This window comes from Harpia harpyja, chromosome 5 (genome assembly GCF_026419915.1).
Source record: "Harpia harpyja isolate bHarHar1 chromosome 5, bHarHar1 primary haplotype, whole genome shotgun sequence".
Lineage (NCBI taxonomy): Eukaryota > Metazoa > Chordata > Aves > Accipitriformes > Accipitridae > Harpia > Harpia harpyja.
In genome coordinates, this window is record NC_068944.1 from 41,426,450 (window position 1) to 41,714,807 (window position 288,358).

Consider the following 288,358-nt stretch of genomic DNA (forward strand, 5'->3'; position numbering starts at 1 on the left):
AGTGTGAAGCTACAAGCAAAATACTGTTGTATCATGCATGAATGTTTCATCACTGTGAGAAGAAACCATTTCTGGCTGGACCAGTAAAACTAAATCAGGAAAGGCTCCATTACATTTAGTAACTTGTTAAAAGATAAGCAAATGGGATTTCAATTCATAAAATTAAACTCAGAAATGAAAATCTGAGAAACAAACTTCTTATACTGTATAGGTTACTGATCTAACCTAAGTGAGTGGACAGAACTTTTCTTATTCTTTCAATAAGAAAAAAAGTAAGAGGAGATGAGTATTTGCCAAAAAATACAAGCCCCAAAACACTCATTTTCAAACTTGTTTTATTGCAGTTAGATAATAGAGATAAATACCTAAGAGCAAAATCCAGGAAGTCACATTTTTTTCTTTTGGAACAATTCTCCAAACTGATTGTGTTTTATGATAAAGAACAAAAAGTTGCACTACATTTCAGAACATTTTGTTCTTTAGAACTGGTGAGACAGGTGGGAAATATTAAAGTACTACAATTTAAATGACTAATTTTCCACTTCAGCCTCATTTCCCAAATTGAACAAGTCCAAGCGAAAGAAACCATGACTTTTTCGGCTTTGGAGATGCATATCAGCTGGTGATGCACTTCAAGCTATATTAATTTGATTAAAAAGTTTATCCTTAATAACCTGAGACATCAATCCATGTATAGCTTCTATGGTGGTCTTGCAGCTGAAAAACAAGCATAAATTCAACGTTGGCCAAACACTGAACTGAACTGTCATTTTATTTGAAGATATTCAGCTGTTCTGGAAGTTCAGGGTGCCCATAACCCCATGAATCTTAACAACTGTCCAGAAAGAAAAAGTCACACACAGCAATTTAGCCATTGTTGCCAATAGCTTTTTGTTACTTAAAAAGCAAACTGACGAGCACTATACACACAAAGACCAATTCCAGAAAACTTCTTTGTCTGGCAATTTAGGACATCTTACATTAACAATAGCAAGTGAGCTCTGTGGTCATCTGAACCAAAAAATAAAAAAAATCCCTGGGGGAATGGAGCTACCAGCTGTTATCAATACCTGAAGGCTCTCACTGTTCTCTGTCTTATCTCCTTTGCCCACCCCTGGCCAGTAGTGAATGGTAACCACAGCTCCTCTGAGAAACTTTACGGAGAACATTAAAGGAAGAGTTTACAGAGTTAATAAGTTATTAGTGAAAATATGTAACATGTGCAAAACCTCCGAACATCTGAGAGGATTCCTATTGATACATGTTTCATCCAGTGTGCCTGGCTTAGGGGGATGTAGTGCCTAACTAACACATAAAAATGTCTCAAAACAGAATATACAAATGCAAAAGATTAATCAGCCCTGAAGGCATGGAGAATAGGGACAAATTACTACTAGATAGATAAAGGAATCCTAGGCAAAGAAAGCCAGCTTGGAGCACAGTTTGGCTAATGCATATATACTCTTAGAAAATGGCTCTTAGAGATGCGTATGTACAGTAACAGAAGATATCATATAGCCAACTGTAAGCACCTTTATGCTAATGTCTTACAGTACTGTTTTTCTTAAAACAGATACACCCAATAATCCTTTAGCAAACTTTGCAAGCTTATTTCTTCAAAGTAATTTAGGTGTCACTGATTCAATTGTCAGCACAAGTCTTCTACTGTAATTTTTCTTTTCTTCGGAAAGATTATTAGTTGAAGAAAAACATGCATCTGTAAAAGTGTTACAATCAATTTTGGGAACTACAGTAGCCGCTGTTACATGGGAAAACAGAATTGATGACAACAACAATCCCTTCCAGTCTTACAATTTATAAACTAACTACTGATGACGACTAAATAAAAACAGAAAAGAAAGATCTCTAGAAACACTGCAAGAAATAATATAGTAGGATGATCAGAGAAGGAGTTATTTCTTAGAATAACTGTAAGCATGTGAGAGTAATGTGAAAATAAAATGCGGTCAGTATTATGGGACACTGAACAGGGATAAAAATCAAAGCAAACTTGTCAGCATCTCCATCCTTCTCTTGTCTTTAAAGCATTGCTATCATAACCGTTTCACTACAGGAACTGGAAAGTATCACTTAACCTGGGTGTTGTAAGCTAGCAACAGCCTTAACTCCATCGCAGACGTATTCTGCAACTAAAATAGTTTAAATGGGTATTAACTTCTATAAAGTCAATCCCCCTCCAACTTGACCACGTTTGTTAGAAAACTTGTAAGAGGTGTTAACTTCCATAACAAGGAAACAAATGCACAGAAGACACTAGCACAACAGCAACTCCGAGTCTATTTGGCTATGACCATATTACATTTGCAGGTATTCCCCCATAGCTTACTGTGGAACAAAGGCTTGTCCAACACAAGCTAACTCCCCTCTTTATTAAGGCAAAGCCTGTGTTCACCTGAGTCATACTGAGCAAGATGTAAATAAAGTAATTTATTTATAAATCAGTCTCTTCACACGAGGCCTCCTTTTTGTCTCTTGATTTTTTTACCTACCATTAAACTCACCACTCATCTGGTATGTCAAAAATCAGTTCCTTAAAGTCTGTACTATGGCACATATTGCTAATGGTGGGGGGGGGGGGGCGGGGAGAATACAAGAAAACTGTTCTACATGTCAAGATAAAATGATGAGGAAGAGGACCAGAAAACCTCCAAATCTGAAAAATAGAACACCCCAGATTTTACTCAATTTTTGCAGTCTGTTCCAAGGGATTCTACAGAATTGTTCCTTCTTAAATGGAATTACATCTCACTCAAAATGCTCCTAAGATGCAAGCTGGTGAGTCCTGTCTTCTCCACAGATGGACCTGAGATTGTACTAGCATGTACAGTGCAGTACTTCTTGGTTTTCCAAGTCTGCAATTTGCCAAATACAATGTTCTTGAAGAGCCCAAGATACTGTATGACTTGTTGGATAAGATTTTACTTGGAAAAATAGTGACTATAACATTATATAGATAGTCTAAGCACATGTATCATTCTTAAGACTATTGGGAGAGAGATGCAAGTATAAGCGAGAAGCAACTTTTGTACTTCAAAGCTCAAAAAAGAAAAGAGCTCATTACCAACAAACATATAAGGAATACTGAGGGAAAACACCAAAACTTCTTTGAAATAATGCTCTATACCCAGTGATGGTAAGTTCATTAACTGATAATAGCAAGTATCTGCTATCAGACAGGGCAGCTAAATGTAAAGGCCAGAATGTCTGTAATCTACTTCTTAAAAAACAAAATACAAAACAACAAAAAAACCCTTCCTCATTTGTGGATGTATTAATTAAGAAATACGAAAAAAAGGGAGCTCTTAAATTTTTGAGTGAAAGTATTACACAAGTGTAAACTAAACTTACTGGACTGTTAGCACTAGTTCTTAAAATTATGTTCTAAGAATTTTATTTACTGTTAGTTTAAACCTGATTAATCACATAAAATGTGCTATTTTCTAGCAATGCTACTATTTTCATTCGACAGAAAACATCTTTTTTGCTTTGCCATATACTGATGGAATTTAACAGGGATTTTTTGTTCAATAAACTATAAACTAGAGTTGAATTTATTCCAGAAACAAAGATTGAAATGCCATTGTAGGTTTAATAGAGGCAAGGTTTTCTTAAACTTTTAAAAATAACTAATGCCATTTGGAGTCTCTCATTCCTATCTATAATCTAATCATTCTTACCTATAATCTTGGTAGGTTCCAATTAAAAGCATGATAAAAGTTTAAAACAAAATGACACTTTTTACAGGGAAGAACACAAGTATGTGTTATCTTACCTGTCTCTTGTTGCTTTTGCAAGTTTGTCTTCTGATTTCTTATCATGAGTCTCTAAACCCAGCATGAAACTGCCCCTTCCGAGCTGAGCTTCTGACTGTTCTAATTTTTCAGACAAATCAAAGACTTGGCCAGTGGTGTAGTCGGCATTCTTAGGAGAAAGAAGGCAATAAACATACTGAATTCTAAGTTGTAAATTCAAGTATTTATACACAAAATAAAATCTGAAAAGAGCCTCTAAGACTGTAGAACTGCACATTTTAACTTGTATCTGCAATTGAAGTGATACAGAACTTGAGTGGCACATGAATGGTGGTTCAGAGAACAGAAGCTGAACATCTGACAAATGCTCAATACCTGAAGTCTGAAATGGGCACTCCTTATTACTTTCCGCCCATGCCCTAAGTTATGAAAGAGTAAGTAAAACTGTTGGTTTTGACCAAGGAATATTTTGATGCTGAGCTGTTACATTGAAGGTCTACCTGTAGTACTTCTGTTGCAACCTCATTGTAAGTTTGTGTTTGGTTTTTTTTTTTTTTTTAGTGTTTACTTATTCAATACCATTATTTTAAGGCATACTATACATTACAGTGCGGTAAAAAGATATAAGGTTAAAAGGTGTTTTAAATGGTGTTTAAGACAAAATCTAAGTGTACAGAGAACCCAATACAATTAAACGTAAGTTATTCCCACCTTCTACTTTTAAAGAGCAGATATAAGGAACATTTCAGTCTTTATGATTAGGAAAACCTTCTTTTCTTGTTTAATCTGACAAATAGACTCTTAATGTGGGATCTATATCTATCAGTGTCCCGTAAGATTCTTAATGTGGGATCTATATCTATCAGTGTCCCGTTAGATTCTTAATGTGGGATCTATATCTATCAGTGTCCTGTTAGGCATTTTACAGTAGAGGGTCTGGCTTTCACCACTAGTGAATTAATATATGCACACGATAGCATGCTATGGTACTTACAGTAAGCAAACTAGAAGAACTGAGAGTGTTCACCCAGTATTTGTTCCACAAAAGCTCAAGCAATTTACGATCCAAAGATGATTTAAAGTACGAGACTTCTAAAGCATAATACCTTTAAAAACAAACATGCAAACAAAATAAGCTTCCATCTAAATGTGTCTTGTTTGGCTGTGACACCCGAAAAACATGCATCTCAAAAAATCCTTATCAATGGCAAGTATCTTCAAAAATTCAAAGCACTGAACAATAAAAAAGTTACTCCCAGTTCCAATTCTAACTCGAAAAGATTTTCCATAAGTATTTCATATACAGCTTTAATACAGGTATACATAATCCCCACACATACTGCTGTGTTCTATTTAATGAGATTGCAAGGTTTTTTAAATTATTCTCTTAACAACTTATTATGCAATGCAATGACGCCCTGTTCCATGCTTGGGATCTTCAATACTGTAATAATTGTTACTTACAGATGACTGCTGTTTTGCTTATATCACCACTAATTCAATTAGGAATGTTTGATAGCAGTAAATGTTAGAAAGGCAAACAATCTTACATTCTACCACACCTGTTTTGAAAGCCAGGCTTTAGTTGTGCTACAGAATTCCCAAGAGATGATAAAGCAGATAGAAAGCTGAGCTATGCAAAGTTATTAGTGTAGGTGAATTACAGCAACATTAAAGAGCTATATTAAACTTTATTTTGATCAGGAAATTCTTAAACAGGTTATCAATAATCCTATTATCTCTGGATTTCTCTGGAAAGTTATTTTGCTTGGCATTTCTGTAAGAAATTCCATCTGAGAGAACAATACTTTAAAATCTACCAACACACCACACTTTAGTATTTCTGTGATAGAACAAATACCCTTATTGCACATATGCTAAGAAAAATGAGATACTAAGTCAGTTCTTCAAAAAGATGTGTGGCAGATTCAAAATTAGAAATCCAAGTTGTTTGAGGAATAGTGTAATAAACTCGCTTAAAAAGATTAAACAGAAGCAGTTTCACATTGGGCACTGAACATCAATTAAAGGAGAGAAGTTTGACTAAGATTATCCAGACTGCTACTATGAAGCAATTAGTAGTCACTGGCATTCCAGACAGACAGGATCATTAAGAGTCTAGAGAAGAAGTCCTATGAGGAGTGGCTGGGGGAAGTGGGGTTGTTTAGCCTGGAGAAAAGGAGGCCGAGTACTCCTTTTGTACAAAGCATCGCTCTCTACAACTCCCTGAAAGGAGGTTGTAGCGAGGTGGGTGTCAGTCTCTTCTCTCAAGTAGCAAGGGATAGGACTCACGTTGTGCCAGGGGAGGTTTAGACTGGATATTAGGAAAAATTTCTTCACCGAAAGGGTTGTCAAGCACTGGAACAGGCTGCCCATGGAAGTGGTTGAGTCACCATCCCTGGAGGTATTTAAAAGACGTGTAGATGTGGTGCTTAGGGACATGGTTTAGTGCTGAACTTGGCAGTGTTAGGTTAACAGTTGGACTCAATGATCCTATGGTTCTATGAGCATCATTCAAGTTCTCTAAACTTTTAATTCTTAGTCAGACTACCCATACTGCTGAGAGGATAACATCACTCTAGTCTTTTGTACTATCAGTAATTCAGTAATGTGACAAATTTCCAGTTTTAATACCCTCTCTTTGCCTAACTGCTGGTTCCTTCTAGGAAAGACTGGAAAATACTTTCTTGTTTTGGATGGAAAGAAATGGCTTGTACAAGGAGCCAACTTCCTGAGACAGAGATTACAACAATAACTATTAAGCACTTCCAACTTCAAAAAACCCCACCAAATGAACTATCCCAATTCGACCAACTCTAAAATAGGAAGGATAAAACATAGCCTCCTTTCATGCTTAAAAGCATGGGTTTATGGCCACTGCCAGACTTACAAGGACTACTCTGAAATGACAGGAGCATTACAGTTCTACAAATACTTCTGTGTAGTTACTGTTCTGGATTTTTCCTCAAATTGGATAGGAAGACCAATTCCAATTGTTTTAACTTCTTTGTCTCTTCAGGGTCAGACTTTGCATGCCACTATAAGTGTACTGAAGAACAGATACCCATGCACCAAAACCATGGAAAAACTACACAACAGCCTACAGGACACACTGATGTCAATGAGATCTTCAAGTTCTCTGTACACAGATGCTTAAGCTGTAGTGCTTGTCGAACATCTGAAGGTAGAATTGAAACCAAGCCGTTACTGAAAGAAGTGGTTCCATCTTTCCTTAGCTGCTCTTCGCAAACACTGTGCCTCCATCATCTGTCTGTACTTTCCACCCCACCTTAGCTTAACCAGAAAGAACGCGTGTGCTCCCACAAGCCAGACCAGATCAGGGGACTGACCTGGCAAAACAAATGCCTCACATGTGGCTAGGGATAGAACACTTAAAGAAAGAATGGTTAAAACTAAACTACCTTTTTAATTCATGTAAAGTAAACTAGCAAGAGATAAAGCAGTAATTCTTCCTGTTGCTGATATTATCCTTGAAGCAGCTCCACTTTCCAATCCTACCAAAGACAGAAACAATCGTAACACACCCAGTGATGCAGGATAAAGAGATGCACAGCACTTGCACTCAGAGGAGCAGACAGATTACAGTCTCCCTAGACCTGCTGCCACATCTACATCTGACCCTTTCCTCCCTGCCCTAAGAAAGCACCACTACTTAAAAGTGTTCAGGAATCAACTGCTAAAGCTTTTAACCAGGTTCATCTTCATCTTTGTAACAGTCCTTCCTTAAAATATCTCCTGATAAATAACAGTAACACTTTTTCACAAAACCAACAGTGCTAAAGCAACAAAGAACTTCAAGATTTGAAACACTCCAAGAAATGTAGTTTGCTGTACCGAATCACTAACCTAAACACAAAAATTGAGAACTTGTGCTAGAGTTAGTAGTTTTTACGTTACTTACTGTTTACAATGTACACCAAAGTCTTCTATTTTATTAAGCGGAATAGTCTGGTATTCAGAGGGACCTTCATCTGGAGGTTTATAGCCCTAAAAATTCAACAAAGGGAAAAGATGACACAGTAATTTTGGGACTTCTTTAAATGCCTAAACTCTTTGAAAGCACAAAGTTCTAGTTTATGCAATTCTAGTTTATTTTTCCTAGGGAAAATGAAATTCCCCCAAGTGCCTGAAATTTGAAATTTTCTTGGATCTCAGATTTACCTTTGGCATTTACTAGCAGTCATTACATTTGCATCTATCAAAAAGCATGTTGGAAGCAAACTAGTGGTCATAGTTGAGATTTTTCAAACAAGTAAGATGGCAAGCTATGATTAGATAATTTTTTAGATCAAAGAAAGAGCTAGCTTCTTCTAAGATAATATTTCTCTACCTGTTCTCGGAAGCGATTTCAATCCTCTTTTGAGGGAAGACAGGAGGCATGAGAAGAGGGAAGAAACATCCATGTCTTGGATATTCCTCAGGGATACCTAAAACTTCAATTACTTATTTAGCCAAGATGGTGCCACTCACAGCTACCAACTAGGCAAGAACTGCCCGCAGACCACTGTGAGGACTGCTTACAAATACACTTCTAACTTGCATCTTCTGTATAGGATTTGGTTTTCAGGTGTAGGATTCTTCTCCCTGCTCAAAATTCTGGAAGTATTTATGAAGTGGTTTTGCCTACAGAAGCGAATATTCTCCTGCATCACTAACTGTCCCAAGAAGATCTCTCGTATATTTGTCAACGCAAAAATAATGCTTGAATGCAACTGGGAACCTCTCACAAACATTTTTGTTTATTACGGTTTTAATGGATGTCAGCCTGAAGTTCTTGATTAGTCAATGATAACCGGAAACTTGAAGGATATACCTGAACTTTATTAGACTGAAATTAAATAGCACAGTTCTATCTCTATAAGAAGTATAAACAAAAGACTGCATTTGAAGATCTAGGATCTCCAATATTTATGTGATTTTCTAGTTTTTAGCCTAACCCTTCCATGTTGTTTAATTAACTTGGGTTTTTTGTACATTATTTTGTGAAGATTCATAATATTTATTTGAAAGAGTTAAGGAGATAGTTTTGAATCTTACTTTTCTAAAATGAAAAGCAGATTACAACATACTAAACATGCTATTAACATTTGGTTTTAGGTCTAAAAAATGATAGCGAAGAATTAACATAAATCTATTCTGATGAATGCTACAACTATATCCACTAAAAAATAGCTATATGGAGCTATATAATTTTAGGACAGCTCCACTATCTAGACAGTCTATTTGATTTAACACTGCCAAAAATCTATGAAAAACAAACTAGAAGTCAACCTTTGTAAACGTAATCAATATCCAAGGCCACACAATAACCTGTATATCAGCACATCTTTCTTTTAGAACGAACGATGACACACAGTACAGCACAGCAGATCAAGCTGTCAGATGATAAAACTGCAGTAATCTTTAGAACGAATCTATTACATATTTAAAGACAGTTTAGTGATCACGCACTAGATAATTTTAACTATTTACCTTAGGATATGTCCTAAATGCTCCAAGATTTACTTTTCCTGCAGATATTGTTCTTGTTGGATCAATCTGTAGAAATACAGGTGAGGCTTGTTACATGCATTTTATAAATTATTACAGGCATAAACTAACTTTACAGTAATTGTATTTCAGAAACTTAATTAGTGCAAATTGTATTAGTTTTGTCATAAACAGTACTTTTTCAGTTGGCATCTGCTGGTATGAGACTCAAAAAAGGTGGGAATAGGAATAGCCTTCTATGGACCATTTTTTAAAACTCATTTTCCTTATTTCCCAAATACTTTAAAAAAATTGCACTTAAAAGCAATCAATAAATCGTAATAAAAATCTGCATTTTAATCTTATAACCACTAGAGGTAAGAAAAAGTATTATGTGATCTGCTGCATTTTGGCGGAAAATACAGGATACTAATGAAGGAATCTTCTTGCTAACATACGTACTAATGCCCTGTTTAATTTTAAAAGTAATTAAAAAAAAAAAGAAAAAAGCAGTCCCAAGTAAAGCGTTCTGAATCTGTGAAATTATGTCATAACATAGGAGAACTCACATGGTAGAAATACTTAAGGGTCATTTATCCTTTTCTAATGTAGTTCTTCCATCAGAGTTGTATTTCTTCTTTCTGACTAATTTCAGTCTTTTTTCCTTTATTTCCTACAGTAACAATGGTTATACAAGTAGTATCTAAAATAAGGTTTACTTTTGATTTCAAATGTGATCTGAAGCCTGGAAGGCCCTGAAGGTCTCAGAGAGTTTCTTCAGATTTTTTCTTCAAAGATAGATTTCCTAGTGTATTGTACCTTGTACTATGCCATTGATTTAATTTAAAAGGCATAATTTATATGCAAAGTAACAGAACTCTGTGAACACACTTTGCTCTACTTTGACAGAAGCAGCAACACAGAGAACAAAAGAAACAGATTTTTTTCTATTGCAGGTGGTTGAATATGGATTGCTCAATACTTTTTTTTTTTTCAGAAGTACGAAGTAGAACTTTAAGTTAGGAGTAATGTACCGATTTGTACAGAGCTACCATACCTGGAACAACGCAGTGAAAATGGCCTCAGTAAGCAATACCACTGGTTTGACTAGTATGCGGCCAGCAAAGCAAAAGGAGCGATACCAATTTAAAATTTGGATCTAAAACTTCCATCGTGCAAAATACACACTACTAGAATGTTAACAGACAGAAATCTAAAAATTATTCCCGCCACAACATAATTTGCTCTGCAGTTTTGTCAACTATCAGCCAGTACTTACAACCACTGCTACAAAGGGTTCTTGAAATTGCTGATTAAGCATCTGGGTACTGACGTCGATCCCAGAGAGCCAGCAGCCATAGCCAGGGTGACTGTGATACCAGCCAATTGCATTTTCTAGACGACCAACCTAACAGCAGTGAAGGAAAACAAAACCATTGTTAATCTCCATTCGGAAAGGATCAGCTGCCCTCTATTGGGCTTCCTAGCATACTACAACACGGTGAGAGGATAAAAAAAAAGACAGGCAGAGCCCATGATGCTAACTTACTAAACTAAACGCTGAACATACACCTCATTTTGCTAAACTATTTTCTAGAAACCATACAATCGGTAGCATTAGCATTCTCTGTTACAGCTACTACCACAGAACAAAGAACTTCAAGGAGCCAGGAGCTCCTTCTTCAGTGACAGCTGAAGTACAGAAGAGGTTCCACGTGGTGAGATGGTAAGCTGGGACTTTTCAGCATGGAAGAAAAATTTCTTAGGGTGGATATGACGTAAGTGTACATAATCACATACAATGTATGGTATGTCAGTAGAGAATGAATGTGCATTATTTAGTACAGTAACACAGCTCAGAGGCATATAGAGAGATTATTGCTAGGTTTAAAAAATAACTTCAGAGGCATGTTTTCGAACACCAGAAGTGACAGAAATTATTGCCACAGCATGCTGTGAAAGCCAAAAGATGAATTTTCGAGATTTTTTTAGGATCAGAAAAACTCAAAATTGGAGTTTCCAAATAATACCCCTGGCTATCTCTACAAATACTGGAAGAAAAACAAACAAACAAACAAAATCCCAGAAGAACAAACACCCATTGCACCTCGTTTTGTAATCCTCTCTCAGTAATTGCTTACTGGGCGCTCCACACTGAGTTGAATAATTTTGGTACAACCCTATATGTCAGTTCTTAACTGAGAGTTGTGTGTTTGGATGCATCACCTGCTTGGTTTTGCCAAATTCTACTATGTCAGGAAGGTTAAATCAGAAAAATGTTAAGATGAGACAGAACACACAAACTGCCTACTGAATGGAACATTTATTTTATTTTTGAATTGGTGAATAATATTTATATTTTCTTTACATCTCCCATAATAGAGAAGGAGAGACCAACAAAACACTAAAGAACATTTGTTATTTTTCAAAGCCAAATAACACATTTTGACTGTATTAACACAGATCCTGCCCATGGAGAAGTAGATAACTGGAACGTTGGCATCTGTAAAGTACTTACACAGGGGAATATATCAACTTGCAATCTAATATCAAAAAGAGTTATTCCAGGAACAACTGCTTGCCAAAATCAAATGTAGAACAGCCAGCATGCAAACTCTGCCAGAGTACCAGTAAAGCCGAGTTATTTTACTTGCACACAAGTTCAATTTCAAAATTGTGGAACCAACTATAGACAAAACCGTACAATACAAATAACTAGAAAAAACTTTTCCTATCTAGACTATTTTAAACATAAGGTGAACTAACTGTATATAAAAAAATACTAATTTTATGCTATATACTTACTATTTTGAAACCCATTATTTGTACTGAAGAACTGGAGAGTATGAATGTATCTTTAGCTAAAAACATCTTTTCAAGTTACCTACTTTTCTGCAACAACAGTATTAGCATCATGACACTAAGAGTTTCCACATAAAAGGAACTAGATTAAATAAATTATTTCTAAATTTTCTCATAAACAGGGATGAATTATTAAGCAAATGTCCCAGCATATACCTACTTCTGGATTATATTTACTCTTTTCTGATGTTATGATCCAGCCCAATTCACATCTATTTCAATATCTCAAACTGTACATAAGGCTGTGAATATAAGTACAGCTCTCCAAAATAATGCAAATACTGCTCTGTTATCTCCACCGAATAAGTAAGAGGCCTCTAATTTTAGCTGGTTTAAAATACTCTGAGGATTAAAGAAAAAAATCAAAGGGTAAACTGGGCCTCAAAACTACTTGAGCTTGGAGAGTTAGAGTAATTTCAATGTTTATTCATAGTATAGGATTTCCCTGTATTGGAACGAGCACGTCAGCAGGTGTTCTGACATGCCGTACTGGTTTCTACGTCAGCCACAGAGCAGATTCGTGTTTCTGTTATCCTTCTGCATGTGAGAATTTTACAGCACAGTCAGGCTTAATATGACATGGATCTCTGAATACAGGGTGACGAAGAGGGAGAACAGACACCTGAGTCAGTTCATCTGAATTTCCTAATTATAAATACAAATAATTAAGTTGCGCTGAAACTTACTTATTCCTTCACTGGCATTTTCTTCACAAATGTCTTTATTTTTGTGAGAAACAGCAGTATGGCTATGCAGTAAGACTTGAGAAAGCAAGAAGGTAAGAATAAATGTCATATTCCTGGTCTACAAATAGTAAGTTCCTCTGACACACACATATTTTATACTTAATTTTGCATGCTCTTTTTAGAAACATGTATCAGTTATTTCAGAAACACACTCCCTCCTTGTTCCACCCACGAGCCACCAGCTGCAGCCACAAAAACACTTTCTGAGCAATGAAAATCATTTACAAAGGAAAGGAGAAGCCAGTACTTGATGACCTACTGTAAGACATGGAAATATACATGTGCAGATGTTTAAGGGGGCCTGCGTTCTTTGCTGCCGGCACAGTTCTCTTAGCCACGTTTGAGAAGGCGCGGGGCAACCGCACAGCCGCTTTATCGCTGGAGGGGGGTGGGGGGGGTAGGCCGGGAAGCCCGCAAACCCCAGAACACGCTCCTGCGCGACTAGCTGACAAGATCCGCAGCCACACCGCGGAAGGGGAGAAACACTCTCTGCCCCTTCTCCTTACCTGCTTTGCGTTTTCAATGTACGCAGCCATGTACTCGTAGGCGGCCGCCTGAGCGTTGACGCGAGTCTCCGTGCCCTCCACCGGCAGGGCGAAGCTGTCCATGATGATCATGGTCTCCCCGTCCACCTTGCCGAGCATCAGCCCCATCACTTCCAGGTTGCCCCCCGACCTGGCGTGCATCACCATCTTCAGGAGCGCCAGCGCCGAGATCTTGCAGTACTTGAAGTAATGGTGGCTGCAAGAGAGAGGCCGCGGAAGCCATCAGGGCCACCGCGCCTCCGGCCCTCGCCGCCCGCCCGCCCCTCCGGCCCCGCCGCCCGGCCCGGCCCGGTCCCGCTCCCACTCACTCTTTAGTCCAGGGCTTGGCCGCCAGGATCTCCTGCTGCTGCTTGCGGTCGTACTTGTAGATCTCGTCGATGCTCTGCGCCTCCTGCATGTTGTTGGCCAACTCCCACGTCTTCTGCGCCATCCCGCTCCCGGAGGCGCCGCTCCCGGCCGCCGCCGCCGCCATCACGCCCCGCACCGGGCACGGCCCTGGCGCGCCTCACCGGGCCGCCGGCGGAACCAAGCGCGGCGGGGGTGGGGGGGTTGCGGGGGGAGGTGGTACGGTCCGCGCAGGCCCGGGGCGGGCGGCGCTGCGCCCCCAGCAGGGCCGCTGGGCTGCGCGCCTCGGCGGGGTCAGTGCAGCGGCCGTCGGAGCCCGCGGGTCACTGTGGGGCTGTTCCGCCTGCTCTGGTTAGAGCATGTGGCGGCCCGCCAGAAGTGCTCGGGGGCCGCAGGGCGTTCTCCCTCCTCCTCGCCGCGGGCCGGCCGGCCGAGCGGTGTTTCACGGGGAGCGGCCGCGAAGCCCCCCCGTTGAGGGGAGACCGCCGCCGCCTCCCTTCCCGCTCCTTGTCGCCGGCTAAAGCCGCGCCAGTGCGGCCCCGGCCCCGCTCCGGCCCGGGGAGGAGGCGAGTGGCTGGCGGCTGCGGGATAGAAGGGCCGCGTCGGGCCGCCCTCCAGAGCGGCAGGGGGCGCTGCTCGTCGCCGCCCGCCGGTTTCCGGGGAGGCGGTAGCGCGCGCGGGACGCGGGGAGAGCTGCGGCCGCCGGCGCCGGTGAGCGGTGCGGTCGGGACGGCGCCCGGCGACCCTGCCCCCGCAGCCCTGCCTGCCGGCCCCTCCGCGCGGAGGCCGAGCGGCCGTCCTGTTCACCGCCCGGGGCGGGCCCTCCCGCTCTCCTCTGCGGGGAGCGGTGCGCGGGGGAGCGGGACGGGGGCGGCAGGCGGCGCGGGGAGCGGGACGGGGGGGGCAGGCGGCGCGGGGAGCGGGACGGGGGGGGTGGGGGGCGCCGGTGCCGGGCCCGGGCATCCCTGCGGGGGGCAGCAGGGCTCCGCCAGGCCTTCCGGCGGGAGCCGTTTGTTGTGCGGCCGTTGCCTAACAACGGCGCCGCGCTCCTTAAAGGGGCCGAGCCCGGCGTGCCGCCCCCCGCCCCGGCCCACAGCCGAGGGGAGTGGGGGGGTGTCGGTGCTTCTGGGGCTGCCTGAGAAATGCTGCCGAGGAGGGAAGGAGGGAGGCGGGGGCGGCCCGGGGAAAGGCGCTTCCCCTAGCCGTCCCGCCGGGAGAAATAAGTTTGGTCTCCTGGCTCTGAAGGTTTTCCGAAATTCCTGTCTTTTTGGATCAGAGTACGCGTTCTGGAAAAGTAGATAAGCGCTTATGCCGAAGGGAAGTAACCCGCGAAACTTGTTGGTTGGTTGGTTGGTTTGAGGGTTATTTGCCTTCCCAGTTATGAAAAAGCCGTGTTGTTTTAGTCAGAGTTTAATTGTGAGCGTCCAGACCCTGGAACTTGCTGTGCTTTTTCAAGTGAGAATTTGGAAGAAACAGAAGATGAAAGGTACAGGAAGCATGTTTGTGACGGCAAGAGTTTGTTCTAAAAGCCATGCGCAGGGGTAAAGAGGCAGCCAGTACTGGCTGTTACGAGACCTTAGGAAGTTTGGGTGAAGCTTTGAAAAATATTTCTTAATGACACAATTAATGTGATCATATAATCTGTAAGTACAATCACTAAACGTGGCGTATAGTTGCCTTTTTAAAGAACTTCACTCCTTGCCACTCTTGCTGCAGTTCCCGTGGATGGGAATTGACATTTTGCCAGTTTTCCTGATGTTACATTAATATTATGGTGGCACAGAAGAGATGAAATTGGTCCACTTTCACATGCTGATTTTAGACTTTGTGGCCCATTTTCCTGAACAAATAGGAGGGGAAAGGAAAGATTAAAAAGGAACGCAGTAAACTTTGCTTTAGGTGATAAAGTAGATACACAACACACAGCTAGATATAGTACATATGATACAATACGTATACACATAGATGTTTTGCATATCTTGAATAGAGAGGCATGCATTATTAACTCTGGGCATAGATCCAATAAAAATCTCATGTTCAAACTTGACTTATTTTCTTGAATATCTATATGCTTTCTATTGCCTGGTATATTTGCTTAAGTTGAAGTCTACCTAGCTGACTCTGTTATTATTCAGAGTTGCTTTTGTGAAAACTTCTGGTTTAAAAGGAAAACAAGGTTATGAAAAACTAAAATCTTCTTGAAAGTAAGAATATAGAAAATAAATTTTTTATGGGACATTTTCAGACAGTAGTTGAGTATATAGCAGCAGTAAGTTTAATGGAATTTCACTTTGAATAGTACAATGTTTCAGGAATGCAAGTACATCAAGATGTAAAGATGCAAGAGCTAAAGGAAGAGCTGATATATCTATGCTGTCAAACATTTTTTTTTTTAAATAGTATTTACCAAATACTCTGTTTTCCAAAAAACATGAAAAATATGCTGTTTACACCTCGTAATTTTGGGGGCATATGCTTTATCCTTGGGTTTTCAGATGTTTACAGCATGTTCTGACTTTCTCTTTTGCCCTATGCACATGCCCATGGAGCAATGTCTCCAAGCTGGGTTTTGAACCTGCTACTTTTACTAGTAATTGCAAGGATCTAGAAATGCACAAAATGCATTTGGACACATTGCTAAACTGAAAATAGATTATTTAGTTTTGAATTGAAGTGGTTTTATAGTGACAGGCTTTACCTCGGTACGTTTGTGTGGTCATATGAAGCCAGTCTGAAGTTAACGGTTCACTGTGACTTTAGTGCTGTCACCTCTGAGATAGTTTACTCTGTAAATGGGGACTGTGGTAGCACTCTTTTCAGATAGAAATGTATTGTTTCTTCATTATTGTTGTTATTAGTCATGATGTCTTCACTTGATACAGTACATGATAAAATTGATTAATATTCAGTAATATATTTCCTTACATACTGGTGTATTTTCTGAACTTAGCAGTGTATGCATCATTCAAATTGTCAGTCTTTTGCTTAGAATATGTAAGAATTTTTTATTTCTTTTTTTCTTTTTCAGTATACTATACTCTTTTTTGCTTATCTCATAAAGTTTGCACTCGTGCATATTTTAAGAAGATCAACTCAAGCAGAAGGATGTAAGACATAAAATGTCTAGCTATTTTCTAGGAGGCATTTGGCCACTTTTCCTGGCTATTTAGCTGTATTAAAGGTATGCTGAATCAACATTGCTGTAGCATTAGTCATCTTAGCGTTCTCCAGGGCCTGGAGTTACGAGCTTTCTCGACACCAATTGAATTGCCTGTGTAGTTCAACTGTAACTGTTTTGTCTTTGGTTTTTGATTTATTATATTGCTCTTAATAGGAAGGAGTGCAAAATGCTAGAATATTCATTGTGGTCCTCATGCAAGATAGAAAATATACTGCAAATATTCCTTTCCTTATACCATCTCTCAGAATAGGTTTGGTATCATTCCAATGCAGTGATTTGGAAACAGTTCTAGAGATTATAAATGTTATTGTAAATAGAGGTAAGAAATACAGATGTTACAATCAGTGAGCTTTTGGAAAGGCTTCTCATAGTGCCACCTCCTACGTGCAGTAATTTTCCTCTTGGTGGCTATGCAGCACTGGATAGGTGATGAGACCAACTTTTAAGTTCTTCAGTATGACAAGTTGTTCCACCTGTTCAGAACATTTTTTTTTGTTATTCTTATATAACCTAATAGGCTAAATAAAATTTATCAGTGCCTGGAAACTTACCCTGTTTTAGATTTCTTTTATCCTTTATCAGGGTGCAAAACTAATGAGATTAAAGATTTAGGTCAAATCAGATGGGGAAATTTATTTTTGGAATTGATTGTCCTGTATTACTAGTAGGAGTTGTAAATAGGTTGTCCTAGTTCTGCCTCCTTTGTTACAATATTATAATTTTATATTATGAATCAAAAATTGGCATTAATGTAAGAGGAGAAGTTTAAAGGAATACATTTTAAGGAATACATCAAGCAGATGTATTCCTTAAGTTAGCATGCAATTATTTGAATTTATCTGATGGAATTTTGACATTTTTTTTCTCTTTGTCTTGCTTCTAGTAAGCATTTATCTCGGTCTCTCTGGACACATTATTTTATGTTTACCTACATAGTATCTTATTTTGCTGGTCTTTGAGGGGTTTTTTTGGTTGGGTTTTTTGGTTGGTTTTTTTAAAAAATTCTTTGATCCTCTTCCTGAATGTGTTTTCTAATATACTTTTATCATTAGCCTATTTTTTACTTCATACAAGCTGTAGGCTTTAGAAAGATACTGAATTAGCCTCAATAAAACTGCTGTACAATCTGAGTTTAGATACTGGATGCGATGGGATTGCTTAGGAACCTGCATAAGCAATCCTATTGCTTAAGTTGTGTGGGTAATACTAGAGGGATTTGAGGGTCATAATTTTCTTCTCGGTTTCATGCTTCCTTTAAGCGTGGAATATAACATATGGATTTTTTCATCTGGAGGCTTGGTTTTGCAAAACTTCTCCTCCAGTGGAGGTGATGAAAAAGCTGGAGATTAGGATGAGTAGGCTTGTATGCAGTCCTTCTTTTTGGTTTTGTCTTTCTTCTTTCCATGGTTACTTAGTATGCAGCTTTGCAGTAATTTTAGTTCTGGTAAGACTATCCTAAAAAAGAATATTCAAAGTCTGAGTGTGTGTCTTAACTTATGTCCAGTTCCTTTGTCATGAATTTGATTCACTTTAACTTTTATTATGAGGTTATCTAGTAGCAGCAATATACAATAAATTGCACAAATAAGATGCTAAAATTCCTGCTCTGAAGGGCTTTCAGTTGAATAGGCAAGATGCACAACTAATGGAAGAGAGGTAATGAGCTATTCCTCAGTACGTGTTTTCTTACAGATGAGTAGCTTGTCTGATTGCAAGTCAATGCTGCCTGATATCCACGATCTTACAATTATTGCAGAATTGTGGCTGTTCTTATTGCCTCTGCTATTTTATTGGTGCAGGAGGTAATGATACATTGTTGGCTCCAACTCCAGAAACACTATGCATGTATTTTGTGTTTTGTGGGTTGTGGGTGTTTTGTTTGGTTTTGGTGTTTTTTTCTTTGTTATTGTTTGTGATTTTTTTTTTGTTTTGTTTTGAATGAGCTTGATGATTTTTAAGACTTCTCATGACAGTAAGTTAAGCACAGAATTGATTGTATGATTTGGTCCTTATTTTAAAGTACACGTGTGTTTTGCACTTTTTGTACTTTTTTGTCTAACGATTCTTTTATCATGTTTATTTTTGTATGTTGTATAATTTTGATTTTATAATTCACTAACAATAAGCTTGTGCTAGTGTGTAGTGAAAGGCCATTGGTAGACTTGCAGGCAAAAAAACCAACCCCAAAACACTTCAACCAAGTTAGAAAAAGAGATTAGAGAAATATCTTCAGTTTTATAATCTGGAATCTTTGAATTTTCTCTCTGGTGACACACCAAGTAATCTCATCCATGGATGGGTTTCCTGAGTCAGGTGTTTTGTTGACCCAGCAAACATCTTAAGGCTTGTAGTTTTGAGGGAGAAACTTGAATATTGCTTAACGATTGTCTTAAGCGACTGTAATTGAGCTTTAAAAGTTTTTGAGGCTCTGATGTAGAGGCAATGTTCTATGTCTTTTCTATAACCTTAGAAGTGATGGCAGATGATTTAGACAAATTTATTGAAGATCAGAAGGCCAAGTTGGCACAAGATAAAGCAGAACTTGAAAATGATCCACCTTACATGGAAATGAGGGTAAGAGTATTAAACAGTTTTCCTGAATTTAAACACTTCTATTGCTAGGGTCTTGATTTAAGCTTGCTTTTACTGTGCTCTTAAACGTGTTTGTTGTTAAAGTATATATTAAAATTTTATCTATTCAAAGTAATTTCTGACTTAAATACTTCATATCTGTATTTGTGTAGATTTTTGAAAACCTGTTTGCCACCAGGCATACACAGTAACATTTGTATTTTACAAGTGGGAAAACTCTTGTAAATGGTTATCATTGTTCCTTCCCTGCTCCCTAGGTAAGGTAGACTGGCAGGGATCTGCTCTCTGCCCACTCCGGAGCATGGGTGTTGGTATAGGGATGGAAGGTATAAATATCCTCAAAATTTCTGTTATGGAAACTAGGAAATATAAAAGGCAAATTACTTAATCCAGTCAATTAAACAAAAATCTGTTCTTATCACAATTTTCCTATTAGAAATTTTAGTACATAATTCTGAAGCTATAAAGATTTTATAATTTCCAGATCACCGTTACATTGTTTAATAGTGCCAGTACCTGGCAAAAAGCTATATCTAAATAATTGAAGCTAGCTAAGTGTTAATGGTAACTAAATAAAGTCCTCAGTAAAAAAAGGAGTTTTGATTTGTCTGTTGTTTGACTTACAAAGCCCCAAACAGCTTGAGCTTTTAACAGCAATTATAATACTGAGTTTTCACACCCTTTTTTGTTTCATCAGAAGGTTATGAACATTCATGTTTCCCCTTCTGTGGGTTACATAAGCATTTTTACCTCGTTATAATAATTCTCTCCAGAAAGTTTTATTAATTCACTCCAGAAAGTTAATTTGTAGGGAGCTGTGACGAGTTGGGCTTCCTTTATTTTTGCCTCCTCTGCTCAGAGCAAATTTAAAGAGAAGGAGAATGTTTCCAGCCTATAGTTAGATTAAAGTCCTAAGCTGTATGGTGAAAGTGTAGTTACAGGGAACAGGTGTGTTAAACTTGCCCTCTAATACCCTGTAATTCTTTCACAGTTTCAAGCAGGGTGCAGTATGTCAAATCAGCCCCCATAAAAAACCAGAGAGGATATGTGTAAATTATGAAACAATTGTGGATTGTGACGTGGTTTATGATTTAAATCACAATATATATTGTCAACATATTTCATGACATGAAATATATTGAAATACATTAAACTAATATTTTCTGGGTTGTAGAGGAGAACTACTTTTTTGGTAGTATTAGTGAAATGTGTAACTTGCTTAATATGTTAATCCAGCATCACTTTCAATCTCTCTGTTCTCCAGTGCTAATAATTATGTTGATGATGTTGTTCTTATATGTGATATTTCTTTTACATTGTGATGCAGCCATGCGTTTTGTTTTGTTTACAGAATAAGGAATCAGAGAAGCTTTCTGAGACTAGCAAAATGTTAATCTCCATGGCTAAAGAAAATATACCTCCAAATAATCAACAGAACTATCCTTTAGGTAGAGTATATTTTCTTTATATGTCTTCTAGATTTAAGTAGCATTTAATTGCCTTTGAGAATTTTTGGAAGGGAATTACTGCTTCAGATTTTTAATTATAAGGTGATCATTACAATTCAAGTGCATACCTATTCTTCAGTCTTCCAAACATCTTGGGATTGTGTGGAATTTTTTTTTGTAGCTATGCTTATTTTTGAATAAGGAAAATATGCTAAGCACTTTCTTTTTCTTCTTGTAAAGGTAGCTCCATTAAAAAAACAAAACAAAAAAACCCCAAACTAAAAGCTGCTTGCTAGTCTTTGGCAGATGATCTGCCCTTTCCTGTTGTATTTGGGTGGAGCAAAAGCTTTGGAAGTCCATCCTTCATCTGAACTTTACTGCAAAAGGGTACGTTCCCTGTACTTTGGGCCAGGGAAGTAAGGATGCCTTTTCTTTCAGCCTCTAAGCTTAAGAGTCCTAGTCAAACTTGGCTAAAATGCAGACAGTTAAACTAATTTTCTTTTAAATGCTAAGTGTCTTTTAAACCTTTAGGCATAGAGTACTAAACTGATTGTATTGCTTTTGTAATTTTGTTATTATGTAGTCTCATGGTTTAACCCTAGCCAGTAACTAAGCAGCTGCTTACTCACTCCCCCCCACCCAGTGGGATGGAGAGAGAATCAGAAAAAAAAGTTAAACTCGTGGGTTGAGATAAGAAAAGTTTAATAGAACAGAAAGGAAGAAGCTAATAATGATAATAATTGTAATACTAAAATGACAATAATAATAATAAAAGGATTGGAATATACAAAACAAGAGATGCACAATGCAACTGCTCACCACCCACTGACCGACACCCAGTTAGTTCCCGAGCAGCGATCCCCACCCCATCCCCACTCCCCCCAGTTTATATACTGGACATGACATCACATGGTATAGAATACCCCTTTGACGAGTTTGGGCCAGCTGTCCTGGCTGTGTCCCCTCCCAGCTTCTTGTGCCCCTCCAGCCTTCTTGCCAGCTGGCCATGAGAAGCTGAAAAATCCTTGACTCAGTCTAAACACTACTTAGCAACAACTGAAAACATCAGTGTGTTATCAACATTCTTCTCATACTGAGCCCAAAACATAGGACTGTACCAGCTACTAGGAAGAAAATTAACTCTGTCCCAGCTGAAACCAGGACATGTAGTCATTTACAAGCACTTAGTTTTGGTTGAAATCTTAACCAAATGAAATGGTTAGATTTGTTTTGCTGTGACTAACGGTTTAATCACCATTTTCTTTAAAAATACATATTGTCCTATTTTCTTCTTTTCTCTGTGCTCTTTGTGATTTCTGTTTGAAAATGTGTGATAGTGTTCCTTTCTCCATTTTACTGTTTCTGTTATGTGCCACTTTTCCTTACTTGTCCTACCATCTCCTTTCTGTAGGCACTACTGTTTTTCCTTAGTTACACTTGTGTAGCTCAGGTTTGTCTTGACAGCTTTAGAGCTTTTCTGTGTCCTACTTCTTGTCGATAGGTAACTCTTCCCTTTCATGTGCAGACACTTTGGTTTTGTACCTCATTAATTTTCATACTATGCTTACTGTAATTCTGGTGTAATTCTGCAGCTTCCAGTGGGAGCAAAAGCTGTACTTTTATTTTAAAGAAGATACATTGATGGATATTTGATGTTGTTTACATAATACCAATCTAATTTATCTTTTAAATAAGTACTCCTGCTACGCTTAATGTTATGTCCCCTCTATAATTGTAACAGAATTTGTGACCAGAAAAGTGCATGTCTTAAATTAAAAAATGGAGCCTGAGCTTGTGAATCTGGGGGCCTGAACTGATCTTAGCTGCATAAATCAAAACGTGGTTTTTGTAAGGACGTTGTAAAAGTAGAACTTCCAGCCATCAGCAAGGCAAGCTCCTCTAAAACCTTTACAGGAAAACTTCACTAAAAATTAACTGAAATGATAACTCAATGTTCCTTGCTGCCAGAAGTCATAATGGATAAACTTGGTTAGAGGACAGCACTTGAATAAGTATCTAGCTTACATTTTTGGCAGTGCTGTTATGATCAGCAGGCTAGTGCTGGTGTTGATAATTCTTTGCTTAACTGTGGAAACATGAGATGCACAAAATACAACACAATAGGTAGTATCTCAATGGCTGTGACAGACCACTATGTAACAGTTAAGATATTTTAATATTAAAATAAATTTATCTCTTGTTGGAGAGCTATAATAGCACGTTGTGTTGTGCTTATTATTATAAATTGGACTTAACTGTTGACACCTAAATACAGTAACACACATAATGAAGTATTACAGATGAGCGGTATTCAGGTATTGCTATGTCGTGGTTTAACTTCAGCCAGCAACTAAGCACCACACAGCCTCTCATTCACTCATTCCCCCCAGTGGGATGGAGGGAGAGAATCAGAAGGGTAAAAGAGAAAACTTGTGGGTTCAGATAAAAACAGGTTAATAATTGAAATAAAATAATAATAATAATAATTAATACATTGTAATGAAAAGGAAAATAACAAAGAGCGAGAAATAAAACCCAAGAAAGACAAGTGATGCAAATGAAAACAATTGCTTACCACCAACTGACTGATGCCCAGCCAGTCCCTGGGCAGTGGCCCCCCCGGCCAACCTTCCTTCTAGTTTTATTGCTGAGCATGATGCCATATGATATGGAATATCTCTTTGGTTAGCTGGGGTCAGCTGTCCCAGCTGTGTCCCCTCCCAAATTTTTGTGCACCCCCAGCCTATTTGCTGGCGGGCAGTGTGAGGAGCAGAAAAGGCCTTGATGCTGTGTAAGCACTGCTCAGCAATAACAAAAACATCCCTCTAGTATCAACACTGTTTTCAGCATAAATCCTAAGCATAACCCCATACTAGCTACTATGAAGAAGATTAACTCTATCCCAGCCAAAACCAGCACATTCTATAATAACAGTTGGGTCGCTGAACACATTTGGCTGTCAGTGGATGGTTGTTGATATTGGCTGGTTCTGCTTTAAAGTAATGTAATTTCCTTTGGATCAAATTAGACAGGGACTTGTTCCTTGGTAGCTGCTAAATATGTTCTAGTTCTAGCAGTAGTGTTGAGAACCAGGCTGAAAGAAGTTATAGTTATTTCTCAGCATATTAAATGCATGCAAACTTATGTAAAAATGCGTTTAAAATCTTAACTTTTTTCTAAAAAAAAGAAAAAGTTGTCAGTGTGATTGTGTGTGATTAACAGAATCTGAAATGGCAAATAAATGCAGCAAATATAGAATAATCAAAAGCAGAAAACCAATAAAAATGAAAGCATATCTCTTTTTCTGACGGAAGAATTCAGACAAATTGTGCACGAAATTAGGATGAATGTATGTTACCTGGAGTATTTTTGCCCTGCTAGGCTCTGCTAAAGTAAGTTTTTAAAATAGGTAGTTTTCAAATATCTCCTAAGTCACTACCTATAATTGTTATCTCAGTGCTTTTCTGGTGGCCAAAAAAAGGTCTTCTGTAATAAAATCAAATTTAAATCCTCTTTTGTTTGAATACTTCACATGTTTGAATCAAAGCACTTGATTCTCACTGATTTTTTTTTTTTTTCTGTTCTGAATTTTGTTGGCTTCTGTTAAGTTACTGAATGCGTCTTTACTCTGACATGTTAGTTACTTTTGATCTTTTTCTTGGTTTTCTATAGTTAATCCAACAATAATTTCATGTGAAAATAAAAGGCAAGAGCAAGTAGCTGAAACAACCCCCTTCCTCTTCTGTATTCTGTTCCTCTTTACACTTACCCCTTTTTTAAGAATTGAAATGGTCCATTATTTTTTAGCAGAGTTCACACTTGCCTTATGTGCAAAATTAGTCGAAAAGTAACTTGCAGGTTGGAGAAGAAGCTCCCATGCAGATTTTCGTTAGTAGTTGAACTCTGTAAGCTGTTTCAAAATAGTGTATGACATACTTAATCAGGTATTAGGTCCTTTGGTTCTACAGAACAGCAGGCTGACTCCTGTTCTGGTTCTCTCTCTCGAGCCAAGCCAGCCGAGTTCATTTTTATTAAGTATATTTCAACCTTTTATCTGTTTCAGTAGCAGAGTGATTCCCAAGTTAGCAATTTTCAGCATTTATATAATGTCATTTTTACTGTACAAACACTCATTAATTCCCTAAACATTTAAAATACCGGAGTCAAACAGCCATGCAATAAATTGGGACTGATGTAAATCTAGAATATCCCTCTCTTCCTTCTTACTCCTTGCTACTCATTTTACATAGACTGTAAGATGTAGAAATACTTTCAGAGAAACAACAGGAAATAAAAACCCCAAACAGTTGCAATCTTTGTCTCTTGGTGTGTGGTTTTGTGGAATTCACTAGCTCTCTGTGGAGAGTGGTGAAAGTGGCTGCAGAGGTGGGCTTCTGGGGCAGAGGATATTTCTTATAAAGTACTTTAAAATGTGTTTTAGGAATGACAAACAACTTGCATAGCATTATATTTTAAGAGTACAGCTGTTATGAGACCTGACAGTAATCTTGGAAAAGTACTAAATGTGTGTTTGGGGTCTACTACAATTAAAAACACTGAGGTGGAAAGAAAAAATTATTATTATTGCCATATGGTTGGATTCCTTCTAGTTGTGTGGAAGCCAACATATTTTTCACATGCTTTGTGCTAAACAAATAGCTTGTTGCTTTCTAGGTGGAAAGTATGGTTTTTATTGTGTGATAAGCACAGCTTAAAATGTCAAGAGTAATTTAGAAACTAACACGTCAAAGGAGATTTCCTTTGAAACATACATTGACAAAAGAAATAGGTACAATATTTAGGTTATTTTATACTATTTGTCAAACTATCCAAATAAGTTCAGTTTATGTTGCTTTTTTTTTTTTAGTGGGGAGAAAAAGCGAAACAACTAGAGAAAAACTAACATCCAAAACCTAATCCATTTTTCTATGCTTTCTACCCAACTACTCATACAGAGAAGGTGTTTTTATTTCAGCTGTGTTGTAATTACTGGTTGCATAGTTAATTTTTTTTTATTGCTGATGTCTAATAAAAATCCAGATGTAGCTTTTGCAGGGTGTGCTTTGTATTGATACAAAATAGTAGAATAATAATATTTAATGGTGTTAAACCTTCAGGTGACTATGGCTTGAGTTTACCACTTGGAGAAGAATATGAACGAAAAAAGCATAAACTCAAAGAGGAACTTCGACAAGATTATAGGCGATATCTTTCTCAGGTAAAGCATCTTGTCTGGTTGTCTAAGTTTAGTGAGTCTTTTAAAATGACTCTCTCATTTTAATTGAATGAAAATTAATAAAATGTGTGGAAAAATCGTTGTAAGAAGGCATTCCTTATAAGCGATGACTAATCTTGAAGACTTGAGTAAAAGTAATTTCAGAATGTCACTGCTAGGAAGGGCTATGTATTTCAGGCTTCTACAGATCTCATTGCTGTGAGACTACATATTACTTAGTACAATTTATTATTAATATTTTTGTTTATTTGTCTCTACTACTTTCTTAGTTTCTTCTTAAGAATTTAAAATATCATCTGTTACTTGCTTAAGTACTTATGTATTCTATGGTCTGTAATTCAGGTAAGAATATTCCTATAATTAGTGTGACTCCATTCGACAGCCTCTTTTCAATTTTAGAAATAAAAAAACTTTGATGTTCTGCTTAGTATGATTTATTAAATGTCACAGTAAATTGAAATGATATGTATGAAATGCCATAATCTTGGGAATATTCTGTATCCCTTCTTAGGCAAACAAAAAAAAATCAGGAACCAAATAATTTCTGTTGTCTGAAAATGTTAATTATCAGTGTCTTTAGTTCTTAAAATGAAAGAATGGATTGGCTTTAAGAAAAGAAGTCTTTTTTGTTAAGTCAAATATTTTTGAATTAAAGACTTTTTTTCAATAGTATTTTTTCCCTGACTTTTAGGGTATTTCACAGGCAAAAAGAAAGGTAGGGTGCCTGCAATATCAATTTTTTTTCTCTTCAAATTAGTAGCTTTTTGCTTTGTTTGAAAGCTTTGTGCTTTTTGAATTGGAAAAAAAAATCATTACTTTTTTGTGCTTTGTGTGTTTGTGCATGCTGTAGTGATTAGTTGTGATTAACAGCATTGTTTGCTTTGTGCAGAATGATTGCTTATATTTATTATTTTCCATTAATAAGATTTTAAAACACTTGTTGATTTCATTTTCCCTTTGCAATTGCTGTTTTTGCTGTCTAATGCTGACTCTGCAAAAATTTTTCTTTTAATAGACGTTTGCTTCAAGGCTTGTCAGTTACATAGATGTTATGAGTTCAGATTTTTTCTTTTTTCTTGATATACATACTTTATAAAGCTGGAATAAAACTGTAAACTCTGAAATAATATAATACGTCATCAGAACCAGAGTCACGGGTCCCCCCCGCCCCCCCCCATCACTGTGAAATCTCATCGGTGGTGCTTAGGAAAGTAGTAGAGCCAGTTATTCAGCACCTAGTGGCCAGAATGCAAGAATACAAGTATTGTGAGGAAAAAATAATACCAGAGGCACATTTTTGCAAGCTTTGTTCAATTACAGTAATTTTTAATTATTTATATCACTATACTGTCATGTTTATATGATTTTCAAATTTAACGCTGTCCATCCAGGTTGTTCAAATTAAGCAGCTTCAGTAAAGGACTGGGAGGTAACGTGGTAGAAGTACAACCTTCTGGTTTTTCTGGGGCTTTGAATAACATGTGTATGATACAAATTAACTATATTAGCATGCACTAGAATTTCTGAATAAGAATAGCAACAGCAGAATTAACTGGCTTCTTTACCTCTAACCAAAATGATGCTTATATAATTGTTGCTTCTTGTTTAATCTTAAACTTCAGATTATTTTCAAATTTAGAATATTGTGTTAAAACTTAACGTTTCATAATTCTCACCAAAGTACGCAAATAATACAATTTTTATATTAACTTCTAGTGTTTTATTCTCAGTTGAACTTCAGTTTTACAAATTTAGGTTTACAAGTTTTTTGTTTGTTTGTTTTTTAATGTAGTACACGTTAGCTTTATTAAGCTTCTAAGGCCTGAGGAAGACATAGGATAACAATTTCTAATTTCTTTTCCTCACTTAAAGAGGTAGTGCAACTTTTAGCAGCTCTCATAGTGATAGTATTTTGGTTAATAACTTGTTTAGTCTCGCTTATGTAGCAAATGCAGTTTCCATATCAGCTTCTGATTTTTGGCAAATACTTTTTTAAGATCAGAGGTAATCTCTACAGATGTGTTCAAAGTGTGAAAAGAATTACTTAAAAATGAGGATTACAATTTATTTACTTCTAGTAAAAATAACTGAGTTCTTTATATTAATCCAGTTGCCTCAGTGCTTGAATATTTGCATGGTTATTAAATCCCTTAAATCTTTTAATGTGTAGTTGTGAAATATAGTTCATAATGATGTGGGTTTGTACTGGAACAGGTAGAGCTCTTACCTGTTGATGTGCCTCTAAGCTTTTAAGCTATGTTATGACATAATGATGGAAGGAAACAATGCTAGTGAAATACTGTATCTAACCCATTCCCCTCATCAGCCCATGCCACACAGATAGATGATCTTTTTATTAAAGATAATCAGATTTATATAACATAGGTGATTGACTGAGAATAGCCTGCGGATGCTTTTAGTAAATGAGTGATGTATGAAAAAGCCACTAGACCTGGAAGCTAAGGACCTGTTCCAGCACTGGTGTTTGATTTGAAAGGCTGATACTTTGATTTGCTGTGCAGCCCAGTTCCCCAGCTACAGACCAGGGAGCTATATGGAGCAACAATATAGTGTTTTCAATGGAACGGTCTGTTCTGAAAGTGACTGATGGTCCATAAGTAATTATAAGATTTGTTGATGGGTCATTATCCTGAAAAGTTTGGGGACTGCTGTTGTAGAAAACAGACAGTGTTGAGATGCAGAGTGGTAACTGTGCTCATGTTAGCATGGATTCCATCTATTAAAATAAGAGGTAGACATATGTTTTCTGCAGTTAGAAAAAGCAATTTTTCATCTTAAGTAAGGTAGTGTCTTGGAAAATTCCTCTTATGCTTGTACAGATGCTTGTGCTTATGCTACTTGCTTACAGGAGAATGGAGTAATGGTGGGGTTTTTTGAACAAAAATACATTTTTTTAATATACGGAGACTAACTTATATAATCCTTGAAATAGTGCAACAGGGAAGAAGTGACACGCACTTTCAAACTCAAGCTTAAAGCTTGACAAAGCCCTTTTCTTTCTGCATTCCTTGACTGCACTTCATTCGTGTGTTCCAAAAACATCCTGCATTTTCAAAATGTGAAGGTTGTCTTCGGTCTTTATTTCATTAAATTGATCAGGTTTATTTCAGAAAATATAATTCTGAGCAACTATTTAGCAAGTGAGATTTGGTATTTTAAAATATATTGAATGATTTTTATTTTTTTAATATAGAAAAATTATCTGACTACTGGTGAAGTAGATCCATATACTCAGGGATTATCTCTTCCTATTGATGAGCGAAGATCTGCGAAGGTAAATATGTGGAGGAAATTAAGTGGTGTATAACTTGAAAATGAACCTGGATGTTTAAACTGTTGTGGAAAAATTACTTCCGCTTAAGTTTTTTTGTTTTCTTGGGTTTTTTTACACTGTTTACAAATGAACATTTTTGGAGGTGGTCATTAGAATAATTTTCAGAAAAGTCAAGTCTTTAAATTTTGTTGTTGTTTTTAAGTTTTTACTCCTAGGTTACTTGTACTCTTAATTTTTAGATAATTAGATGTGTAATTCTATACTGATACTAGTTTGAGGTTTGCTACTTCTAATTCACACCTGCAGGGCACTTGGTGTGTTCAAAAGCTCTAGTGGTTGTGCTTTGGTTTTGTTCAGCAATAAATATTGATCTAATAAAGAACATTGTTTTTCTTATATATACTTTTCTAATTTATTACTCTTCTTACTGCAGCTTGGGGCTAATTTTAAAAATATTTGCTTGTAGTTGTTTCTACAGTGATACTCTTATCAGTTCCTATCAGAACTAAAGGAAATGTACTTTCTGCTCTACACAGTTTATTTTGATGTCTTTGTGTACACTTATAACCTACCTGCTTATGCTAGTGTGAGGTTTTTTTTTTGTTTTTTTTTTTTTTTTTAACAGATAAATCCAGGAATCTAAATAAAAGCTGGTCTGGTATTTCACATATTACCTGTTGTTAATATAGGCATCTTCCCAATTTCAAATCTTTCTTTGAGAATACAGATACTAATGTGTTTTGTGAAAGGAGTACACATTCTCTCTCTGCGTTTAGCCCCTTTGATCTCCCTGAGGTTTCTTACCAGTTCATGGTCTTGCTTTCATATGTTGGAGAAAGATACCAGCCATAACAGTCTCTCTGCTATTGGAGGTTCATGGAGGTTAGAATATGAAGATGCAACATGCATACATGGATTTTCTTAACCTCTGATCTATTCCTCTGATGCATAGTATGATTCTGTGAAAGCCTAAATCAGCCTTACAGGGGTCACCTCTCCTCTTCCCCTCATGCTGTTGGCCTTATATTCCCAGTTCCTTTCTTGTGTTTGCTTGTAAATTGATCCAGGAAGTTGAATCAGCGGAAACATTGTAATTTAGCAAATATTTTTGCTGACTCAGTGAATACAGCTGGTTGGTTCTTAGGCTAGGTTAAACCCCAGTGGAGATGCAAGGCAGAAAGAGAAACTATGTTGCTGGTGGAGGACTGGCCTGTTGCATCCTGGGGGGGTTTATTTGTTTTTGGTTTTTTTAACCTATGTTGCCTTGGAGTTGCATTGTTGCTCTGCATTTGGGGCTATGCTGTCACTGTAATCTGGCACAAGACTTCTGCTATGGAATGTGTTGGTCTTGCCCTTGCTGTGCTTACTTATGCTTTCTGCCTCTCTTGTGCTGGCAATAATGTTTGGCCATATGAGGAGCCAGGTGAGAACTCAAATAAGTGAAAATTGCTGTTATGAAAAAGCCCCAAACTCCAAATTATGCTTGTGTTAAAAAGGAGGGAGGCAGCAAGAATGAAATGTCCAGGAAGGGGAAAGGACTCCTCAGTGGCAGCATGCACTTGTGCTGAGTTTGTTAGCTTCAGGTTCTCGTGAACTTTGTGTTAACCCTTGCGAGTATGTGTGCTGAAACAGTGAAAGATAAAGTATCTTTGATTCATTCTGTGGAATTAAAGACGTATCTGAACTGGGAACATGTCTGATCATTGATGGTTTTATATCATAGCAGCTCAGCATTCATTGAGATTTTCTGTACAAGTGCGTTGTATCCTTTTTACCGATTTGTTTATTGCTATTGCAGAACCTAAAAGCTACCAGAAGATGTCACACTGTGCCCTGCTAAGCGGTTAGCCTCGGGGCAGATAATGATTAGAAGTTAACATTTGCATTTTGGTTTCTTCTATTAGGTAAAATGTGCAGTCACACAGCATATTGAATTTTCTGCTGAGTGCTTTGCCACCTGTTAAAGACAATGCTAGTTTCTCAGCTTTGGAAAATAACCCTCAGGCAGCTTTCATAGCTGTTTACAGGTTTTATATTGTCATGTCAGAAAACCTATACACACAAATTTTGGAAAAAGAACAGTTTTGGGGAGCATTGGTTTCATTTGCAAAACTATTATTAAGCTGGTATTGCCATAGTGATTGAGGTATAAATTATTTTTGTTTGAAATTTGTTCATGTGAGAGTAAATATATATATATAATGTTCAGATTTTTTTAATACTTTTTGCTTTTTTATTGGAAAATACTGCAGTGGAGAAGAGCATGATTTGTAATACTGTGATATAATTTTCTTTTTTTCATTTATATGATGGTTGAAATGAGGTAGTATAAGAGATGCCCCATGCTCTAAACATAAGTTCCTAATATTAGGAAATAATGCAAATTAGAGTTTGCTTTACCCGGAGACTTTGGTATTTCATTTTACATTCTTAGGCTATTGATGTACAATTCCTGCATGTTTTTAGACCTGAGCAAGCTGGTTATAAACATCACCTTGCAAAAGCAGCTAGGACAAGGTGGATAGATCATGTTTTTCTTAGTTTTCCTTGCATTCTGTGCACTTTTGACTCTTTTTGCAGTCAGCTTAACTGCTTGTTTGAATTTGACAGTTCAAGTTATATCCTAAGCTATAATTGACACATCTTGTCTACATGTGTATTTGTTGTCCTGTTTTAATTATGAGTGGGGCAAGTCACAACTAACCTTAACACAAAAAAATTTCATATGTTTAAGTCATCTGTAAATACATTCAGATTGGAAATTAAAAGGTGATTTCTAATTGTCAAAGGAGTGAGGCTTTGGAACAATTTTGGAATAGATTTAGCAGGGGGAAACCTATCTGGTTTTAAGATGGAACTTGATATACAGTAGTGTTACTGGGGACTAGACTTCATGCCCGAGAAGCTAACTCCTACTTACAGATTTCCGATTAAGAGAAAGTACTATGTTCCAGAATGAAAAAAAAAAAACCACCCAAAAAACAAAACCCCCCAAAACCCCCACAAAACCTCAAAGCAATTCAAGCTCTATTTGTACATCACAATGAAGGGGGAGGGCAAACACACAGCTCGCATGTATTCATTTAATACTGCAGTTCTATGAAGTTAAAAGCTACTCAAAAATGCAAAATTATGATGCCCTTTTCAATGCCTGTTTCAGGAGAAACTACGGCTTGAAAGAAACAAGGAGTACAATCAATATCTCAGGGATAAAGAAGAATGGAATGAAAGGCTAAGGAAATTAGGGAAGAAAAACACAGAGGTAATACAGTTTTACTGAAGCTGATACAAAGAAGAACATAAATGATCTTGTCAATTGTTTTATCATTGACTAAGGTATACAAAGTAAGACAAAATAAGAAAAGAATGTTGTTCAGTTGGCCACAGTTTTATGAATATATCTAGCAAGTCCTGGTTACGAGTCATACACTACAGTTCTTGATTCCTACTTCAGTCATGTCTGTCTGATACAAGGATGCTTTCATTCTTCTGTGTGTCTGAAGCAAGTCCCTGGATTGTTCTTGGTGATAAAAGTGGTGGCCAAAAAAGCCGTCTCTTTGGACAAAATGTTGAACTCCACACAGTGTTTCTTAGCTTTTATTTGTAGCTGCTTTTTCCTCAGTCTGTGTCCAGTTCATGAGAAAGCAAGGCAGGTGCAGGCAACTGTCTAGTACATGGTGCTGTGCATTTATGAATCAAAAAAAAAAAGTCTTTACTACTGAAAGTGAGCTAGACACATGCATAATTGAACTGGGAGTCTGAGCTGAGGCCTTTGATTTGTATGGCAGTAGGCAGCTAAGCACCACACAGCTGTTTGCTTGCTCCCTGCCCCTGCTGGTGGGATGGGGGACAGAATCAGAAGGGTAAAAGTGAGAAAACTCATAGGTTGAGTTAAAGACAGTTTAATAGGCAGAGCAAAAGCCCCACACGCAAGCAAACCAAAACAAGGACTTCATTGTGTTCAGCCATCTCCAGGAAAGCAGGGCTCCATCACATGTAACAGTTACTTGGGAAGACAAACACCGTCACTCTGAATGTCCCCCTGCTTCCTCCTTCTTCCCCCAGCTTTTATTGCTGAGCACGATGCCATATGGTATGGGATATGCCTTTGGTCACCTGGGATCAGCAGTCCCAGCTGTGTCTCCTCCGAGCTTCTTGTGCACCCCCAGCCTCCTTGCTGGTGGGGCAGTGTGAAAAGTAGAAAAGCCCTTGATGCTGTGTTAGCACTGTTTCAGCAGTAACTAAAATATCGCTGTGTTATCAACACTGTTTTCATCACAAATCTAAAATATAGCCCCATACGAGCTACTTGTGAAGAACTTTAACTCTATCCCAGCCAAAACCAGTACAACAGTCAACAGGGGATTTTTAGGTCTAATTAGCATTGTTGTGAGACCCTTTGTTTTAGTAATCTGGAAGCAATATATTGATCTGAGAAAGCCTCTCTGCTGCTTGTTAGTTGTAAAATCTTGTGTAGACTGGATAAATTTTGTTTTTTAAATATTGTTGCCTTAGTTTAGTGATGGACTACAACAATTTGCAACTCTCATCTAATGCAGGTTTGATTTAAGAAGGCCTTCCACTTTTTTTTAATGTGGAAATTCTTAAGTGTACAGTAGTGTGAGAGCTAGGTCGTTCTATGAAGGGACTTGTATTTGTACTTGGAACAGCTGAAAGTTTGCTGTCCTTCTTACAGCAGTTGGCAAGTGCAAATACCCATGTATTTGTAAGTTCTGTCTAGAAGAATGTTTCTTGTCTGTCTCCAGAAAGATTGTTTTCTTATGAGAAAGATCTTTTCCTCCAAGTGCATTGGTGTGTCATATAGTTGAAAACCATTTTAATCTGGGTAGACAGCTATAAGGCAGTATTCAGGCATCATTTAGATGTTGGAATTCAATATCTGATTCTTCTTGGCTTCTTCAAGGGTTGGAGTGCTACACAACAGTGATCCCTAGGGAATATGTGGCAAAAATGCAGCTTGTGTTTGTGTAACTGAGTCTATAAATCTCTAAAGACCTTTCTACATGTTTGGGCATTTGTTTCCTCAGCTGACTTACCTAATCAAATCTATTTAGGGAGTGAAGTTTTTTTTCTTTCTGCTTTGTTTGTCATCCCATTGGACCTGTACGTTATATTTTTATTATTCTTGTGTAGAAACAATTTTGCTGTCATAAAAGAACAAACAGGAAAAAAACCTGGTGAGGATTTGTTGAGGTTCTTCCATCTCTGAGGGATATTTGACTTGGAGTAGGAGTCAAAAATGGGTCTTATGATTAACATATGCAACCTCAAAAGTTTGATACGACAGTTTAGATAATCACAGGATAAACTTAAGTTGTAAAGAACTTCTGGAAGTCCTGTAGTACAATCCCCTGCTCAGACCAGGGTTAACTTCACAGTTAGATCAGGTTGGTCAGGCCTTATCTGGTTGAGTTTTGAAAGGATGAAGAATCCACGGTTCCCCTGGGCAACCTGTTCCACTGCCTTTAACTGCTTGATCTGAACTTCTTTCCCTCTGTATCCCATCGAAATTTCTTTTGCTGCAACTTGTGACCATTGATTCTTTGAAGACCATGATTCTGGCATCTCTGTAACCATGTGTTAGGTAGAGACTGCAATTACTAGTTCCTCCTGCCCACATACATACCCTCCTTAACCTTCTTTTTCCAGGCTGAACAAACCCAGCTCTGTCAGCTTCTCCTTTATGAGCTCAAGTGCCTTAACCATCTCAGTGGCCATCCTCTGCACTTTCTCCAGTTCATCAGTATCCATGGGGAAGGGGGGAAACTGGGCACACTACACCAGAACCTGAATACTGAATAAATACTGAGCAGAGGAGGAGGATTACTTCCCTTGACCTGCTGACGACACACTTGCTAATGCAGCCCAGCAAGGGTGCTCTGCTGACTCATGTTCAGCTAGTTGCCCACCACTAACCCAGGCCTTTTTCTGCAAAACTGCTTTCTAGAGAGTCAGTGCCCAGCCTGTATTGGTGCATGGCATTATTCTGTCTCAGATGCAGAATTTTGCATTTGCATTTGTTGATCTTTGTGAGCTTTTTGTCATCATATTTTTCCAGCTTGTCAGACCCTTCTGAGTGGCAGTCATACCCTCTAGTGTATTGATTCCTCTTCCCAGTTTGGTGTCATTTGCATCTTTAATTTATTTCTCATTGCATTTTGTAAAGTATGAGTTACTGTTACCTTTATTCCACAGATGAAAGATTAGTGCATAGAAATACTACAGGATTTATCCAAAACCATGTTGATTGCTGGAACTGTGTGTATTGAACACTGGTCCAGTGTGTCAGAGGGTTGGTTTTTATCCACTAAACTCTCTTTTCTCATAGTGACATCTTCTGGGGAGCAAAGAAATAGATTAAGAAATGGTCAAGTTAAAAGGTTGTTCTCATAGGTAAGAAGTATTACAGACTTGCCTGAATCTGGATAGAATAAAGATGTCTAGTCTCTTGATGAGGTATAAAGTTCAAAGTGTTTTTTGATTCTTTGCAGCTCTGAATCTGAAGGTCAAATTGGGGTTTGTAAAAGGCCTGTCCAGGATTGATAGCCATTCTTCTGAAAAACAGTAGATAAGAGGAAAAGTAGTCTTTTTTCCTCAAGAAAAAAAAATCCCTAGCTTTTAAGCCTTTCTTGAAGTATTTTTCTTGCTCACCTCCTACCTTTTCTCCAGTACCTGTTCAGGGATTGTTTGAAGAACTATAAAATCAAGTTTTTGCTCAATGTGATTTGTTTATATTCAGATATTTTCTTTTTTTTTTCCCATTAAACAGAATGAGATGGACAGGAATAAAAAACCTATTGCTGTTACCAGGCTCCAGCCAGAACTACGTACAGAAGTACAGCCCTGTAACACAGATGCAGAACCTCCCAAGAAGGATGCCTTTACTTCTACAGAAGGTTATGAAGAGCTGCTAAATAAGAGATGGCTGGAGGAAGACAGGTATCATAGGTTAGATGATGAGGTTGAATTAAGAAGTGGACTATTGAATAAAAGACGTGATGAAGATTTGGATGTTCCCAATCGAAGACATCGTGGATTTGCTAGCCAATCTGTAATTCCTATTAGGAAGCATCACAGACTTGATGAGGATCGTGATTTTGGTAGAAGATACTACAGAATGGACTATGATCCTGAGATAAGTGAAGAAATGGACCCTAGATTTAGATGTGAAAGTGCTTATGACAGAAAAACTCCCCGGGTTTTTTATGCTGAAAGGTATTCTTAATTCTGTTTTTCTCCTATATTTCTGTAGTGCTTGTTGACAGCTGTGGTTTGCTCTCACTGAAAATTAGACAAGACTCCCATGTGAAAGCAGGATTTTTGTGCTTACTTTAAAAAAGAACTCTGCAAAAATTTTTAGAAAAAATATTTAAGAATTGGACCAGTACCTAAGATTATACATCATACATTAGGGAGCGGAGGGTGTTTTAGATAAATCATTCTGAAGGAAAATTAATATTATGTACAGTTCATTATTAAATAGGCTTTACTGTATTAACTGATAAATCAGTTTGGTTACTTTGACATAAGTTGTTAATCTTTCTCTTCTAGCTCACTCATTTAAAAGAGAAAAAAAAGCATAACCTTCCTAATCATTCAGGGTTTGGCAGTCTGGCCACTTTCAGTTATTCCATTGCAAGAACCAGTTGCTTTCAAAAACAGATGGGTTGTGGTATGAAATAGTACCAAACTTGAAACAGATGTGTTTTATACAGCTAAACTCAAATGAAATAAAGCAGTAAAGTTTCTTGTAAATAAGTTTTAAAAAGGTGCTTGAAGAGTGTTCATTTGTTCACTTTACAGATCTTGGGAACGTGAGTGTTGTAGATGCCTTTTTTTTTTTTTTTTTCCCTTTGTGTTAAGCCTGCTGCCAGAGTTATTCTCCTGCAGTTGCTTCAGTGAAGGAAACACCACTGTCTTTCCATTGTTAGGCAAAATAACTACTTTTTTTTTTTTCTAGAATTAACACTTGTAGAAAAAACAGAAGACAAATTGTACCACTCTCAACAGTGTTAAATATTATGATCATGTTTCGTTGTTAATTGCTGGTAGAGTGGTTAAATGATCTTTTGAGTCACTGTTTGCAGGTATAACTTTCTGTATAGTACTGCAAATTAATAACTGGGAAAAACAAACCCTAAAATACTCTTCTACTGCAGAAGCATTTTCTACATTGAATGAAGTCATGCTTCTTTTCCAGTTTCAAATGCCAATAGAGTTAAAATAACTTCTTTACAAAAATAGGTTTTGATATTCTTTCTGAGCCGTTTAAAAAAAATCATAAAGGAATTAAGTAACTATGGAGAAAATTAAATGTCTGGAAGCATTTAGGAGATGCAGACTTAGTAAATGGGTTATTTCAGAGTTTCAGACTGTATGTTCAGATGTGCTTCTAAAAGCATGTATTTATTCATACAATGTTTCTGAAAAAGTCTAGCAAATGGAAACAGTGGTTAAATAGATAGCAGGAACAGCATTGCCCATTTTCTGCTGAATGAGATTCAGAGAAGAGAATGCAAAATACAAAAATTGTTCCATCCTATAGTGTAATATTGGTAGGAATGAGCAAAGGAGGTTTTAGGGTAGGTTTGTCTTGTCCTACAACTTTTCAGAAAGAAAAATATTAGAAGCTTGACTTGGTGTCTAACAAAGGTAACCAAAATGCTTATATTTTTGAGACTAACAGCAACATTAATCCTCTATGTTAATTAACACCCAGAAGGATGAATGTCCTCTTTTGACTAGGTAGCTGTTTGCCATTGTCTAATGCAATTGGACAGAGTCCAATATTTAAATAAAAATGACCATTTGATAAAGTTTGAGGGTTTACTTTGTTTCTCAAAGAATATATACATAATTATATATGTAAAATATCAGCAAGGATGGTGTTTGAACCAACAGTGGACAGTATCATGTTGAATAGAAGTATACTAGTTCTTAGTTATCCCAGAAAACACTGATGGTGCTTATATAAACGTCTGTGATCAATATATCACTAGGCAACCCATTGCTTATTTGGAGAGGCCTCTGAAACAGTTTTAGTTCCAGTTTTCTTTTAAAAGGAAGTACAGAAGATACTTTGTTATTGGCAACTTGGTGCATCTTCTTCAGATAAAAATTAAGGTTTGGTTTTTTTGGTGTGTATTTTCTACTTTGCTGTATTTTTATTGAAAATTACTTTACTTTTTTATTAAATGTGCTTTGTAATCTAGTACTTTTTTCCTCCTCTGCAACGAGCTCCACTTAACCTTTTATGAACTATATTCAGTCTCTTTTCAAGAAGGAGAAACACATCTATTAGTTAGTGACAGCTCAGCTTCTGAAGAGTTAGCATTTTTTTTCTACATTTCAGGCAAAGTCAACTTTTCCAGAATACATTTGATTCATGACAGAAACTGAATTCGTAAGGAGGAATATTTTTTATTTGCTGTACTAAAATTTTTATGTTTTTAAATGGGCTTTATTAGTTTGGAGGTGTTTGTAACGGGACTTTTCAGAAAGGTTTCTGTTTTGACGGAGGCATGAGGACTGTGGCATATTTCAGCAAATAGAAATGGTGACAGGAAAGTGAGAGGGAAGTGCAAAATGTTTTGGTTCTTACAAGTGGAATGCTTTAGTCCATCCCCAGCAGCCAGGTCTGTCCTATGAACAGGATACAACAGCTTCTTGATTGAATTGGGCCAACATGTCTGGATCTGCCATGCTAAGCTTGCTGCTTTTTACAGAAAAGGTTGCCTCTTGGATCCCAAGGTTTGTTTCTTTGCTTCCTCCCTGCATCCTTTCATCACACTTTGCACTAGGCTTTCTATTTCCTGACTGTGTTTCAGTCTTACGTGACCAGCCTTGTAAGTAGCAAATTGATCGTTATCAAAATTATGATCTTGATCATGAAAGAAGATCATGTTATGCCAAGAGGATGGATGTTGTTCTTTCATGCTGTTCTTGTTGGTTGTTAAGATGCCAAATCAATGTTTAATAATCTGCTTGCATCCTTTCGCCTTTGATTATTGGCTTTTATTTAAATTACAGAGATGGGCAGAGCTGTGGATCTTTTTACATAAAAGAATAAGATGAGGTTTTTTTCTGTGTTTACCTAGTATTTTTTTTGGTTTGCTTAATAGGAAGACCATGGCTCTGTCCAGCTCTGGAAAATATATAACTTTGTTAGCATCTATTTGGTACTTTATTTTTCATTGAATAGCTATTCTTGCTTTATTTTATCAGATAACTTGAAGTCCTCATTAAAGAGTAGTTAATTTGCAAGGCAGGAAAAGCCTGTAAATTCAACTACCCCAGATCTTTTCCTGAAAGCTCCCTTGTGTCCATGCAATTTTTGGCATCTTTAGAATTATGTGAAGTTTCAATTATATTACTTCATATGTAGATGATTCACATTTTAGCTCCTGAATTTTTGTATTCACCATGTTACCTGTCTTTTATCTTGATCAAAAGTCAACTCTCTCTTTTAAATGGTATCAGGTGCATAGTGAAGGTTAGGTTGTCATTAAAGAAGCTTTTCATATATGAATTAACTGTTTCACCAGACTTGCCCAATAGCTGTGTGCCAAAATCTGTTGTAGACTTTGTTGGCTCCTGGGGATTAGGAGCAGCAAGATCTGTTTCAATTAATGCAGTGTGAATGCTGAATGCTCTTCAGCTCTCAAAACTTTTAACCAGGCTCAGTAGATAAAGGTTACATGAAAGCAGGCTTGGGAATTCAGACTCCAGACAGCTGCCTTGACAATGCTAGCAAAGTGAATTATTTCTAGAAATTTTGTGTGATATTTTCAGAACTGGTTCTGCCATCCAGTGTGCAGTCATGCTGAGGATCCATTTGCATGGAACTGCTGGACCTTCCATTTCAGATTGGATGTTTTTAGGCAAGCGTAGCTGAATATTTTCTATTTCTTCAAGGCCCTATCTGGATGGAATAGGAAGAGATCTACTTGCAGATTATGAAGACGAATTAAAAGAGAGAGCACGTGTGCAGCAGATCTCAAGAATTGGAAATTCTAGGTGTGGTATATGGTGTATTTTTCTGATAATTGCACTACAAAATCATGGTGAAAGGAAAATATTTATTTAAAATCCCTAGTGTGTTGACTGAAATGGCTGATAGTTTTCCTGCAGCTAGGATATAGTAGAACAAGAAAAATATGTTTCCTTTGAGATCAGCTGTTGAAGCTTGCATGCTAGTTTTGTTTCTGAAACAGTAGATCACCTATTTTCCAACTGAAGACTTCTAATGATTAGAATAACCATAGAATCATAGAATTATTTAGGTTGGAAAAGACCTTCAAGATCATCGAGTCCAGCCATCATCCATGCCCACTAAACCATGTTATGGAGTACCCCGTCTACACGCTTTTTGAATACCTCCAGGGATGGTGACTCAACCACTTCTCTGGGCAGCCTATTCCAATGTCTGACAACCCTCTCAGTAAAGAAATTTTTCCTAATATCCAGCCTAAATCTCCCTTGCCGCAACTTGAGGCCATTTCCTCTTGTCCTATCTCCAGCCACCTGACAGAAGAGACCAGCACCCACCTCACTACAACCCCCCTTCAGGTAGCTGTAGAGAGCGATAAGGTTTCCCCTCAGCCTCCTCTTCTCTAGACTAAATGTGGAATCCTTTTTCATAGTAGTTTTAAAATTCCCTTTTTCCCCCCCCTTGTCTTGGTTTTGCAAGTCCTGAAGTGATCTAAGTGGATGAGGCAGAAGCAGAACACTTGTAAAGCCCTTACATAAACTCTTGACTGGCACCGCTCAGTCTGTCAACATTGTTGAAGTACTCAACTGAGTCAGTGTTCTGATGGCTTCAGAAACCGCAGGCAAATGAGAACTGTGAGCAGGTGCCTTTTTGCCAGGTGGTTTCTTCTTTTGCTTGTGATATTTCTTCAGATTTTAGCAAAGCTGTTTGTCATAAATGTATCACATAGTGATGTAAGTGCATCTATCATGTTTCACACAGACTGCAAGTAAATTCTCAAGTTTGATCTCTCCATTTCCTTTTTTGTCTTTGCCAGAAATCAGGTACAAATTAGTTCTTCAGCTAATGAACAGGCCAAGTCTGCAGCTGAAATGCCGTATGGAACAGGCCTTCTTCTTGGTATGTATAGAAACCTAACTCGTGACACTGAGTTAGCCTTTCCTTGCATATTTTATTTTTCTTTGGCAATAATTAAAAACTAGAAAAATCAGCTTTTTCTTTGTGCTGGTTGCAAGACTGGCAAATAAATATTATTTACATAGAGAAAATTAAAAAAGAAAAACATGTTCCTTTTCCCCCTTAATGTAACGGGGGGAGGGGGGAAATCTTTCTAATTAATTTTGAAGAGCCCAAGCTGCTGCTTAGATTTTATTAACAGTTTAAGGCCCAGATACATTATTAAGTTTTTTTACGAAATGGAGTATAGGAGAAATTTAGAGACACGACTTGGTATTGAATTTTAATTGCAGAAATATGGGAAATGGTACCATTCACAACTTTGTGCAAGAACAAATGATTCTGATCATCTCTTACTGCTTAAATGTAGCCATAAAATTTAGCAGGGAACATTATTGAGTGTAGTAGAGAGAAATACTGTTGAAAACATAGCATTCCTAGCTAAATTCAGAAAATTACAAGGCAAGAATAAAAGAACTGTAGTAGTTCTTCAGATGGGAGCCTTTGAAGGCAAGCTAGGTTTGAATTGTGGAAAGTTTGACCAACAGTTGTCAGAACAATTTCTGTTTATTTTTACATTTCAACTTACCTGATCTTCAGTGCTGTAAGTGGCAGGTCAATTTTTTGGAACTGTTTAAAGGCAGCATTAAAACAGTGGTGTTGTAATGGTCAGTCTCTCTGATCTGTTCAGTCATCTCATTTGTAGTAACTTGAGTACACAAAGTTTTGAATCTGTATTCCTAGCAGTCCTGGTTAGGAGAAGGGTATTTGTGAACTGTTGTATAAAGATTAAGTAAATTAAAACTTGAAAGTTTTGGAAATGAGAAGTGATTTCAGACTCCCCCAAAGTCACAAACTATGATGTTATCTTGCATGTTTTGGTTACTTCACAGTCCCAGCACAATAATTGAATAAAAAATTCAGTCAGTCCAGTCGGTTGCACATCATGGGGGTTTTTTTGTTGTTGTTGTTTGGTTTCTTGCTTTTTGGCTGTGGGTTTCTTTTTTTTAAGTTACTTTGCAGCTTCCTTCACTTCATTGTTCAGGTCTACTTCACTGGAGATCCACAGTGACTTTGTGTTGGAAGTTTTTTGGATTCCTTAAAATCCATGTGGGATGTTATCACTGTTCCCTTTTACATATACATATCTGCCAATACTTTGCTAATTCTTAGTAGTCATGGGAACCATCCTAAAAGTGGAGCAATTTGCTTTCCTTCCTGTGGGTTTGACTCTCTTCAGCTTTAACTTTAATTTTTATCCAGAGCAGTGCCTCATAGTTTTGGAGTGCTATAGTGTATCTTCCTTAGTTGAGCATTAGAGGGAAAAAAAAAAAAAAATTAAGTAACTTTTTTCAGATGCTGTTGTATCAGTTAGCTTTGAAATTTGTAGCTTCCTGACTATACAAAACTAGGCAAACTAGGAAAATAATAATGAAAATTTTAGTAGTTTTGGTCATCATACTCCAAACAAACTGCATATTAAAACTAGATTTTTTTTTCATTCAGTAAAGATCCAGTGTTCTTATGCACATTCCCAGATCATATACTCTGTTGTGTTTCATGTTTTAAATTGACTGAAATCTGATGTTTTTGTCCAGTACCTTTTGTGTATTTTGTGGAGCATTTACGCAAATGTGTGGTCATTTCTATTAGGTGGTCAGGACCGAGAACTTCTCCAAAGGAAAAAAGAGAAATACAGGCAAGAACTAATAGAACAGATGGCTGAGCAACAGCAAAATAAGAGACGGTAATGGAAAGTTACAGTGTTTTTAAAAGATAATGGCTGAAATTTAAAGGAATTTTATTAATTCAATGTGGTAAGAATAATTTTCATAACTAAGGAATTCCAGCTAGCTAGGTAATATTGCATCCAATTAAACTCATTGGCATGAGAGCTTTAGTTTTTAATAAACAAATTCACCAGCTTTCAATGGAATAAAGGAAAAAGCAATTTTTTTTCATTTAAAAAAAATTATTTTTGCTTTCTTAAGGTTAAAGAAGCTTTAACTGAAGTTATCCTTCTTGCTGGTAGAGGAGTGTCTAATTACTTTGCAAAGTTGAAAATGCATCTTGTTTTGCCCTCCAATTTAGGAAAGTGACCTCTCACTTTCAAAGCACTTGACCATCCGGCTTATGCAGAATAATAAAATATAAATTTCTTGCTTACCTATTAGTAGGTGCCTGCTGAATGATAGTATGGATACATAAAAACACACAGTGATATTAGTGAAGGGATAAGGAATTAGAAATAAGTTACTATTGATGGTTTCACTGTGATGAAAAATTGTACAGGCTGACCAAGTCTCAGCCCTGAAATTACAATATAGTACTTATTGCTGTACTTTTGAATCATTCATTTCAATATGTTTATTATAAACTTCTTGCTGTAATGTGAATAAAGATCAATTTTTAAGAAATGTCCTGAAAGGTTGTAGTAAAAAGCAATGTGGTGCTTTGTCCTTTTAGGGTAGTTGGAATTAGGTGGCCTAGATGATAGCCAGATACTTCTTGAGAATTCTGTTTATTTACAAATAATATAGTGCCCTTCTTTCTTGGCCCCAGAAGAAATCAAGTGAAATCATGTCTTCTGTTACCCTGTATTTTCAGAGTTATTTTAACTACAGAGTTGTGAGGTCTGTGCTTTGAAAGAATGAGTATAGTTGTTACCGCTCTCTGATTTTTTTTTTTTTCTTTTTTGAAACAAAAACAGTGAGAAGGAACTTGAGCTCTCAGTTGCTGCTTCTGGAGCTCAAGACCCAGAAAAGAAGGTAAGGAACTTGGACTTTCTTTCACCTACATAGACTTTTTTTTATTACATGTACACTGTGGTTGCCCAGTCACAAAACTCTGTAGGGCTTTTACAGAATGATAAATGTTGTGGTTTTTTCTAATGGGCATTAGTATAGAATAAAATTGAAGCCAAGGATGATAAGGCTGTAACTCATTACACATGCTTTCAGCTTAAGAGGAGGATATTTTCATGGAAGTTATTGAACATTTTTGTTTGCTGTAACCAAGTGGAAATTTTGTACAAGCAGCGAGTATCATGGAAAAAATACTTAGTGTCCAGTGGTAGCCTGTACATGCATGCATTAGTAACTTTTCTTTGGGAATGTAAAGTATGCTGCAGGAAGTTTTTGCTCTTTGTCAATTAAAAAAAAATCCAGTTGTTTTGCAGCCAAGTTGATCTTATTGCAGCAATTTTTAATTTCCAATTTGTAATTCTTTTTTAAACTATCAAATGCAGTGTTCAGCATTACAAGCATTTTTATAATGATTTTGTAAAAAGCCAGATATTTAACATTGTGTTGCTTGTAAGACTTAATGCAGAGTTACTACTCTCTCCACTTCCTTAGTAAGGTGATCATTGTACTAAGAATTTTGATTAGCATGTATGAAGGAGTAGATTGTCAGCACTAGTAATGTTAGTAGCAGACTGATTGTCACAGGACAAGTATGATTTGCATGTGTGTTTGCTAAGTGCCCGAAGCCATTGTGTCTTGCGTGCAGTAGAGTTCTGCTGTTGGAGATGTAGGATGGGTAACTTTCTCAAGCAAGAATAAACTGGTTATTAATTTAACTGGTTACCAGGGTGCTGTTTTTTGGGGGAGGCTACAACACAAAGAAACTTGTGCCATTTCTGGAGAGTTCAGCAGAGGTGAAAGGAGCTCTTGTTTTTTAGAAAATGAAGATGAATGAATAGCTGTAAGATGCTATTAGTCAGCATGTGAGGCAGGAGACTGAGAATGCATGTAGATAAGCAATGAAGCTGAATCAAAATTCTTACTCCTAAATGGGGAGTGAGAACACTGACAAGTGGTCTGGCTGCATGTTCCTACCTAGTCTGCTTAAAGTATCTGTGGTGCTTGTTTGATCCCTTCTGCGAACTGATTCAGCTTGGTTAGCTGGCAAAAATCTAAATCTTTTTTGCTGCTTTAGTTGGCTTAGAGAGGTCAGTTGGCTGATCAGGAATTCAGATGGTGAAAGGGAGAGGGATGGAGTGTACAGCTGGGAGCCAGGCAGGAAAGGAAGAAAACTGAGCAGAGGATGCCAGCTCTGTTGGCACAGCAGGCTGTAAGGTCGGTGTAAACAGTTTTGTCTAATCAAAGCTGACTAGGCAGAAGCATGCTGTGCTGCAGCACTCTATATACACTATGCATCTCAGAGACTAAAAAGTGCCTGTTATAGGAACAAAATTATATCCAGAGCAAGTCTAGGGCATGTATAATGTTTTAAAACCATTAATTTAGCTGAAAGCCTTCAATTAAGTAGAATTGCTATGTTCATTAAGCTTCAGTCACTGTTAGCTTTAAATTGCCTCCTGGGGAGGGATTCTAATTAGGTGGATTTCTTGATTAATTACAGGTTGGTTAAATAGCAATGCCTGATTAAGAATCTATAAATGTAGACTGTTGTATATACTGCTTGTTTAAAATAACACAATCCCCAGGATGAACTGAGTACCATAGTCACATTTGAAATTAGCTACAGAGCTGAAATCTGGGGCACTTTGGAAGCAGTTCACATTAAACTTGTTAGTAAGAAAGGCTGTTTTAAATGTTCTCCTGCTCAAGACACTGGATTTGAAAAGACAAAAAAAAGAAGTCTGTAGACTGCTTTATAATTTTCAAGTGCTGTAGCTCATATCTATTACCTAATTTCGTATTCACGTCTAGAAATTTGAAGTTAAATGTTATAAACAAATATGCATGTCTACTAGATTTTGAGAATTTTAATCTTAATGCTGTAGTTCATGATTGGTGAGTACTAACTGCCTTGTATATACTGTCTTACAGCTAAGTGATGAGGAGGTAAACATTTAATATTTTGCTGAAATACTTCTATATTGTAGGGTATATGGTTTGCTGTTAGATATTTAATATTTAGCTGGTTGCTGGTATTACTTTGTCTGAATGCATGTTAATTGAAGCACTACAATGTTAGGACCAGTAAATTCAGAAACAAAATCTGTTTTACTTAGACAAAGTATGATTTTTTCTGGTCTTCTATTGTATTGACTCATTCAAACAAACATTAAAATACTAATGCATAGCAGCTGGTGCAAGGGCTTTCTGGGTGTGGTAAGATAGTTCTGAAATGGACTTGCATGCCTTTGCATTATTTGCATGTTGCCTTTGCCTTTCTTCTGAGGCTGCCAGTTATCAATAAACATTTGATACGTTTCTTTAAAAAAAAAAACAAACTAAAATTTTGTAGTTGTTGTGGTTGAAAAATTTAATAAAGAAACTTAAAAAAAATTGTTTTGTAAGGAAATGTTTATTGGAAGAAGTCTCAGTATGTGGTTGGTTTTAGTTTTTACTGATTATGAGCTATTTTCATCTTGGGGCAGGGGGGAGGGATTTCAGAAACTTTTCCTATGCATAATATGAGAATACTGTTTGTGTAGGAAACTGGCAGCTGTAGATAACCTGTACTACAGATAACTGTGGAAACACTTCTTTTTTTTCTGGACAATAACTAGAACCATATACTTCCTGAAACCTGCCGTAGAGGTTGGATTTTGTAAATCTGTGATAAATGTGCTAGATTTCCTTGCAGTATTAGATTTCCAGTAATTCCTCGGGATAAAAAAAATGCAATTACTAGAAATTTGAACAGCTAGTTGGGACCCATTGAAGTGTTTAATGAGACCTAAATGAAGGTTCAGAATATTTCCTGGTAATAACAAGGTAACTGTTTTCATTTTTTTCCTCTCTCTTTTTCTATTTTTTTCTTCAGCCAAATAGATTGAAGCAGTTTGGCTTGACAGCACGAGCTGCTGAAGAGAAAGTACCTCCTGAAAGGCCTAGGGTGGCTTTCCAAACTCCAGTGCCCATCCCTTCAGCATCTCCAGTGAATGAAGACTTTCACAGGGGGCTAGCCAGCACTCTTGGTGAAATAGCAGCTCCTAGGTGCTTCACCATCATGTTAATTTTGCATATTAAATAAGATTGTTATTAAGCATGTTATTACTGCTAGGGTAGAGCTCAGTGGTGCTATCAATCCTTCTTCAAGGAACCAGTGAAGGTAGAAATAATATTTTGACAATTAACAGAAAACTAAACTACTTTGCACTGAAATAAACTTTTACTGTCTATTTCTTCACAGTTTTTTTTAGAAGAATCTGGGAAGGCTGGGTTATCTATGAAGACAGCTCACTCTTAGAGGATGCTTGTGCAGAATAAGGGTTGTGCTGTAGGAATGATGTCCATGCCTGTAATATTGAACCGTGTTGCGAGGATGCTTGGGGCACATGCCCAGCAGTGTCCATATTGTTAGAAGGCTGGTGTACTATGAGTTTGGCCCCTATCAATTAAGCCATCTCTCAGGGCTAAGCTCAAGAATGCAGTGTAGGCAAGGACAGCTTCCACTAAACTGTGAGACTAAACTGTTTAGGGAGAGAGAAGGAGCTTCAGGCATGTGGCTGAAGCTGTGCTGTGCCACTTGCCCTTTGACCAGAGACTAATCCTTGGCTTGTTTTATTTACTGTTACTGATGTAACCAGTAAGTATCATTAACTGAACAAGTTAAAGAAGGTGTGCTTGGTTTATGTTCTTTAAATCTCTGGAATAGTGTGGGTTCACGTACTACTCCCTAAGGGAAGGTTAATTCCCTACTGAGACTTACTGTATCTTGTTCCTGCATGGCACTGAGAGGTCTTGGGCTGAATAAATCTGGATTTTTCCATGTAGTGAATTATTTTTCTTTTGGTGTTTTTTTTTTTTTTTGGTGTTTTTTTTTTTTTTGGTGTTTTTTTTTTTCTTTTGGTGTTTTTTTTTTTCTTTTGGTGTTTTTTTTTTTCTTTTGGTGTTTTTTTTTTCTTTTGGTGGTTTTTTTTTTTCTTTTGGTGGTTTTTTTTCTTTTGGTGTTTTTTTTTCTTTCTTTCGATAATCTCTTTTCAGTTGTACAACAAACCAAAACATGGTGTTCCTTTTTTCCTTAAGGCTTGCACCGATGCCACCGCCTCCACCACCAGTTTTGACAGACAATTATAGAACACCTTATGATGACGCATATTACTTTTACGGGGTTAGGAATCCTTTGGATCCCAATCTTGCATATTGTAAGTTGATGATTTTAGGTGGATTGGTTGTTAGAGTGATTCAGATGATTGCTTTTAATCTAGTTAAATGATGAATAATGTAGAACTAGTAACAGTAATTTAAACCCATTGCTTAGATGTGTATTGAATGAAAAGTAGGCTTTTTTTCAATACTGGTTTTGGTTGAAGTAGTTTTCTCCAACTGCAAAAGGGGCTATGGCTTCCAGAAGTCTTGTTCATCGCTTGAACAAGCTCTAGTCTCAGCTACTTAGCCATTACTCCTACCAGATAATTTTCTTTATGGTTTTGATAATCAAAACATTATTTTCTAAAATTGCTTAAATCATATTATAATTGATTACATGTTTAGGTGTTGTTAGAATTTAAAATATAATTTTAAATATTTTTAAAGGAACTGTATGAAGTAATCAAACTTTTTTATTTTACTAACTCTTTTATTTCTACTCTTTGACTGCTTCATGATGATTTCATGAGTGAAACAACTGTGATGTGTGTGGCGAGGGACTGGATTGTGTGGTGTTTGTTTTTTTATTTTTTCTTTTTTTTGCTTTTTTAGAGGAAAAACCAGGAATACTTTTAAAAAGTTGTTGTGCTACCTTTATAGAAAAGTTAAAATAAAGGAGAAAAAAATCTTTACAATAATAACTCTTTTACTGGTTGATTTGAATGAGATTTGTATCCACTGTGGAATTTCAGGAACACTAGAGATTTAAGAGCAAAAGTTTTTAGTTTCTTTTTTTTTTTCTCCAGTGTAAATTTCTCCCCATCTTGAAATGTAATAGCTTATGGTTTGAGAAAGGTTGGTTTTGGATGGTTTTTTTTATTTATTTTTTTTATTTTTTATTTTATTTTATTTAAGTTCCAGGCACCTTTTTTATCTTTTCTTTGTAATCTTATTTTCAGAGCACAGTTTCAACTCACAGAAGTTTGGGGGTTTTTGGGGGGGTTCTTTGGTGTGGGGGTTTTTTTGTGTTTTATTTTGGTGTTACGTGGGTTTGTGTTTTTGGGGGTTTTTTTGTTTTTTTTTTTTTACCCTTGTATCAATATAACCTGTAGGGTAAAGTGGCTTACAGTTTAGAGTATTAAAGAAACTAATACTTAAAATTCACATATGAGAGTTAGGTTGTCTTAAAGCTTGTTGTCCCAAGTTGGAATATTCCTAATGCTTAAAATTTGAAAGTGTGAAATTGTTTTAGAGATGCATCTCTTACTGTCTTGAACACAAGCAGTAGTATGCACAGTAATTTTAAGCCCTGCTGTGGCAGAGTGCTGCAGGTCCTATTTCAGTAAGAGTACAGATGCCAAATACACTGCATATCTGCAGGAGGCAATGGGGCTCTCCTCACAATAGAGGATGCATTTGGAAAGCATGAGAACAAGTGTTACATTAAGCAAGTTATTTCTTTTTGTTAGTTCATTATAGAATATGTTAATGAAGACATTTGTAAATTTTAAAGGGATTTAGTTGAATTTAAGTAATTGGTTTGTACCTTGGCATTGTGTTTCTTGCTTTAGAGGGCATTAAGGATTAGCTAAGTTTGTTATAGAAGTTGAGAGTCCTGTTTGTAATTCTGCAGTCACAGAGTTTGAGCAGTGAGTTCTGTTCTTTTAAGTAATGGCAAATGTTTATTTCTGAGCATTCAAAATTTAAAATAGTAATTTTTTTTACTGTATAGATGGTACAGGTATGGTGGGAGTGCAACCCACACCTAACCTGGATCCTCCTTTAGGCCAAGACCCAGTAGAGCAATCTGTGTAAGTATTAGCTGTATTCATATTCTTTGTTTTTATCTGTATTGATACACTTTTCATGTTGGGAGTATTTTGCTAACAACGGATATGCCTTTGAAATAATGTGTGTTAAAGACAACTCTTCAAACTTCTAATTAAGAATTTCTATCTAAACAATAATTCAGTGAACTCCTATTTTTATATGGATTTATGAAAATGTTTGAGATTATAAACTGTCAGGCTGTGGAAAACAACAGCACTTAAATATTTCAGGCAGGGATTTTATTTTTATTTTGTTTTTTTTAACCCCCCCTGGACCCTATGATGTTTTCCTTTTATATGTGTGGTTTTCTAATTCAGAAGTAACATTGGACAGAGGAATACAGGAGACAGACAAAGAAGTATAGGAGTATTTTCTGAAGAAAAAACAAAGCCTTCCAAAGAGGCAACATTATCTTATCAACAAGAATTACAACAGCAGGTACTGAGTGATAAAGCTTCTGATGGTTTCTTCTTTTACTTTTTAACATATTATGATTGTAACTGTAGTACTCTTTCAAAGACGTTTCTTTAGTTTACAAGTAAAAAGCTTTCTTAACTCTCCCTCTCTTCATCACTTCCTTCCTCCCGTTCCTCTGACCCTGCTTTAGCTCATTTTAGCTCTTCAGGTGGACAATAAGCTCTTCAATTTTTTGTCAGAGGCAGAGGCTCTGACACCAAACAGATTAGTTCCAGGCATGGAGTTTTACATAATTATTTTCATAAACATAAGAACCTGCATCTTAAAAGCAATGAGTTCTGTTGCTTTGATATTCCTATTGAAAGATTGCTTTTGAGCATTATTGCTAAAATAATTAGGAACACTCTAATTTCAGGAAGTTCTTCATGATCATTTGGATACTAATTCAAAAGCTTCCCTAATGTTTACTTCCAGTGTGTTTGTAGGTGGTGTCTTATCTCTTTTCAGCTTCCTTTTTGATAGACTAGACAAATTTCTTGAGTCTCCTGTCTTCCAGTAGACGTCCTAGTCCCCTATTCATTTTAGTGGCCTTTTGCTGCTGCACCTTGTGGGCGTTTATATTTATAAAATGTACTTGACCGTGATAAGACATGTTATTTCAGAAGAGATTTTGCTAGAACCTAGTTCAGTGGCACTAACATTTTCTTACCTTATTCTTCTTTATGTATTTCTTCAGTGGAGGTAAATAATTCCTATAAAAATAGTCTAGTTCTAATTATGATTGTGCATAGAGATAAAGGAGAGGCTGCCAATCAAGGTCAAATTAAGAATAAAATAAACATTTAGGAATAGTGTCTGATATTGCACTTACACTTCTCTGAAGGCATTTTCTCACTATAGCCTTAAGTAATAAATTTTATCTTGCCAGATGAGAGACTGCACAATTTGACATAAAGGTCTAATGAATGTGGCATGATACAGTGTTTCAAAGTTGTTATGCTGCTTATGGTTGAAAGTAAACAGAAGGTATTCTGCTTTTTTTTCCTATAGACAAACCTGACTGACCATTTCTGTAAACAGTAAAAGGGGCTAGATGGGTCTTTGTGTTGACTCATTATATCTCTTAGGAAATTGTCTGACTACTTGATAAAGGGAAATTTTTATCTAATGCACAGAAGAAACAAACTTAAGAAAAATACATTAATATATTTGAGCTACATAAACGGTAGCTAATGTTTTAAAAGGTTTGAATAGAAGATGGGGTTTTTAAAATAGCTGTTCTCTTTATAAATGCTACATTAAGTTATTAGGAGATTTAGTTATATAAATTTAACCTGATTTTGAAGAAAAGGAAGAACAAACCATATGAACAGTTCTGCATTATTTACATACATCGTCATGTATTACTGCAGAAAACTATTTCATGAATGGTTACAGAATTGTGTAGCATTCTATTAAGGCATTTATTGTTAGGAGTCTTTCTTTATCTCATGTCATCTGTAGTCTAAGTTTTGGTTAAACAAAATATACCCGGTTGAGAGAAGCAAGTGCTATAATATTGTAGAATTTTGCCTGTTTAATTTCCAGGCAGTATAACCTTCTGTATCAAAGACCAAAGTTATGGGACTTTTGATGTACTGCAAGTGTTAGATGTGAACATTTCTGGAACTTGGAAGTCTTATAATGTGAATCTGTATGTTTCTCTGTGATTATGTACAACTGGACGTGCACATTTTGACAACAGTATTCAATGCACTGTCTGCAGTATAGGAAGTGAAATGTTTGCAATTTGCTTGATGTAGAGGTGGGGAATGGGTAATGATAGCATTCAGCTTGCTCCGTTAACTTTTTATTAAAATTATGCTTAATGTAATATTTTTATGCAACTGGCTTGGTTTTTTAGATAAGAGAGAGGGAGGAACGGCGCAGACAAGAGAGAGAGGAGAAGGAACGCTACGAAGCCAAGTTAGAAGCAGAAATGAGGAATTACAATCCCTGGGGAAAAGGTGGTGGTGGTGCTCCTCTCAGAGATGCAAAAGGAAATCTGATAAGTATGTTTGCCAAAATTATGGGTTGTCTTTTCAAGATTGATGTTTTCTTGCTCTCATAAGGGCTCTATTCAGATGTTATTCCTTGTTTTGTAACACTGGTAGCCCTTTATTGACAAATACATGTACTTGTTTCAAGCAGATGTACTCAAGGAATATTTAAGTGAGTAATTTTGATTTCTGTAGAATCATTCAAAGAGTACAATTTGAACAAAATGAGAAACACAGGATGTGACAACTATAAGTGAAGACGCAACGCGATAATAAAGGGAGAAGGAGGAAAACAAGCTGTTAGAATCATCTGCAATACAATTGTGCTAAAGTCTGTTGTGAAGACTTTTATTTAAACATTTTCCAGGAACAGGTTTTTTTTAATTGTTTTTCTTTTTTAAAATAACTTCTAGGCTTAGAAAGCTCTACTTGTGACATGGAAAATGGAAGCATGTTTGAATATATATATAAAGCTAAGTGGAATATTTAAATTTCCTCAAGTAACACTGCTGGTAAATGGCTATATAAATAGCAGTCAGCAGTAATGTTTTTTAAGGTTTATTTTTTTCTAAGTGCTGTTTTATACAAGATGGGAGTAGTGAGCATGGAGTTAGCTATGATCCGGGCAAGCTGTTCATCCACCCCTCCAGTAAATCAGAGAGAGATGTAAGGTTAAAACTCAAATTCCTGATCCTTGTTCCTAGTGAACCCTGCAGGAGTAGTTTATCTAAAATAAAAATAGTACTCAGTAGGCACAATTAGATTTGTATATTTCAAAATCTTGACCTGTGCAAGCTCTCTTCATTCTTGCCTTTAGCATCTGAGTGAGTGAGTCTTACAATTTTATAACTACTGATTTCTAATGTAACACAAATTTATTTTCTTGTTATTGGAAGATGATGTTGAATTCTGATTAGCTTTTAAAAATATGTCTCCTGGTAATAAAATATGAGAATTTTCAAAGCATGGAACAGTTACTGGATAATAGTTTATATATAAATAATTAGTTTCAATTTTATGACACCTGAGTGACATATGGCTAAATTCATAGTGTAGTTTGAGGGTAGGGAGTAAAGTTTAAATGCTTTTTAAAGGTTGTGGGCCCAAATAATAAGTTTAGAAGCTTGTGTTGAGGATCCAAGCTTGTGTTTATCCCCAGAGCAGATAGAGGTGTTCACACTGCCTAACTTTAGGCACTGCATTTAAGTGTCTGGCTTCTTTCTCTAGGCTTTACAATGGTGAGAGTAGAGTAGGTCAGAGGAAAATGTAGGTGTGTCGTATTAGCCTGAGCTCTGCATATACCTCCTGAGAAGCTTATCTCTGTCTGTAAATGAGGAGCCAAGTGAAAGAAGTTCCTTAGCTTGTTTTCCTGAATTACACATGTAAAGTTATTTTTCCCACCATAGTTTAGCAGCATGATGGATAAGTTATGAGTCAAATGTAGTGAAACATAACATGCTTTCTGCCATGTCTCTTTTTTATGCAGTGTGACTTGTCTTTTTATCTTCCTGAAGATGTCTGTAAATAGCTTTTGACACTCTGATGTATGCAAAGGCAGCTTTACAGAGAGGGATGTAATTTAAAGTTCTTGGATTCTATGTGCTTAAATGACTACAGTAATTCATAATTATCAGAAACTATTCTAAAAGATAATCTGAAAACTGTGTAGTACTTTTTTGTTTTGAAACAAGCTTTCTAGGTATAGTTTGGTAACACTTCAAAATGAGCTGAAATTAACATTGATCAGGATTTTTATGGTAACTGAGAGGCACCATGTAAATTTTGGTGACAATGTTGGATGACATTGTTTGGTTTACAGACAGAAATCTGCACCTGGATTATTACTAAAGACATGAAGACCAAAATACACTTTAATGGTTCAATTGTGCTTATAGCCCTTAATGGTAATCAAATAGAGATTCAGTATTTAAAATACCAAAACTAAACTCAAAAGTATTTTACAGCTTTAAGGAAATAGAAGAAGGGGTGGTTTCTAAATACATGCTTGTCAACACAGACTTGTCAGTCATTTTTGTCTTTGAGCTCTTTATCTTTCTATTCTATAGCATTTTTGGGTGGGGGAGAGGGGAGGTTTGCTGTGAAGACTCATTCCTGGCAAAAGAAAACCAACAAAGTAAATCTTTTAATCAGTGAATTCCTAATGACTAGTATTTCACCTATAGCTCCTATATTCTTGTCTTCACTTAAATTTTTTGTTCCCATAGTTGGTATGCCCAGTAAAAGTGGAGTCTGCTCAAAAACCCCTGTATTTTTGAGAATCTATAGTGAACGTGCCTTTTATGAGAATAAAATATTATAAATAAACAGTTATTTCCCCTTTCCTTTAGCGGACTTGAATATGATGCACAAGCAAAATGAAGATGCATATCATAATCCAGAGGCAAGACTATATGAAGATAAAAGGGCTATTGTATCTGTTGACCTAAGTTTGGCTTCCCCAAGACCTGAGAACACAGAAGCATCTACAAATAAAATAGCAGGTTTTTAAGAATACTGTATTACAGCTCTAATTATTTATAGGTCTTAGTGATCAAAATTGTCTAGTTTCTTTAATCCTTTCTAGTAGTCCTATGATAGTGTTAGTGCTCTCTACCTGTGAAGTCAGTATCATGCTTCTTTCCCAAACTTCTTCATTGCTGTCACTGTGTGTACTGAAAATATATGTTCTTATCTGTCTTGTCAGTAATGATAACTAGTAACTGTTTTAGCACTGAACAATCAGGATCAGTATATTAGTTTTCCAGGTTCAGTGTTATCTAATCAAATCTTCATACATATTTGTTTTGCTTTTAAATGACACAGTAAAATACAACTGTATAGTAGGAGAGAAGGTGGAATAAAAGGAGGAGGAGGGTCTGCAGATGTATCATGTTACAGGTTAAGATGAAATTGGTACAATAACAAGGTTAACAAGTTCTAAATAGTTACGAGTAAATTGGGTACATATGCAGCCCTGTGCACTGCCTCCAAGTTTTAGGGATTTTATTTTATTTTCCTATTTAAAAACTAATGGATCTTTCTCTTACGTTTTTACGTGAGACATCTAAATGAGAGAGCTGTGGTACTCGAGACCTGTCCCTAGTCTGGGATGGGCAAAGGCCAGGATCAGTGGCGGTCTCCTCAACTCAGCTTAGATGCTGCTTTTCTTTCTCATGTCTGAACTGTTGCACTTCTGTATAAAGAATTACATGGTATTTGGGGCATGGATCTACTTCACACAATTGCAATTCAGTGTCCTGACCACTGGCTGTAGAATAAATTTTATTTGTTCCTTCTGTCCCCCCTCTTGCTCTTTGTCCCTAATACAGTGTATATTTAAGTGTTTAGTAAGAAGTGAAACAGGCAAGGCCAATGAAGTAATAATGCAGAATAGCAAAGAGCCCCCTGGTTAGATCACTTACTTTGGTATCAGGAGGTGGTGCAGATCAGTGATGGGAACTTTTATAGTCTTGCATATTCCATTTGATTAGTCAGGCAGTAAAGTGGCTTTGTGTAGGTTTTGGTGGTTTTGTTCTTTTGGTTTTTGTTTTGTTTGTTTGTTTTTGTGGGGTTTTTTTTGTATACCACCCCATTAAAAGAGGAACTTGAAGGATAGTAGTCGGTACACAGTAAGTTCATTCCTTGATACGTTCCACAGTAACTTTCTGTCTCGTGTCCATGCCTTTCAAATGGTATATAAACTTTATTCTGTTTTTTTTGCATGGAATATGTCCGTATGAAGTAAATCCATCCTGAAAGAGCCACGTGTAAATTTAGTTATATTTTGGAAGCATTCAAACAGTGACTCCATGTAAAGAAAAATAACACTAACCTCAAAGTGTACTCCTTGGTATGCAAGCACACGCTTCTAAGGCTAGGCTGTAGCAGTAAGCACATGCATCCCTATGGGAATAAGTGTATATGTTATTTCTATTTTCATCTGACTTAGGTGGTACATCACCATGTAGGAAAATGTAAGGGGGGAACTTGAGAACAGCTACAGCTGTGTTCATCTCAGTTCAGTGGAGCTATAGCTCTTGCACATCCTTGAGGCACTGTCCTTTGGAGCAGACGTGATATGAATGAAGAACATGCTGTGTCAGCTGAAAAGTTAACACAACTTACTCTAGTTCTGCTTTATGTCCTTCCTCCTCTGCTTTCTGTAGGGATCCTGTTCTGCAAAACCTGTTCTGTGTGGTATCTGAGTTAATCCTCCTATCTAGAGCTTTTGGGACTGTATGGTTGTGATGCATTCTCAGGGCTAAAGGAGACCTGATGCGTCAAACTTCATACTATGGAAGGCATCTTATACTGGCAGAATTCAATTTTCTGACTGCTTAGAATTTTATTTGCCAGTTTTGAGCTTTGTTTTTCATAGCATCCATTGCTATTTTACCTAAATATTTGTTCTGTTAGGATGTTCTGGTTTTAAAGAGTGAGTAAACCTAAAGAACAGAACTACGTGTGCTAAGCCAGAGTAATTGCAAGCAGTAAAGTTATGAGATGTAAAATCATTGCTATTCTAATTAACTTACAGATAACATTTTTAAATACTAAACTGTAGATTGGGCAGTAGAATATATGACTTTTATAGGTGTTACTTTGTAAAAATACAACTTGCTTGGACATTATTTATCAAGCAGTTAAAACCTGATGGTGTTCTAGGCAGACAACATAAGAACTTTCAATCCCAGCTATTGTTTTCAGCAATAGCCTTGAATTATGGCTGTCATAAACTACCTTTTGAAACAAGTATCTCAGATTCCTGCTTCTTCACTCTGGCTTTCTGTCTTAAATTTGCTTTGATTTTTATCTTTACCCCCCCACCCTGCTGCCCCTTTAGGTTTTACATTTGCACAGACCTCTCCTTTTGCTCGAGGTAATGTGTTCGGTGAACCACCATCTCCACAGCATCTTAAGCGACAGGAGTCATACAAGAACTTTCTTCGTCTACAGGTGAATACGCACACCAGTTATCGTCTAGTTAAATAAATTTTAAAAAGAGGGATTACAGTCAAAGTAAATCATCAGATACTGCTGACCAAAGACCTTATCCAGTCATAGCCAGTTCTGTATACAAGAGGTATACTAAGAGCTATATGCTCTTGAGTCTCTCAGATTTTACCTTACGTAAGAAATGCCTATAAAAGTGATGCTATTAATAGTTGGCTTCATTAATCTAGATTCTGTCTTTTTTTTCCTAAGTACAGCTCTCTAAATACAGTATTGAGTTCTAAAACTGTGCATACAGTACAAGTTTGCATACACAAATATGTAAAGAAACAGAGGTTTGCCCTTGGATGTCTATGTGTTACAAATGCATGTTCATCAGAATGAAATGGTGATCAGTGAGACAATAATAGTGTAGTTATTTATTGATGGGTATATAAAACGCGATTGTTCTTCTACCAGCTTCTGGCTTCTGTCCATAATACTTCGCATATAATCTTATGCCACAACAGTTAAATATCAATTTAATTAAATATCAATATCAAGGAAATCCTAGATAACTTAAAGAGTACGAATGTCATGCAGTGGTTTGATATAGATCTCTTAAAAAGAAAAGATGAAGTTTTTTTCCATGTATAGTGCTGCCAAAAAGAATAAACAATGGGCAGACCTTTGGCTTCAGTAAGTCAGCACTGTGTCTAAAAATACTATAATTGTGGAAAGGAAAAAGATAATTGCTATGTCTTTTTTGTTTTGGTTTCCCATCTTCCATTATTTAATCAGTGAAGAAAAGTGTAATTCCAGCTCATCTGGAGTAGAGTAAGTGTTAGGAAATATTCAGGTTTTATTAGTAGCATTTATAATTAGTGTTCTTACTGGAGGGTGGCTCAGTAAATATTGGCCAAGAAGAAATAGTAAAATATAATCTGATTTTAAAGGAATTCTGAAGCTGAAATGTAAGACTGGCCCTAGAATTCTTTCAGTTGCTCCATACAATCTTGATTGCGCAAGTGGGTACCGCAAAAGTCCATAGAAGATCATGGTGGTAAATTTTCATCAGATTATTGCTGGCTATTGACAGGTCAATACTTCTTTGCTTTATTTTCTAGATTGAAGAAAAGAGACGTAGGGAAGAAGCAGAGCGAGAAAAACTTAGAATGGAAGAAGAAAAAGAAGAAAAACGACTAGCTGAACAGAGGATGAGAATTCAAAAAGCATATGAAGATGAACAAGAAGAGAAAAGAAAGAAAGAGGAGGAGGTGTAGTATTTTGATACCTTGACTTTTTTTCCATCCTAAACTAACCCTTTGTAATATTTGTCCTCTAGATTAAGAAGGTAAACTGAGAAGTGTTCTGTGAATTGGTCTTTGTTTTTAAAAGGGTCTACATTAGCCAGAGGACAGGTAGAAAATTGTGTTAACTAGCACGTGCTTCTCACTCTTTATGGTATGCTACCACTTGAAGTACTGTTAACTCTTTTAAGAAAATTTGTATCTTTTTATAATTGACAGTGGTGCTCTCATTTTAAAAGAAATAGTGAGACCAATAAAAAGCTTTGTCACATTGGTGAATTTAAAAAAAAACTTTTTTTTTTGTTAGCCTCTTAAATCTAGCGCTCATGGAATTATTTGTATTCTGGATGTAGCTATACAGGAAGATTTCGTAAAGCCTTTTTTTTAATTGGTCAGGATTTGTCTTTGAGATAAGAACTGCTTGTTTTGAAAGAATGCCAAGCAAATCAATGAATACTTTTCATGGAGGTAAACTTGTGATTTAATTCTAACCCAAAAGCTTTATTTGTCAGGTTTGGAAAATTGAATGAAATTGCATAACTCAGAATATCTTAAATAATTGTAGGAAAAGGACACAAGGCCATCAGAGATGGAAAAATCTTTCAGTACCCTGCAGGACTATGAAAGATCAGTTCAGGATGTAGGACTTCAAGATTTCTAAGACAGAACACTTAGCTTATATTCTAGATTCTCTTCTCAAGTATGAGCAAGTTAGCTGGATGAGTCCTGTCTTCTGGCTAATAGAACTGGTCTAGTATAGAGTAGGAAGCCAACTGGTATCATCGCTTTTCACAGACACAAGACTAAGATTGAGACTGGATGATAATTTTCTCAGTGTGCTTCTGATAGGTGGTGCATGTGTGTATGTTCTGTTTGAATCTGAATTTTTGGAAATGACTCCTACAGTTTAGCCTTAACTGGCAGCAGATCTGGGGACACAAACTGGTGTTTATTGAAGTTATTAGGAATTCTGTTAAATGATTTAAATAATGTTAGCAGAGCCAGGACTGCAGATGTTTAATATTTGCATGGCATAGTTTTTAATTTGAATGTTTGAAGTTAGCCTAATGAAATACGCTTTTCATTTCATACTAATCACTTTGATGTGTAATTTTAACTTCTCGAAGAAAAACAAAGCAAAACTTTAATAATGTTGAGTCTTTTTTATGTACTAGTAATGTTTATGTTACAGCGAAGATTAAAAAATAAAGAAATAATTCGATTAGATGAAGAGAGGCAAAAAGAGGCAGAAAAAAGAAGAAAAGAAAAAGAAGAAAAGCAGAATGAACAACTTAGACAATATTTTGAGAAAGAAAAGATGGAACAGGAAAAGAAGATGGTATGCTTCCGTGACTTTCTAAGATACAAATACTTCTTCATAACTTTTAAAAATAACTGAGTTTTAAAGAAATTGCATGATTTCTTAGACCTCTACCTTTAATATTGTTCCCCTCTTAGTTTATCAAGCTACGGTACACTTAGTGGACACACAGAGAACAGCTGATTGAAAAATCAGATGTACTACAGTGGAAACTTATCTTGCTGATCAAATTTGTGTTAAAAAAAATAGTAAAACAAGATAAGTAAGAGCAAGCTGCACTCTATAGTTGATTTTTATATCTGCTGTGAAGTACCATGGCCTGGTTTTCCTGAGGTCCAAATACAAATAAAAACAAGCTTATATAATTTAGAGGACTGGAGGACTGTTCATCTTTAACAACGGTGTTCTTTGTAATTTAGTTATTTTCTTTTGACCTGGAATGATATAAGAAGTCCATCACATAGAATTCTGATGGAGAAAATCTAAGTAAATTATAGAACTGTTTCTCTTCTAGAAATGTCTACATGTCGCTCCTCTAAAATGGACAAGATACCATGGAAGTGTCTAGAGGAAAAAAAAGATATGTAACTTGAGCATAAATTTAAAAAACTACATAGAAAAAAGATACTAAAATTACTATAGGTAGAAAATAAAATAACATGAAATAATTTTGGCAATAATTTTATGCAGTTGAAAGCAAATTAAATACAAGAATAATTCAAATAAGATAGGCAAAAGCATTTTTCCATCAAATGAAAAATATTAGCCAAGCTCTTTCTGTCCAAAATAATACTTTATTCAGAATCTATAGGAACGTAGTTTCAGTCTTGCTTTCCTCCTTGCAGTTTTCAAGGCAGCCTTCTCCCGTCGTTCCTGCTCTTCAGAACAAATCAATAAGAAAAGAAGAAAGGATTCCCTCTTCTGAGAGCCATATGTCTTACTATACACAAGTATGATTTTTATATTCAACATTTACTATTTTTTTTATTTAAGATTTATTTAAGACAGTGCAGTGTATGAAATCCTACCAGGTTTTTAATGTTTGCCAGTTATTACTGGAATACCACCAATAACAGGAGACAGTCTTTATGTTAGCCAATCTTATAGCTCTGAGATTTATTGTTCAATTTTATTCAAAGTATTGAAATTTGGGGGGGGTGGGGTGTATTTTAATTTTTTTTCTGCATGCACACTTTCTGTAGAGATAAGCACCTCATTTTTGAGTGTAGATAACTCTGTCCAGCTTACCAAGGTCTAGCGATCTCAAGGTTTAGGATAAGAAAGTTTACATCTAATATAACAACTCATTGTGTTCACTCAGAGAAGAACTTTGCTCAGGCATGAAGTTTAATGTTGATTCCTAGCTACAGACATTATTGTTTTATCTTAACGTTTTTGAAGCTACAAAAAGTTTATAACTCCTAATACACTTCACTTTCTTCTTTGCATCACGAATGAGTTACAGTAGTGGTCCCGAGACCACTCATTTCCACTTGATTTAATCTTTCCTGGGACAATTTTTTTTTCTTTAAATAAATTTTTCCTGTGAAGAGTAGATTAAATAATCATCTATCATATTTCAATCTCTGGCTACACTTCTAACTTTTTATTAGAAAGGTTTTTTTACCAACTGTCTGTGTGAACTGGGCTAAAAATTTAAAAAATGAATTTGCTATGAAAATGATAATTTGGCAAAATATAGTGCAGTTTCAGAAAATGTTTTAAGTAAGACTTTAAACCTTATTTAAAACTATTGCTTTCCCTAAATGTAAAGAATGCTCTGGAGGAAGGTCAGTTTATTTCTGTGTCTTTGCAGTACTTGGTATAGCTTTGTCTAGATCTCTGAATAGTGTGTTATAGGTATTATCTTAGTAATTTGGATTATGCATTTAAAGGTCAGATTTAAAAACTCTTAGGCATGAATAACCTCTAAGGTTACTAATCTGTCTTCCAGTAGTAGTGGTAGTTAACATAAATTGGACATAAAATAAGGAAATAAAATGTACTTATGTCTGCTATATTTTCTTCCTTTGACATATTAACATTTCATATCCATTATGATTACTAGGATCCTCCACAACCAAGGGTTCCTTCTCCACCTGTCCCTGCTAGAAGAAATCAGTTGCGTGCATTTGGTAGGTATCATTTTTGCTGCAAGCTTGCTTTCTATTACAATGAAATTGTTCTCAGTTACAGTTCTCTTTCTTGCCTGCAAAGGAATAGTCTTACAAAGTTTGCATTTCTATGTGGGTGTTCTCTCTGTCTTAGTATTATCAGTGTATTAGTATGGTATGTCTGAAGTATTAATACAAAATAAAAATGCATTTATTATGTGTCTTCATCAGGAAATATTTTTTCCTAAAAACTCTGATAATGGAATAGTCTGCATGGGAAGTGCTGGATCTTTCAGTCAGGACACTGGTGACCACTGTGACCAGAACACTGCAAAATGGGAGAGTTTTGTATTGGCTGAGTAATGGATTAGACCAACAATGTGTAGAGAGCACTGCAGTCTTAACTCTTAAATTCTACTTTCCTTTGTTATTCTGCCTAATCCTCTGCTCCTTCCTCTTAGATTTCACTGGTGGTTTTAAAATTCAGACATGCTGGGAGGATCTCCTTTGCTCTTTATATGTTGGTTATCTTGGCAGTATGTGGGTGGAAAGCACTATTTTTCTTCTGATTCTTTTTTACAAGTATAAAAGAAACAACACATGGGATGTAACAGTAAATGATGTCCTACAAATGTTAAACTCCAGCAGTCAGTACCTGGGTCCATTCTGGGGAGTTACGGCTTTTCCACTAAATGTAAGGCAGAGTGGTTCTTAATGCAGCTCTTGGAAATCGATTGACTCAGAAAGACATGAATTACATCTTCTGTTTGAGTATTTAAGCGAGTAAAACATCCTTGCCTGCTAGGTTCTGGACTCAGACTAAAAGTCAGTAAAATACCAAATTATTAAGTGTGTTATTTGGAAAATAAGGAATTTATGAAACTGTTTTAACTTGTGGAGGAATGTTGTCCTGAGCACAAAAAACCAGCTTAGACCCAAAGTAGGTCTAAAAAGTCAACATAAGCACATACTAAAAATAAGTGTTAAAGTTAGAACTCTTGAACACTTAAGAGAGTGCACTGAGCAGACAGCCTACTTTTGAGTCGGGAAACAGAAATGAGGTCATGTGCTTGCTGATTCCGCCTCAGTTCTTGTCATCTGCCTCTGGGACTCTGAGGACTCTGTAGATTTGCTAATTTCAGAAAAAGGCTATTTACTGGCAATGTCCACTTGCTGGTGTTTCACAGCTTTTTGTTTTTTAAATACAGCGAAACACTTTAATTGAAGTTTGGATGCTTTCTGCTGTTCAGGGGATCTGGTCCTTGTGCTGTCTCAAAATACAAGCTCTGGCCTAATTTCTAGTATATAAAATGCTTCGATTCTTGTGTTTGTATCATCCTTGTTTTAATTAACAGTTCATTATCTCTTTTTTTTTTTCACCTTACATTTATGAGGTAGGCAGAAAAGTGTCTCTGACACTCTCTATTTTTAAATTATTTGTGTTAAATTACAGAGGAAAGAAAGAATGTGATAAATGAATTATCAGAGATGAGGAAACAGCTTCGTAGCGAAGAGAGGCGACTGCAGGAACAGTTGCTAAATGTGGCCAGTGATGATGACATACCGATTACACGGTAAGAATTTCATCTTCAGTTTTAAAAGTTAGATTTTGCACAGGAACTCAAAGCTGCTGTGTATTATTAGCTAGTATTAGTTGGCTAATATACATAAGTGAAATTAAAATATAAAGATAGAACTTGTATATAAAATTTTCTTCGTTTTTTTCTAATGTGTATGGGGTTTTTCAAAGAATCATACTAAAGTTTAGTGTAAGAATGGCTGTACTGGTAAGATTGGAAGTTGCAATACTGTCTTGGAGGGTGGTCCAAAACAGATGTCTAAGGCAGAATTTTATCTCATTACCTTTTTTCCTAGGACATAATTTGTGCCTGTAAGCTGCAATACTACTGCTAATGAAAATGCTTATGAATAGCATAGTGCTGTGGTAGTACTTTCTTTCTTATTGAAAAACATACCCTTTTTATTTAAAATATTTGGTTTACTTCCAAAATGTATTAGTTAATCATACCAATTAGTTGGAAAAGACTCATCAGATCATCAGTCTTAGTTCCACTCCGTAAAGTCTGAGGGCTTTTTTGATTTAAGTTATCCCTTTTTATAACACAATTTGCAGTGTCATTACTTTCAAATTTATTTTCCTGCTTTATCAATATTGTATTTCCATCCAACTCATTAATGTTACAGTGTTAAATTATATTCTGCTTGTTTTACAAACTTTTCAAGCAGGAGGAGAGAGAAGAATCCAAAGGACATATTTGAGATGGCCAGGCTTCGTCTGCAGGCTCCAGTAAGGCGACCTTCATCAAAGGAGGCACAAGATCCTGTCAATATACAGAATATCTGGGAATTTAATGAACTTAAATACAAAGGCAGGTAGATCTTCTTGTTATTGATGAAGAAAGGTAGCGAAACATCTGTTCTTTTCCTCCATCTTCCATGCCACCCAGGATTTAAAGACAAAAATAAAAATCAGCCTCTTCACAGCTACTGCCCATATACAACATACTCTGTGGACAGCATTTTGTATGTGTGCATATCTCTCTGTGTGGCCATTTCTTCAAGTGCACACAATTCATGGCATTGTAATGCTGACTTATCATTTGAGCACTCACTTAGCTTCCAGTCCTTGCTGCTTAAACTTCTTATGCATTTGATATTATGATGTTACTGAAAGTAGAGTGAATTTGATATTTTTACCCACCAATAAAATATGATTCTGTGTAACTTCCTGTTTCTCATTTACCAGAAAAAATATTTTTTTAATATAGTAAAATTGTAAAATCATTGCTAAAGTGGCTCATCCTCTTGGCCATTATGATTATTTTTAATATTTTTATGACTTTGTAGCTAGTTTTTTTAAAAATGTTTTTCAGAAACATTAGTTTAGGGAAAAATTTAAATTTCGTATCTTTGCTCTAGATTCTGAAATGTGTATGGGCTTGAGGCACATGTATCCTGATCCTCCAAAAGATGACCAGACTCTAGAGATTCAACAGCAGGCACTGTTGAGGGAGCAGCAGAAGAAACTTGACAGAATGAGAATGAGGAGAGAAACAGAAGGTAAGGAATGAATGGTCCGAGATAATTTTAATGATTTTTGTTTATTTGTTTTGAATTTAGTAAGAATTAAAAAACACCAGCTCTAGTTTTTCTCCTTTCAAGTTCACTGCAGTACAAAACAGTAAAACATCAGAATGCTGAAATTCTGTCATAATGTAAAGTGTAAAAAAATTGAATGCTTTTTTTGTTTTTAATTACTGTGACTGTTTCTCTTTGGTTCCCTGAATGTAATGTTCATTCAGATATCTTTTACGAACAGTCATGAAAGAGCAGTATCTCAAGTTATTTTAGATGTTACTTAAAATCATGAGTTAATTCAACCTTTCCAAAAGTTACAGTTGCAACTATACAAATGAACTCAGTTTTGAGTGCAAGATACAAATTTTTGGAAAAGTGTTTGTCTGTAATTCAGACTGGCCTAACTAAATTTTGAAGAGAAAGTAACTTTATTTCTGTGGTGGGTTAGCCTTGGCTAGCAGCCAAACTCCCACCAGCTGCTCGCCTGCTCATGTCCCCTCACTCATGCCCCTTGGTGAGATAGGGGAAACAGGGAGAAGAAAGCTTGCTGGCCAAGGTACAGACGGAGATTGCTTACCAACTGCTGTTGCAGGCAAAACAGACTCCACTTGGGGAAAATTAACCTAGTTTATTATCAATTTAAATAAATACTTAATTACTGATTTTTGAGTAGTGGGAAACAAAAAGACAAACATTAAAACCACATCTTTCCTGCCCCCTTCCCCAGGCCCAACTTCACTCCTTCACTCCTGATGCCCCTGCTCCCCTTCCTTGGTACCACCCCAGGTTACTCTTGGTCCCTTCAATGATGCAATGAGTGGCATAAGGCGGGACGGGCGGGTGGGTGGATGTATTACGGTCAGTACACAGCCGTTTCTCTCTGCTGCTCCTGTCTTTTTGCACCTTTCCCTCTGCACCACCATGGTCTCCTCCAGAGACTGCAGGATAATCTCTGCTCTGGCACCTGGGGCACCTCCTTGTCCTCTGACCTCAGGGGCTGCAGGGCTGCTTCTCTCACTTTTGTCCTCACTTCTCACTGCTGTGCTTTGTTTTGCCCTTTCTTAAATATGTTTTCACAGAGGCACCGCAGGCTTGGCTGACAGGCTCAGCTATGTCCTGCGGTGGGTCTGTTGTGGTACCGGCTGTGCCTGGCACAGGGCAGCCCCTGGCATCTTCTCGCAGAGGCCACCCCTGTTTGCTCCAGCCCTTTGTCACAGACACCCAGTAGAATTTCAGATTGCTCCTTAGACTGTTTTTAGCCTTAGAGATGAGGTGAAAGTTTGGCACAAAAACCCCCAAACATATATGAAAGGAAAAGAGTTACACCTTTCCATACTGCTTTAGAAAAACTGAATGCCGTCTCTTACCACTGGTCGTGCTTTGAGGCTCGTTTGTGTTACCTGTTAATAGACCCATATGTGAGCAATATTAACAAAATTGATACCAAGATGTGAAGGGTGACAGTTACTTGCAGGGTGTTTTGTTTGGTACCCTGGTGAGTGTTAAAAATTATTCCTATTCCATCTCTGACAGATGTGCTGGTGTTCAAGCAATGTGTGCAATATTGCTTATGGATAACATAACATCGCAGTTGCAAATAAGCATATCTATACTACTTTCTGTGTTAATTACAATCTCTTGAATGTCATTTAATGTCTAAATGGAATGTATAGGGTTGTCTTCAGTATTCCCCTTTGAAATTGACTGAAATGGTGCATAATATTTCACTAGCTTCAACTGAGATCTGTGTGGGGTTTTGTTTTGTTTTTCCTCCATTAGAATACTTTTCAATAGGCCAGTCTGAGAAGGCTTTAACTTAATGTTGTCTGGAGAGGAACCTCCACCAGCTAGAAAGCAAATTTGCCTTTTTTCATTAATTTTGAGGACGAGCAGTCATTTTAGCCATATACTAATGCTAAATGGATAATGCAGGCTTACGTGGTGACAACCTAAAGAGGCATTTCCTCGGACAATTTAGATTAGTTGGTAGATAAGCAGCTGACTTTCAAAACATTTTTCCACTGATGCTTATAGAGGATCCCTTGAGCAGTCTTTCCTCTCTCTTCCTCTCTCCTACTGCATTACAACATCATTTAACTTTATAGTCTGTCACTGTGTACTGAGCAAGAGAATTAATTAGGTGCCATGTATCTCTACTTCCAGTTTATTCTCCTCGGAGACAAGTTCATCATCTTCCCCTCACTGAAAATAGATGAGTGGTTTTATTGTCTGATTTAAGGCGGAAAGAAAGATGAATTAAAGTAATACGTATTTTTGTACTGTGGATGAAATGTCATGTTATAGGCTGTTGTGGCAAAGGCTTACCTGTTTCCCGCACTAGATGTTAAGTGTTCTTTACCTTACATGCTTTATAGACTGTTTTCCCCCTGATATGCTTTTTCTTTCTTTTTTTTTTTTTTCTGTTTATGTAAAAGAGAAATATGTGGACTATTAGTGGAACTATAACTTGAGAAAGTAATGATTTTTTTAAATGTCCCAATTTTTAAAATGCTTTCTGTGTCCCTGTAAGGCAGTCTTTTGCAGACTTCTGGATGATTATTATTTTGGGGGATAGGAGGGAAAGGTGCAGGAGCAGGTTTGATGTCGTTGCGCTGCAGTGCTGGGCTCTGCTTGACTGGAGTAATATATCAGGAATGGGCTGGTTGTCAGTCCAGGAGGAGCGACAGCCTGTGTGCTATGGTTTTTGATGCTAGACAGAAGGTGAGCTGCACGCTGAATAAGTTTGCTAGACAGAGATGCAAGAAATAAAAACTATCTTAGTAAATATTTTATTTGAAGATTTAAACCAAATATGAAGAGTAACTTCAGTTTTGCTTCTTTGCATTTCCAGCATGTGTGAAGTCATTGTTAGATTAACTTTCAGGATGGTTCTCTGTGCTGTCCAGAGTTAAGGTTTTTATCCTTAGACAAGTACTTTCCTCTGTGAAATGATCTCTGTCTAGTTTCAACCTCTCTTTGAAAGCTGCAAAATGCAGTGTGCTCAGCATGTTGAGTGTACATTCACTCTTGGGGTTTTCTGCAGTCTCCTGCTCTGATAATTACACCCTCACAGAAGCTAAGAGAACTGATTTCATCTAACAGTTTATGCTGACATGGCATCCTTCTTGCTAGTCAATTTAGCTGTAGAGATGTCCCATCTAGGGGAGAACATCATTAGGCTTGAGTTCTGTTGATATAAATACCATTGTTTAGCTACACAAACATGCCCGTTCCTGGCAAACAGATGTCTGGAATACAGATTTTTTGAGTATCCATGAGTTTTAACTACAGAACTGTTGTAATGTTTAGCTTCACTACATATAAATAAGACTCCTGACTCCCTCTGTCTAGCTCTTGATAGACCACTAAAAATAATGACAAAACCCAAAGTGGGGTCAGGAAATACATGGCTCAGGTGATCCCTAATCATGGAAGAAGTAATTCATTTTTAGCTCTCTAATTTTTGAAATTTGATACAGTATGGGTTTGTTTTTCTACTTGGTTCATAGCAAGTTTTAAACAAAAAATGATAAATTAGAGAGATTTCTCTCCATTATTGGGGTTTTTTTGTGTCCTAGCTGTGGAGTTCAGATGGAGTTTAAAGTGTTGCAGTTTAGCACTAGCAACCACTGGGATGCTGAATATCATTAACTTCCACTTTTTTTTTTAATTCACAAATATTTTTATAAAAGAAAAATATGACGTGTAAGATTTAGTATGTGAAGATGACAGCAAGAAAACCAAAATACTTACGCTAGGGAAGGGAGGGTCATCTTTATTATAGTAAGAAGGCCGTCGACTTTGAGTTCTTGGGTGCACTTTGGAAAGTAGGTTTCCGTTTAAATGCTTTTTCATCTGAAGTTACTTAACCTGGTGTGTTTTCTCAAGTACTGTGTTCCAGCTGCATTAGGATTCAGCAGTGTGCAGAACATGATGAAACAAACATTTCTTGCTAGCTGTGTGGCTGGATATTGTTTAAGATGCAGTAATTCAAATAATAAAGATCTTAGGGTATCAACAAATGAAACATAAGAGGGTAAAAGAGAGAAACCAAGTATTCATGCAGCAACCTTTTGTGCCCTAATGTGTTGCTCTGATGACTTAAACCATGCTGCCTTCCCACAAATTGATGTTTTTTACGTTATTCAGTCAACACTTGGACATGACCTTTCTATAACAGGAGTTTACAGTATTGATGTAAACATAGCACAAAAGTAGTTCTGACTGTTGCAGTATAGAGAACTTTTTCAGAATTCAGCACAATTTAGTGCAATTTTAGCATTTAATGAAGTGTGATTAAATCTTAAAAAACCTGATTTTTGATAGCCACAAAAATAGTTATGCTTCCTTTTGCTGGATAACAAATCTGGTTTTGAACAAGATGGGAAATGGTTGATTTTTATTAGTGATGAATAATATAGTTCTAATATGAAAAGTATGTTTGCTCTTTGGGAGAGACTGATGAATCCAGCCTTAAGAAGGGCTTGCACATGCTCAATGTTCTTGGAAATAATATACTACCAAATTCTGTTTAAATTCTACTTAAATTGATGTAAGGAAAGCAGAATAAACATTGCATTCAAATGTTTTAAAAATATTAATTAAAATGTGTGTAATTTTAAAGAAGTAATGCATAGTAGTCTTCATTTTTGTAATAATATGCTGATAAAAATTTTAATATGTTTTAGTATTAACTGTTTTTATGTCAATACTATTGTTTTGTCCCTTGTCTATGTGGCTTTTGTTGACCAAGATGATTCTGCTTCTGGCGGTAACCCACAAACCATGGGACTGGTAAGAATAAAACAGGGGTTTTGGGTTTTTTTTTATTATATTACTTTACCTTTTTCAAGTGTGAGAAATATTGTGTCTTTCACAGATTTGGAGAAAGGAATTACACTTAAGTAACAAGACAGCAAGCTTATTTACTTCTCTTGCTTGTCAATACAATGAGTAACAGTTTCTTTAAACTTGACAGAAGTTGTTTATCTTTGTATACAGAGATGGTTTGATTCTTTAACTCCCTTCTTTTTATATTTGTTGGTACTTATTTTATAGTCATATGATGTTAGATTGCTGCTGGGGGTGGGAATTAGTAGAAAAAGCCAAGCCAGAAGCAGTTGCTCTGAATTCAGGTGGCTTAAGTGATGCACGTGGCAATCAATAATTAGATCCGTTGTCTCAAATGAGACATTTATTTTCTGACTTGGTGAAAAGAGCGAAATAAAGTGCTATCAAATTGGAATTCTGCACTAACCCAAATTACAGAATAACAGAGTTCAATTGTGTCTCGTGGGAATGTGAAACCATACAAAATGGAAGACCATGCAAGAGCAAAGCCATTAGCCTCAAGGAATTACATGTAGAAATGAAACGTTTTTTATTTAAAGAAAAAAATCACTGTAGCGCATTTTATAGTTGTAATTTATTGCCTGAAATTCTTCTTCAGACCAATGCTTTACAGTCAAAAATTTGTTTTCTCTTGTTCTGTTTCCTCTGATAGTTTCTACTGCTTTGATTTCAGAGTGGTTTTCAACATAAATGATTCCATAGTAGAACTTCTGTAACAAATGGTTGCAACTATGCAGTGAACTACAAGTATGACTCTTAGTGCTTGTTATTACTATGAAGAAATTTGTTATTTTAACGCTTTAATATCAAAGATTGTATGTGGTGGGGTAAGTCAAACGCAAGGAATCATTCTTTGATCAATACTTCATACAAACCTTAGGTGCAAAGCTCACTTCTAGCGCTGACTGTTCTGAAACTCAAGCAGAGTGACGAGGATATACTTCTTGATGGAAATGTCTGTGTTACAAAAATCACCACAACAGTTGCCACGTGTAGGCAATTTCAGCAAATGGGATTACTACAGAAAAGTAAAAAAACCATAATGCTTAAAGAGAATGTGAGTTATTTAAAAATATATAGGTTTTTTATAGCCACAAAGTAAGAAACAGTACAGAACACTGTAGAGGTGCTGTTTGCTTTGCAGAAGTTTGGCAATTAATTTACACTAATTATAATTTGGCCCCAGAAAGATATTGAGGCATCTGAATTTGCACATCTTCTGTTTCACTTTTGTAGTTCAGGAATGAATCTAATGAACTCTTGAAAAACTCACTGTTGGAATCGGATAGCGCTTTTATCGGTGAGTTTACACCTCCCCTTAACCATGTTATGAGTGTACAAACATGTCATTTAATCTAATGATGTGTCTCTAAAATGATTATTACTGTTTTAAAATTTGCAGTGGGTGTAGCTATGGTGATTGTTTTAAAGTATTAGAAAATTATGCCTCCAAATTAAAATGCAGATCTTTATGGAATTGTACTGCAATGAATTTGTGTAGGTCACACCTAAAATTAATGCTGCTGCTCACTTGCCTTATACCACTTCATATCTTTTCATGAGAAAGCATCTTTCTGTGCCCATTGTGCTCTGACTGGAATGTTGGCCTTGTCAAGAAGCTTTTTTTGACATCTTCCCAGCTTTGGATAAGGAAAAGCTAATATTTGTTCAGCAAATGTGTTACAATGGTAGAATATGCAATACTCTTCTATTGTTTTGCAGCAAATAAAATAATTTATTAGCAATCACAGCTTACAATTACGAGCTGTCCATAGTGAAATATAGAAGTGTTAGGCAGCCAGTGATTCTTTTCATTTTTTATTCTTTGTTTTACAAGCATGCTTGATTTTAAATATGATTATATGAGTAAAAATTAGTGATCCATGCTAAATTACTCACTTTTCTACTGTTCACACATTACTTAATTTCACATAAGTTGCAACATCATACTTGTAAACATTGTCACTTCCTAATCATCTGAAATAGATGATTTTTAGTTTTCTTAAGATTTTTTGTATAGAGGACTATGTGTCACATTGTCCTGTGTCTCTTTATTCAACCTCTATATGCATGTATGTAAAAGTCCTATTTCAGATGTGTTTTGTTTCTAGTCACTAGAAATAATAAGGCTAGAACTTATTTTCTCCTCTTCAAAAAACCCAACTAGCTCAGGCCTCTCTGCGTTATTTTCCATTAGTAAGCATTACAGTACGTTGAAATTCTCTTCAATCATCTATGGGGAATCATCTTAAAGGTTTTATTCTTTGCTGTAGGGGAGATGCAGTAGATTCCTGTAAGTGTTTTTTAATGAAACTAGTTATGTTTCTCTGCACTGATGATTGTTATCTCTGGCTTTGGTTAAAAGCAGAATTCTTAATTTGAAATGTATTCAAGCTTATTCTGTTAACATGCAAGTCCTGGAGTACAGGATAGAACCTGGCATTGGGAAGGGCACAAGTTGGGGCTTTCAGGCTTGTGCAATGTATTTGATATTCTCTGTAGTCTGCAATACATTCTTCTTCAGGTTAGGAAATACTCTTTCTTAATTACAGCCCAAATGATGAAAGGATGCTTCAGGAGAGTCCATCAGTCTAGAATCTGGCCAAATATCCTAACAGTAGCCGGAACAGGCGCGTGGGGAAGAATATAAGGCAGAGGGCAGACATGCAGCAACGCTGCAGAGTACTCTTCCAGCCTCCAGTGACTTGTAGCTCAGAGGCTTCCCGAGTCAAATGCTGTGTGTTTGCATTTAGTAAGTCTTGCTAAGCTGGGTCTTCAGTAGGCTGTCTTTCATGAATCGGAATCAGCATTTTTTAATCCCTCTAATTGTTTACCATCAGCAGTATTGTGTGGATAAATTTCCACACTGTGCCTTCCGTGAACTATCTCCTTTCATCTGCTCTGGATCTGCCACCTGTGTAATGGGGTGCTCCTTGGTTTTATTCACCACTTTCACAAAGTTCATGATATTTATAGTCCTCGCTCCTATTTCCTTCTTCTCCCCATCCAGCTGATTCTTGCAGCTTAGTGAGGTGATGGACTTAACTTATGATAATATTCATCCCCCCCTTTTTTCTTTTTCTTTTTTTTTTCCCCAGATCTTTTATGACTGTGGTGAAAAGCATGTTCCCCAGTACTGAGGTGTAGGCACTAACTAAAACTTTGTTACCCTTTGCATTACTTGGGCTTTACAAATAGCTATTAAAATTCTGAATATGAATCTGGTGACTTCCACCCCTGAAATGAAAAATAACTCTCATTATCTGTGGGCTGCCTTCTCTGTGAATTTTGCTGCTTACATTGTCTGAGGGTCTTCTGTGAAATCCTTGTGGTGTATTTTAACAATGTTTTTTATTTCCTAAGAAGAGCATAACATTGCCCTCCTGTTTTGAGGGTTTTTTTGACATGGGTTTAAAATCTAACTCTATTTTGTAATAGATGTCAGCATTACAAATGAATTTGTCTTTATCTCCTAGGGCTCAGAAATTTGAGGCATTTAGGAATAAAGAGGTTTATCAATTTATTTTTCCCTTTTTTCACCTCATTTGAAACCCTACAATTCATTAGTGTTAATGTAGTGATTTGAAAGCACGTCTGCGTAGCAGTATCTGAATGATAGATGCTTAAAGGAACAGGTAGCATCTTACACTGATGAAACACTAAAGGTACAAATAAATTGTTCTTTAGCTTGTACTTTGTTTCTGTGGTGATAAATTCACATGATTAAATGGTTTTTTGTATTCTGAGTAATAGCACTATTTTGAATATAATGAAGTTCAACTGATCTTGTAACTAGAATTCTGGTAAGTGGATTGTTAGCCAGATACCATTTCAAAATTATGCTTTGATTTTTTTACTTGAAACATTTGTGATGAAAGCATGAGTACTTTTGGTGAAACTGGGGGAGAGAAAAGAGGAGAGGGGAATAAAATTTTTATTTCTAGGGAAAAACCAACTGGTAATATGAAAGAATTTTTAAAAACATCTGTCTGTTTCTCTGAACTTCCTTGTTATCAATCAAATTTATTTTTCAAACCTAGGTATTTCAATTTTCAACCAAAATAATTGTTTAATTGTTACTTTAAAATTTTCATTTGAAGATCTTTGAAACTCATGAATGATATAAAATATTTCATTAAAATTTATTTTCAAATTGCTAGGAAATGAAAAACCCATTCTTTCCACAGTTATGGTTTAATTTTAATGTCACAGTATGTAATTTCAGACAAATGCTGCAGAATTGTTCAGTACTTTGTGTTTGTGTGTGTGTATATACATATTTACACACTTTTTTTTTTTTTTTTTTTTTGAAATTTAACATGTCAGACTAGACTAAGAGCCTTTCCAAAAGGTGACTTCATTGTCACAAAGAGTAATTGGTGGTAATAGATTCTGTACTGGTCGTCTTAAGCAGAGTCCTTTCTTTGCTCTGTTCTTGGAGGTACTAGAGGGACTGAACTAGAAAACAGATCCCCCTGTCCGCACCAAGCAGCAGCAAAACCATAAAACAGCCCCCAAGCCATGGTTACTGGTGCTGGATAGAAAAAATGTACTGTTTGAAACAGTTTGTATGTGAAGCGGTTTCCAAAATCAGCAAAGGAAGGGGAAATAGACAAAACAAGTGTGAAGAAGAGACCTCACCTTAGGGTTCATTTATATTATAAAAATAGATTAAACTCCCCCCACTGTAATGCAATAGACATATGATCAAAAATTTATTTAGTTAGTTATTTTTGTATGAACAGATTCTAACACTTTATTACATGAAAAGGCTAAGATATGACTAAGGATATGTGATTAAGGCATTGATTATGTTATCATATTCCATGTAACATTATCGTTCCATGTAAGGTTATTATATATTCCATGTAACATATTTTCATACATAATTTATTACATGATTGTATCTTTTTATGCCTCTAACTTGCTTAGTGTTCTCTCTTTCAAGCAGAGATACTATAGTCATTAGAGTATTCATTTTCTTTAAAGGTCTAGGTATAAACAAGATATGGCGAAGTAAGGTAGGTGGTGGATTTGCAGGATGTGAAATGCCTTATCCTCTACCTAAGAGAGTTCTCAATATATATCTCAAGATATTCCTTGCCTTTGCTTGAAGTTCATCCCTTGCTGCTGTTGTGGTACCTTGCTCTGCGTCTGGATTATCACTGGCTTCATGCAAGATGTCCTAATGAATACATTCCTTTAATTCCTGTGATTAAATCAAGTACAATATATTGGCTTATTTCAAAACATAAACAGGTTTGAACACTGTCTAGTATTTTGATTTCTTTGAAAATTTTTTCACCTGTTTTTCCAGGTGCTAATGGGGAAACGTTTCCTGCCTTGGGAGAAGTTAATTCATCACCTCAGCATCCACCTTCTGCAAGGGAGAAGAGACGAATAAAGCAGAAAGCTTTGGAGTGTGCTGTATGTATGATAACTGGATTGGCTTAAATATGAAAGTGGACCACGGATCTAACGTCAGACAGTTCCTATGGTCCCTTAGTTGCTAGATGATATGGATACTGAGGGTGTATGTTTGCCCTTTTAAAAAGGATGCTATTTAACTGAAGGATTTGTGCATTTTTGGATTTTCTACAGGAGGATGTTCCACCAGGCCATCCGCTGTTGCTGCAGCCTGACAGCTTTTCTTTGCACTCAAGCTTCAGCCTCGATGTTGATCAGTTGAAAGGCAAGAATGAAGAACGATTGCACAGACTGACCGAGCTCCAGCAGAAATCTGCTTACTTAGGTATGCTCTGTGTAGTAGAGATGATGCAGTGAATACGAAGTAATTACAGTAATTAAAGGAACAAATATTAATAGACTGCCTGTAGTTGAACAGTGAGCAGCTGGCTCAAACGTAGGAATTATGAATAGACCTCTGTAGCTGGTGCAAGGGTTTCCCCAGCAAACTTCAACACAGCTTTTTAGAGTAAGTTTAGAGGAGGGTAATAGGGAAAAGATGCTCTAATTCCTGTCTGATCAGTCACTCATACTTGTCCCGTCCGTACTCCTTTTAATATTGCAGTGTGTCATGGCTAGCAGTAAGATGTAGATATCCATAGCTGAATTGTTAGTGGATAGATATGAAACTCCTGACTGATTAATGTTGATGGTGTGCCTGTGTAAGTTTATTGGCATTCCTGGGAATCAGATGTCTGTGGTCCAACCAGCATGAAGATATGCCAAAAAATTGTGTATGAAGAAGTACTTCTATTTCTAGTTAATTTGGATTTTCTATTGTTCACATAAATGATCATTCAGTATTTGAGGTTGATATTGATACCTCTTTCACTATACATGCACTTGAATTTATTATGTATGTCTTGTGACCATATAATACATCAAACTCTGGGAGTTATCTTGGAGCTTCTCCATAGGCTGCCTGCCTGATGTAGATCCACTTTGTGTACAAGGTACCAACTGTGGCAACCATTAATGGCCTTTAATTTCTCACACAGATTATGACCCAGTTGATACTCTTTGTGCTAATGATTCTTTCATATGAGTCTGAAATCACCCTTTTTTTAGGAGGTGGTTGCTATGCTGTCTAGGCAATTGCAGTATCAGTATCCTTTTTATAAACTTAATGAGAGTAGATGCTGACAGTTTTTCTGATTCTGTTGCTATGGGTACTCTTACAAGCACTTCATCTTTTTTTTGTTTGCTTTAACCATCTCGCTGTGATTTTTAAGTCACTAAAAAAACGCCCAAGCCCATTCATATTCATTTCTGCTATAATATAAACAAATGCTGTACTAATTTTACTCCACCCAAACATTTTTGCTATTTGAACTTCTTTTACTTCTCTGCCCTTGTTCCATCCCACCTCTTTTATAATTTCACCTCATATTGTGTGAACTACACTTTTTATTTTGTTTGCCTTCTGTTCTGTTGCCATGGTCTCCAGAACTTCAACCTTTAGATATATATATAACTTCTGTGTGTGTGCATGTGTGTATATATATATACGTATGTGTGTAGCTTGTTCTTTGGAACACATGGGGACCATCACTCAGCATATGTGCCTCTTGGAAATGTAAGGAGATCCTTTTGCTCAGCTGTGGTTGTTAGGGCTGTACCGCTGCCTGCGTTCCTGTTGCCTCCTCATACTCAGTGACATTACAAAAAAAAAAAAAAGAGTCAGGCCAAGTGGTTTTATTCCTTTTCTCTAGCAGTTTGATAGAACCCTTGTGGCATCCTCTTGCTTTCCTAACAGCTAGGACTGTTATTTCTCCTCCACCCTCAGAGACACTGCTGTGAGAAAACAACTCTGTCACATATTTAACTAAGGAACTCTAACTGGTTATCTTCCCTTTAAAAGACCAGGAGATGGCAATTTACAGGCTTTGATAGATTTTAAGAGCTGATCCTGTTGGCACAGTAAGGAGGCTCTGTTCACAGCCGTTCACTTTCCTTTATGGGACTGATGTGGGAACCCTAAAGCCTCCCTCGACTTGTTTTCTTAATTGGAAAATTAGTACATATTGGAGCCAGGTCTCCTCTGTTTTCACCCACCCAAAAAACCCATTCCCATCAGTGTAGACTCGGCGAGTACTTCGGGCGATGAAGTCTCTGCAAGCCAGCAGCTTTCTCCAGCAGGCAATGTATGCATGTTCCTAACTGCCTAAACAAGAGCAGACTCAGATACAGAAGAGAGAATTCTTACAGCTTTGAGCACGCTAGATGTGTGGCTGAGACCCTGCTCATGTAAGAGAAGTTGCCTAAATTGCCTGAGACTTTTTAGGCATTCCTCTGTGCCTTTAAGTAAAGGAATGCTGGACCCTGTGATTATCTATCTAATCTACAGCGGGCAGCAGCACTGATTCCTGTTAAGTGCAGGCTGACAGAAGACAAATACCAATATCTACTCCAGGGCACTGAAAGAGTTTGTTCTCGTCTAGGGGCAGGATGGGCTGCAGTCAGTTTTTAGTGGGACTCCAGACACCACTCAATTTCTGAATCAGTATTTCATGTGAAGGAAAGAGGTCTACTTATCCCCAGCCCCCAGATACAAACTGTGAATTAAGAAGTGGCAACTCCAAAGGAAATCTTTGTATGTGGCCCAATTAAGAACAATTTTTTAATGGAATATACAAACTGTTAAAATTTGTGATGAAGCAAGTTTTGTACTGTAGCTGATCTGTTGTGCTTTCTAAAAGCAGCACCAAATGAGTCTGATATAGTGATGTGGACTACGAGCTTATCTCTGACAAAACAGTTGTTCTTACCTCTGACTACTGGAAGATCTAATGGCTTTGTCTTTGAAGGCAGTAATAGTTAAACTCAGGGAAATGCAGCCTTCAGGCCTGAAAGTCCAGTTTGTTTGTCTCTGAACAAACACATTACCTTATTTTTATTGTTTCTAAATATCATCTCTTAAAAAAGTAGCAAAGAGAAAATTAATTTTCTTTAGGTATTATTTTTCCTGCCGTGTACTTTTATTAACCCCACCATAACTTATGTATGTAAAAACTGTGGGTTCCAACCCACAGGAGACTTCATCAGACCCAGGATTTAGGAGACAAAGGGGTTCAGTCTGCCAGCTTTAAACCCAGCATCGAGCAAAGGCAATGACAGGCCCTAGAGAGAGGGAGGTCTGTTTACACTTCGAATGTTACAGAGAAGTTCTGTTTTAACCAGACTGAGAAGGCTTAGAGGATGATCAGATCACCATCTGTATGATGTGACAGAACTAGTGGATTCACTGCCAAGTTCTTTCTGAACAAAAAGTATTCGGCATCTTGTTTTAGAACCTGCATCCCACCTTAAGCACCAAGAGGAAAACTGAGCCTTCGCTCCCAATGTATATGGGATTGTGCAGTTTCTGTCCTTTCCTTCACGTCTACACACCTGGCTGCTGCTTCTGCAGGACTTGGGTTCTCACACCCATGCTTAGATCATCAACTTTCAAGTTTTAATGAGAAGCTTCAGAGAAGCTTTGGTTTAAAATCAAATTTTAGAAAGTCATCATTTTTTTCCAGAATAAAAATGTGAAGTTTGGAAAAATCATCCAAATACTTACGTTACATGACACTTATGAACTGCTTAAGTGAAATACTTAATCACTAAAGAACATACAATTCTGTTATGTTTTATTTGAATGAGCATGTTTCTGCAAAAATTTTGTGTTTTTTTCCTAATCCAGAGTATTCAATCATAGAATGGTTGGGGTTGGAAGGAACCTTAAAGATGTAGTTCCAACCCCCCTTCCACTAGACTAGACATTTTTCTGCCCAGTTTAAAGCCCCTCCCCCCAAACCAGAACCTCCTCATTTACATGACTCAGCTTTAAAAAGGAAAGCATTGCAATTTTCAGTTGTTATAGGTGTGGGGTGTTTTGCATTATTTTTTTGTTTATATATGTAAAAATTAAATGTTGTGAATCAAAAAAATGAACAGCACAGAGAAATGATAAATTTATATCATTTTATGTTTATATATATAATAAAACCTTAATGTTATTTGATAATCCACATGAAAACTGTCTGTTTAAGGTATTAGGTAAGTATGATTACTGACTGAATTGAAACAAGTAATAGTAGAGTTCAGAATGATAACAACCCCAAGTTCAAAGGCAAGGCCATTTTGGTGTTTGGGGTTGGTTTTTTTTTTTTTGTGTGGTTTGTTTTGTAGCTAGAAGATGACAACTTACCCAGTATGTGTTTCAGAACATTGCATTAACGTTATTAACTATGCTGGACTGTGATGTCCAGACTTGCTTGCATTTGCAGTGTTAAAATAATTCTTCCCGAGTTCTCTCCTAAGACACCATCTATGAAAGTGTTTAGCTGTAACACTGTAATTTTAATGACCTTATTTTTATATGCATTTTTCTATGCATATATGGACTGCCAGATTTGCCATCTCCCTATAATAGGAGGCTTTGGAAAAAGCAAGAACATTCTACGGTGTCCACCCAAGTTTGCCTGTATCTCCCCCTTGTTGATCTGGCAGTGGGAGGAGCTGTTGGCATTAGACATCAAAGACTTGGGAGTCTTTAGCTGTTGACTCTAGATGGGCCTGGTTCCCCAGAACATCAAAAATGTGTGTTAAGTAGAAACAAATGTAATTTAAAAGCATTATTTATGCATTTATTGCAGACAAATAAGCCTGTTCAATATAACAAAATGCGATAAGCTTTTGTCCCCTGCGACAGGTGTATGTTGCTCTCCTTTGCTCTCAGGTGATAACGTTTCCTTAGGAGAAGTGGATGACCTTTTGAAGCACACTCCACCTCACGCTGGCAGACGGCCCAGTTCTGTTGACACAGTTGCAACAGAGCCCTGGCTGCGACCAGGAACTTCAGAGACGCTCCAACGATTCATGGCTGAACAGTCAAGCCCAGCAAAGCTTTCGCCGGACAACACGCTACCGCTGAGCTGGCACGGCCTCTCAACTGCGCATGGCTGACTCCAGCCCTGCTGCGAACCGGCTGTGCCTTGCAGCAGAGGAGGGACTGTTCAGCACAACTGCACTTTCCAGGGTCTCTTGTAGGGATTGTTCTCGTCCATGTATGTAGTGTGGAGCCGTATGGGTAGTTTAAAATAGCAATAATAAAGTAACAGAAGCTGCAGTGTAATGGAGATGTAGAGCGGGGATGGTTTGTATTACATAACATGGGAAGTGGAGGAATAGCTTGGTGGGTTTTGCACTTTTTATACAAGTTAAGTTTCAGCCTCAGAGCTGGAGCTACCACAGAAACAGTGTGTGTGTGTGTGTGTGTGAATTTGATATTAAATCAAAGTTAATTTTTAGCTTTGTTTATAGCCAAACTCCAACGCTGTCTGGAAATGGAGTAACCCAACAGCAGAGGTGCATTTTAAGCTTTTACCAAAAGAGTAACTAACTTGGAGAAGGGCGCTTGCTTTTCATACAGTCATGAGTGCTGTCCTGCATGAAGGCTCAGCGAACAGTTTCATGGAAAACTGACTATTAGCAATGTACCTTAGGTTCCCTAACCTGTTATGTGCTGGAAATACAGCTATTGTTGCATATGTTTAATTTATGGTTCTGATTTAAGAGTTAATAAATTATTTTGTTACTAAAATGTAAAAGCAGACTTCAGTTTTAATTTATCATTTGCTTCAGCTTATGTTTACTCATGAACAAACGAACCTTAAAGCTGTCTTCAAAGAAGCAGGAAAAACACATGGAAAAGTTGCTGAGTAAAGTTGCTTTAGTTCAGTGAACTGAAACACCAAGGTGAAGCAAGGGTAAGGCTGTGATTTTCCTCTTGGTTAGGAATTCCCACCCAGAGGCCAAAGCTTGACCAGCAGGGAAAACCAAAAAAAAACAAATGGTGAAACCAAAACAATTTGTAAAAATTTATTTTTACTCAACTGCTGCTGCCTTAAAGCTTCCATCTACCTGCTTGAAGGCCAGGGCGGTTCTGGCAGGCATGAGATGCTTGCCGAGAGATGTACTTCAACATTGTGTTGTGCTTGGCTTTGTCAGGGCTTTAGCATGTTTCTTTGCAGAGAGGAAGTGCCCATTCAGGCTAATTCTTACCATGAGTTTCTGGCTCATCAGCTAAAAGGCTTATCATGTTCATCACTTTGGGTATGACAGCACTGGCCAGTTAAGTAATGCAGGGATCTTAGTGTAATCCAGGACCTAGGCACAGCATGTGTTATCAATCATGGCTGATTGATTCTGAATTGCCCAGAGGCAGGAATCCCAAAGTACTTTTAAGCAGCTAAGGTGAAAGTGTTTTATAACACAGTTACCACCCTGCCACTGAGCCTCTCACGCTGAAGCCCACCTTTGGTATTTCATACTTCTCTTCCATCTGTCACCTGCCAGCCTGTCCCTTGTTTTTGATGCCTTGTGACTCTTTTCAGCTGCTTCACAAGTTGAACTTTGTGATCCATCACTGTACTAACCCCCAGCTAGACAGAGAACTTGTCTTTTCTCCTTCATCTAGTGGGCTACATAAACTAGTTTTTCTTTATTGCCTGAACTTTAACCAAAGTTTCACTCCCTCACAGAAGCATAAAGTTAAGTGTTATCCTAAAAAGCCAGCTTCGTTTAACTGCAAGAATTTTTGTAAATGTCACTGACCATCAGAGACTGGCACTCATTTCCTCCAGTTCAAGTCCCGGACATGGCACAGCTCCCCCTTTACGTTGCTTCATTCACCTCTGCACTGACCTGAAACCACTGAACTTATTTTAACCTCACTGCTCAACAGCATTTAGCACAGTGAATTACACTCTACCTTACAGCTACCCTCCCTTTGGCATCCAGGCTGCTATTCAGGATACTCTTGGTCCTTCAGATCTTTCCTTCAGCTTTCTCTGCACATCCAAAGTTCAGTTGTAGGCAGGGTGTTTCTGCCTGCTTTCCCTCAGTTTTTTTAAATTTTTTTTTAAATTAAAAAAAGAACTGCAAGTTGAACATAATACCCAGAATACAGCTAGTGCAGTTCTGGCGTTACAAGAACTAAAGAGAGGTACAGAAAAGAGTAACGATGATACAGGAGTTCAGTTTCCAATGAGCCAAGACTAAACAGCTATTAGGCCTTTTCCACATAAGCAGTAAATAAGGTAAGGCATGAGAAGGTCATGCTGTAAAAAAAAAAATCATTACTGAACAGGAGTATACAACAGAACAAGCAGTAAGGTTTAAAACAAAAAAACCCCAACCACCCAAACTACACAGACATTTAAAACAGAATTAGGCAGACACATGGATAACAAATACATAAACAGCTGTTAAAACAGTGCTCCAGGCAACAGTGTCAGGAACACCTTGACAACAGTACCAAGAATACCATTTGTCACAGGCATGGGGGAGAGTATGACATCACTAGGAATGGGACACACTATACTTACTCCAAGAATTATTACTGATCACTGTCAAAACAGACAAGACTGACCTCAGGTCTGGCCTAGTACAGTTGTTTACAATTTAAACATAACAAACTGAAAAAATAAAATACAGCCCAAGAAGAAAGGCTGTACAATTACAATTAATTAAATTAACCTCATTTCTCCCCCTTCTGACTTTGATAAATGCAATTTGGTTTTGCTCCACCCCAATTAACGTTATCAGAAAACTCCTAGTCACAGGTCATGCCTTTTAATTCCCTTCACTGTTTTTTCCATAGCTATCTCATTGAACTGCTTACGCTTATTTTTGGAGCCTGCTGCCAATGGCCACAGGCTCATTCCCCTGTGAGATTAGGCTCCTCATCCACTTTCTCAGCCTTCATGCTTCTCCTTTGCTAGTCATGTGTTTTGTGAGAACACACTGGAGAACAATCCGATCTCGCTTTTACTTACAAAATCAAAGACGCTGACAAGGCTTAGCTGGCTGCTGTATTCCGAGTCAGCAGTCAGATGAACTGTAATCCCAGCCTTTCCCTCCCATCCACCCTTATTCCATAGTCTGTTTCATATTAATATTTTAATCCCCAGAAAGCAAAACGCAGTATTTGAGTTTCTATCCATGCAGCACTACAGGGTTCATTTGACTAGTCCACCTAACAAGCACTTTTAATCTTCCTTTTTTGTTGTGTGTGGGGTTTTTTTGTTTGTTTGTTTGTTTTTTTAACTTACCATTCTTTTTCACCCTGTATTTGCCTAACAGTGAGAAGACACATCCTAGTCAACCAAAGAACACCCACCTTTCTGCCCCTGGAGGGCTAGAGTTTGTTCCTTTGAAACGAGAGCATGAGAGGCAAAGGAAACTGTAAAACAAGTAGCTGTGGATTAGACTGGTTTTGATTGCACTGATGAAAGAGTTCAAAAACTTTATTGACCTATAACCTGATTAGAATATGCCAGATGAGAACCAAATATTGTACAGAAAGTTGTACAGAATTTTTTTTACATAGAAAACTTTACATATCTGTACCATATACATTTTGTCCATCTGAAAAAAATTTCTACATCCATTGTAATACAGAATGCTTGACAATCTTCTTTTAACCATCAGAGCACAATTCACAGTATGAATACATTTCCAATAAATTTAACCATCCCCAAACCATGCCAGATTTGTTACTTGAATATATTCAACATTAAATTCTGTACATAAGAGTGAAATCTACATCAAACAAAAAACATCTGACAGCAGACACAACCTAGACTTGTTTGCAGTGATTCAAGTTCCAGTCCTTGAAGGATCATCATTTCAATGGCTCGTTATATTTAAAAGCCCTAAAACAAGTATATTACAGGTAGTTATGTCAGTCATGATATTTCTACCTCTGTTCTTGACAAAAGCCAGCAACACTAACTTCTGGGCTACAACAAAACCAAAAAAAAGGAGAGAAAAAAAAAAAAGAAAAAAAAAAGAAATCACAACCCCCAAAAATAAACCCAAACTTCTAGTGCATTTGGTAAACAATGAAGTGTCACGGGTTTTCAGCAAATCAATAATACAGAAATAAAACAATTCAGGAAGAACTGTATAGTGTTAAAGAGTTTATATTACAGACCTGCATCTCTGTACATTTTTCACAGAAGGATGATTACCAATGTCTCAGACAGCCTGAGTGTGCAAAAATCTTAGAATATCAGACATAGTTGCTAAATATCTTTTACCATGAACAATAATCTCCATTTTCTTTTCACTATAAACATTTTATCCTTCAAAATACAGCTCTCCTGAGTTGTACTTCTTGCAGAAGCTCAAACCTTTACATACATAGTTCTTTGGGTACATTTTACTTTCACACCCGCCATAAACATCTGTTGCTATACTGCTGTCTAGGACAGTAAAGGATATTGCAGCCCATGCTGACACGAGGACTGTGCTAAAAACTGGCTCGGTGCTCAGCATGAGCCAGGTAGGAGAAACCGATAGAGATAATCCATCAGGAAATAAAGGGACTGGAGTGTTGCAAGCCTTAATTACAGTTGTAAGCATCAGTACCGTTAACCCTTGGATACACATTGCCATACAGAGAAACCATTTTTATGGATATCCAGACAGAATGGCTCAGCTACCTGGTCCTTTTATTTAGCTGAGGAATATAAACTTTTAAACGGAGCAATACTCAGTCAGTCACTATCTGTTACTGCTTGCTTATTCCAGACTCTTGTTCTGGTGGTTGGGATATTTGGAAAACCACACCAATCCGCAGGAAAAACCTTCGTAGAACGGCTCTAAGTTCAGGAATAAGGTCAAACTGCATAATTTCACACAACAGAGGATAGTAGAATGAGGCATGAGCCTTGAACTGAGGAGAAAACAGAAGAAATTATTCTATTATGCATCAATACACCTCAGAAAGTGTGTTGCAAGTGAAGAATTTTAAATAGTCTCCCAAGTCGAGGTGAAAAACCCACAAAGTGACAGCAGAAACATCTTTATAACTGAAGCTAGCAGTGCTAGAATAAGGCTAAGACAGCTGTGATGTACTCTGACAGATGCTCACTAACTACATACAACTCCTTGCTAATGCTTATTCTTCAAGAGGAAGAATTTTTCTATTATCAGTTAAGTTTTTTGTTGTAGTTGGCCCCTTTCAACTTATTACTTCAGCCAAGGTTTGTTAGAAATAGAGGGACATCTAAATATGGATTTATGTACTGCAGAATTGCTTTGGAGAAGGTCAAGGTGATGTACATGTAGCACTGGAAGAATAAACAGGAGTTATTTCTTTAAATAAAATAATCAGCCGCTAATCCTTTTCCTCAGCAGGAGAGGGGTAAAAGCAACTTGCCACACACTTCTGAAGGATTTTAGCACCTTTTAGATTTTCTCAGACACATTTTATTTTATCACTCACTGCACCCTCACTCTGCATTACTACTGTCTGTATCTGTCAAGTGCAGTTTCAATGTATATTCCCTCAACAAAGAGCGTCTACAGCACAGTAGGAGCTTTGCAAGTCAAGTATATAACTGCGTGAAGAACTGGTCTGGAACTACTTCTTACCTGTAGATGTTGTCTTAAATACCATTGCAAACAGTTACTTACCCTTTCATCACTTATCTTCAGGACTTTAGTCAAAAATAAGAGTAATAGATTAGTCCAGGCTTCCCGATGACTTTCTGAAGTAAGAGTGAGGAAGTAACTCAGAGCCTCACTGCAGACACTAGAGAGAAAAGACACAAAACCTAATAACTAACATTTTATTTTGAGCTTTACTGCAAAGAGGGAGCTTTGACTTTGCAACTATACCAGCAACTATACCAAGAGCCCTGGTGCAGAACAGCATTGTTTCATGAAAGCTACTGTAAGCCTGATTAGTAACAGCAAGCAGTGATTTTGTTCAACTCAAAACCAAAGTCCTAGGACTTCAGTATTAAATATGCTGACAAAACATGATCGTGCTGTTTGTGCATATATTTAATGTGTATCAAGTGCTCTTTGAGAGGTATTAAAATGCATGTGACAAAATGATATGTAGACTTTAAAAATTAATCTCATGCTGATGTAACGAGGTGGTTTTCAGCTCTGCTCCCTGGTATATAAACCTTAAAATACTTTCACTGCGTTACTACCACGGTTTTAAGCCCTCTGTTATTCCAACACTTGTTGGAACAACTTTGTAAACTACAAACCATTCAGGTGAACCTTAGTATTCACAGTAATGAATAACCAAAAAGCCAAAAGCTTCTGTATGCCTACAGGCTCCTCAAGCCCAATGCTCATTTCTGCAGATGAGAACAAACAGCATCAGTTCCCTGAACTATCTGAGGTTACTGCAAGAACAAAGCAGGGTTTAGGTGATAGTTGCTTTTCTTTTTAAAGAGGAGCTATAACAATCCCCCACCTACCCACACACTACAAAAAAAAGAAGGTGACAAAACCTTTGTTCTCTCCTGCAAATCATATAATAAGAACAAAAAGCAGAGGCAGCATTAGTAGCTGGAGGTACAGCACTCTCCACACAACATAAAAACCCTTAATATTAGCTGTGACCACCACCATACTGTGTTAGCTCTAGGAAGTTTACTGCAAAAGGAGGAGGTCTATCCTTTTAAATAAAAATAAACATTCTTTAACATCAGAAATAACATCAACAGGTTCAGCTACATGGACCTTACTTTAGTAGTCTTTGCTGGACTTCCTCCCATGCACTGGTACGGCTTTCATCCATGTACATACGGAACAGAATGCGCAACCCACAGGCAAGACTACTAGTCTCCTGTTTCAGAAGATTAGGCTTTGATTTGCCTTTGAAACCTAGAGAAATTCCAAGCATCCACTTACATTTTCGTTTCATCTGACATTTTTCCTTACAGTCCCCCACTTCGCCTTCTAAGCATCTTCTGCACATAGACAGAACAACCACCTTATGTAATTAATTTCTCACAACATTTAGTACAACAGAGTACTGCTAAAAATTAACCTACGTATATATACATTGTAATTGTGTTTGGTGCCCATTTTTATATAAGCTTCCAAGTAGATGTGAAACCTGGGTGTATAATAAAAGTGCATTCTAACCACATGAACAACGGACCAGTTTGTCTCAATCATATATATCTAAGTGTACACTGTTTTATTGCTTGTTTTTGATAAAAATGTCTACAATGCTACTGTTTCCAAAGCTGTTACTGTATAATTAAACTCAGTTTGCTAGTGGAGGTCCATACTAGCAAAAAGCATACCCATAAATATTAATACCACCTCACTCAATCTGAAGCGGTTCTGTGTATGCATACATCAATGTACCAAACAGCTTGCTGCATATTCACGGTATGCATTCACCATTAAAAATACTAGTGTAGCTAACTTTTGTGCAAAGAATAGATTAAACAAAATGCTACAGAGTCCATTTTCCATCTGTCTCAGAAAATGACAGATATTTCACTTATACACTGGTAGGTAAAACAAACCCCCTAACAAGTTTTGGGGTTTTGTGCCTGCAGCTTCCAAGCATGGGACTCGCACCTACAGCCCAGGATCAGCTTGGCAGCCATAACCCAGTGAAACCTTAAGTTTTAGGAAATCGAAAAGATATTTGCACCTGCACAGATGAGGTCTCCTCCCCTTAGGGATTCTAGGGTTATAAAGTTACAGCCTGATACTCAATTTTACATTCAGCATCAAAATACTTTTGACCTATTTTTGGGTCAATTCAGAGCACAGTAACACACTCTCACAAAATACTTCTCCGAGGTGACTGACTCACCTGCTTTCCAGAGAGCAGTTCTTTGTTCATTGTTTGAATTAAATGCTTTAGCAAACCTGTGAGATTCCAGCAGACAGTCAAGAAGTTTGAAAAGCTGCTGTGATGTTAGAAAACGATACATCCCTTGATCTTGTGTATCCACATGGACATCGAAGTCTACTGCATCTCTCTATTAAAATAAAAGAAAAAAAGAAAAAAAAAAAGAGATTTCAAATAAAAATTCACAATTGTCTTCAGAAAGCTCCTGTGATAACTCAGTCCTACCCTGTTTTCATCTGTACTTGTATTTGAACTTAAAACTGTGTTAAAGGTTCTATCCACATCCCAGTTACATAAATCCCTTTGAACAATACATGTCTTAATCTTCACAGTGTGCTGCCCCAGCACAGCAAATGCAATTTAGTGCAAAATGTAAAAGATCTCAACAGTCTGCTGGAAGTTCTCAAGTGCTTCTAAAAACTGTAAATTAGAAGATGTTACAGGAGTTTATGAAACTTTATCCACTAGAGAAAAAGCTGTTAAAAAGAGAGATACCTATCGTTCTACTTACTTGTGCTGCTGCCAGATTCTCTGCATCCTCTTTTTTGCTAGTTGCTGGGAAGAACACAATATTGTCAATAGTCTGAATGAGTTCCAGTTGTACAACGCATTTGATCAAAAGAGCAGCAAATAACTTCTGTTCTGGAAATTCTTTAAAGGAAAGAAAAAGAAAATTGCTTGTTAACTGAAGAACTGCAATACTTTTTTCTTTTTTGAGCTATTTTGGAGGTAAGTTGAAGAACAGCTGAACTTCAAGCACATTCATAAACCAAACCTGGAATCCACCCATCTGAATTACTCTTCTAAAACCACGACCTATCACGATATTAACAATAGGCAGGTTTTAAAAAGCTATTTCCTAACTTTAAAGTTGCCTGCCATATATTGAACAAATATTCAATGTTACCTAAAAATCACCAAAATTAGTGACCCTGTGCACATCAGTGCAATGGCAAAAACCAGACGCTGAGACTGTCCACAGGCAGAGAAGGCTCAGGATAGCACTGGTATCACTGATCCTTGTTTGTACTTGTGGCAAGTACTAATACCACCAGGCATGAGCATTTTAAGCACCAACACATAACTCTGCACGAGTATCCTAAGGGTTTGATATACTCTCTTCAAATCAGTCTAAATACACCTTTTTTTTTTTCAGCTATTGCTTCTGTTGCATTCTGCACAGAAAGAACTTTGCTCTTAAGAAGAAAAATATTACTCATTTACATAGCATTATAAGGAGAGTACTATTTTTAATATTTTGCTTTGGGTAAAAAGCCTGCAAGTTAGCAGCTGAACTCTAGATTTTTAAAGCACATGTCAAAAATGTGGACCCACAAGAGTCCAACAGAACTCTGTCATACTACACGAAGACAAAAATTTAACCAATGTAATTTTCTTCACATCATGTTTCTAAAGTTATAGCTGGGGCTATAACCAAAGATATCAAACATCTGCTAAATAATACTCTTAACAGATATAAAATGCCAAATCACTACAAAACACGCACTTGCTGTTGGCCTGGTTTTACTCATTTCTTCAACTACTGTGGACCCTGCGCTGGGTTGATATGGACGTCCATCTGAAGATCTAGGCTGAATAGAATCATGAATATCTACAGACTTCTGTGAGATTGTATCCTGAAAAGAAAGCAAAAAAAAAAAAAAAATTAAAAAATGAACTGACAGAAAGCTTCTGCAAGCTAATTGTCAATAGCATTGTCCTCTTCATAGCTTAAGACGTTTGCCGTTTCAACACTGCACTTTTTCATTCACTTCAGTCATATTTGATATCAGCATTCAAGAAAGATGTACTAAAAAGATGACCTACTAAAAATGAATTGAATAATTAATGATCAACAAATATTTAATTACAGAGCAAAGTCAATGAGTAGTATTTTGCACATAGGTTTTTTGTATGCCATCCAAGCGTTTAGTATGTCAGCCAACAGTTTGACTTTTACCAGATTAAGTGTATGAGGTTTGCTACAAGGTTCCAATACTGGGAAATGCAGTACCCACCTTGATGTACAAGAAAAACCTCTAATAGCTTCTGTGAGAATTTGTATTCCTTTTATAATGGGTGAAAATGTGAACACACAGCTCTTAAATGACAAGTCCAAACAATATGAGATATCATCAAACTTTAACCTTTACTTGCCTTTACTCCCTTGAGTGTTCTGAATTATATACATGTTTGTAGGTGCTACAGGAATTTACCACAGTAAAATGATGGAGGAGGAGAATATATGTGTATCAAGAAAATGCACTAATTTAAAATCCTTTTGCCAGAGAGCTGCTTCAGCAGACTACTGCAATGTGTTCTGATTCTCCATGTTGTATTGCGTTATCTTGAGAGCTAGAACTCAATGACTCTGGAAGATGAATTGTTGGGGGTTTGTTTTGTTTTATTTTTTAATAAATATCTTCCTTCTTGATCAGTTGAATGTAAAGTATTGAAATCAATGGTAATACCTATTGCTTTCATTTCAGAAAGCATTCATTGAAAGAGGGAAATGTAATTAATAACAAAATATGTTATCATTAACTGCAAAGCAGTTATATATAGCGATTACTGTCCCTTTCAATAACCAGCATTTCTATTGGCATTTGTTCCCTAAGTACCACTGGAGACTACACATTAATTCCCTGCATTGTGGTGTTAGCAAGATTTAAATCTACACATACAGCTCCTACAAAGAACATATCAACTTCTCATACCAGTAAATAACCAAGGTTTTAATCTCTATTAAGTATAAATATACTTTTAATAGATAGTATGTCTATAGAGAGTAGAATGCTCCCTTATATTTGAACTACCTGAAGAAAAATTAGATGGAAATATCTAAAGCCTGCAAAAATTCTATCCTACCAAAAGAAAGGATCCAAAATATATCTCCTTTAACACTATTTATTATACAAATTCTGTTAATTTTGAAGTTTTAAAATGTCTTTCTACACTGAAGACAAAAAAGATTTTTGAAAACATTCATTTTAAACTGTTTCAAAGAGAAAAGATCTTTCAATTTATTCATAAGACATTTAACGTATTTGCCATTTTTGCATGCTATTATATTTAACATAAATGGATCAAAAACATAGCCAACGTTTAGATCAAACATTTTATACATCAAACCACTACAAATGAGTCAAGATATAGCAAGCACATTCAGTCATACGGATGTAAAATACCTGTATAATGAGAACTGGCTATCACAAACATTTACACTCTGTTGTAAGTAAATTATGTTAACAGTCCATAAAGATAAATGGAGGGAGTTGGTCTCTCTTAGTAGAACTCATTTGGAACCATATCCTTGAACAATTTTTATCAAATGTTTCATTAATCTATAAAGAACTTCATGCAGCAATCTTGTGAGAATGTCCAAAAGCTAAACTAATTCTCATCAGCAGTAAAGTATCTACAGGGCTGCCACTTGGAGGCAAATCCAAATTTTACATCAGTTTATTCAAGCAGTGCTAAGAAATCTGATGGTTATACGTATTTTCTATTTCAAACACTGATGTTTAAGCCCTTATTACCAGAGAAAATTTGAAGGGAAAAAAACCCAACAGTCAATCTAACTGGCCATCTTTCCACCTCCAGCATTTTCTCGTCATGCCAATGTATCAAAGAGAATATTGAGCAAAATATAAGAAAAACCATGCCCCAAACCAGAAAACAACTCAAACCCTAAATACAGTATTATAGAGACCTACCAGATGTAAGACATTACCTAAAACATACACAGATAACAACCTACAGCCAACTTCTGGAAGCTAACTTTGCTGCAAACAAATACATACTTTTCTTTCTCAATTAATTCCTTGCCATTTTTAAGGATTAAATAGCACTTTAACTGGAAAAAACTTTTTCAAGTAAACCAAAATTGAAAAATGGGTTTAAACTAAGTTTACTTTTCACTTATTCTACATCACAACACATTTGTACCAAACACTTGCAAGCTTTTAAAATATTTTTTATTTCAGCAGCTTACCAGTTTTTCTTTTGTATCAGAAGGAGATCCAGAGCCAAACTCCCCACTGACTGGTCGCCAAGTCAGCAGCCTTGAAAATACAAAACCAACACCAAATTTATTAAGTTTGAAATGATTAAATTTTCTCAGAAATACTGGATTTGGCTTTAGGCAGTGCTCTAGTGCCATTAGTGGGCCTTGTTCTCTCACACTGCCTTAAGCTTTACCTGGAATAAGGAATGAATCTACCTCAGGACAAATCAGCATGAATGTCTGGAGATGTTTTGCGTTCTCTGTTTGGGATATCTTCCAGCATTGTGGTTCTATTTTCACTTGGGATTCAACACTTCCACTTAGGAGTCATTGCTGTTAGGAGGTACCAAGTCACTGACAATACTTCTGATCTCTTCCCTGCTGTTTTCCTATAGCATGTTGCTATCTCAAGGATCTTTGCCTTAAGCACAAAAAAAATTTCTACATTAACTGTAACTTATTGAGGCTGGCTGTGCCTGCCAAGAATTGAGGGAAATTGGATTAAATAACCTAAGTGGTCCCATCATCTCTTGTTCTAACAAATCGATTGCTACAAAGTAAGATTGAAGTTATTTGTCATTGTTAGGATCTCAAACTATTTAGCCTCAATCTACATGAGGCAATGCTTGATGGACATTTGTGTCTGCCTATCCTAAGTGAGATCTTTCCCATTGTGTTAAGGATCCTGTATTAACATATCACTGACCTCCATACAACTAAAGACTGTATAACTCAAAAGACAAGAAAAGATAAAATCTTGAGGCATGTAATGAGACAACAAATAAAGCAGAGCAGAGAACTGAATTGATTCTTGAAAGCTACCAGGACACATATTACAGATTATTCTGGATTAGAGGTTGTTAAATACACTAATTTATTTTGGGCTCTAAAGTCTTATAAACTTCCATCTGCCAAAGGAGGCATTGGAATAATGAGCCATTATGAGCCAGTAGAGGACAGATCATTGTAACTTCTGCAAGGAACCAATTCTAACTCTTGAATTTCCCCAGGATAAGATTCACCTTGGCATTCTCAGCACTGGCAAGCCAATACTTGCTCTCATGATGCTTCAGAAAATTTCAGTTAAAAAAAATTATAAACAGAATAGAAATTAAATAAAAAGAAGAATCAAAGAAACTATTAAAATGAGCTAATGAATATGGGCTGGATGAGCTAACAGTGAGGTGGATTGAAAGCTGGCTGAACAGCTGAGCCAAGAGAGTGGTGATCAGGGACATAAAGTCTAGCTGGAGGCCACCAGCTAGTGGTGTACCCCAGGGGTCAACACCAGGTCCAATTCTGTTCAACATCTTCATTAATGATCTGGATGATGGGGCAGAGTGGAACCTCAGCAAGTCTGCAGATGACACAAAACTGTGAGGAGTGGCTGATACACCAGAGGGTCAGGCTGCCACCCAGAGGGATCTCAACAGGCTGGAGAAATGGGCTGATGGGAACCTCATCCTGTTCAGCAAGGGGAAGTGCACAGTTCTTCACCTCCAAAGGAACCACCCCAGGCACCAGCACACGCTGGGGGCCACCCAGCTGGAAAGCAGCTTGGCAGAGAAGACCCTGGGGGTCCTGGTGGCCACATGAGTGGACATGAGTAAGTAACGTGCCCTTGCTGCAAAGAAAGCAAATGGTATCCTGGGCTGCATTAGGAGAGTTGCCAGCAGGCGGAGGGAGGTGATCCTGCCCCTCTAGTCAGCACTGTGTCCAGTTCTGGGCTCTCCAGTATGAGAGAGACATGGACATACTGGAGAGACTCTAGCAAAAGGCCACAAAGATGATTAAGGGACTGGAGCATCTCTCCTATGAGGAAAGGCTGAGGGAGGTGGGACTGTTCAGCCAGGAGAAGAGAAGGCTCAGGGGGGATCTCATCAATGTACATAAATACTGAATGGGAGGGAATGAAGAAGATGGAGCCGGCTCTTTCCAGTGGTGCCCAGTGACAGCACCAGAGGCAACGGGCACAAACTGAAATACAGGAGTTTCCCTCTGAACATCAGGAAACACTTTTTCCCTGTGAGGATAACTGAGCACTGGCACAGGTTGCCCAGAGAGGTTGTGGCATCTCCATCCTTGGAGATACTCAAAAGCCAGGACATGGTCCTGGGGAAAGTGCTCTGGGTGGTCCTGCTTGAGCAGGAGGGTTGGACCAGACAACCTCCAGAGCCCCTTCCAACCTCAGCCATTCTGTGTGATTCTGTGTGATTCTGTGTTAGTATCTTCAGTTATCAACACCTCAATGATTTTCTGGAAGCTTGACAGGAGTACAGTTTGGGCTTTTCTAGTAAATGCTGAAATTGGTAGCTGAGTAAATACTCCAGTACTAAGTTTTCCAAACAAGGAAATAATATGATCATCTCTCTTTGCAAAAAGGTAACTTGCCAAGAACCAGCAGAGGCTAGTCCTGGAACTAAGAATTCCTGCAGCCAGTGCTGCAACTCTTAAATTGAAGAGGTTATACAATACCTGAAAGATGTTTTACATGAATGCTAAAAAAAGAACAGATGTAATCCTACCTGATCGGATTAATAAAAACCTCTGCCAGAAGATACTTGACACTCCAGAGATTCATAGCATCTGACTATTTCAAGACAATTAGCAATAAAGCACTTGCCCATAAAACTTTCATATATACCACTGTGCAATTTGTCTCTGTCTTCATTTAACTGTTAACTGTTGTGTTACTTCCAGACATGGGAAAACAAAGGTAAAAGGAGCATTTGCCTTCCTCTCTAAGTACTGGGGCAGCCTCCACAACAAGCTGGGTACTAAAACTGTGTTGTCAAAACAAACAAACAAACAAACAAAAATTTAGGCTGGGAGGGCAGGAAAAGCTCCACTGCAAAAATCAGGCTAACAGAGGTACTAAAATACAAATATGAAATGCCAGCCAAACAAGGAGTCACTGAAAAAGAACCAGATCCCATAAAAAGAGGGAAAAAAGAAGGAGCTATAAAGGAGAAAGAAGTATCCTCCTAGGCCTCAGAAAGGGAAGGGAAAAAATAAGTACAAAGTCTCCATTAAAAAGATAAACGAATACCTGTATATTGTTATCATAATTTTTTCTTAGCCATCTAAAAAGCTTCAGCTTTAATCAAATATGGCCAAAGTGAAAAGACTGTTTTCAGCAGTTTTGTGTCACCCAACAATTGTTTGGAAAACTGCAGGCATACTTTCACCATGGGAAAGGACACTGATTACATATGCTCAAGGGATTACTGATGTATAAAATCCAAGTAAGATTTACTTTACCCTGCAAAAGTTGGGAACCTCCCAGAAATATAAATAGGAATAATATAATGAAGTTCTCAAAGAAGGCATAGTAGATTAAAAAAGGAAATGAGAACTAAAGAATGGAAATCTAAGGAAGGAGTCAGATACGCTCGTAGGAAAAATAACCCATTTGAAAAGCAGAAGTGCCATAAACATCAAAGGGAATAATGCACATATTTCAAATCAGATATAGCTAAAGGCAACAAGAGTATTCTGAATGTGTCTAAATATGAAGATATCCAAAATGCTGCTCTAGAAGGGTTTTTAATATTCAACTATAAGAATACCCAGAAACCTAAGTTTTGATCATATGTGGAACCCAAAGCAAATGTTCCGCTAGTGACTATTCACTTCAGAACCTTTCCAAGTACAGGACATAGTAAGTTAGGGCTAATTCAATTGGAGTTTTACATGCAGAGATTTGGTTTCAGATTTTATTTTTGGCAGTTACCAAAATGCAAAAAAAAAAATTTTGCTAGCTCCCAGATGTTTCAGCTTTATTTTAGTATTATTTTTTGGATGCAATTAATTCATACTGACTCACATAGAAAAGTAGGTGAGGTAGTGACAGATGGATTAACTCATCTTTTAAGCATGAATGAAGCTCTTACAGTGCTGATACATAACTCTAAAATAAAGGAATGGCTGACGTGCAGAAGGTTCCTTTTTGCTTCAGTTTTCTTCAGGCCTGAACTAGGTGATACCCAGAAGCAAATGCTATGAACTAGTTGACAGACACAGGACAAGTAATCATACAACAGTTCAACATTAAGACTATCAGATTTGAAAACAAGTAGTGTTTCACCTCAGTGTTGGCAGGTTAGGGGAAAAAAAACCCTCATCTTTGGTATAATGCTGGACACGATTTCTTGTTATTCTGCTCTATGATGTATATGTACAACATACTACTCAGAATAGTACAGCCTTGTTCCAAGAAACTTCACATAGAGTTATAACACGAAGGGAAAGACAGTTACCAAATATGCAAGATAATTTTCATAAAAAGATTAGGATTCATAGAAACATATGATGAAAGTTAACCATCAACCACAGAGACTTACATCTGTAAGACTGCTGCAGTATTTTATGGAAAAAGCTTCACATGTAATTACAAATTGCAAAGTCTGGCTATCAATAGCATTCTACTATTACAAAAACAACATGACCAAAACATCAGATGGTACTTCTCAAAAAATCCAACATTGTAAAATTGATTCAAGTTACAGTTTTAGGTTGTAGGTTTTTTTTTTTTTCCTTATCTCCCATATGGTATTTCTAGTTTTTAACAGTTTATCATTTACAACACAGAAGTAGTATATCTAGCACCTAATTTATCATTATGTTCCAAGAAAGTCTGCTTCTATTTAGTCCACACATAACAGCTTTTTGTTCACCCCACCAATTAGATATCTAACAGGTTGAAATCAGTAAGTCATCTAGCTAAACTATTTTGCAAAGTATAAATATCAACAGTTGTCTTACGCATGAGGGATTGTAGTTTTGAAAATATCCAGCATGCAAGTACAAGTTTTATCCCAGATTTCTAGGGTAAACTTTTCACCATTTAGGATGACAACATTCTCCAAACAGTTTGTACCAGACCGTGCCAGTTGTTCATTGTCTGGAAAAGATGAACAGTGCATTTGTTTATTCACATTCGACACAGTAAAACGTTAACATCGTTTAACATAATTTGGTATAGTCCTACCTTGCTGCACACACCAGTACAGCTGTGCAAATATATCATCCAAAAGAACATCACTAAGTACTTCTAAATACTGTGTGAATACATCACATATTGCATAAAGTGCATGGTTGCAAGTAGTTGTCATCCATTCAGCTTTCTAGGAGGGGAAAAAAAGAAGTTACAACTTTGTTTAAGGTGACATTTTTAGGATACACATCCCTGCAGGCAGGCAGATATACGTATTTACTCAATCCGAATTGCCTTATAGTGACATGCAATTCCTTTCTATATCTCAAAACCCCCAAAACTTGGAGTCCCAACTTTTGCTTTGCTAACTAGCAGGTTCAAAAAACTACAGAAACAGACAAACAACTATTCTTGGAGACCATATTATAGGACTGACAAGCACTTACCATCATGAGATGCTGAGTTTGACATTAAACTTGGTGTCTAACCCTAGCTCAGTAGTTTAACGCCAAGCTAAGTCTTCTGTGTTTCTTCTAAGTATTTTCCAGTGAATAAATATTTAGAAAGCGAGACACGTCTTTCTACAAATAGACAGAGCCTCTCAAACAGTTGACAATTTTTAGCAAACTTCTAATATTAATAATTTACACATAATTTACACTAGTAAGCCCATTTCTGCTTCACTTCCTTGTTAAGACAGTACCTGGTCCTGGTTTGGCAGGTCAAAACCTCTTTGGCTGGTCAAAAGGGTGCAGTGAAAGCACAGTGTTGTTTTATGTGGTTTTTTTGTTTGGTTGTTTTTTTCTTCCTAGTCATCAGAAAGTTTTGAACTAGCAGAACTTATTTCTTCTAATTGTGACTTCACTGCTGATTACAAGCCTCATCCATTCGGCATGCACGTTGCCATGAAATTATGCATGTCTCAGATTCCAGACATTGTGTAGAAGTTGCAGTTCTTTTTACAAACCCTAGATATGTTGCATTTTATGCTATTCTTCTATTGTTCATAGTGTAAACTACCAGGTCTTTTATACACATGGTTTAAAAAAATGAGAAAAGTGACAATACCTCTAACAGAATGCTAATAAAATAAAGTAAGGCTACTAGAACCACAGGTCAACCATGCAAGTTTTAGGGTTTGCCTTACATTACTTGATAAGTTATATTACTAACTGAGTTTCCTACTGCAAATATAGATCTCATGTAAATTATCTTCCCCCGCTTTTTTCACCTCAGTCTGCTGTTCTGGCAGTTTCATGTTGTCAAATATCCTGAAGACAATCCGAAACAAATCTTGCCACCAGTGTTTTTCGTAAGTATGGCCATATGTTTTCATTATCTCAAACATTACTGTTAAGCCCCTGAAATGAAGAAAGAATATATTTAAGAGTTACAAAAAGACATGCGCTAGACCATGTATGTCCAACTGCAACAGCAATAACAAACTCAAATACTGTTAAGAACATTATACATTAATCTGATGTGGATCAGTCACACTAGTACACTAAAATTAAGTAGAAAATCAGCTTGTTTAAAAAGCACTTAAAAATCACAGGCAATAGCCAGAAAATACTTTTGGGAACTGTGGTAATTTCAAATTAAAATAGGAAAATAACTTCTTTACAAAGGACCACAAAAATAAAGGAACAAGTATTTCCAGGTAAGAAATACAGAGGTCTAGAAATGAGTATTAATCTTCACCAGCTATAAAGGGAGTCCAGACGCACAGCTTGCATGTAGATGTGCAAATTTAAAATTATTTGTATACAACCTCTCATATTTAGCATCCGAACTGCAACAGAATGCACTTTATAAGGGAAAAGCCATATTCAAGGAAAATAAGCAGGTTTTACATCAAATCGGAGTACAGCTTTGCTTTTTCAACTGTTTCTGCAATCCTCAACCAGTTAATGAGTCATGGTATAAAATCAGTTTTAAAATCCTCAAAGTTAGTATGATGGGCAAGACACAGGAAGGCAGGCAGGACTGGGGTCATGAGTTTTAATTAAAACCAAAAAAAGATTCCAACAGAATTTTGCTGTTGGGAGTACACTAAAACAAAACCTACTCATTGCATGGAGCATTTTACATTTGTTTTAAACAGAGCAAAACCAGAAGAAATGTGACACGAGGCTTACCCCGGTCAACTATGACAAATCACTAAAATGGAATATGTAACAGGGGCATATATCATGGAATCAAACATCATACATTTATATTTACTAATGAATAGAGAGGATCAGTACTGCCACTGGAAAAATACAGATTTGGATATTAATCCAATGTAATACCTTATTTAAAAAAGGGGGGGAAGGAGGGGGGAATTTAATGCATGTTGACCATTTATAGTTGACCTTCCACATTAAAATAATGCTTGCTTGTTATATGTTAGGAAAGTTAAAAGTTGACTTTTACATTTTATTGTGTTCTATGCATAAGCTGCAACCATCGCATCTGACTAAGTTGAGCTGAGCTGTTTTAAATAGCTTACAGGTTCTATAATAAACAGAAAACACTCACTATATTTTCACTTAATTAAGCTTTAGTTTATTTTAAAATGAACTATTTAAATAATTATCTTTGTGATTTCATGGCTATTCATCCTAAGCAGGCACTATTTGAATTTCAACTTTAAGGAAGTGTAATACTTACCTATTTAACATAATGCAATCACAACCACATAACTTCATTATTTATTATAATGGAAGATAAAAATTTCATACATAAAGAACACAGACTTAATTTCTACATTCCAGCATCTATTTGAAAGGTGTTTTTAAAAAGCCTGGCATTCCCACAGTAATATCACCTAAATTACATACGTAAGTCATTTTACAACCATTACGTTTACTAAGAGAGTTGTTTCTATTTTAAAAGTGTAAAGTAAGCCTTTTAAAATTTGAATTACAAATACTGATTGTTACCTGGTTCTTACATCTAATTTGCATCTATTGATGATACAGGACAACTCAAATAGAATTGGGAACCATCCTCGCACCCACACTCTGTCTTCAGGAGCTACGTTCATATCATCACTTGTGTATTCCTTGAATGCCTTTAGAAGAAAACACAGGGTTATACAAAGTCGTAAGAGTTAGATTCTTCAAAATAAAACACAATTTGGACTGCAAATAACAATCTCTGCTGTACTAGTATTACACCCCGATACCTCAGGGGAGCTGGCAATCAAAATAATAATACTGAGAAGGTGAAGTGTTTTTCAAAGTAGTGCTCAGTATATTATGAAAAATAAACTAAAAAAATAAACGAGAAGATACACTCAAGCATCAGTTTTTGCTTGCAGTTCAGTCTGAGTCTGTCACTCTCTTTTTATAGAGACAGTACTGGAAGTGAGGATCTACCATAATATTTTGAGGATATCAAGCATTTTTGCATATGCCATTATCCATTCTTCACAACATTTCTCAGTAGAGAGCAGATCCTGAGATACGTTGATTTCTAGCAGCTCTCAGGAAAGCTAGCCACCAGCTGAACTGGGTGGATGGGGATAGGCAAGGGGGAATAAAAGAAAAGAAATAAATTGCTGATACTTTCAAAGCCTGTGGCATTTTATACTCCTATTGCTTCTGAATAAAGTACATTTCTCATTAACCTCTGAAACGTGAAGGGAAGCCAGTAAGGTTAGCACAAGTGTTTTTTTCTTTATAAAAGCACTATTGATTAAAGCACTTATAATTTAGTTAATACAGACTATACCTGAGGTCTATCAGATACATATTTTGCACAGTGGCGAATGAGGCGGATCGCTTCCATACTGGTATCTGGAAATGCTGCATTGCAGGCAAATTCAGACAAGCACTTTACTGCATCCTGGAATGAATCTATGGTTGCTGGGAAGTGTTTTTCAAACACAATTGCTGGGAGAAAAGTGTGAACAGAAGAAAAAAAAGTGTCATGCTTTAATATCTATTAATTCTAATATGAACTGATTGTAACAGAAGTCATGAGAGACTGGTTCATTGATTGGTGCTGTCAAATGCTTCAGTAGTAATAAAAACTGAAAAGTGAATGCTCAACCAAAAAAAAAAAATCACCTAGAGGGCATTCTATTTTGACAGTAAATAAGTGTCTAAAATAAATCAAAGTAGCATCTAGTCTAAAGGAGGGAAATTTAACTGTTAAGCAAGAACGGAGCAATAGGCTTACTGCTTAACAGTAGTCTGTGTGATCAGAGCTTAAGAGGGCTACATAAAGCAGAGAGTTACATCAACAAAAGGACTTCCCTCAGCAATATGGTCCTGTTGCCTTGATTTAAAATAGTCACTTTTGAGGAAAAAAAACATTCGTCATCAATGCTGAAAAAGTTTTGGGAACTTACAGAGGTTGAGACAGAATAAAGAGATCCCTTATGGCACTTAAAGCCTGAGATCTAGATGAGAATGGGAAGGGGGGGGGAATCATAGTGCCACCTAGCTTAGCACTTTCTTCTAAGCAGGGCCATAGACAAGCACAATTCATAAACAAGGAAAAAGATAAGCAAACAACATAATAGTAAAATGACTACAGAATTTTTTTTTCTGAGGGAAAAAAATATAAAATTCTTCACTTAAATGAAAACGTACACATGAAGTAAAATTATCTAAGGCTCAACTTTTTTTTTACTACAGAATTCTACAAACTGATAATTTTTTTTTTTAAAAGCATGAAGGAAGAGAGGTAACCAACCTGATCTCCTTCTATGACCAGGTGACCCGCCTAGTGGATGAGGGAAAGGCTGTCGATGTTATTTTCCTAGACTTCAGCAAGGCCTTTGACACTGTCTCTCATGGCATACTCCTTGAGAAGCTGGCGTCTCGTGGCCTGGATAAGTGCACTATTCACTGGGTGAAAAACTGGCTGGATGGCCGAGCCCAGAGGGTAGTGGTGAATGGGGTGAAATCCAGTTGGTGGCGGGTCACGAGTGGTGTTCCCCAGGGCTCGGTGTTGGGCCCTGTTCTGTTTAATATCTTTATTGATGATTTGGATGAGGGGATTGAGTGCACCCTCAGCAAGTTTGCAGACGACACCAAGTTGGGAGGCAGGGTCGATCTGCTTGAGGGTAGGGAGGCTCTACAAAGAGATCTGGACAGGCTGGATCGATGGGCTGAGGCCAATTGTATGAAGTTCAACAAGGCCAAGTGCCGGGTCCTGCACTTCGGTCACGGCAACCCCATGCAGCACTACAGGCTTGGGGAAGAGTGGCTGGAAAGCTGCCCAGCAGAGAAAGACCTGGGTGTGCTGGTTGACAGCCAGCTGAATATGAGCCAGCAGTGTGCCCAGGTGGCCAAGAAGGCCAATCGCATCCTGGCCTGTATCAGGAACAGTGTGGCCAGCAGGAACAGGGAGGTGGTTGTTCCCCTGTACTCGGCACTGGTGAGGCCGCACCTCGAGTACTGTGTTCAGTTTTGGGCCCCTCACTACAGGAAAGACATTGAGCTGCTTGAGCGTGTCCAGAGAAGGGCAACCAAGTTGGTGAGGGGCCTTGAGCACAAGTCTTATGAGGAGCGGCTGAGGGATCTGGGGTTGTTCAGTCTAGAAAAGAGGAGGCTGAGGGGAGACCTTACCGCTCTCTACAACTACCTGAAAGGGGGTTGTAGTGAGGTGGGTGTTGGTCTCTTCTGTCAGGTGTCTGGAGATAGGACAAGAGGAAATGGCCTCAAGTTGAGGCAAGGGAGATTTAGGTTAGATATTAGGAAAAATTTTTTTACTGAGAGGGTTGTCAAACATTGGAATGGGCTGCCCAGGGAAGTGGTTGAGTCACCATCCCTGGAGGTATTCAAAAAGCAAGTGGACAGGGTACTCCAGGGCATGGTTTAGGGGGCATGGTTAATGGTTGGACTTGATGATCTTGAAGGTCTTTTCCAACCAAAATGATTCTATGATTCTATGAACTATAATCTTACTGAATTATTTTCGTAAATACTTTTCCCAGAGGATTGGTTGAAAAGTGCAAAACATTGGTTCTAAAGCATGAAGCGGCCTTTACTATACAGGTCGTAGAGCCAACAGTTAAACAAAGCTTCTCAGCCTCTGGAGTCACATACACTTTCATGATGTCTGAATATCGCCAATACTCACTGACAATGTGTCCTGTAGTCTGGAATGCAAGTTCCACTATACTTTCATCCTGATCTGAGGCTGCCAGATGAAATACTGAAAAAATGTTTTTCCAGCCAGAACGAATGTTAGCAGCCTGGGAGTTTACCATCTGTGCAATACACCGTACAACCATGTCTCGAATAGTAGGAGACCTAAATTAAAATAATAAACAATAATTGTTTCAACTGTATTACATAATCAATTAGAATAGTATCATTCTCCAGCAACTGATTTTACAAAAGCAATCTGAAACACTACTTGCAAAAGTTGGTGCTTATGATCCCAGGCGACTCAGTTAATTGTACGTTATTACCTGTTTCTCTTCATGATATGCTCAAACGGTCTTAGGAAGTCCTTCTGGAATCGGAAATTAGCGAGTTCTCCCTTTTCTAAGAACTTCATTGATAATTGCCTTAATGAGTCTACTGCAAAAATAGCTACATCTTCATTGGGATTGCAGCCAACCTGATAACATAGAATAGAAATGCATAGTAAGCTTGCATCAGAATTCTTATGGATTCAGCCCAAGCTGCCTTTACATTTGATAACGGAGCACTAAGCAGTACTGGAAAATTAACAAAATTAAACAGGAGCCAATTCCATAAACCCTATTGTTAATGCAATTCAAGAATCCCTAACCAAATCCAGCTATTGTCTACATTATATATCCTAGCATTTAAAACTTTCTAAAAATAAGCAAGCTGTCTAGAAAGGCTTCAACAAGCTGTATTAAAAATGCATGTCAAACATTCACCTGATAAATAGTCAATTTAGACTTAAACAGAAAACAACCTCTTATCCCAAGCTTCATAAACCCCCCCACCAAAATTAGAAAACATAACTAAAGGCAGCCAGTTCTAGACCCAGATCATGATAAATAACTTAATGTGTACTCCTGCTTTTACATGTATTATATTGTGTACCTCTGTCTTCTTGCAGCCACTTCCAGCTTTACAATTTTTGTTGTGTTTTAAGCTACTTATACAGAAGGACAGAAAAAAATAGTATAATTCAGATGAGCACATGCTTTTCCAACAAATCTCTAAATAAAATTTATTTGTATCAATGCAAGGAGTATGCAGTATAATAATTAACAGGGATACCTTATTAAAGTGATCTCCAATAACTTCCCAGATTCTAGACCACTGTAGCCTTATCCGGCCCATGTTGTAGTAAGAAATCTCTACTATCTTCTGCAAACTAAACATTCGAGGGTGGGTAGCAGACAGCAGTTCATCCATAGATACAGCACAAAGCCAGCGAACGAAATCCACTGTTAAATGACCACAAATTTTAATGCAATATTTTTCCAAGGTTTAAGACAAAGCTGCTTTATGGGTTGGGGGGGGGGGGGGGGTGGGGAGGGTGGAGATAAAACCTACCAATAGCATTTCCATCCAACCTTGTAGATCCTGTAAATATTCTGTAAAGTGCAGTTTAAGACATTGTTACAATTTCTTAAAAAAGCACCTATTAAACATGCATTCAAGTTTTTTTTAAATATACATAGAAAACAACTAGCAATTGTGGAAAAATACTGAGCTTTGAAAGTAAAATCAGAAATATTTCAATTATTTCTAATATTTAATATATGCATGGAGGCTGGGAGGTGAGCATCGCTGCTAATCCTATCCTCTCATTGACAGTGGCTGATGAATAATGTCAGTAGTTTAGAAACTATTCAGCCCTGCTCCAAATACGAAGTCAAACTTCTCCAGAGTGCACAATTCCCATTTGCCGTGACAACTAGATACTTGAAAACTTCCCATTATGAAGCAGGGAGAAATACTGCAAACATAAAGAGCTATTATCCGTTTGACATTAAGACTCCAGTTCGCTTGATGTGATTTTACTGCAAGGCAACTTTCATTGAACTGACATTGATCTTGCTGCCTATACTCAATCACAGGAATGCTTGTAAGCCTTCAGAATGACACCCCTTTGTGATTGTCAATTTTGACAACCATTAAGAAACTGACATTTTCTGATTTCTTATATGCTGAGAGAGCAAGATCCATTAACACTCCAGTCTGATCAGTACTTTACGATATAAACAGGGAATGTTTATGATATGTATTATGCCTGATGAAATCCAGTTATGATAAATATGATTCATAGAAAGGAAGACTGGAATAATAATTTTGGTAATTTCAGACAACATCTACATAATCTAGAGGAACGCAGGGAGTCAGTAATTATATTTAGGAGAAAAAGGGTCTGTCAGTAATGCTCCCTGTACTAAGGCAAAATGAGATTTGCTATGTGTTACTATTTGCTATATGTCACCAGACAGTACAGCAGTCTTCATTCTGCAACTCTCCTGCAATAATTTTATATCAGTAAAAAGGCTTCTTGCTTAATCTTTGTTCTGTTCCTTCTTGCAAAATTACTTCTGCTCCATAAAAAAGGAAAAAAAACCACAAAACCAAAAAGCACTTTAATATGGTAATATTTATGTATTTTTTTCCAAATAGGGATTAAGTAATAATGTCCGATTATTAGCACAGGGTATTCAAATATTGCTTAAAAACCTTGAAGTGGCAACAGCAAATTTAATACAATACCTGTCTACAGCAACGACAACACTTTGGGAGCTAGTTTCACCAATGGATTCCTGAATACTTGCTATCTGCTTCCAGTCCACGTTTCCACCAACTAATGAACAAAATTTGAAAAATGGGTAAGAGATAACACAGAAAGGGCTAGGAATAAAGAAAAAGAGAAGTTGTGCCACTACCAGTATAATTAAATGCATTTTTAATTCACAAAAAAGAGAAGTTATGAATTTCCCTTGCATGAGCTGGTGTAGTGGTTTAACCCCAGCCAGCAACTAAACACCACGCAGCCACTCACTCACTTCCTGCCCCCTGCCCCGGAGGATGGGGGAGAGAATCAGAAAAAAAAAAAAGTAAAACTCATGGGTTGAGATAAGAACAGTTTAACAGAACAGAAAGGAAGAAAATAATAACAATAATAATAACAATAATAAAATGACAATAAAAATAATAAAAGGATTGGAATATACAAAACAAGTGATGCACAATGCAATTGCTCACCACTCACTGACTGATGCCCAGTTAGTTCCCGAGCAGCGATCCCTCCCAGGCCAACTCCCCCCAGTTTATATACTGGGCATGACGTCACATGGTATGGAATAGCCTTTTGGCCAGTTTGGGTCAGCTGCCCTGGCTGTGTCCCCTCCCAACTTCTTGTGCCCCTCCAGCCTTCTTGCTGGCTGGGCATGAGAAGCTGAAAAAATCTTTGACTCAGTCTAAACACTGCTTAGCAACAACTGAAAACATCAGTGTGTTATCAACATTCTTCTCATACTAAATCCAAAACATAACACTGTATCAGCTACTAGAAAGAAAATTAACTCTATCCCAGCCAAAACCAGGACAGCTGGGCATCTCAGTGAACAGTTGCATGTTGGTTTAAATCCTAATTCTCTAGATTCTCTATCCATGTATAAACTATTAGTCCCAGAAAATCATCCACATTTGGAACAATTGTATGAATAGATACAAGTGAAAAAAATTCAAAAGCACAAAAACCACCTTTTTCTCTCCATCTTTCAATGGATCTTTGGTAATTCTGTCACTGAAAATACACAACATATGATAGAGAATACTGCACAGAGGAGAACTTCTCACACTTTATTAGCAGCAAGTGAGTAAATCTATCCTGATAGATTTTCTTTTTAATCATTCACAGAGAAGAGCTCCCACCAAAACTCCATCTTAAAGCTACATCTCAAGTACAGCAAAATTATCACCTTACAGTAGTGAGAAAAATCTGTAATTAAAAATAGCAGTATTTATTTTGGAGGCTAGTAACTGTAATGCACACCTGTGAAAGATCATGTTAAGAAAATGCTAACTTCTCAACAAGCAAATTTCTGAAATTCCTGGCAATCTCTAAGCCCCCCTCCTCCCCCCATCAAAAAAAGAGCAGGAATCTTGCAACCATTCTGGGTAATTCCACCTACCCTGTATTTAGGTTTTTTTTTTTAGACAGTCTGTCAGAAAGATAGGGGAGAACAGAAGACTGAAAGAAGTCCAGCATTTCCGTTCTCAAAGCTTTGCAGAGACAAAAAGTTCTCATGTTTCAGACTGACTCCCAAAAGTCTGCCTCTAAGCCTTGCTGTGCTTCACACTTGGAGGTGGCTGGAGATGACTGGCTATCAAAGCCAGATAAACTGACCCATCTGAAGTATTTTTCTAGGGCATTTATGGAGTAACCTTTCTGTGCATACATATGTAATCTTTTACTAGTATTTCAGCAACTTATAATACTGTTGGGTTTGACCAAGACTTCTCTTCTAAGCATACAAGCTACCAGTATCAATTAGCTTTAATCTTGGTAATGCATCAGCTAAGAAACATATCAAACAAGCAGCTGTGTGAAGTGAATTTGAAGGGCTATTTCCAAGAAGTCAGGTAACCCTTACCAACTCTGCCAGTTTACGTGAGAATTCCTTATTATTCTAGGATTTATAATCAGTGCTTGAAAACCTGAACAGATAGCAGATTTATATTCCAACAGTTATGACATCCTTTACAATGAAACAGAGTCACCTATATAATTCTGCTTTATGAAAAACTGATTCCTCAGATTCCCATTGTCCAAAGAGGATTTCTGGTTACCTAAGAAGTACACTTTGGCTATGACCTACTCGCAGCACCAAGTTTTGTCTTTCAACTTTGTGAATAGAAACTAGAGCAGAAGCAAGCTGAACTTCACAGTTACAACTCCAAGACAGACAACATTACTACCAAAGAAGCAAAGGAATAGATGCTTATTCGTTTAATTTTACAACCCACATGCTTGTGATGCCTTGAATTTTCAAGTAAAACAAAAAAGAGCCACAGCAGGAAGATAATGCAAGAGTGATGAAGACATTCAAATGTAGATGCCTGAAGAGTGCACACCTTGTTCAGGCAGCAAATGAGCAAAGGGGTTTTGGGGGCTGATTTTGTTTTGTTTTTTTAAAAACCACACAATTCTAACTTCAGCAGGAAGAGTGAATGCTGCTGCTTTTGAGTGAAGAGTGAATGCACATCTGATTTTGCAAGCAGGTTTGAAAGATGAAGCTTCTGTGTCACCAGCCTGCAACTTCACTTACTCTAATTAGACAACTATTTTCCTGTAAAATATGTGCCTGTATATATGGACATATGCACTATGGGTTTTTCAAAGAAATTTAGGTTTATAGGAAGGTTGCCTGAAAGCCATAGTTCCAAAGGATACTTCAGAGTGATTATAGAAAGAAAATTAAAGTATCTGCAACACTGGACTTGCGGAGAAGAGTGAAAAAATTCAAACAGTTGAGAAAATGACTATGTTCTAACAGCCCCTAAGTGCATGAAAACCAAATTCCTTTGAGTTAGGCATTTTCCTGTAAGACTGAAGTGATATTATTAAAAAGAAAAAAAGAAAAAAGAAAGAAAACCGTTAAGTTTCCATATGTGCATTGTAACAAGTATTCTAGAAATTCAGTTCAGAGAGAAACTTTTTATGGATTTGGGTATAGACTATTTTCCTTAGAAATGTAGTTGACAAGAGAGGAAAGAAATCTTTATGAGCTGGATCTACACCAACGACTAGCAAGTATGATTTAGAGACACCTGACTACAGTTTACATTCTTGAGCTATTAGGACTTAAAATTTTTAAAGGCCAGTCATTTCAGCATAGAGAAACTGCCAGCATTTGGAAATAGCAAAGTTGGATAGGTCATTGGGGAACACTAAACTGGAGGATGCATATTAGAAGGGCAGGAAGAAGCTCAGTATATGAGATGTTGGCAGACACATTAATTTCCAGGCATAAGGTTTCCCTTCAGCAGCTCTTGGCAAGGTGAGGGGAGTACATAGAGGAAGGCCAAAGGAGAGCACAACGGAAAGAAAAGGACTGACTGCAGAATAAGAAAAACTGTCTGAGGAGAACACAAAGCCAGATGATTAGGACTAGTTCAGGGCTAAGATCAGGGCAACTAGTGAAATAATCATTACTCCTAGAAAAAGTTACAGGAAAAATTGAGGGAACACAAAGCTTTGCTCAGCTGCGGGTGAAGTTGTTCAAAAGGCAGGAGATACTGAGCATCATACTAAAATTGAGACTAACAGTCAAATGGAGTTATACATACTTTCTTGATGGTTCCATAGTTTCCTAATGCCCTACACCTGTAGTCTTTAACTGTGTTCCCATTAAATAAATGAATAAATAAATAAATAAATAAAATGAAACCAACATTTTAAAGATAATTTAAGGTAAGACTGGTATACTTTTCTAGGAGGATAGGAAACATCATCTCATTAATGGAGTAAATTTTGGCTCTCAGGCCAACCTAACAAAAGCACTTATTGAGTACCAAAGTAACCAGAAGAGGAAGAAACAGAATTTCAGAATTTAAGCTAAACTAATCTCCCACTTGGATTGAATACTGCGTTTTTCTTGCAAAGTTTCATAACACAATGCTTAACCTACACATACTAGCTTGCCTGTTTGGTAAAATACTTGGTGCACTAACATTGCAGTATTATTAAATCTGGTCATACCATCAGCAATCCATTCTTACTTGGTCAGCTATATTTTAATAAAAATCAATAATGTATCATTTTCTTACATTTCCCACTCTCCCATTCTAGCAATAATACTTAACAGAGCAAAACAATTATTCCAGAAACAGGAATAGGTCTATTCAAAGCCTACGACAATTTTACAAGGACTACTTCATGGTCTCATCTCTGAACCTCACAGTCAATAATAATGAAAACAAAGGACAAAATTTAGTATCTGTCTGAACAATGCCAGTTAAATTAAATACTTCATATCTGCATTACTTACCCAGTCCAAGCCCCACAAATTCATCAGGTGCCTGATCTTTTGTTCCAGTAAAAGAACCTTCCCTGCCACGTACTGTCCCTGAGATGTAGCGAGGTTTTACTCCAGTTCCTATTAACTGTGCCAGTTCAAGTTGACTGATGCATTTCAGAATCTATTCCAGAGAATAAAGAAGTTGTTACAAAAAGCAGTTTGAAATAGTAAAAAATAAATAAATAAAAACCTTTAGGCAGATCTTTAGAAGAAAAGAATTCTAAACACTCAAGGTCAGGCAAGTATTTCTGTTCTTCTGTCTAAAATGAATATTAATTTAAATACTATCAGATTAGTCTCTCACAATTTTATGTGCAGAAGTATATACTTGGCATATATCTAAAAAACACTGTATTTATGCACAAACAAGTACACTACTGTGTTCAAAATCAGTACATGTGCTTTCTTACAGTTTAAGTACAAATGACTCTTGTACCTCATGCCAGGAATTTCCTAAATAGTTTCCATCTGTATGAGCCACTGTGATGAGAGTTTTAATTGTGTCAATATTCTTCTGCTTCATTTCAGTAATACCAGAACTCACTGTAAGTAACGTAAATCTTGCTAACGCTTGGACATAGGCATCTCTTTCCAGCTACAAATGGGAGAAAAAAAAAAGGAAAAATTGTCTTGTAAGTATTTTCTCAGTTTCTTGTTCTTAGTACAATCTGTGTGATTTCAGTAACTATATTGTTTACCTTTCTCTTCCTAGAACTAAATTTCCAAAGCATTCTACATAGTGAAAACATCTCATGTTCTTCTGGAGTAAGCTGTGGGATAAAATCATGCTCCCTCTATTCAGGAACATGAAGTGTATGTCTCACAGCATAGAACACAGAGGTGGTTGTTAGGTTTCTCGGTTTGGTCTTCTGGCGTGGCTTTTTTGGGAAACAGGATGCTGTTTCAGAAGAAATGTGGCTTCTTAGCTAAGCTTTTAATATTCTTTTACTATACCTGGACCTACTCTGAAAATGCTGCCTTAGCAGACTCTCTCAAGTTGTAGGATTTTTTCGGCAACAGAATCTAAATAATATATCTAAAAGGCATGTTTTGCCAATTTCACAAAACTGCTCAAAATACTTGATTTAATCTACACCATTTGGAGCACCTCAGAAGCTTGTGAGGCGAGACACAAGTAAACAGCAAGTGACCTATAATCTAGGCAGATGAAAACAATCTCACAAAAAAGAACATTCCACATGTAAGTACCCAATTTTTATGTAGAGGGTATCTATAAACACCAAAGGAAATTCCTCAGATCTCATATGAACTGATTACAATGGTAAAAAGGGGATTACAGTTGAGCTCACAAGTGCATTTTACTGTCCTGTTATGTATGATCCAAAGGCCGTAAAGTGAAATGGTTGTACAGAGAAACAAATGACAGCTATGAAATATATTTAACTGTTTGGATGTTTAAGACTATTTTGAAATAAAAAAATCACTGAGCACATAATAAAACCACAGATAAAATATTTCCAAAAAAATCCCAGGAAGAATGTGTGTTTCATAGAGAAAACACGAGTGCCACAACAGTGGCAATGATAGAAGGGACAGATTCTCACAGAGCCACGTAGCATGGCTGCCGTGTTCAAACCCAACTACTACTACAGGGTACACTGGCAAAGGCACAGCAAATGACGTATAAACACAGAAAAATGGCAGTTTCATGGAAAGAGTACTAAGCAAAGAAGCTTTAGAGTCTACAAACTGTGTATCTTCTGTAAAATGAAAATGTTTTCAGTCCTACATTCCCTCTCTGTGTTCCATACAGATATTCCCCCTCTGCCCCTTTTTTTAAGCCATCAAAGTAGGCAAAAAACAACTAAACAATGCATCCATCAACCAGAAGGTAAAAATGGATGATACAAGCAAATTAAGTACATCCTTTTGATACATATCTTGTCCCAGATGCTTAAAGACAAAAGCCAGACTGTGTGACAGTCTAAGATTAAAAGCATAAATAATTAAAAACAGAATCTTTAATTGAGGTTTTAGAGGTGAACATGCATAGCTTAAACTATATTGTGTACTTTGGGAATTTTCTTAAAACTAAAAGCCTCCAGTTCCCTTGATTACCTCTCAAGGTGTGTAAACTCATGTTAAATGTTCTTAGAGACCAATCTTAACTTCTGTATGTTTATTCAGTGAAACAGAAAAGTTGCCAGCACCAGTTAAGCACAAGAGGAAAAACCTGCTTCTAACAGAAAAGACCTATACAGATTTTCCAGTCTCCTTCAAATCACCCGAACTATCTGGCATCTGAAGTCAGACAACACTGCTGTCTAATCAGGAACTTGTGCAATGGAATCATCCTGTAATGTACTGAAATCATCAACAAACCAGTATTGTTTTTAATGATATCAACAAAACAGAATTCCCATAGGAAACCAAGAAGGAATATCATTTATATTGGAAATACAAAAACAAGTTTTTAAATTTCAGCAAATGAGAAGTTTGGGTTTTGAAACACCTCCAGTTCAATCAAGTTTGTCCTAAGGTAATGGAAGGGTACGACTGATTCTGGTACAACCTTGGAGCATGGGGATCTTAGCGGAAACGTGTCCTTGCCCTCCCCACTCAAGGCAGAACATTGCAAGACTGGGAGCTGACCTCTGCAGCTGCTGAAACTGGTATTTGTACCAGTTTCACTTTCACAGATTAGAAACAAAAATAACAGGAATGTGAATTTCATTGAACAGCTGCAGGCTCCAGGGAACGCTTTGTTAATCAAATTTTTAAGTTTGTTCAGTTCAGGGTTGGGGTGGGAGGGAAAATGAAGTGAAAAGACAGAGGAAGGAAACCTTACATGATCTCAAATGGGCTTTTTTAAGCAGCTGTATCAGAGGTCCCACTGTGCCTTTCCACATTAGTGAAAAAAAGTTATCTAATTTGTTAAATACAAGTGCAAGGAGAGAGGGAAGCAAAGCATTCACTATTGTATCGTAGTTCAACAGTTTTTACTTAAAGTTAGTCTTACAAGGTTGTTGGTTTGGTTGGTTGGTTTTTTTTTAAAATGTTTTCAATGTACACATGAAATAATGCAATGTCAAACATAGGAATTTTGCTTTCCCCCCTCTTCAGCTACCCCTACAATGGACTTATGGCAGACCAGTACTCCATTTATTAACTAATAGTCTACAATAACATAATAGTACATTCACTACTGATGATTTTAAAATGGGGGGGAAGCAAAAAACCCACCCAAATTTAATCAGAATTAAGCTCTGGAGCCAGAGAGTCTGGAATTCTTGGCATTGTGCTTGATGCAAGATACATTTGTGCGTTACATCAGGAATGACATTTCCAGTGCCATAACTGTTAAAATGACATCCAATTATAGAAGTCTCAGATTAGTATAATCTCTCTGAAGTTGAGAACAACATTTCAAGCACAGTTCACAGAGATACTATTTTACTTATGAAACAGGATTGAAATTCATTTTATGAAACATCAGAACAAAGCTAAACAGTTTTGGAACAAAGCTAGAAAGAAAGTACTTTGACATAAAAGTAGTCAGCTTGTGGGGAAATAAAAATTCAGTACACAGGCATGGCAGCACTTACCACAAAACACCAGGAAAAATAAAGGTCACTTTATTTAGAACACCTCCAATGAAGTATCAGATGAAGTAGTAATTGCAGAAGCGGGCAGCCTCTAGGTATGGCAGTGCATAGCTTCAGCAACAAGGACTCTTAGATCGCCACTAACATTTGCTGGAACATAAATCAAAGTATTGTCTCAATCTTAAATTTTTTACCTGAATGTTGAAAATGCAAGCAATCCTGATTGCACATCGTATACCCTCCAAACAAAGAGAGGCAACTTCTGTGTCATCACAGTCCTGTAGACCCACACTGAATGCAGCTAGAAAAGGTGTCCATGCCAACTGGAATGTACGCAAAATAAAAGTTACATTAGCAACTGTTAGTACTTGAAGGGAGTGTTATAGTTTCAATGTCTTGCTAAAGTGTAAATTCCGTCCTTAACTCACATTATTAACCTTGGAGGTGCCTTTTGCCAAAAGAAATGGAATAGAATAAACATGAGACATTGAAGAGGACAGAATTATGTTTAGAAGAGACATGAGACATAGAATAGGATAGAAATAATGCAGATTGATGCTCCCCTCCGAAGCACTCTCCCTTTCCCTCAGCAACCAACACACACAACCATCTTCAGACAGCTGGAAAAAAAACAAACCCCAGAGCTGTGTCAGTTAGATGTCTACTGGAGTTTTGGTATTGCTGGGTTGACCTTTATCTTTGCACAGTGAGAAACAGAGTCAATACTTATTGCAAGAACCAACACAGTGTATAATAGATTCTTTTATGATGAAAAGTATGTACTTAAATAAGACAAGTTTGTCCTGATAACACCAGAAGGAAAAAAAAAGAGGTAGGGTAAAATAGGGCAGCAAACTTTATTAGACAACAACAATAGGAGACAGGACATGACTCTTTCCTTGATTTCTCTGCTGTTAATTTTGTTGCCCTCGGCCCTCCACCTTTTTGCATCTAAGCCACTGTTGACGTTTCCCATTCCTCTTGCCTTAGGTGGGACTGAGAGTGTAACACACTCAACTAAAAGTTATTGCAGAAGAGTCCATGTGGTCCCGTCCTCATAGTCAAGGCTCCCTCTCCCACAAGCAGAAAAATCAGTCAGAAGATGCAGAGGATCCTGCTGTAACTACACATGGTTATAGAGAGGAAATCCCAGGGTATCCAGAATAATTTTAGAAATAATTTTACCTTAAGTCTCCCCAGATGAAATACAGAGTCAATGGGCACAGGAGGGAGCAACAGATACCACACTTAATTTCACAATAAAATGATGCACCACAGAGCTTTGGTTTCATTTAAGCCAGCAATTCCAAAAGCACTACCTCAGAAAAGCATTTAACACTTGCACATACCAAACCGTAACTCTGGGACAATATTAAAGGCACCACACAAATTCCTAGATCCAGACTTAATCCCCTATTGCATGACCTTTAAAGGTCCCTTCCAACCCAAACTATTCTATGGCTCCGTGTTCCAGAAGTGTATGTTTCTTCCCCTCCCCTTTCTAATTTTTCATTCCTATTGAAACCAAAACTAATCTTAAAAATTGCAAAACTTTCTTAATACTTTCTTAAGAACTATCTAGAGATCTTTATAGTATGCTTTATAACTAGATGCATGCTGTTATTTATAATAGACTATTTTGTCATTAAAGGTGAAAATTAGGCCTCTAAAATAGGCAATCAATTTGGGGCTGCTTAGGTGGATGCATAAAGTAAATTTTTGTTCTGTTTTAATCATTTAGCAAATCTGTCTGTAAATACAGTTATAATGATAAATTTTATGCTGGCAACAATGGGTGAAAGAGATACCCAGAAATTTATATAAAGTTTTGCTGAAATAAAAATTAAAAATTCTAAATGAAAAATGTGAAATTAAATATTTAACTTCCACAGTTCTCACTTTTTTGAGAAGACAGCTCTCTGTTCAACATATTACATTGTCCTCAGTACTTTAATTAGTTTATGAACATCCTCAAGCAAAACCACTTCTAATTCTTAGCACATTCACAAAAGACATTTAGGATGTTAATCTACCCTGATGCTTCATAGTTTGATCCTCTGACAATGGATTTTGCAATTGTACTTTTCAAATACTAAAGGCTAGGAATGTTATAGAGTAATAGGGCTGGTATCTTAAGGAAAAATAGTCTATGAATTTTACAGATGTCTGCATGCAAGTTATTTCATTTCAGCCTTAAAGAAGTCAAGAGAGAGAAATTATGTACAGTACACCCCTCTCAAGTGACACCCTGACAGCAGATCTTAAACAAGGGCTTCATTTAGCATTATTCTGTACAGAGTACTATCCTACTTTTACTAATATGGTGATAAAAGAACTCAGAAGTTTCATGGACAGCAATCTTACAGCTAGATCCTCAGAGTGCCCAGGTGGCCAAGAAGGCCAACAGCATCCTGGCCTGCATCAGAAATAGTGTGGCCAGCAGGAGCGGGGAATTGATTATTCCCCTGTACTTGGCACTGGTGAGGCTGCACCTTGAGTACTGTGTTCAGTTTTGGACCCCTCCCTACAGGAAAGACAGTGAGGTGCTGGAGCATGTCCAGAGAAGGGCAACAAAGCTGGTGAGGGGCCTGGAGCACAAGTCTTATGAGGAGCAGCTGAGGGAACTGAGGTTGTTTAGTCTGGAGATAAGGAGGCTGAGGGGAGACCTTATCGCTCTCTACAACTACCTGAAAGGAGGCTGTAGCCAGGTGGGTGTTGGTCTCTTCTCCCAGGTAACAAGCAATAGGACAAGAGGAAATGGCCTCAAGTTGCGCCAGGGGAGGTTCAGATTAGATATTAGGAAAAAATTCTTCACCAAAATGTTTGTCAAGCACTGGAACAGGCTGCCCAGGGAAGTGGTTGAGTCACCATCCCTGGAGGTATTCAAAAGACGTGTAGATGTGGCGCTTGGGGACATGGTTTAGTGGTGGACTTGGCAGTGTTAGGTTAACGTTTGGACTTGATGATCCTAAGGGGTTTTTCCAACCTAAATGATTCTATGATTCGTGAGCCTGGGCCCGGAGCTCAACGTGATGTTGCAGCACATCACTCCAGGGAACCATTTGTTTATTGTAATGGTAGTGGTCTGAGACCTTACCTCCCTGGAGCAGTTCACAAAGGAGTCATATGAGTACCGCTACTTGCACAAGGGCAGCAGGTGAGAGCGCATGGTAAGGGTGCAACAATTTACTTCAGTAGCAGTTAGCTGTAATGAGTTAGTTATGCCAAAGACCATATCCAATAGCATACTGCGGCAAAATACACTACTGAACAGACTTTCTATCTACGAATCTGACTCACTGGTGTGGAAAAAGTATTTGGGATGCAGACAGCTTTGCACCTACGCAATAGCGAAAACAGGTGTTTAGAATAATGGTTTAATAATACAGGGTCCAGCTACCTCCCCCAAAACTAGATGACAGTCCTAGCCTTTCTGAAATATTAATTTGCAACACGCAACATTAGACGGAAGTTTGTTATGATAATTGCTCCCCCAAAATGCAATGAAGTAATCACCCTTAGAAGGAGTAGGAGGGACTCAAACAATGAACTGGGATTAAACATTTCACATTTTCATAATTCTGCTGTTTTGACTACACCTCTACACCTGAAATAAAAATCCTATCATTTCAAGTTTTTAACTATTCCCTGCACTTTTGTCCCCTCGACATACTCCTCATAACTCCTCCATTATATCAAGATGCTGCTGCTATCAGCATAGAAACTTCTTAAATCCCAGGGTAAACAAAACTGGAGTAGAAGGCTCAAAATCCCTTCTTTCCTGTAGCAAGTTAAATAACTTACAAAATGATCAAAACATAGCAGACACAAATCTTTAGTATTTTCAACAAATCCTGTCAGTCAGTATTTTCTATTAAGAAACTCTGTGATATTCTAGGTAAACATTTAAACATGTATCTCACCTTAAACATAGGTCTCACATGCTCCAGGTGTGTTGCACTAGTAAAAGGTGCCTGAACGTGGCTCACTGCCTCCATAAGAGCTTTAGCCGTTTTAGCCATTTGTTCCATTTCCAAATTATATAGGAGTCTTCTCTGCTTTTCACTAGCAACACCTGTAAACACATTTTTTTCCTCTCATTTGTGCATCTTTAGGAGGGGTGTCTTCAGGAATATAATAATTTTAAATTTTTCATTCAGTGCCATACTCAGATGCATTTTTTATATTATCTTTACTTTCTGAAATTACCAAACCCGCAATATATTTCTTTTACAATACAGATAAAATTTAACGTAAGGCAAACTTACATATGAAATGTAACCTAATTTTAAACCTTTACAGAATTTTAAGATTGGCACAACAAACATTTCTTCTCCATCACCTCAACTGGCAGCAAAAATATCACATCCAGTAAGCTAAATTCAAAGTGAACAGAAGTTTCACAGCAATCCATCAGCACAGAAAATAACAATAAAAATAAGTGGACATCCTTTTTCTGAGGGAGAACTACCTTAATCACCTTTTCATTTCAGTAATGGAAACTCCATCTCATCAAGAAAGTGAAACCCAAGTAGAATGTAATAATCAGCTTCTTTAAAATTACCATAAAAGATGATTAACATTATGTTAATCAAACAAATATTGAAAATAAGAGGGATTCTTTTTTCCAGATGCAAATTTCTTGTAAGCAATCTGCTCATGAGGCTAACCTAGGATGTAAAAGTATACAAATTTGACTATGTTGGGAAGAAGTCAAGTGTCTCAATGTTCTCTGTGGAAAAGCTAAAACAAGTAACATTTGAATCTTCACATTGTGCAGGACACAAAAAAGTTTTTCTGGTATTTGAGACAGGAAAACATAATTAATTTTAGAAGTGCATAAATTAGGGCCCTACAAACCAAATAATGCAACATTTTTGAAGATGACAGACTGGTTATTGCAGGAAAACACAAGGGTTACCTTAGAAATAGAAGGCACAGCTACTGTGTTTGTTCTGCCCTATGCCTATCAGCAACACTGTTACTTCATAAAGCCCTCATAATGCATTTCCCTATGTTGCTGTTCCACAGCAAAACCTGTCTTCTCCATGGTCAATGCACTGAATACCAAGAATTCAGATGCAAAGAGAAGTGAAAATAAGCAGTTGCATTTAACACAGATTTGAAGGTAGCATCATGCATTTATGTTAATGGATATGAAATTAGAAGTTAGGACTCATTTTGAGTTAAGTAAGTGGTGCTTGGCTTCCTTCATCTCTCATTTTAAAAAGGAGATAGCTTCATGAAACTGAAGAGCCAACACTTTCAATAAAGCTAACTTTGCAACTACTTACTTTGTTTACTGGATTTTGTGGGTATTGTTAATTCTTTTGTTTCTTTCATTGAAATCTTCTTTCCAGCTATTTCATTATAGATAGCAGACAAATATTCTTCAGGGAGATCTTTACTGTCATTGATACCTCTATTCATTTTAATGTACTGTTCTTTTGTCATTTTATTCTTAACCTGAAACCCAGAAAAGCTATTAATATCAACAAAAAAGGCAAGTTTATAGCAGTTACAATGCTGCCTATAAAGCAGCCAAACAGATGACAAGTTACCATCAAGGACAAACCTGCTGATTCAGAAGACATTTTTTAACTATCCAACATATGCAAGACTACACTGTCAAATCTACGAAATAATGCAAGGCCATGCGGACATTACAACACTCACGAACATTCAGTAGGATCCGCAGATCAATTAGACATACATTTAAAAAAAAAAAAAAAAGTTTTTTATCTTGTCACACAGACCAGACTATCTATTTTAAACATAATCCCATAATCTCTTAAGAGTTCAACACTCTTTCCAGATTTTTCTTAAGTAAATCATGATGTCTTATCACTGCAACTTTGAATATTATGCACTGTATAAGTTAGTTGTATTTATCAAAATAAAGCTGCATTATTTTTTTCAAAAAGACTGAAATCAGGAGCAGATTTGTGTTAAAATCAACTGGTAAGTAATTACAAAAGTTCTGGCTTTGACTGTAGGTTACATCATTACTGTGAGTGCCGTAATATGAAAGCAAATCCACACAATTTCTACTCAACACAGAGTAGGGACATGATAGCTTACAGAAAGGTCTAACCAAAACAACTTAAAAATCTCAACACCCATGAAACAATACTGTTACTTAAAGATGCACACATTTAAGCTACCATATTTCTTACAAACATATTGGTGTTAAATTGAACATCAAGCTTTTACAACTACATTCTCACAAAGCCTGAAAGTTAGATGTCTATAGATTACACATATATTTTTCCAGCAACATACCTGTGGACTGTGAAGATCTGTTGTCAACATGATAATTGAGTAAGCTAAAACATATGCAGTATCTGCACTAGCAAAAAGAGTTTGCCTGATGGGAGAAAGGAGAAAAAGAACAGCAAATGTAACATAATAGGGTTTTTTACTTATTATTCAGCTTTCCAAAGTTCTGAAGACAAAGTATAGCTTACCCTTGGTTACATTCTAAGTATCTAGCAGCAAATTTCTCCATTAGGCGATCAATTTTTTGAGCCTCTCCTGGAAGACGAAATCCCTCTAGAAACATGCGCAGAGCTGAAACAAAATCCTTTCCTGAAAAGTCGTGTTGGTCTACATATGCATACATGACTTCTTTGTTAAATTTATCATTGTCTCCCAGGAACTCCCCAACCTGAGTCTAAAATAAAAATAGAAAAGACAACTAGTGCATTTACACTGGGGGGGAAAAAAAAAGTAAGTAAGAACAACAAGAGTCGTACTGCCCATATGTCTCAGAAAAAGAGAGGCCTCTATGCTGTTAACTAAGACAAATTCCTGCTTCTCCTCTGCTCTCTAAAGCAAAGTATTTTGGCCGTATATTCCATTATAATGCTCTTACATGCTCATATCTGCCTACTTTCCTCCTTCTCTGGTTTTACGCATGTACCATTTTTTTCTATTAAATGAATTCCACATGTGCACAAGACAAAGTTATTATTACCAATGATTGATTGTTCTCTGCTGTAATGACTTTTGTAGTTAGGAAACTTAGTACAGGAATGAAAAGCTTACTAAACTCAACTTTATTCCCACCAAAGTACATATCTCAAACAGATGCAAGTGATGCTCGAATGTAAATAGCTGGTACTCAAATACACCCATGTTGATCACTGTCAATGCAACACAGTACAGTGAAAAATACTGTGCATTCAGATAAAGATGCCTGTATATGTAAACTGAGGCTAAATTTTGATGGCTGATTCTGAGCTCTAATACTGAAATTTGTGACTTCAGTCACAAGTATGCAAGTATGCGCATATGCAAGCTTTTCCCTAGAAAACAACAAGGGTGGCTACTAAGCACAATGGTGCAGACTGCTGTTTCAAAAAGCTAAGTTTTTCATGACAATACCAACATGAGATATTCCCGCCCTCCTCAGCCAGATATTGCAGGACCCTTCCAAGTCCCGCAACAGCTGCTAGCTGTAAATAAAATGAAAGAACTAATCTAGATTAAATAACTTTCCTTTGGGAGGCAGCAAAAAATGTTTTTCATGTTGCTGTACCACGTTATTTTTTAGCTGTCTCTAAAGGACACTTACTTCTGGCAGTCCCTTATTGGACTAAAGCACATACAGTTTAGTAAGTTGCTTCTAGCTATACTAGCAACTAAGTACAAGTTTTGAGTCAGCTCAAGTAGGTCAGTCTTTTCCATTACACTTCACTGAACTGCAGGATGCATATAATACAGGGTATAGCTCTAATGCATACTCCAATTCAAATTCCTTGAGCTTACAAATTTTAGAAGAGAGAAGTTCCCTTTTCTTCATTGTACAATAATGTTATACACTTTAAAACGCTATCATGTGATTTGCAATTAGTATAAAACCATCAGCATAAGCAAAAACAACCATCAGGAAAACAGTTTTCTTACTGAATCTAATCTTTCCTCTTGATGCAGGAACTGAGCAATATCTTCAGGGGTAGTGCCAAGCATTCCTTGTTCTTGCAGGTACTGAATTCCCCTCTTTGGTTTCTTATTGAATCTGTACAATCAAGATCAGGATGGAATGAGAGTTAACCCTTTTACCCATGCACAAAGCCTTAACAGCTTAAGTAAAAAGATTCAATAATTTGGGATGAGGTATTGAAAATGTATGTATTAAAATATTTTTCCTTTATCAAACTGTGTATTACATAGGAATGAGCTATTCCCTTCTATGATTATTCCCTTCATCACTGGATGACTTTATGTTTTTTTCTTTTCCCCCCTGTGAACAGGCTCCTCTTCCTCTTTGCTACATAACTGCCAGCATGGCATCCAAGCAGGTCCCAGTAAAGAGAGCTAAACACTATCATTTACTCTGGCACTCGTGAAGAAAAAATATTCCACAGAAATAGCAAAGTCTTGGCTTGGAAAGGAACAATTATGCTCTGTTGCATTTTGTTGTAATCTGTATGAAACAATCAAGAAATCCATGAGTTACCTCTAAGAATGGAAATGTACAAGACAAGGAACCAGGCAAGTGAAAGAAACTGAAACCTTAAGAGCTAAGGCATGTTTGTTCAGGGTCTGAGAACTATACTACAGGAAACTTTTATTTTTGCATAAAGTGACCTCACTGAGGAGCTAAGGTGACAAGGCTGAAATCACACAGAAGATTCATGTCAGACTGTACTGAGAAATTATACTATCCTCCAGTTCTAATTATGACAAGTTAATTAATCAGAAGGAAGGATCAGCTTAAGCATATAGGCACTTTCAGCAGTAACGTGTACACTAAAACAGGTCGTATTCAACTGATCACACGAGTTCAATGTTCTTTTTATCCAAATATAAAAATCTTATTTTTAGACAAGCAGGTCTGGAGAAAAAAGAACAAACATTCAGAGTACTCATCTTCTAGCTGTGAGGAATTAGGTTAACACAAAACACTGTTGACAGGCTCCAAAGGGGACACCATTCAGCACTCTTTCACCAGAGGAAGTGCTGTTACATCCAGAGTTTTTTTCCTAACACAAGATGAGTATCTATGAGGAGAAGGAAGAAAAACCCAGGAATCTTCATAGCTCCAAAAGAATCCACCCTCCCATGGGTGATAAAAGGGCACTCACAAGTCAATTCCTTGTTCTATTATTTCCTTTTGTTGCTTTAGGACTTCAAACTGCTCTGGGTTATCAGTGCCAGACATCTGTGTGCTGTAACTGCCAATTCCTGATGAAGCAGTAGAATCCAAGGAATTTAAGCTTCCATATCTGTTAATTGTCTCAGGGTGTTTGGTTTCATTGCTGTCCTGTTCTGTGGGTTTTTCTTGGCCTATAAATTGGAAAGGGTTACATACAAAATACATACAGTGAAAAGAAATTAAAAGTACAGGTTATTCTTCAAATGCTCTCTGAAGGATTCTAAAACTTACTAGGGTTACCTTCAATGATCTATTTATTTTCATATAAATATTCTGCTTTCGTTTTGGTTGGGGAAAAAAAAAATAATCACTACAACATAGCAAGGAGGATTCTTTCAGTTCATCACATACCTGAAATTTAAGCCTTAAATTACAACTGTAATTTGTAAGCACTTGGAAAAAAATATATGACACCTTAGAAATCCAATTACCAATCTTTCCTTTTATTTTCAAGTTCGATGTTACTTTTGACCTGAAGTGAATCACACTATTCTAAGTTTTTGAAACACAGTGCCTAAAAGTATTTATGATCAGACATGCCAAGGAGCTGGTGCTCTCAGTTCACAAAGACAGCCATGCTAACCACCTCTAAAAAGGTTATTACTTAACCTACCAACTTTAAGTGCTTAATCTGAAAATTCTGGCATAACCTTAGTGCTTTTGATCTCAGGTCAGACAGAAACAAGATTAAAACAAGTAATGCTTTAGTTACTTCACTGCTTACAACACTGAAAGTTCTATAGCTATATATTAATCAATAAAAAAATTGCTCTCCATCCACCTTGCTTCAGTAGTAATTTAATCAATATGAAGTTAGATGAAATTAGAGGAGCTTGAACATAAGTTTTGTGATCTTTTTAAAATTAGAAATACAGAAAATAACAGGATTTAGTCATTTTCAGTGTAGTAACTTTCTAGGAATTCATACAATTAAGAAAAGACAACTTAAGACAACTTGTTCAAATGTCACCAATCCAAACTTACCAATATTTCTACCAAGGAAAAAAGAAGTTTACTCTATCTCTTTTTTTAATGCAAGAGGTTTTACCAATCTGGACACTAACAATACCAAAATACTGGAAAAATGCACTAAACTCCTGCAGCACCTCTTTACTAAAGCCAGAAGAAACACAGCTCGTGTCTTACCAAGTGTTGTCTGAGAATTGGGATTTACATATTGATCCTTACTCCACTCCACCATACACTTCAAGATCGACACTAAGCATTCCAATCCTTTTTTTCTCAAACTTAATTCCTAGAGAAGATTTTAAAGCAATACATTAGTGGAATGGAGAGTTTAGTCTTAACCTATCATGCCAAGAAACATGAAGCTTCATAAAGTTTGGTGAATATTTACCTGAACATTGGACATGCCAAGTTCTTGGCTACCCCTTCCTTGAGCAATCTTTGATAGGTCATTAACCAGCCTTTCAAATATATTTGCTGCATTTAAATCACAATCATAGTTCACGTAGATGTCCACTACGCTCTGGGCATCTATAAAAAAAGAGACATTGTCAAACTTGGAAAAAAACTTGATCATTCAATGAAAGGCAAATACAGTTTTGTTCTTTAGCATAAAAATGTAAAAACTAGAACCAAACGGTCCTTAATACCTGCACATATCCTTGTCAGCGTTTGTATAACCATCCATTTATGATCAAATGAGCTCGTAGAAGTTTCCAAGATATACAGGAAAATTTCTTTGAAGAAAACCTAACAAATATTCCAGGAAGAGGGAAAAAAAAAAAAAATCTATTACAAACACAGTCACTAACTTTGATGGCCAATATTCTGACATAATTCTGAAAGCAGCACTTTAGAGGTACAGGAGAGAAAAAAAAAAGCAGGAAAGGAGGAAGTATAACTTATGATTGATACATTCAGATTAGGAATTCGAATTATTACTTATGTGCTTCTGTGCTACGTACTTATGTGCTTTTTTCCAGCTGAAAAATTTCATTTATATTCTGATTACTCAAAAATATAAGAACCAGGAATGATGTGAAGTCCTGAAGGACAATGTAGCCTAACAAGAGGTCTAAGCTGCTGTTAGAGTTCGTTTGGGATTTTGAAAGGAGAGGTATTACCTCACCACAAAAGATCTGTACAAGATGATGATATGGCCCAAACATAACAAACAGCCACTTATGCCAATTTAAAGTATGGGAGCTTCATTAGAAGGGAAACAACTTGACACAAAAGAATCACTCTGTGGTATTAGATTATTGGAAGAAGGGTACTGGTCAGGCACAGCATAAAAAATGCAGCAGGTCCATTAATAAGAAAGTTACTTCTCCCTACAAAAAAAAGTATTAGTTTTCCATGAAATCACTTTAGTACAGATGCTTTTGTTTGAAAGAGAGACTATTTTATCCCCTCTCAGTTAGTTCCTCACCAGATCCATTAGCATTATAGACTGACTATTTCAGCTGAGCATGCTTAGCAGCTAGGGCAGGCTTTTTCTCACTTCTTCCCCAAGCAGCAGCAACTGCCGTAACAGCATATGAACTCAAAATGTGAACTGCTACATGGCATTACATCACCATCCTACAGAGCATTACATCACCGTTCTGCACTTCTGAGAGCTCACCTCTTCACAGCCAGTTGTGGCTACCAAATCCACCAACATATGTTTTTCTAGAACACTGCTGATAGTCTCAAGCCATCAAGCTCCTCTTCTCTGATAGCAGCACACAAATATCCAAATATATAACTACCCTTGTTTTGAATATTAGATACCTTATACTGCAGAATTTTTACAGATATTTTTGTGCTATTAGCCAGGCAGAGATAAGCATAAGGCTAATTTTGCTTTAAGTCACACGCTCAGGGAAAAACAGCAACACTGCTTTTTAAGCAACTTTGATGGTAAGCCATTTACTCAAGCAAAATATGCTAACGATACTTCCATTTTATTGGCCTCTTTAGAGAAAAAGAGGCACACAGCACAATCCCAGTTACTAGTCTTAATAAGAAAAGCATCCCTACAAAACATAAGGAGTTCAACACATAACAGATCAAAGACTTTCAAGCGCTTAAATATACTCAAGAGTGCTAGACTGATTTTAGCCACAACTTTATGTAATCCAAACAGAGGAAGACATAAAATTTTAATAAACTTGATGCTATGAGCAATCCTTAGTTACATATTTGCTGGTTTCTGTTTTTTTACTGAAAGACAGTAATGTTATATACCCTCTGGAATCAGGAAAATAATTTTTTTCTGGTAGAGAATTTAAAAAAAGAAGTCACTGATGGAGCAGCGAAAAAAGGTTTCAAGTATAAAAATTAGACCCAAATCTAAGCTAGAAGAGAAATTAGCTGGAAGGTCTGCATACTATGAGGACACTTTAGATCTCTGTTTCTGAGACAGAGCTGACTTCTTGCTTCTGGTGTCAACTTTCAACATGCATATCTTGGAATGAACAGCTTCTCATAACTGTAATGATTATTTACATTTCAGATACTTAAAAATGCCATCTATCACTATGTTACTCATGTCAATTCATGCAATTCATGTCACAGAGTTGAGACCTTATTTGGGAAAGTAAACCAGAAAAGAGCTAATTATTTAGTTTGGTCAACTGAAAATAAGAGTTTTAAGATAGCTTATTCACAGTTATAAAAGAGTGGTAATGGTAAGTATACCTAAATGACACCCCAAATCACCTGATATCTAGGACTTTATTTGCTGCAAATGTATTCATTGACCCATTTAGAAATACAGTTAAGGTAAACTATTTTAACTGTCCGAGGGCAGTGTTTGCTAAATATCTAAGTCAAAGGACCAAGAGAGGACCACTTTCAACAGAATCTGAAACTATTATTTTAAAATATGCCAAAAATTTCTTACATAGATGAAGGATGCAGCCTCAATCCCAAAATATATAGATTTTGCATATTATAAATCAGAGCATATGGCTCTCCTTGCAGCTCCAAGACACAAACTGAATGTGAAGTTATCTACTTGTCTACCCACCTCTTCTGAATAACCTTTAGGATTAGTAGCTAAAAGAAGAGGAATTCTTAACGCCCAACCAGGAAAAAGAATAAGCTTCTAGAAACTGTTGTCCCCCATACTTTGTAATAGATGGATACCTTGGCAGCATCAAGCTTTTGGCTTTTGTATTTGTGAGGAGGAAATGCAGCCCTGCTATGTGGTGATGGTCCTAATTCAGCATATTCTACAATAGCGTAGGGTATACTACATCCAATTTTCCTCAGATATGTCTTAAGTTTCTGTTTGGAATTTGGGGAGAGGATGGCAGGAATGAAAGCTCCTCAAATTTCTGTCAGGGAAGCCGGATTGCAATGCAGTTACCACCTACATCCTGACTTGTAAGCTCTGTGAACACATAGCGAGTCCAACACTTTCTGGGAAGCAGGCTGTGTGACTGAAGAGCAGCTCAGCCCAGTCTGTCTGATGTGCTGAACACTGCACATGCACTACAGTCTTGTTGAGTACACAGTTTGTCTTGAAAGTCTTCAAAATGCATCATATTTTCAAGCCACATTCAATCAATCACCAAACCTGGATTTCTATCCAAGCTATGCTCAAGGAAATACTGGAAATCCTATTGTTTCTTCCCCTAAAGGCATCAGAATAAGCTGGTAAGTGATTAGAACACAATACCCTTCTGACATGGTACTGGCAAAATGAGTTCTTCCTCCAAAGCTGCCACAACGTATCAACTTATGCAATGACATCCATAGATGAAGAAATGCCTGAATTCAAGGTCCTTATAACAGCAACATTATCAACATTTCTCAGCATCTTTTAATGTACTTAACCTCCACGTTTATGGAGCAACATGTAGGCTTCAGTATTCACATTGACTCCCAAAACATAAAATTACCAAAATGAACAGTAAGAACACACTGCACACACTACTACTTTATGCACCAGGGAATTAAGATCTTTAACACATGGGACACACAAGAGGGTATCCATGCGGTTCAAATGGACAGAATCATTCCAAGAAACTGCTTGTACCCTATGACACAAGAATTAGAAGTCAAGAACAAAGCCTCTACATACATCTTGTTTCCCCTATGACTTAGAATATATCCATCCAGTGGGAAAATTTGCAATGTCTGTCAGGATTCTGATGACTCTTATTGCCAAGAATACAGACTTATCTCTACTTATGGCCCAAGGAGTTAAATCGTGTGTACACTTTTGAGACCTGAGGAAATGAGATTATCTTATTCAGGACATATATTGATGTAGGCCCTGATATACAAAGGAAAGTGGCTACAATAATCAAACAGCTGGGATTTCCCTAGAGAAAGAAATCTGTTCAAGTGACCTCAAACAGAATCCACAATGCATTTCAAGTCATTAATTTTTATTTGAAAATTCCTTTGCAAAACCATATATTACACAGTCTTTTCATAAGTGTACTCATGATCTTCATTTGTACTATGTCGTGCAGAGTTAAAACTTCCTAATCACATTACTGAACATTTGTTGACTGAGCTTATCCATAAACCCACTAATTTCTGAGTTTCAGCATCATTCTGCGATAACACTATGCCACAGCCAACAGAAAACTCTCTTTTAAATAAAGGAAATGAACTCATAGTAAAGAGTAGTGAGTATGGGCATAGTAAATTATGACTAAAAATTCCACTCAATCACAGAGTAAATCAAAGTATGTTTTGCACTGTAAAATTTCTTAGTTTATGTTAATGTCTATTATTAAGTGATGAAATGACCTACTTCTTTAATAGGTACTTCATATTCTAGTTAAAATACGATGGAAATTTTTTTAAGCAGCCCTACAAAAGTTTTCCCATCACTTTCCACTTCACCAAACAACACTACAACAAGTGTCATATTACTTCTGATGTTGCAGAGCAAATCTTACTTAATCTGTAAGTATTCCAAAGGAAATGCTGCTATTTTATTTGAAGGGGGTTTCAAGGGCATTGTTGCAAGCAAGTCCTTTGCCACTGGGTGAAAAAGAGCTGCTATGCATAGGAAGATCTGGCAAGTCTTATGCAAAAGCTGAGATTCAGAAAGGAAAACAAATCTATCTAAGCAAGACCAAGCTATACACAAATATAAACAAATGTTCACTTAACACCCCCCCCCCCTTTAAATTAGAAATTCATGTAACGTACCTCAATCTGCATCTTTAGATGAGTCTTAAAGTTTGAGAGGAGGGTAAGAAATATGGAAAGTGAAAGTTCAAAAACTTCTGGAACTGATGAGACTCCATTTTTTGACAGTGCAACACAAAGGTACTGCTTAATAGCATTAATAAACATCTCATTTGTCCTGAAGACAGGTCCTGCATTTTGCAGAATGGACAGAAGCAACTGCAATGAAAGAATCTTCGATCGCAGTTCATGAGATCTAGAATAAAACAATGCAGCATATCAGCTCAATGTAAGTCATAAAAAATAAAACATTCTCTTGAAAAGTCAATACACACCACAATGATTTTGTATGTGGAACATTCATCAAATAAATTCAAATTTGACACAACCTGGTGTAGACATCAGAGTCATAAAAAGATGATCTTTTTTGTTGAAGCAGTCACTCTTCAGCCAAGAAGTGCCAAGAATAACCTTTCCCAGTTACTGTTTCTCTCCATTACTGTTGAGCCACTCTCTCTTCCGCAGCACAGCACCACAGGACTGCAGCAACAGTAGGCAATGCTGCCCACCTTAGCCAGAGGATGAAGGGAGCATTCTTTCCTTTCAATGGATTTTTGGAAGATCCCATCTAAAATATCCAGGCCATCTACAGAACTCTGACTACCAAAAGGTGGAAATTCCTCCTCCTCCTCCTCTATTTCCACCAGCATGGAAAGAGAATTGAAGGACCATAAAGACAACAGCTGTACTGCCTGACCTACTTCCTCCCAACACTGACATCTCTTTTCTAAAATACAGTATTTTGTATCATTTATCAGTCACTGGCCCCATCCCACTCCAGGAGTACCTAAGATAAATAACATGCCTATTTTAAGCATGGCAATAGCAAAATGAGGCAACTGCAGTGTTGTCAAGTGCTCCACAGTAACATCACACTTCTTACAGACTGAAATAAGCTAGAATTCATGTTCAGAACAGTGCTACTATTTATGCTTCAAAAAAAAAAAAAACCAAACCCCAAACAAAAAACAACCCAAAAAACCAACACCCCCCCCCCCCAACTAAAAAAACCACACACAAACCAGCCAAAAAAAACCCCAAACGACACATACAAAAAAGTGTAAAGGAAATCTGCATGTATGAAAATATAATGCAATTTAAATAGCATTCTGGGTGAAAGCATTCTCTCCTCAGACTCCTGATGTTCCTTCCCACTTCCAATCATCTCAAAAAAGACTACAGCTCTTCTAGGAACAGGTATAGACACAAATGGCTTTCCCAACAAGACAGTCCACAGCTTTCATTGAACAACCACCCACTAACAGAGGACAGTTATGAAACATAAGGAACAATGCCAGGAAATTTTTCATGCAGTACAGCCTAGACATGGTAAGGAGCACTTCAAGTCAACACGTGACACACACAATAGTTGTATATTTGCTGTATACTGCAAAAATACGAGCTTAATGAAAAAAAAGTAATTCCAGTCTAGCTAAAAACAAAAATGCAAATTAGTAACAAGTATGTTGCAATTAAACTTGGTAATTTCTGCACGCTGGCAAACAAAGTGGGATGGGGGGGGGAAATCAATCTGCAAACATTTCAAACTGATAGAATATAATCCCAAACTGAGAATATTTGTCTGAAGACACTTTTGAGAAGCAAAACATAGCCAGTCAAATTGAGCGAGGAACTTGTTCCTCCCATTCCTGATGGCTACAGGTCAAAGTAAATGCCCCGAACAGCTCTCTGTAGGAGTTCTCCAAGAAAATGCCTGGCTCTGGACACTGCACAGCTGTATGGAACCTAACATAACAACCTCCTTTGACACAAAATGCTTGATTTTTGCATCACGTTGTATCAAGTGTGCAGATAGCACATGACCAGACCATACTTTGCTATGAAACATAAGAATTTAAATATGAAGAGAATTTCAATCATAAATAAAATATTAAATATTTCCTACTTCCAGTGAGTGTCAGCTCATGACTGAAGTCCTAACTTGCTGGCCTTACAAATTCTGTATGTCGTGTAAAGCCCACTTAATTTAAAACAAGTTTAAGGACTAAAATCTAAGTGAATCTTCAAGGCATGTCTCCCCCATCTTATTTTATTGCAGGGAAAAAGGAGATAAAGACATTAAGCAGGTTCCCAGGAAGCATAACCTTGATCTCAACTCCCAGCCTTGTGATTTTAAGCTAAAGCTCCACGTTCAGTTACCTAAAATTAAAAAATATTTTCATTAAAGACTTCATAGCTAATTTCACTGGAAAGATGGTTTTTAAAGAGGCAGATAAGACTTTTTTAAAATGCTGTAGATATCCTATGCCTCCTCTTCTAATTACAGCATGTTTGTAATAGTTCAAAAAGCCATCAATGCCTCAGAACCACCAATAAATTCTAGGCACTTCTCCAAACACAGGATGTCTTCAAATGCCTGTGCAGCTAATTCTTCTTGCCCTAAATGCCATTTCCTCCAATTTGTTCTACATGAAGAGCTTAATCAATTCTAATACTAACGTCAAGGACTCCATGGATTCAGATGAAAAGCTCCAAGTGCCTCAATAGCTATTGCTGCTCTTCCAGAGGGACTTACTCCATTAAAGCCTTTAATAAATGGACAGTCTTAGTCTCAGAGAACTGACTAAACCCACAGGATTTTCATGGCATTTCCTGGAAGACAAATTCTCAAAAATAGTGAGGAAAAATCTCATGCCTCAGTCTTCATTCTTGAATGTCCTAACTTTCCATAGCGCCTCACTAGATAACAGTTTGAAAATGGTTCTAGCCTAACCCTTCAAAACCCTTTCTACTACATCATATTTTTTTTCAGCTTATTAAATCCAAGACATGTATCAGTGATTAAACTAAACTGTCTTAAAGTTACCTGCTTTAAAAGTTAGACCTTGGAACAGTAAAGCTGATTTTATTTTGAAGAATACTGGGCCTTTGATTGTCACGAGAAATCATACTACAGTTTTAGTATCTTAGGAACAAAAAAGCATTCCTCTTGAAAATTATTACCAATTGTTCCTAACCTGCAAAAAAATATGCATATAAATTCTATCCAAGATCAGAAAAGCGAAGTTCTTTGCCAACACTCACAACTAACTAATACTGGTACCCATCTATAGAGGACGGTATTTTTTTTTTGGTTTACAATGAACAATTCTGTAAGCCAAATTGAAAACATGGTATCTTCAGTCAGAGGACAAGATTTCCAAAACAGCCAAATAAAGACTTTGTTTTCAAAACATTTGTGTTTTGATTAAGGAGGCTGTCAAAAGTGTCCAATCTGAGCAAAAGGATGAAACACTATATCACAAATTTATCATAACCAGTATCAGCTCAAAGTGAGGAGCTTATATTAAGATGAAGCAGAGTTGGGTATGTGTACTGGACACCCAACATGCAAGAGAGGTAAGAAATCGTGGAGCATAAACAGCAATGGTTATGAACCTAGGTATTACTTAAAAGCAGAGCAACATTAGACGAGACCAAAAATACCTGATGACCTTCTTCACAAACCCTTCTGAAAAGTGTTATAAAGAGCAACTTAGAAAGAACATGATGTACTTACAGGAAGCGTAGGCATTGTGAAGAAACGTCTAAACAGGTAGATGGGTAGCAGCGGTTGCTTTCATTTAACATACAAAAGATGCATTAAAACATAAAAGTACCTTTTCAAAATTTCTGGGTTCTTTTTACCACACCGTTATTTTTTCAGTAACTGAGGACTCTCAAAAATATTTAAATAATTTATTTTTATTTTCAAATAGAAAAGATTCATTTTAAGAACTCTTAATTCTACTTACTTTGGATCTGGTGGTCCATCTGACAAGGGCTTCATGGAGAGTTTACACAGTGACCTGAATACAAGGAAGGCATCCTTTTGTAAAATGTGGGAAAACTTAGCACCAGGGGTAGGTCCTGAAGAATTTCCAGATTCCTAAAGAAGTTAACATATTTCAGTATTCCATTTTGCATTAGCAGGGTGTGTAGGGAAATCCCCACCTCCTAGCAACAAGAAGTTAACATATTATACAAATATAACCAATTCACTATAGCTTTATGGTCTCAAGACTAAACTAAAACAAACCAAAATATTCTGCAGTCCAGTTAAAATGAACAAACTCACTAATAAAAATTGCCATCTCTGTAAAAAGTCAGAATTAAAGACTGTCATGAAATTAGGTAGGTCAAGTTTAAGTAAGGTAACTTGCAGTGAATTGCCTTCAGACATTTTCAGTACATAACTAGTTTAAAAAAACCAAACCAACTTGACATTTTAATAGAATGCGAGTAGTTACATATCTGTGGTAAGATACATTTGGTAACATTTCTATGGTACAATAGTCACCCATATTACTAAGTTCTTGCAATTCTGTATTGTTGTTCCTTATATAAGCAACACGTTTAACGTTAATCTTCTATTTGTATGGCATATGTGACTGCAGCTTTTTAAGCTTAAAATCTATTATTCCCCAACCTAATTACTCAGTACACTTTGACAGCAGATACCCTCTGTCAGTTGATAATGCATACATGCTGATATTGGATACAACAGAGGGAATATATTTTCACTTCATTTTTGTTAATGAAAATCAAATCCTCTCAGACATGAATTTTTTTATCTGAAATCATTGCAGTAAGGTCATGCCACAGGCTTAAAATTTCTATTTATCGTTTGAAAAGAGCACACTGTAATTATACAAGTATGTCTATAATTGCCTATATTCTTCACTATGTATATTGAATACTAGTTTTCAAGTTTCTCAGGAGCACTTAAACATGGAACTGAGTTCCCTAATCTTGGAACAGTGTACTCTATGGTGCAGCTAAAAATATGCTAGGATAAAAAAGGGATCACATGCAAAATTTACTTACAAAAATTTAATTTAAATAGTGCGTTAAAATAGAATAATGCTTAGAACATGACTTAATACTTGAAATTCATCTGAGTAACTTATTTTACGTAATTATATTAAACACTTTCTGCACAAGTGTTGGGTAACACTTAAAACATATCACTTTTTTCAGTATTTCCTACTTTGTAACTGCCTGTACCTGAGTATCGTTGGAAGAGACAGATAATCTGTCATCAGGTAAAGATGGTGTATAAGCAACAGAAATTGGAGTCCCTGGAATTCCATTTGCCTGAATGTTTTCACTGTCACTGCCATCCTCTAATGTTACAATTGTGCCATTACCACCTCCACTTTCAGCAGTCCCTTCCACATCTACCAGAAAAGATGTAAAAATTATAAACAAATGTTACATAAGAATGCAAATTAAAAGAGTTTTTAAATCTAACGTTTAAATACTAAAACAATCATAAGCAAAGTATCATAAGGAGGAGCTTAAGGCAGAATGTACACGGCATTATATAACTAAAAAAACCATCCAAATATTCTTAATACCCACTAACGAAAATTACAATTAAAAAATTACTTATAACCTTAGGTCGCCAGGTTCACCATTCCACCAAGTTTCCAAGAAGTATTGGGGGGGGGGGGGGGAGAGTCACTGATTTGATACACACTTTACAACAAACTGAAAAACGTAGTGCTACGCTAGCACTACAGGGACAGGCCCATTTGTGAAGTGTTTATGTGGAAACAAAACAGAGGAAAAAAAAAAAGGAACAATAATTTGTATTTTCAAAAGAACATTAGACTCCAATATAGAGAGTGTAAATTAATGTATAAAATCTTGTCCATTTTACTGTTAAATAATGCACAGCTAAGGTCAGCAACTGAAAATGTTTTCTTCAGCATCTAAGTGTTATTTAAATAATGACATATTTTAGCTAAATATTCAGAAGTGTTAAAATAATTCTCAATGTCAAGATTTCAGAGTGCAGTTGCTATTGACTAGACAGATATTAATATACCTCCAACTACTATGTTCACCATTTCCTGCACAATACTTTCTACAATTTCTTGCGCCTTCTCTTCACACTCATTGCTTTCACCATCATATGTTCCTCCATCAGCTTTAGAAAGATCTTTAAAAAGAAAAACAAACCCAGACAAATATTAATGAGAAACTCAGAAATTAAGGAGATATTTTACTTGCATTTAATATTTAAAAATTCAATTACAGACCTATTAATAGGAAAGTATACGTTAAAAAAAGCCATGTTTGGATGCTTTGAAAATAGTATTTGCAGAACATAAGTATTCCAGTGTTTAACCTGTAACTGGTAATTAATCCACAGGCCTATACCAACAAAAGACATGAATTTTGTATTTTCACGTACATTAAACACTGAAAACTTACTGGTCTTGAAATGTTATTCTCAAAAACCTTCACAATATTACATAGGTGCAAAGAGGAATCTTTGCTACAGTGACTACAACAGAGTGTAGGACCAAAGGGCACTCGTGATAAAGTTTAACAGTGGTAACAAGGACAACAGGCATTTTGCATTAGTCAGCTATTTGAAAATACATGCCTTACTCCAGATTTGGGAGAGGGAAAAAAAGACAATCCTCAAGCCTTTCTTTTTACAGACCTTTTCCCTCCCTCCATGAAACAGAAATACACACTGATTACTTTCTGCTGCTGTGGCTTGGTCAGCTTCTGTCTGTTCATTTTCAGCACTAGAAATATCAGATCCATTTTCTGCCTCTATATCTTCTTGAAGGTTCTTGTCCACATCATTTGTGCTGTGGTCAAGCTCTCTCTCATGTTCTTTGGACAGCTGATCAGTCTGTGTTGGAATATGTCTCAGTTGAGGTGACTCAGGCTCATGATGGCTTACTGGAGACTGCTGTAGATGGTGTTGCTGTCTGTGTCTTTCCTTTTCCATCTGTTTGGCTTCCTGAAGCTACAAAAACATTGCAATCACACAAGAATTTCACTATCCAAACAGAACACTGAGCTGTACATGTTTTATACATTATTTTATAAACATGAAATCTCTATTGTCTCTGCTTAAACAGTGCCTTAATAAAGCTGTAACAGTTTAAGAAAATGCATCCTTTGTATTATTATAAATAATTTTAGTATCATGGGATAAACATTTGCAAGAGGGCTGCTTCCCAGCTATGCACATTACACTTAACCATACCTTCACTGTGGAAGAGGGATGACTAAACCACACATAGTATAGGACCAAGAGTTGTCTGCCTGCCCTATAAGGAAGTTCAGCCAGTACATGTGACAATATACAAGGACCACGTGGAGAAACATCAGGGCAGATTTTTTTTCTTTTCTGAAAGTTGTCACAAAGAGAAATACACTGGAGAACTTACAAGTCTTCTGTTATCCTACAAGCATGTGGTATTAAGGGAAAGACCAAAAAAAAAAAAAAAAAAAAGGAAACTGACTAAACATCCAGGGTGGGGGAACGAAACAGGAGTTAAAAATTCAGAAGAGCAGCATTTCCAAAACACTACAGAAGACAGATCCTCAGGAAGAAATAATCATACTTAAAACTGTAAGACAAGGACTATTTTAGTTTCATGGTTCCTTGATCTGGAATCCCCAGAAAGAGAAGAATTTCTGTAACTTGTCTAATGGATTAAGACAACGGTCGTTAAAGTCAAACCAAAGCAGGGTGTCCTTCGAGGCAATGCTCTAAGGACTTTCTATCACTGCAGAGCCTAGTATTTACCACAAGTCTGTAACTTTTTATACTGTTATTTTGGCCACTATAATCTCAGCCCTTTATTCTTTCACTTAAAGCTTTCTATGCTGTATCTTTTGGGGTGCTATAGATCCCCAAGTATATAGTACCTTTCAAATTACAGCTCAAACAATTCCTTCTAGCATTTGTTAGCTATCATATTAAAATAACTGCCCTGAGAGTGTGCAAAACAGGCAGAACTGCTTATTAACTTGCATAAAGACTAGACTTATAGTCTGGCAAAAATGAAGACTTCCATTGTAGAATAGTAATAATAATAACAAAATAATAAAAATAATATAATAATAATCATCTATATTAAATCAGTTAAAAGGAGAGTAACTGCAGATTTCTCAAAGCACTCAGACACTGCATAGCTTTTGCCATGACATCATAAATATGATGTCTCATAAATCTTAAGACTGTGACGGTACCACGTACCAATATGCAGTTGCTTCTGAGAGGAAAGTAAGTTAAGTATTACATATTCTTAGAGAAAAGAGTTTGTAATAATACAGCAGAATTACTTCTAGAAGTAGCTAGGAATTCTCAAATCTGGGCATCTGCTTTTGTGTGTGTTTGAGTTTTGGGTGGTTTTTTTTTTTTAAATAGGAAGTAGGACAATTACTTTGCCTTACTGATCTTTATTATCAGCAGTAGAAGGCACAGGGCATATGTTGGGGTCTCTGCTGACAACTCACAATAGCAATTTCAGTGACATATAAGTATCTGTTTGTGACTACTACACATAAAACGTTAAAAAATGTAAATGATTACATGACTGGAAAGGGGTTTTTTTGGTTTGTTTTAATCATGGATTACTTCTTTGGTGTTTATCATCACAACAACATTGGAGCATTTACCTAACACTAATGTACTCCATATGCACTCTTACACAGGTAGTGTGGCATCTCTTGACAGCCTGACAATAGAAACTGAAGTTGAATTAAATTTTCTATCATTAAATACAGAAGACCACTACGAGAAGTTTAAATGGTATACACCATCCCCACCCCCCAAAACCACATTTCACACCTATTTCAGAGTGAAAAACACAAAAAGAACAATGTAAGATACCAGATGTTTTTTTTTCTTCAGAAGTACATAAGCTAGGAAAGCCCAAAAGCTTTAATAATAATGACAAAACAAATCTTTCAAGCTGGTTTGCTTTTAAGAGATAGTTTCTATATAAAGATACTGAGATACTCACTGCTTGATTTTCCATACGTGCAAAAATGACATTCAGCATTTGTGTTAGAGTGGCCTTGGCTGTGGTTTGATTTATGAGATTTTTGCTTGCTAGATAGATATTGTAACATGTTCTTACAGCCTGTAGCACTGTTCCTTCGTGGATTTCTATGTGTTGAGATGTTACTGCAGTGAGCAAAGCCTAAATAAACAAGCACACACACACATTTTTTTTTCCCAGTCAAAACTTTTCTTGTCAATCAAACAGTTTGCAAATGAGTAAATATCAAAATTGCATTACTTTTAAAATATAACTAAGTACACATCTTGAACTGCAGTTTAATTAAGTTTTCCCATGTACACTGGTAGCCATATCGGAACTTCATACATACCAGTTATATTAAATTGAGAGTGTTTTTAATCAACATATCTAGGAAATACATGCTTTATAGCATATAACAGCAAGAAGTAACCAATGGAGATATCGGACAGGTAGTTACTAAAAATCATCCTAAATTTTCTAGACACAAAACATGAACAACAGACTACCTGTTAAAATCTGGAAAGCAATCCAAAGGGTCCAGAAGTTGTTTTACACATAAATGTAAATGTGAAGAACAAAGACTGAGTATGAGATTAGGCAGCTGTAAGTGGGACAACTACCCTTTCTAAACACTCTCTTTGGGTAGATGCTAGAATATTGTGTTGCCCTCTCTGTAGAAATTAACTTCTTTCTTTCCATTTGAGCTAGTACCTGCTTGTCTTTTTTTACAAAAAAAAATAGGCAAATAAGCCTCTAATAGATCAGGTAACACAGAAGTAAGGAACACATCTTTAGGTGATGTAAAGGCAGGCTGGATTGAAGAGCAGAAATAGTGGCAGATGAAAGCTGAGGACAGGGTGTGAAGACATTGTCAGAGGCGCATGTTGGAGAGTGGAAGGAAAGGGGAAGAGCTTGGTCCGCAATAGAAAAAACATGTTTATACTGATCATTGTACTCCAGTAGAAGAAATCAGGGAATTTTATGCATTAAAGATTTTGACAGAGTTAATGATTTAATGGGACGTTTAGGGTAAGAAAGAAAGAACTGGAAGCACTGGAAAGCTCATACTTTTCTATCACAGTTTATCACAGTTAAAAACAATAGTTATTTTAAGTGTTGTGTTATTTAGTCATCAAACCATGCCTCATTTCTCTTACTGATATTGCCAGCACTTCTGTCCACACATGGCACCAACAAGTGGACAGAGTATCCACTGCTCACTCAAACTCTTTAAAAATCACTGTACAGCTTAGCAGGAAAAAGAAAATCAAAGACCCACCTCACTGAGCTGCTGCTGACGAGACCTGAATTCTACTCCCAGATAAGCAGTCCACTTAAGGTCCCTTCTTATTCTACCTGTGGTGCCTCGGTTCTCTCATCAGTGGACATAGGGAGGTACATATATGGATGACTGTACTTATGTTTCCTACTGGAGAGTATACATTCTTACCTGCATGACCACTAAACAGCATCTCACGCTACATGACCACTAAACAGCATCTCACGCTACAACCTACAAAGTAGTACTGCCTAAATGCCCACTAGAAGTCTTTTTAATCAAAAAAACAAAAAAACCAAAAAAAAAAAAACCCCAACCAACTGAAGAAAAGAAATCACAGAGGTAGGCAAACTGTAGACAATGGCTTTGTTAAAGGAACTTATTTCTCTGAGCACTGGTACTGGGGTTTTTTCCTCCCAAAATTCAGTTTCTGTGTCACCGGCCTTCTAAAAACCCGGAAGTGCTAAGCTGAAATTCATACCGCCATCCTTAATTCTTACCCTCTGTGTGCAACAATTCAGTATCTCCACAGAACTTATCAATACTCTTCTTCTGTTAATGGAAAAATCAGTCAGGGAAAAGGACATATAAAAGTCATAACAAAATCCAGTGCCTTATCTGGATGGAGATCAGTGACAAGTGGTGTCCCTCAGGGGTCTGTATTGGGATGAGTACTGTTTAGTATCTTCATCAGTGACATAGTGGGATCGAGTGCACCTTCAGCAAGTTTGCAGATGACACCAAGCTGAGTTGACACGCCTGAGGGATGGGACACCAACCAGAGGGACCTGGACAAGCTTGAGAAGTGGGTCCATATGAACCTCATAAGGCTCAACAAGGCCAAGTGCAACGTCCTGCACCCGGGTCAGGGCAACCCCTGGTATCAATACGGGCTGGGGGATGAAGGGATTGAGAGCAGCCCTGTGGAGAAGGACTTGGGGGTATTGATGGATGAAAAACTGGACATGAGCCGGCAATGTGCTCTCACAGCCCAGAAAGCCAACCATATCCTGGGCTGCATCGAAAGAAGCGTGGCCAGCAGGTCAAGGGAGGTGATTCTGCCCCTCTACTCTGCTCTGGTGAGACCCCACCTGGAGTGCTGCATCCAGCTTTGGAGTCTTCAGTACAAGACAGACATGGACCTGTTGGAGCAGGTCCAGAACAGGGCCACAAAAACTATCAGAGGGATGGAACAACTCTCCTATGAGGAAAGGCTAAGAGAGTTGGGGTTGTTTAGCCTGGAGAAGAGAAGGCTCCAGGGAGACCTTATTGTGGCCTTTCAATACTTGAAGGGGGCTTACAAGAAAGATGGGGACACTTTTTAGTAGGGCCTGTTGCAATAGGACAAGGGGCAAAGTTTTAAACGAAAAGAGTGTAGATTCAGACTAGATATAAGGAAGAAATTTTTTATGATGAGGGTGGTGAAACACTGGAACAGGTTACCCAGAGAGGCTGTAGATGCCCCATCCCTGGAAACATTCAGGGTCAGGTTGGACAGGGCTCTGAGCAACCTGATCTAGTTGAAGATGTCCCTGCTTTATTGCAGGGGATTTTGGACTAGATGATCTTTAAAGGTCCCTTCCAACCCAAACCATTCTATGATTCTGTTCTATGCTCCCTATATCAATGAGTGTGTCCCCAAAACCTATTTATACATTTAAACCATTCACCACCTGTCTCTTCCCCTCTCCCCTTTGTTTTTAATACAAACACCTCCTACACTGGCCTTCACATTTATCTTTCATTAAGTTTTATACTGTTCCACCTCTGCCTTACTGCTAGGAATTCCTGGGGGGGTTGTGAGACTTGCAGATACTGAGTTAAAACACACTGAACCCCATTAATTAGAGTTGTAGATCTCTTCTGATCAGATAACATATCTCCATCCCCTATACCACAGTACTCTCGCACTCCAAAATCCCCCCCCAAAGCTACTCATGTTAATCACAGCTCTGCTGACTTCTCTAACTCTTTCCTACATGTTTCAGGAGTGAATGCGATCACCCTGAAGGCAGGTAACTCCCGGTGATTAGATTCTGCACTCTCTGATCTGGCTGGAAAGGCTGCACACCTGTACGTATTTTAGTATTCTACTTTTTCAAGTTTTGTGCATCATAAAGTCCTGAAAGGCCAAAACAGAAAGCTCCCTTAATCTTTCACTAATAATTCTGTAACAGAATTAACCTTGGAGAACTTTGTCTATGCTAGTTTAAAAAAAATAAGATCAGTAACTCTTGAAAACAAGCCAAACAAGCGGAGCCCAGGCATAAACAGACAGCTATTTTTTCCAAAGCACTACTGTTTGGGCCCAACACAGTGAGTACTTAGATTTAGTTAAGATTTCTTTCACCCATTTCCAAAAGATAACACTGACACACACACACTTACAACAAATCACTTTAAGAACCTCCTACAATTTATCACTTGGAAGAGAAGGTCTCTTGCTGCCTAGCATTTAGGACACTAATGAAAAGGTGCAGGGGGGCAGGGGGATCAAGTCTCCATCTCTTTTCTTCTAGCCATGTCATTCATAAAGTTACTCCTTTGTGTCACTTTCTGTCTCCTTGTTAAATTCAGGTGATTAACAATTTGATATTTGAAAGTCCAATTTTAACTTCCATCTCAGTTCAGTAAAGTCTTATGGGTTTTTTTTTCCAACTTTTAATAGTAGGAGACAATGCTTTTGTTTTAATTGGCTTAACAGCCTGAATTTTGTAAGTTTCTTCTTTCAGTATGCTTGTTATGACTACTAGAGCTTGCTTCTTTTCACACCACCTGATAAGGGAGTGTGGAGAGGAAGAAATGTTTACCTCCTTAACAGATTAATCCAAATTCACTGAATAACTACATCTCCTATGCAGACTGAGAAATCAGTCTTTCCAGCAGGACATCTCCTTGCAGATATCTATTAAAGAGTTCAGCTTGGCTACAGAGGTCCTGACAGTCACTTCTTTGGGTTTCTTTCCTTCTCAGGCACTAGAGACAATGAACCCTAATGACCTCTATACACGTCTGTAAACTGATAAGCATTTTTAACTTTGATCTTTTGCTATTACCTTTCATATTCCTTCCAATTTAGAGCCATCCTCAGGCTATTAGTCATGCTTACTTCATGTCTCAATGCCATTTCTCGTCCTCTACTATCACAATCTAGCAGACATACGAGAACAAACATGAGACAGGAAGTATTTTACAATTACTTTCTGACAACATCCTTCCCTTTTGGCAGCTTCCATTTAGGGGTCAATTTGACAGCATGCCGTAAACAACATCACCTCATTCTGTATCATAAAAGAGTACATCATTACCACAACTGGCATGACAGCTAACCCCGAGAAACCACAGGTTACAATCAGGAGTGGCAGTCCTGCTCTTCTGAAACCCTTGTCAACTCATATGTTAGAAGACTAATCCTTCCCTTCCTCACTTTATCGGTTTTCATCAGATTACCCCCCAACCCTACTCTGTGGCCAAACAGCTACTAGGTCCAATGCAAAGAGGAAGAGAGGGGAGACAGATGAGAGGACAACCACCTCAGCTACTGTCCCCAGTTAAGAAAGATTACACAAAATCTCAAACTGCTATGCAGCAATGCATGTCCTTGAGAGGTGGAACAACAAATGCTCTGCCTTCCTCCCAGCCATATGCTCTTACTGCTTATTTTGCAATAGGTCTGGGGCATGAAGCCACCTGTGCCACCTGTTTAATGGCAACACATTAATACAATTAAAAACAAACAGCACAAAAACCCCACAGGTGCTTTTCTGGTGTTTAGTTTTGGGGTTTTGTTTGTTTGTTTGTTTTAAAAGTGATTTTAGTTGATTCAGAGTATTAAATGCATGCCAGGACAAGGGATGAGGCAGGACAATGTCTGGGAGCAAAGCCTAGACAGAAAAATGCTTCTCTGCAGAGGTCAGAACAGCAAGTTACTGCAGTGGATCTACTGACTATGGAATCACAGCATTAGGTTGCTCTTTTCTATCACGGTACAGATTTGCTGCTCAAGGCTTTTTGCAGCTGAGTTCCCACTCCTTCTGGTCACACTTAGCTCATCTCTTTTCATCCAGTATCTTCAGTGTGCGCTCAGGAGAGATGATTTAAAAAAAAAAAAAAAAAAAAAAAAAAAAGCCTATTTTACTATACTCCTCCCCTTTGCTGTTCTTTAGGCACCTACGGAAACCTTAGGAAAAACATTGTTGGCACTACCTCATTGTATTTCAGGTCCTTCCACAAAAGCTTTGTCACAAAGCCTGCAAAAATACCAACAGCCATCAAGCTTTCCTTGTCCTGAAACTACTGGCTATCATCCTGACTGTAAGATTGTTTCCTTAAGCTTTCCTTCCAGTCCTTCACACCTATTGTTCTGTATTTGAGAAAGACCCTATTGTTCTGTGCCTCTACCTAGTTACTATAAATAAAGCTTATTCATTTTTATAAACAACCATCAGATGGGTTTGGGAAAGGAGAATAATTTTCAGGATCATTTCTTGAGTTACAGATTATCATATCTTTGTATGACACTCACAGTATTTTTTCTTTTACCCTGAAGCATGATTGCCTGTTTAGTGAATTTCCTGTTATGTAAAATGAGTGTATTACAACAGTACAGGAAGTATCACGATTTGTGAGGCAAATGTAGTTTAAAAAGTAAACTAAATTAACATTAATTCTCTACTAAAAACAGCCAGCATCTATTTGTACCTGTAAACTTTTCATTCCTCTCACACTGAATATTCTGCAAGAACAGAATGGTTACGGTGAAAGAAAGTAACCACAACCAGGAGAACAATTTAGGAATACACAAGAGGCAGATGCACCTACGTAGCCTAGTTTTCAATTCAGGGTCATTCTTTTCTTCCTCTCAGCAAATTCTGATGACCTTACCTTTGGAAGATTTATGACACAGTACAGCCATCATCTAATCAGCACAGGCTTACTTGGGGTAAAATACTCATAATTCAGTTACCTGAGAACTCTCGAGTACTTGAGACAGGACATAAAACGCAGTGGCCCTAACCCTTCTCTCTAGTGTATGCAACCACATAATTCTGTTTTCTTTGAGAAGGGCTATAAGGTTATTTTTAATAATAAATTTTTTTTTAAAGTCAACTTGAAGTCTGAACATTAACTTATCATGAAATAACGTGTTACTATGGACTGACTTTTGGAAAAGTGCAGGAGACTTTAGTCCTTAAACCACAAAGCAACAAATACATCAAATAACCTTCACAGATAAATAATTTTTCAACGAATGACACTAAAAAAATCATACAGAATGCAGTAATACAGTTCTCCAAGTGATATTTAATTTGTGAGCAAGTGGTAAGATTATCTCCTGCTTTTTACCATTTTCAAATTATTCAGTCATTTATGTCATACATTTACTACAGCTTTAAAAGACCTACATCTACCTAACTTAGTTTACCAGCTTTGAAGACCTAAGGAAATACACTGTAAGGGTATGAAAAAATAGAAAAAAAATACAGTGTTTGCTTCCAGCATGCTTTCACAGTCAAGACAGTGATTTAAATCGTGTCATATCCTAGATTCTACATCAGATTTCAGTAATTAACACTCAGTATTTGAATAAAACTAGTACTTTTTTCTACTTAAAAATCAATTTTAAGAAAAAATAATCCATATTCACAAGTATGTGGTCAGTTACCAGCCCTGAAACACACTGAAGGATTATGACTGTGAAGATTGCAGGAAGAACAGAACTAAGTTCCAGCTTCTCCTGTAGAAGATACTATAAAGATTATAAATTATAAAAGAATATAAAGTTTTATTTAGTTTTATCACTGGAAAGTTAGGTGTTCAAAATGAACTAGAATCCAATATGGAATTAAACAGATACATATTTTGCAAAACACAAGTATTTCATGTCCAACTCTGAAAACATAATCCTTCTCTAAAAAATAAAATTGCGAACTGACAGGACAGCATTTTCAGGTTAAGTAACCAGTCCTAGCCATTAACTTAAGATGAAAGCCTCAAAATACAAAGATTCAGAAATAAAACCTCCTGCATCATTATTTTGATTCTCAAATCTTTCCATAATCCACAGCTCCTTTTAATCTCAGCAGGAGGAATTACACCTTCTATGATCTTTTTATAGGAAAAACTAACCACACTACTACATGATACTGTAGATTATTAAGTTACTTAGATAGCATTCCACACTACTGAAACAAAACTGCATATGGAATGGAAGAAGTTTTTTCTAAGGGTCTTCTCAATTTGGAATCTGTTTTAACACAAATTCTGTTAAAATTCTGTCAAATCTATCATCATTCTTCTTATGCCTCAAAATTAGTTAGCTTTTACAGTCTTCCCATTCTGTAATCCAACAATGAGTTGTCCTCTATTTTTAGTTAGTTTCAAAAGGCAACTTGTGCAAGCAATGTTTGATTCAACTTTCCTTCCTCCATGGACACTGGTCATACTGACAGCGTGACTAGTTGTAAAAAGACATATACAGGAGTTGACCTTATGAACAGTCATTACACATGAAGACTCAGAAAGCGGTCGCTAACATAACATTCAACTTTTCAAACTACAGCTATCAAGCACACACAAAAATTTTTCTTTGCCAAACACGAGCAAGTTAAGCTGTAAAAGTATCTAGATAATAACAAATACTTACTATACAGCAGACCAAGGAAGAAAACACAGATGAGGAAAAACAGTTCATCTCATGTCCCATTCTTCTTCCTCATCCCTATTCTTTCTTTATAGATTTAAAAAAAAATTTAATACAATTTTTGTCATAATTGTAGTTCTTCAGGAACAAAAAGGCCAGACAGAAACGTAAACAGAACTTCAGCTAAAACCTCTGCAGGTGTCAGCAGTAAGTTTGCACACACACAAATGCCATAGTAGCCCTACCAGAACAAGCCTCAAGGCAAAAAGGTTCAATCAAGGGAGGCTGTTTCAAACACAATTTGAACAAACAATTTTCACTGGCAGCAGTAGCCTAATTACTTGCTTTTTTCTGCCCCAGCAATCCCCACCATAACAACTGAACAAGAATTTGCATGGCTTCCCAGCAAAATTACACCAAATCAAACTAACCTACAAGAGGAAGGAAGGAAAAGGCCAATTTCCCAGTCTGGTTCATCAGAGTCTGCAGATAAAGAACGAGGGGATTACAGAGATGAGAACATGCAAGCAAAAATAGGGGCAGAAAAGTTAAACTGGCCACCGTCAGAACTACCACCAGACATACCTCTAAGCTTGAATACCTAAAGAGAGACAAATTACACTCCTCAGTCTCAGTAAGATTATTTCCTTGGCAGTCAGCAGAAAGATATTTTCAGAACACCTAAGTGGCTCCATTTGTTGGGAACCTGCTTAAGATGACTCCACAACTGGAAAGCCATCTCGAACTAGCAACCAGCATCACGTGTGAACTCTTTCTTACCCAATGCCGGCTCCCAGATCTTAGACTGAGGGCAACATGCTATGTAAGGGCCTTCCACTCAGCACGCAGAACAGAGATAACCCTCCAGGGAGGAAGGTGTCTGAGTGATCAAGGTTCTCAGACTTTACCATGGTGTTGGTGATCAACTTGCCCTGCAGGAACATTGCTCATGTTGTGAAAAATAGCCTGGGAGTGCCAGCACAGAAAGCAGGAGACCCAGGTCCCCTGACTTCTATTTCCCTGATGGAATTAAAATTCTTCAGACAACGTACTAATCACCAGGACCACAGAAGAGTCTGAAAAGACACATGATCCATCCTTCAAATCATATTGGAGAAGCGGGGTCCACACTCAGCCCAGAACTGAAGAATTATGAAGCCAAAGAGAATACAACTAACTTAGCAGTTTCATTATTCCCCCAAAGGAAGTAAAAACTTCTGGTCTTTGCTAAGGTTGCTTCTAATTTTGATGCTTTTTATACTGTCCAGTGTACTGGACAAATATGGAGTCAAAGCCACTGTCCCAGACATTCCAACATGGCAATTAGCTAAGTCTAAACAGTCAAAAAGTTAGGGCACTAAATGAATTTACACACTTAATGCATCTTACAATTGTTGAATAATTTACTATTTTCTTGGACAGAAGGAATATAAGCTCACTGATAACCCCCTTCAGGCAGGGAGGACTGGAATAAGAAAGCATCTGGAGAGAGGGTATTACAGTGAAAGGGAGAAACAATGGTTTCAGCCACTGAAAGTTTAAATCAACAAAAACCTCCCTTTGCAAGATGAAAAATGTCTTAAATGCTTGGGGAAAACAATGCAACAAATCTAGACAACAGCAGCATAAACCAACATTTGTAACCATTATCTGCTGGAGAAGTAGAGCGTCAAGAAAAAGGAAGATTTGAGCTATGAAAAGGAGTAGGAGAACAAGCTACATTCTTTGCAGTAAAACAAGTAAATACAATCTGCAAGAAATGTCAACACCTCAGGATACACATACACAAGAATACAAGGTAACAAACACTCCATTCCTCATAATTAATTGTATTCTTCACTACTGCTCATCATCACAACCATTGAGACTACTGTTACAGGAGTAGGGTATGCTATTTCCAGTAGGTGGCTAACTTCTATTAGTTAGCATAGTAATTTTCCTAATAAATACCCATAATTAATGGGTGCAATCAGAAAACAGCTAAGGTTCCCCAGAAACACTTATTTGTAAAAACTCCACATGTAACGTTTATACAGCTATGGAGAGAAAACCTAGACCTCCTTCAAGCAAAAGTCTATGACACAGCAGCACAAAGCTACCATGGTAACGCCTGACTGCCAGGTCTAATTGCATTTCATAGAACAATTCCAAAATGGATTTCAAAATCTGCTGCTTAATTACCATCTCCCCCACTGGGAGTTCAGGATTATTTGATAGTAATTCCTCACAATGAGAGAGCTCCACAGGTCTGCTGTGAACGAAATTTCACCCAGTGATCTGTGCACAAGACTTCAGGTCACGACCATGAATTCACCCAAAATGCAATGGGAGAGAGTAGGGAAAGGAGCGTAAGATAGGGAGTTTCCATCTCAAACAAACAGGATCAAGGAAAAAATATTTTAAGATTACCATTACATTTACAAATTAAACGCTTCTGCTTTTGAACTCTGAGGCCACAATGTCTTCCTGCTGTCACCACTATAAATACTGGAAGTATTAATCATATTACCTTTATTATTTGTAGTTGAACCCCTTCGTCTGTTTGAGGGCCTTGAAAACAGCCACATATTGTCTCAATAATTCTATCAATTAATTTTTTGCCTGGAGCTGTACTGTCTGGAGCATTCCCTGTCAAGTGCCCATATGCTATAAGTTTCTGGAGAGAAGAAAAAAACCCACATAAATAAGAGCTTAAAAAATAAGTCAGCTTTTCATTATAATAAATAAATTCACTTGATAGCTCTAACTTGCACAGAATAATTAAAACAGTACATTTTACCCCAAGTCTCATAAAACATCAAGGATTTTTTTTAAATGTCCTCCAGATGTATTCAGTTTTCACTCAGCAACTACAATACAAGGTTTGTCAGCAAGCTTAACATGAAAGCTTTTGTTCATCAGTTAACAATGTTCTAAAACAAACAGGATTCTAAAAACTAATCACACAAGTCTTCATACGTAGTCAGCACACAGATGTTTTTAAAACCAGATAAACCAGCTGCAAAGGCTTTCTATTTAAGCTACTAGCTAGTGTTGTATTATCCCTTTCTCTCCCTAGGTCTTCAATACTTTGGAAAGGAATTTATTACAAAATTAACAAAATCTTCTTCTGAACACTTCAGGCATGAGAGTATTTGTAAATCTCCATGGCCCACCTACTTAAAAATACACAGAGTAGCAAGGCATCATAGTGCGACAGCATGCCAGGCATGCATGTGCGTGTGAATGGAAATATATTAATTGAGTTCACTGTTGGGCTACTCAGGAGAAGTGAATGCCTAATTCCCATGCTGTAGAATTTGTTCTGAAAACATTACAGGAACCTCTGAGTTTTGAGAGACTAGACATCTCAAACTGAATAACTTTTACTGCAATTATAAATAGTGTAAAATCAATTTAATAAAGCTATACCTGCTGTGTTAGTTCAACACATACATATACACACAAAAATAGGTAGTTTTACACTAACGTAATAAAACTGATCCAAACATGTAACTGCAGTAATACATATATACATAAACACATACATGGACTACATAATACATAAGACATACATTCACCTTTTGTGAATATATTGAGGAATATATTCAATTTGGTTGTGTGTGCAATAAAGTAAAATAATAGAAAAACAATGACATTATTTGTTATATACAACTGTACTTCCCCTCCAAGCCAACAGAATTTTATAGTTGACAGTTAAAAGCACATCTTCATACAGACCTGTAAACAATCTAGAGATGTACTGACAATCCTGGGGCACTTCGACTGGCACGCCAATTCAAACGGTAGGAAGTATTTGTCCGCTTCAATGAAGCTTGTCTTTGATTTCACAGGTGGAAGAGTGCTTGAACCAGGCTTTGCTTCTCCATGAGGGGGACTAAACAGAATGATTGTATTAGAATGCTGTAAGTGGTCACACAAATAGTTCTCACCACCACAATGTTTATGAATGAAATAAAATATTAAGAAAATTAACATCAGGGTAACATAGAGTAACTTCTGTGAAGTTAACACAACAGTAATATGGTTGTATAAATATTCTTAACAGCTTTTATACTTCATCTGTCTCCTTTATGGATCAGGCAAATTGACCCATTTGCACACTAAGTGGATATTCAGTGGTCCCTGCTGGTTTGAAGGCATAAAGACTTGTTTCCTCTGAAAATAGGAAAAGACTCCCCTTACTTGGTTGGTGAGGGCAGAGGGGAAGAAGGGAAATCTATTTGGTATCATTTCCACATTAAATGATAACTCTGAGAGAAGTCTAGTCTGCTACTACCGGAACAGATAAAAATACAACTTACCAAATATTTTAATGACCCCGAAAGTTAAGAACTACTCAACTACTGTATTATGATATAAGTTTGGTTCAGTACTTCAGAGAAAGTACATCTATTTTGGAAATTAAATCACATCCAAACTTCAATCCTGGACATACTCGGGAAAAAACCAAACCAACCAACCAGCTAACCACCAATGAAAAAAAACCGCAAACTTTGCTCTGTCTGTGCTTCAGATGACACCACAGATTTTGAGAGTTCAGTGGTTACCAATGCATCTCACTTGGGCAATATATCTGAAATGACTAACTACAAAATTTGAGAAAATTATTAGTGGTTGAAGTCTTATTGTTTACAGCACCTTTAGAAAGGGCATGCTCATTAATACTTAGCTAAAAAGGACAATTAAGAATGGGTAATTTTTCACTGATTTGTGTGCATCAATGCAGTTTGCCTTTGACTCAAAGCAAGATGTTAGGATTTTTCATTTCACAGAATAGCTCATCACCATTATATAAAGCATTCCTGACCTTTTTCTGTGCACACATAGGTATCTTTACATAAAGGGTAAACTACACTGTCTTAGACAGACTTGTTAAGTGCTATTAAAAAAAAAAAGAGCATAACTGCATGTTCTGTAGTGAAGGATTACAAAATTCTTGCAGTTATTCAAATAGATCTTCACAGAACAACTGATTTCGAATCCAGGCCCTGTGCATTTGTCGCAAATTAAATCAGATGCCTTAAGGAATGCAGATGGTAGAAAATACACATTTTTCATATTGCTTAAGTAGAAGAATGAACTGCTAAGAGTTTATTATAAATTCAAAGAATGAATGCAGTCTCATGCATCATGGAGAGAGCCTTACACTAACCAATATGATAAATTATTAATTTCAGCTTTTCAAGGAACAAGCTGGATTGCCCTTGAGAAGATGTTTGGTACCACACTCAAATAGCCCTCCTTGTTTAGGCTGCTTGAAAAGGGCACCTAAATTCTAAATCTTAATAATGAATAATTAGTGTTAAGATGCTACTTTCTACTAAATAACTTCTCTTTTGAACGTTTAGGAAATTATACCTACATATTTTTTTCCTGAAGAAGAACAGACATTTGTTTTTCTGTTGGATGCATAACTTTATTTACTGCCCAATATTGTTTTGCTGGAAACAGCTCTTTTGGATGAAACCCAAATCAGGTAAGTTGCAGAGGAAATACATGATTCTTATACGTTCTTAAAACTCTCTGAAATTCCTATAAAAGCTTTTCTCTGAGGAATGGAAGGGTAGTATCTCTTGGTCATGTCTTATGATAAGACTGTTCTTCTTCTAGTGATTATGTCTATTGAAACCATTAATATTAGGTTAAAAGAGCACTCCAAAAATAAAACCAGAATTTTTCAGAAACAAGGAGCAGGCCGTGATGTGATCCCAAAAATGAAGAAACCATGCCACAGCAAGCTACTGCAGAAGCCTGAAGCTTCTCTTAATTGAAAGCTATTAAAAACCACCCAAAATAATAAGTATGGATGATGATGCTCCATTTGTCCCTGGAAAGATAACTCAATAAGCTCATCACCTTGCTGATGATGGAAGGGAAGGGGATAGCAGGGAGATGGGACAAGAGAAAACCAAAAGGTCTTTTCTTCTTAAAGTCAGCTAAGAAACCACTTCAGCTGTTTTTTTTCTAGCAGACTGTCAAACCAGAAACTGTCCCCAACAAAACTTTCTTCCACCAAGGGATCTACCAAGCATGAGAATTATGAAATATGCTGATATTTACATATCAGCCATAGAAACAGGCTATGGTATGTATCAAACAATGACTTTTTAAAATTATTTTGACAGCATTTGCTGTGTAATGGTTACAAAAATTGGCCTGTCCTTTTCTATTCCATTCCCCTCCGCCCCACTACCAAATACCAGTTCTGTTCAAAAAACAAACAAACAACAAAAGAAGCCGTTTTCCATGCAGAATTTCTGGGAGGTGGAAATGATCTGTTTTCCAATGCACTCCAGGTTAACTGTGAGATCAGTTTCCTTGAACAGGAACTGGAAAAATTTAAAGAATTATCATCAGAAATCCCCTGTTAGGGTATTCAAATCTCAATTACAGAAATAAGCTGAAAATAATTTGAGACACCAAGGAGTTTCTCTATTCTAAGGCCTAGAAAAAAACCCAGTATTTTCTACTGCATCTAAAAAATTTGACTCTACACTAAGAATAGGGCAAATCTATTCACAGTTTCCAAGTCCAGCAATGCCTTCATAGCAGCAAGGCTACTGTCAAAATAAGGACAGCCATGAAGAAATTAAAATCTACTTAGAAAATGTATGTCGGCAGGTAAGACATACATATTATACCCCCCAAAATCACAACTGCAGATATTAACAGGACAGAATTTAAGCACCCAAAGTTCAGAAATGGCTGAACCATACTTGTATAAATCATTATAATGCAGTGCTCTCATTAGTTTTAGCATGGTATTTAACTACAGGATCCGATACTACTTTTCCTTATTCAGTGCCCAGAACAAATATCCCTCACAGAATATTTAACATTAAGCACTTTTAATCATGATTCACAATGTGGACTTCTGCTTTATTTATACTACTCTACGCAAAACCTATTATAAAACCACATTACTGCTTTCTGTCTGAGACTATCCTGTAGTGCTTGGTGCAACATCTTCTGAACACTACACAAATATTAAATTTATTTTTACAACTTTATTATGAGTTGATGGTATTGACTTTATTTTGCTGGTGGAAACTGAAGCACAGTGACTTGAGTCAGATGCATTTACTAACTTTTACGCGCCCAATTTGATAAGCTGCGAGACTAAATTTTTCAGCATATTTGATACTAAATTGTCTTTCACATCTTCTGAAACAAAGTTTCCACTGGCTTCCTTTCCAGCTAGAAGTGTGTACATTTTCCAAACCAAAACTTGTAGATTTCAGCTCAAATACGCAGGAGACAAAGGAGAAATCATTAGCAGCCAATTTTGACAGCTGTGGTTTAAATGATTTGCCTAAACCAGAAATTCAATTACAGGGCAGAACGCAGGTCCCCAAGCAGCACTCATCTGCTTAAGCCCTAAGAACACTTTCATCATCAGTTTCACCCACTGATCCGATTCCTTCAACAAGTGGTATAAACAGTCTTCACCACAAAGCCTTGACTCGTGGTTAGCAACATACACTGAATGAGGAAGAAGATCCTGTGGAACGTGTCATTAAATACTAATAATAGATTCCACAGTTTACCAATACTTAAAAATGTATTTGTTGATAGTGGAAGAGTGTTGAATGACAATTTTGGCTTCTACCTTCACTTGTAGAGGGACTGCCTCCAGAAGTCTACACCTATTCCCTAACAAGGTCCTTTCCAGATGCTATCTTTTCAAATTACACTAGTTTTTTTCTACCTGTTCCCACTTCCTCATCCCAACCTTCTCCCCTTACTCACTCACAGTTCAAGTCTTTTATTTGCATGCCAGGCTCTTCCCACTCCTCTGAACCCACTTCAAGAGCCTTTTAAGCCCAGGCCCCCCCACCAATACTTTCTTCCTGTGCGACCCACAAAGACCTTTTCTAACCTTGATCCCCATTCCTACCCTCCTTGGCCAGACAATATCAGCCTGCTCCCTCCCAGCTATCTTCTGTCTCTACTCCCAGGCCCTGTCCCTTGTACCGTTAACAGCCAGTCACAGAAGCACATTTCCAGATACCACCACCCTTACAAAATATATTGAAAATCCTTTTCAGAGAGAGCCCGTACTCCCAATGCAGAATAAGTATGGTATACGTTTTAAGCAGTTAAAAGCACTATCACTCAATACGATGAACTATCACATACCTTTGCTTTTCTGTTTCAGCCTTTATTTCCTCTGTAAAATGAAACAAAGGCATAGTTATGGAAATGGTATCATAACCACAAATATAAAATTAAATAACTGAGAGTATTTGGAAAGCAAAACTATTTAGGCAAATATTTGAAATCAGGATTAGTTTAAAACAGAAAATACATGTTTATAAGCAGTTTCATAAGAGCTTCTACTCTTCACCTGCAGTGTTTGCAAACTATCAAAATTACTTTACAAATCTATATTCAAAACTTAACACTTAAATTTGCATCCCATCATGCCAGCTAAACACCACATCCCAAGAATGTTTCTGCCAAGCCATTGGCAAGCTCTTTTCACAGCTCATGGATATAGAAATAATGAGGAAAACACATCTATCAATAAAGGATATACTGCTTATTAAATGTGGATTATACAGAAAACCAATAAAGAAACCACCATTGCTGATTCTTACATGAAACCTTGATGACTAATAATTATCTCTGGTTTTAAACAGTGTTAGACACCACAGTAATGACTAGAGGGGAGGAAAAAAAAAGTCTGTAGTGCCTCTATTTCATACTACTTTAAAATATGTTAAAACAGAAGGACTAATAGTTTAATGCTGTTGACAAGACATTCTAAGTAATTTTTTACAATACATTTTAAAAGTAATTTTAAATTACTGAAACTAATTTTACGAAACATCTTCAATTTCAAGAGTACTTTTCTCTGTATTCTCTAGTTATTTAGCACACTTAAATCATAGGAAATTCCATAAAGACTAGGATTTCCAGTGTTGTAGGAATACTTTCTTGAAATAAAATGTACAGGATCAAGTATGAATATATATATTTATATGTTTTAAGAAATCATCTCAGGAAATCCATTCTAACGTCAAGTCCTGCTCAAACGTGCAAAACCACCGTCAACTAAAACCAACACTTTACTTTGATTTTTGCGTATAAGCTTTAAACTAGTGGCATGGATTGATTCTGACAAAAAAAAGTATTTCTAACTAAGCACTAAGCTCCCATACAGCAAAAGCACACTTCATCTGTTTCCTATCCTTCATTTACCGTTTCACAGAGTCATACTGATTCATTTACATAACACAGGTTCCTAAGTTTGGTATTTTATCACAAATCAGTAGTATCAAATATGTTTACTAATTGACTTGCTCAACATCAAGAAGAGTGAACATAAGAAGTGCACGTCAACCTAAAATCTAAGTCTTATTTCTGATATGACTGATGCTCCTGTTTACCTCCAGTAAAACCCAGAAGTTAGCAAGTCAGTGGTTCATCCAAGAAACAGCTAGTCCAGAAGGGGTTCAAATCTGTGTTACACAGGACCAGACAAAACATGAAAACAATTCCATATACCAGATATTCAATATTCCTCAATAAGTAACAATAACAACAACAGCCAGTCTTATAGTTAGCAATGTTTCAGCAAAATATGCCTTCCTACCAGGTTATGACACTTGACACATTTACTCACTTGAAGACAAGACCAACAGAAGAAGAAACTCTCTTCCTCCCTTCCATCATCTTCATACCTTTCATTATTTTACCTCCCACCTTAGCATTCACATCCAGGAACTCTCCTCTCCGAGATGCTCTAAAGTCTATCCAACAAACAACATTACTAACCAACAGATAAAACTGCCAAATAGCTTCCGAGTTCAAGGTTTCCAACTAAAGCAACAAAACTGAGCAGATTCTCACCCAGTACACAACTATTCTGAACGCAGAATGAAACACAGTAGACTACAGAAACTAAGGTAATCCTAATGCTCTGCTCAGATAGCAATCCCATTAATAACGGCAATTAACAAATTTTGCCTGTAAAATGACACAAGATGTTAAAAGTAGCGTTGTTAAAAAGGTGGGGGGCAGACACCCAACATGGAAGTAGAAGTCATGTCTTACTGAACTTGAATTAGTTTGAGTGACTAAAACTACTTTAAATCCTCTTTTTTAATATATTAAGTTCTTCTTTAAAATGATTAACATACAAATTGTAGAAACTGCTTAGTTATAAAATTGAACTTAAGTCATGTTAACAAACATTTCTACTGTTTTATATTTAAATTGTAATTCAAGATTATAACCCATTTTATGGTATTTAATATGAAGAAAGATGATATTTCAATTCAAGATAAAGCAATCAATGTCAACTTTTAACACAAATTTCAGTTTACAATTTTATCAGATTTTAGTAAACTAATGTGTTTCAGCTTATTTAACAGTTTTACTTGAGATCACTTAGGTGCAGGAGTCAACTACTCTATTGACAACACAAAGATTTGTGCATTTACAAGTTATTTTGTACTTCGGCTGGGGAAAAAAAAAAAACAAACAACTCTAGAAAAAGAATTATTTCAGACTACTGCTATAAATAAAACAGAATGCGAAGCTCCACTTCATGTCCAGTTCTGGTTGCCCTTCTCAGCCTGCTTCATGCCACTGGAACACTAAGCCCCTGAGGCTAACTACTGCCCCGCAGGGAAGGTGCAAATTATAGTGGAACTTGTTCATTGTTCAGAATAGAAACAGTTGTGAGTATTGAATTAGTGTGAAAATTGCTTAAGGAAGTACAAGTAAGCCAGTTCTCAGCTCCCCACCCTCTCCATCTCCCCAAGAACAACAGTATTTTTCCAGTAAAAGACAGCATATGTCCTAAGCACAAATATTCTTCCAGCACTACCCAAAGCAGATGTGACAGTAGGTTAGTGTTCAGACAGCCTAGTTGTCCTGGTTTCAGCTGGGATAGAGTTAATCGTCTTCCTAGTAGCTGCTACAGTGCTTACTGTGTGGTGCTTAGCTGCTGACTGGGGTTAAATCACGACGTGTCAACTTTAGAGGTTCCAAAACAGTGGTTAAACTGTATACTTAAGCAAATTTCTTGAGCTGAAAGCACTGCATGAACAAAGACAGTCCCTGGCAAACAGACAAACATAAAATAACATTCAGGAAAAGAAAGACCAGAAACAGCGGTTCTGCTTTGCACTAACTCATTTTATTCCTGAACTAAAAGAATCTATCAAACCCATCTAGCTGTCATCTTGATGTTACAACAGATTATCTCTGAAACTATTCTCTGCTTTGTAAACTAAAACAGTACTTGCAAAGGTTACCAAAATAATACAAAAATCAAACCAGAGCTGCCTAGAGCCCTCATTGTGCTGCTGATATTTTAACAAATTATCACTGTTCTTTCTTAAAATACTACAAGAGATTGTCTTCAGAACAGGTCACAACAATTCATATCAGAAAATAGAAATTTTTCTAATTGAAGGAAGTATACTAAAATTACAAGGAAAAAGCTTATGCAAGTGTCAATCTAATTGAATGTTCCTACCATTTTGAGCAGCACTGCATCAGCCCGTTAATGTGAAAGTACAGGTTTTATAACCTTTGTTAAATAAAAGGAAAGGTTCTTATAGTGGCCGACATCAATTATTTTAGAAGACTAAAATATTTTAAATGGCAGATAAGCACATGATATGATACTATTACTATGAATGAAGTAGACAGCAGACTTAAACTTTACTTTTACCCTTGAGAACAGAGAAAGCCTAATTTCCTTCACTGTCTGATTGCTCCCTCTGCTCTCCACGCCAAAACACAAGTTAATCACAGTACAATTTCATGGTCATGTAACAACCACATCCAGTAGTAAGCATACAAAAATTCAAGAGGTATTATCAGCAGAAAAGAGATTATAATAAAAGTAACTAACAATTTTCATGCTAGATAAATAATCTGTTAAAGACAGATGAACCAGAATGCTGACTGATACATTCTTTTAAAGAGGAAAAAGTAATCCCTGCAAAACTAAAGATTAGCTAGAAAAGGAAAATGAATCCAAGCTTGAAAACATAGGCTGCTTCCTTGTTTTGCTCTCCCTCTCTCCAAAACACACAACCAAAAACACAAAGGAGAGGATCCAAGAGCTGGAAAAGTTTATTATCTCACCATCACCATTCATTTTGGGAAGGAAGAGTAAGAGAGGTTGTAAAATGCTGTAACAGGGGAAGAGGACTGTAGAAAAGGACTACAGCTTCCAGAGTCTTCCTCTGTATTACCTGTGACGTAAACACAGAACTACTACGGAAAATAGATCAGATTATTCTACAGCGCTGCAAGGATGATGTGTCCTAAAATGGAATTGGGGTATATTTAGTATTCTTAAATAAAGTGCAGCAGAAGTAGCAAAATAAATCCCTCCTGAACTCTCACATTCACACACAGCTCCAGAAGACCTCTTTATAGAACTCTATGACAGAATTAATGGAAATATATGTGGCTTTTGTACAGAGAAGATAGAGCCGATCAAAGACATGCATTATTTTGCAGTTTTACAATGGTATGCATCAACCGTTTCACAAAGCAGGTAAAATGAGTCATGTACATTAGTTTCAACATAATTTTCCATTTCATCTACACTTGTACAGACCATCATCATTTCAAAGAAGTCTCTGAAAAGGTCTAAGACCTTTGTTATACAGGTATACTGGTTTTGGCTGGGATAGAGTTAATTTTCTTCATGGTAGCTGTGTTTTAGATTTGTGCTGAAAACAGTGTTGATAACACAGGGATGTTTTAGCTATTGCTGAACAGTGCTCACACAGCATCAAAGCCTTTTCTGCTTCTCACACTGCCTGGACAGTGAGCAGGCTGGGAGTGCACAAGAAGTTGGGAGGGGACACAGCCAGGACAGCTGACCCCAATTGACCAAAGGCATATCCCATACCATATGATGTCGTGCTCAGCAATAAAAACTTGCGGGGATGGAAGTTTGCCTGCTGTTGCCTGGGAACTGGCTGGGCATCGGTCACCTCGTGGTGACCTATTGCTTTCTTTGCATCACTTGTTTTTCTTGGTTTTGTTTTTCTTTGTTGTGTCCCCCCCCCCCCCATGTTTTTTTTTTTCTTATTAATCTGTCTTTACCTCAACCCAAAGTTTTCGCACTTCTACCCTTCCAATTCTCTCCTTGATACCAGCCAGTGAGTGGCTGTGTGGGTCTTAGCTGCTGGCTGAAGGAAAACCACCACAACAGGCATCCATAATTCCATTCTCACCTCTCCAACTTTAATTCACTATTTCAGCATGTCATTTGAACATTTTTCCTTACCCTCTTCAGACTGCTCATAGTTTCTAGTATGAAAAAAGCAAACTAGTTTCCAGTTTTCTTTTTCCCCCTTTAACACCTTATAACCAGCTAATCTCATTTGTAACTATAAAGTTAACAAATCTCTCTGTAATGACAGAGGATAACACCTAATCAGCAAGGTCAGAATGGGCCAAGTAGGTCAAGCAGGTGCTGTGGGCAATACTGTCTTAACTGGTCTATAATGCTGATCAAACTGCGACTTAGAACTAATTCAGTGTTTACCCCGCTAATCTGATTCAAAGAATGATTTAAACCTTAACCACACTGAAGGGTATCTCTAATTCCCTTTTGAAATTTGTTTATGACTGGATTATTTCCTTGGATCCTATGCCAACATCCCCTACATCTGAAATAGACTCCTCTAGGTTATCTTTAGGTAGTTATTTCCATCTGCTTACCTAAATATGAATATCATGTAACATATAAATATTCTACAGTTATACTTCGGCAGAAGTCAAGGATAACATTCTCATCAGGTAAGAGATAACTAAATGGTTACCTTCAGGAATGGTATACAGAGCTAAATTCTACGCTTTCAGCTCAACATCAAGTTGTACGTTAGATTACAGGGAAAAGAATTCTTATGGAACTTGCTATTGGGAAAGGGCAAACTATTTACCAAAACATGGAAAAATACAAGTTCATTACAAAGTATGATGCTAGGAAAAACCCATACACTTAAAAGCATTTAATACGTAACTCACAGTACATTTTTCCATTCTTGCATCAGAATTGTATTCAAAAACAAAAGCGTATTATGTTTCCACAATACTGTATTCCAAACAACTGCCACTGCCTGTGAGAGAAGCACACACACAACTCTCAATTCTACAAGGATCTGCACATCTAAAAACTAATATTCAGTGTAAACATCAGAATTAAAGTTTATTTACCTAACTGAAATTAAATCTGTTGGAACAGAAAACATCCTGATTTTCCCTGGGGAAAAAAAAAAATTACTTATAAAAATTACATCCAAAATGTATACGCCTGTTCCTCTGCTCACTGGGGGAGAGGCAGAAGAAGCTACTCTTCTACTTATTATTGAAAATAATTGGATTTTCCAACTCTTCTTAATGCCAAAAATATATGCAGATTACTAAAAATCATAATGATATTAGAACAACAAAAAAAGGGGTATTAAATATATAATGAATTCGGGACAGTAAGCAGTGGCATTTTAAAGAATTGTAACCATCCTGGGTAATCAGAAGGCAGAGACAGCCAAAGCAGCACAGGCTGAAATGCTCTAAGGAAACATGTCAATGTTTGGAGCTCACATTACTTACACCATAGAAGACTACTGTGAGGAGGAAGCAATTTGAATTCAATTCTTTCAAGTCAAAGCAGGTGGATGAGATCCAAGGAACATGCAGTGAAGAAGATTTTAAATTATATTGATATGTATATTTAAAAAAAAAAAAGTTAAATCCTATTAGAACATTAAAGGCTTTGCTTGAATTGACTTGGCTTGCTTCCTTGCATCCAAGTATTCTAGTGACTGTCTCCAATATCATACAAAATATTGTGGCAACCAAGGGATTAAAAAATCCCAAATTTTTCACCATTAACTATACTGAAACAGTCCTTCTCCCTGTCAAGGTATATGGAAACCCTCAAAGACCTAGCAATCTAAAGGTACTTGTCAATTTAAAACTGTAAGATAAAGTTAGCTGTACTGTAAGTAATATAAAACTAGAAATTCAGTATTTATTTGAAGAAAACTTTAATTAAGTATATTCCCAACTGTGTAATAAGATTATTACATATATGGTGATAGTTTAATTAAAAAAAATTTACCAAGTTTGAACTCACAGTAGTAAAGCCATATAAACGTGATGGGACTAAAAAACATCCCCAAAACAATCTCTCCCTCAAAGAGATAAAATTCCAAGCAGACCATGCTGAGTAAGTTTCACCCCAAAAGGGGTTATTAGAATATATTTCTAAATAAATATCCAAAACTTGTTTCTTTTCTTGATATCTGCTATCCATTAGTTTCAAGCAGTGTCAAAAAGAAAAAGTCTCTTGCCTATTCAGCTAAAGTAAGGAAGTATTAACGCCTGAAAGCTAATAACAGACTTCAGATAAAAACTAAAATAATTAGGTCTAAGGAGTACAAACAATAGAACTGGAGAAACACAGCCATTTTCAACTCGGGGTCCATTGCATTCACTACAATGATAATCCAGAGATGTTCCTAACATCTAAACCCCTTACAGGTCTTCCGCAAAGCTGAGGATTTGCTAAGAGACAAACAGTGTCAAGCACACAACACTGCACAGAAATTTTCTCCACGCTTCTAGCTGACCACTCTTCTTGCTCTCACAGAGCCTCTGCCTCCCTACTTCTAAACTCTGAACTACTCCAGTTTCAATATATTTTCTTGTGCTGAAGATGTATGGAGAACAGTAACTAGCAAACTCAGATTACAGTATTTCCCTCTCCCACTTCTTCTTTAACTGCAGCAGTATAATTAACTTTCAGTAACTTTTAATACATCTATCTTCAACATTAATCTGTATCAGTGTATGTAAATAGCAAACACAAAAAAAGAAAGCTTTATAAAAAGCCTCACTGGGATTGCAAATTACCATAGAATAATTAAACAGTTTAGTACAATACTGTCATTCCCCTAGATTATCAAATCAGGTTGACTTGCCTAAAACTTGTAATAGTGTATGCAAATTCATTATAGGAAGGTAGTACTGAAATGATCAGTATTTTAGGTAGCCTGCAGAAGAAACCACTCACTATGAAAGCTGAAATTGTTCCTTCAATGGAATTCCCAAGATGCATATCATAGCACTGTGTCTTCCTGTAAATCCTATAAACAGCTTTCTCCATGTGTGGCGGGTTGACCCTGGCTAAATGCCAGGTGCCCACCAAAGCCGTTCTATCACTCCCTCCTCTTCAGCTGGACAGGGGAGAGAAAATACAACAAAGGGCTCGTGGGTCGAGATAAGGACAGGGAGAGATCACTCACCAATTACTGTCACGGGAAAAACAGACTCAACTTGGGGAAAATTAATTTAATTTATTACCAATCAACCAGAGTAGGGTAATGAGAAATAAAACCAAATCTCAGAACACCTTCCCTCCACCCCTCCCTCCTTCCCGGGCATAACTTCATTCCCGGATTCTCTACCTACCCCCCCACAGCGGCGCAGGGGGACGGGGAATGGGGTTTACGGTCAGTTCATCACATGTTATCTCTGTCGCTTCATCCTCCTCAGGGGCAGGACTCATCACACTCTTCCCCTGCTCCAGCATGGGGTCCCTCCCGTGGGAGACAGTCCTCCATGAACTTCTCCAATGTGAGTCCTTCCCACGGGCTGCGGTTCTTCACAAACTACTCCAGCGTGGGTCCCTTCCATGGACTGCAGTCCTTCAGGAGCACACTGCTCCAGCGTGGGTCCCCCACGGGGTCACAAGTCCTGCCAGAAAACCTGCTCCGTGGGCTCCTCTCTCCACAGATCCGCAGGTCCTGCCAGGAGCCTGCTCCAGCACGGGCTTCCCATGGAGTCACAGCCTCCTTTGGGCACCCACCTGCTCCAGTGTGGGGTCCTCCCCGGGCTGCAGGTAGATATCTGCCCCACCGTGGACCTCCGTGGGCTGCAGGGGGACAACCTGCCTCACCGTGGTCTTCCCCACGGGCTGCAGGGGAATCTCTGCTCCGGCGCCTTGAGCATCTCCTCCCCCTCCTTCTTCACTGACCTTGGTGTCTGCAGGGTTGTTTCTCTTACATGTTCTCACTCCTCTCTCCGGCTGCCATTTCTGTCTGTCCCAGCAACGTTTTTTCCTTCTTAAATATGTTATCACAGAGGCGCTACCACTATCGCTGATTGGCTCAGCCTTGGCCGGCGGTGGGTCCGTCTTAGAGCTGGCTGGTATTGGCTCTGTCAGACACAGGGGAAGCTCCAGCAGCTTCTCACAGAAGCCACCTCTGTAACCCCCCCCCGCTACCAAAAACCTTGCCACACAAAGCCAATACACCATGATACCTTCTAGCATGCAGAGATCTCTCCTCCCTTCCCTGAAATCCTCCTGAACAGAGGGACTCGAAGATGGACAAAAAAATCCTATTTGTGGGAGTCCAAGAAAAGGCTGATAGCAGCATTGAGCCTTTAGGGGTGCAGTTTTTATTCTTTGTTTTAATTCAGGAAGCTAACCTAAAGAGAAATGGGATTGGAAGAAATACAGATGCAAGTGCAAGCACATACAGTATCAAAGTGTGAATTTCACCTGTGTACATTCTCCCCACTGTAGAATACCATGAGTGTTTATTTCCCCTCAAAATTCCTGAGCCCAGACTTTAGTATAGACCCTCACTTATAGTTTATTTACACATCTGTTCTTACTTATGACTGCTGTTATTTACTGGGGTCAATTAACCTTTCACTCTACTTAGTTTCCTCTACCTGCAAGACTACAGCTCACACAGCTATGGCACATGGACGGAAAAGACCAAAGCTCCATGCAGATTTAAGAAAGTCACTGCTGTGGTCTTCACACAGCATTTATATAATATCAAATAATTCTTGTACAGACAAACAAAACAACCTTAAGAGTATATTTGAACACTTCCACTTACTTTCCATTCCAATGTATTATGCTGCTGCAACTTTGTGTTTACAGGTACTGAAGGAGTAAATAAGGAAGCACGGATTAATCATACTATTTAAGAAGAAGCGTTCCAAACAAACAGCAGTTACATTTTGAGTCTGACAACTCTTGATGAAATTCTGTGCAGATCCTCCTTGTTGTGCTCTACAAAATCCCCAAACCCTCTCATCAACTAATTCATATCTCATTAGCTTAGAAAAGCATGGAGTAGTAACCTTTGAAGTGTGTAGAGAAATACTTACATGTATATACACACAAAGTAAAAAAACAAAAGTCATGAATCCAAACTTTGTACAGGTGAGGTGCTTCAATTTTAGATGACACTAATCCTTCTGAAGAGAGCGCTAATATAAATAAGGAACATTATGTGTTGCTACTTCCCATGCCATATTTTCTGATATGTTAAAGGTTTGCAGCAAATCCCATTGAATTGTTTCTCTTTTATATCTGCAATTCAAAAGACAGTATGTCTGATAGTCCTTATTGGGTGTTTTATCTGTGAAGCAACCTTCTCATTTATTCTTGTTTTTAGACAATCATTCATACAGAGCTACAGCTTCTCCCCACCCCTGCTCACGATATAATATCATTCGGGAATATGCAACTCTGCTGTAAATTCAGAAACTTGAATGCACAACCTGTCTCCACTCAGCCAACCTTACTACTTGCTCCTTCAGCTCATTAGGTGTGACATTTTCAAACAGAGAATCACTAGCAAATCTACTCTAATGGCCTCATTCTGCTTAAAATTAATTAAGAATCATTCAATCCAATGGGGTTTTATAACTAGATTTTCTGTAATAATCTTTCTACTTGCTAAACCAAGTTGAGACTACTATGAAGTTGCTTCACTAACTACTTGGGAAGAAGAGGTGGGGTGACACACATATAGGTCACACATTGCCAAGGATAACTGAATTGTAGTCATTATTAGTAGCATTTACATTCTAACATGTGGCTGAAAAGCTCATTTTCTGCAGCAGTAAATACCTCTGCTTCCCCTCAATATTATATGGGTCTCCATCCTTTATTAAACCTACAGCAAACTCCCAGCAGTATCCAAACTTTTTCTTCACCCCCTAAAGAAACTTCTCATACTTGGACAAAAATCAAAGAATAGAAATAGACTTTTTATTTACATCTTTAAATACAGTTAGAAGAAGAGGCTAGCCATGTAAATTTATTTTAATCAGGCAGGGCATACCTTTCAAATACCTTGTTCCAGCCTTTTTTGATACCTCCTCCCACTACCCCCATATATCAGTTTCACGCTCAGAACTGGTGGCACAAGTTGCTGAAAAGGTGCATTAACATACATGCAATTTGGTTGCTTACCAAATATGTAGTCACCTAACCAGATTATAGAAAGGATCTTGCTTAGAGCTACAGGTTTCCAATATGCTTTAATCCAATCCAACCGAGGGTGACCACCAAAAAAGGTGGTTCCTCCTATTCCGTGTGTCTCTTCATGCTTACTTGCACACTCCTGGCAACAAAGCACCACGAAGCTGCTCGCTCACTCCTCCCCCTGCCCTGGTGGGACGAGGAGGAGAAAATATAAAGAAAGGCTCGTGGGTCAAACAGGGACAGGGAGGGAACACTCACCAGTTATGGTCACAGGAAAAAAACCAGACTCAACTTGGGGAAAAAACAAAATCAATTTAATTTACTACCAATCAAATAAAAAACAAGGAAGTAAAACCAAATCTTAAAAACACCTTCTCCCACCCCTTCCTCCTTCCCGGCTCAACTCCACTGCCGGTTTTCTCTACTTCCTCCCCCCGGTTGCAGCACAGGGGGACGGGGAATGGAGGTTGGGGTCAGTTCATCACATGTTGTCTCTGCCATTCCTTCCTCCTCAGGGGGAGGACTCATCACTCCTCCCCTGCTCCAGCATGGGTACCCTCCTACAGGAGACAGTCCTCCATCAACTTCTCCAACGTGAGTCCTTCCCACAGGCTGCAGTTCTTCATGAACTGCTCCAGCGTGGGTCCTTTCTGCAGGACATAGTCCTTCAGTCACAGAATGCTCCAGCGCAGGCTTTCCCATGGACTCACGGCCATCTTGGGGGGCATCCCCCTGCTCTGGTGTGGACTCCTCCCCAGGCTGCAGGTGGGCATCTGCTCCCCCGCTCCCCTCCACGGGCTCTGGGGGGACAGCCTGCCGTCTCACCATGGGCTACAGGGGCATCACCTCCTCCCCCTCCTTCCTCACTGACCTTGGTGTCTGCACAGGTGTTTCTCTTACATTCCAATCTCCTCCCCTGCTGTAGGTTTCCCCCTTCTTAAATACATTATCCCAGAGGCACTACCACCGTTGCTGATTGGGTCGGCCTTGGCCAGAGGTAGGTCTGACTTGGAGCCGGGGAAGCTTCTAGCAGCTTCTCACAGAAGCCACCCCTGCAGCCCCTCCCCCACCACCAAAACCCCACCACAAAAACCGAAACCAACTCTTTAAACAACCACTGCCAAAGCACAAAGTTTGAACAGCTCAATAATTTTAGTTTTCATTGGGTCAGTGAGTGATTTCAACTCACTGTAGAGCTGCATGATCACAAGTTGCCACACCTCTTGTGTATCACGTTTCAGGAAGGAAGAGCTGGAACAGAACTGCCCATTGCAGTGGATGCCTACAGATGCACTGGAATAAATATACTGCAAAACCATATGAAGTTTACCCACTATGTTTCACCAGCATTAGTATTTTTTGTAATTAAGTAAGTTTTGCAAGGACAAATGTTTCTTCATCAGGTAAGGGTGGGGAAGCCTGCAGCTGTATATTCTTCTTCATAGTCACAATGCATATAGTGTTTTCTGACCCTTCTTTCTCATCTCTTATGTTAAAATTCTTCTGAGTTGTGTAAATCCTGATTCTCAGGCTGCAACCCCAGCATATAAACACAGCAACAGCTATCCAAACAAAGAGGCAGGTAGCACAACGTTTTGAAAACAGTGTAAACTAACTTCAGATATTTTTATTACTTTTTTCTATTTTTTGCTGCTCAAAGAAAGTAATCAGCATATATATCCTATGCAGACAGATGAGTCAACTACTACTCGGAACAAAGAAAGACTACTCAACAAGAAAAACTTGGAACGTTGTTCAATGTGTTAAACGGCACAAACCTTTCTGCTACTTAACATCCCTTTCCTCCTGACTGCATTATCTATCTATATTACACCACTACAACTTTCTGTGCATGCATGCTATAAAATTGCAGAGGTATCTTACCAGTTGAAAAGTAATAAAGTAACACTGGATTAAGAAAGTATATGTTGACATTTTAAAGTTAAAATTTAAAAGATTTTTTTAAAAAATGTGGATCAGTGGTTTTACCATGTGGCTAAGAGTAGGATGGGGAAGAAAACAAATGCTTTAGCCAGTATTACTGCTACTGCTGGCAAAATATGCAGTGTTAATTATAACAGACTGGAATCACAGAAAGAATGGAAAATTAAATTCAACATGGAAACATGAAAATGTGTGTTGAGAGAGGTCATTTATTTCTTTACTAAAGAATATTAGAGGACAAAACTCTGCAGAGAAACAATCAAATTGAGACAGACCCCCTATAAGAGTTTGATCAAAGGATATGCCACAATTATTCAGGTCAGAATAACTGTAATTTACAGAAAAAGCAATTTTACCAGGTGCAATGGTATACAGTATACAGATCAGTATACAAAAAAGTTCTTACAAACTGTCTCATGAAAATACCAACATGCTGGACTAAAAAGCACTGCAAATCTTTGGAGACCAAAAAAAAAGAAGTGCAACTTCTCTGCCTCAGTAATTGATTTTTCAAATATTCTTGCCAAGAATCATAACTGCCGTCTAAGTAACCCATAACAAGGTAAAAGAAACTAATTACCAATTATAAATTCCATAAAATAGGGATTATAATTGGCATAATTCTTATAGATATTTACATCCACTCCATCATTGCAACCCAACATTACAAAGCACTCTGTGTGTAAAGTTCCTGGAAGTACCTGTAACTCCACTAGAAAGAGTTAGGAATATACTCATTGAATTAAGTTTCAAATTTAAGGGAGAGGGGAAGGTAAGCCTTGAAGGATGATAGAATTTAATGGTTTGAAATAATATGGAACTCCTCCAGTTTCTCTAGAATAGTTCATGCCAGATAACCAGACTTCCGCCCGCTCCCTCTATTGTTTACCTGATTCAACTGATGGGATACATCAGTTTCTCAGCATATTCATCAAACAGAAAATAGAGTGAAAAATCAGGACAGACAGAAATTCTCGGTAGGATGTTATTGAGGGGAGACTCAATACATCCAGTCCTTCTCTCTATCAATTTTCTCAAATGTTCACTAGTTCGTTTAAGTGAGTATTTGCTTCAGTCAGAATCGTAGCTTGTACTGCATTTAAGAGCAGGACTGCAGACACTCTCTGAGCATGGTGGGTTTACGCTTCGTCAAAGCCACAAGGAAAGCAGTAGCTCTGTTGTTTAAGATTGTGAAACGTGTTTGCCTAGTTTAGACAGGATGAATCATCAATAACTCCTTATTTGCCACAGCAGTTTGGTATGTTGTCCTCTGAAATGTAGAGAAGTCAAAAGCAGCCTCAGTTCTCCTGCTGCAACCTTTAAGATACTAACTTGGATCTAGGTCTATATTTTTCCCTTTGAGCACTGAATATAACATAGCTATTTCACTTCATAGTAGAAACTAGAAATTTAAGACTATATATCTCAATTTTTTTTTAATATACATACACATATGTGCATACACACACAGTATCTCCATGTATAATGTGATTTTTACTCTCTAGATCTAATCTGTAACTTGAAGAGGAAGTTTTAACCCAGCAGAACATAGGAAACACCACAAGCATTTAACTAATAGTTTGAGTCAGAAGATAGGTCATGACTGAAACTGCAGTCAGAATACTAATACATTTCCAGCCTCCACCACTGTTTCAGACATCCTGATAAACTTTTCATAAAAAGTACTCCTACCTACTCAAACACAACATAGAGTCTTCTTTTTTTATTTTGAAAATTTAGAATTGAAACTCATGAGTACAGGTGAATAAAAAATTGATTATGTATGATATTTCTGGGGAAAACTAACAGATATGAAAGAAGCATACAATCATTTCTTATAAAGAAGGCAAACCTGTGTTAATGCACACTGTGCCTTTTCATGTCAAGTTGGGCTTCCCCCCCCAGCCCTTAACAGAGTAGGTTAGTTTCCCTCATTTTTCAGATCAGAAACTCAAGCACATCCCTCATACTCAGCTTGGAAAAGCGTGAGTTTCTGCCAAAACACAAGGATGACAGAAGCAGAAACAAATTTTGCAGACACAAAACTCGAAATAGGGAAAGCATTTTCAATCAAATCATTTCCATCTGTCTGAAAAAGCATATCTGAAATTAAATATGTCCAGAACAAATTCCTGTCATTTGTAACTTTTCTGAAGGGACACAATGAGCTTCTTTCTGAAGATCACCTTTAAGCCTGACCTTTAAGTTTAAAGCAGGCAAACAAGAGCAGCCCAATTCAAAAAAACCAAAGACCTGATAGTAAGAAATTATCTCACCCCTCTGCAATATAATTGCTGGATTCTTCCACCATATCCATCCCTGGAAGAGAGAAATTTCTGCACAGTCTGATATGCCGCTGCCTATTTATTACCTTTGGTAATATCTAAACAGTGAACAGGCTGCCCAGAGAAGTGGTAGGGTCTGCTCTGTTGGAATTACTCTCACTACTGCTTGACAGGGCTCTCAACCTAATCTAAGGCCCGGCTTTCAACATATGATCTCCATAGGTCCTGTTCAATCTAGACTTCTCTGTGACTTGACTCCATACATTTCCAAAATACTTCTGTTACACAAGAACATCTCTTCAGCATCCACTTGCAGTCAAACAATGTGATAAATAAAAGGCTTAACAGAAACAAGTCTCTTAAGTATTTGACTAACTCTTAAAATATAATTAACGTTTTAAATTGTTTGCATTGACAACTGAGAAAGCATCCCAAACATTTGCATTCAAGGTAGGATTCAGTTTGATATATATGATGTTTCCACGTGCGTGTTTTCATGCATGCTATCTGCCTGACCTCTTTTAAGTGCAAGTTGTCAATGCAATCAACAGCTGAGGAGTCTGTGCAGCGGACCAGCCAGGAGGTGTGCTTCAGGACTTGCCCAAGCATTCTCCAAAGCCAGCAGAGAGCTGATCAATGTAATCAACAAGATATTTGATACATGTGAAAGCCCCTAACCTTAGGCATCTTATTCTTTAACTGAGTCCTGTTTCAAGGGTTTATGCTGCCATGACAGAATCAACAACCTAGTAACAGAAGAACAAGTGACAGATAACATGAATTTAAGTCACAAAGCCAGTTTCTCAATTTTTCCTCAGCACCCATACTCTCCTATTTTCACAACAGTATTACAGTTGTAAATATAAAGTGCTGTATTTACATAAATTATGACAGAAACTCAAAGAAAAAAATACCATATTTTCACTTAGGTACTTGGGTTATTTATGAATCAAATTTTTAAGGCCTAACCAAATATAAATCGGAAAATCAAGCTGCAGCATATTTTGCAGCAGTTGAGTTCTCCTTATGTTATACAAGCATTCTGTTCTTCCTACTTCAGATACAACACAGCTTTTTACACCTACATGCAAAGTTTAATTCCAGAATTAGTGTATCTTCAGTTCATGATGCCATTCCCATAACACCAGTACTTTCATCATCATTTCATGTCATAAGACAGGGATTTGTATGCAGTAGCTCCAGTCCATTTAGTTAAGAAAACAAATTTCTTTTTCCTTTGTAGTTAAACATGCATTTTAATACATAAAATAAAATAATTAAAAACAGAAGGTAATTTAGCATAAACATTTTTGAACTTTTGCACAACCCAGCTCAAAAGCTATTTCACCACAGACTGCAGACATAATGGAACTAAATGAAAGTAAATTTCAAAAGAGGAATGGAGGCAACTAATCAAGCTTGACAGACAATTAATGTTTCACGAAATACGTAAGCAGATCAGTGTCCAAAGATGCAAAAAAGACGGAGCATCCCTATCCCTGATTTTTAAATAAAGTTCATGTAAACTTTGAGAACTGGGGAACAAACCCAGAAATCAAACCTAAAAACACCAGACTGTATTGGACAAAAAGACAGAATGGCAATTTTTTCTTAAACCCTTGATATCTAGCCTGTATTTTGCTTCCACGAGTGGCCAACAGCATATCCTTAAGTAAGTGTAGATTATAAAAGCAGGGCAAGAATCCTGCAATAGTCCCCTCCTACCAGCATCTAGCCATCTGCGGCTCTTCCTGCAGGTTTGACAACCCTTGCTAAATTTTCATTTCATCACTTTTTAAACCATTTAGACTTTGGGGATCAGTGTAATACAAGCTGCAGGAAATAATATTTTTTTGCTTTACTTTAAAAAAGATGAGTTCTTTACAGGATCTCTGGAACTGCATTGCGAGAAATTACAATCAATTATTCTCTCTTCATGTCTATGCTACTTACAATCTTACACACTTCCTTTACATCCATCTTCCTAATTTTTTTCCCCTCCAGGGAGTAAGAGGCATAGTCTGCTTGATCTATTCTGGAAGACATTCCTACTTTCAATCATCACTGTTGACTTCCAATGCATCATTTCTAAGTCCACTGTCTCTTTGGGAGGCAGTAGACAGCAGAACTACACATGGAATAAATGGTATCTTTACAAAGTGGTGTAACAGCTTCATTTTTTTCTCTATTGTTTTCATATTTGTCTTTTTGACAAGGGAATCAATATTTTGATGGAATCGTTCACAGTAACTCAAATTCCTCCCTCCTCCAATGGATAAAAGTCTTACTTAGAGCCCATGTTTGTGCATGCACAATTTAGACCAGTTTCCTCCTCCACTCATATGGATTAGTTTGCATTTATCAACACTCAACTGCTGCCATTTTATCAACAACTAAGTCAGTATAGCACAACTGCCAGCTTTAACAGGTTGTTTTCACTCTTTTAAATATTTTCTTTTGTAAACCTTTGTCACTTCACCATTCACCCCAAAACACCATGAACCTCTCCAGAACTGAACTACCTCTTGGTTGGGAAAGCAGAACATCTACTCCTTGACAGCTCAGTACCTTCAAGCACCTTGAGTGAGCAACCTGGTTGAGGTTTACTCTAAAATTGGATTACCTTACACTTATCCACACACTCATCGACTCTGCCTTACAGATTTGTGATGGTAAGTTTTCTGCCTGCAAAGTCTGCATCAATTCTTTCTCACCACAGTACAGAAAACCATTCTGTTCTCTACCAGCTTTATTCTTTGCTACAGTTCAGACTTGCCCAGCTGAAGTTCTCAGGATTTCTCCATCCCTTATACCCTTGCCACTTTTTTTGGTTTTGTTTTTTTAAAAAAAAAAAGACTGACACTACTGACATTTAGTCCCTCCCATTCCTTTGTTAGCAATCAATGAAATGTTAATATTACAAGCTCTATTAAACAATTCAGCAATTTCAGATTAGAGGCCCTTTAAAAACTCCTAATCCCAATGAGTTAATAGGAACTTTGGTTTAAACTTCAAATTGGGGATTTTTTTCTGACTCATTCCTTGTCATTCCACTATAGGAAACTTCCTCCGCTTCCATGTACAACAAGGCAAATAATGTATTTTGGCCTCCTTCACTATCTTTACATTCCCCAAATGGTTCTGTGATTATCACTTACAAGCCATACAGATATGGGTGTGTTTTCCTCTTTGCTATTTGTTCATACCAACTTTATCACAAGCTTTTCATCAGCTTTTCTCGATAGCTGGTATACGCTTACTCTGTTAACAAAACACGTGACAAAGAAACACCATCTTAGCTCTAAGCATTTTGCTCCCTTCGAAGTGTCCTCAAACCTGTACCACTCTTTTTGAAATAAAAAAAAATACGTGTTTTAGTGAGTCTTCTTCATGACTACTACGAAGCTGAATTTGAGCATGCAATGATGAAAATGCTCACTATGACAAACCAGCTCTTCAGTTGCTACATCTTAAACCAATTCCTGGGTAGTGCTCAAGGACTCAAAAGCTGCTCAGTACATCTTAATTGAATGTTACCTGTCAATGCAGTTGATTTATTTACCTAACATGACTAAGCTTTCTGTAAAGTACCGCAAAATTAAACATTCATACCTACATAATGAATGCTATGGAATTAAGACTTTTCCACAGATTATCCCTCCTCATTCCTGACCTGTTAAGACAGCATACTCATTTTAAAACCACTGATACTTCAGCTGACCATTTTTAAAGACTTCCGGCATTCATACATAAACAAGCATACATTTGTTTTTGACATAGTTACCTACTGATGAAACTATTTCTTGAGACTTCTCTGTTATTTTCTACTATGTTCAACTTGCTCATTTGCTTGGTTGGTGAGAACTGAAGACTGAAATAAATGTTTTACTAATGCTTTGTATGTATTCTGGCAAGGACAGGCTGCTGCTGCAGGACAAGACTGTCATTATGTTTCTCAGTCTTGTTTCTGGATCATTTGGCAGTATGAACAAAAGCTGCATGTCCGCTTTTCACACAGCCTACCTTTTCAGTAATACTTTGTCATGTAATGTGATCCTTCAAACATTCTTATTTTTACTTAAAAGTTTTTTTCTTTTCCAGGAGTAAGCGCACATGCATAGCAATGATGATGCATCCTTATTCTATACTTTTTAAAGTATAACCAGCTACTAGAAACTACTATTACACACACTGAGGTCACTCAAGTAATTACACCTCTGCTGTCCCTGTAATGAACACAAGCATACAATATATTAAATAGGTGTGATATACATACAGAACAGACTCATGGAATAAAATAAATCCTGGCATATAACGATGATTATTCTAAGCCAGGCACGTGAGCATATTTATCTCAAATTAGGTGTTTATTTTGACTTCTAGAATCTTTTTTTTTTTTTTAATAAAATCCAGAGTTAAAACTGATCAGACTATGTATGTAGTAACCCTTCCCACATCCTGCAAAAAAGGAACCTTCATGCTTTTTGATCATCCTGATGACACGGGCAATCATTTGCTATAAAATTTTCAATGTCAACAAGAAAGTTTCATATACCTTTTTGTCAAGCAATCAGTACTGTGAATTGTCAAAGACTAGATACAACCGAGGACAATAAGCTCTTGTGCAGTGTGAAGTTCTAAGAACAGCTAGAATCAAATTAAAAGATCCCTCTGTAATATGGGGAAATATACATTTTATTTTTAACCTCCATCCTTGCTGTAGATATCTGACTGCAATTATTTTTTGTCCTTTTGGAAATGGGTAGTTTAAAAGGTAATTTAGAAGTTGGAAATTACTAAGGTTTATTTCAGACTGAAATACAAGATTCTTCTAAGTTCATGATACCGTGAGAAATGGCAAAAAACCCCAACCATATTCCCACTAAGTAGCCTGCTCACTACAGTAACTTCAAAAGCAATCTGCAAGTAGGGATGAAAAAACAAGAAGCAAAACACATGATAGTGCAAGACTCTTGCCCATTCAAGCCCTAAAACTTTAAAGGTCACATGTAAGTCTGTTCATGAATTATACTACTGGTAACCTTCTAATTAAAAAAAAGCATTATGCTCTTGCCGTAGCTCTGAATCATGAGAAAATCATCCTCTTTTCCAGATAGAAGAAGATAGCCAGGAGACTACAATTTAATGATTGTCTATAAAATTCATGAAGCTACATTTGACAGAGAAAAAAAAAAATTGGGTAACAAAAAAGTATGGACTTAAGTTTACTTTTATGTCTATGGTATGCCCCCCAAAAGGGTTATAACCATATCAACTTTGTAATTTTCACTCAAACAAAAATCTATATTTGTAATAGAAAGCTCAAACTTTAAATCAGAAGTCCTGATGTGAGATCTTTCAAATGAAGCTTTCAAATTGATCACACTGTTATTGAAGTCCCAATTTCTTCATTAAATTCTGATATAGGAAGCAGCTCAGACTAGGATGTTTGAATGAACAGAAGTAGTAAGAATACGACTATTAGAGTACTCTGAAAGCTCCAGTGTGGCCACCTTCAGTACAGCACATATGCATTAAATTATTAATACAATGAAACCTTTATTTTCTACGCCCTATCTTTTATTTACATCCAAAAAAAGTATTTTTGAAAGTTTGGACTGCTTAAATTAAGACAACTACTCATATGACAACTACTCTTTCTTTTCTCAGATGCTGATCAGAAGGCAAGTGGAAGACTACTTAAAAAGGTCACCACTACACAATATTGTTAACTCCACCCATGTTGCACAGTATTACAAGGAAGTGGTTCCTTTACCATTCGTTACCAAAAGCTGTGAAGAACAAGACAATTAAGGTATTCAGTTCAGTATTTTCTGGATCCACTGGATCCATAGTTCATAATAAACTACTATGAAAAAGTGTACATTGACCACACAAATGGTTTATATATACATACAACTGTTATTTAATAGTAATTACTTAACTTCCCACTGCACTGAGATTGTGCCCCTCCTACTTGTTCTTTAAGAGCATTTGAGGACACATGATTAAATAAATGCTGTTATAAACCACAACAGCGAAAGAACTTTCAAAATCACCTTCTCTGTTATAAAAGATGGTCTTTCTAACTACTTGTTGTTATCAAAATAATGGAAGTTTCTTCATATTTCAGAAGCCAGCACATAACTCTGTGGCTATTTCTAGGCAATCTATTTGTGATCAAATGCAAACATCTTCCACTACCAGCCAGTGCTCATCAGGCATCTATTAGACTACATCTAATCTGTACTATTCAAGGCTTTATTATTATTAATTTTATTTAAGTCATTGGTATATAAAACTATTTTGGCCATTTCTACCCCTACGGAGGTAGAACACATTTGCATAAGTTAGAGTTATGAATCATTAGTGCATGTACTGCCACAGCTACAAGCTGCATACGAAAATAAACCTCTAAAGTTACACACATCCTTTTAAGTTTTATAGATATTGGCAATAGATAGTAAAAGAATCTCTAACTTTGTTTTAAAAAGTCCTCAAAATTACACTTTATTGTTCTTTAAAAAAAGAAATTTAAAACCCTTCCTTTCCTTGTGAGAGTATTTCACCCTGACCCAGCACTCCTTCTGGTCCAGTTTCAGAGAGCAGCTTTGGGCAGGGGCAAAGCAGGATTTTTGGTTTGGAGGGGGATGTTGGGGATGTTATTAAAGTGAACTCCTACACAGAAGCATAAAAGAAACAATCACCCAAAGGGCAGAGGTAGGAAATGTCTTGGTGCCATGCCACCTCCCTCAAGTTCATCACTGAAAGGCCTGGAGAGCAACCAAGCAGACAGACAGCAGCTTCTGCTTTCATGTGAAAAGGAGGCTATCAAGGAAAGAATGGTCTATGTGCTGCTTTTCCTTCAATGTAAAAAGACTGTTAATAATTTGAATGCAGAATATTGTTTCAAGCTTTACAATACAACATAAGACTCAGGGATGGAGGTCCAACTTAGCTCCTCTTCTCTTCCATTCTGCATCTAAGACACAAAACTAAAGCTCCTCCAAACATTGCTAACCATCGCAGTCTATTTTCCCCACAGTGTTAGATACAATTTTAAAGAAGAAAACTATTTCTCTTTACCGCAAAATTTTTAAGCATTCAAGATCTATTTAATATACATAATTATGCACACATAATCACACAAAATAAAGTGTCATGTCTTGAATCACAAGTGGAAAACATCTAAGTGTCTCATTTCACTGCAGGTGAAGAAAATTTTAATCATACTTCTCAGGCACTTAGGCAGTCTTTATCTAGCTTTCAAACTTCCATGCAAATGCAGCTGTCCTATTCTAGCAATTTTACTTACAGCAGTTATAAAGCTCTGTTTCCATTTCAGGATAATGAAAATAGAGGTTAATTTATTCCTATCCACTTTCCCATACACTGCACAAGATCCAGTACAGCATTCTTGCAGACGTCACAGTCCATTAGCCAAATGAAGCGAACCAAGTTAAGACTCTGCATTTTCCAGCTTTCCTGAGTTGCAGAAAAAATAATGTGATTTTATGCCAGCTGCTGCACTCAGTCCATGCAATAGTACCACCCAGACCTTTATACACACTGTTATAACCTGCAAGGTTGCTTACCAGGCATGCACAGGTGTCTTAGTTTTAACCACAACAGAACCACACCTTTGCAAAAAAATCTTCATTTGAAAGGGCATTCCCATTAGTTTATGCTTATTATCTGCATTAAAAGTACACTGTTTTGTGCATGTATATCTGTGTTAATTTGTAGCACAGTTTTAAAATTAAAATATGATGGGAAGCTACCAAAGAAATCAAACCAGTGCCACACTGCTTGTATTTAATTTACAGATCTGAAACTTTGTAAGTGTACCTCATACTATTCAACTGGACAGCTGAGTCCTGTACTATAAAATACTATTTAACACCTCTAGTAAACCCCAACATTTTTATCTCAAATTGAAAGTCTAAAAATATCTTCTCCCCAGTTTCTTTCAAACTGCAAAGCTGCACATTGCCATGTTGAAGCATATTGGTCGTTCAAACATTCCCGACAACTAACTGCAATGCAAATTGACGCTCAGGAGTCCCACATCTATGTCAAGTAAAAACACAAAGCAGTAAAACACCCCTGTACCCAGCATTGACTAAAATCTCCTGACATGAAGTATTTACAAACTTAATTATACTTTTATTTCTAAATGAAAAGAAGGAATAACATTACAAAACCTGTCAAGATTATTAGAACAGCAAGTGCTAAAGACAGTTAAGTGCAGAATTTGTATTATTAATGGATCATCTTTTTTAAACCTATCTCTCTCTGTGTTTAAGAGCAGACAGAAAAAAGGGCTTGAACAAACCCATTTATCTCAAGGGTGGGTATTTTCCATTACCTTAAAAATATCTTAATTTTTTTTCTGATGCACTGGAGAGCAGACATTACCCATTTTACCAATTTGAACAAAACCAAGTATTAAATAGCATAACATCAATAACCATATAATCTTGTACCACATTAGCATCCACGACATACAGATTACCAGAAATGCTGGGGGAGGGAAGGGGGGGGGGGGAACAAGAGAAGTAAACCATTCTGAACTGAAATCAACAATAAAAATAAAAAATAAAAAAAAAAGCCCACAGCAATCACACCCTAGATGTCTTAATAGAAGACTCTCTTAGTTTTGGTAAAATTTAGTTAAGCTGTTAGAGTGTGTATACAATTCTAAAATAAAAAGCTGGGATAAAACACACAAAAAAACACTCAAGCATGACAAAACCAGAATCTGAGCCACTGAAACAGGCAGCCATGTGAGTTTATCAAAGTAGACAGGAGCTACTGTCCACTTTTGTCAGGTATAAAACTGGGTTTGTCTTTTTATTTTAAAATCTACTGGAGATGCTACTAAAAAATTTTTCTTTGTTCAAGCTCAAAAAAAAAAATCACAGGAGGGAAAAAAAAAAGATTAAAACAACTGAGCAGAAAGATATTTGGGGAATTTAATCAAACGTTGCAACCAAATACATAACTGCTTTGGGATCCTTCACTAGCATGAGTACATTTGATCACAGCTTAGAGAAAGGCTACAAGTAGCCCCTTCAGAGAATAAACGCCATCAGAATGCAGCAATGATTACTCAGTTCAGGAAGTTTTGGCAATTTATCATTGCTGAAGAGGCAAAAAAATCAGTCAGCAGGTGACCAAGGTGGAAGAAGTGAAATTCCCTCTCAAAATGAAAGCTCCATTTGTCATTTTTGGGTTTCTCACACACACAAACAGCACTTCCACAACACACTAAGTACACAAGCTTCTTGGTACAATGCTTAAAAGTACAAGCATAGTTTCACTTACAATTCCCATAAAATCAAGTGTGACTTTTTTATTAAAGAGAAAGGAATTTCTAAAATAGAATCCTTTTTGCAGTTTAAAAGGAAGCATCCAGTGTGACTGCCTTTTACAAACTCCTGAAAAGCAGAGCCAGACTAAGACATCTCTGAAACAATTTTTGCTTGAATTAAAACACATTTTTGGAAAAGAATGAGTGATACGAAGATTTGCAACATCAGAGAATAAGACCAGCCCACTGTTTTTCTACCTCTGTCTAAACAGAAGCAACAGACTTACTCTTGATTCTTGCACTATTTTTTTTTCATTCTCTAATTCTTATGGCTCTTCAAGCATGTCTCACTGATAATAAAACCCATGCACTGCTGAAACTAGGGGTAACACTACTCTAAAAGTTGTATCAGGTACAGAGTTTGTATAACCTCCACATTCCCTACCCAAGCTTCAAAGCTGCTCTTGACTACAGCATCATACTAAGAGCTCAGATTCCTCAAGACTTCAAGTTCTTTTAAGAGTTCCTGCTTCCCAACTAAAACCTTGTCATCTACTAATAGGTCCACACTGAAAACCAAAATGCAACACTTCAAATTAAAGAAAAACAACAAACAAAATCAAACCCAGAAACCCCCAAAGAAACCCGAGCAAAAGGTCCAACACCAAGAAGAATACCTAAAAGCTAAGACCATGGCTATAGTAGAAAGAAGCAACATGAAAAATAGAAAAAAAAAAAGAAAAAAACCCACACCACTCCCACCCCCCAAATTTGTCAATATTTATCAATTCACATGAAATTTTATCAAGCCTTTTCCTATCAGTTTGGCAGTTTTTACTTCTAATCGTGTAAAATTAAGAACTGAAGAACACAGGAGTTAAAGATGACTAAAATGTGGGCAAAATGCCTTATTATCTATCCCAAAAACTTAAACTGGTAGAGGACTTGCTTTTTTTTCCTTTTTTTTTAAATCTTTCTCAAATCCTTGCTGACTGGCATTTTTGTTCTCACTCACATCATGCATCAGCTACTCCACTAGCTTGCCTGGGATTGACATTAGGCCAATACACTAGTAATTACCTAGGTCATGCTATTCATCCTTGTAACAATGTTGGCACAGTAGCAGATGTCTTCCAGTCCTTTGGAATTTTCTCAGTGTCCTAAGACTGATTGGAAATCAATAAGGGAGTTCTCCCAGGTATTTCAAACTCTTGGGACTTGACAGGCCTATTTTTAGCACCTCTTTTACACTTATACCCAAAATAGGAAGTTTCATATAACAACTATCGTCTACCTTATCCCTCAAAACAGGTATTTTTATTTAACATTCCCTTGCATTCTATTAAGATATCTGTAAAATATATAAGCTGTGGTTGGGTTTTGGTTTGGTTTGGGGTTTTGTTTTTTTCTTCATTTTAAGTTCTGACATTAGGCGTTTTTCACAGAAACAAAACACACCAGCTACCATTTGTTCAATTGTCCTTGTACAATATTCTCTTTCTATAAAATCCCACAGACGTATTTTATGTTTTCCCTGGTTGTTTGGAGACTTTTTATATGCATGTGATTTTTCTTAAAGGTTTGGTTTGCCTAACAGTAACCTATAGTTTCTTCTGCTATTTACTCACAGAAAGGACATGGTAATAACTGCCAACTACGCACAGAATACTTGGTCTATCCATCTGACTAGCACAGCTAGATTACATATTTTTGGCTTTCAGACACACACAGTAGAGTTCTGCCTCCTCTAACAGATAAAAATTATCAAGCTTCTTACTCACTTCTGTCTATTTCCTTGATACCTCCCCTCCTTCCTCGAAATCTGCAGAGTTGCATTTCCCAAGTCACATCAGCCTCTGATGCTCCACTGACAGTAGCCGTCTTTCCCAGACAAAAGTATTTTCTCCCGGCAAACCACCAATTTACCAATCACACAAGAACGTTCTCTGGCTTGATGCAGAAAACACGAGACCCCCTTCCCCCTGCCTATTCCAGTCACCGATCTACCACTGGCTGTTGTGGAACTGAAGGAGAGTCATGTAGAAGTTTGCTGGTCTTGCTTCCCAGGCTCCTGACAGCATTTGTTTACTTTAAAGTACTAACTAATCAGCAGCTTGATGAAAAGTATCAACACCAATGAAAAACCCAAAACTGACAAGTAGGTGCCCCAAAAGAAGACAAGGCTTTCTCATCTAGCTCTTTGTAAGTCCATAATTTCAGCTAGGAGTTTCACCAGGAACAGGGAAGAGAGACTGACTAGAACCCCACTGGCTGATGCTTCCCACTCTATAAACACCCATGTGACAATCCTCTCTGATAACTAAACAAGTTAGCATATTTAACAACATATTATCAAAATACTCGCTCAATACCAATTATTCTCTGAAGGACTCCAGAAAAGCTCTGGAATATACATCTGACATCAACGGCCAAGCTAATTTTTTTTCAAGTGTATATGAAGAAGATGCACAAGAACAGATACTGTTGTCATCGGGGAAAAAAAATGAAACAGTGGTTAACTAGAGACAAGCAAAGAGAAGAGAGGAAAAGATGAAAAGATGACAATTACAGGAATAATATACTGGAAGACAGTACAGAAAAAGATCAACTAGAACAAAAACCCACAAAACAGTAAAGATATCTCATTATAAGAAAAAAGATGCACTCTGGTCACAAGGCAACAATTTTCATTTTAAGCTTCAACATTCTAATTAGTGCCCTAAAATACCAGCAGAACAGAGGTATTTAAAAGTTGCCCTGTGTCACAAAGGTGTGTTGAAGTCTTTCAAGATTAGATTTTGCAAGATACTGAAAATCAACGTTAAAACTTTCAAAATATCAAAGGCTTTAACCGAGGACTTACTTCAGGATAAAGTCAAAGTTCCACCCCCGAAAAATACCTTTTTTTTTTTTTCCTTCCAAGACAAAAAGCAAATATTTGATACTCATTCTCCATTAACATTTTTCCAACCCAAATACAACCACATTGTTTTCTACAAAACTGTGTTTTTATGTGCACCCTGCCAACCATCCCCTTTCTCAAGGGAGATTAAAGCTCATCAGCATTGCCATTCTACACAGCCAAGAATTGATTACATTTACAACAATAAAAATTCCCTCTACACACAACTTCTCTTAAATTAGCCCCATAAATTCAACATAAACGGCACTTTACACCTCAAATGCAGAAAGCGACCTGGAAAGGAGTTTATGGGGCCAACCAAACTTTACTGTTACCAAGCCAAGTTTTAAATCTTTGCAAAAGTAGATGACATCTTAACCACACAGAAACCCTGCCAGTTAAAGCCCAAGCTTAGCAAAGCAAGCAAGAGGAGGGAAGGGCAGTTGCAACTTTTAGGTTTTGCTTTCTTTTTAAATATACAACTTGGTTTTACTAGCAAAAAATCTCCATTTATCCTGCTTGCTTACTTCAAAATAAGTGTTTCAGAAGAACAGTTACAACCAGAAGATAAATCCTGTATGGACAATGGTGACTTGTGTATTGTGAAAATAAATGCCTATAGGACACGCAGACAACAGACAATGGTACAATACTGATCTCTTTGTATTCAGCATAGAAAAGACTCCAAAAATTCTGGACTTCAGCTTCTAAAAAAGCATAACTAATTTGAGTAAAAGATGGAAGGTAGTCTACTGAGAACAGAATTATCCAAAATACAAACAGAAATTTAGCTCATCCAACACTTCACCAGTAAAATTAATTCCAGAGGAATAATACCATAATGGTCTTCAAAATGCATTTTTAACTGTTCATGCTAGTTTAGGAAAGTTTTTTTCAACGCACCCTGCATTTGCAACATGTGCGTGCATTTCTGTATTGACTGTTAACCTAGCTTACTCTGATAATAGAACGTGGATATTTATATATGAGAAGGACACAAGCAAATGAAACTAGGAAGGATAGCAGAAAAATTTACGCAGGTGAGACTTTCCCAGGCCATTTACAAATCTGTGTAGGTAAAGATATAGATGAATCTTCCCACCTCTGGTGTGAGTTGCACTCCAAACGTAACCTGTTTTCAGAAAAACTAAGATTCAGTGCTTAATTATATCCTGCTCCTTCATCATCCTACGCGTGCATGTAATGGCAGCACAAACTGAATGGAGCTGTTACTTTCACATTGCATGAGACCTACATCATCCAGCAGGATCTTTGCATGACAGACTAAACATTCCAAGTAGCACTGAAGAACCTTTTAAAACTAAGTTTCAGCCATCTTCAGTCAGTACTTCCAGAATTCCAAGCAGCACATGCATGCTTTTCTTTAAAGTACATACTAGGTACATATCCCTATCATTTTACATTATTTGTGCTTTGGAGTTTTACAGAAGAGTTCCTTGACTCCTGATTTGCAGTTGAACCAGCAGCCTTTATACAAGCAGGGAATTCTGGTTTGCTCAGCTTGGTCCTTCTATAAACCACCTTTCCAGGCAGACAAATCCACACCCCAGATTCTGACACAAAGCACTAACAGTTTTTGTTCAGTCTGTTAAGAACTTTACATTCAGCGGAGGATTTTTTTTTTTCCCCCAAGACCTTTTATGGACTATACATAATGCAGTATGTTTACTGTAAAGTTTCCTAGACGGTAATATGGCTGAAAACCAATACAGAAACAGCAGTGCAGGGAACTGACTGTGAAGGGAACCTCTAAATCTAATTCTGCTGTCAGCTTGCTGCCTGATGCTCTCTGCAAGTGGACAACTTTAAACTCACTCCTTACATAGATTAAGAGTAGCTGCTATGCAAGTAAACAATACAAAGTTCTAAATTAGCAGCTGTATTTCATTAGGTGACTAGAGAAAGAAATGTTACATTTTTTACATACAGAGAAGGTCTTTCAGAAAGGACAATGTTACATGAAAAAAATACATTAAACTTGGAGTCAACTATTCTGTATTAATCCAGACACAACCTGGTGAATCATTAGATACAGGATGTGAGTATCAGGCTTAATTTTGTCCCTGTTAAAAAACCAAAGAACATCTATAATTCAAGTTGCAATATTTAATTCATATTTTGCTTTCTTATCTTCTAATAGCCCTGAAGAGTGGTCATACTAGAAGGACCTCAACTTAACACCTATTCAGAGGTCAGACCGCCACAGTAACATATACCAGGAATGTTGTGGGGTTTTTCTCCTTCAGAATTCACAAATCAAAAATAGATGAAGTATAATCTTAATGGAATGCAACAGCACAGGTTTATAAGAAAATATATAGGGATTAAAAATGACAAAGGGATATGCTTAAAGATTCTTAAAATGCTGCTTGCCCACCTCAATCTAAAAGCAGAGTTTTAATTTGATTGTCTATTGTACAGGAATACCGTATTTCTCGTCATTGCCTTCTTGCTTCTGAAACACTTCAATAGCAGCTCATCTCATACAAACAATGTAAAACAATGTAAATAGTGGATATAGGGGGGAAAAGAAAAATTTCAAAAAATGAAACAAAAAAAAGTCTGGATTAGTAAGAACTACTAGTTAGAATATCTGATATACTAACAGTAAGCAATATTTTACTACAGTCATGCAGTTTGAAAGAAAAAGATCTTAATGGCAGAGTTTTGTATTACACCAGATAATTTCAGTGAAGACTAATCAATTAAATATTCAGACTGAAAAGACCGTGATGTTGATTTGAGGATGTGTAATTACTGCCATGATTTTTAAAAGCTACCTTTTATTTAACAACCATTTTTAAAAATCCAATAAAACTTTAAAGCCAGACTTTGCCAGAGTTAACTCCAAATCGAACTTAACTCTAAATTACTATTTTACTAATGTTTTATCATTAATGTTGTTGCTCTCTACAATAAAAAAAATTTCTCAGGAATAAGAAGTCTGCACTCCTTGCATAAGGTGGCAAAGCAGCATCCAATTGAAGAGTACTCTCCAACAGATTAAGAGCTAGATGGAGAAAGCACAACACACACACCCTATTTCCAATTCTGCTATGAAAATCACAGCTCAGCTTTAACACCCAGTTGCCCCACATGTGAAATAAGGAGGATACTTACTTTTCTCTGGAAAGTTTTTTGTAGTTAGACATGAGCATCACTCTATTCAAGAGTTATACACTGCCACTTTTGAATTAGGAGTCTATCACACACAAAACCAGACAGCAGACCATACTGCATTTACAATCACCAACTATATTTCATTGTGCCACAACCTAAAAAATTTTATTTCTGTTAGACTCCATGGTAGTTAACATCACGTCTGATATTTTTCCCGTTCATGAAGCCCTCCTATATACATTAGCTAATACACACAATCTTGTAGTTCTTTTTTCCTGCTTCACTGGCTTCTATACTCACACACTGTACCATTTCCCTATTTAAGCCCCAATCACGCAATCAGATCCACAGGAGAAGGTTTCAATGAACCTCTAGCATGGAAATCACTGGGATGTGTGCTTGGCAGTCTCCTTGCAAAAATCAGTTTACAAGATAAAAGATGCAGACTGTACAGTCTAGAGGGCTTGCTTTATAATCTGTGTAACACGATGGAGCCATGCTTGGAGGGATCTGGATGATACCTAAAGCAGATCAAGCTACTGAAATAAAGTACAGCAGAAACATAAGATTATACCACTGTCTAATTCTATGGATGACATACAGGCTGGATATAAATTCAGTTTAATAATAAGAAAACATTTCTGTTTTATTTCCAAGTTGAAGACGCAGCCTAAAGTCAACGGGAAGGCCAAAGGGTTATCACTTTAATCTCATCTGCCTAAAAGAAGATTATTATTAATAAATCTAATGATAAATGAGAAATGTAAGAAAAAACCTCTTTCCAATATTTGAATTATTAAGAAATAAATAGTTGAGCTACTGCCATTTCTCCCCCTCCATTTGTCAGGGCCTTTCACAGACAAAGAAAACAAGAAAAGGAATGTTCTTTTTTTAAAAAAATTGAAAGTATTATAAAAGACAAATGAATAGAATGACAAAAGAACAGTTTGAAATTACTTATATTCATTCTTAAAACAAGCAAGTTTCAGCTTAATATTATCTCTTCAAACAAATCCATTTAAACAGTCATTATTACTGTACAAAATCAAGATCATTATCTCCCAAACCAGAAACAATTACACAAGAATGGGAGGGACATAATCCATTTATGTATTATTTAAATAAAGCAGGCCTTTCTCCTGAAGTCTTTCAGTAAATACGTCAGTATTTTGCCACATAGGTTCAAACCCTGCCTGTGCTCATCATGCCAGAATTTTAAAGCCCAAGTTCTCCTTTCACGCTGCCTGTTATTGAATGTGTACGTATGCCTTGTACTACCCAGCCCCGGTACTTCCGTCACGCTTCTAGACGAGGTGGTGTTGACACGGCTGCACTACAAACCTAATACCCCTCCTCAGCCCGAAGCAAGCAAGCATTCCCACATGTTCCGTGGCTGCACCAGCTCTGCCACTCGTGAAGCAAACCCCCTTCTTCATCAGCTGTTTCCCCGCCACGGCTAAAGCTCCCTCGCATATCTCCTGGACTAGCCCCTCTCTCTTTAGCCCTCCTCCCTAGAGGACAACGTCCCGACTCCGAAGGGCCACCAACTCCAGACGTGGCCTGGTGTCATTGTCTCTCGCTTTCCGCCACCCCCGCTTCCTCCCCCGTCCCTCCTCCCTTGCCGCTGCCTGTCACCTGCTCCCTCCCCGCCGGCCGTCTGTTTCCAGGTCAGCTCGGCTCAGCTCGGCGCCTCCGTCTCTCTGCCTATTCATCCTGCGAGCGGGGAGGAGGAGGAGGAGGAGGAGGAGGAGAGCCCGCCGGGCGCCGCAGCGCCCTCACCGCCACTGTCAGCGAGGGGCAGTGCGCGGAGGGGCCGCTCTCGGCGAGGGGCGAAGCTCTCCCCTCAGCTCGGGGGCACGCACGCTGCCAGAGGGCTTCGCAGCAAGACGACAGGCCTCGACCTCCCTGCGCACCCACCCCGAGCCTCACACAACTAACCAGATCCTCCACCGCTCGATCCCAAAACCTGTGCCACGGCTCAGCCCGCCGCCCCACCTCCCCCAGCCCTTCCCCCCCCGGGCAGCCCCCTCCGGGGCATTTCCCCAGAGAGGCCCCAAAGCGCCTCTTCTCCCCACCCCACCCCGCCAACACAAACGTACACCATGCAACGGCGAAGGGGGGCCCCGGAACGCACCCCGACCCCTGGGCCGCCCCGGTGCAGTCCCTGCCGGCCGCCCCTTCCCGCCCCGGGCAGCGCCTCACCTAGGGCCACCTCGCAGGCTTTGCGCAGCTGGGAGTGATGCGCCTTCTTCACCTCCTTGTCGGCCAGGATCTTCTCCAGGGCCCGGGTCAGGAACATGTTTTTCGTCTTCTTCCCTTCATACATGGGCGCGATCGAGCCGGGAGAGGAGGAGGGGGAGGAGGAGGAGTGGGGAGGGGAAGGGAGAGCGGGGCACCGGCCGCTCCCGCCGGGGGAGGGCTGCGAGGGGCCGGGGCAGGCGGCGAGGCCGCGGGGCCGGGCCGAGGCAGGCGCGGGGGAAGGGCTCCCTCAGAGGGAGGGCCGCGGCGTCCCGACACCCGCTCGGAGGCTCCCCCCGAGGGGAGGCTAGGCTGGGCTGGGCCCGGGCGGCGGCGACGGCCAACCCCCGCGGCTGAGGGAGGACGAAGCCTTCTCCTTCCTTCTCCTTCCCCCCCCGCCCCCGCTGCGTCTATGTGCGCGGACGGCGGCCGCGACGCGCTCAGTCCCCGAGCCGCCCCCGGCCGGCACCCGCCTCCATTAGCAGCGGCAGCGGCGGTGGCAGCGGCTGCAGCAACAACCTGCCCTCGCCATGTTGGAAGGAAACGACGTCAGGGCCGCGGCCGCACGGCTGCGGAGCGGGAGGAAGCGGCGGCCGTGCCCCGGCCGGGCGGGTGGAGGGAGGGAGGGAGACGGCCGGGCGGGGGGGGCGCGCTCGCCTTCTGCCCGCCCCACGGGCGCGCTACAGGTGAAGTAGACCCGCAGGAGGCAGCGGAGAGGTAGGTACGGAGATGGCTGCTGTCACCTGGGAGCTGGCTGAGGAGGACGAGGAGGAGGGGCAGGGCTTCCCTTCCGGGCCACCAGCGCTAGGAGGGGGAGGAAGGCTCCCCCGGGAAGCGCCACCTGCCCCTGAGGGGGGGCTCCGCCGGGGGCAGGGCAAGAGGCTCCCTCGGAGGGGAGCTGCCCGCCCTTCCTCGGCCGCGGCCGTCCTTTCCCCGGCAGCGGCCTCCCCTGACGAGACGTCCCCCGGGCTCTGCCTCACGGGGGGAGGCGAGCGGAGAGCAGCTCTCCGGCGCCGAGGGAGTAAGAAGCGCGTCAGGGTGCGGGACACCAGCGGGCTCCCCGCGCCCCTTCCCGGGGAGACTGGGAGCGCGATGCCCGCCCCGGCGGCGGTCCCTCAGCCCCCTCTCCGCTCCGGCGGGGCGCGCAGGGCCTCGCCTCCGCCGTGCGGGAGCTGCGCTTCCCGCGAGGAGCGGCCGGCGCGGCGTCTGTAGCCCTCTGCCCTCAGCCTTGCTGCCCGCCGTGTTCTCGCTCGGGAGCCCTTTCCCTATCGCCTTCGTCCTCTGCCTTTAAAATACGGACAACCCGCACTTCTTTCCCGTAGTACGTGCACTAGGAGTACAAAGCATCAAAAAAAAAAAAAAATTTGCATCTCTACTTCGAACTAAACAGTAACTTTTGTGTTCTGTTATTTTATTAAATTGTTACAAACTTCTGTAAAATTGTTGGGTTTTTTTGCTTGCGTTCTTTGGCCTTTTTCCCTCCGGGAGTGCTAAGGGCTAACTTCTTCATGCTTGGTTTGGGGCCAAGAAAAGCTCTGGTCGACTCTGGCTAACTGGGAGGCAGCAAAAACATAATAGGGCAAGTTTTTGCACTCAGAGGTGGTACACCAGTATTTAAAAGTAGAATATGGCACTAATTGAAGCCAAGTCTGTTCTAGAAAATTTTTACCTTAAACAGAAAATATTAATTAAAAATTAATCTGGAAATGAGAGGACTTGTAGCTTTCAGGCAGAGCGGGACAAGGCTATAGCATCAGCGTGCAGAAAGCAGAGATGGTTGTGGAAACCAGGGGCCGTCTCTGACCTCGGAGGACAGAGAGCCAGCACATGGGAAGGAGGTTATCCCCAGCTAACTCTTCCTGTCTGTTCTGTATTCCTCTGGTCCTGTTGCATCAGCCAGGACAGCAGCCTTCCAAAGAAGTTAATCCTGATCCCTTCCTCATGGAGAATTTGAGAGAGCCTGCCTAGGCTATCATGCCACCATGCTAAGGCCTCACAAGCAGTCTTGCATTCTTCACTGAATAGTTTATTTGAGCACCTCTGTTTCTTTTTCTACAATGGAGCAGTTGTAGCTGCATTAGTAAAGGCACAGTGATCCCAGTCCCCCTAATGAAGAGGCAGCTAATGCTGCCCAGTATTGCTTTAACCAGTTTCCCAAATGAAAAATGATTTGTGCCAAAATGACTTGTTGCTTTATAGGTATCGATACTTGGACTTTTTAAGGAATATCCTGGCATGGGGAATTCCACTAAAGCTGTAGGTGAATGCCAGGCCTGACTGTTAGAACAAAACATGTATTTTGCTGAAATGACTTCATCTGCACCAGGGGCTTTTTCTAGTCACTGTCAGTTAGAACCCTCAGGCTGGTGTATTATGCAACTGATAAACAATACTGAAAATATTAAGAGGGTAGACCTGATTTTAGCCTCATAACAGCTTTGAGAGAGGGGTAGAAGTCACATCACTAAGCACATTGATTCCTGAAAAAAAATAGGCAAGTGTTTTTTAATTACCATATCCAGGTTGGGTTGGTTTATTCAAAAGACTGCGTCTTCAGCAGCACAATTACTAAGCATAATTGAATTATTTCTAGTCATTTATTTATGGAAAAACCTTTTCTCAGTTTTTTGTATCCACAGGTGCAAGTTCAGATTCTGATGGCAAAATGACTTCGGTCTTTCAAAGCTGCCCGCTAGTGACCACATGGCAAGGGTAATAATTTCCACAGAGTTCTTGCTGGTAGTTTTGCAGAAACCACCCAAGTCCAAATTTCCTTAGCCAAGTCAGAGCTTGCAAGTGTTATTTAGCAAATGGAGTTTGCTATTGATTTTCACAGTCCATTTGGCAGAAATAGACTTGCAATTGCAATATCATGAAGACAATGGGTATCTGTATGTAAAGAGCACTGAGGGCTGCAGTTACCTGTTTTGTTCATATGAATGTCTATTTTCATATGCTGTACACAAGATGATTTTACATGTAAAATATGTTTTAGTTGAACATATAGAATTGCTCCTGAAACATCAAGCTACTGAAGGAAAAGACCTGTCAAAAAGACGCTTAGTTCCATGTCTTTCGTTCCTGCTCTAATATGAATAGATTAAACTTCTTGTTTTGTTTTATTTTGTTTTTTTCATGTGGTTTGAATCTTCAGTTTCGGTTCAAACAACTGCTGCTCACTTTGCTCAATTTATGGCTTGACACAGCTGGTACTCTATATCTACATGCTAGTCACAAGGCACCCCCTGCCTAAACCCGGCAACAGTGTAGAGCCTGTATGTTATTGAAGGACTGCTTCTGAAATTGCGCAGGAAGATTGTTGTAAATCATCTGTCCAGCAGGCTGACATCCAGTTTCCTTCCAAGAGCTGAACCAATAAGGATGGAAATCACAGGGGAACTGTGATACAAGCATTGGAGATAAAAAGATAGTCCAGTGCCCTCCTTTAGGGCCAAGATACGAATGGTTGTCAGCTTGTGTGCTGGGTCCCAGGGCTTTGAATAGAGCCAGTTGTTATGACAGCTTTATTTAGTAGGGAAGCCATGTATTAAAATAATGTTTGGTCAATTATGAAGAATTTTAGGGACTTTGAGGAAGCATTTTTAGGGCAGATTTTGTTGCAGAGACTACAGACCATAAGGAGCATGTTTAGCTCTTTGCTGATTACTTTAAAAGCTAGGGTTTTACCTCTATTGAAAGGAGAGTAAGAAAACTCACAAGAAAGGTTGAAGATTTAGAGTATTTCTGTCTTACATGGGTTCCTAACTAAAGATAGAATCATAGAATCATGGAATCATTTAGATTGGAAAAGATCCTTAAAATCACTGAGTCCAACCATAAACCTAACACTGCCAAGTCCACCACTAAACCATGTCCCTAACCACCACATCTACATGTCTTTTAAATACCTCCAGGGATGGTGACTCAACCACTTCCCTTGGCAGCCTGTTCCAATGCCTGATAACCCTTTCAGTGAAGAATTTTTTCCTAAGATCCAATCTAAACCTCCCCTGGCGCAACTTGAGGCCGTTTCCTCTCGTCCTATCGCTTGTTACTTGGGAAAAGAGACCAACACCCACCTCGCTACAACCTCCTTTCAGGTAGTTGTTGAGAGCGATAAGGTCTCCCCTCAGCCTCCTTTTCTCCAGGCTAAACAACCCCAGTTCCCTCAGCCACTCCTCATAAGACTTGTTCTCTAGACCCTTCACCAGCTTTGTTGCTCTTCTCTGGACATGATCCAGCACCTCAATGTCTTTCTTGTAGTGAGGGGCCCAAAACTGAAGACAGTACTTGAGGTGGGGCCTCACCAGTGCTGAGTACAGGGGGACGATCACTTCCCTAGTCCTGCTGGCCACACTATTTCTGATACGAGCCAGGATGCTGTTGGCCTTCTTGGCCACCTGGGCACACTGCCGGCTCGTATTCAGCCGGCTGTCAACCAGTACCCCCAGGTCCTTTTCTGCTGGGCAGCTTTCTAGCCACTCTTCCCCAACCTTGTAGCATTGCATGGGGTTGTTGCGACCCAAGTACAGGACCTGGCACTTAGTCTTGTTGAACCTCGTACAAGTGGCCTCAGCCATCGATCCAGCCTGTCGAGATCCCTCTGTAGAGCCTTCCTACCCTCAAGCAGATCAACGCTCCTGCCCAGCTTGGTGTTATCTGCAAACTTACTGAGGGTGCGCTCGATCCCCTCGTCCAGATCATTGATAAAGATATTGAACAGAACTGGCCCCAGTACTGAGCCCTGGGGAACAGATGGTGCCATACAACAGCAGTGCCTTGCAAAGAATTCCAAAATGCTTGTTAGATACAGTGATTCCAATGTCTGTATTGTTTTGGTTTCAGCATGCAGATTTCTGCTTTACTGCTAATTGGTGTCAGTCAACAGCTGACCCAAGGACTGTAATCCTTGTAGCTGCAGAGATCCCTATTTGGTTGCTGGTGAAGACCTGAAGACGTGGAAAAGGACCGATAATTGTTTTTTCCACTCACACTGCTAAGTCTGCAGGCAACATGTATGAAATATTATGGTTGTATTATCTAACCTAAGAAATGTTTCCTGACAAACCTAAAAGAAACATGTTGGTATATATGTGCTAAAGCACAAAAGCATCACTGCTTTGTTGGAGCCTTTATGTTTAAACGTAAAACAGCACAAGAAAAAAAATGTATTTGAGAAACACCCCCAAAATTACTGTCTTGTACTTTTTTATTTACAAGTTAATTGGAGTATTCCAAAAGCCATTTATATTGTTTCATATATTTAAAATGTATTCAGACAGTATTAGTAATGTGCTTAGTAAAAAACTCTACAGACCTTTCTGTGCGAGAGGGAAAAATTAGCACCTGCTTCTGATGGTTTTGTGTACAACAATTGTATGTAGTCCTTGTTTGAAAATGCTGAAAAACTAGGACTTTTAAGCCTTTCCTTGTGATGGACAGTAAAAGCTGATAGTAAAAGTGCAGTTTCATGCTTGGAACAAGCTGATGATCTATGGCTGTACTGCCTCCCAAAGCGAACTCTTTCACCTGTATGAGCTCTTATCCCCTTTCTTGTGTTGGTGGAGTTGTGCAACTGTGCAGTGAGTCAGTGCAGCTCAGTGGTCCAGCCAAAAATCAGCCGTATGAGAAAGTTAGTTTTCATTGGGATCAGTGAATTGATCAGACTTACCTGCATATTCATAATTCTTACACAAGAAAGGGAGTGGGGAAGTGTGGTCAGGGGTGATGAGAAGGCCCGGTCTACTGCGCATGGTGACACTGTCTTAAAGCATCTTGACGAGCTTTGAAACAGCACAGTAATAGACTGTGATCACTTTAAGCTAGAATAAGACAGAACTGCCACTAAAAAAAGCAATCCTTCCTGCTCCTACCTATATGTTTCTTGCTTTCTTGGTCAACATAAGCATTTGCATTGTCATGTTGTGAATTATGTGCTGGATTATATTCAGAATTTAATTAGGTTGAAATTAACCTGACAAGAAACAGAGGATTTTTAAGCCAGATAAATTCCATATCCTGATTCATCAGGCAACTTCACAGATGTTTGTGTTAGCTCAAGGGAGGGGATAACACAAGGACAGGAACAAGAAAATGGGCAAGAAGAAGGCAGGCTGGTGTTTTTCGGCAACAATACCAGCTTATGCCAACTTAAAGTATTGTTTAAACTACTGCTTTTAACATAATTTTTCTTCAGGACTTCCATTGTGCAAGAGACCACTCAGCCCTGTCTCTGTATGTGACCCCCATATATAGGATTGATGGGTCAATAGCTAGGACCACTGTGTTAGTGGTAGTGTATATGATCCTTTAATTGTGGTGGCTCACTTGTTGGCACCTTCTTTAGCTGCAGTATATTACTTTGCATTTGCTCCCATTCTGTTTTCATGTACCAGATGCAGATAATCAGTGCGTGATGGATCAGGGTCCAGATGGGTCTGGCAGATGGGAACCTGGAACAAGAGAGAAGCTGTGATTCTGTTCTGCAACTGCAAGCACCTTGGTGGAGAAGTTTCCAAGTCTCTTGCTGAATGCATAAGATTTAACGGGTCTGCTGGTGGTGCTTGGTCATGTAATACTGAGGTAGAAAAAAGGCATTTCTTTCTATCCCTTTGTGGAGTCCTAGGCCTGCCACCCTTGTAAAAATAAGTGAAGCATAATTCAAAATATCCACTGTATCCATTATGCAAAGGATTGCAATCTGTCAACCAAACTGCAAGAGATACAGTCAGTATAAATGTACTTTAATATTTTTAAGAGGGTTTTTTTTTAAGATAAATTCAGGAGCTGAAATTAAGAGTTCATAGTTTGTTCGTAGAGTGAGTATTCTAAGAGGTTAAAACAGGCTGCAGTATATCCACTGCTGCACTGAAAGAACAAAAAGCAAATGTTTATTAGCACAGGGAATATTAACCAATAGGTAATTCCTAGGTTGCTTCCAAACATTTGTACAAATGCGTATGACACCCTGGAGTGACCAATAACGAAATAAACATCCATCACTATGAGGAGGCTCTTGCAAGGTGACAAATTTATGCCTTAAAGCTAAAAAGTAGAGGCTCTTGTTGTATTGAAATACATTCTCGATACTACAGTTAAGCAAGGATACATACTCCTAGTAAAGCATGATATTTGTCAATTTGTGACAGCTGCAGGAAAAATGACAGATAGCAGTGAAGAAAAAAACCCCACCTCTTGTGGTTGATGGAATAAAGTTTTGAATTGTGGCTGGAAACTGTGGAGGATATAAAACGTTCCTGGCTGTAGCTTGCATTTATGTGCTGGAAGCTCATACCGCTGCATTTGCTGGAATGTGATCCCTTTTTGCTAGGAATTTTTCTGTGGGAATACATTTTCTTCTCGCCTACCTATAGGAGTTTTCAACTTCTTTTTTCAGCATTTTGCTCCTGCTAATAGGTGAATAATTCAGTTCCCAGCTTCCATGGCACCTCAGCATACCATTCCCTATATTGTGAATGAAGAAGGAATATGAATATCCATCTTAAAGACAGAAGGAAATATATTTTTTAAAAATTGGTTATATGGGGTTGGGGTTTTTTTTTAAGTTTCTTTAGTAGTTTTTTCAGCTTCAGGACCTGCTTATGGATGTATCAGCCATAACTGTCTGAGAAGGTGATTTTCTGAGATACCCTGTTTGAGAAAAGACAGAGTGTTTCTTTTGAGGCACATAGAAATGAATAGCGTATCTTCACCCTCAACCAGGAACCTACTATACAGTTATTGTTGTATGTGAGGCTGTGCAAATGCAAAGGCAAATCCAAGCCAGTATAGCGACTCCTTCATAATGGCAAGTATTTCTGTCTCTGAATATCAAGGATACAAAGTTCTGGCAATTTCCTGAGAGCCTTGCACTGTGAAAGAAGGCATGTGGAGGATGTATGGCAAAGGTAGCAATAAGATCCACTGATTTATTGCTTCTCCTAGCCAACTCCAGCAGATAAAATTGCTGTTAGTGGATTTAAAGGAGAAACTATTGAACAGGGGGAGCAACAACATGACTGCCCTCTTACTTGGGAGGTGCTGTCTGTACTGTTACGGCTTTCCTAGATTACTCTGTGGGTGTGAGCCTGGTTAATTAGTTATCTCTCCAAACACCTGTAATAGGAAGGACTACCATAGTGTATGGTTATCACAAATTCTTAATTAAGGCCAAAATGGGAATATTCTGACTTGTAACAACTTAGAAAAGTAACAAATTTACTGAAGCTGATGACTCTCCTACCTTTAAATCCTAGCTTCAGACTCCTGCAGGTCTTTGTAACTGATGTGACATGATCAGCATAATGCATGCTGAGTTGTCTTACAGATTAGGCATTAAATAGCCTAGATATTGGGAGCATGAAGCATTAGTTTTAACCTAATTTTTACATGCTGAATGACTCTCTTGCCCTTGATCTGAGGTGAATTCAGCATATCGCTTTCGAACTTGTGCATTTTCAAAGGTTTATGCAGATCTCTTTCAATAAGCTGATAATAACAAAAGAAGGGTTGAAAATGAAAAGGAACTGAGAAAAGTTGAATGGAATTCAGCTGGAGAAAAATAGCCCTTTAATCTCTGGGTAGGGTAAGTCAAATGAATAACAAGGATGGTTTTCAAGTATTTTAATATCTGTGCTGAAAAGCTCAGACAGAGAGGTCATAAAAGTCATGTGAATTAAGGTGAGAAGCAATGAGACTGGAGCAATAACCACTTCTAACTGCCATGAAGTGATCTTTGAATCTGCCTGATTGTTTCCTCCAGCAACTGCAGCGGGTTATTTCCTGTCAAAAATGCAATAACTGATATTTCAGCATATACATTATAAACTGTGGGCTTCATGGCATGAATGAAAGATTTTGAACGTGAATAACTAGAAGGATAAAATTGAATGGGAGTTATGGATATTCTTGCCTAGAAGAAAAACATTAAAGAAGTGCTGTATTGATTCATTTTAGTATCCCAATTATCTCACTAAGTATTTACTAGATGTGTATTCACTCAGATATTTTTACGAGACATTTTGAAATACCTGTGACAGTTCTGATAAGACTTCCAAGATGTTTCTAGTTTCAAGTCAAGTGTCAGAGCTAATGTGCAATCTGGATCATTAAAAATGGGACTAACTGGTTCACAGAATGTATGATGGATGGTTTCTCATGACACTCAAAGCTGCTGCTGCTGTCTGGGTTCAGATCCAGGCAGACCTGGAGTGTTTAGTTTTGATATCTGAAAGTGTGTATTGTGCACTGCTTCATGATAAAAGCTTTATAATTTTAGATCTCCTCATACAGGAGTAGGGACAGTGGCTATCAGAAAATGTTGCTGTGCCACTGGTGGGACTGTCGAGGTGCAATTTACAATTATTTGCAGCTGAGAAGGCCAAACAAACAAATGTTGTTGGGCTGGTAAAAATCTCATTTATCATAGGTTGTGAGACATGCAGCAGATAATTCTACACGGCCAAGTTCCTCCGAATCCATAGAGCCATTGCTGATTTTTGTGACTGCTTCTATTCTCAGTTCCTGACAAATGTGATTTGAAGTAAGTTGTGCTTACCAGTACTGCAACCCTTGCTTAAACACAGGGTCTGTAAAGAGGAGGCTTTATGCAGGGCCCTTATAATAGATACATAATGATACAAGTCAACAATAATGGTAATTTTTATGGTGTTTTTGTAGTGTTTGGACCAAACTTGCTTCCTTGGGTAGCACTGTGACTAGATACATTTTGCAATAAAAGCTTACTTAATAGCATGTTATGGCAGTGGAGCTTGAATTGGTCTTGTGTATGCATGGGTTGGAGGTCACACCTCTGGATAGCCACAGGTGTCGTCCTTAAAATGCTCACTTGACAAACCACTTCTGTTCATTAGTTTGTTCTTCCTTAACTTTTCTTGGGTTAAACTTGTCAGCACATTGCTTTTCCTTTGCTCACCATTTTAGAACAGAAATAATACGTGGGATATTATTGCATGCAAATAGCATCAGCACAGATGTAAGAAGGAAACAATATGGTACAGTTTTTCAAAACAAAGTTTGTTGGCAGTAAGCTCTGTCACATGGATGAGGTCAACCCAAATCTGGATACTTAGAAACCAGAACACTCAGCCTGGGCAACTGGAATTTTCTGCCTTTTTTGGTGCAGCAGTATGTATGGCACCTGCAAGATAGCTTCCTTAAGGCATAATAGTCCATGGAGAAATACGTAAAGGAGGGTAGACAGTTGTGCATCATTTAAAAATAGTAATTTGAGGCATTCATGTCACAAAATGTGAGACCCCAAGTTTGTGGCTGTTTAAATTCATGGTTTCACTTCTTTTCATTGTAGTGATGGATCAAAGGTAGAAGATTAAAATCCAAATGGACTTTAAATTTACAGTGTACCATATAAAAATGAGGTTGTGTCCTTCAAAATAGGTGTGAGCCCTCTGTGGAAGCTGACTGTGCTCTGTTTTAAAAATCCAAGAGATAACAGCAATGTCTTATAAGCAGGCTTTGTGTATTTGTGCACGTTTGGTAAATGTGGTCACTGTGTGAAATATATTAAAACATTCTGGTGTATTTGCAAACCTAAATGTTGTTGCAATAATTGCAAACATTCATTTATTTAAAAAATCGCAGAATACAGAAATCTGTAATCACTATTTCTATGCATAAATTCTGAAGTTATTTTTACTATGTCATTTACTAGAAAGCATTTTGTTCACTCATACAATTCTAATGAATGTTTTACCATCAAACTATGACTGCATTTTGTTATTCTTGCTCATAAAAAGCTCAGAGCATATTTCTTTCTAAGAAAGGTATTGGCTTTTATAAGAACAAGATTGGTTTCTGCAGTGGGAGGCTGAAGAGGCTATAGCTTACTTTGAATATTTGTTTACTAGTCTCAGTTACTGATCATTTGCATCAAACATGAAGTTCTTATACATTCTTATAAAAATAAGATAACATTTTCACTTCAAATTCAGGGAGCACTTTAAACTCAGTAGCCTTTAAATATCATATAATGCCTGCTAGAAGCAGGAAAAGGAGATTATTAACAGAGGAGACTGACTGCTTAAAGGGGCATCTCTTATGGATTCAGCAGGCAGCTGGCAGCCAGTCAGCTGCTGGAGTGAAATGCACAGGGTCTCACCACCCTGGAATTTGCTATTTTCGGTGACAGATTTGGAACTGCCTTATGATAGATTTCGAATACTCTACATTGCTGGTATGTTGTGTGTCTTTGGTATCTTCTGTATACTTTACGGTATCACTTGTTTAACTTGTAAAAAATCTGTCCAGGAGAAAAGAAGAAAAAAAAAGCATCAAGCAGCTAACTCCAAGTTAGAGAGCTAATTGTTATTAATGGGGACTCTTACATTTTTGGTTCTCTCTCCAGCAAACTACAAGGACAAGAAATGAAATGTGAATTTGGAGTAATAAAAATAACTGGCAGGATTAAAAGAGACATGAGAGAGAGGGACAGAAAGGGAGAAGCGTTCATGGTCCACAGCACCTGAAAGAGGCCAGGCTTCACTTGTGGTGGCTGAGGAAATTAGGTCTGCCTGAATTATAGTTGAAGTTGCATGGCAGAAATATATGTAGACAGTTTAATGATTATGTGTACATTATTTTCTATAAGACAAATATTTACAGCAAAAATAAATAACATTTATTTTTAAGAAGGCTGTTTGTTCCCTGAGTGTCCCATGTGCCATGGGCAACCCTGAGAGAAAGAACTTCAGGCACCTGAATTCAGCCAGAACTGGTATGTAAGCATGGTTGATCTACTGGAAATTAAAGGACACGTCTCATGCTAGGGTGGAATTTACCTTAATTAATTTTAACAGTTATAAAAGCTAGGCACCTAGTCTAAGCTGTCATCTGGGCTCTTGCTATGCAAAAAGACTAACATCTAATGAGTAACTCATGCAGTACCGATGGTACCAAGTCTAAGATAGATGTGACCTGTCATCCTCTACATCCTTCATTTTCCTCTACCAACTACAGAGGAAACAAAGACAGTTTAGTTTAGATGAATAGCTTTCATATAGTTGAAGTCAAATGAATTAAATCCCACCTTTGGAGCTGGAGGACTGTGAAATTCTCCTCCCAGACAGGTGAAAGTTGAGGCCTGCCACTCCAGAGGATGAATACAGAAAAAACAGAAGGTGAATGGCAGCATCAGTAAGCCTGTAACTCTAACACCTCCTTCTTCCTTAGTACCCTGCATTACTATCCCCCAGGAGGAGGTAAAAGGGCTGCCTGTTTTTTCCAGGCATGAAAGAATGAGAGGATTTACTGGGATATCTCAGAAACCTCAAGTACACTTTTGGCTGTAGGATTATTGCCAGTTGTCATCAATATGCTGAATAATAGTGAATGGGCTGTTAAAGATTTGGATCTTTATCACAGTGGTGTATAGAATTGTCAGGGAACACCTAAGGCAAAGCACAGAGAGATTTGTGATTAATGTGTGTGAGCCTTTGTCCTGGTTCCGGCTGGGATAGAGTTAATTGTCTTCCCAGTAGCTGGTATAGTGCTATGTTTTGGGTTAGGTATGAGAATAATGTTGATAACACACTGATGTTTTCAGTTGTTGCTAAGCAGTGTTTACACTAAGTCAAGGATTTTTCAGCTTCTCATGCCCGGCCAAGAAGTTGGCACAGTACAGAGCCAGGACAGCTGACCCAAACTGGCCAAAGGGGTATTCCATACCATGTGACGTCATGTTTAGTATATAAACTGGGGGGAGTTGGCCGGGGTGGGGATCGCTGCTCGGGAACTAACTGGGCGTCAGTCGGCAGGTGGTGATCAATTGCATTGTGCATCACTTGTATGTTCCAATCCTTTTATCATTACTATTGTAATTTCATTATTGTTATCATTATCATTATTAGTTTCTTCTTTTCTGTTCTATTAAACTGTTCTTATCTCAGCCCATGAGTTTTACTTTTTTTTCCCAATTCTCTCCCTCATCCCACTGGATGGGGGGGAGGTGAGTGAGCAGCTGCGTGGTGCTTAGTTGCTGACTGGGGTTAAACCATGACAGCCTTGATAAGTAATACTCTTTTGTATAACAAAGAAATTTGCAAGAGTTCAAAGATTATTGTTTATTTATTGTTCCTTGTTTTAAAAGATATATACTAGGCAAATAGACTGATTCTGGCTGTGTTAAAATAATTTCCCACACTGAATGGCAAGTAAAATGATACATATCCAATAGTTTTCCCTTTCATTGAAGCCTTGACTTCGGTACTCCAGTGAATTTGAGCATAAAGTGTGGTTTAAATAGATACACATTGTGAAGATTTAGTGAAGCCTAGGAGAGCCTTCCTTGGAAACATTCCCATGTAAGTCTCATCTCCTGGGTTCCAGTACTGCTTTTTGCTTGGAATTTATGGCATGCCTTTAATTTCATACCATATATTGGTGGTACTGCAACTTTATCCTTTTCAGCTATGGTATCAGTCTATTCTTTAAAAGCTGTGCACTTATGAAATGCATTGCAATGCAGAACAATAGAGAAAAAATCATCATTGCGTGGCATTATGGATGTCTAATGAAAAGTAGAAGAAATGCACTTCTACCATGCAATGGGATCAATATCTTGATGAATTTTATGACAAGTGAGGCTTTCCGTAAAGGAAGCTAACCTTAACCCTCTTTATCTTTTGGTCTCCAGTATCTTGCAGCAGATTTACACTTATACACGTTCCCTTCTGGAAATACGGCCCAAATATAATGCAGACGATTTCTGCTACCTCTGTATGGAATCCGCTGCTCTGCTGCTTCACACAGCAGATACCCATCCAGTTTTGCTGTGTTAGGCTTTATCCATGTGTACAGCTGGAGAGGTGGAGATAAAATGCCAACTTGCATGGAGTGGGAAACACTGTAATTGCCAGAGAAGGTAGTGAGAATTACTAGATACCTTTACCTCTTTGCTAATATCCATGTACACTAAAAATTAATTATGTCACAGGGTTCCTAAATATTAATTAACATTGCCCCCATGGGAGTATTTCAACGGCAGGTAATTTTTTAGGTAAGAGAAGCTTGATTGTGGGCTCTGACACCATCAGGTGAACAGAGAAGTGATTCTCCTGATTTTAGTGTCCCTTTGGTCTTCTCTGCTTGTTAATTTTAGAAATAATCCCAGCAGTATCTGTTTACTTACTCAGGATGAAGATATTTTTATACTTCTCACAGAGTGACATTCAATCTAAAATGATTAGTCTCTGCTTGTTTTTTTCTAACTTTTGTTCTTCCAACTGTTTGTTTAGTCACAGATAGCCATGTGCTCTCCCAGTAGGCCATCTGACCCAGCAGTCCTCTAATTATTCAGCACATTAACATTATTCAACATGTTTTCCTTTCATCTTTCTGAAGTATTGGTGCTTCAGTGATTTTATTCCTGGTTAAAAATAACAATGCCTTTTTATACTAGTCCAAGTAATCTCTGCTGCTCTTGGGACCTACAGTCTTGCTATTTATTTTGGACTTTGTCCTCTACTCCATGTTAAACTTCTGTCCTTTGCCTCTGTTTTTAGTCCTGTGTCCTGGTTTTGGCTGGGATAGAGTTAATTTTCTTTCTAGTAGCTGGTATACTGTTATGTTTTGGATTTAGTATGAGAAGAATGTTGATAACACACTGATGTTTTCAGTTGTTGCTAAGCAGTGTTTAGACTGAGTCAAGGATTTTTTCAGCTTCTGATGCCCAGCCAGCAAGAAGGCTGGAGGGGCACAAGAAGTTGGGAGGGGACACAGCCAGGACAGCTGACCCAAACTGGCCAAAAGGGTATTCCATACCATGTGACGTCATGCCCAGTATGTAAACTGGGGGGAGTTGGCTGGGGGCGGGGGGGCGGATGGATCGCTGGTCAGGAACTAACTGGGCATCACTCGGCGAGTGGTGATCAATTGCATTGTGCATCACTTGTTTTGAATAATCCAATTCTTTTACTATTATTATTGTCATTTTATTACTGTTACTATTACCATTGTTATTTTATTCTTTCTGTCCTATTAAACTGTCTTTATCTCAACCCATGAGTTTTACCTTTTTCCTTCTGATTCTCTCCCCCATCCCACTGGGTGGGGGGAAGTGAGTGAGCGGCTGCGTGGTGCTTAGTTGCTGGCTGGGGTTAAACCACGACATCCTGATACCGAGTGAAAACTGAAAACATGCTCCAAATGTTCCACCTTTGCTCTGTGCATTCAGAATTAGAGTATGAAGATGATACATACTGTATTTAGTATGGTTTTGGATAAAACTTTTCATAAATTGTCTTCCGGGATTATTTTTTTCCCCTGTACATACAAACTGTTAGTTTTCAGCAGAATGGAAAACACTGAATACAAAAAGGAATTTTTAAGAAATCAGCTTTTTGTGTGTCCTTCAATAGACACCTAAATGGGGGAGAGTTATTGCATATATTCAGGCTGATGATGGATTGTTTAAGATTGTCAAAGAGACAGAAGCAAAAAACAGGATGGTGATTCCAGCAATTTAAATAGTGCTGTTTCTGATGGGCTGCGTGCCAGCAGATCTGCAGCCAGGCACACGAGCGAAGGAGCCCTTCCCCTGCTGCCATGCAGAGGAGTGTGAAATGAGCGGGGACCTTCCTTTCTCTGTTAAAACTCTGATACAGACTTAATTTTTTTTTGAAAAGTGCAGTCCTGACAGCTGCGGAAATGTGATGTTCCTACTCTCTGCTCAAGAGGAGAGAGTTGTAGATGAACTTCCCAACACTCATTAGCCAGTCTGCATCAAAACTGCTCTCTGAAGAGTAGCCCGCTCTTCAGAAATGTTTGCTGCGAGGTGTCTGCTGAGACATCTCCTGAAGGTTGCACTTATTATCTGCAGTGTTGGTAGGTGTGTGTTTGACAGGTAGTGGACTGCATCCACTGACTCCCTAAACAGCCTTCAGCATGACAGCAACTTCAGATTATTTCTACCTCAGCGTCTCAGAAAAGAGACCTCATTTCTCAGAAAAGAAACCTCATTAAAATAACCACAATAGCTTTAATAGAAAATCTTTAAAATTCATAAGAAATGTATTCCTTCAAGTGGCTCGTATATGGAAGAATTGTTCATGGGCTGAAGCAGTCCAAAAATCCTGGTGGCAGCTGGTATGGGCTCTCCAGCGCTCTCCTTAGTGCTTCCAGACATTACAGGAACAGCCTTAGACACACCTTTGATCACTATGGGCAATGGTATAGGGCCTTCTTCATAACCCACGAGGTAATGACAGCTTTCTGGGATGCAGTCCACATTGGGAGTTGAAGGAGTTAACACCTTCTTACAGCCTAAGCATTCGCAATAGCAAAACCCGACCTCTTAGCTCTTTATGGTGCAACACACAAAGGGCTTGGCCCATGATCTGAGCTTGTAGGTGGTGTGTTAACGGTAGTAGCAGAAAACCCACAGAAATACGCTGCAGGAACCGCAGGAGGAGGACTTCTTGTGTTGCACCAGTGAAAATAGTGTTGGGGGCTTTTAGGGAACTGGCCAAATGAGCTGAACTTGCGTGTGCTTACAGCAGGCAGAGGAGAGATGCCGAACACATGCTGCCTACTATCAGCAGCCCTGTGGTTGCCAAGAATTGCAGCTACACCATTACGTAAACCATCACACAGTACACATTGTGCAGACAGACATCTTGTTTGTGTGTGAATGGGTCTGCGTAGGTAAGTGGGGAAGTTCACACATTTTAACAGGTTCATGATTTAAATTTAGTACCAAAAGTTAGGCGCTCTTCTAGCCTGAAGTCATCACCGACAGACAGTATCCACTTCTTTTTTGAAATGGAGGAAGAGGAATGGAGACGCATGCAGCATGATACAGCAAATTTATCCTGTTAGAGAAGGCTCAAGTACGTTTTGTCTTTTTGACAGATTCTGTGCTAACAAGGCCAAAGAGCAGCTCTGGTTCTCCTACCACACTAGCGGGCGTTTCACTCGTTTAACCCTTAGAAAACTGGCTGGCTCACAGGAAAATAACAATACATCTTGCCAAACCATACTAAGCTCTGTGACTGTGATAATTTAATTCAGAGTAAAGCAATTAGTCTGTATAAGGAACTTAAAATATACCAAGTTGCTTTTTTTTTTTAAAGTAACTATTTCTAGCTCATTAAGCACAGAGGAACCCTTTACACTCAGCTTTTTGACTGCACTCCTTCAATTCAGCCCAATCAATCAACCCAGATTTTCTCAATCTAGAAACAAAGTCAAATGAAACAAGGGAAATGAAACAGTAAGTAGATCAGTCATTTCTGCTCAGATTTTCAGGCTGCTATACTGTTTTTTTCAGTTATGGCATGCTGAAAAAAATAAGCCACCTGAAAACTCTGGCTGTGATTTTAACAGATGCATTATTTTCAAGAAATTGAAAATTCTGTTATAAAATGAAACTTTCTCATACTTTTTGGTGTGTATATATCTTCAGACCTAACTTGATATTCTACTCAGAATTCTTAAAAATAAAAGAATTCATTATTTGGTTAAAAAAAGAGACAGCCCTCCCATCATCGAGCCATCCTGGTATGCAGAGGAATAGCTTGGCACATAGTAGTCAGCACAGAAGACTAAAACACCTGCTCGCAGTCATACCACAATATTTATTTCAGAAGCAGTTATCTATTACTTGAGATAAAGTGTGTCCTCCTACAGACCTGAGGGTAGATTAAAATACTTTATTGTTATGGCTATTCTGCCGCATGTCTTCTTCAATAACACCGAGCAGTGCTGAGGTGGCTGGAGTCTAAGAGCAGGCAGGAGGATGAAATACATTATCCCATGTCTTTATGGCAATGGATGGATTTTCTTTGTCGCAGGCAAAGTGCACTTTCTGCATGGCTGGGGACAGTGGCAGATTTTTTTAAATTAACATTTGAATCTATTATTTATGAGTGCATTCCCTGATGTCTAAATCCAAGGGCAAGCCCCGCTGTGCTTGACTCGGTCTCTCAGGAGAGGGCTCGAACAGATCTGCAAGCGGAGAGAGCCGAGACTTTCTGGTTGACCGCTCCTGCCTGTCAGGCAAGGACAAGCATTCAGGGGCTAAAGATTTGTCTATTCTAAATGTCCATGCTCCAAACATCATTTGCTAAGGAGAAGCATGTGTTAGCTCACTGCTCTGGAGTGACTCTAGTTATTCCAAATTTGCAGGTATTAACAGAAGACCTTGTTGTTAAGGCAGGCCCTTTTGACACCACGTGCAGCCTAAGGCTGTGAATTTCCGACAAACTGCTCAACCAGTGCATCGCGCTTAGGGTGACAAGCACATTCAGCCAAGGACTGTGAAAACCACTCTGGAGTTGTTCACCTTCCTCCAAGACAGACCCGCCAACAGCATCACTACTCCTGACTTCGTAAGGCTGATAGGGCTTGAAAGCCTATCGATGTAGTCAGCCAGAAGGCAGCTCTCTCTGCACCCAGGTTTCCTCTTACACAGTGAAGGAGGAAGTAATTCCAGCTGTTTCGACCTTAATTTTTTATCCTGAATGAGTGTGAGAATAGGTGTACATTAAGCATGCCAAATGGCCTATGCTTTCTGTGGACAGAAGACTTTTAAATTTACAACTCAGAAAAGGTATTTTGTGTGGTGAGCGTTTTAAAATGTTTTTAAAGAAGTATAGCTAATGTCACGGGGTTTATTTTAAAAAGTCTCTCTGTAATTTATTTGAATTTCTGTTCTCTTGTCCTGTTTTCTACAGCAAAGGGGTAGTTGTATTTCTACACGTCTGAGATACTATTCTGGTGTTTTACCATCACTTAAGAACTGCATGAAAATGGTTAACATCTGGCTTTTAGGCAGAGAAGTCAAAAACATGAAGTCGTTATGTGTGAGACTAGCATTTTTTAACAATGAATGTGACTGCTATATAACAGTGAACTATGGAAATGATATAGTAGTTTTGCAGAGGCAAAGGAAAGGTCAAAGGGCTTACAAAAATACTTACTACTCTACCCATGCTACCGAGTATCTTCTTCTTTGAGTGGTACCATTAAATTGAATGTAAACATAAAAAGGGAAGATATTGTTTAACAGGAATAAACTAGAACAGTTGAATAGTAACTTATTTTTGGTAGGAAATATAATGCTTTCTTCCCAACCTTAAGAATTAGATGCAGTCTTTTCAATAAATAGTTATTTTGCGCAGTCCTCAACTAGGCAGCACAATCTGCACGCTGCCGTTTGTTATAGACAAGCGGACTGGCACTGCATGTTTCGAAGTAAATGTATGTTGGCATTCAAGGTCATTTGGACTCTATCTATTCAAATTTCATAAATTTAAGAAAAGAATTGCATTTTTCCATAGGCTTGTTACATGAGTGACAAAATACATTGGCCTTTTTGAAGCAACTTCTGAAAAACACACAGGGAGCTTCACCCATCAGCTGTGCTCTTTCTTCAAGGTTTGCAACCAAACTCAGTATCTTTTTTGACCTCTAAAGGCCTATTTTTTATCAATTTATGAATGATGATTCAAGGCAATTTGGGATAATTGTTTTGTTGTTGGGACGGGTGACTTGAAGAGGCATAGGCCTGTTTCCTTCACGTTAATTAATCTCAGGATTTTGTTTATAAAAAATAAAAGTTATCAAAAAAAAGAACAGCCCTTTTTCCAAGTTACAGAAGTGGTTATAATTATTCTGTCAATAATGAATGGAAGTGTAACTCCTGGATCTTATATAATCATTATATACATGATTTTGACTGCTGGGTTAATAACCAGTGTTTTGCTGTTCACGTAATTTTTATTGTGTTGAATGATAAACTATAGCTACAATCATAAAATAAATTAACTTTTCTCAAAACCAGTTATCGATTCTGTTGTCCTGTAGGGAATAAAGACTTCTGAAGAGAAGTACAAAGGGATGAGAATTAAGCAATTATGGAGATAAAAAAGAGCTGTTCAGAGAAGTAACATTTGTAAGTCACAACAGCTGTTGTTCCATATCCAAATAGCTGATTTCCAGTAGTTCTTTCCTTAGGGTAAACTACTCTATTTAGAATCACTCTTGCTGATAAATTGTCTTACAAATTCTTAATTCAGGAAATGGGGTTTGTTCTTTTCTAGTGACTGTCTTTCTGATAAGCTTTAGTGACCCTGAAATTAAAGGGCTCAGAGACTATTTACACTTGTATTCAGCTATGGGGCACTAAATTACCCTGCACAGGTCTTCAAAACTCAGCTCAGAGTTTTCAGTTGCACATAATACATAGTATTCAAGCTGAGTCCATCCAGATACCAGGATGTAGCTTTATGCATGGACTGGTTTTGATATCAAGCACTTTTAAATGTCAAAGCTTCTTAGATAGATGTAAGAATACTTGCAATTATTCCCGTCTGAGAAGGTCAACTAGATCTACAATGTTAGGTCCTTTTGGTAACTAAAAGAGGGTTTGGGTTTGGTTTTTTCCCCCCTTTCTTGCTCCAAGAGTTCAATTACTTTCCAGTACCAGTGGAGATGTGATGGTATGAAGATAAAGCTGAAATGTTTCATGTGACAAACCGTTGGACTACGAGCAGGAATCAAACTGTCACATCTGAATCTGGTTCCTCCCGGCCCATACTTGAAAAAGTTTGTACTGTAGCAATCCAGAGGTAAATTTGCCTCATGCTGATAGGCATCTCTCTTGCCTTCTGTCCTTCACTTCAGTCTCTTAATGTCCTTGTAGTAGTTCAGTCTTGTCACCTAAATTGAGAATAACTCACAATTGGTGCTAATATTTACACCACTATTGAGACCGTTGGTCAAGAATCTGTGCATAGCAAAAGACAGTTATTGCTGTCTTCAAAATATTTAATGATTATCGTCATAAGCAATTGGAAATGACTAGTGGATAGATATTTTGAGAGCTTCTGTCCCCTAGATTTTTATTAAACCAGAGTAGAAACTTGCATTACTCAAACAAGTCTGAACTAATCAAATCTGAACAAGCTTTCAGAAACCTTATTTAAAATAAATACTTTTTATTAACAAAATGTTAAACAAATAGAATGCAATTCTGTCATCTTTGCTCACTGATTGCCTTTTGCAGTTCTGAAGACAATGATATTCTTAATTAAATACAGTGCTCCCTAGTCTCATAAAGGTTGTCCATTTGCTAAGTTCAAGTATTTTCTTAGAGAGGATGTAGGGTTTTTAAAATATCGCATCCTTGGTGTCAGTAATGTTTTACAGATAGGTAAAATTGTCACATCCTTGAACTAAAGCTTTAATACTTAAATGAAATATGAAGAATACTTCAAAAGCCTTTGATGATTTTATTAACAAATATGTTTTATTTAACATGTTATGGCATAAGATTAAAGTCAAAATTAATAAAGTAAAATATATGCTTTTGCAGATATTATAAGATCAAAAAAATAGTATTTTAAAAGTAAAAAAAACCCTCAACAAGTTGTTATATTCTCTGTGCTTTCATTATTATTCTTTCAAACATGGTGCTTATTCACTGTATTTCAGCTGCAAAGCTTCTGCTTTCACATCCGGCTCATTTAAGAATCTATTATTAATTCCTTTAAAACATGCAAAAAGTACGACTTCCAAGAAGAACAGCCACATAGCCATAGAGCTACAGAATTCACTGCAAGAATACCGATAAATAAAACATCAGTTAACATCAGTTAGTTACAGTTTAAGGCTAGATCCTTGGCTGGTGGCAATGGGCAGACACTGACTGCAGCAGAACCCAGATGCACCAGCCAACTGCCGGCTTCCAAGTTCCAAGTCATGGCAAGTTGCTTTGTCTCTCCATAAAGCAGAGTATTGTATATCTCAATAGTATTTCATTATAATTCTTACTCATCTCTAGGAAAGTTACATTTTCAAAGGCAATATGTTGATTTTGAGTCCACCCCAATTTATACATTTGAAAATAGGTTTCTCCGAACAGTTAAAGGAAACCTTGGGTCAAATTATTGCATTACATGAAAAAAAAAAAAATCACAAAAATGCATATACATGTGTATGTATACGTGCAGAAGGAAGCCACATTGCCACTTGCAGCATGGCCAGCTGCAACTGTATGCCATCTAGTGCTATAGACATGGGCCTGGTTTGGATCACAGAGTACATGAATGTACATATACATGAATGTAAACTTTATCCCTTGGTTCGAAAGACCCCACTAAGGGAAGCCTTACTGTTAGGGAAAGGAGTAAGGCCAGGGACTGTCTGGAAGTTGAATTTTATTTCAGGCACCTGTATGTGGACCTGGACTTGCCCCACTGAAGTTGCAGTATCAAAGCTTTATTGCAAAAAGAACAGACTATTTTACACCAAACTGGTAACTAAGTCAGTATATCAGCTTTATGGACTTCTGTAGAGCAGATATTAAATTATGTTTTCCATTTCCCACCACGTAAGTCTGGCAGAAACAATACCATATTTCCCATTAGCTTCTATAATTTTGAAGTGGCCAAGCTTAGAATGGCAACTGAATACACTGAAAGGCATCAGCACTGGGAGTAAAGCGCTCACTTCCAGCTCCTAGAAATAGCTCTCAATGACATTTCTTCAGCAGATGAAGAGTTATATTTTTAACTGCAAGCATGGTCTCTGTGCAGGTTGGTTTGATCAGCGTCTCGGGAAGTAAAAATCCAAAATGGCCGGTGTCACGCAGCTCAAACGCAAATGCGTAGGGGATGCCATTTTTGTAGGCCCAGTCCATAGAGCTACCAGAACTCACATCTGAGAGAGGGAATTCAGAGAAAATTTTAAAAAATGTTAAATGCAGGTCATGTTGAAAGCACCAGAGGGTTCTTGTGGCATTTTGTCTCCAGGCTTCAATGAATATACTTGCAACTCCAGCTATTGCTTGCCCTGATCCTGAACACCCTTCAGAGAAGGGCATGGTGAACGGTGCTCAGCACAATATAAATTAGACCCTTGATTTTCACAGGAAAAAAAATCAATAACTGACTTTTTTGTGTAAAGCAAAACTTTAATAAAAGAGAACATTTAGAATAAAACTTCAAACTGTTCTTGTCCCCAGGTGAGTGCAGTCGAAAACTTTGCTTCCACAAAGATCTCCCAGCTGGACTGGGGCTCTGCACGCTCCTGGGTTTAACTTGGGTTTTTTAGGCAATTCCTTTGCAGGGAGAAGGGAGAAAATTGATAAAGTAATCTACATTCTCCTTTTCAAAGTGCTTTTAAAATTCTTTTCTCTTCATTTCTGTCCTGTTTTCTCACCATTTCCTTACAGCATGAGAGCATTTGCATAGGTGGTGTCTAATATTAACAAACCTTCCCGAGGAAGTGTGCTTCTTATGCTTTCGTTATCTCCATATGTTGATTACCCAAGACACTTATATTTATATAAAGATCCATCTCTCACGTGGTCTGCTGTCTTCTGTGCAATTCTGGCATTAACTTACACTGCTCTTCCTTTGACATAGTGAGTGACTGCACTGTAATGAGCACAAGATGACAACTGTGCTGTGAGATGGAGGCCCACAATAAAGTGGAGCTCTAGCCAAAACACAGCAACAGCAGAGGAGATGCAGGAGGTTACTTGTGAAAAATCTTGCTATTTACTTAAGCTTCTCACTTTTTCAATGTCTGTTATCATTACCAAGAGCATTCAGGCCTCATAGTTTCAGTAAAAAAAAGTGTCTTGTTGAAAACTATTGAACTTCTTTTTCTCTTACCTGTCTACGTGGAGAGCTTGCCTGACAAATGTTGTTCCCTATTTAAAAGGCATATTTTAAAGATATTTTGTTATAGGGAAAAATGCATTTGAAATTTCTCTCTGAAAAATGGAAGTTGTCCAAATAAAGATACTGTTGCTATCATTTACCATCATCTAGACACAGAGACATTTGAAACCTAGCTTTTAAAGACATCACCCTAAATTTTAGGTGATGTCCACAATTGCACAGAAGGAGAGGCAAAGTAATGGTGAAAAACAAAACATAGTTTGAATTATTTCCTCCCAAATATTTTATAACTTAGTAGTGCATTTAAAGTGCCTGATAAAGGTATGCTTTTTAAGATCTTGTTTTATCTTTTTTTTTTTTTAATCTGTTTTTATATGTTCTGAACATGTTATTTGCTGGCTTTCGCCTCTCAAATGCATTGCATTTTAATCTCTTTTATTGCATCGAGTTAATCTTACTGCAATCAACTGACTGAATCAGTCACAAAACTTCATCTTCCGCCTTCCTCACCATCCACACCTGGAACAAAGTTCACTTTAAACACTGTTTGCTTTCTCTGTTATAATAAGGGCAATCTCCTCACTATAGGTAGGTCAAAGTCACAAACCTGTGCCAGAGGAAAACTTACACAAAGTGCTAGATGCAGGACCGTATCTGTATCTTATACCATAGGCTGACTGAAGAGCGTTAACAGCATTATAGGCTGCTGATTCCTGTGGGGGGAAGAAAAACAAATATATAAATTAGACTTTGAATTAAATACTGTAATGTGATTGGAACCTGAGCTATGGATCATTGACTTCCAGTGTAATGCTGTGTTCCATGAGTCCGTGGCAGCTAATTTAAATTTATTTTAAAGGATAAATGCATTATTTATTTTTATTGACAGCAATTCCCTAATTCCCTGAAAAACTTGGTTTGGTATTTTCATGGCATAAAGAAGCTCACTGCACCGCGATCAGCCATTAAGTATTTGTAATTATAGATATATACCAATTTAGTGACACAACAAATTTAGGCAACATGTGAGACCATGAGATGAAATAATCTCTTTTTTATGCAGTTTAAAAGCCATGCATGCATTTTCTGCCAGTAGCTGTGGATGCATTTCCCAGTCCACTAAACCTCATCTCTGCTGGGCTTGTGAAGGAGAAATGATCTCTTGGTGACACTCCATAGTGGTTCAGTGAGCAGAGTGGGAAGAAGGAAGGAGGCGAATTTCACTCCTGAATCTCTGACGGACAGGTGAATGTTCACTGCTGGTCTAACTTTCTCCGGGGTCAGATGATATAGGCTTGGAGAACTCTTTCCACTATTGCAGAAATGTGATTTCAGTACTGTATGTGGAAAATCAGCACCTACATTTCAACACCCATATGGATACAGTCTGTTTAGGAGGTTCATGGCATCCTGTGAAACTGGGTGCAGAAGGCCTGGCCCATGGCAAGTTCTGAGGGTCACACATGGATAGTGCATCTGAACACAGAGACAGGATGCACGTATTCAAAAGAAAAAGGAATATTATAATCCCACAGAAAAGGATCCTGGAGAATGTACAGTGAAGGCTGGGAATATCTAGGAAAACACAGAGCCATCTTCCTGTAGAGAGCAGGAAATGAACATCTTTGGAGCTAGAAACTGCTGGACTGTGAACCACTGGGTAAAGCTGCTATGATTGTTTTATTTCTATGAACTGAAGAGATGCAGGTTTCAGTTTATGCAAGTCTTCATGAACTTGGTCCATACCTTGTTATTCATGAGGCACTAGATGAATGCACTGGGGAGGGATTACTCTATACTTGCCTTTCCGTTCATACATTTTCCCTAACCTTCCACTTTTTTGCCATTGTCAGGAATTGGGATTCTGGCTTAATCCTCGGTCTGACCTGTGCAGGCATTCCTGCTGGGGGTCTTTGTCTGCCCGAGTAGAGAAGCCAGAGAAACTTGCTTTAAAATGTCATTCCAGAAAAAAAAAAAAGAAAAGTTTATTTTCACTTAGTGGCCACGAAGTAGGGCTTTGGAGAGTTTATTTTATGCTGAGAACCGCTCCTAGCAAATGAAAGAGCACTTTTTTATGCCATTATAAAAATCTGTTAGGCAGAACTAGATTTTTTGTCTGTTTGTTTCTCAGCACAGGGATGACAGTGCTGGATACTGACATTTTCAGCTGGCCCCTTCTCTTCCTCTTGCCACCTCCATGAGAGAGTGCGTGGAGGCAGGGACTGCTGAAGTCAATGCTGCTGGGAACTTCTGCTGGCTTGGGACGTGGTCGCCAGCCGGTGTGAGGGGTAACCTCTGACTCACCCTAACACCAAAGATGAGGAGGTGGGAGGAGGTCCGAGGAAGGGGGAAGTGCTGTCACTTGGGACTTTTCCTCCTCTTACAGATGCCTCAACTTCTGTGAGTCACGACACACAAGACCCACGACGGGGTCAGAGGTGTTGGACGCCGTGAGGGCGGCGGGGTGGCAATGCAAGGCCACGGCGGTGGCAGCGGGGCCTTGCAGGGCTCCGGGGAGTGGGAAGCTCCAGCTGCAGCCTGGGGCTGTTGTCCGGTGCCTGCACTGAAGCCCCAAGTACCAGGCTCAGTTGCTCAACAGAAATTTGGCAAGCAGCTGTGCCTACCGTCGCAGGGCCGTGGTGCGGAGCTGGGACGGCCTGACAACAGGCCTGACGCCAAGGGAGTGAGAGGCAGGGCTCAGCTGAGGGAGCTGAGATGGGTGGAGAGCAATGTCCTGGTAAACGCGTGATGGAAAGGAGAACATAGCCACAAAGGAGAAGACTCCCTGTGCATGACTTACGCGTTGCACAGCAATGAGACAACAGAAGCAAGCCCTGTTGAAATTCTTCTGAAGAAATAGTTTGGCAATGCCCATTTAAAATCAGCACAACAGTACTGGGTTCTGTGCAGAGGCAGCAACCTTCTGGAGGCCAGAGTGGGAGTGACCCAAGTCCACGTCCACCACGTAGGCAGGCGTTCCTGGGCACTGTGAACGCGATGCTCTTAGCCTTGAGGGGTGCTGCTTGCTTTCACTGTTGGAGTTATGTGCCCAAAGAAGGGGACAGTTCTCAACCGCATCATACTGCACAGGTTGGATCCTGAATAAATCCAGGCAACCAGTCTTTGAACACCCTCAAGGAGAAAGCTGCACATAAAATTACCAGATTTTTACAAAAAGACATACACAAACTCAGTCATGCCATATAAATTCACTGCAAACACTAAGGCAAATGACTGTATAGGAAGAAAGGGGATGAAAAGTAGGTGGAATTTAAACTCTGGAGATGGATGAATGTTTCTGCTGGTTTTTTTTTAATCTAAAAGCGCACTTTCATTTTAAGTATCTTAAAAGAACAGATTTCAGGACACTGCTAATAAGAGAGTTGTGCCTAAATTAGAACAGAATATGCATGTTGTGATCAGTACACAGCTCTCCAGTTTCAAAGCAACTCTGAATAATTGAACACTAATCAAAGCGGTAACTGACAGCTCACTAGAATGATACGACCCAGACAGAAACATCCTTTCTTCTGCTCAGGATTAATTGTGGACCCCTGTTAGCACCAAATGTTATTTATCTACTAGGTGTGTGGAGTCCTACAGTTGTCCACTGTACACAGTTCGTGGAGACCAACAAAGCTTGTTCCATCAGCAGCAGGAAGCAGAGATCTGCCACTTTCCAGCTCACTGTGATTTCCGAAAGAACTGGAGAATCTGAAACCTCAGCCTCAGTCACCATTTTCGACACTTCAAATATTAAAGACTATTCATTTAGGAGGCACCAGGTGATGGAGCCTTTGGCTGTAGGCAAATATTAAAACACACAAATAAATAAGCAACAGTATTCCATTCATTTTCTCTGTGATCCCCATAATGAGTTTTCTAAATAACAGGAAATTACTTCAGTTTCTTACGCTAACCTCCCTGTTCTTTTTGACCCACTGCAATAAAAAGAAGTATAGAGTCCAAATACTAGCAAAATATTTAGAACTGGGATTTGGCTTCCATTTGTCCAGGGCTGTTGTCTAAAACAGTGTCTTTCTTTGTCCCTTTAGGTCTGTGCTGTACTCCCTCTGATGAAAAGCCTGATGCAAGGTCTCACAAACCTGGGAAACACCTACTACACATCAAAAACTGGGTTCCTTTGGTCTAAAAGCTGTGGATGGAAAGACAGAGTGTGTGTGCTGAGGGGCAGTTACTCCCTGTCTCGGAATGGAAATCACCCTTGAGCAACAAGAACAACGTGTACTAAAGATTCACTGGTATGTGTGAAAACTCTCAGTTAGAGACTCCTTTTCCTTACAATGAATTTCCTGACACAGCGTCTGCTGTTGCCTTACGTTACTCTGGATATTTTCATCAGATACCCAGTAATCATCTACTTGCAGAGAAGATGCTGATTCTTCCTAACACCACGTCTTTACCTTCTGCTGTGTTGTCTGTTCTTCAAAAAATATTCTTGCACCTGCTGGCCTTCAAAGGAATGAGATCCTGTGGTTTTAAATTCCCAGTCTGTTTTTTGGTAAGTAATAGCCACCAATTCACTTGGGGAGCTTCTTTCTCTTTGCCACTTCCCAAAAGAGGGTGGAGAAGGTAGAATAAAAAGAAGATTCATGGATTTATTCACAGTCAGTGCAGGGCTGGGTGGTCAGTCCCCACAAGTGTCATATTTTCAGCTCCTCTGGCTGCTTAGTTAGCTTCTAATTTGCTCTGTTTCCCAGGAATGACATCAGACAGGAGAATTTTTAGTAGCTGCTGAATTAAGTGTCTTAACAGAAATAAACCCACAAAGAGAGTTTAGTTTGTAGAGTGCTGGCTGCTCAGCCTCCTGGGAGGGCAGCTTAGTGAAACTTCAGCAAAGCTCCAGGGACTGACAACATCATTTATTCTGCACAGCATAAATCTAAGGTGCAGTTAAGCTCCTTTGAAGTGAACTAGCTTAAACTGGTAAGTTAAAAGTCACTGCAACTTTCAAGGCCAAAATGGGAGATATATGGACAATGTAAGTTTACTGGGGACTAAGGGCAAAAGAAAGAGGCTTGCAACTGGTTGGTACAATGTGTGTCTGTGAGCAGGAGCAAAGTAAAGCTTAGCCACGTTTCCCTAAGAGAATAAGCCATGGGGAGGGTTTTATGTACAGGAGACTGGCTAAAAACAGACCTCAGACTGTGAGCAGAGGGGATAGTTCTTCTGCATTTGGATGAGCATGGAATACGTGAAATGTACATATCTGTAAATTGATAGGCTTGCATCAGAAAAAGTTGTCTTATTAATTTATTCTTCTAATAGACAAAAGCCACTGATGTTAATTAACTGCTTGTCTTAAAGTATTAAGAACACTATGTCTGAGCGGGATGATACATAAAGCAATCGAAGCTTTACTTTTGGTGAAATCTACTAGATTTCTCCTCTAATTGATAAAGATAAACCATTTCAATTTTATTTTGTTCATAACATTGAGGATGATCTTCTTTGTGCTCCTAGTGTTTAAGTTCTGAGCATGAAGGGACAGAATTTCAGCTAGATGCCCAAGGACTTAACTACATAATTCCCATTACAGTTAATTAAATAAAATGATAATAACTATAATTAAAATCCAGGGATTTATCCTATAAAGTAATTTAAAGGGACTGATGGATGGAAGGCACTATACCATTTTAATCAAACTGCCGCTGACTCACTTTGAGTGAAGGTTATATAACCAGAAATGTGATTCCAAGCGGATCCAGAATAAATACCACTCAATATTAAATATGTGCAAAGTATTGAAGAAACAAGTCTCCTCTCAAAACAAAAGGTACCAAAAAATATTATGTAGGGAAGAAGTTTTCCCAAGTTTTAATGTACTTACCACACAGCTGAAGTTTGGAATAGTTGCATATTTGTAAGAGTAAGGGTACAGCAGCATCTGTGCATATGCATGGAAGGACAAATAGGCTTTTATTTGTTTCCGATGTTTGCGGAGAAAATGAGCAACAGCCTTTACTTCAGGCTCAGACTCAGGAAAGGGACCACAGTAGGTGTCATCGCAGGGGTGAAATGAAGCACCTTCATCTAGAGATTGAAAGAGAAAGTTGATGGTGAACGAGCACAGAGAATTTCCAAGGGTCAACTTCTGGCTCAGCCTGTGTGGGCCTGTGTGCAAAAGTGTGAAAAGCAATAAACAAATTGCTTTCTTGTGACTGATGGGCATAAGCCAGTGGGACCTCAGTACAGCAATCTGCTTGTTCATCTAGTAGACACACCAAGCTGCCAATTGGCCAACTACATACAGTTCTCCCCAGAGGACATATTTTTAACCCAACGGAAAAAGAAGAACCTGACTTTATTGTATTTCCTGGCTTTCCATACAAGTTGCACATTTTATGATAGCATTCCAGTCTTAAAACTATTGAAGGGTCTCAACTGGTCAATTTGAAATCAGAGAGCTATACCTCTTTCACTAGTCACTGCCAAGACAAATCTAGCCTTTAAGAGCAGTTTAACATACTTGCTACTACAGACGTGGTTACAATGGTAGGTAGATAACCTCAACAGGCATTATTGGTTTAGTGGGCATGGTGGTGTTGGGTTACAATTGGACTCGATGATCTTAAAGGTCTTTTCCAATCTGAACGATTCTATGATTACCTGAAGAGTCTGGCTTAAAACATGAGAATAGTTCCTGACTACTGCCTATTTTTACTCTTGCAAACCTTCCAGGAAAAAAATGACAAGCCACATGGGATGATTGCTCAATTAACTAAAATACAAATCATCTCAGTTTGCACAGGGCTTAATTTTCCTTCAAGTTTGGGGCAGGGCTTCAGTTGCGAGGATATCTTTCATCACATCAACCTGCTCAGGTGGCAGTAAGCTGCAGAAGTGTAGCCTGCTTGTAACATCCAATGAGGTACTGAAAGATGAAACTCAGAAAAGGAGATGTGGCAGTGGCTCCTTTATCATCTAGCAATTCTGGATCTCATCAAGCCACTGTCTCATTTACAGCTTAAGGCCTGGGCCTAAAAGAACAATATTTATGCAAATCCGCTCTGCTCTTTTATCCACTGGGATTTCAAAATGCCACATGTTTTACACTGACCCACAGAATAATAATAGTTTTGCTGTGACATTCCCTGGTGTCATCAGGGACTTACAGAAGCAGTGTTTCATTTGCTTTCCTTTGTATAGTAAGTACTGCCATCTTCAAATAATAAGAAAAGAGCAGTGTGTGAGAAGGCATAATATTATGAACTAAAACAGGGTTATGCAATCAACCTAATGTGAAAAAAATTAAAAAGTGGAAGAATTTCATGCTGCAGCTTCATTTGTAATATGAAAATTGAGGCTACCATTCAATGGCCACAGGTGGGGATTTCAAAAGGTATTAGTGCTTAGATTGCAGTGGATATGGAAAGGTTATATAGAGGGCAGATGGTCTCCTCCCTGCAGAACAGATGGCCACCAAGTCATCCAAATCCCAAGAGCACTCTGCCTCGATGTCTTGTCAGATAATATAGCTAAAGGAGAGCTATTTAACAGAGCCTCCGGCGCCTTTGCTTTTTTTTATGGATACTTCATCTCCTGTAGCAGTGTAGTATACTGAATCATGAAAACGGACATCACAGTTAATGAATGGCAGAATCCTACAAGCTAATGAATGGTAACATAACCCAATGGTAAAATATGACTCAGTTTAGTGACTTTCAGTGAAGAAAAAACTCTCTAAACTGTCCAGCCTTCTATCGTGAGCCATTTGCAATCCCAGCTGTAGTTAATGCCTTTCCTTAAGTGAAGCTGGCTGGTAGTAAAAAGAGAGGGTTTGGTGGCCTTGGATAATGTAAGGATAGCCTCAACTTTCCTACTGGAAGTTCTTTTGAAGTAACACAAGAAAGAAAAAAATGATATAGTACGTATCAACTCCTGTGAAATTTCTGAGTTACAGTTATGAGAAGAAAATGCAATTGCATAAAACGTTACCATGCTGCCTTATTTTTGTACCTGATAGCATACCAGGGGAGGACAAATATCCTCCAACATCTACCATGAGATCAAATGTACAAAGGAAACGTGTGCAGAGACTGATAAAACCAATGCTTTGGTATGGTAGAAAGACTGGGAGGATGGATGAGCTGGAGCATGATTCTCAAACTTCCTCGCAGCCACTTCTTCTGCCAGTGTGGGGTACTGTCCTCAGTGAGCAATGGGGTGCACTGGAAAATGGGATGCACTGGAAATTTTAACTCCCACTGCTGCTCTCTTGGGGGCTTCGGATGCAACCCCTTTAACTGGATTTGCCCTATGACATAATTTAGTTCTAAGTAAGTACCTCATTATTTGCTTTAAAATTGCTATTTATTTCATGAACATTAAACCATTGTGCTAGTTATTGCACATATGTATATACTGCAAGGAGCATTTCTACTCAGAGATCTTGCTGTCAGTATTCACCTGGGTCTGTGTGCAATTTCTGTGCACTATTTTGGGTACAGGGTGCTGCAGAGTAAAATCTACCACAACCAGTGATATGGCCCTTTTCTTGGTCCCTAGAGAATACAGAAGCAACATCATAAAGCTTACATCAAAGTCCTACACTAGAAGGGAAGAGGAAAGCAGAAGGGATGCTGTGTTATCTTTACCAACTAGCTCACTGCAGCTAGCATTCAGTGGCTTTGCTGGGGCTGGATTCTGCCACAACTCACCTGCCTGGAAGCCCCACAGTGAAGTTCAAGCCTGTCTGCAAACTGCAAGTGCAACGGAACTGAATTAAAAGGTTTTTAAAAGCATATGCAGCATTAAATGTTAAACACCCCATGATTATCAAGCCTCAAAGTGTGATATGATCCAGATTCTTCTCTGCCTCATTTAGTGTCAGATTAATGAGAACATAGGGTGCTGGGTGAGGATCTTCTGAGCACCAGTCAGCCCAGTTCATGAAAGAGCTCTTTATTCTCCAGCAAAATAGAGAATGAGACAGAGTTTGGGGTCCTGTGAGGGAAGCAGAGCATGTGCTTGGTGGGATGATGAGCAACTTTGAAGGAATTTTTATTTTTTAAACTCGGGGTGGGGACCTGTCTTTCATGTTCGGTGGAGGGCAGAAATGCAACAAGTAGTGGACTACAACACATAATGCGTGTGTGTCATGTTATAGTTTCACTCAGCCTAGAAAAAATGTTTTTTACTGAAAACTAAGCAAACATTTTCAGGACTGAGTAAAAAGTATGCTTTAACACAGTGGCTAGGGAGCAGGATTAGGGAGGAGCAAAGTGATTTGAACCCAAGAAAGATGAATTAGGCATAGAAAGATAATGCACTGTGTGAGTATTAATGTTGCACTGATAGGTACCTATAATATGGTTCTGAAGACTTTGTCAGAAAACCATTCATTCCAACTATGCCGGTGGCTATCTATCTTCTGAACAGTAAATGTATGTCCCCCAAATACCTGCAGTTGTGACTTACGCACTTAAGTAAAAGATGGTAACTGTGATGCAGGACTTTTTGGTTCATTTTTGCATTATTTTTGCAGCATAAAATTGCCTTAAAGATCGTGATAGCAGCCATGGGACTGTCTTCTGTAGTGGAAGGATTCTCAGCTAACACAGGCTTTCTGTAACTGCCTCTGTTTCAGCTCCCTCCTTACTGCAAGTAGAGTCGAAAAAAATTGGAAGCATATTTCACAGGTCCATACTGTATTGAATGCATGCTTCTGTTCACTGTCACCTCATTTGTAATCTCCCCAGGCAGATTATTTGCACTTACTTTTATCCTTACAGTTCTCAAAAATCTACTTAAAGAATCCAGTCGCCGCAAGACAGACTGTACAGTGCTTGAAACATCTAGAGAGTTCCAGTGGAAGAGGGACAGGCTAAAGGGAGGGCCGTTGCACTAGCACTATGCAAACACAGTTTCTGTCTTTACAAGTTTATAATGTAAATAAGGAATGCTGGAGGAGAAACCAGCTGTACACAGAGGTGAAGGAAGTTGCTCAAGATGGGAAGGCAGGCCAGCAGAAGAACCAGTTATATATTGCTGTATTTCACAACAGAGTGCTATTATTTTCTGCTGCACCAGAACTTGTACAGATGCTTACTCCTGTATGACTTGCTGTAAGATTTAATATAATACCATTTCTCCCTCAGTGGACCCATTCCAAATTGTCTGCTAGTATTTCATTACTGCTGCATTCTCTATGCAAAATAGAGGTAAATTTTTATGGAAGTATTTACAGAAGTGCTGGGAGTTTAAAACTGGATCTCCATGCATTTAGAAGCACCTTCTTTCTTTATTAAATCACTAATAATAATGGCCTTAAAATATTCTCAGACATTCTCTGTGAGGCCAACAAAGCAAGTCTGACATTTCCTAAGCTAAAGCCATTTCAGAAAATTGACGAATTAAATAAAATGAAGTTTGAAATATTTCCTAAAGCTGTAGTCAGGTAAATTATGAAATGTGATGGGCCAGGCTCAATGCTGTGCTTCAAATTATTTACATGATTGCAGAAATACAGAATAGCTGTATATGTGTTTTTTTACTTTTGCCACACTCACCATGACTTTTTACTTGTGATGAGATGTGTTTTTCCAAAGTTCAGGACTTCTGTTTTTTTAGAAGCTATAAGAAAGATTTGAGCCTTGGCTTGTGGCTTTATGGGAAAGTAGCTTCAACTTTAACCGTGGAAAAGAGAACACTTCACAATGGATGTGACCTAACCTACTTAGACTGTTGGATAATTAAATACAGGGTAATCTGAACTGGTGGACCAAAGTACCTCCAGACTTACCACACCATTTCACCTTCCAGTTGCGATTAGCATCAACACCATGACAGGGAAACCTTGTGTTCTTTGATCTTGTTTTTCTCCAAAATCGATCCTAACATAAGTTATAAAATAGTTAAATAGCAGTATTACTACATTTTGGCAAAAATCTATTTATTTGTACACATAACAAACCAACCCTGGTAAACATATTGAGTATTATATTTTAACTGCAGTAATTTACTTCCGTTTTGCATGCCACAAAGTGATGGACCAGATTATACAGAAATTCACGTTTGAATGATGTAACAACCATTTGATCTGAACAAATTGTCTGAACAATTTTTTGAGTAATACTACTGATACTACTTACATTTGTCCAGCTAAAATGATATCCATCCACATTAAATACAGGCATGATATAGAAATACAGCTGAGTTAGCATCTTTCTCATGGCAGGATCAGTCTGGTATGTCTGAAGAGCCTAAAGCAGAAAAGCCAAAGCAAGTAGTTTCCATAATAAAAATAATTTCCTGATTAAGTATTGTGACAGGCTAAGACAGTCACTTGGCCTTTGGCAGGACAGAGACCTGATCTCACGGCACCACTGACATCCTTAGAACTGTACTTGAAAGGCTGACATCTTCCTGCAAATGTGATTAAAGGCAGCACGTGAACATGTGAAAAAGGTGTTCAAAAGACCCTATTCTCTCTGCTTCTTTGTTACTTTCAACAGCCAAGAAAATACAACTCACATTACAGAGAAGCAAATGCATACAAAGTGTTTCTTGATGTAAGAGCTGAAGGTCAGTGGAATAGATTCTTAGTTGAGGAAACGAGTTTAGCTCCTGTAAGACAATGGATTGCTGTTGTTTCCACCACCTGGTGAAATCATGCCCCATGATTTGGTGGGGTCAGAGTATGTCTTAAAGCATTTAAGGCTTACATTACATAAGCTTTTGTTGTATTCAAAGTAACTTACTATATGCACAATCACCAATACAGGCAGCTTATTCCTTTATAATTTAGAAAACCCACTACTTCTGGAGAACCTCAAGTATAAAGGTTAGTAGAGGAAGTCTAGGTAGGAAAAGTATTTTTTTTCCATTCTACATCTTAGAAAAACACAGCAAACCAGAGGCTCCTCAGCAGTTCTGTTTGCTAGTACCAGAGATGCTCCTTTACCAGTTTCGGGACGCTTGGGCTCCACACGCTGTAGCAAAAACTGTCCTTGTCACCTTGTCATAGCTGGGCATCAAACTTGCATCCTTCAAAGTTTAAGTCTTGATTCTGTAAGGTGCGGAATCAAGTGCTTCACCTGGCAGGCGGAAAGCATATCACACTAACAGTGGCTGCAGAGGGATGCCTGAGGCTGGCTCCTCTCCTCCTGGTGCTGTGATTACAGCCTTCTGCTCTGCAGTATCTCTGGCCCTTCAGATCCAAGAAGTAACATGTTTGGGGGGACAAAGGGAAATGTTTGCTCTGAAATAAACTAAGCTAAAAGCTTTTCAATTGACAAATGCCATGGAACAGTGTGAAGTACAAGAATTCAATACTGCTGGGATCCTAACTGTGCAGCCCTTTGGATTATTGAAGCTGCCACAGGAGCTGACAGATGCTTTTTGTGGAACACCTGTAAGAAATACCCATACAGTTGGACATGTCTGGGGCTGAAATTTACTCATGGAGGAGTCTGAACATTTTTGTCTTTACTGAGGGTCTAGTGAGACTTCTAAATACTTTTTCTAAGCTGTTCATTAACCACCTCTCTGTCATGCAGTGCTTTCTCCTCACCCAGCCTCAGCAGTGCTCTGCACGTGCAGGTCCTTCAGCCTCACTTGCAGATCCAAAGCAGCGCGTCATCCCTGTGCAAAGCCACCAAGTCACCCAGTGCTGCTCCACACCGAGCTCCTCTTCTGTTTCAGCCAGGTAAGAGAAGGGGAAGGTGAGCAATAGAGGGCAAAGGGGCTACAGCACAGAATGATATGAGACTTAGGCAGCAGATGGGACAGCATGGCGTGGAGCGCTGCGGGGTAGGATGAGATGCTGAAAGAATGTAGAGTTATCACAGGGGAGAAGAGGATGACAGTGGGCTTTTGAGGGGAAGCTTGGTGGAGCCATGGGCTGCCTGGGAAAAAGTCCCTGGCCTATGCAGAGGTCACAGGTCCCCTGGCCCATGCAGAGGTCACAGGTCCCCTGGCCCATGTGCCAGAAATTCCCCAAAGATTCTTAGCTGGAATGGTATTGCATTTAAATTCAATTTACTTGTATTAAGAAGCCACATCAAGGCTACAAATACATTTGGATAATAATATTGGTATTCAGGGAACTGCAGCCATAGTAAAAAGTAGTTTTGTCGAAACAGAAAGCAATGGTTATTCAAAAATAATGACTGTGAAAACAAGGGCTCTGTTTCATTGATGTTGCACATGCAGAAAACACATACTGAAGTAACTAGGGCTACTCTGTGCATTAAGCTAGCCTTGAACTTAAATCTTCACAGGATTAAAAGCCTATATGGTAAGTATGGATGTTAAATCTGTAAGACTGTTCTTACAGTGGAAACAGAACCAAGTTGTGCTCCAAAATGTGAGTCAAGGAAAATGAACATTTTTATCATGCATATTTCAGAGAGAAGTAATTTGGCTGGGGAGGAAATAAGGCACCACACACCACTTCCTTGACTTTTTAATGCTTTTCTCTTTTTAGACAATAATAACAAATAAAGCTCAGGTTGTGTTTCCATGGTGGGTATTTACATATCAGTAATAATGAGATTGGCATATTTGCTTGTATCTGTATTTATGTATGCCATTCTTTTGCTGTCAGTTTCATCTGTAATTATGCATTTTGTTACACTGTAGTGTAACTACTGTCTTTTAAACTGCAATACTTAAGAATAAACTCTTTAAAACACTTTTAAAATCATCTCCTTAAAATAACTACAGATAATGAATTAATTTAAGGTAATACACTCCTTAAAAATTGCATGGATGAGCTTTGCAAATTTTTCAGAACCTTTCCAAATTTGCAAATAGTGACATAATGAAAATATTTTAATAAAGACTTTTTAATGTTCAATATGTTTTAAATCCTGTGAAGAATACATTTTTCTTGCTAGGTAAAAGCAACACCAATTAAAAACCAAACCAAAACATAGACTTCAAAATGCCGAGCACCCTTACATTTTTTAAAGCTTCTCTGTGTTATTTTAACTGTCAGTGACAAAATACTGGGAGAGACTTTAGAAAGCATTATAGTCCACCGTAATACTCTTCAAAATTTTAAGTCTTAAAGTTGATTTAGAGCCAATTATGTCAATCATTCAATTCTGTTCTTTAAAGCATATATGGTTTATCTTAACAATTTGGTTACCCTTTTAGAGTAGCATTTCATTAAAAATGTAATGGACCTGGTGCAGCTTTCTTCTTCATGGCAAGTAAGAGTGTAGATGGTGTAACCTGGTGTAAGTGAGATGATATTCACTCTTTCTCCTGAAAATATTTTGTCCTTCATACTATTTTTATCTGGCAATTTTATTTGATACATGTAATCAGGCAACACAGGCTGTATAATCTTACCACCCTTAACAGGGAGGTCTTTGGCAATGTGCCTCACAGTTACTAAGGTGTGTCCTTGCTGGAGCAAAGCCCAAAATTTGCCTTTTGTGACGTGACTCAAATCCTCTGAACAACAACCATGCAAACCACACCCCCCCCGACAGCGCAGAAATATTTTCTCTTCACTATGACACAAGCAAGATGAATATAAACCATTAGTGAATTAACTAACTGCATTGTAGTTTGCACAGAGCTCTCAGAATACAAAGTAACGTGACTTTACATGGCTTGATTCTGCTTCCCCATCATGCAATCAATAGCAGCTTTGCTGCTGAATGCACAGAGAGCCAGACTGGCCCAATAAATGCTGAATAGTGTTATTAGTGAATGAACAGATGATACAGGAACCCTGCCAACACCATGCAAGCAATCTGCCTGGGGGATGGGGGAAAGGACCAATGATTAATAGGAGGGGGCTCGATCATCTGGATCAGCAGAGTGGTGGTTGTTGATAGAGCTATGCCAACTTAGGCTGGCTGAGGATCTGGTCTATAGGAATTTAATTTGGGGGATGAATTGAACAAAAGAGCTATATTGTAAAGTGCCAAGGCAATAAAAGGCAAGAGTTTAAAATGGATTTAGGATGCAGTTGGGCTTTTTATAAAGTAAGGGAATTGACTGAGAAGGACAAAGCAAGGAGACAGGGTTGAGAGAAACTCTGAAATTGCAGTTGAGCTTAATAACAATTTGCTGTCCCACAATTAATTATTATTAAATTTAAGGTAACAATCAGCTTTTGCTGTTTCTGGTTTTGAATTAAACAGTCACACGGAATTAAACAGTTACTATTTTAGCATAGGGAATTGACTCCATTGCTGTTCTACCAGAAATTGCACAAAAATGCTTCCGACAAACAGGATTAACTCTTCCATGCCATTATTAAGATATCAGTTAAAACATCCTTTCTGACAGTAACATACAATGTTTTACTATTGTCTGTACTTCTTACATTTTAGCAGGGTGACACTATCTGCCATTCAGGCCTTCATTGCCGCTTTATCAGTTTGGCAAGTTAGTAGTTAGTTCTGTCTCTGTACTTGGAAGCAGTACCTCTTTTTATCTCCATTTTCCCTTTTACTGCTAGTGTCCTGCTTTGGCACTCAAATCACAAGCAGAGTGGTAAGCCCGTTATTAAGGCTAAGATACAACCGAGTATCTAAAAACAAATGGCTTAAAACAAAGGGTCAAATTTTCAGGGCTGAAGCTTGAGCTGTGTCTGATTTATTTTTTTTTAACACCAAGCAAGATCTTCCTTCCTCTTTGGGAGCATTTCCCACAGTAGGAACCCAGCAACAACAACTGAGAAAGATGAGTGTGCTGCAACTACTCTGCAACACTCAGAAGAGAGCCCATAAAAAGAGTGTGAAAAGAAGGACCTGCAGGATCCCAAAGCCTTGCTTATGCTGCTACTTAAGGATGCAAATGGAGAAGTCGCTGAAGCAGAAAAGAGGCAGAGGGATGATGGCATGATTGACATGTTAGAGAAGCAAACAGCAGTTCCAAGAAGCTTGTGCAAGGCTGGGACCACCCAAGCAAATGAAGGATCTTGTGGGGAAGAAGCTGCATAGTTACACAGATCTTAGTGGAAATAGGAGACACAATTTCTTGGTTCCATTCTGAGAGGTACTACATAAAAACACCCTATAGGTCCCAAATAAGTCAAGGACTGTCTAGCAGAGAAAGGAAAGGCCTGAGTTATTCTAAAGCACTGTGAATACTCTGAAAGGGGCAACACAAATGTCTCTACTAGTAATTGCATGAAACTAAGGCCCACCAAGTTAGTGGAGACCCCCCCAAGATGTCTACGACAGAAGAATGTAATTCTTGACTTTTACGACCTAGTTATGTTGGTCCAGGGTAGTACATATTGAGGGCAACCCAACAGAACTCACTTGAATACATTGTTTAATTACATTGTTGAGACACAGTTAGATAATTAAGATGCAAACTATTGCTTGTAAGTCCATTTCTGGAACAACTAAATTGTCCAACACAGAACTTTTTCACAGTCCTTTCTCATGCTCAGTAGTGTTTCTCCATATCAGTAGTTTCACTGAGGCCCTAATTACTCAGCATCATCATACAGGAGTGGACCACTAAAATATAAAGAAGAATTTTTTCTCTAGGGCAAGTAATATGTTGGAACAACAATGTGAATTCTCTTCATGCCTTGAAGAAGAACATACTCAACAGCTTAAAAGCCTTCACAGGGTAGAATTTGAATGTCCTAGTGATTAATACTTACATAGGAGTTTGCACTAGCAAGTGTCATTGAAGAATTCCTACTACAGGCACAACACAGCTGGAGGGTTACCTTCATTTTATCAAGATGTATTCACATTGTGAAAAATGAATAGCTGCAAGCAAAATGAAAGTAATTTTTACCTTCATAAGATCATGGGTAGGCAGAAGGATGCAGCTGGGTAGCTGAAAGTGCACAAGAGAAATAATGCAGTACTTCCTTTTGGAAAACTGGAAACCATTTTAACTGGTTTTTTTGCCATCATGAAGATGTCACAGCAAAGGAAAGCACCTTCTCTAACTGTCTTACTGTTGAATAGAACCTGGGAAAATCCACCATGGACCAAAAGAGAAAGAAATACTGCACAGTTTGAAAATGGTTTGCCACAGCTGCTTTTAAAGCAATGCATCACATGCCTCGTTGTGGTGATTCCATGGTACTGCACTCCATGTTTTTGGCATTGGCTTAGCTTTTATCCATTAAAAAAAAAAGCATCACAACTGAGGGCCCTGTCTGGGAAACTCTTGTTGGTAGTGTTCACTGCTACTTTATTTTCCTCTCCCTCAGAAGTGGTGCACATTAGTAACCTCTGTTTTCAGTAGCAAGGACGTGTTGGAGAGGTGCAGATCCTCAGAGTGAAGTGGGATATAACATGGCTGCTGAAATAACTGAACTCATTCAGAACTGAACCAGCTGTGGAGTGGAGAGGGATGTTGAGTAGAAGCAGAAACTACACACACACAGGTGTGATTACTGCACAGAAACTTCAAATGGCCGGAACAGCATTTGGAGGATGAAAAAAATCATGAAGATAAAACAGATTCTGCATTTGTACCAGCACTTCTTGCTGTTGAAAGGCTGATGAATGAAGTACTGAGTGAAGAGGCTGGAAGAGGTGATCTGTCTGATGGAGGGAAAACAAATAGTGCTTCAGGCAGAAGCCCTGACAGAGAAGAATGAGTTAGCTAAAGATAAGTAAGGCTGAGTGTTTCAAATATAGATGCTGCAGGATAAAACAGATGGATTTTTCCTCCAGATAATGGATATATAGGGAGCACTCGGAGAAGTCAATTTTTTTCTGAGGTTAGGCAGCCAAAAAGACAGCTGGGGAGACTAGAGTCTGGCAAACAATAAAAATTAAGCTCCAATGATTGCATTGCATTTAATGAAAGAGCTGCAGAGCATTTGTGGAGAGATCTGTCACCAGGTGACTGGTCCTTCAAGGTGAAAAAAGCCCAGTCTTCACAGTGGCATCATCACTGGCAGCTGTGAAGGAGGCTGCAGGGGGCCAAGGTACAGCCCTTAGAAACTTCTGGCCTTCTTAAAACAAGGGTGTACTAAAAATTGATGAACAGGAGGAAAAATCAGATAGGAAGATTTCACAGAGCAAGAAGATGCGATGGTTTAAAGAGTAACAAAAAATGTCAAGTCAAACTAACATCAGCTGAAGAGCTTTAGCTGAAGGGAACAGACCTTGGAAAGAAGAAATGTATCCAGCTAAAAGGTGAAAGGAAAAAGCTACAGGTACAGCATTTGTTTTGGCCTTGCATGCTTCTGATTCACTTTGGAATATTTCAAATTATTTCAAAAGCTCTTCAGGTTTCTCTGAGCCAGCAGTCAAAGATATGTTAAGAACAGTTGTGTATCTGTCCCCAGGAACAGGAGTGGCATAAATGTGGCATAAATATAGGGAGAGGCAGTCAGGTCCTTGCTTTCTTTCCTCTATGGTTCAAAACTTCTGCTTGGAGAACTCCAAAAAATGGAGATGGAAAGCCTATCATAGGGAGTGAACTACATTGTCTCAAAGAATAACTAAATACAGGTGTAAGGAGCATCCTTTAAATTAATGTTAGTCTGAAATCCTGCATTGTGGGAACGTGGCATTTCAGCTGTACCTGTTCAAAAGACTTAAGTCTGTTGACAAGTGTTAGGTCAAGCGTATAATCTTTAACAAACATCAGTGTGTTGCTTCACATTAACTATCTTACAGACTCCCAAGATCAGACTATTTCTGAAGTGGGTGAAAAACTGGTATCTGAATTTCCTAATCAGCCAGTATTTTGAGGCTCTGGTAGTTATGGATAGCAAGGGGAAATGAATTTTCTGACTTCTAAAGAATTACCAGTTTTGATGGAGTTCAGCAAGACCCAGATATCATCCATAATGTGAAGCTGTTTTCCTGACAGTGTGGACTTCAGCACTGGAATGAATGACTGAGTGCTGCTCTGACTGTTGATGCAGCATATTGCAGATGTTTTGTCCATCAGGACACAGACTATGGAATTTTGCAGAATGAGTATAAGTGCTACACTCGCTTTCAGCAGATCTTAAAGTAGGAATACTTATAGCTTTATGGCCTTCTGACCACATAGCCTGCATGGCGCAGAAGAAGAGCCAACCCTTTTTAACACTGATGCTGTCTGGGTCTCCTGCTTGGACCTGTGTCTGATTGCACTGTTGTCCTTATTCAGTTCTATATATGTGTATGTGCTGTTATTTTAGATATCCTGTCTTTACAGTCAAGCACTTCATAAACATTCCTGAGGAAGAATCTGAGGTCCTAAACCCTGCAAAATTCCTGGTAAAGACTTGTCTCTGGGGCCAGGTCCACAAGCCTAATAGCTGGCTAACTGGCAGTATGCATCCCATATGCATCCACAAGGTGACTCATAAATCAGTCTCAAGCTTAGAATAGTGGGGGCAGGTGTTGCCATTTTGCATCTTGGACAGTCTGTGTGTCTGTCTCAGCTCATTATTATGGAGTGAAAAGACAGGATTCAGGCCTGGTTTTGGCAACAATCAATACCAAAGTCAGCATTTAAAAAAAGGCCCCTAGCCTTTAACTTCTTTTCCTAGGGTCACCTCTCTGCTCCCTGGGTGCACGATGAAGCACAAACACATCATCTTGAATAATTTGGGAACTCATATAGGGGATCATAGAACACCCACATTTCAGAATTTGGACTTTCAGCCACACATCTCACAAATTAAAGTATACAGAGCATACTGATATTCTTTTCAGATTTGGGATTCTTCTGAGATGAGACAGCTATTATGGCCCATCTTTAAGGGATGATACAGTGCTGCAGGATGAGCAAGGCTTCAGAGGTGCAGATTTGGATTCCTCTACTATACAGCTCCTTTCCAGTGGGCCTGTGGATAGGGGTGAGGGAACATTCATGGATAGTCTAGCAAGGTCAATGCCCAAACTAAACTTATCAAGTCACCTTGATCAAATTCAAAAAGCTCAGAAGTAATTCTGAACATTTTTTCAGCAAAGACTTTAGATATTGGCTAGGTTCTGTCCCAGAAGAAGCAGACAGTAGCACTGCTCATCCAGGAAAAATACCCACAACAGTCTCACATTAAAGAAAAGTGGCTATGCGCAATGCAATGTAAGCTGACACACATTCAAAGAATAATAATACTATTTTGAGGCAAGTCCTCAAGATTTAAACATTTGAAAAATATAAGAGCCTAGGGAGTCTATGGAAGAGCATGCTACAGTTCACATTTGAGATGCAGATATACTGAAACCTGTCAACACATGTTAATATTCCTTTTTTCCTAAAAAGGCCCACTTTTGAGGATGGGAGAAGAGGGTAATGGTGTAGTTTACTTCGTTTCCAAAGTGTGAGGCTATTTGCACCTTCATTCGAGGCCCCAGTGAGGCCACTCCCTTAGCGGGATGCACTTGATCTTAATGGATGTTCCCCTTACAGTTGCCATTGGATTGTTAGAACATTTTGTCAAGAAGTACAATCAGTGCTTCCCTCTTAAAGGTTTTTAATTACATTTCTTGTAGTTTCTAATCTAGAAATACAAATTCCTGCATCAGAAACAAAGAATTGTGCATCTTAAAGTCACATCTCTTTTATGTTGTTTTCTGAAAATGTTGTATGAATGACATTTCAAGGTTATACACCATTGACATGGATCAAATGGCAGCATTTACTAGAGGGAAGAAAGTCAAACCAGATGTAATGGGAATCCTCATCTGCTTCCACTAAAACTGAAACAGAATCTAGTTTTGATGTTAATTTGAATAGCAGCCTGTGAATCATATTTCAGATTTTTAAAACAATGGCAAAATCCTAAATTTGAGGTCTGGATAATTTGATATCTGAATTCTGCTTCTCCTCTCACAATTGCACACCCAATGAAGAAGAGTTAAATGTTCTTATTTAACACATATACATATGTAATTGTACTTTTGCAAAAAGTCTATAGGTTTTGCTTCTTTGTTTCTATGAGGGCTATTTAATTTTGGATAAAGACATGTTATGTCTGATAAACAAATTTTGTTTCTAAAGTCTACTGCTTTCTACAAAGTAATAACACATAACAGAGTCCCTTTCTTTCCAGCTTGTAATATTTACCAACACATTTTAATGTATGATTAGATCCCGTGTGGTCTTTTTAAAAATCTAGGCTAATAAAACTTTTTCCTTCCCCCCCCCCCCCTAAATCTTTTGCTGTGGACACAAATTCTGGGTTACATTAAATTAATTTATCTTTTCAGGTTGCCTTCAAAGTAGTCCACATGCAATCAGTTCTGTTTCCTTGTACAGTTCCTCTTGCTTCCCTGCTCCACCACAGGCCTCTTAGTATGTCCACTCTCAGGGCCTTTTTCCACCTCTTTCTAGCTGAGTAAGGCTTGAAGTTGGGTGGGACTCCACTGTAACCTAACTGGTATTCTACTACAATACCAGAGCAGACGCTTCTCTGTGGCTCATTAGCTGGTACCTAAAGCTCTGATCCTGTGTGCGCAGGGCATCCCATTTCTCGACTTGAAATTCAATGACCATGAGGTAGGGTTTGTCAGAGGCCACCAGTATTGCTAAATCTGGTAGAACATCTGATTATCTTTAGCTGAGAGACTACAGGCATTCAGGGATGCCTTCTGCAGAAACAAAGAGTGACGTTATTAACACCAGACCTATGGAATACAGAGCCAAGGCTAAAGCTCATGCTGGAGATTATAATAAAAAAACCACACAAAAAACCCAAACAAAAAACCCAACCCCCCAAACCAAACAATAGTCTTCGCTCTCCTTTTGTTTGTTTCAAAATGTGAGTAGGCTGGTTTTGTACTTTCAATTATATTATCCCATAATGCAAAACCCTTTCCTGTGCGTTCTCTTTCTGTTTTTAATCTTTAACTTCTATATCTTTCTCCCTTTTTCTCTAGTTCATATGTTCTTTTTCTCTAACTATTGTATTTGCCCAAATACAGAACAAACCTGTGTAGCAGGCAGCCTCTTGCCTTCCCACGCTCTAGCCTCACACCCTCACTTCCCAAGTCTGATCTGCCTGAGTCTACTTTGCATTTCTAGATAGATGGGAGCTGGGTCCTGCTCAGCTGAACAACTCCAGATGCTCTGTAGAAAGCGGGAAGCCACTGACAGTACCCTATGGGAGATGGTGTCTCCTGTTGCTTGCAGCAAATTCAGTGGCACTCAGGAGCTGCTTCTTCCAGAGGCACAAGCAAGATACTGAGTGTTCCCAAGCTGGATGGGAATATCTGGTGAAGTTTGCAGCACCCGGTCTTGAGCCTGAATGTTAAGTGACATTCACACATAGAGGTTGCTTTCTAAGCTAAATGACTTGAAAAGCCTTGTTGTACACAGGAGTACGGATACCTCAATAAAAACAAGTGACAGAGATCACAGGGTGAAGTGAAAGCTCGATAAAATATTTCAGGCTGCCTGCACAGTAAAGGGATGCACGTATGCTGTTCCTGCTAGAAAAGAAGCTAACATCACATAAATCCAACATTTCTTTTTGCTTGCCTTAAATCAATGGGCTTGTGGTGCTATTCCTTAGAGTCAACAAACATGCCAGGAAAAATCTGTTTCCAAGCTGACTGCCCTTTCTCAGAACTGCCTGTAAGCGCCAGGGAGGATGGAAAGTGGGCTGCTGGGCTGCAGAGGTGTTTAAGGGAGGAGTTTGCCAGCAAAAGAGTATTGCAGAGTTTGAAGCATGGAGAGGCCTTCAGTTTTCCTAGAGTTCTTGCTAAAAATGTCTAATTCATTTAATGAGAAAAGCAATATCCTAAACCAAACAATCTAATCATCTTGTCTCTCCTCCTCTCCCAGTCATTTTTAATATAATGATGGAGACTGTGAGCATAATGTATTCTTATCCTGATGCTTTTTGCTTTAATGCTGGGTTGAAATACTGCTCTAAGGAAAGAAGAAAATATATGTCATTTGTGAACAAAGGCAATGTACGACTGAGATGGGCACACAAAGGTGGTACATTCTTGTAGTCTCAAGGAACTCCACAGAAACATTCTTTAATCTAGGAAAATGCTTTTACATAGTTAGCGAAACAGTCTTACTAGCAAGCTGCTCTCCAAGGATCTCAAATAACAACCAGAAGGTTTTTATATACACATACACAGCCTATATTCTGCCATAAGTGCTACAGAGAAACCTTGTGATTTTTACCTTGCTGCCACATTGTAGTGCTTTATGGGAAAACCTTGGTAAGGAAGATGTACTTGAGAAATAGGCTTTCCCACCAGTGCCTGTCTGTCCCAAACATCTTCCTTCCTTCCTTCCTTCCTTCCTTCCTTCCTTCCTGTAGCCTGTTCTCCTGCGTAGGAAAGCTGCTCAGAAATAGTTGCAAGTTTGTTCATCTTTACACTAACAGAAGTCCTAATAAGAAGACACACCATCATTGCACACTGAACTTTGGAGATCAGCTCCTGGATCTGGTTTAGCCTATCCATGCATCTGCAGCCATGCTGATGGGCTCACCCACGTTGTAGTGGCCCCATTATTTCTGTACTTGCCTTATATACTGCTGTGACTTCTGAGGGAAAGCCACAAATACTTATATGATCATCTCAGCTAACACATTAGGGTGTTGATGATGCAGAAGCTTACTCTCATGAAGGGACTTATAGGGCCAGGATCTTTCTGCTGAGTTGAGAGATCCCAGAAAATCAAAGGCAGATCCTTTAAATCAGAGGAGGTATTAATACATTGTAGAATTCCACAGTGATGGGGTGGAAGAGAAGTGAGAAAATTGTGTGTTTATAGGAAGACCCTTGCAAAAAAAATGTTGCACCCCTTATTTTGTGAAAAAAATGGTATGCAAAATACTCAAAGCACCTGCGTTGGGTTTTTTTAAGCCTTCTTTGACTTCTGTAAATTGCATTGCAAGGTAGTCTCCACTGTGCAGGTAATATCCCATCCTGAACAGAAGTTTGTTGGCTAAGGGGAAATGTCAAAATCCTGCAAACACATCATGCATCTGAAATGAATCCCAAAGTAGAAGAGATTAAATGCTGATATAAAAAAAAAAGAAAAGAGGTACTGGAGAAGTGGCAAATGGATGGATATGAAGGCTAAACCCTAGATATCAAAGATAAAGGGAGCATAAATCCAGTAAGATAGGATCAGAGAAACATTGGAGGAACCACTTGATATTCAGAGAATATGAAGTCTATCATTTTGGGTGAAATCTGACTATGAAGAAGAGCCACCAGATCAATACCTGGCTCTGAGCCTGGTGTCACCGGCAGAATTTTGGTTTTTTTGACCGTGGGTCAATTTACACGACACCAGGCCTGCTGGCAACAGACAGGGTACACCTGTCTCAAAGGGGGAAAAGGATCTTTGCACAGGAGTTAGCAGGGCTCACTGAAAGAGCTTTAAAGTAGATTTGAAGGGGGGAAGGGATAAAACCAAGTTCGCCCTGGGGTGAACACACTTGTCTAGAGACAAGCCTGGGGGCAGCACACCAGTGTTTGAGGGACGGTGTGCTAGCGAGGTCCTTTGGTCTGCTGTCTCAGTGGAGGTAAGGGATGGAGGCCCATGCGGCAGCAAAGACGCAAGGGTTATTGATGTGTTAGAAAACACAGAAGCGCCTGAGAATGGTCATGTAGGAATCAGGGCTTCTCCCCCACAAAAAGGTGGCGGGATCAGTAGCCCAACTGAAGTGCATCTACACCAGTGCACGCAGCACAGGTAACAAATGGGAGGAGCTGGAAGGCATTTTGCAGCAGGAAAACTATGATATGGTTGCCATCATGGAAACATGGTGGGATGACTCGCACAACTGGAGTGCTGCAATGGATGGCCATAAACTCTTCCGAAGGGATAGGCAAGGAAGGAGAGGCAGGGGGGTAGCGCTGTATGTTAGGGAGTGTTTTGATCATGTCGAGTTTAATGATGGTGATGACAGGGAGGCTCAGGGGAGACTTTATCACTCTCTACAACTACCCGAAAGAAGGTTGTAGCAAGGTGGGTGTTGGTCTCTTCTCCGAAGTAACAAGTGAAAGGACGAGAGGAAACAGCCTCAAGTTGCACCAGGGGAGGTTTAGACTGGATATTAGGAAACATTTCTTCACCAAAAGGGTTATCAAGCATTGGAACAGGCTGCCCAGGGAAGTGGTTGAGTCACCATCCCTGGAGGTATTCAAAAGACATGTAGATATGGCATTTTGGGACGTGGTTTAGTGGTGGACCTGGCAGTGTTAGGTTTACAGTTGGACTTGGTGATCTTAAGGGTCTTTTCCAACCGGAATGATTCCATGATTCTATTCTATGATTCCATGATATTGGCTTACTGTTCCTATGGAATTACACACAAGATAAATGTCTTAATCTAAGTCCTTAAAGCAAAGATATTGCTGAACTGATGTGAGGCAGTACACACTGGCACTGATTTACCTGGACTGTTACCAGAACTACAATCTTCACATTTTTAGGTCTTGGAATAAAATCCTACTTCATGTCTCTGCCAGTATGTGCCAGCATATTTTTGTCCTGTGCCTAGCTGTCGCTACCAGCTTCGTTTATCAAGCACTTAAGTGTTCTACAAATAAAAAATAAAAAAAAGTGGTATAATAGCTAGTTATTTTTCTTATTAATAATATGTTAGATCGGTTATAGCAAAAACTCAATGTTTATTGAACTGAAGGAACTGCATGACTGTAAATCATTAAACACTTACTTCTTTCACAAACCACTGGCAAAAGGCAGGGCCAATCCACTCTCTTGCATGTATCCCACAGTCTATCCAGACAGCTTTCTTGTAGGGCCGTGATCTTTTACCTAACTTGAAGTGTGAATATTCATAGAAATATCAATAGGTCTCATGACATTAGTGAAACACAATAATGAGAAAATAATAGAATGTTAGAAACACTAAACCATTTTGAATTTCCTCGTATAAAGGAACATGAATTTATTGTTTTCAAAGGTACGGCCAAGATAATGATATGCAGGTATGCCAAGATAATGAAGCTGACCTATGGGAAAAAAAATTACAGGAAAAGTGAGATCTGTCAATTTCTCTTTTATGAGGAATGATATCCTTAAATATCACATGGAGCAGGGTGAGGAAAAACAATGCTACATGAATAGTCTGATGCAGAATCAAATTTTCAGAACTCTGCAACAGCAGGTGAAAAGAAAGTACAATCAAAGTAAAATTTTTTTTGCATCTTGCCGACACCCTCTAATTTGTGGTCCTAATAATGTGAGTTGAGAGTGCACAGCCCTGGAATTTTGTCAGTAGCTAAGGAGGAAGCATATGTGGCACGTGCTGAGAAGGACTCCAGAGTCCTCTGGGGCCCCTCTCCAGCACAACTGCTTTCCAAGTTGTCTGTAAACACAAAACTTTCCAATTCCCTTAAATCCAAATCCTGCTAATTGAACTTGTCCAGTAATCTATCTCCATGCATATCCAATCCAAGTAAACAGGATTTGGCTTTTAGTTCTCCAGCTTTTTATTTTTTTTTCTTCATTAAAGATGACATTGAGAGAGATACTTAGATCTTAGCAACTCATCCTTAGGAAACACTGTTAACCTGCATCTCCAGTGTACATGCTATAACATAAGTAACAAAGTGTCTGTCCCCAATTCCAGATTTTAGTCTGATTAATGACTATTTAATCTTTACCTTGAGTACAAACAGTGGTCTCCCTTCATAGGATGTTCCAACAGAGAACATGTGAACAAGATCTGAATGAGTTTTATTCAGATGATGCATCCAACCCTGGATCTGCAAATACAGAAATAAAATTGTCGCTTCAATCTTTGCATTTCATGGGAAGCAACTGTAACACATTTATTAATCTCAGCTCTCAGTCCTCTTTATGTTTTTGGATTTTCCTGTAGTTTTTCTGTTTATGCTTTTTTTTTTTTTTGGTTGGTTTCTTTTCACACTTTAATCATCATTGGGCTCTCATAGCTCTATTGCCAGTGGCTGGATGCAGCCTTCAGTCACATGGGATTTTTTTTCCCATTTTAATGTTGGCCACTACTGGAATGCATTAGCTGTCCATCAAAAATCTGGGGATGGGGCTAATCTGCCATTCCCACTAAATATTAATGGAATGAAGAAAGAAGGTCTCTCAGTCTGCCTGTCAGGACACAGAATGGCGAACAGATTGACCTGCAGGATTGAATGCTACCTGCAATATTTTTTTCACAGGCACCAGATCTTGTTGAGGTGCAGCACCCTCCACGCTCAACCTCGTGACTTTGTTTTGGTGCAGTTTGAAACCATGTACGTGAGCACACCGAAATCAACATAAATTATTTACCCCATTATCATCCAGGATAGTATCCCTTATACATAAATTTGTATCTAAGTGTTTTTAAGTCTTTGGGCCTCTTGTGCAAATACTTAAGCATTTGCTCACGTTGCTTACTCAAGTGATTCAGTGAGACTAATCACTCACTGAAATCTCTTATTCCATCAGCATAAAAGACCTACTTTAAAAACAAAACTCAGAAGCTGTCAAAGATAGTTACATGTAAAGATAAGCCTTGAATATAAATATTAAAAAAATATGTGTTTTCAAGAAGGTGCCTATTTTTGAAGAAGAAACATTCAGAACAGTGCTGAAGATGAACAGGTAACCATAGCTTGTACAGAGAGTGAAATCTTAGCCTTATTAAAAACAACAGTGTAGTAGATAAGAGGAACAATATGAATTTTCACGTACTTCTTCCAGGGAGTGATACACTTCATAGTTATACCCAAAGAGGGACCTTCGATTCCTATATGACCTCAGCCCAGTTTGGTTTTCTATTGCTTTCTGTAGGTCTGATATGAGAATCCTAGGTGAAAAAAGACAGCGGTATTGCTGAAAAACTAATAGAACACACAGGCTAAAGCAGAACAACAATCACATTTAGAAGTATAGCAAGAGTGAAACCATCCTGACGTTATTTCTTGACAATAGAGTGCTTCAGGCTTATTTGAATATATGCTGCCAGATAAATACTCCAGCTGCTTTGAAATGTAACAGTGCCTTCAAAAAACACAATGAGCTTGTTAAGTGAATAAAACAGAATGATGTAAATAATGTAGCCAATGTGAAGAAGCCGCCACTTTCACTTGTTTATGGAGCAGCATTTGCTGTCTTCTTTTATAATCCACTTATACTACGTGATCATGGATCTTCAAAAACTGATTTCAAAACCATAAAAAAAATTTCTCCTTTTAGGCTTAGAAAAACATGCACATACTTTCTCTTGGGAGTTATTGTACCAGCATGGAACTTTACGTATACCTACAAGTTGTAGAGGCAAAACAAAAAAATGAAGAACTTGGTGGCATTATCTTTCTGTCTGAAATACAACAAACACACAAAAAATCTTAAGTGTGGTTTGTTGTTTACATGATCTACTCTGCAATAGTTGTTGCCAATTATTTTAAAATAACTCAGGAAAAACATGAAACAATACTAAGTGAAAATTAAATATGCTTGCATAAAAACTGAGAGGTTCTTTGCAGTAAGAGCAAAATGCAGAAACAGTGGTATAAGCTGAAAAGTTTCCTGTTTTATGGCAAAACCAAATAATGATACGAATATAAAAATATAATACAGAAAACATCTAAAAAGAATTATATTGAAGAAGTTGGAGCATCTATGCTTTCCATCACACCATGGCAGGAGCTGGGAATATTGTCACTGACATCAGTAACAATGTCACTGTAAAACTGAGAGTCATCCTTGTATACCACCTTCTCCTAAAGCACGGCAATGTGTAATCACCATACCACTAATTCATCATTCCTGTAAAACGATGGTCAGATTCAACCTTTTGAAGTTTTATAGGCATTAGCTGCAACAATTGGAGAAAGATGGAAAGAAACTGCATTCACTCTGATCCTAACTCAACTGTGCAGCAGATACCTCAAAGATAATAGGTCTATCTACATATGATATCAAAGTAAAGGTTATCCTCATCTTCAAATGTATTAGTGAAGTAATTGTATAATTAGGAATTACATTGTTCTACACCAACAGCTTTCATTAAGCAAACTAAGGGCTTACAGTCTTGACTTGCAAATTGCTGTACACTCCAAGACCAGTACTGTAAAGCATTTAAGCCTGTAGTTAGATTAAAGCAGTGGTTTTATTCAAGCCATTAGGACATCTGATATGTTAAAAAAATACTTGCCTGCTTTGCTGAATTCTGATTAGTGTAAGTACCTACCAGGATCAAGCTCTCTTTGTTCACTTTTACAATAATAAATTCAACTTCACAACTCCTGATTGTTTATGTGTCTCTACTCCAAATGAGATTTGATAATCTTTCTTTACGCTTAAATGACTGTGTACTCTGTGTGCTTATAACACAAAGGCTCTTAAGTCCCTGAGGTCTGAATACAACCTAAGTGGCTTGGTTGCCAGAGAACTTACAACCGAGGCAATTTGGTGCAGTAAGAGTTTATTTGTTGCCTAGCTTGTTTTCATGACTGTCTTCTCATCATAAAGTCAAACACTGGGACAGATAAGCCTGTCTTACAGGCAAGGGCTGGTCACCTTGCTCATTATTAGGGCTGCTTAATGCTTCCTGTCTTTAGAAATTTGTCATAATTTAGGCAAGCATCACTCTGTCAGGCTGAAGTTTTACATGGTGTTTGCCTCAGATTTTCCAGTTCCAAAAGGGATGTAGCAATAGTTGCAAATGGTGCATCAAAAATGAAATAAAAAAAAAAATATTGTGAAAAACAGCCATGAGAAGAGGGTCTGTATGAAACCTTGCCCGGCACCTCAGGCCCTGGGCTGTGGAGCTGCGCTTCAGCTCAGGGCTGTGGTCCCCAGCCCAGCTGCGCCATGGGCACAGCTGTGCCCGGCTGCCCCGCTCCTGCCGCTTCCCCACTATAGCTGTTGTTGCTCTCGTGGTGAGTCCTGCCGGCTCTTGTGGAGTTACAGATGTCAGGAGGCTTGTCAGGACAAAGCACATGCTCGTCTGAGGCTTTGCAGGGTTTTGCTTCTGATGGCTGGGACCCAGCGGACAAGGAGTCCGAAACGGGCAGCGAGGAGATGAAGAGCGAGAGCAAAGAAACAGTCTGGAGCTGACAAAATGCTGCCCAGCTTCCTTCTAGGTGCACACAACTTGTGTGTCAAATGCCAGAGAGGAAATTTTCCCTGTGGAAAATTAATGTAATGTTGTCCTAGTATTTGTAACACGTTGTTTCAGGTAAACTGCAGAAACCCTTCACTCCTGCAGTTCTTGCCCTTGCACACTCTGCTCTGCAAAGTAAGTAAAGGTCTTCAAGTACAGGGAGTGTTTATAACACATATAAAATGGCCTTCTGTCATTTCATTAAAGGTGATTACTGTGAGCAGGAACAGCAGCAGATGTGAATACAACTGCCGGGGCACAGTAATTAGGGGATATTTTTTGTATAAGCACAGGAAAACAATTACAGAAATCCAAATCTCATTTTTAAACACAAACAAAACTGAAGCAGTGTTGAACCCACATGAAAGTCCCTCGGAACTTCAGCCACCGGGCCTGCGTAATTAATTTCCTTATGTTTTTGTATTTTTAGAACGAAAAATTAATAAGAGACCATTGTTATAATAAGAATGGAATTTTGATAGAGTACATATAATACACAATATGATTTGTGCCATCCTTTTCTGACTGAGAAGTAACTATAAATAACCTCACATAGGGCTTTATTCAGCAAAAGTTTCAGAATTCAAATAACTCATCAGTTGATTATTCAGACACTTAGGCATCTCACTGAAAAGGCTTTCATGACAACAACATTATTCTTGTCTAGTATATCATATTGATAAATATGAAATGGTAAGTATACTCTGTCTTGAATGCTTTTAAGGAACGCTATAAATTATATGTGATCCTTAGCTTGTATTTGTTCTGTTTGACTTGCGTTGGGTCACGAGGAATGAAAAGTTATAAAAGAGAACTAGTACATTCCTTTATAATTCATGAGGAAGGCTTGCCTCTGCGTTTGCAGCACACTTGTAAACAAACCTAGCTCCTGTTAAATACAGAGGCAAAGCAGGCTGTAGAATTAGTAATTACCATCCCTCCCTTAACAGATGTGATTTCATATACATTGAAAACACTTCAGCTTGACTCCAAAGGAGGACATTTAATTAAAACTGCCTGCCCGTGGGAGATTTTCTGTTCTCCCATTAAAATGGTTGTTTTCTTGGCAATGTCTAGCTGTCTGCCAGTCTAATTGCTACGATGTGGAATGTATTTTCAAGTGCACTTGGTGTGGCAGATGCAGACCTGCCTTGGAGGCCACATCTCCGGAGCGAGGCAGAGAAAGCGAAGCACAGGCTTACGTGTACTGGATGTTTGCTTGCTGGAGGTAGGGCAGCAGGCTTCGGGATGTGTTCTGGGGTACTCGCACGTCGGTGACCATACCTTCAACGATGTGGAAGGGGCTGCTGGGCTGCCACAGGTCCACCTGTAGTGCAGGAACCAACCTGTAATTCATATGCATTCAGTGTAGGTGGGGAAATCCAGGAGATGGGATGCTTGAAGCTATGTAGGCAAGCACTCTAGGCATGGTATAGACAATAAAACTCTATTGGCTGGTCCAGCTCTATGCTAATGGAGAAGATTTTGAGGAATGATTGCATCCAGCTTACCACAACTCTCATGGGAGATTTGCCAGTGGGAAGAGAGAACTGTCTCAGGAATGTGCCTCCTGAAACAGCTCGAAACAAAAGCTACCTCCAACTTCATGCGCCTCCTCAGGCTACCATACATTCCCTATTTATTAGCTCCTATGGAATCCACGAGTCTTTTATTTTACAAGGTATTTTCTATGTTCACTAAGGCAGCAAAAGAAAAGAACGCTAAAGAGAGGTAGAAAACATAGCATATACCAGTGTTGTTTGCAAAGTGTACCCAAGTTTTTATCTTGGCAATAAGCAGATCAGAGGTCAGTAACAGAAGGTCACCAATACTACGAAGGAAGCTGTGATCTACCCAATGATTTTACATGAGACACCAAAATAACAGGATTAAGATAATAAAATGATTACAAACTTTAAAAAATGATAGCTACTAAATGATACCACATTATTAATGTGATATCTATATCTGCACACACCTAAGGGATGCTTCTTGTCCATTTTTACTTTCTTTTGTTGCCAAATCTGAAATACACTTGGAACTTTAGCCCAGAACATGAATTTTCAAGAAAGCAACAGGGATTTGAAACTCAGTGTTCTGCACCTGGTAGCAAAATGGTTTTGTACTACTCAGCTGCACCAACAACAGATGCACATACTCTCCAACAGAGGTGAGAACAGTTCCTCCTCTGCCAGTGTGAGGACAGTGGCGAGAACACAAGTTAACAAACCTCGTCCCAGCGCTCCTGGGTAGTCACAGGAGATTATAGAAAGGAGTTTCAACAACAGCCTCTGCGTCAATGTGACAAATATACATGTCAAGTTCAACAGGCCTTAAAAATATGTTAAGTTTGTGAGCTGAATACAAAGAGGGGAATTGATAGGGACTACCAAGTCCCCACATTTCTTAAAGAGAATTTTAAAAGAATTAATACTTGATAAACATCTTTTGAAGTCTACTGCAATCAGCTGTGCTAGGCTGCATTGATAAAAGTCATGGACAGAGCTCATGAGTGTCCCTTGCCTTACTTGCTTTCCAGGTTTCTAAGGTTTTTATAATCTATATTTTAAAAGCTCCTGACTTCTATGCCATACAAGCAATTTTGGAAATATCTAATGCATTTCACCTTGATATGAACCTTGTTTGAGAAGAGAGTACAATCTTGCAACAGGGGTTTAGTTCCCACCATTTCTCAAATGGCCCCAAGTAAGAATATTCCGATTACCAAGAAGGCATCTGACGCTGAACCTGATGCCACTTCTTCAAGCAGTAGTGACTTCAGTCCAGTTAATCCAATTAAATGCCTGCTACTTTGGAAGGAGAAAAACTGAAACACAGGGGCAGCCTTTTCTATTCCTGCCAAAACCACTCTTTGTTTCACGCTGCCACAATATGGTCTATGGATCTGTGTGACAGTAGTGAGTGGGCACAGCATCTTTTGAAGTCTAACACCGGGACTGGCAAAGTTCACAAGGCCTGTGAAGCTGACAGCAGCTATGACAGATGGTCAGTAGAAACCAAACTCATGAATTAAATGGTGCTAAATGCTGCTTATAAATAAAGATCCTCTCACTGCGCTAACACCTTATGTTTGTTAGTTTATCTATCTTTCATATTTTGATTAATTATAGGCATCCAGTGAAATTTCCCCCTAATTCAACATGGTTGATTTCACACATGGTTAATTAGAAACGTGTATTTGACTTTTAAGATTTATCCCTAAAAATACACATCACAGAGGGTACATTTGTTGCTCTTGGAGTAACAGCGTACCAATCAGCTCAGCTTGAGCCATCTTTATAAAAATAACAACAAGTTGTTATACACAAGCTAAAAGCAACTGAAGTGAAATGTCTCCTGGCCAACTGCAATATCTAAGCACACAAAACTGGAAAGAGAAGTTACAAAAATGACAAAAAAAAAAAAAAATTGAGATACACCTGAAGCTTGTTGTTGTTGTTGATAGTTACTCAGGATTAATTTTGGTGCATTTCTCCATCATCGTGGAGGGGATAAACCAACCAATATTCACACTATTGGTTACAACACCACTGAGCTTTCTAATTTCTGAGGTATTCTACACATTACTGGCTGCAAGGGAGTAACAAAAGCAGAAGTAATCTTCTTTTAACTAATGAATCAGCGGTATATTGCACACCACTATCCTCTTCTGGCAAAAATGCAGTATTTCATTCCCGGCATTGTCCTGGAAGTGAGACAAAAAAATCCCATTTTTAGAATGCAAATTCAGCTCAGTTCCCTATTTGGGTAGTTTGGTTTCATTTGACTCCCACTTCTCATCCTTTGCAATGTAAACAAAGCATTCAGTGCTCATCTGGGAGATGTTACCTGTGCTGTCCAGGGCACCACTTCAATTGCTGACTTGAATTTGCTTTATAAAACATGTAACGGGAAACACATTTCTCCAACAGACATCTTATTTATATTGCAACTTTCAGCTTGTCCTTGGCGTGACATGGAAACAGCGCATGAAAGCTGACAAATAGATGAATTTCAGAGCTGGCATGTTTGGACTGAACAAGTCCAACTATCCCTTACTCACTGTCAACTTTAGGAGACTTCATCATTGCATCTCCCATGGATACCGAGGGCTCCATCAGAGTCATCACTCTTCTTTCAGCATCATTCCTCTGGCAAGCATGCCTTGGATTTCCATGCTGGGCTCCGCTGGCTAGCAAGTGGTAGTGATATTAATTTTCTCCTATCCTCTTTACTATCTGCGATGGGGTGTTGTTATCCCCACACATCACACATTAGCTATTATATAGTATTATGGACGGTGTACCAGTCAGTGCCAAAAGACATTTACTTGTGGGTGGTGGGATTTGCTAGGTGGGGGGGAAGATTCTCCAGCTACAAAACGAACAGATGCAGAAATCCTACAGAACCCTCTGAACACACAGCCAAATATTTGAACCTCAAAATTCACCTGGTATCTTGAGGCTAGAGGAAAAGAGAGATGCTTTAGAGTATGTCTGCAAACCTAAACATTCTCATCTCCTTTACAGAACTCTCTCCTTTGCACATCTTTTCCTATCTGTCAGGCAGCAGGTTATCTTTAGAGGGTCTTGGGATGTTTTAAGCCTCTGGACAATAAGCAGAGCCCAGGCAGGATTTTTCAGTAGGCTCAGACTTGGGACCTGGAGCCTAATTACTCGGCACCTGCTGCTGCACTCAGGTGTGACTCCAGGTACCTGTTCTCAGGGACACTGGTGGCTCCACAGATGCCCAGCAAATGCTCTTTCCCAAAGTCTCACTGGAGGCACATGCTCTTTCCCAAAGTCTCACTGGAGGCACAAGCATCCTGACTTGCCTTCTATGAGAAGAAATGGTATGTAAAAGCATACAGACAGCTCCCTTTCCCAGACGATTTAAAAACATTATTGCTTTATTTAACAAAGAAGGTATAAGAGATTATTAATTGTGACTACATAGTAAGTATTCTTTTTTAACTGCACATTCTTTTTTCAACCTCACCCACGCAAGTCCCTGGGATTCAACTTGTGCTTAGGAAAGCCAGCACTCTTTGGGTTTCCTTGTAGGCAGTTTCTCTTTAAACTGAGGTGTTAAAGACAGCTCAAGAGTATAAATGTATCAGCTCTTACCTTCCAAGCTACAACAACCCTGAACTCATTAGTCTTGTCTCTAGCTTCTGGTCAGTATGGTGATGAAAAGTCAGCACAAGGAAAAGGGACAAATATTTTAAAAAGATTTGGGTGCTGAGCTAAGAGAATTCAGAATTTCTTCCAAAATTAAAAATGATGCAAATAATTTTCCAAGAATACAAACATTTCATTGGTATAATCCTACATATCACAAATGGTGTACACACAGCCCTGTTGCCCCACCAAGACAGAAACCAGACCAGGGAGTTTTTTTCTTCACTAGTTCCAGGTTTTCCTCCAGCTCATTCTGTGCCTGTGGAAAGGGAGCCCGGGAAGAAAGGAGACTCTTTGCTTTTCCCCAGGAACACACTCATGGCTGCATAAATCCCACAGTCCTTTTTTTCATTCAAGTCACTGAAAGAAATCCCCATCTTCTTTAGACCACAGGGCCTAGTCTGGCTCATACTTTGTAATTAAAGTCATTTTCTCAGGCAGTAGCCTCCAGTTGTTTCTCACTACCCTTTCGTAAACAAGTGTTTTATTTCTTCTTCCATTTAGCCTGAAAGGAAGATGCTTAGCGCTCTCATCAGGTCTGTGATCGTGTATTGATCAAAAGAGATGACTGATGCTTGTCATTGAAAATAACTAGAATAAATCTGCCATAATTTACATTTAGTATCTGGACAACATTGTTTGTATGATTTATCTGTGTTATACCCCATGAAGACAGTAATTTTGTTATGCTTTATGATCTAGCAATTCCAGTTTTTATACTTACTGAGTTGTATACAGCAATACATGTGCCAAAGCTGGCCTTGTCCTTAACATCACCATCAACAGCTTTCTTTGAGAAATGCTGTCAACTGTATAGTTCGGAACATAATTATTGTTATGATGCCATCAGTTGAAATGGCTTGGCATTTCTGAGCCTCCTGTATAAAGGAATGTGCAGTCAGTAGTGCAAGCAGTGATGGTCTTTGCTCATGGGCTCTATCAGCCTATCATGGGCTCTCTCAGGATGTATGGGTTTTCCATTTACATCCATGTGCTCGTGTATAGACACATAAACACCCTAACCAGTCCTGAAACTCATGTTTTCAATTAGAAATCTGATAGCAGAAGGTAGAGAATAGAAGTAGAAACTGCTCTAGTCTCACTGATGCTGTCAGAGGTCTGACTATCAGAGGCTTCATCACGTAACACACAAGAAACAGACACCTATATCCATGTACACAAACACCCCTCGCACGCACATACGTAGTGCGCAACAGAATTTTAGGCTTCTGTTGGTACCTTTGCAAAGAAAGAATGAAGGAAGAATGACTCCTGTTGACTCTGACACTGGTGGATAATTATAGCTGTGCTGTAGTTCACCTGGAGACAGTAGAACTGCTGCTCTCTAATGTCTTCACCCTTGCAAGTATTTTCAGGATCAGGACTGATTTCATCCTCACTTGCTCCTGCCAATTAAGGAACTTAATTGACAGTCCTGACTGCAGATCTCCTTCAGCTGCCCTTTATGTGCAGCAAAATGGTCCAGTGGCAATTAAGTGTGGGATTCCCTGTGCTTTCTAGAAAGACTTACAAGGTAGTCCTAGTTGCTGGTGCAAAGTAATTTAAGTTCCTGATTGAGCACACTAGACATTTAATTGGCTCTAACTTTTCAGTATTTACTTGATTTTCAGTGAGGCTGGTAAGAATAATTGTGCCAATAAATTGGGATTGATTCACGGGATTGCAGCAGCCATAACACTAGCAGGAACAGAATGCGAACAATGCACAGCTTGAAGTTTTGAGTTTTGCAGATCTTTATGGAACTATAACACAGTAATGATCTTGCCACTCTAGTTACACTGGTATAATTTTACACTGGGCTCTACACTGCAGAAAAGAACTTGTAGGCTATTCCTCAAGAGAGTCACTGAGGAAAAACTCATACACAATTATATGGTAATTGAATATCCGTTCTTACAAGTACAGATGCCACTGGGCTAAGTATATTTGAAAGACGTGAAACAGTCTTTAACAGACTCATTAAAAAAACCCAACCAAACCCCTATTTTGTTTCTTATTAAACTATTTATGGCTTGTTTCATTTTGTAGTTGTTGCTGCACTGCATGAGAAATAGAATAGTAACCCCTAAGTCTGATCCTGCTCCCACCAGGGCTGTGCTGATGACTTTGTTGAGCTCGGACTCAGGCTTCCTCACCAGTAAAAGAGGAAGCAGATTCCTCCTGTCTCAGAAAGTCCAGGCTTTCTGCATGTTGTGAGGACAATACACTCACTACCTGGGCTCTCTTGTTCTATCTTGCATCTTCCTACTAAAGTTTGCCTGGAACAACATTTTCCTTTTGGGCCTGGCAAGTGGTTTACAGACACATACTCTGATATATTGATGAATAACCTCTGTTGTCACTTGATGTTCCCTGTGTACCTGAAACATTCTACGCATATCTGACTGGAATCCTAACTATGAGTTATGGTAAAATCTGGACTGATGACTAAAGCATCTGGCTATGTAGATATATTTGCTGTACATGCAAAGTAAAATGCACAGAGCCCTGGCTACTGAGCTAATTCTTTCCTTCCACAAAGTAGGAATAGCTCCATTTGGGCTGACAGACTTTCTTACTGAATTTTCAGACGGGCTTTTGTTCTCTGAAGCTTTTTTCAGCATTTGCCTAGGGAGGTGTAAACTATCAGATTTATAGCCAAGTGATCCTTTTCCCCTATGAGATATTTTTCTGATTCCCTGAACTGCAATGACAGGATCAATTCAGGGATTACAATGGATAAGCAGCTGCTGTAGGGGCTAGAAAACAAACAAAAGGGAATGGAGTTGTGGCTTCAAGGCTTGCTACGCTGGCTCCTCCCAAAGTTAAAGAAGTGCCTGGCTGTGCCCAGGAATTTCTTTTGTAAAAGCTACTGAAGAATGAGTGGTCTAACTCTATTATGTCAGGAAAGTTCGCAGAGCAGTAGCTTCTTTGCTACCTATACAAACAGCCCCAGTCCCAGTAAGGCGTATGTGATAGAAGTGCTTGTAGACCACCGATGGAGTATAAGTTATCAGTCAAGGCTCCAATGAAGTAGTGCTTCAAAAATAACGCTTACAAAGGAAAATTCCAGAGCATATAAACAGAATCTGCTGGGTCTGAGGACCCGAGCAAATCCTGGTTTCTTTGCAAAGCACCTGGGAATGTGACATTTGTTTCTGTCAGTCAGGTCCAACCGACTTAAAACCGTGAAAGGGCTCATATATAAGCAACAGGCTCCTCAAATTGTCTCCTAAACAAGAAAGAGCAGGAGACAATAGCCAATCATTGGAGAGTTATATGAGGCAGAGGGACAACGGATGGACAAGAGGAGCCCTAGGGGACACAGAGTGGGCAGTTCTGTAATACTCGGGTCACTGTGGTACTATCATCCTAAATATTTCTCTTTCATTTGTTGATTACTGTAATAATTTGCAAATTATTAGTGTGGAACAGTGAACCTGCAAAAAGGTATTTCTGGTCTTAAACACTGGGTCAGGAAGAAAGATTTGTACCATACCTATAAAAAGAGATAGTATTTATAAAAGCAAAGGACTGCAGCAGAACATCTCAAATTTAAGATCGATGCCTGTGACTGCATTAGAGCAGCAGCCAATCCAAAAACTGTGAGAGTGATCTATAGCTAGAAAAATAAATAATTCAATGAATTTGTACTTGAATTGCTAAAGAATTTGCTGCATTTTAGTCTATCAGAACCATATGAAAATGTTCCTTAACACTGCTATGCAACACACTTGTCATCTTACATGAAAGTTGGAGGAGGAGCTCCACCATCATTTATCCCTGTCATACTCACCGTCGTATCTGCTCCAGTGGTCTTTGGCACAGGGACTGTTCAAAAGGTGTTCAAGGGTGTGGGGTGGTGCTGCTGGTGGGAAGCACAGTTACCAGGTTCTTATTTGTTTTGCCACAGAACTGAAAGAAACTTGATGTAGGAACATGCTGGAGACAAGAGATACATCCTGCTGTATACATACTGATGGCATCTCCCAGCTGCTACTACCTTTGTCACTTAGTGAAAACCAGAAACTGGCATCTCCTGCTTTGAAAAAGAGCGCGACTCTCTGTTCCCCACCTGCCTCATTTCTTATGACCTCAGACACGTACTGCCCTAAGAAACAGTTGCATACACAGCAGTGCACAATGTGTAAGAGCTTTCTGAGAACGTGCTCTGGAGAGATGGTGGTACTGTGGTCCTAGAGTAGGGGGGCTGTCAGGGGGAGCGCAGGGGACCCTGCTCTGCCTGGCTGGGGCAAGAGTGGTCGGGGTCAGAGCCACCTGCTGCTTTGCAGGCTGGGATGGTGGCTGACTGTACTCAGTACATTTAGGCTTCATTTTTGCTTTGTTACTGTGGATGAGTTTATTGGTCGGGTAACAAGTTTAAACAACTTTACAGAACTCACAGCAGACAGATTTTAATCTGCAGGGGTGGCTATTTCTACTGGCAGTGCAGGTCTACATGCTATGTTCACCCCATCAGGGCAAAAAGCAATATTTTGTCACCTGCAAGTTAATAGAACCAGCCAATGAAGGAATCAATTTATAATAATGATTAATAACAAAGCACTGTGGGCAAAGGAGCTACAGACCAAAACTAATTTGTGGAAATTACTCAGCAAGTGATTATGACTAATGTGATTTGCCTTTGGGCAATTCATGAACCAGAAGTTAAATGTGTGGAATGAAACATTCATTATCCATTATTCACTCAGTGTAGGCAATGGCATTTGTACTGTAGCACAGCCTATACACTTCAGGCAGGTTTCAGGGGTTTATTACACTAAGCATTATATGGCCTTCTTTTTTCCTTAAAAAAAAAAGGGGCGAATGTCCCTCCTAAGGAGCTCCAGATGCCAAGTTTAAAAAGTCTAAAGGGACTACACCTTCTCTAAAAGTGTATGAGTTAACCTTACAGCTCAGGTATTGGTAGAAGAGCAGTCCCAAGATCAGAAGGTTTCCACGTGGACTAAAGCCCCTGAGTAGTCATCCAACTTCTTCTGTGAGTTTTGTTGCTTATGCTGTGGCTAGACTGCTGCTGCTGCCCAAGTTAATTACTGGGGGGATATTCTAAGATACTTCAAATACATCAAGACATACAGCCAGTTCCAGGATGATCCTTCAAGGATGTCCCAGTGTAGGTTTCTGTAAATGTCTCATCCTTGAAAGGGATGGCCCTTGCAACCTGCTGACTTCTATAGCACTGGCTTCAGTGTGGCAGAAGGCAAAGCTCTCCCCACTTCCTTGCCCGCTGCCCTGGTGTTTCTTTCTGAAAGAAAGCAGCTAAAGCAGACTGTAAATGACAAAATCTACTCAGGAAAAATCAGCAGTAAGGACAGTCATTAAGAAACAGGCAGACAAAACAAAATGTGTGAAAAGATACATTGCCACTCTTTCCAGTGCCCCTTTATTTTCTTCCTGATTGTCTTCCTGTTGTCCAAATCAGTGGGCAATAAGAAGGGGTATCTTTGCATTTACTTTATTCTCTGCCTGACACCAAAATACACTGCTTTGTATTGTACCATCATGACAATTTTCTCAGCCTTCTTTGTGATAAAGCCCTTCAGAAGGATATACTCATTTGAGAAATGAGTTTTCCTTTTAATTCTTTGGATTATGAAAGATAGGCCAGAGGCAAAGGCTAAGTGACTCCGCCTTACAAATGTAGATTTTAAAGGCAGAAGGAAAGGGCTGGAATAAATGCAGCACACCATGAGTCTATCCCTAAAGCTCCCTCCACCAGACACAGTGAGGAGGGAGCCTGGGACAGAAGGGATTGTTTTCTCTTTCCCTTGCCAGCATAGATGGTCTGTCATATGCAAGGAAATCCTGCAACAAGAATACGATCCATTTGTGCAGAATCTGCTCTGCGTTTGCCCTGTCCTGACAATTTATTCAAAACATTTAAGTTGTGCATGGATCACACTGGGGGCAAACTGGGCTCCCCAAACTTGACTTTTGCACTGCAATTTCTGTGTTTCTTTGGGTTGACTAATGGGGACTAATCCGGATATCACTAGAGAGCATAACTTTTGGTACCTTTGAAATATACCTCAACTCTAATAGACCAACTTGCCAGGGTAGAGAAACGTATGTCTGAATCGAAACCCAAGTGCAGGTATCCTTCTCACTTCGAGAACGAAAGTGATGTAACTTTTATTTTCACTGGCTTTTCTTGTTCTTCTAATACTGACAGTGGTGGAGAATAATATCAGGCCATATCATAACTCGGGCTGAAGTCTTCAAATGGCTTTAAATAAAACATTAGCATTCTTCAATAGACCAACTACTTGCAGTTAATCCTGAAATACTTTCTCTGAAAAAAAAAGTGAAATTGATGCTATTTGATGGTTATTTAAGTACAAAACTGTTGTGTCGTGAAAGGATCTTGGTTCCAGCTTTATTTTTCCCTTGAGGAACAGTAAATGTGAGTAATATGACAGGTTGGTATTAATTTACTGCTCAAACCAAAATGGATTCGAAGGAAATGTGTCTCAACCAATTCTGGTTTTCTGACTCTAAAAATCCAAAGTGCAGCACTTGTAATTATAGCAATTTGTGTATCTCTGTTGACCCGCCATTCATATCTCTGTTGTTTGTCACGTATACTGTGTTAAGACAGCAACAGGACTGTATCTGGGCTTTGTTTGTGGCTTATTTTGCACTATTGGGGTTTTTTTGGTGCACTGTCTTCTATTTTCTCCTGAGCACATCATCAGCATTGTGCTTGAACACTCATGTTTAAAAAATTGAATGTAAGTCAGTCCACTGTCGGTTGAGTTTCCAACTCTGGAAGTCTGGGCATGGGGGAAGAGCAGGGGAGACTGACATGGAAACTTAAAAAACTGCACAACTCTAGATACATGGTTCTTCAGAGGGGTTGATGTCTTGCAGCCACTACTGACTTTTGCTGGTATTGTGAGTACTTGGCACTTCTAAGAAGTGTCATTGTTGATCCACTCCTTCATAAGTGAGTAACTTGAGATATTATTTTTTTTAAAAGATAATGATAAGTAAATGTTAAACATATCCATTACTTGTTAGCCCCCCGGGTGTCTCTTTCTGTCTGACCCGATGTAGATGGGCAGTGAAGCAGCTGCAGATGGAAGGGCTGTAAGACCTGAAATGCACTGAAACCCAGCCTGTTTTCATGAAAATGGGTGTCAAAACTCTCTCTCTTTTTTCAGTCTTCCCTTCAACCTCCTCAGCTTACTACCTCATCAGAATCAATCACTTTCTAATTAACTAGTCAGATTTCGATGCAGTTTGCCAAAATTTTATTACCCTGCTCTCAGAGTTATAGCATGCAATTATTTATTCAGGTTTCTACTGCTCCCGCTTTGATGGAGTTGGGTGAAGGAATCTCTTTCTGGGAGCCTAAAGGAGCTCTGTAATGAGAAACAGTTGCAGGAAGGTGAGTAACCCGTTTGCTTTGCAGGGTTTGCAACATGAGGAGAAAGGAAAATACACATGTGCTCCCTCTTTATGTTCCAGCATCCAGGGGGAAGAAATTAATGCAAAAACCAGCTTCCACATGTATTTCTTGGGTTTATGGTTAGCTTTTTTTTCCTAATTGGGAGTAAAACAATTATTCTTTTTGGGGTATTACAGTAACATTCACGTTTAAGGGTCAGGTCCTTAGTAAGCACTGCAGAAACAAATATAAGACAACAGTCTTTAGGAGAGTTGGGCATTACAGTACAAAGTACTATAATACATAGCATTGCGACACTGCCTCTGCTGAACATTGGAACTCCTCAAGCAACATGTGCGCAGGTTGGATGTCTTGAGAATGGGATTTACAAAAGACAGCATCTTGAGTGGGGAACTAACTGAACATATCGTTAAGGAACACAGAGGTGATGAAGATAGCCTCAGCCTTCCTACTTAAAGCTAGTAAGGCATCAGTGTCTTGACTGCTGGACCATTCGCAGCAGTAAGCCTTCTCCTGGGCTGAGGTACCTAAGGTAGCTCTGTCCACTTCCTTAAAAAACAGTAGCAAGAAAGCTTCATCGTAAGTGAAAGATGGAATGCTTCTCAGGAGGGTGCAAGAACTCTTCTAAGATCTTAATTTTGTTTGATTTGGTATGCAGACTGAGATTTGATTTACTTGTATCCCAGATGTTAACTATGGACTAGAAAATTACATGCACCTTCATTCTTTGCCTCAGTGAGAACACAATCATTTACATGAGGTTTCGACAATGGAGACAGAGATATATCGCAGACTGCCTAATAGTTTGCTGGAATTGAAGGCAGTGAGCAGCCCAGAGGTTTTGCCCATGCTCCCATCATTTTGGTACCACTGGTGTTCTGCTGTGACCCAAAACTGTATGTCACAGGACTGCCAAAGTTACCAACGTGTTCCTTTGTCTATGCCCATGCAGCTTTTTCAGCCAGACACAAGCGAAGGCTTGAGTTTGCTGTGCCAAATGACTTTAGCTCGTGCCCATACTGCCTGTAAGGCTGCCCATCAAACTTCTTTACCTTCATAGGTACAGGGAGAAGTCAACTGTTGCCCACCAGGCTCAAGCAGAGTATGAGCTAACACAGGGGAAGATGCAGAGCCTGGGACTCGTGTTCAACTCCTGGAACAAACTCTACAGCAATCATGTTGTTGTTTCGCTGGTTCTGCTCTAGTTAGGCTGTGTTTTGGAGACAATATGAGGCTTGTCCCTCCCCCAGTGCCTGAGGGCAGCACATGTGCATGGTGCAGTCCTTTCGAAGCTGTCACAGGGGCCAGAGACCTGGCTTACAGGTACTCCCTATCCTCCTCTGAGATAATGGGCCACACTGCTGTGGAAAGACTGCCTGTGCCTTCGTTACGTGTGCCGGCAAAGCAGCACGCTGCAGAGTGCTCTTGCGCTGCACTTCTACAGTAACACCACTGCTTTTCATTTTTATCTGCAGGAAAAGGCCAGGGAAGAAAGTTTTTGGCTTGCTAGTGAGTCTTGTAGACACTCTCTCAACTGCCTTAGAAAATTATTCTGCCAGAGTGATTCTCAAACTGAAGCCACTTCCTTTTTCCTATTCCTGTGTGTGTTCACATCTTGAATTAACTCAGTGTTTTAAATAAAACCATCAGCCAGATAACAAAGCATGCAACTATGTATGCTAGCAAGAAGTGGAAGAGCAAAAAAAGCAAATTTGCAAGCGTGGCACCTATATTATTTTAAGGCAGTAAATGTTTCTTGTTACAATTGTCAGGCATGATGAATCTAATTCCTATGCTATTTTATTGGGAAATCAGGAATTTAATGGGCAAAGGCTGCTTTCCAGAGTATAAAATACCTTGAAGTAAAGTGCCAAGTGAAAGGCATGCCAGTTAACCCACTACAGTCTTCAACAAAGATCAGAAAAAGAAGATGAAAATCAAACTCACCTTAAGCCTGTTAAATGCAGCCCTCAGGATCTGCGTTTCCCTCTCGCTCTCAGGAACAACTCGTATCACTTTATCACTGCCAATAACAGAACATTGAATTGACACTTTAAGGGTCTTTGCAGCAATGCAATGCAACAGTAAATAGGTTCAGATAGCTACCGTACTTGTGCTCTTTTTCAGCATCTGCAAATTGTCAGATGAACTGGAGCTCTGCTTCTACACTTGCTCCCTGGATTATGGACTTCCATAGAAATTATTTGCTCTTTACAGATTAAGGTGTCAGCTTGACCCTCCATTTCCATGTAAATGCTTTTGTTCATTCCTTCTAATTTAAACCATTCAGGCTGACATCTTCCATACTGAGTATCTGCCTCAGATCAAAACAATTTTTTTTTTTGCCAAAACAAATAATCTGTTTATGAGGACAAGATTAGGTAAGATACATTGCTTTTTTATGTTTAAACATTTAATGGGCTTTGAAGAGTCCAGTGTTCTCATGCGTTAAAAAGGGGACTTCACTTTAGAAGAGAGGTGACCTTCATATCAGGGGCATGCCTTTTGCTTTATCCTTTAAAGCTTGTACAAATTTTGTGAAGTAAATAGCTGTTCATACATGCTCAGAAGGTTCTAAATACTAGCAGCTCATTTTATGCACTTTCTTTAGCAGATCTCAATGAACATAACTTTGCAAACAGGCAAAAAGAAACTGAATAGCTGTCCATTCAATGACCAGCATCCATGTCATGAACTATGAGAGGCTGGCGACCGTAGAAAATATAGGGGCCTATCATGTAACTAAGACATCATCATCATAATCCATACAGAAGAGGGCTGAAATAAATTTGCATGGCCAATGCCAATTCCAGAATTTTTCTACATTTTGAGTTTTTGAATTTGTACTATTGATAATCAATACTTTTGCTCTTCCAAGACACCTTGGAGGTCATGCATATCTTTATTTCTACAATTCCATCCACTAGGCAGAACCCCCTTTTAAAAAATTTCTTTATCTCCCATTTCCTCATTATGTGGGAATTTTATGCAGTACATTTCCCTTGACATTGAGAGAAGTTTTTCCCTTAAATATATTGTGAACTCTCCTACTTTCCTGAAGCTTCTGAGACTGCTCAGAAGATATTCGGCCAACTAGAAGCAACACTGGTGAGTATGCATTTGCTGGCCCCACTGTTTTAGGAAGACTCCCAAGCTGCTGCTGTTCTCAGCAAGCAGGCACCAGGTCTTGCCTTTGGTGTACGGCAGCTACAGCTCTGGTAGGACTCACCTTTGTTGTAAGAATCCTTAACGCATATATAGGTAAGCATTAAATACTGTCAGTATGTGGTTCAGAAGAATGCATTGGTCGTTGGGTTCAGTACTACTAATAAATACTGAATTTTGAAATGGCTTACTCCACCTCTTTCTGGCAGTCATTTTCCCTTCCCCCATTCTTCTTTAGTCTTTTCTCTCCAGTCAGCCTCTGATCCTTCTTTCTGTACAAGCTCTTCAGTTTTGGTTCTCTCTCCTGCTGAGCTTTCCCTGTAGACAGGTCTCAAGCCTTAAAACTCCCAAGTCTTCCAACAGCTTCATGGGTCCAGTTAGACTCCAGATTATGGCTGCAATAACACTGATGTACCCAGAGATGTGGACCTCAGTCCATTCTGCTTGGATGCTGTTGACCTTACTTCACAAATGGTCTATGGCTAAGAAGGAAGATTCTTGAAAGCACTCTTGTTACAATTTGGCAGCTCTAAAATTTTAGGGGAAATTACTAGGCTTCCAAGCCAAGTTTAACCTCCTGTATAGGAACGTACACAGAAAGGAATAAGCCTCTTAGAGTACTACAACTGCTGCATCTTTTCAAGGAAAATAGATGCTTTTAATTTATCATACATACAACAGTAATATTCTTTCCCATTACTCATTTCTTTCAGAGTATTAAATTGCTGTTAGGAAGGAAATGGGTAAAAAGAAGCTATGGTTACCCAGGACATGTGAAGGTGAAGTAACTAATAAAGATTCATTGGACATTTCTGGAAGGATTGGGACAACTGACATATAAAACCCAGATTTTAATGAAATAAGTAGCTAGGCACGTGTTACGCAGCTGTAATGGAATTTCGAAGGAATGGTTATCACTTAGGTACGGTCTTGAATTAATACACATCACTCTAAACTGTCTTGGATTAGCTCAGTAACTGTCATTTCCAACATGACGAAAGACCTGCCTTAAAGAGGAAAATCCTGGTGCTGTGACAGATTGATCACTTGACACATTGTTGAGAAATGCCTCAAGCTGTGGCTGGGTCTGCTGCTAGAGAGCTCATAACAAGCAGTTTAGCATACCTGGTACTGTTAGTATTTTATGAAAAGACAGTTAAGCCGTTATGACAAGGCAGTTTCATTTTTTGTGCATGCAAGATGCAGGAATACACTGAATTCCTGAGAACTGTTTGCTGACACCCACTTCTGTAGGCTAGCCAGCCAGTGGATAATCATATGTTCTTCAAAAAAGCATAGATACCAAATCCAGCTTTACTCCTGATATCTGCCAGTCAAAGAACATAGTCCTAAGGTTATTTTTTTAGCTTTACAGCCTTCCTAGTTACATTTCACACTAAAGAAATCAATTACCTTAAATACTGCGCAATACCCACTGAATTTAGGGTAGAACTCCAACAGCCCACCCAGTATTTAAGAGCCAACAACAAAATCTATCAGATCATGGACTAATGTGGCTGATAAATGGCAGCTGTAGCCCAAACACTCAGAACGACCCCCTGGTGAGGTCCTCTGCCATCCCTTGTGTCTAGCTGTTGAGGAGAAAGCAGCAAGTGATCATGTATACATCTAGAGAAAGTTGTGTTGCCTGCAGACATATGTCAGCACTCTGCTGATTTATGCAGACAAAGTTATTTTTCTAACCATAGCATCTCTAAACTTTTTTTAAAGTCTATTTTTTTAAACGTCTAAACAAACAGCAAGATGGGATGTATTTTGTAGAAATTAATATAGAACTTTACATCCACCAGGACAAACTTTCTGTTTACCCCTAGCAACTAGGCTAATGGAATTTAAAGCCAGGACTTAGTGAGATCATTTGAATTTTGTGTAAACACAGTTGAAAGCCTTTGCAAAGAGCAATACACAAGCTTTATAAAATGAACTGACCAGATGAGAGTGGTGAGCAAAGAGTAGAAGCCAGACTGCTGGTGTCCCCAGGGACAGCCTTGTGTCTGAGCAAAATGGGTGACCAGCACCAGCTGTTGGCTAGCACTGACATGCAATTACATTTTTTTTCCCTTCATTACCCCTTATATTTTCAAGAACAGCATGAAAAATGACACAGCTGCTTTTGAAACACAGAATATGCTACATGGGCTTGTGAAGGGTGATATTCCCTGCCGCCAGTGGGGACTAGAATCTATTGGTTTATTTCTTTGGCTCTTTTCATTTACTTTTTTCCATTTACTTCATAATTTTACTCATCTATGAACAGACCAGATGGATTCAATGAAACCATTCTGCAGCACATATACAACTTCTTTACTGATGGAATTAGTAGTTCTCTCTCATGAAACTTTCCTGCTGAAGTCCCATGGCATGAACTGCATTTATGTAAATTCCTCGTTTCCTTCAGGAAAATCCTGCTTATTGTTTTATTTTCCTGACTGATGTGAACCTTAATCAGCTCTCTCTCCTCTCCCATGGAATTCAATAAAAGTATGTTTACAAAGGCTTTACAAGTATTTTAAACACAGTTTGAGGAATGATATGTTATAAATCAAATACCTATAGAAAAAATCGGAAAGAAAATAAATCCCCACTTACAAGCATCCATTCCTAATGGTAGAGGAGGGATTATAGTTCTTGAGAACAAGCTGCCATAGCTGCTGCGCTTAAGTGGTTTATTAAGGCTTGGGAACTAGTTACACACTGAAAGACACATCTGAAAAAAGGTACAGCATGAAAGCCTCTCATCAACTCCCAATATGCCATCAAGTATCATTTGTGATGAAAGTTCAATCGCTTCATTCCCTTTCTCTGCTAAACTCCTCTGCTAGTCAAAATGCTAAGAAATATTCAAACGTTAATTTTTTTATCTCTCTTCATTACTGGGATGAAGAGCTTCAACTGCGGACTCAATACTGTTACAAAAACCACTTACTTAAATAAGGTTGGGCTCCTTCCTGAGACCTCATGGGGACATCTGGAAAGGGAACTTTACAAAACTTCCTGAGCCCTTCTTTACAGTTTTCTGTATTACAGCAGATGCTGATCCAAACAGATGAGAGCACCATTTGCATTTTCTAGGTAGCATTATATATATTTTCTGCCTTTAAGGCAGAAAAACTGATGTTATCCCTGCTATAAGGAAGAGGTAGCTAATCTGTAATTTTGAATGAAAAAGATTTGTTTGGGTAAAGTAGACAGAAATGCTGGGGAAGCAAAATAGGTTATTGCATGATGTTTATCAGTATAGCACAGATGGCTTCTCTGAAAACTGAATTTATATGCAAGTTGCCCGCTAATTCCCAGGCACGTGATATCTGAGATTCATATATGTTTTTCTGGTGCAAAAAGTGTTTCCTACTTTACCCAAGCAGAAAACTTTAGGGACTAAACCAATGTTATATTACTAGTACTCTTCCTTTAAACAGCTTCATTCCAGAGACAGATGGTCTGGAAAGGTGAATGACTGCAGAAATGCCAGTTTTCATTTCAACTAAGGAACAATGCTTTTCCAGGCAAAGTTGGCCTCCAATGACTTGTGAACGTTTCATATACAGCTGCCTAGTTCAAACAGAGAAAGTGGGAACCAGTTGCTTCAGTGCATGTCTCTGTCTCAGAAAAAAAAAGCGTGTGTACAGTAATGGATACCATCTTGCTTCACCAAGTGTCATCCAGTTGTATGCAAATATAACAGAGAAAGAAAGTAGTTACTCAGGGCAGAAAATAAGAAGTAACAAGACAAATACACACTTAAGAGAAACAAACAAAGTAAGAAAGTAGACGACAAGGAGATGTAGTGCTAACTGTGCAGCATTAAGGTATGCAAAAACTTGGGAGGTGCCCATTTTGACCCAAGGGGGAGGCTGCAGTAGTCTGCTTAAATGAAACAGCATTATACTCATTTGAATTAACTTCCTAAGAAATGTATTATAATAACATGTTTGCATGAAACAGCTGATGATTGTTTAGCTTGGATGTAATCCTTCCAATGACATGTTATATCAAGCACAGCTACTTTTAAAGAGAGGGCCATCACCATTCCAGTAACAGAGATTACTGAAAGGAGCTTCTGCTATAACCCCATCTGCTTCTTTATTCCCACAGCTCATATATTTCTCCAGTGAGTTGCTCTGTGCTTTGTAAGGAACTGATGAGTAGATGGTGATGCTGTCAGGCCTGGCATGGGCCTGACAGTACCAGGATGCTTCTCTGTCCATCTGGGTGCTCCCCTGCCCAAACAGGAGAGCTTCCCCTCATCCTCCCTCTTCATCTTGGCTGCAGAGGCATGTTGGACAAACTTGGTTTACTGTCCTGATCAGGTTGTGGCAATCAAGCACAGGGCTGCCCAGCCAGTGGCCCTGGACAGACCTGATTACATCAGTTGCATATATTTTTATCCCTTTTCCCATTCTTGACCCTCCCTTTCACTATGCTTGCACCTTGCTTTCTCTGTCCATCTCCTCTCAAATAAACAACTGAGCCCTAATTACTTTTTCCCAATTGGTCCCAGCTTTGCTACATCTGTACCCAAATTTGGTCTTTCTGGGTAATCTCAGCCTCATATGGTATTACTGATAGGGTTACCTAGGTATTGTCACCTGCAAAATGTCCCTAGTATTCCCCTTCAATTACCTGTGAAATTCAACCACTTCTCACATAACTCCTCCTTTACCTCCTGTAAGATGCAGCTGTCCTTCACAGTGCTATCTGAAATTTTTGTCAGCTTCCCGCATTGTCATATCCAGCAATTTCTCATGTCATGTCCCATAGTTTATCCACGTCCTGAACAGTCAGCTTAACCTCAGGCCACGGTCTAGTCCACAGCCTGCATGTGCCTGCAGCCCCAGCCCTCCTCCATGCTAAAAGTCCACACAGAAACTCATATGCTTTTCTGAACTTCAAAATTGTTCATTCTAAGCCCCACATGTGTTTTCAGATAACTGCAGCAACTACTTCCAAATTAAGTATCTCGGGACTCTGCACAGCAGATTTGCTCTTGTCCTCAGTGAAATCAAAGAAAGAACACCAAGTCTGAAAGAAGGTTGTTACAGAATTTAGATATCAGAAGGCTGAAGGGGCAAATGGTTCAGCATTAGAGGTCTACATTAGACTTCTTGCGCTCCAACTTCCTTTAAGACCTTGAGCAAACCATCACAGCTCATCTACAAGTGAGCTTAAGTGCAGGCTTGGCAGAAGGTTTCTTATACTGAGCTCCACATGCTTTATATCCACATTGCTGGCCGCCATTCAGTTGTAAAAACCACACACTCCGTATTTGGTTAGAGATACTTCCGAGTGGACCAGTTTGTTTGGTCCCTCTCTGCCCCATCCATTCCAATGGCCCCAGCAAGAGTCTGGGCTCTGTCCTGGTGGGTTTGCTTGAAGCACAGGTACTTGCAAAAGGATGGCCATTCAGACTGACTCAGGATCTGAGTACACACTTGCCTGTAAAGCATGATGGACAAGCTTAGGCTTAGAGCTATGCTTAGCTGACAGTGTAAACATGGCTCAGCTCCCCACCCCTATAAATGGGGATGATAGCATCTTTTAAACTTGTGGGGGTACTGAGACAATAAATAAATTCACGACTTTTAAGCTTCCAGATGGCTATGGTAATGGGAGCAATGCAGGGACCACAGATGGAAAGCAGTAAATACACATTTTACAGAAGCTGAAGAACAAAATTCTACAACTCTTTTCAAGTCATGAAACATTGTGCATTACCTGACAGACTTCAGTGGTGTCACAAGCACTGTAAGAGATCATCTCTAAGCCTAGAAAGATATCAAAACTCCCATGGTCCATAGGTCTGACTTGCCATGTGGCTCTCGGTTTCCTTTGCTTGCCTTTGATCTTAACAGAGAGAAGCAGATACACTCAGACATGTACAATGCTGGGAAATGGACCAGGCCTCTTCAAGCCCTGTTTTCTATTACACACACACACACACACACACACACACAGAAGAGGCAGAAGAGCACTTTATTTGTTCTAATGGTTATACTTCCCCCTAGAGTTATCAAAGACTGTACTGCATGAAACTGGACAAAGGCATCAGTTGCCCAGCAGGTCTTATAATGCCTCAGAAAGACAGTAAATGCTCGTGGTTCACTCATGGTGGAGAAATAAAAATCAGCATTTCTGCTTGGTCACCCTTCTCAGAACTTTAAACCTCACTATTCCTTGACTACTTTGCTTTTATTAAAGTGAAAGTACCATCACATCATGTGGACATGGCTTTGGCTTTTCTAGTATATCTGTTTGAGACTGAAAAAATCAAAGACTAATCTGAACAAACAAGGTAAACAATGTTAAGCTACAATTTATGTTTTTTTAAAAATTTAATATTGATGCTTTATTATTTGGTGCTACCCCTTCGCATCCTTTTTTCAACTACTTTTTTCAATATCCCATAAAAGCTTTTTTTCAAATAATCTAGTGTTTTCCACATCTTGAGCTTTTTCCACGTATAAGTCTCCTGATAACACAGATAATTTGCAGTTATAGGAGAAATTCCTGTATGTATGATCTTTAAATTTGAACTATTGAATTTCATCCTAGTTCTTTTAATTCAGTCACTAAGTGCATCGAGTTTCTAATACATGTCTAGAACCTTCCTTGAATAAATAACTTGAGAAAATAAATTGGAGATGAAGAAAAACTTGGTATTTTTGTGGGAAATGATAATTCAAGGCATAGAGAACGAGGGATAAAAGCATGAAGCGATTACTGTTGCTGAATGGGACAAAGTCTGGAAGTATTTGGTTATTCCTGATAGGCAATCTCTTGAGCTCAATTTAAGACCTTGATCCTCAAGCTCTCATGAATGTATAAAGGCTTTCAGGGTGAGCAGGAAGAAGTCTGTACTTATTACTGTACTTGGCACAGAAACACAAATAACTGTTAAGTGTATGAGTTCGCAAGTGTATAAAAAAGAGATCAGAGGAATTGTCTCATACATATTTTAAAAAGTAAATGTCAAGATCGTGAGCTTTGTTTTAATTTAGGACTTATCGTTAATGTTTTTGATGTATTCATTCATTTACGCAAGTTACAGCAAGAAAGATGAAAATATTTATGGAGTAAAAAAAATGTTATGGCGTGAAATACTGTTGCCTTGAGATGTCTGTAGCATGTTAAGTTTCCCCAAACTATTCTGTCATGACTTATTACCTAGTTTGCTTCCACAGACTGATTTTGTATTTTAATTCATGGAAAGGAAGCCTTTGGTGTCACCATACAAATAAAGGACAAACAGGACATGCCTCTCCACAGTTTTGCAGGAGGACAGGATCCATAGATTTCAAAGCTGGGGAATACACCAAATTTACTGAATGTAGTAAGGAAAATCCCAGGTCTACTTCTCGTTTTGCTGGTGTTACTGCAGTAGGCTTTTTTTTTAATGACAGGATAAACACTTATTCCTGTGTTTCAGATAAAGGTAATAGAGACCTGGGCGCTGAACTGTTCATTAACTTAGTATGCTATTTTGAAGAAGAAATTGTAAATCTGCAAGCGCTAAGCCAGGGAACAATCATCCATGATGTTAACTGCTAAATCCTACAACAGCAGACAACTGAGAGTCTCACAGGGAACCCTCTTATCTTCCCCACAGGGACATGAACAAGGTGACGATGTTGACCTGGGAAGGCAATATTTCGTGCCCAAGTGGAGTGTCTCTGACAACGGGGACAAGGAGAGTCCCTCAGCAAGGGGACACCTTGCACACCTAAACTGAGGTGAAATGGTATTTGCAAATTTGTCTTCGAACAGTCTGTACAGCAGAATATCCTCCCATCACCTGAAAACAATACTGCAGGAAAGGAGCAGATGAAATACATATAAAGCAGAGATGTAAGATAGAGTCTTTGAATTAAAAATGCCAGACAGTTGGTCTCTGTGATCCCTGGTACATAGTGTCATTTTTGCTCTCTACCAACTGCCTTGAATAAAGAGACCAATGAAGGAAACCTAGCAGTAAGTCGAGATGCCTGCAACAGCTACAGCTATACCTGGGAGTATTTCCCAGTTTAATGCACAACATGGATGTATCTCGGCTTCGAGCTGAATCCCGGGTGACCGCACTGCACTGTGTTCATCCATCGTTTCCCTGCGAAAGGATGCAAGGTGCACGTTGCCGATGGGAGTCTGTGCAGGTACTGGAAGCAACGTACATCACTGGGGAACCAATATACAGAAATCCCACCAAATGCACTTGTCGTTTAGCATTCTCAGGTTTTGTGCAATAAAATGTTTTGAAAAATTTGGAAGTGTTTTTGGATGTTTAATTACGTAATGGGTTTTCTTTAAATCAACTTTCAAAAATATATTTTGAAATAAATATGAAAATAAAAACGTTTAATTACATTTTCAGTGAACACGGAAACCAAACGTGTGGGGCAAGAGGAAAGAGAAGTAATTTTCATGAAAAATCTTTCGTTTCTAATCAGCCGTGTCACAGAAATCTAGAGCTTTAAAGAATTATACACTGAAAAGTGCAGCACCAGTTCTGCACCACGTACTTCAAATTGCAGTGTATTTACTGAACCATCTTTCCTTACTGAAATCAGTCCAATCACCTGTGAAGGCAAATTAAGTATGCATGTGCCTGCAGTATGAAGTGTTATTTTACTAACTCTAACAGATTTTTAATGTTAACATTTTTATAATTTTCAGATAAAGGTCAGATTTTTTTTAATGTGAGAGTTCAAAACAGCATTTTGGAACTAGATGTAGTTCAAAGAGTAACCTCATGACTCACAGCACGTCCTCTCTTGAGGACCACTTTTCCATGGTGATGAATTTATAGACAAGGTTTAGAAACCTTCCATGGTGGGACATTTTTAGCACACAAACAAGAAAACTTATCCAGCTGCTCCACACAGCTTTATGGATGCCTACAGTCTTTTTGCTTATACGTCCATTTAAGCTAGTTTAAGGCTCTGTAACTTATTGCCTGAGCCTTTTTGTTTGGAAATATGGGGTTTACATCCTTTTATACATTATCCCATTTGTTTCTCATACCATAGGAGTTACACGATAATCTGCCCAAACGGGCAGTGCTGCCAGACTGGGTGTGTGCGTCCTCCCTGCCATACTTACTGCTCACAGGCCAGCAGCTATTCAGATGACTGCTTGCAGCACTTCCATCAATATTTTGTTGAAAGCATAAATAAGATAGATAAGAATAAAGACAGAAAATATATGTTGATATTTCAATGGAACCAAATCTAGGACCTGCGTGTAAATATACATGTCACCTTACACATCAGTAAAATTAATAGTATTAATAGTACACCTAATTGCTTGCAGGACCTGAACATTAGGAGGTATTTGTATATATCAGTGGATTAAAAAAAAAAAACCCAGCCAAAAAGTGTGTTTAATGTGATCTTCATAAATATCTTCTTCATTACTTATTTTATAGGCTGTGAAAATCAGCACAAGAGCCATGTAAAAGCGCCTTTGCTTTGATAACCTCCATTTTGAACAGACAGGATTTTGCTTGGTTATTTTTTAGGGAAGGGGGAAAGTGGTTTTTTTGTTGTTTTTTTTTGTTTTAAAAGTAAAGTGGTTTTATGTATCAGTAAGGGCCATTCAGATGCACCCACGGAAGCCTGAGGTCAGCTGTATTTAGGAGCTGGGGCGTGGAAGCCAACCAGACTCACTTTGCTGGACATGGGTCTCCCTTCATAAAGGCTGTGCAAGACTCCCAACGCCTTTGCATTTGTCTAGCCCATCAGGATACTACATTTTATCCTTCTCATGCATTTTTATAGCCATAAATTTAGGTTCCAACCTGGCACAAAGTTTCTCAGGGTTAGACTACCCATGCAACGTTGCGATGAGCAGGATTGACGTTTGTGCTGGCCAATTACTTGTTAAGATGGGCTGTCATACATTTTATTGTTCATTTGGCTGGATCCAGCCTGTTTTGTTTTTCAGTGTCAAAAGTCAAAGCTTAAAAAAACCCCAAACAAAACTGATAAATAATGTACAGCAAGTGGCAGGGAAGAATTAGAGCAGAGGGGCTTCCCGGCCAGGCTCCCCAGAAAATGAAAGGTGACCCAAGAGAGCTCTGCTCATGATGTGCCTGCAGCTGCTTCTCAAGGCAGTGCATTTCTTTAAGTGGTATTTAGTATTTTCTTATGAGAGGCCCTGTGTAGGTACATAAGACAGTCTTAAGCCCTAATGATGTTGTAATACATACATCACAGTTCTTGCACATACATAACTATGTGCCTTGATAAAAAAAGACTTCAGGATGCTAAATTTAAACATGTTTATAGTAGTTTGCAGGTTTGCAGTCTCACTTAACAGCAGGCAATGAATGGGAAGGAAGCATATAACACAGTCACACATACAAACAAGATAGCTATGCATAATTTGATGGGTCTGAATCTTTGAACTCAGTCTTGATATGCACATATGCAGTCTGACTGTCCTTTGATCTGTATTTTCTAAAACTAATTCTTTTCTTTTTCCTTATGGCACAAACCAGTCCTGAGTATCTTAAACAAAACTGACCTGCTATCCTATCATTGAAAAATGGAACCTATAGTGCTGAAGAAAACCAAAGCACACCAAATGCAGAATACTATTTAAAAAACAAAATAAAACTGAAGGCTTGGGGAGGGAGATAAATATTTTAGTGGCAATGAAATTACTTATTCTCCAAAGACAGTTCCTGTAAGGCAGCTGCACCAGCCATTAAGGCAATTACATTTTGCCATTTTCATAAGCTGCTTGAGAAATAATTTTTCTCCACTAGATTAATGCTGTGTCAGTTCTCTACAAAATCACTTCTGGCTTAAGGGAATATTGGAGATACATGTTGCATAATTATGGTGGTAAAATCTTGGGACTTACTTTATTGTATTAATAGTTGTTTGGGTGGGATGACTTGGAATCCTATAGAAACTTCTGTGCCTCTTAGTTTGCTAATATCCTGACCTTAAGAGGATGCCATAGCAAGATTTCCCTAAGCAAAAAAGTGGTAAGTCTGCTTGTGGTTAAGATAATGTGTAGATTAACCTCACCTATCTAGCTTGTTGCAATTTCAATATAATTGAAAATGAGGCCAACTCCACAGGTCTTCCATGAGCAGTACTGTAACACTCCTACAACTTCTAGCAGAGTGCTGTGAATAGACAGAATAGTTTTGTTATATCGTGACAGTCTGAATATACATGGGAGATGTTTGTAGGTATCTAATAAAATGCTGCCCCTTTCTACCAACACAAGTTCATGAATAGACCGGCCACAAAACCGAATTCTGAGTCGCCGAGAGGAAGTACTTCATAAAAAGAATGACCTTAGGCAGGCATCTTGGCAAAGCACCTCTTGAAGAGCTGTCTTCTAGCAGGTGTTCGCAGCACCTGTGTTAGAGGCCCAGGTCCATTCCACATTGTGCCAGGCCACCTGACCCTATACAGCCCATAATGAGAGATGGGCATCTCAAGACTATTCAGACTGCTAAAGATACGACTCACTCTCTGGTAGTCCTCTCTCCATCATCTACACTGTGAAATATTTGTAGAAGAACCAATACAGTATAGAGCACAATATATTTCAGCTATTTTATATTCTCTTCCTCTGGTGGCTTTACCTTAGGGCTATATGTTTTATTGCCTTTTTCCTCCCTTTAAGGAACCCAAACTTGCTGTTCTCCGATTCTGGGGATATGACTGCTTTGAGCATTTTATTTCGAGCTTTGCACACTAACTTAACGACTCCGCACATTCTGACACACTTCCTTGAATCAGCTGAGAATGGTTTTTATTCCTGTTCCTCATTAGCACAAGATAAATGTGTATTTTTAAAGTAAGGGTGACAAATAAGGATTAACAGGCAATGAATCAATTAACAGGTCTTGGTGAGGTTATTTACCTAACCAAAGTGAGGTAAAATACTTCACCAAGGAATAAATGCAGTCCGTATATTATAGCTGTGTTGTGAGGCTGATATTTAACTTCTTGGAAATCTGTGTTTATGACTGTAAGGAGAAAGATTTATATTGCATATTTAAATAATAAACTGTTTCTTAAAATATCTTCCAAAAGAACTTGGTGTTCTTTTCTTTTTGTTGGTGTTAATATACACTGTTTTATTCAAGTCAATGGACTTACGCCTGCTTACATGAATTGAGATTCGGTCTTGAGTTTTCATATCTGCTGACACCTGTGATGTGCAGATGTTAGTGCAAAATGTTTACTGCAGGATGCTTATTGCCCTGCAATTCATAAGTTCATCACTGGTACTCATTTAAAAGATACCTACCTTACATGGGCAAATAAATCTTTCTGCAGTACAGCCCTCACAGCAACATTTTCAATCCTGACGGCTTTGCTTTTTTTTTCTGTTTAAAAATATCCTGATTATAGGGTGAGTTAGATGTAAGACCCAACAAAGCTGCTAACACCGAGGTTCTCCCCGTGATACCAGAAGGCTTACTGAGCTGAAGCACATTGGAATTATAGTCTACGCCTGAAACACCATTGGACAATGATGACAGTTTTGGGTGAGTGGGAAATGATGCGAGATTCCAGAAACTTTCCCATTCTGCATGGAGAGAAAATTAAAATTTTTCTATTTTAAATCCCATAGAAAGACTCAGTGGCCCAGAATAGCACGGATATAAATCAGGCAGCATGTGAAAACTCCTTTTCAGGTGCCTGGTCTTAATGACACAGTGAAGGGAGTTCACCATGTCACAGGAACATCCTAAGCACAGTGTATTTTAAGGATTTTTGTTTTGTTTTCACTGCTCAGTTTTAGCTTGAAACTTATCACTGCCTGTTTTCTTCCTCTGGGGCAGAAAGGGGCTCTAGGATTGGGAATCATCCATACTAATGCAGTCTGCATGCAATAAGGAGTAACAGTCTTCTGACTTCTCATAAAAGAGGCTGTAGCAAGATCAGTGATGATTAGTGATTGTATTGGGTTTGTGTGGCAAGGTTTTGGTAGCGGGGGTTTACAGGGGTGGCGTCTGTGAGAAGCTGCTAGAAGCTTTCCCTATGTTTGATGGAGCCAAAGCCAGCCGGCTCCAAGACGGACCCGCTGCTGGCCAAGGCATAGATTATACTATGAATGTTGGACTAATGCAAATGACTTTGCAGCCTGTTCCTACAGGCATAAACTGCTTGTAGTGAGCAGTTCAGATCTGCCCATTTGCCAGAGCAAAACCGAGTCTACTTTTAGACCTCATTGTTCACATTTAGCTCATCTATCACATTTGTTCACATTTAGCTCATCTATCACATTTAGCATTTTGATTTTGTGAAAATGGTGAAAAGTCAAGCTAGTCTTTTCTAAATCCTTTTCTGGTAAGGACAAACCTTTGCAAGCTGTACAGCAAAACAAATCACAGAAGGATATTAGATCATCTGCTTTTTATTACCTTTTTACAGGAACAGCAAAGATGATGTTATTAAATCTTATTAACATTGTAAATAGAGTCAATATAAATATTAAAATTAATAAACAACACAATAAATATTAATAAAGTATTTTTTTAGCAGTAGATTTCCAAACTTTTTAATACCACTTAACTGGGAAACAGTGCACAGTAAAAGTGAACAATGCAAGGAAGCACCAGATTAAAACGTTCACATCAAAATGATGTCAAGTAGAAGCTAGGTAAGGCAGTTTCAACACAACAGTAAGGAACTGCTGAAAAATGTGAAAGAAAAAGGAGAAAAGCAGTGAATTTTTTTGTTCATTTTTATAAACAGAAAACTCTGAGGTAGCATTTTAGCTCAAGGAGTACAGTCTTGAACATTAAGAAACACATAGTGAATGGCTAAATGTACAAGTAAGTATTAAATGAATGACCACCACACTACAGATCTAGTGAATTGTCCAGCATCACTGTTTGCAGGACCATGCTTCAGGAGCCTCAGATATCTGCAGTAATCCCACTTGCCCTGACCAGAGCCAGTTTCCTGTCTCCAGCAACTGTTTCTGCCATGGTGCCTACAGCAGGACACTGCCCTTTTCCCTTCTTAATGCCTCAAATACTTTTAATTTCCTTAAATACCTCTTGATGTGCTTCCGGAAGGCATACGCAATATAAAATTGCTTTGAGATTCTCTGAACATTAGCATGGGTCAAAAGATGGTTATCTTCATCAAAGCATCTCAAGGACAGCTCTTTATTTTGGACCAGACTTCTAGCCCAGAGTCAGCAGGACTTACCTGTGGTAGGTGACAGCCAGCCAGACGCTCGGTTGTACAGTGTCACCTGCACGAGGAACAGCAGCGTGATGGCTGAAGCACTTTGAATTGCCCTCGCAGAATCTATTCACTTTTTTTCAGTAAACCATAAAACCGTAGTAATTTGGAGAATAACGCCGTGTGATGTATAAGTGGAGGTTTTCCCTCTCTGCCCTCAAGCAAGAGGCTAACAGCTGTGCTCAGTTTACTACAAGGGAAGTTGCCAATGCCAGACAAGTTTGTGTCTTCTCTCAAATCTTCAGCCCAGCATCAGTCCCTTTCCAGTGCTGTTGGGACTTGCCCTACATTTCTTAAGCCTGTTCGTGGTAATACGACTCCATTTCTAGTAACTTCAAAAGTGAAAGCCCGGTATTAACCACTTTTGTTACTGGAGAATTTGTATTTCTGGTTACTGATGCCTTGGTTTCCATAAAGGAGGGGTTCAAAAGACACCTTCTGCAAGTGAATTCAAGGAAAAAATTGATACTGAGAGTTCACGCTTTGCTGTTTTCGTGTTGGGTGTGGTGCATCCATAGCTAACATATATGGGGCTGGTTTATGGTGATGCACAGCTGCCTCTTGGCCAGGAGCTGAGAAGGCAGAGAGCACCCAGTGCCAGACGGGCACCACGGCATGGTCACAGCAGCGGACCCCAGCGGACCGCACGGCTCTCCCCAGCCACGCAAGACCTGCCACCCAGGCCAAGGCTGATGGGGCGTTTCTCCCAAATCCACTCAGATGGGTGGCTCCGGTACACACAGGTAAACATTCTGCTTCCCCCAATATAATTTTTTACTGAAGGACAAATATTGTTCACTAAATATGACTCACTTCAGTCCTCAGCTAACAAAAGAAATGGTATGAATGATCCTGAACTGCTTCAGTAGTTAGTCAGCCAGCCGATTTCTAATCTCTGAGAACAGTGATTTGAGGTGATCTGGGTAATTACTGACACAACATCCTTCAGCATACGGGTCCGAACAAACAGACGGTATATGGCAACACTTTATATTAACTACATTTGCTTCTACAGTTATCATGTCTGGGCCACAAAGCAAAGAAGAGAAAAAATTTTGCTCATTTAAATACATTCCTGGTACAGAGCAGGCAATGACTTCCTTTTTTGCACAATACAAATCTGATTACAATGGGAAAGTATTATTCTGAAAAAGGAGCCAATGGCTGAGTAAAGCTTTCAGAAGATGTACAAAGAGAGGAATCATGGATCACTCTGGACGGAAGCTACTCCCCATTATACCCACAAATTAAAAAAACAACTAATCACAAATACAGCAATTTTGTATCCTCCTCCAAGATACCTCAGAGATTTCAGTCTCTCTAGCAATGATAAAATGATGGAGATCAGGAAGAAACCTTTGCTGCAGGCATGCTATTTAATAGCTGCAGTGTTTGAGACACCTTATTCTTTAGGTGTTAGTGCTGGGAGAGGGACAGAAGCCACATAAACATTTTAATTCAGATCAGAAGTGCCCTTCCAAAGCAAATCTGAGTGTCCCTTTCTACCAACATGGTTCGCACTACGACGCAGCCTTTGGGTGCATGTCACACGATGGACCAGTCTGAACCGACCAGTTCAATCAACTGGATTGAACATGAACTCAGAGATGCACTTGGGGTTCATGTAATGTAGCCCAACCACAAATAGGCTTTCAGCCCATGGGATGAGATCGGCCAGTCCAAAGCAAAACCCAACCAGATTCATATAGTGTGGAGAAGGTCTGGTCCTCAGCACCAGCTGATCCAGTCTCATCGGTGTGTCTACATAGCACTACTTGCTAACATAGACATAACCTGAAAGGATGGTTATTTTGACTCAATATGCCAAGACTTATAAGTATATCTTTGCTTAGGTTTAAATTTAACCAAAAGTCATACTTTAAATTTACCAAAGGTAGTATAACAACTGGAGGGCATTTCTTCCTACAGAAGACCCCTGTGTTTGAGAGTGTGGATGTACATCCTACACTGCTGCTTGTGGAAAACTTTTTTTCCCCACTTAAATCCATGTCATTAACACGTGAGCTACAAGTCATCCTGCCTCCTCAGGAGAGAAGTTTCACCCTCAGACTTCTGTCATAATTGAGGTAAATCCTGATTTGCCAATAACTGCTCAGGAAATTTATCTATTTCCAGAGAAATAATAAGAAGGAAGTTAATCTACTCAGCTTCCAGAAGATTTTTATTAAAATATATTTTAAATACCTCTGCTGCCTCTTTTTTGGGGTCAGTGAAAGCATGGAAAAACTCTCAAAGAAATTTCTATTCTGTTGAAGGCCAATTTCATCAAAAACCACCCAGAGTAACTTTTGTTTTTACCAGCTCTACTTGACAGATGTTTTCTGCCTACAGGGGCACTACGTTACACAAGTGTTGAGATCTGAATGCTATCAAAGTCGGTACATACTTAAATGTGTAAAATAAGCTTTCTCAGTTCCACATTAGACTCTTATGTGAAATATTACAGTTCTAAGGAAGTGCCAATGAAACCGAAGCACTCTTCTTCAAAACTTCTCCATAAAATATTTTAATGATCCAGCTATGCATGAACATAGCTTTCTAAAGGTCTTCTGCAAAACCATAAATTCTCTGTTCTTATGGATTTTAGAATCTTATGTCATTAGCCTAACTTTTAAAATTAAGTACTGTAAAAGTTTAACTCCTAATTCTGATGCTTCTAGCTTCTTTCCTCTTTTCAGTATTCATGTTTAGCTATTTTGGGGTAACATAAATGTCAGCCTTAAATAATTAGGAAGTACTTTGTCTGAGCCAAAAGTGATGGATTTTACTAAGTGATTTGATAGATTTTAGGGGCTCTTTATATGCTCTGAGGTTTGCACTTCACGTTTATTCTGAAGGTCAATTGCCAAGAGAATAAACTGTGTAACAAAGAGGCTATCAGTTTGGCAGATAAAGTGAACAGATGCCTAATTCCCCGGGGTAGATGAGTATTTGGGGTGCTATTTGTCTGCAGGAAGCCTCGTAATCTGCTAGAGCTTGATACAGTTTGCCACAGAAGTAAGTGGCATCCTGGTGCTGTGTTATTACTGTTGTAAATGACCGTGCTATCACACATGACCAGATAAATACAGAAATGCACCAGATCCATGGCTGTTTTAGGGAGCAGAGCAGGGTGGCTGCTAGCTTGCCATTTGCTGTCACTTTGGATGTGAAAGTGAAGAGATTCCTGATGCTGTAAGTCTCCTTAATGCTCACAGTTAATGAGCAAGACTTAAAACTTGCCTTTGGGCATCCTCTAGAGAGCAAAGTAGCTGCTGACTTCCCTTGTCCCACTGCTGTTCACAGTGAAAATAAGGGAAGAAGCAGAAGCCCTTTTATTTATGCTCCCTTTGATACCAATATTATAAGTGAAACTATTTTAATGGTTTTCAAATCAGTTTAATAGCATACTTAATAATACCACACCACAATGTTTTTTATATCAGATTATGAAAGATTCATAATCCGTTGTGTGGCCCGTCACTGGTCTAAGGTTCGACAGTAGTAGCAATTTCTAAATGGGCACTAAATTGGAAGAGCAGTGGGAGCATCATTATCAGAAGCGCAGGGAGGGCACTGAAGAAGACGGAGGCAGTGAGGGGAAAGGCTGGGGGCAGGGCTCAGCAGGAACAGCCGTCAAGAAGCAGAAAATGGTAATCTGGACACGAAGAGGCGGGCAGTCAGAGGGACTGGCATACAGACAGAAGGTTTTGAATCTTTATAGCAAATACAATTGAGGAAGAAGGTCTATCTATAGAGGTTAGAAGGCATTTGTATGACAACACTTGACTGTCACTCAGCATAACATACTGGCATTTAATAATTTTCTGGGGTGCAGGAGAAGTCAGTGACTGATGCTTGTGATAAATAGAGCACAGACAGGAGTGCCAACTGCAATCCTCTGGCCTGATGCTTCTCTGCTTTCCCAGTCATTGCTGACTTTGAGTATTCAAACAGTTTGTGCAGACTCTAAGAGAAGTTTAAAAAACTATGAGTACAGGAAAATAAAAGCATTAGGCTATTTATCTGCTGGTTTTGAGTATATAGGTTCACAGTGGAGACTCATTTTCCATGACATTTCAGATTACTAGATATTCTCAATTGCATCATCTGAGCAGAAAAAGTAATTCTTAAGATCAGTATGAATATAACTGGCTCCATGGCTCCAGAAGGCCTGACGATATGATGGCCCTAGACCATTCAGCAGATCAGGTATGTTGTATACAGATTGAAGCGTCGGATATAGGGGCAAGAGTACTAGGATGCTGCAATCAATACACAAATGGAACAGACTAAGAATGAACTATCTCAATTCCTCTATTTCCTAGCTCACTTCATTCGGAAACTACTGATGCTCCTTTTAAGCAATTTTATGTTTTTATTAGGGTTTAATATCCAAGAGGTGATGATCAGAATTCTTTTTCTCCCTAACAGCAGCTTCAATCTACTTCTAAAAGCAGTAAGGGGTTTCTTTGCAGAATACCTTAAATCAAGATATATATAAATAGGACCATTTACAATCTGTGTTTCAGATGACATGCGTGGTTTAATCCTAGACTCATTTTCATAACTGACAAACATAATTCCTCCAGCTGACTTCCTCTAGTAATAGATTTCTGACAATAGAGCCCAACACCAAGCTAGAAACTATAATATAAAATTCAGAGTCAGTTTGGTAAAGTAAGTGATTGAGAAGTTTCTGACCAGCCAATGGATGTATTTATGGTTTTGTACAGATGGGAAATCCTCTTCTAATTGCTTCTTTTGAATGCCTGCAAGTGTAGAAATTTGGGTGATGCACAGGAATATTCAGGATCATAATTCTTGTAGTACTGTAAATTTGTCCCAGTCCTTAGAAAAACCAATTTGAAATACATATTTAGAGGCTTAGAAGAACAAGGTTGTAAGCCCTAAATACTAGGGCTGAGTGTGAAGTTTTACCTGTGTGGAGATCCTCTCAAGAGAGAGAAGGGAGGGGAATAAGCCTAAACATTAAATGTTAAAGCTACCACAACCAGGAACACATGGCAGTCCAGACAGCCCATCATCAGTTAAAGCATGTGGCAAACTCAAAGGCCCAATTTAAAGCTGGCAACATAAAGTCTGTGTAGGCTGCCAAAGAACCAGATGTCTCATGCCTGGAAGACTCTCTTTCCTTTCCTGACTCTCCGCTTATGGGTCCTGTGATTGATATCCCAAAAGGTCAGCATAAAACATTCATAATCTAATGTGAGGTACTGTGATCACTGCCATACCTAAGAGCTCTTCCTTCTTTTTGTTTTAAACAAAAGGTTGAAAATCTTTCTTACCAATTTAAAACATGAAAAATGACCCTTTAAACAGTTCATCTTACTACTTCAAGTGCTTTGGACTTATTTGGGCTCAGAATCTGTTACCAATACGACTTAATTTATGGAGAAATGTTTGTAAAATGGAGTATGGAGTGTCTTATTTAATTTTATAAAGTCAGTTTATGGCTAGATAATACAAATATTTGCGTAGAAATGTGGGGTTAGGTTGGGAAATTCTGGTCACAACATGAATTAAAATGCATTACAGTTTCATTCACTTTGGAGAATTTTGTAACTTTTGGAGAAAACAGCTTGTTTACTATCAACTGTCCAACATGAGAACTTCCTGAGCCAATATTCCCCAGAATTATTCCGGTTCCTGAATCAATGTCTGCATTCTTCCCCAGCAATTCACAAGGTAAATAAAAAAATCAGAAAATAAGGTGGCAGTGTTATTAATTTTATCTAAATGAACAACAAAGCTATAAGCTTGAAGGAGAAGTGTGACTTGAAAAACATTCTTTGAGCCAAGAATTAATGCACTAGGGTTTGGGAGTCCCTTACGTTACCAAGAAAAGAAAAATAATCTACTTTTTGGGGGAGGTCTGCTAAACAAAAAAGCCAGAGCTCTTATTAAATGGTAAGGTTTTTGCTTCCACCCAGATAAAAAAAGGCTTAATGCTTTGAACTGGAACTTGTGAAAATCTCACCTATTTGCCTGGTGATCAGTTTTTCCTCAAATTAAGGAGCATTCATTTTTGGCTGGATTCTGATTTTATTGCTGTAACTCCATCAAAACCGCCCTGCAGTATCTTGGCTGTCGTCCCAAAACTCTAACTGGCAAAGCAGCAACTCTGTGTTTTCAAAGTTCGAGATGTGGTTACAACCGAGTTATGGCTTGGACTATTCATACTGAATGTGATGTGATGAGTTTGGCTCTTCTACTGGGAGAAGGCAGGGAAGATGGTGAAGGGGCTACTTTGAAAGACTCAGCCCACTGACAAAGCACAGCAAATCCCATTGCTACGATTCTCCGTGCCGGAGCCGTCGTAGTGGTGTCTGTGGTAGTAAGCAGACATTATACGCACTGTTATAACAACCTACAACGGATTTCCTGAGACATGCCTTTACATTTGCTCGTTACTTGATTGTTAAAAAGCATTTACAGCACTGATTATTTGTTAAACATCAATCTGGAATATAGTTTGCTAAACTAAGAAAAAACACAAATGCAGAGATCTTCTTTAAGTATTATGTCTTTGTCACTGAAATACCAAACTTTCCATTTGAGATTTTATGTCATTCATTTTGTTTAGACAATTCACTGTTGTGCTCTTAGAATAAAACACTCCATGCTGCAAAAGTTGGATTTATGAAACATGGTGCAAACATGTTCTGCCTAACAGCAGGCAGACAGCAAATGCCTAGGGCATTCTGTAATTGTCCTGGGAATATGGTTTCTAAAACATCTCAGATTTATTACTATAATTTTCATCAGATACCTGATACAGTAAATGTTTCTAAAGGTTTTATAGTTTTTATCTAAAAAAGACAGATTGTTTAGTCTACCTTACTGAATGACATCATGCTATTCATACTTTCTGTATGAAAGACAGCTACCTTTGTGTGTGTTGCTTTGACTTAACAGGTTTAGAGGTATAATGGATGCCTTTCCTATTTCAGAAATGTTGATGCACATACTTGTGTGAATATATAAAAATATACATGTAATTTTTAGTGAAAAAGGACATTGCTATCAACTTCATCCAGGGTGTGAGCTACCTTGGACTGAAATGAACAGGGTGGATTATGTCTCTGAAGGGCTATTGTTTATGACCTCCTGCTTACTCGCCTCTTTATTGATCACAATTTCCATCTCTCACATCCAGAAAACTACTAAAACCAAGCAAATAAACAAAGAAAACCCAAAGGGATCCAGGAGAACAAGATACCAAGTTCAGAAGGTGTCAGTAGGGTCTCGCACTCAGGTATCAGCTATTTCTCAGCCTTGCTCATATCAACTCAACATGTTAAGAAACAGAGCTCTGTCTGTTGATACTTGATGGAAACTATCAGTTTATTACATAAATGCAATTTAGGTTCTTTTTTGCTACAATAATTCACAAAAATTAACGAAATGCTAAAGAGAGCTGCTAGCTTCTTACATAAATCATCTCATCAGCATTTGTTGCCTTCTGTCCAACTGAAAACAAATCCCTAAATTGAAAGCATTCGTATTAATAAAAAACTGTTATTTTCACCTGTATAAGACTGCTATTTATCATACTGGCTGGATCCACTGTACAAAAGACCTGTGTTAGAGCTGAAACTACTATTACTTGATTATAGTGCAGACACAAGACCACAAAGACCTGGAGTTATCTGCAGATCCAGCAGGTAGTAAAATGCCAGTCCCTACCCAGTTCTGCAGGCTGTTTACGACGACACACGAGGACAATGAAGTAGAAAGGGGGTGAGAACTGAGAGGCAGGTATGAGGAAAAGGAGCAGGTTTTTACACAGCAGGCTGTAATCTCAGCTCACCACCTGCACAGCAAGCAAAAGGAAAGGTCCTTTGAAAACGACAACTGAGAAACTATGTACATAGGCCTTCTGTGAAAAAACTTTTGATGCCAAATGCTATTTCCATCAGGGAGCTGTTGCCTGCCAAGATATGTCCCCTAAGCAGCATTTTCACTAAAAATCTGCTTCTGCTGCTGTAGCACCCAGTGATTTTATCAGATAGAGCCTCTAATGTACTTGCTTCCCATCTAAAGGTGAAATGCTGGAGTGAGGGAAGGGAAAGATTTGGTTGGTCTATTTAATTTTGCTGAGGTTTTGGTAGATAAATAGGATGTAGCTCAGCTTGACTGAAATGGACTAGAAGAGTGAGATGAAATTTTACATGACGAAATAGATAACGTTTGTATTGTCTTATGCTATCTTGAGTGCATAGATTTTGAAACCTGTGATCAATATTGAACCTCAGCCTTGCTCGCTCTGTATTTTGTCATAGAAGAGGACAGCTGCTTTGATATGCCTGAAGGAATGGGATTTAGCAAAGTTATAAACGGAAGGGGTTTTTTTGGAAATTAGCAGCAACAGTACATGCCCACTAAATACTAAAATCAGAACCCAGATACACAGCTGTGTTTATTTTTGTTGTTAGGTAATTTAAAAAAATCCAGCTAAAATCACATTGTCTGCTTTTATATGAATATACACTTACAATTTAAATTGTCTTTTTTACATTGTACACTGGATAAATTCATAAAGCGAATTAATTTTCATTTGCAATTATTTCAGTCTATAAAGCTGATGTACAAAATACATGCACACTGAGCTACACTTGATATGTTGTGTGAATTAATACCACACAAATTTAGAGCTGTACAAAACCATTAAATTGTCAGCTCCATATTTCTGCAGCTTGTTTCTTGTTATACTCTTTTTGTGCCCAGCTATCCTTACATAAAGTTTCATCGAAAATGGAGTTTGCATGCTACATGGCTACAAATAAGATGCCAAAAACTTACATTATGCAAGAAGCAGCACAATATACGAGGTGATACTTTGCTTTTATATCAGAATTTTGTTTTTTCCATCTCAAATGAAAAATATATGGTTTTGTTGTACTTCCATTTTTCTATTGTAAAGTAGAGTGTGGAGTGACCTAAGCCATACATCAGGACAACGTGTGGCCAAAACAGCAAAAGCCTCTTGGCTGCCATGCTCATCCAACAGGCAATGTTTCCTTCAGTTAATCCCTACCATAAGACAACTCTTACTTCTTCCGCCATAAACTCTAATTTTAAACTCTCCCTTCATGTTTCGCATGAGTAATAATTAAGCTTAAAACAACAAAATGCCACAGGCAATGGGGACACAAGTCTTGAATGCAGTGAAGAGTGTTTGGTGTCCTTGCAGTGAAAGCAAACTTTCTTGTTTTATGAGCAAGATGTCGCTGCTAAAAGCGAGCATCTGCCTGTTCCTCACAGACAACAGATTCCAGTCTTCTTCTGACATTACTTCATTGTACAACATCTGGTGTTTTATAGCCATGCAGTTTAAAAATAAATACTCTGCATGCAATTTGATAACTTTAAAAATATTACCTTAAATCCACCCATTTATTTATTCTTGTAAGCAGCAAAGTTCTTTATACAACAACTAATTTAAAAAATCCTTCTTTGTTTGCTTGAAGTCTGTGGGTTTTTTCTCCTGAAAAAAATTAATGTTTTCCAGTGGAGCAGAGGGACTGCTGGTTGCTAAATACACCCTAATAATTATGTTTTCCATTGGCTGCCGTGAACCTGGTCCTCCCAGTGAGATCCCTGCATTTTCCTCCTGCATAAAGTCCTCTTTTTCTGTTCTGTTTATTTCATATGTTTTAACAGAATGATTATTTAGCATTTTTATTGGCCAGCTATTAGCTACTCCATCATTAAGACTGTATTTCATTAGCTCTAAGGTAACTGAAATCTGGTAGATCCATTACCTGTAGAATAGACTTTTTAAAATGTTGTATCTATCTCGTTTCCCTCAATTAACATCACTTCACAGTAAATACACCTGAATATGAGAAACTTCTTTCCTCACACCTCCTAGTTTTCATGGACCTGTCCTCTTTTGTCTCCTGCTTGCTTCTTTTTTTCCAGTATAACTGTGCAGCCTGCAGCCGGTGTGACTTGCTGCAGGCTCTGCAAGCAAATGCCTTCTAATTCAAAGACCACCCCCAGTGCAGTTGCTATACATAAAAGCTCCCATGTATTTTTTCAGCAGAGATAATGGATGCTGGATTAAAGCAAAACAATGCAGAAAGATCAGATTTCACAGAGCACAGTGTGGATGCCTTGTTCTCTATAATTCTGTACCCTGAACTCTTTCATGGCACTGTCTTGCTGTCTGCAAATTGGTAGGACTGATCTGGTCTGACAAGGTAAAATCTGCAGGTTTTCTTCACACACTTACAGTTTCATTCAGCAGAAGCAAAAGATCAGGTTTTCCTGGTCCCTGGACCCCTTCACCCACCATTCCTCGGTGGAGCTTTTAGAGCATTTGGAGAGGTCGCCCCTGATAAAAAGGAGACATAAGGCCTAACTCATCTTGAGCCCTAGTCTATACTGACTCCTTACCATATAGGAGACTGGCTTTACTTCACTTTTCCATCATCTCCCAGAGGTTTAAGGTAATTAATCTTTCCACGGTTTTGTACTGTTTTCCCATCTGGTTGTGGGTGATAAGTGCTAATCATTACAAATCCTTCTCCACTTTGGTCAGGCAGGAGCAGCCTGCGCTACCAGACTTTTTGGGTGCCTTTTTGTCCATCACTCATCATACAGTCAAAAAATGCCAGTTATCTTATGGAGAAGGTATGATAGGTGCAAGGAAAGAGGGATGGACATAGGAAAAATAACACACCAGTGGGTTGCATGCTGCCCACTGGCTAAGGACTAAGCATACATGGAGGACCTGGATGCTAGGGTGAGTCATTAATGGTTCTAAAATCTCCAGGTCTGTGACACCTGCTAAGCTGCTTCTGAACTGCAAAATCACTTGAACTCACTGGACACCTCCTTCCTAATTTGATATACATTTCTGGCAGGTGAAGCTAGATGCGAGGCCTTGAAAGACATACCTATCTCGTGACAAACACCATACATCATAGAGGGGAGGAAAGGCTGAAGCCTCTGAGTCCTCCCTCACCAAATTTGGGCCTGAAATACCCACGTTTCTCCTTCCATGTTGGCCCAGAACTGTCTGGCAAGAGCAGATCAGCGTCTTTGTCATGTGTTTTTGTCTGACAGATGTCGATGATGTTGACCTGGTGATGATGTTTCTTTGCCTGGGGCCTCTGAGAAATAGAATACACCAAATGTGCTCAGACACTGCATAGCCCATGCCAAGCAGACAGGGTTCCTCACAAGATGTGGTCTCCCTTCTGTTGAGCAGAGGAGCCCTGGGTTCCTGTGCTTCCGTCCTCTTGCAGCTGCTTCGGAGGGAGAACCACCACTCTCCCTCAGGATGACTTAGCGCTGAACAGAAACAACTCTTGCAGTAGGGATCAAAACCTGCATAATTACATATTTCACTGCAGTTACAATTCTAGGCTAGGCCTCAGAAAACACAGCAGGAATTATTTTTATGCTGTTGGATAGTGAGTATAAAAGCTTTTACCCTTTATACTCCAATGCTTTGATTTCCTCTGAAGCTTTTTTGAATAGGCCATGATTTTAAGACTATATCAAAACGAAGATAACTGCTCTTGGTAAAAGCAAAACAAAAGAACCTCAGCTGAACAGACTGAAAGTGAAACTATTTAATTTTTCACAAAGAAAGCAAATTACTTAGACTTTATGTTCTATTAACGATCTCCACATATATATTTTTAGCATTGTCACTACCACAGGCAGACGGATCAGGGATCCAGCCTGTTGATGACAGAGTAGGATAAAGACACGACGTGCTGTCTTTGTGCCACAGGGTATGTTTACACCATGTACCGCTGGCAAAGGCACGAGCTCGTTCTGCTCAGACACTCGGCCTACTAGCCCAGACTGGGCAGTGTGCTTACATGGTGACTCTTGTTATTTGGTATAAATTTTAGGCAGAGTATGTCCTTGGCTGCCTGTCTTATACAGTTCAAATGAACCCAAGGTTTATTTCCTTGTTGAAACTGCACTGTGACAAAAAAGGCAGAGCTCTTCATAAAACATCCTTATTTAAATGTCTTCCCTGTTTCCTTGACAAATACAACTATTGTTTGCTTAACATCAACCTATTTAATAAATACAGAGGTTATTTTTCTGGAGACACTATCATGTCAGTCTTATCTGTTATGTAAAGAAGGATTTACAGCTTCTTCAGACATTAAGAAAGATGAAGTCTCTTCGCTTCAAAACCCCACACGTGATGATGGCTAGTACCAAGGTTAACTTTTCTTTGGTTTTGCACTTTTAGGAATGTGCTTACTTGAAAATAAACATCCCACTGTTCCCTGTGAGCCTGAAACACTCATTTGGGATTGTTCCATTGACATTGGTCTGGAGAGGAATCTGGCAGTTGGGACTGATTGGGAAGCCAAATTCTGCCGAGGTAAAACCACGGTGTGCTCCTTGGGGTTCACACCTGGAATTAACTGGTTTCAGACAACCATCTCCAGTGCATATGTGCACAGGGAGACTGAGAGGCTTGAGGTATACAGGCAGGTACCAAAAAAACAGGCACTCCCGCCCCTTCCCTGTGCCACCATGAACACCCCAGAGGCTCTGCAGCAACCAGATCACAGCCCGACAGGCTGAAAGTTAGTCCAGGAAAAAAAAAAAAAAGGGGAAAAAGTGCTTTTTTTCTCTCTTTGCTCCTGGAATTGGCTCACTGTAGGCAGAGGAGTGCCAGTCCCTGAGCAGCAGCTGCACATCTGGAACAGTGGGAGCACAACTGCTTGCCCTGGCAGCAGCCGGCCATTAGTGAGGGTTAGCAGGGTTTGGCTGTATCACTGCACTGCAGCCTTAGAGTAGCATCTGGTGGTAATCTTGGTAGGACTACAGTGGAGGAAATCAAAGAGTGCACCAGTTTTTCATCAGGCCTACTAAAGTAATTTCTCACATCTGTCCTCGAGGCTTGACTTTCCTTCAGGGTCCTATCCCATACTTACATAATCCGATGCCTGACTTCAATGCACTAATCTGTTCATTTTGTTCATTTTTTTAAACTAAGTTAACACCTTCAGTGCTTTGGGAGAAAAAAAAAATGAAAATGGCCAAAACATTCACATTTAAAATCCATCTACAGACTACAGTTTTATCATGTACGCTACCTGACCCTCAAAAAAAAAGAAAAAAAAAGTCTTCTAGTCTTCTGGCCTAATAAGCTGTTACGTTGTCTTGTATTTAAGATGTACCACCTGTTATGCTGCTTACCTGAGGCTTTCAAATCTGTAGGATACTGTAATCATGAGTTACTATCCAAATGCAACACAAAAATCTAAATTAAAAAGAGCCTCTTTTTCTCTCTCTGAGTCAACCATGAGGTGCTGCAAACTGTACCATTACTCTCCTGAAGGTATTTGAAATACGGTATGATGTTAAGAAACAGTAAGTTTTTCTTAGAATAACCTTATTGTAATAAACCCCCTACAAACTCATTTTCAAGGTCCTGCTTTGGTAGCCTCCTCTGTATAGAGGCCTTAACTGAGCTGCAGAACACAAAGAAAAGAAAAAAATGTTTTGATTTTATAAGATTCTGTTTTTTTCATGGCTGTATTTAAGCAGTCTAGAACATCTTCTCCTTAGCAAGTGCTGTTCTGTGTATTGCTTTGCCTGGTAACTTTATGGTGTGGCTTCTCTTTAAATAAGCACACTTGCAAGTCTCATCGTTCCCCAGGGGAAGAGGGGGCTCGGCAGAACCTTGTTCTCCAGAGCATTCAGCCTGCACAGAGCAGACACCAGCAGAAGGAACAGGTTCATGCTCCCTGCCTGCTGCTGTATGCCAGCCTGTGTCAGCACCCACCCCAAAGACCAAGTGCCCTTGCTCCTCCTGGGTGATGTGCAATGCCTGGCTTTTAGTTTCAGAAGAAAGCAGTGCAGTCCTTGGCCTTCCTCCTCATTTGGCAAGCTCAAAAGGTGTGAAGCATTAGAAAATATGGAATATATTGTCCCCATCCATTTGTTGGTCAACTGTTCAATTCAGAGTACTTTGGCTCACCTACCCTCAGGAGCCTTACACAAAAAGCAGCTTTAGAGTTTTCTTTGCAGAAGCTTTCCTTACAATCAGTGTCTGTTTAAGGTCTGATTCTGATCTGATATACTGAGGTGTAAATTAGTAGCACCCTTAAAATCTACGCGTGTTTTGCTGTAATACCAATATCAAACCAGAACCACATCTTTGTACTCAACCATGTGAACAAAGCTTTTAAATCTGAATCAAAATTTACTGAAAAAAATTAGGATTGGGCTTAATTGTCTCCAGAAGTTTTCTGTCTGTAGGTCTGTTCCTGCAAATCTAGGCCAACAAAAGTTCTGTTAAGTTCTGCAAGGAGTTTTGCCTGCAGCAGGGTTTTTAGAGAGAGGTCTAATGCATAATTGTAATTATTGGTTCTCATTTTGCAACCAAACCTGCTTATCATTGTAAATAGAAAGGAGAGTACAGGATTCACTGAAAGTTGTTTTCTGTATGAAAAATAATACTGATGATAGCATAATTAAGCAAGCTAGGTGGGCAGGCAACAGTAATGCTGGGGGTTTTTGGGGGGGTACAGCATCAAACTGCAGGAAAATTCTCCTTATCTCCTGCCTGGGAGCAGAGTAAAAATACTGAATGGTGAACTACAATGTCTGTTTTCAGTTTTTACTGGTATATGCATACTCACAGCAGGTTTTGCTTACATGACTACCGAACAGACGCCCAATATATGATCAATGTATCTGTTTCTTTCTTGACTTTTGCCTGAACATTATACCCACAGTGGACTGCTAAATACTATGTTCTACAATAGAAGAGGGAGTACAATTTTAGTTATGTATTCAGAGGTAAAATTAAGGAGAAAAGATAAGTGAAGGACAGCTCTGCAAAACAGAGATGACAGAGTTTACCTCCTGGAGATAGTGAGAAATGATTAATGGCAGCCATTCACCTTCAACAGGATTAAGCAATAAACTTTTCCTACAGCATTTTGACCATGTAAGGCTGTTTCAGACATATGGATGACATTTTTACAGATACTAGAATTTCAGGAGACCTTGAGATCCTGTTTATGGGATACAGTCCTATGCAGTGTATGAAACTAGAGTTCCCTACAAATTATTAGCAATGTATTCAAGAAAAGCAGATTTTTAGCTTCCATTTTTCAAATTTGCTCCTTCCAGAACTGTGATTTTCCTGGACTACAAGTAAATTCCACTGTCTTTCATCTGAATTGCTCATGTATTTTAGATTCCAATTTTTTTAATAAAAAATGTACATAACTCATATAGTATCTGTCCCCTGTTAAGTGCTTGTTAAAGTCCTGTACAAAACATTCAAAGTTGAGAACTTCATTTTAAGAAGCCCATGAGTGACTCTGGGAGAGTAAATTCACAGCAGCAGCAGCTGAAAGTGGGTGTAGCATAGAATTGGGAGCTTTGGAGTTCACTGCAACTGGTACCAGAAGCTCTGGGAAAAGCTGTATTTCTTTGCCGCCTTATTTCCATGAGACAGTGAAGCTGGTGGCTTCAAAGTAAATGCTTTACGCCGAGGGTCTAGATGGATTTGATATGTGAATTCTCTTTTTTTACAAGTATCTTTGCCTAAGTACACCTTAAATGTATCCTGTTTTTTACAGAATCTAACTGTTGGACTCAAACCCAAGCCTGAACATGAATTTTCTTTAATAATATACTACATTCCCATCTGTACATATATACTTTCAAAAATGAAGAAAGTGCAAATGTTTACTGGAATTGGTATTACGCTTCACAAAGAATCATTCTTACTGGAAGATCATAGGTTGCATCTAATGTAGGAAACCTAGGAAAGGTTCAGAGCTCCCAAGCATGGGTGCAAGCTTTGCCCATGTCCTGATTTTTTATGTTTTCCCTTACTCCCCATGCTTTCTGCCCTCTCTTCCACCTGCAGAGGCCAGACAGGAACCACACCACCACCCAATGGGGTCTCAATTTGGACAAGTATGGGACCAGGCTCACATGGTGACATGAACCTGGAGATCAGTTTAGACAGAGCCATAACAAACAGCCATAACGAGCCTCCTTGCCTGGCATTCACTTCACCTGGGTAATGTGGATGTGCACTGTTGTTCCAATTATTTAAAAAAAAAAAAAGTAAAAAAGAGGAAAGAAAGAGCAACTGAAACACTTCATATTTCTCATTAATAATGAGGAGGGCAGAGAGGCTTTAAAAGGTAAATTTATCATGCCTGAAGTTAAGAGGAGAAAAAGAATCAAAACTTGGCAGTAATTTCTTTTTTCCTCTAGGAGAACATAAATGATATTGTGCAGAGGGAATATCAGGTGATGAGAAAGCACAAAATTAGCGTTACAGTGTTGGGAAAAGAATGGGTATAGAGGTCCCAGAGTTGTGGATTTCACTGATCTTTGCTCTTTTTAGGAATCAGTGGTGCTTTGATTACAGAATTATTGGTTATTTGAAAAGAGGATACTTAAAACTGTTTGTGCTGGAGAGCTCACAGCTTTTCACCTTTTAGAAGCTCCCTGACACCATCCAGAGAAGCACTAAGTGTGGTTTTCATCTGAATGAATATGGTTAACTTCCGTCTAACACTGGTGGTGTGCTTTCCAAATGCTTTTTTTGCCAGTTGCATGTATGATGTTTGACTTTGACTTCCGGGTGGGGAAGGAGAGCTGAGCAGCAGAGAGAAAGAACATTTTATACACAGCAAAGCAGATCATTTAGTCCCTGATTAAAACATTTGGAAAAAATTTGCAGAGGGGAATAGCACCGGAGTTCCTTTCCACTCCTCAATTCCCTCAGCATCTCGTTTTTTTCACACTCATGTGTTTTTTCCATGAGACAGAACAATTGCCAGCTATTGTGTGTAAGGTATTGTGGGATCAGAGGCACTTAGCTATGGTATGTAGGGATATTAATGGGCATTAAAATACTTGAAATTTGCTGAATGCTCTTAGATTTGTTATCTGTGCTTATCTACATGAACAGTTGATTTATGCAATTTTCAGGATGTGATGTCCCAGTAGCTGCAGCATATTATATCTTGGATTACAGAACATTTCTTTACTGTTTTCAGTTTCCTTGTTATCCCACCTCAACATCACTCCCAGATTATTTTACACAGCTGTTACACAATAATGTAAGCATGTACCATAGCCTTCACCTGACCAAGAGAAATGACAATTATCTGCTGCACTGCAACCCACAGAAGAATAACATTTTGGAGGAGTTAATATCTCGATCCAATATTTAAAAAGACTCCAAAACCTCCAGCAAAAACTTAGAGAAGAACTGGCGAAGTTTTTTCAGTCT

At 38.5% G+C, this 288,358-nt stretch overlaps 4 protein-coding genes and 2 long non-coding RNA genes across 17 annotated transcripts; 3 read left to right on the forward strand and 3 right to left on the reverse strand.

Moving 5' to 3' along the window:
• Positions 1-318: 318 nt before the first annotated feature.
• COPS5 (COP9 signalosome subunit 5) lies at positions 319-14,185 on the reverse strand. 2 transcript variants are annotated; one of them, XM_052786802.1, is made up of 8 exons: positions 13,725-14,185; positions 13,378-13,612; positions 10,543-10,671; positions 9,267-9,332; positions 7,696-7,781; positions 4,768-4,879; positions 3,794-3,942; positions 319-717 (listed from the first exon to the last, which is right to left on the reverse strand). In XM_052786802.1, exons 1-8 carry the CDS (start codon positions 13,886-13,888, stop codon positions 633-635), a joined length of 1,026 nt encoding a protein of 341 aa, XP_052642762.1. In that variant the 5' UTR covers positions 13,889-14,185; the 3' UTR covers positions 319-632. The 2 variants fall into 2 exon arrangements, with proteins under 2 accessions (XP_052642762.1, XP_052642763.1); XM_052786803.1 differs by lacking the exon at positions 319-717 and adding an exon at positions 1,511-1,717.
• Positions 14,186-14,374: 189 nt separating this feature from the next.
• Positions 14,375-81,680, forward strand: CSPP1 (centrosome and spindle pole associated protein 1). 11 transcript variants are annotated; one of them, XM_052786794.1, is made up of 31 exons: positions 14,375-14,472; positions 19,413-19,516; positions 20,886-20,982; positions 26,100-26,200; positions 26,910-26,933; positions 29,433-29,513; positions 32,674-32,775; positions 36,304-36,749; positions 40,449-40,550; positions 41,561-41,643; positions 43,354-43,447; positions 44,411-44,468; positions 47,440-47,612; positions 48,645-48,763; positions 50,440-50,518; positions 50,855-50,975; positions 52,858-53,005; positions 55,342-55,494; positions 57,837-57,949; positions 59,053-59,202; positions 60,428-60,574; positions 61,402-61,506; positions 62,625-62,691; positions 64,124-64,244; positions 64,915-65,060; positions 65,611-65,751; positions 70,523-70,563; positions 71,857-71,920; positions 75,938-76,047; positions 76,222-76,372; positions 80,810-81,680. In XM_052786794.1, the coding sequence occupies exons 2-31, from the start codon at positions 19,418-19,420 to the stop codon at positions 81,034-81,036; spliced, it is 3,663 nt and encodes a 1,220-aa protein (XP_052642754.1). In that variant the 5' UTR covers positions 14,375-14,472; positions 19,413-19,417; the 3' UTR covers positions 81,037-81,680. The 11 variants fall into 11 exon arrangements, with proteins under 11 accessions (XP_052642754.1, XP_052642755.1, XP_052642748.1 ...); XM_052786795.1 differs by lacking the exon at positions 14,375-14,472 and adding an exon at positions 14,963-15,038; XM_052786788.1 differs by lacking the exon at positions 14,375-14,472 and adding an exon at positions 15,050-15,247.
• A 2,682-nt stretch (positions 81,681-84,362) lies between these two features.
• Positions 84,363-187,774, reverse strand: ARFGEF1 (ADP ribosylation factor guanine nucleotide exchange factor 1). Its single transcript, XM_052786783.1, has 39 exons — positions 187,367-187,774; positions 154,440-154,470; positions 150,018-150,174; positions 148,807-148,953; positions 138,355-138,534; positions 136,070-136,343; positions 135,405-135,518; positions 134,579-134,751; positions 133,327-133,460; positions 129,533-129,767; positions 125,020-125,119; positions 124,761-124,900; positions 124,550-124,658; positions 123,333-123,534; positions 122,152-122,263; positions 120,711-120,916; positions 120,526-120,610; positions 119,538-119,709; positions 118,167-118,318; positions 114,438-114,566; positions 111,114-111,272; positions 110,648-110,798; positions 106,365-106,455; positions 105,183-105,223; positions 104,904-105,073; positions 104,114-104,265; positions 103,780-103,952; positions 101,419-101,579; positions 100,626-100,756; positions 98,933-99,062; positions 97,756-97,891; positions 97,530-97,668; positions 92,754-92,823; positions 90,267-90,396; positions 89,271-89,410; positions 88,721-88,889; positions 87,630-87,768; positions 86,557-86,674; positions 84,363-85,813 (listed from the first exon to the last, which is right to left on the reverse strand). Exons 1-39 carry the CDS (start codon positions 187,488-187,490, stop codon positions 85,649-85,651), a joined length of 5,541 nt encoding a protein of 1,846 aa, XP_052642743.1. The 5' UTR covers positions 187,491-187,774; the 3' UTR covers positions 84,363-85,648.
• A 36-nt stretch (positions 187,775-187,810) lies between these two features.
• Positions 187,811-207,328, forward strand: LOC128141726 (uncharacterized). Its single transcript, XR_008235158.1, has 3 exons — positions 187,811-188,123; positions 193,798-193,950; positions 207,242-207,328. It is a non-coding gene; the product is annotated as an uncharacterized LOC128141726 (long non-coding RNA).
• A 546-nt stretch (positions 207,329-207,874) lies between these two features.
• Positions 207,875-222,114, forward strand: LOC128141727 (uncharacterized). Its single transcript, XR_008235159.1, has 3 exons — positions 207,875-208,005; positions 215,121-215,591; positions 219,597-222,114. It is a non-coding gene; the product is annotated as an uncharacterized LOC128141727 (long non-coding RNA).
• Positions 209,493-242,421, reverse strand: CPA6 (carboxypeptidase A6). The gene is made up of 9 exons (XM_052786800.1): positions 242,257-242,421; positions 238,639-238,753; positions 237,588-237,689; positions 236,636-236,740; positions 222,180-222,290; positions 221,831-221,921; positions 216,917-217,119; positions 211,694-211,778; positions 209,493-210,097 (listed from the first exon to the last, which is right to left on the reverse strand). Exons 1-9 carry the CDS (start codon positions 242,415-242,417, stop codon positions 209,910-209,912), a joined length of 1,161 nt encoding a protein of 386 aa, XP_052642760.1. The 5' UTR covers positions 242,418-242,421; the 3' UTR covers positions 209,493-209,909.
• Positions 242,422-288,358: the final 45,937 nt, after the last annotated feature.

What these genes read in the sequence shown, in the direction of transcription:
- COPS5 (XM_052786802.1), bottom strand. Translation starts at nt 13,888, where the DNA reads ATGGCGGCGGCGGCGGCCGGGAGCGGCGCCTCCGGGAGCGGGATGGCG. An exon ending in ACATTGAAAACGCAAAGCAG is followed by an intron (nt 10,672 to 13,377) that starts GTAAGGAGAAGG and finishes CACTGCTGTTAG; the next exon opens with GTTGGTCGTCTAGAAAATGC. An exon ending in AACCCTTTGTAGCAGTGGTT is followed by an intron (nt 9,333 to 10,542) that starts GTAAGTACTGGC and finishes GTATTTCTACAG; the next exon opens with ATTGATCCAACAAGAACAAT.
- CSPP1 (XM_052786788.1), top strand. Translation starts at nt 15,142, where the DNA reads ATGAAAAAGCCGTGTTGTTTTAGTCAGAGTTTAATTGTGAGCGTCCAG. An exon ending in TCAACAGAACTATCCTTTAG is followed by an intron (nt 20,983 to 26,099) that starts GTAGAGTATATT and finishes TTAAACCTTCAG; the next exon opens with GTGACTATGGCTTGAGTTTA. An exon ending in ATCGGATAGCGCTTTTATCG is followed by an intron (nt 71,921 to 75,937) that starts GTGAGTTTACAC and finishes CTGTTTTTCCAG; the next exon opens with GTGCTAATGGGGAAACGTTT.
- ARFGEF1 (XM_052786783.1), bottom strand. Translation starts at nt 187,490, where the DNA reads ATGTATGAAGGGAAGAAGACGAAAAACATGTTCCTGACCCGGGCCCTG. An exon ending in CCAAGCCACAGCAGCAGAAA is followed by an intron (nt 135,519 to 136,069) that starts GTAATCAGTGTG and finishes TTCTTTTTAAAG; the next exon opens with ATCTTTCTAAAGCTGATGGA. An exon ending in TGAAGATAAGTGATGAAAGG is followed by an intron (nt 85,814 to 86,556) that starts GTAAGTAACTGT and finishes TTTTCTCCTCAG; the next exon opens with TTCAAGGCTCATGCCTCATT.
- CPA6 (XM_052786800.1), bottom strand. Translation starts at nt 242,417, where the DNA reads ATGCATATGAATTACAGGTTGGTTCCTGCACTACAGGTGGACCTGTGG. An exon ending in GACCACTGTTTGTACTCAAG is followed by an intron (nt 236,741 to 237,587) that starts GTAAAGATTAAA and finishes TCACACTTCAAG; the next exon opens with TTAGGTAAAAGATCACGGCC. An exon ending in CTGGAAGGTGAAATGGTGTG is followed by an intron (nt 217,120 to 221,830) that starts GTAAGTCTGGAG and finishes TTCAATCTCTAG; the next exon opens with ATGAAGGTGCTTCATTTCAC.